The sequence below is a fragment of the Pelmatolapia mariae genome, linkage group LG16_19 (genome assembly GCF_036321145.2).
Source record: "Pelmatolapia mariae isolate MD_Pm_ZW linkage group LG16_19, Pm_UMD_F_2, whole genome shotgun sequence".
Taxonomy (NCBI): domain Eukaryota; kingdom Metazoa; phylum Chordata; class Actinopteri; order Cichliformes; family Cichlidae; genus Pelmatolapia; species Pelmatolapia mariae.
The window spans coordinates 62,578,637-62,866,994 of record NC_086241.1 but is presented as its reverse complement, the minus strand read 5'-3'; the positions used below and the strand labels follow the sequence as shown (position 1 = coordinate 62,866,994).

Genomic DNA, 288,358 nt, shown 5'->3' with positions numbered 1-288,358 from the left:
GATAACCCAACTAAAGGCCTGAACATATGGCAAGAAGAAGGAATATACCATATGGAAAAAGTCTACTAAATGATAACCACTGAGGGAAGCTTCCAAAAACAATATCATCTGAAATGATATCAACAATACCCAGAAATGAAAGATTGTTTTCTAAGAATTTCAAGCATAACTGTCAATCTCTTCCATTTTTCTTTTTCCCCTGCTCAAAGCACTCTTTTCCTGCCATCAAGTCTTTTACCAGAGGAGCTGTGCAGGAGAACAAGGGTAAACAAAAGTAAGCAAAATGGAAACTGCTGTCAGTGATCCAGGAACATAAGGCCGACTTTAAAAACTAGATAAAGCCATTTGTGAGATGACATAACCATGTATAACCAGCTGCTTCTACTGAAACAGCACTGTTAAAGTTAATTCAGGCTGGCGTTGACAATATATGTTTTGAAAAGATAAAAACAAATTTTTGTTTTATTTCATGAAAATCAGAGGTTTCATTTAAAACTCTCTGGCAGTCTGAGCTGCTGAGTGGACCAGCAGTTGGGGCACACAGTTAATGGTAAAGACTGAGAAGAAAGGCACCACCACATGAAGTTAAACTGTGAAAGAAACAAACAAACAAAAAACTGATACCAACATTAAATCACATTATCCAGAGTGCAGGGAACTGTAGAAAATGTGCCTTCCAGCCATATTGTACATTACTTTTACAATACATATTTAATTAGTATCATCTATTGAAAGGTTTTACACATTTAAGCAGGTGCAGAGGATGGTGCCCTACTTTCGCATATTAACCCACGTCCACTGATTTGCATGTGTGAAATGTTAGGACTCTTCATGCGACTACCTTTACAAAATGAACGGGTGGTGGAACCTGCGTGGTGGGGTTGACAAACAGGTTGCCCCAGACAGTCGCACCAAATGCCCTGCAAACATTAATGTGAAACTGAGCATTCCCTCGTCTTCTGCGTGGCTGCTTAACCACAACCCCAACTGTGACCATTTTATCACTGTTAATTATAATTTGAAGGGGCCAAAGAACTGAAGCAAGACAACAGTTGTCGGTTAAGATGAAATATGTAGTTGTAAGATATAGAACTATAGAACTGAGTATAAGCAATGGATTGGACAAAATGCATCTTCTTGCCAGCCTGTGCATTTCAAGTTTTACATTTAATTCTAAACAAGGAAGAAAAAGGGAAACAAAATGTGAAAGCACTAAAGGAAAAATTAGGGTATCAATAATTTTCTGTAAGTCCAAGGCCAGTTAAAACCATCCATCTCACCTTCACCTGCCTCCCTAAGCCTCTGTATAAACCATAGAAAGAAAGGAAATCAAAGTGTAAGCAGCAGCTACTAGCAGCTTGTAATGTTGGGTGTTTTCTGACTTTGTTGTTACTCATTATCTAAGCAAATGTGAATTAGTTAACACACCCTAAATATCAATACACAACTCTGTTCAACCAATTTGTTTTTATTAGCTGCCTTGCATAGGGTATGCTATACTGGTGATTTGATTATACAAAGTGTGGATGTTCCATTTCCTCACTTGGAGGGTAAAAAGGGGGCAGAACTTGATTCTAGTGGGCTCCAACTACTTGATGTTTTTCTTGAGAAATTCTTAGCCCTCTTATAAGTACCACTCACCACTCCTAGCAGTAGCCTACCTTATGAGCATAAATTTTCATATTAGTTCTAACTTTGAGGGAAAATTCTTAGAAAATGTAATTATTATTGAAAAACTGTGAAGATTGTGCAGCAGAAATTGTGAATTTCTAGCAGCAATTCTTAATAATAGGAAACTTTATAAATATATGCCTAGGTCTGTTATTGTGGTCCTTGAACCCTTTCTGAACATTTTTTCAGAGTAGCAAGGAGCATTAACAAATCCTGCTGCCACAGTTGGGTGTGCAACAATATTTAGGTAGCTGATATGTGTCAAATATCAACATAATAAAACAATGACCAGTGTTACTCACTTCACCTGTGAGTGGTTTTGATGCTGGGACTAACGGGTGTACATCAAGTAGCATGAAAGCCATGGCAAATGGATGTCATTCCTAAATCTGCAAACCTTTATGGGCAAAAAACAAAAGTTTTTAGCATTGGAAGAAGAGAAATCATGTAGTGTAGTTGGCTCTTTGTTACTAGTTGAAATGAAATTATGTCTTTTTTTTGGACATGTAAAACAACTCCCACCTCCATTATTAATTTATCTGTTATTTTTTCATTTACTTTAAACCACAATGGATAACTCAGTTATGGCACTTTGCTTGTAATGCTTATAATAAATGCAGGAACAGAACTTGCACTAACCAAGTAACAAACCCACAGCTTGCATGTGTGAAATTTTTCCAAACAATGGAATCCTGTCTTAACTCAGTGATTTATTGATTTGTTTATGTTGCCCACAGAGTTACCAGTTGTGTAAAGAAAGTTTTTACTGTCATAGTCGCAAATTGCACAAGAAAGAGCATGCATCAAGACATGCACAACAAAGCTGCTTTGTAAGGGGTAGAAGGCAAAGCCACAGAGAGATGGAGAATGCAAAAGACATTTTTCATACTGCTCCAGGTTGTTGTACACATACAGCTACCAGCACTGTACTGTGTATGTAAAGGTTGGCATGTCGGAGCAATGGAGAATTCATAGGCACTTATTTTTAAAAGAGATCTTAATCAGCAGTGACTCCCAAAAACAAGAACTTTGGATGCAGTACTCTAAGTGTTACCCACAACATAAGGCCAGCAGACACTGATCTAGCTATGTTGTGGACAGGAATTAGCCTGCTGTGCGCAGCTTGAAATACCAAATGCCACCATACAGTGACTGAGAAGAGAGAAGAAGAGCAGTTTAAGAACAAAAACATTTTTAGTGTGCAGATGGTTTACCTTTGAACTGCCTGTGCGCTGAAGTGCAGCATGAGCTCCTTGAACACTGAGTGAAAGTCTACATTTAAGTATCTATTCTGCTGTTGTCACACCCTGCTGGAGGAGGTATAAAAAACACAGACTTCAAACTTCCAGTTTGATGGTACAGAGAATCCACTCTATAAAATGCTTACACATTGATATAATTCATACAGAGTAAGTAGTACAGAATATATCCAATATCGGCAAACCAGAGTTTGACTAATCAACTACTTGGACACCCCTGTTGATGGAAATGTAGCTGGTCTTGGATGAGTATCTGAGTAACTAGGATGAGATGAAAATGGGGATGAGGGAGGTCCCACTATTAAGAATCGGAAAGGCAGAATGACAGAATGGTACTGACACTGGAGCACAGGTAACTAAGACTGACTGGGTTGGAGAAGGCAGGCAAGAAAACTATTGGACCAGTGTGATGACCACAGAATTGAGTTTGGCAGTGTGAGAAAGCGGAAGTGACAAAAAGAATAGACTAGGAAGAATAGGCAGCCCATATGCCAAGGAATGCAGGGAGGGAAGTGAATACTGGTATTCTTAATGGAAAAGCTTCATTTAAACTTATAGTATTTCCACTTTAGGATAACATAAACTTGAACACAGCACTAACTAAATTAATGCGATGACTTGAAGCTTGAACAATAATTTAAGTGCCTTGAAAAACGATAGGATAACGATTTTTATCTTGTAATTTTGAAAAATTGGTGGTTGCCCAGTGATCACATTGAGGTTTTTATTTTCACAATTGGGGACTGATTGCAAGTAGCTGCAACAACCAGTTGGTCACCCAGAGACTGAGCACGCAACACCATCAACTTCTGGGCGACCACTTTAATTGCAAGGCCACTGCACAGGTTACCTGGTGAGAAGCAACTGTACTGAACTGAACAGTACAGCATGTGAAGCTTGTTTTACAGATGCATTTCTTGAACAGTACAGGAAATTTGCATGCATGTAAAACCACAACAAGATAATAACAATTTAAAAAATCAGTCTGTCAGAATGCATTTATATACACTAGAAGCAAAACAGCTTTTTACAACCTAGCAACCTACAACTTGAAACTTCTAAAGAAAACCCAACTCTGCATAAAAGCGATTTCTTTTTAGAAGTTCCATGTTTCACATGCGTGTTAACAGAAAGGAAGCTAAGACGTCACGGTCTCTAAGGTAAAAACAAGAAACAAAAACACCTAACCACAGATTTACTCAGACACTGGGTACGCAGGAAAAAAGCATTACCCTGGATGAGTTTGGCTTTTATGCAGTTTACTAATGAGGAAGTGACTTCAGTTGTGCAACAGAAGAAAGGAAAAAACTGCCTTGTAGTAAATAGAGCCCCTAGAGGACAAATGGATGTAATACAACTTCACAACGAAAGAAAAAAAAAAAAAAGAAAACCCTTAAAAATAAAAAAGAATAACAACAAAAGCAAATACTTAACAGTTATTAAAAAGAATAAAACCTTTGCAGAAAATTAATAAGCCACATGATTTTTAATGTACACCACTGACTTGGTCTGTTCGATATATGATTCTTTCACAGGTCATCACATATATGAGCAAAGACTACATCTTCAGTATCTTTAGGAGTGGTGGAGAAGGAGCAGCTGGTATTTGAAGACCTCAGGGCTTGTGCAAAAACGTGTGGATATAAAAGTTAAAGCCAAGTTCTGAAAACCAAGAATGGCCTTTAAAATCGATGTTAAATGCTGTGAGGAGCTAATGTAATGAAGCTAGAACAAGGGCAACGTTGTCTCTTCTCAGATTAATGCTTTCTAAGAAGAAGAACTTTCAATGCTTTTCTGCTTTTTAATTTATATGATAGGAAGATGTGCTAATGGGGCACCACAGAGTGTGTCTGACTGTATCATGATAAAATGTAGTTTGGTGATCTTGAGGACAGTTATAATTTCAAATGCAACATTCTGCTGTAAAACCTTGGGTCCTGGCATATCCATCCACCTGAACAGAAGAAGATCCACACCAGTACTCCCTGATGGAATCATCTTCACCCAGTGGAGGTGGAAGTACTCACAAAATTCCACTTGACAAAGTATTCAGGAATGACTTCACACAATAAAGAGCTAAGATTCCAGTTCAATCAAAACTCCAAGGAATGTGTGGGAACAAACTGGAGCAAGATTCTACACCTTAGAAAACAGAAAACTAGAGATCTGCTGCCAACACTTCAATGACAGGCTTGTTGTCCTTTATCACGTATAGGAATGTTTGTTCTCCTGGAATTTTTCCTTGTGGTTTAAGGGAAGGAGCATCCTTCATACCCATATGGAAAAGATATATATAAATCTTATAAAGTTTGTATCTGTCTTGTGTGAAACTTGTATGAAAAGCATACAATAGTGAAAACAGATATAAGATCCCTTGAAAAATTATATAAATGAAACTTGTATGTTTTGGATACTTACTAAAACAATATATGAAAGTAATGAGAAAGTGGCCACTTTCATGAGTAAATCATGTAAGTCTTATATGATTTACTCATGAAAGTGGCCACTTTCATGAGTAAATCATATAAGTTTTTAATATTTCTTTTCCATATGGGTACAGTGTGTATAAGGCAGCACAAATGACGGACACTTGTTCGGAGTGAAAGTATTAGCTGTGCTATTCAGACATTGGATCAACCTGATACCATAGAAACCTTTTGGCGAGGGAAATAGGACATGATTGTCTGACTAATGTCTACATTGAACATTTGCATTCCCACTTGCAGAAAAAAGTTCAGGGCTGAGTGTATATGGTCAAACAGACAACACAAAATGTCTCAGGGGTCCATGAAGGTTACCTACTTGACAAGTTGACAGGTGATTTTAATGATGTTGTTGTTGATTATTGTATTTATCATCAAAGACTCGTAGAACAGATAAATAGATGTGTCTGTCAGAGTGCAACAGTGAGGCTGCTACTTGGGGTTGCCATGTTATCGCTACTTACCGTACTGTAGATACACTTCATTGGGTGTTTAGCTTCACTTGTGACCTTGGCAATTCTGCTCCACTTTTCAGCTGTTAAAAATAACTAAAAAACCCCAAAGGCAGCAGGCTGCACTGGAAATTATGGCTTCTTAAAACTGCCCTTATGAATGGCCATAAACATAACCTCCGTCTGAACAAATAAGCCTTGCTGAGGGCTACAGCAGAGCTGCCATTAAACAGGAGTCCCCTGTAGCTCAGATTAGTTTTTGCGCGGTCAGCCTGCCAAGAATAAAACTCAGTCTATATAGTGAAGGGTTGTAACGACCATGAACCAGATGACTCCCCTCGGTCTTTAACGGCGGCCTCAGTGAATGGAGTATGAATCAGGAGACTAACATGCAAGTCAAGAGGAACGGTGCGGACAGGGATATCACAAGGCCCAGCTCAGACAGCAGCAATAATGCAGCCCTCCAAATCCTATTATCATTGTAATGGAACGGATGGCGTGGGAGGACAGAAGATGGGTGTGTGGGAGGGGGAGAGAGACGAGGTGTAAGGGTGCTCCTTCTCTCCTTCTTTCTTTGTCTCAAGAAAATGTGTGTGCCTGTGCATACACGTAGACAGAGACACACATAGTCTTCTATCTTATTGCCAGTCTAGCGGAAAGCTCCAGGGTGACACCTGCGTGTCAAATAAATTCCTCCCTAAAGAAGAAAAATATCAAGAGATGTGGAGATTTCTGACGTATTTCCGGACTTTAACTGAAAACATCTTATAGGACTCCGGCAGGAACAAGACAGCCAGAAAAACCTGAAAGCAGATGAGGAATGTGTAACATAAAAGAGGCTGTGATATAAGGCAGGATACATACAGGCAAAAATAGACAAATGATAAACAATGCAATGAACCCTTATCACATTTCACTCAATTCATCATAAGAAGACTGCACAGAAAAGGTGTCTAAGCTGATGATTATCTCCAAAAACTTAACAGCCATGTGAAATAATGAATAAGAAAAGCAATGAACCCCCATCTGGATTTAATACTCATTAAGTCTTCAAATAAAAGCACAGCATTTTTCAAAAGTAATTGAGATGGTCCAGAGGGCAATAAATGGCTGTCTGGCACTAGTATATGGATTATGGATACCTTAACGAGACCCATGCCATTTGCAGAGATAAAACCCTGTGACCCATTTGGACAGGTATAAAAACAGCTGAGAGACCGCCAACTCACAGGAGTTCATATAATGATGCATCTTTGTACAGTAGGTATTACTCCATGTGCTAATTACTTGTTATATTTACTATGAAAAACATAGCCCCATAGCTTCCTTTGATCTGTGTATATATATATACAGTATATGTTAAAGCTTTCATGAGAAGTAATTCATGTTATTGTGATGATAAAACCATTATGTGCATAAATAAACCTCCTTTTATTTAGCCTGGAATGGCTGTTTTCTCGCTTGTAGTTTCAGGGTTTATTCTGCATCTTACATTTAATGAAAACCTGGAATTGGGGTCTAAGAATAGAGAATAAGGTCAAAAACACAAATGTAGATGTTTATACTATGTTATTAAGCAACACATCTTCAAACATGGTTGCTTCAAACACACAAACAGGCAGCAAGCTTGAATTGTCTGAAGAGTTAAATTGGAAAATTATTTAATCCTATCAGATATTTATGTGAAATTTTGCCATATCATATGAATCCTTGACGTTTGGTTAAAACCATCCTTGGTGAGGTCCAGCTTGCATATACATCCATCACCTGTTTATTACCTGATTTAAAGAGTGACTAGACCTTCTAATCTACACCAGATCGTTGTTGCCTGTGTGATGTTAAACGGGTTCAATACGTGTGTGCTCTTTGCTCTTATTCCTTCAGTTTATTGACTTTGTACTGTCGTCCCCTCTCCTAATCATTCTTTTAGTTTGATCCCCACCTGGACTCAGAAAGAGCCTGCAAGACCTGAATACTTTGAGGTGTTTTCCTCTGCAAAGGAAAACTCACCTGCTTATTCCAAGATAGTTATCTCTTGTAAAAAGAGAAACCTTTCACCACCAGGGATTATGCATTGTACTCCTTTTATTTCAGCATTATGACAAGTACAGATGGAAAAACTGCTGCTGGTGCATAGGCAAGGTTACCTGGCTCATAAAAAAGAAAAAACCCAAAACGCACTAATCAGGAAAGGCAGTAAAAGAAAAGCATATTGACCCAAGAGGTTTGGTCACTTGAACTATGGATTATATTCCACCAGAAACTCATGTGTCTGTGTCTTGCTGTCTTTTGTTATATGTGCATATGTGATGTCAATGTTAAGTTTAGCAAGCAATGGGCCACCATCAAGTTTTATAAGTAAAGCATTGATCCTGAAGCTACAGTATGTAGCATATGAAGGACAAGGTTTGCAACTAAGAATTAGAATTTCTTCTGAGCCCATCTTCCCTACACAGTATTCAACAAATAACTTTATGGCTTTGGATGATTTATTATTATTATTTATTCAATTTCCTCCTTAATGCACTTAAGATTTCAGTCTATCTTGGGCAATGGGCATGAATAAAGTTTCTGGTGCTACTGCACTGAGGCACTTAAAAAAGTGAATGGGCGCCAGTGCATTTATGAATGCATGGATGGAGCTGGTTGCACCTTATCCAAGATAAGTACTCATGTTAGGACCTTTGGATATAAAAGTATTAGAACTGTATTGGAAGTCAGAGAACAGGACCTGCCATGAACAACCATTGTTCTCTATTTATATTGTCAGCATCTCCAAATACTGGCCTCAGTGCAAACCATTCTACACCAACAGACTTTTTTTTGCTGCTATTCCATTAACCCATACAAATCAGTGCTCATTTCTAAAGCTTCTCGAGACCTCACAATAGACTGGATTGGACTGGAATTTTTCTGACATCTTTTGTGCCAGCATGGATGTAAAATAGGCCTGAAATTGTATTCATAATTGTCATAAAAGTCTTAAATTCAAATTGTTAAAAGTTGAAGCAACTCTAAAATAGCAAATCTTCCAGAGGTAAAATTCGGTTTTCTCTACTGCCAGCAAATATGCCACTAAAGAAAAAATTGTTTCAAGTGCAAGATGTGCTTCCTTCTGCTGCATTTTTTTTCTATAACTGAAAATGACGACGACGCTTTCAACACCTCATTTCCTTGTGATAATGTGGATGCTGACATAGTGTTTACTCTTGAACCAGCAAAATGCTCCTCACACGTTTGTACAATGGAAGAGACTTTCATTATGCAGCCATAGCAGAGCGCATGCAGCATTTCACAGATAAAATACAGAACATACTGTGTCGTGAAAAACAGACCATCAATTTAGCAGTGCAATTTTCAGTGAAAACATGCAATACACACAGATCTGATTGTAATGACAAATAGTGTTGGAAAGGGGTGTGAACAGAGTATAAAGAAGACTCATGGGCTTAATGTAGTGAGTGCATAAATAAAAGACAAGACTGCAAGTGGCAAAGGGTGGATACTGAGACATATTCGTTTTATTTGACAAAGGACACAAGCTGGGCAATGATAGGATTGGAAAGGTTAGAAGACACTGGGTGCAGAAAGTGGAGAAATTTAGATTTGCTACAAGTGGAAACACTAAATTTTGCAGTGACAAGAACCAGCTGCAGTCTGGCCAAGTGACATTTATATTCATGGTTAAGTTAGTGTTGTAAACAACCTATTCCTCCTACATATTCAGTTGCAAAGTTATGAGAAGGAATCTTGTAAGGAGATGGAGAAAACCATGTAAAAGCATCACATAATCTCCCAGAGCAGTTGTCAAAGCTTTAGCTGGGCATCAGAGCATACACTGGATCGCTTCAGTATCTTCTCATCCTGTGCAGAATCAAAAATCCCAGTGAGAATGTAAAGCTGTGTTCTAGCCATTAAATACTGCATGAAAGTGGTGAGTGCAAGTAAAGCAAGTAAGACAGAGATGTACATTGATGATCCCCATAGGATAAACAATGCAAAGACATATTGCAGAGTCTAGATTTCAGCACTGTGATTTCAGGAATTTGTGTTTAGGCACTCCTACACTAATGAATTTAAAAACATGTAACATTTAATATATAATATATGTTAAGCACAGGGCACATGGGCAACTGACTCAACTGGAAGATTACTGAAGAATAATGGATGATCTAAGATGTACTTGGGACCTTGGATTCAGTTATGCCGTCTGAAGCCTTTCAAGCCTCTCAGTGAATGTATTTATGTTGAACTTCTGAGCATTGCTAAAAATATAAGCAAAATTCATGAGATATATCTGAAATCTGTTGGTTTACAGCGTTTTAAAATTTCTCTTTAGTTTTTGAGACATTCGCTCTCTTCTTTTACCAACCATACTGGCTGTTTGTAACAAAATAATGTATGTCAGTATAATAACTGCAAATATGGTCAAGTCGAGAATAAACAGACAGATGTTTTGCAGTGATTTCATGATCAGGCAATGGAAGACACAAATTCAGAACAAGGGGCAAAGTTGAAAATGTCATTATAAAAAAGTTTAGGTTTTGGACAAGTTTGAGATCTTGATCTGGTGAAAAGAGAAGGGAAGTCAGCGAAAGGTACTGAAGTATATGTTGGAAAATGGGCAAGCAGGCTAATGAGATTACTAAATGGCTTGAAGCTGGGAAAGAAAAATAGGAGGCTGGCAGGGAGACAGCTCAGTTAGAATAAGGAAAATCCTAACACAGAAGCAGAAACACAGATTAAGATTAGCTGATTAGTTGATAGAGTCAAGGTGTCTGATAAGGGACCAGCAGAAACCGGTTGATGCATCCAGCATCCTGAGGTCAGTCAAAAACAACAAGCCAGTTCCACATTTGCTCTGCATCCTGACAGAGGTGATCATTACATCCAATACACCCCCAAAAATGTTTAGGTTAAATTCCATTTGGTTACAGAGCACCTTTGATCAGATGTGGTAAGGAGACCTCTGGATAATACTTTGGGTTCCATGTCGGGCTCGTAGCCGGGAACTAGCTTTACTGTCTGGGTCAACTTTGCTAGCGAGAGACAGAAAGAGGCGTTGAAAGGCTGCTTCAGCAGAACTTTATTGTTTCGGAGGAAAACACGAACACGGTGTACAGTCGAGTCTTAATAGCTTACTTACAACTGGGCTCGTCAGGCACTCTTTTTGGCTGCAGTGGTTATTTTTATATTTACATGCTTCCATCTCCCGTCTCTACTCGGTAGCACCTCGTACTTTTTGACTTTCCTTTTTCTCCCTCCCTCACGCTCACACAGCGGGAGGGGCGGTCCCACACGTTCTCCCTGCAGCAAGGACTACACCGCCCATGAGGCTACAGTCTTAAAGGGCCATGCCTGTAACAATCTGCCGTCGTATTAAATCATTTTTCTTATAATAATTTAAAAAAAATATTTCTTCACATCAATATGCGGGCCGCAAGTAGAGGTAACGTGGGCCGCGAGTTTGAGACCCCTGCTTTAGATAGAAGACAAAATGGATAGGTAGGAGATATAAGAAGGCTGGATTGAGAAGAAAGCAGCTGCTGAAAAGTCCTGAAGGCACCATTTACAAAACTGGTTCTCGATGATGACCACTGATACTTAGAAAAGCCTACTGATGTGGACACTGAGCACCAGGATGTGAAAGGTTAGTTTCTACACCCTTATGGTTCAGCGGCAAATGTTCACATGAAGGGATGTCTGTTTCTGTCCACTCTGTTGAGTCTAGCAGGGAGGTTGTCTCCACTCAAATCAAGCTGGAAAAAAGAGAGCTCTGAAGCATGGCCCCCGATGTAATTGACTTCATAGAGAGCACTCACGTCTGCAGCCTGCTTCCCAGTGGTCATACAGGTCAGATGGAAATTAACTGTTAAGAAATTCATCTTAATTCAAACAGGGCTGCAGAACAGACTGAGCAAAACCACAGGCAGAGAAGAGTCAAACAGACTGAAACCAGAGGTGGTAAAAACCAAACCAGACAAACGAGCTGGAAACATGGGCACCAAAACAGACCACAGACACAACAAAACAAAAACCAAGAAATGAAAAAATAGGAAGATCAAGATGCTGGTAAAACCAAGAAGGTTGGGGCCACCTGTGGAAAAAACAGTCAGTACTTGGCTAATTTACTGAGAAATATCTTTAGGTAATTAAAAACCTTACTCTCATGCTGGATTTACCAACATGATATTAGTGTGTTTGATAGAAATGAAACAAAGTGGAACTGATAATTCAATTCAAATAATTCAGTTTTCAAAAAGTGTTATTAAAAATTTAATTTCATAAATGCTATTTTTATGACATCTTTGTCTTCAAATACACTCATGTGTGACTTCACACCCGTTTATCTGCTTGTTAAATATCAGCCAGTCACATAACAGCACCCCAGTGCAGTTAGACATGGTCTAGACGACCTGCTGAAGGTCAAACCGAGCATCAGAAGGGGGACAAAGGTGATTTAAGTGACTGGTTTCATGAATCGCTGACCAATCCACCTCTTTATTATCAGAGTGTATTCATCTCCTCATGGCTGTTTCCAGCAGGATCATGTGTCATGTCACAAAGCTCAAAACATCTCAGTCTGGGTTCTTGAACATGTGAATGAGTTCACACTACTCAAATCACCTCCCAAGTCACCAGATCTCAGTCTTACAGAGCACCTTTGAGATGTGGTGGAATGAGAGATTTGCATCAATGGTGTACAGTTGACAAAAGTGCAGCAACTGCATGATGCTGTGCTGTAAATACAGACCAAAATCTCAGAGGAATGTTTCCAGGATCTTGTTGAATCTATGCCACATAGCATTAATGCAACTCTGGAAAGGGTGTAACCCTGGACTAGCAAGATGTACCTAATAAAGCGACTGAGTGTATTATCTCAAATACAATAAATAAAAAGGTTCATAATTGCATTTGTACAAACACTAATAGAGTTTTTCGGACTAATCTAGTCATTGTTTAGATTAAAACATATGGCGCGATTTATGTAATGCATTTTTAATTCTTAAAAGACACTTAGTACTTTAAATTGGATATTTAAACACACCTTGAAACGACTGCCTTCAAACTGACTCCAAAGTAATTAGAGAATTGGATTTGCAAACTGTTTATTTAATGGTGTGTAATTAGCTGCATACTTTATATAGTTTATATATTACATGTACAAGAAAGTGCTCTGATGAGACTACATTTGCTTCTACATGCCGCCGATTAATGAGGTGAACAGCAAACAGCAGCTCTGCCAATATGTTTCTTGTCATTATGTCATCCAGGCAAAACATTACTCCCATTTGCACAAATATCTTGTCAAAGCAGTTTAGAGGAGATAAAACACTGCAGAAAGTAAATCTGTTGGTTTGGAACAGTGGGGCGAAGGGTCATAACCAAGGGCAAGTCTAGCAGTGCGTGAAATTGCAGCACTGAAAATAAAAATATCTGTTGTGGTAATAACAGGTTTGGAGTAGCTCCAGTATATTTTATTGAACAGTTAATGAATCCCTGCTGTATTAATTTTGACACTTAAGATGGCATGGAATTAAGCCTTTTGTAGCAGGTGTTACATTACTGCTAACACTCTAAAGGGACTTTTACATAAGTAAATGACATATTACACTAAATAACATTAAGCATTTAGTGAAAAGTAAGCAAATATTTTCAGCTGCTGAAACAAGCTTGACATGTCTCAAGCATTTCACCGAGACACACAATTTATATTACAACTAAACCAAGAAACCCATATCTTCGATCGCCACTTACCACCATCCATTAATACCGCTCTCTACATCTATAAATCATAGTCCCAGACTAGCAGGTCCAACTCAAAGCTAATTAAAGGATTTCAGCCTTCTTACTTCCGCCTTGAAATCTACAATCTTAAGCCTGTCCCTTTCGAGAGGTTGTCTATTGATCACTGCTCCCTTTGTCGAGTGTAGAGCTGTACGGCCGATGCAATCAGTTTTGATATAATGGGCCCATGCGTTTAATTGGGCTTGGCCTCGGCATTCTTCTCTATTGATTAAAATCTCCAGACTAAACCCCTAATCAAGCTCCAACATCGGTCAGACAACCGCTTCCTGACAATAACCATGCAAGAGGATTTGTATAAGAATCCTGTCACATTAAGTTGGAGCTCTATAGTATTTAAAGGACACATTATTTCTCGACACAGTGCTAAACTTTGTACAATGACATGTTTGAAACTTAATGCACTGTAGTTTTGTCATAGGATGGGCAAAATGAAATATGCATGATATGAGGGATGGACATTATAATGTGGATAATTTCTGCCAGGAAAGTCTGACAGTACACCAGAAATGATTCAGTAAAGATTTATATATATATATATATATATATATATATATATATAAAGATAGTTACCACAGGAAACTGTATGAAAACCGATCCAGCCAAAACAAGCATAAGAATAAAGACACCAGTGCAGAGTGACAACAAATTGACCTGCTAGTGTCCAGAAACTTGGCATTAGTGACTACTCAGCAGAGTACTGGTGAACTGCTGACTGTGAATAGTTCTCAACATTTACTGAGTGTATAGACACCTAACTGGCTCAGCAATTTCATAGTTGTGTGGAGAAAAACAAAAATCAACAAAAAAAAGTTTGGTATTACTTTTACAAAACTAATTTTTTAATATTACATGACGAGGCTTCACTGGGTAGTAGATGGATCAACTGAATGACCAGATGCATAGATTTTGACTAATAACTCTTTGGGAATCATCTTGGTGGTATGAAAATACTTTTTCATGCTTACCAAACTGTGTTCTCTTTGCCATTTTTGTATTTTAACAAAAGAAATGGGAACAAATTACATGTTTTTGCAATCCATCCAATTCAAAGTTCCAGGGAAGTTGGATACACCCTGGTCACGTCGCCAGCCTGTCGTGGGGCTAACACATAGACATACAGATTCACACCTATGGGAAATTTAGAGTAACCAGTTAACCTAACCCCACTAACTGTGTTTCTTTGGACCGTGAGAGGAAGCTGGAGTGCCCGGAGAGAAACCCATACCATTCATCAGAAAATGTTCAGATGTAAGAAGAAACTCTGGCTCCTTGAAGCAAAACATAAAGACCTGAGGGGTTGCTCCACTTTTGCAGTCAGTTACAGTCCAGTCCATTATCAAATTACATTTAACTGAGAATGGGCATCATGTTCACAACCATAAGCAAAATTCCATGAGTAACATTAATAATGTCTACAAAGTGAGGTGAAGCCTCATTGTGCATCATTGGTTCGTTGATACATTGCATTAAGGTCACCCATGAATCAGAAAACTCCAGGCAGTCAGTTTTGCTGAGTACAGCAATGTCTCCAAAAGTCTCCAACAGATAATAGCAAAAATATATGATTATCGATCCCGTCCACTCCTCTGAGATCCAAGGGGACAGCTGATGAAATCAAAACAAGTTTTATCTTTTTCTATTTCCAAAGTCTTTTTATCTTGATTGTTCAGTTTACTACCACGGGGACACATCATTGTCCAGTGTGAACGTAACTGCCAGCAGTGCACAAGCTAATAATGAAAAAAACACAAGCAAAACACACAACTCACAAAACCTGCTTGTTTATCGAGCATAGAAGGCAATTACCACACCGCTTGCAACTAGGTAGCCATATGCTCGGAGTACGCTTTGTACAGAAAGTGTATCTAGTTTTCATTAAGTACATGCTTTTACTAGTTTATATATTCATTACTCCGTGTAAGCTCTTTTTGCCTGGAGTACCCTAATGGAACATTTTAATGGTCTTAGTAAATCACGATGAAATTCTTGTAAATGTTTGCTTGGTATTGTATTATCAGAGAATACAGAATGAGACTTACCATTGGGAACGTAACAAGTGAAAAACAAACAAGACGTAATATGAAAAAAATATGACAGTCTGCATGATTTAGAGACAGAACAAACAAGCAGTAATATTGTTTTATTCCACTCTGGACACTCACATCAAACACAAGTAGCTGTGTTGCACTTCCACATCAATTATTCATCAGTACATTGGAGTGTATAATCATAAATGGCTTTGCTGAAGAGGAATTCAAAGAATGTAGCATTTGTATGTTTGATGAGCCACCCACTATATATTTATTTTTTAGACCTTGTGACTTGATGTTGGGTATTGCAAAGAATTAAGCATGATAAATAAGCAGCTGATGAAAGGAGTAAATCAAAGTTACTACTACTACTACTATTATTATGTTTGCTTTTATAACATTTATCTTCCATCTCCAGCCCCATATGTCACCAAGACCCATTTTAAAATTGAGTAACAAAATCAATACTTCAATAAATCAAGAGATATGGCTTGGTGCACCTGGTAATTATTTCTTTCATTCAGGTGGACACATCTCAGGTCAGCGTTTTATGAGCTGTCATGGACTTTGAGGGCTTCTAAGAGCAATTTCTTATCATAAGGTTGCATCTCAAAAATACATTAAGGTTGGCATTTTTTCCTCATTAACTATGTTGACACTTTCCATCAGACATCTTTACATAAATCAACTTGGGAAGCTGTCCTAGCCTGTCGAGCTTGTGAAACATTTTGTGTTGTGCAAGACCTTGAAACCTGCATACAGCCAACAAAAATCAGAAGCCCTTTGTACAGCAATGAGAATAATGAGAGTTTAAAAAAATGAATTTCTTGATGAAATAGTGTGGAGCAAAGAAAATGCAACAGAGGCATGTTTTATCAAAGTGTAAGAGACATTACTTTGAAGTCACCCTTGAACTTGAACTAAGGAGTGTACTTCTCAGACAGACCACTTCTGTGATTTTCTCTGGCAAATTCTGCTGTCAGATCAAATACATGAAGGACAAAGAGTGGGGGAAAAAGCTACTGGTCAAGGAGAGGTCTCTGTATTCAGGGATTCAAATTATCTCCTAGAGCTGCTCTCTGACAGCGCTTTGACTGCAGCAGTGAAGTCAGTCTGGACATATTGTCATGATATAGTTTTCTGCTGCCATGCTAGCGAGAAAAGCTTTCTGACTGCAGCCATTATTTCAATTTTTGATTGGTTTACTACAGCTTACACTTTTTGGCTGTGCCGTGCCATTCTATTGCTTTTTTGGGCACCAAATGAAATTGTGAGTAATAGTTTTCTTAGGCCACCATAATTATATATTCAGGAAATTCTACATGTCTGTAGCTGGGAGCAGCACACAAACAGAGATTGCTTCAATATCCAAAAACCTCTTGAAGTTTAATCTTTTTCTTGATTTAAGACTGTTGGTGTATGACGCATAGATTGTTTATATTGTAACAGGAGGGGAGTCATCCACATTATAGCATCGATGAGTATTACTTTGTGACCTCCAGCTCCAGAGCAATATCAAATTAATGTTTTTAACATAAGTGAACAGCTTTCACGAACTTGTATTTTGATATCAGTGAATATACAGTGACTTGCAAAGGTCTTGAGCCATCCCTCATTTCTTTATACATTGCTTCGATGGACAGAGACTTTTTTAAAGTGGTTTTTGAACAGTTATTCTCCAGGCTTTCTGAAAGTCTTCCAAAGTGTTTCTTTGGACACTGGGTGCTTTCTTACCCATTTTAATCCAGTCCTGTACCTGTACCATTGTCAAATAAAAAACAGGTAAGAAACCAGCGTATCAGTCTACACATAACAGACAACGGGCATTAGCTTGTTGCAAAAACACACAAATTTTTCAGATTCATGTAGCTGAATCTATGAAAACTATCAGAGACAACACATAGGTATTAAACAGTCATGTTTGTGCCACCAAGGTGATACCCAAAGGGTTATTAGCTGAAAAACTTGCCAGGATAGCTCAGCATGGTGTGCAGTGTGTTCTTAAAAAAAACTGAGGATACTCAACAGGTGGAGGACAAAAGAAAAGGTAGCAGACATAGAAAGATATCTAAAGCAGTTAAATAGTAATTGAAAATCATGTCCTTAAGAAATAGGCAAAAAAAATCCAGATCTGACAGAGGACCTGAAAGATGCATCTGGTGGCTGGCAAGAAGCCATTCTTTAGAAAGGGAGGAAGGGGGAGAAGGCTGACATTGGCCAAATCGCACTAGAACTGGACTGAAAATCAGGGGCAACACAAATCTTGTGGAGAAATGAATCCAAATTTGAAGTTTTTATTTCAAATTGTTGTCATTTTTTATTGAGGAGGTCAAGAGAGGTACAGCAGTGAGTGTCTACAGCATCTATAAAACATGGTGGAGGCATGATGTTGGAGATCTTGTCCGAAGTGGTGGATCTGCAGAAATACACTATCAGATTTTGTTCCATCATTCAATGCCATCATATTTTATCATGAAATTGATTGCAAACATTGCAAATAAAGTAAAATCAAGAAACCTGGGGAACTATTCTCCTACTGGAGACTGCTTAAAGAAGTTACATGCCAGACAGCAGTGTCATTAGAAATTCTGAGAAAGCTTGCTTTGAAAAATAAAAGTGGTCAAACCAAATATATCTTGTTAGAACTGTGCAAAAACGAATAAATCGCTGCACCTATTTCCCATTTTACGAGAAAAACAAAAGAACTGAAAAGTAGCGGCAGCCTTTTACACATTACTGTACACTACCACCCATTCACCTTACAAATCTAACGCTTGAACTCAAAACACTAAAGCAAAATTTTCTTCTGGTCTAGTGTCTATTCCTCGTGTATCTTCTAATTGGCCTCCCTTAGTACTGTTTTTACCCACCACGAAGGCCTGATTTATGCAGTCTGCCCTGAACAGTTGCTCTTGAGATCTATCGGCTCCTTGAAATCTGGAAAGCATTGATGGAGGTTCTGTGCTGAGGGGCCAGCTCTGAGGTTGGTTTATTTAATGAACTTTTAGAAAACACTTTCCTTTCCTAAGGCATTTTTCCCAGAAAACATGTTTGATGATTTTTTTTCGGCGACACTTAAAGAAAGTTATTGAAATGTTTTTGACTGGCTGACCTTCATGCCTAATGGACTGCTGTTTTTTTGTTACTTAGTTGAGGTGCTCAGATCATTATTTAGATATTTACTAGATTTTAATAGCACAGGTGAATAGATTATCAAGGTAATAATTTCTTTGAACAAGGCTCATCTATGAAAATATCATCAAAAGTGTTCCTGTGGATGAAGCATGAAGCTAAGAAACCAGTGTATATTACTTCCTTCTGTTGCCAAATAATTCCATATTGACCAGTATGTTCTACAATATAGTAGATGGTAAAAAAATAAAGAACAAACCTTGAAAAAATGTCAAATGTTTGACTGGTACTGTGCATGTAATGATCTTGTTCTATACTGACAGTTCCAACCTCCCACATTCACAAGTACATGCCTCAACCATCTCTGCATAATCTGTTGACACAGTGTCTGTAGCTTAACACGGCCTCAGAGATGGAGGTCACAATGAAGGCCGTAGAGTTGTCTCTTTGATGTGTGACAAAAAAACTGATTCTTTATGCTTTTTTATTCAGCTCAATGTGCTTTAAATAGTGCCTTTTCTGTTTGATGACCCATCCTGTGGACTACTAGCAGGAAAAGAAGAGAACCTGCTTGTTGGACAGGTTACAACGGTTATTCAGTGACAACATTAAAAGCAGGAGTACAGATATGCCTTTGATTAAACCATATAACACTTTAAATGATTCATCTCTTTGTTAATAACTTGTACAATGGAAGAAATTAAACATCAATCATGTTTTAAAAATCAAGAGCTAAAATGTAATTTTAACAATAACGCTATGGATTGGCATAAATTACTCAATAGCTCTACCACACAGTATTTCTTTAATGCTCGTTACGCCCCAACCATTTGTGCTCTAATCTGTTCTTCTTCTTGATATCTGTGTCTTTTTCTCATAGCTGCACTTAATCAGAGAAGACAGGTTAATAGTCAGTGGCCTGTAGTAGCTGTAATAGCTTCACATACATGAAGAGCCATTGTAATGACTACATCTTCATGCCTATTAGGTTTAGACATTTTACTAATAACCTTCCACTTTAAGCTTCCTGATTCTTTAAGGTTGATGCTTTAGGGTTGCAGTGGTTCCAGAGTACATAAAGAGTGACAAAGGAAAATGCAAAGAGCATTCATGAGCATCGACTGTAAAATATATATATATATATATATATATAGTTTAAAAATTAAATTAGAAGAGGTCAGGCTTTCGCATATCGGCAGGCACTGAGCTCATCTAGTGTTAATTGGGGTGCTAAAAGGTAGATTTCATATTCTGGCTCAAGAAGACTTTGATTTTCATTATATTGTATTTATTGTGGACTCTCCAGTTTAAAATATCTTTACGTATATTTCCTAAACTGAATGAAAACATATTTCTCAGTGCAGAAACGGCACATGTATTTTTTCTCATTAAGATTAAATTAATAGTATTTGGTTTTGAGTTATACACTGAAGAATGCTCTTTCATGTAGACCATTCAAAATAAAAGGCCTGTTCTGGCCAATTGCTATGAAATTACACCCTTAAATCAGATGTGAACAACAGGACGACCTGAACTTGAAAAATAAATGCTTCCAAAGCATACACTTCTGGAAGGAGGGTGTGACGAATAAGCACAAGTGGAATCTCATTTTTTCTGACTCTGTTATGTCAGAGTGTAGGCACAGCATAGAAATTAGACCTATATAAAGACAAATGACCCGGTGCTTTTAATCTACATTATTACAGCTCAGTCCTAACTATGATAGAGGAGGTTTGGGCAGAGGTGCAGCCAATGTGGTTTACAGTAGCAATTTCTTCTTTAAACGTCCAACTACCGTTTCATGTTATAATTTTGATGCTTTCTGTCAGTAGATGCACATTTGGCACATTTGAGCTAAAAGGAAGGGAGGGTTGGAGGTGAGGTGTTTATGTGTATGTATGTATGTGTGTACCCATATCTATGAAACCGTATTTTGTTCTTTGAGGCCTTTGCTTCAGCACTTTGAAGACTCTGAAACCAATAATGGACACTACATGAAAGTACCTAATGGGTAGGTGTTCTCTTTCTATGAAGGTATTATTTACTTATTTATATATTGTATCCTGAAGAGTATTCAATTCAAACAGTGATTTTTAAACTAATCAGTTAAATAAATCATTTATTGGGAAATACTTTGCAGTTGATGGCTGGCATCTTTGACTGAGCAGCTGATTGAAATAAGAGCTCACTGAGAATACTCCACCTATTCACCATGAAAAGTTTGATTGCTTTCGTTATAGGCTAGCTTTAGTTATTGCATGTACCCAATGGGTCTGAAGCATTAAGCTAATGGCTCCAAAGTAAAAACTCCTTTAAATCTGTATTTAATTAGTGCTGTCAAGGTGTGCCCATTCCAGCAGCAGCCATAGACATTCAAAAGAGAGTAGAGCGATTGTTGTACCTGACAGTGGTGGGTACCTCGGGTCATGAGCTTCTAGGCCATACTCTTCTACACTTCCATACATACTAAACTTTTCATCAGTGCCATTGTGCAGGCTGATTTTATTTGATCAAGTCTATAAAAGTTTTTCCAGAACTTTTGTAAACTGCAGTCTGGCCTCTCAGCTGTTCAGCTGTTCGTAACATGGCTTGGAAATTGTGCTGATTTCTCTGAGCTTCTCTTGAAGGCTTCTCTTTCATATGCAGTCGTGATTTCCCACATCCTTGCATTTCTAAGCAGTTTTTAACTCACCATGCAAATGATTTTCCACTGATCCAAAACACTCTTTAGTCTATCAGCATGTTTTCCCATTTTCTGGTTACTCATACACTTTGCATATATGTTTTCTTACATGTCATAACTTGTTCAAATGACAACATTTTTTGCGGATAACACAAAAACAAAACAAAAAAATAAATGAAAAAATAGAAAGTATCACAAGTAACTAGGGTTATTAAAAGAAAATGCCACGATATGTTGTTAATCAGTGATTTTGACATGCACTTTGTGCATGAGTGCTAGCATGGTGAGTAAGGTACTGTTTAACAGAAAAGCAAAAATAGGTCCCAGCACCATGCAGATTAGGAGGAGAGTTGTAATTTCTAAATTCCTGTGGGAGTGGAGTGTGCTTTTATACTGGGAACTCTAGGCCCAGGTGTTTAAAATCACTGACAACCTGAGCACACTCACAGGGCATCCGCAATACAGATAATTTGTGCTTCCTCATCTACTCTCTTTTCAGTTAATCTTAGTACACCATGTTGAAGGATATCTTAATTCCTGGAAAGCATCTGGGGAACAAAGGAATGAGGTGGCTTACCTAAGGAACTATAATTGGCATGCACATGTATGTTTACTTCAGAAGTGTTTTTATGCTTAACAATAGAAGAAATAAATAAAGGTGTGGCAACAAAACCAAGGCAGGATTAAGTTAGTCTTTTAGTCTTAGGTTGTATCAAGTATTTAAGATGATCAAATTTCTGCTTACATCTGATTAAGTGAGGTATGAGATATTATCACAACTTTTTAAAAGATGCCATTCAAAAGAAAGTGCCATGTTATAAATTTAACACACATCATGAATACTTGTTACATCTGAGAGCACGACGATAAAATAAAGCAGTAGTCGGGCTATAACAAAACAGTTTATGATGCACTTATGCCACAAATCATTTTTGGTTGACACTACTTCAAAATGAGGCTACGAGGCGAAGATATCTCATTTTGTCAAGATGCTTGCTCTCTAGTCTGCTCTCTCTTCCTCGCCTATGAAAGAGGCAATCTTCCTCTCCTCTTTCACTTGCGTCACTGGTTAACAGACTAAGAAGGAAGGTGAATTTGAGAATTAAGATAAGGGGAAAAAAGACAAAAAAGAGGCAGGTTGTCACAGATTTTAGCTTTAATAAAATCTGTGCTGACATATATTTTTGTCTATTGTCTGAGTCTCATTATTACATCCTTCCCTTGCATAGTTCCCCTTTACTCTTCATACTGACAGTCAGCTCAGCCTCAATCTAGAAGGGAATCCTCAGTCAGTTATGTGCTACATAATGGGTTGTTTGGATACTGAATGGAGGTTTTTGCTTGTTTAAGTTGAAGTCGTGTCTTGTTTTTCCAATACTTTGGATCTCCTTCCCATCATTTACTATATTGTCTCCTATATCGATGAAAAGTGAGTATTTTATTAAATATAATTTTTTATAGATTTTTATCAGGATCAAAAGAATAAAGCCGTATCTGCTGCTATCTCATGCACTCTTTCTACATCACATCAGATAGAATATTAGCTTGTTTTCCTGCAGCATGGGGCTGCACTAAAAACCTCACTGGGAATATTCATTAACTCATACAGTGTATAGGGTCAAGGTCATCCTTGGTTTAGCAGTGGGGGAAGAAAAAAAAGGGAAGTGAGATACACTACAAGAGAGCAGTGTCGATTCATCCTCTGCTGCCTCGCTCTTTCTGTTCATATATCTATTCAGCATGGAGGTTTAGTATTTTAAATGTCAGCCTTTACACAGCCAACTACACGTACAGCTAATTTAGAATTAACAGGAGAAAACAGGCACAGGAACTGAGGTAGCATTGAAATGACTGTATAAAATTAGAAACATTGTTCAAAACGACTTCAAATTAAATGTACCTCAATATTGTCGAGCTGTTGACTTGAAGTTGTCTTAGCTACCGAAGGCAAGAAAAAGAAAGAAAAAATAAAAAATTAAATTGTTTAATCATTTTTCCTTGTTTCCTGTTTCGTCAATCTTGGGGAATGACAAACCTGTATAGCAAATGTTGAGCAGGAATCCCACAAAAATTGAATAATCTAAGGGTTCTCTCACTTTCGTAGCAGGTGGTGATGACAAAAAAGAAAAACCTTCATTGCTGCACTGGAAAAATGCATTATGCAAATGTTACCATTTTTACTGCCTAAATGTGTGGCAAAAAATAAGACATAGACAGATCAGGCTATCTGTATCACCTTTGGCTCCTCAGTGAACAATATCCTCGGGTAGAGGAAAACAAATGAGCCCCCATCATAGAGCGTGGCGGTAGGCCTGTAACAGCAGGTGGAGATAAGGAGGATGTTGAGGGTGGATGGCTGAGACGCATTGTCTGAGAAAACAACCAAGTAAACGCTCAATACCCAGAGCCCAGATTCTCAGAGAGTGACTATTAATGAATGTTCTCCTGATAATATTCTGCAGTGGATACACTCATTTTATGAGCGCACAGAGGTTTCACCAAATTACACTGGCCTGTATTATGCATGCAAAGCAACAAAGGCCAGATGACTAAAAATGAACTCTAGTGTGGAGTCTCTCTATCTCTCTAACCTGCAGTGGTTCCCATGTAGAAATAACGTATACAGATATGGACTCCCCATATTTATAGCATCTGTTCCCTCAGCTACACTGTGCCCTCTGTGTATATATGTGTGTTTGTGTGTGTATATATACATATATATATGTATATATATATATATATATATATATTCATATTCACTACGTGTTTCTTCTTCTTTTTTTTTGCTGGTTCATCACAGCCAGGGCAGATATGTTTGTGGTGCTTTACTTGCTTGTGGAGCACAGGTGTTTTTAACTAGGCCACTAACTTAATCAAAGTCAAAGCTTTCTAGGTTGTTTGAGACTAAAAATGATATGTGGTCAACTTTGTCCAACAGTGAGGAATATGGACAGGGTGTCAGTAAAAACCAGAGGAAGCTGGTTCATAGAAGCAGAGGATACTACTCGTTCTCTATTGAATGAATGTAAGAGGGAGTTCTGAATATTTTTTTAATGCTACTGATTGATGTAAAGTATTATTAAAACTCAATTTTAAGTAAATATTGATTAAATGTCTTTAAAGAAATTAATTATATAAATTAAGAACAATATTTCAAGGACTAATCTAACACGTCTGTCACACAGGCTTAGAGACAAGTGGGTGAACCCGGTCAGTGGGGGTTGCTGGCTTTTGCTGGGTGAAACCTGTCACGAATAATAATAACATAAACTTCCTGGTTTTGGTCACACTGTACAGTTTCACTAGTACTTAATAAGTATTTGGTGAGTGTTTGCAGATCGGTTGAGGTCTTCTATGCAAAACATGGGTGATTGCGGCAATTTGCTAGCAACCAAAGCAACTGGAAGCAGGTTTTTGGTGCAGCATCATATCATTCTTTGCTTAGCAACAGCACGAAACACGAAGTAGAACAGCAACCCAATGCTGTTGCATTTACTGTCAGATTTTACAGCAGTGCATTTTCTTACTATGAATTCCCAAATCTTTCAGTGTTGTTCATGAAATGTTACATTTCATTGTAAAGAATCAACAAATGGTATATATTTGCATATCTTCTTTCATCCCACTGTTTTCTGGGGTATCTTTAGATTCTCTGGCAGCCAGAGAACACCTGCCCTAGAGGATGACCTTTTACACCAGTAAAAAACAGAAAATGAAACTTTGTCAAGTAGTAGTCCTGGGAGTGTGACTGAACCAGCCGTCAGTACTCCTCACAGCGTTGACTGAAGGAGTGGAAATCAGAGGAAAAGGAATATGTAGATCAGTGCTGTGAAATCTTGGCTGTATAGCTGTATGCTTTTTAATTTGAAGTAACATTGGCTTGTCTTCTACTTTCTCTTTTTACAGTTAGTTAAAACTGGTGTAGATCACATTGTCCAGGAATCCAACCTGAAAGAAGGTCTGACTAATTTTTCACAGAGAAATTGCTAAGTTTATTAACTTCTTTAATTTCTAATAAGAACTTAATAAACTTAATAAAAAATACGCAAAATACACTGTAAAGGGAGAGCTGACTGTAAACTCTGTGGGTCAGCATTTTGGTGTAAACCTACTAGTATATTCTAATTGCAGCTGGCATCTTCACTGCAAGGAAAACACTGGTGTGCACAAATGGGCTGCTGACCTGTCACACTGACCTGACACATTACTACCACATCCGTGTGGAGAAGATACTAATCCCCTTAAGGTGGGTAACTCTTATCTGCCTACTGGTCACACTAGTAGCTCTTCATTACAGCCACCTGAAGCAAGTAGGTATCTGCTGAGCAGCCTCTAAGTCTTGTTTGGTTGTAAAATATCTAGCAGCTACAGCTATAAGACAAATGTATTTACATAAAAGAAATACAATATCACCCTCTGAAATGTAGCTCTGCTTAGAGAGAAAGATGCATAATATTAAAATAGGCTAGTAAAGTACAAATAGCTCTAACTGTAGGATTGTAAGTACATTTATTTTGTTATTTCACGTGTTACAGATCACTAATTTACTCATTTGCATCACACCGTGAAATAAAAGTCCCGCATGTTAAAGAAGCAGGCTGAGTCTAAAGGCAAAGATAAATTAGTGACGAGTAGCTTCACCCCAAACACCTTGACCTTACCTGTACTCAACATCTATTAGCACAACAGTCTACTCATCTATAGAACTTTGCATTTACACTTAAGCTTACACCTACTTAACAGTCAAACACAAATGGCAGTGAGTCAGAACCTCTCCATAATGATTAAGTGAAAACACTTTTACTCCACAGGAGGACCTTTACATGCAATTGCTACAAATCCAGTCCAGTATTAGAAACTGCAAGTGTACTAATTCACAACAACTTCTCACATCATTGTCCAAACAATGCGTTTTACCTACTCTTCTCACCTGCAAAAGCATAAATATACACAAACGCATCAGTTTGCAATAAAGTGAAATTATCCTTTAACACATTTTATTCTTATTAACAACTAAGATCTTGGTTACCGTTATACCGTTAACTCTTTACATTTCAGCTGCCTCTCCACCCTGTTAAGGCATATTTAGAATGTTACTTCTAGAGTAAAAGCACAGCTGTTCTTAATAGTATTTTAGTCCTTTACACATACAGTATAAATTCATTTTTAAATTCCTTCTCTCCAGTTTGAGTTCATGTCCTTAGACCCCTGGGAGGCAATTAGAAATTGTAAGCCTTTACCTGATTGCTCTTTAATTAGCCCCTCTGAGTGCATTTCCTCGTAAATGAGCCAATAGCAGATAGTCACCACTTGAGCCTTAGGTGGCCACTTTGACTGTGTTCACATGACAATAGTTGCCTGACTCACATACTAGAAATCTGTAACGATTCACTTTTATCACTCTCGTCTTAGTGGTAGATTTTACCCATAACTTACTCCGATGGTGAGCCTCTCTTGAGAATTTTTTGACTGAATTGTTTAGGTCAAAATTATGAATAAGGAAAACAAAAATGCTCTGCTATATTGTTATGACACACATTCTAGATGCTGTTTTACAGAAACAAGCCTTCTGCATAGATCCTTTGAGCAAGGGGTAGAAAGAAACATTGCACAATGCAGGTTAAAACTAACAGTCCAAAAGTGGGTTATTGTGCTTCTCTCCTGTTCCAAATAATAGACAGAGCTTACAGTTCAGAAACTGCAAATGAACAGTCAGAAAGAGTGAGCGCGACATCAATCTGCACTCAACCTCCAACGATTTCACCTTAAACACTGTGATGCCTTCGTCTTGCACCACTCTTCAAACCTGCTTTCTAAAAGTTTGCAAATGTATTTCTACTGTTGAATTCAATAGAGCAATGTGTCTGCTGATTAAGATTGATGTGTTAGAGGTTGAGGGAGAAAACTAATAACCACCTCACCGAGGACACTCAGTGAGAATTATTGATCCTATCATGGATTTTTTTTGCCCCCAAAAGTCACACGCTATAGCTGAGGTGTCACTTCCACATGTCATAAACATTTTCTTTCATTTATTAAACTCCTAAAAATCTACCCGTGATCATCAAAACTACATCTTTGATGGTTTTGTTGTCTTTGACTGAAGACATTGGATGTATCGTTGTACCATTGCCTATGATTTATATGGCACCAATTCACAACAATCAGTCATTACAAGGGATTTTATATTTTTAAATGCGGTAATATGCACAGAGCTGTGAACATGTAGATAAGTGACTGTTGGTTTTGTTAAACAGAGGAGGAAAATCCATTGGAAGAAAAAAGCCTTTAAATGAATTACAACATATTGGGCCAGCATTGGGTCTTTTATTGCCCTTATAGTAACATAACATAATAAGAAAAACATTGTAAAATGCTTTGTCAGAAGACAATATATATGTGAGAATTACTGGATAATTTGCCACTAGTTCATCTCAGCTAAAGTAAGCTGCCTTTCTATTTAGCTGTCTTTAAACTGGTCCAACAAAAACACCTTATGTGGGGGTACAGGTGCAAAGGGCTAAAGCACTTTCTTTAAGGTAACGTCATTTTAAAGGTTTATTATATGTTGCAAATGTCATTCACTGACATTTGAGTCTTTAAATGACTCTTCATCTTCCTTGGCTCCTGCTAAGCATGAACACTTACATGAAGAAAATTTTAGAATCACTACAGTAAAGGGTACTTTCATGAATGTGTGTGGCAATGGGCTTGCCATGTCTGCATTCACTGAAAAAGATGGAAAACCTGTCATCTGACAGAACAGCTGCATTTCTTTTTTTATCACTCCAGCTGTCTAGTATCTTTCAGTGCATCTTACAGCTGTCATGTTAACAAAGTATTGGCCTGTGCGTGCTCCCCAAACTCAGGTGGCCTACTGCTGACCCAAACGTCACCTTTTTAGACACTGATAAGCACCAAGACTGCTGCTCTGGTTCTCGCACTACTGCCTCTGCAGTAAGGAAATACAGCTTAAAAGCCTACAGCTTTGTATTTGGGATATAATTAGTTTTGTTCGTAACCAGAGTATTAAAGGGTGATGATGATAGACTGAGAGATCAGGAAATCCTTGGTGTTATTTTAACATTATGTTGGGAGCATGAATGTTCAAATAACATGACAATTACTGTTGATATATTTCATTCTGAGCTAAAATAACAGCCTGCTGGTTGTGCTGGATGAAAAGCCTGAAGCTAGTTGCACCAGCTGTTTATTAGTTCAAACTATGCTATATGTAACAATAGATGATGTATCACTGCTTCAGTGCAAATCCATTTGGTGCTATTACCTTTGAATAATTTTATACGAAATAAACAGACAAAACATTACCTGGCAAAAAGTTATGTATCTATTTCTATTATGTGATTATTTTTAAGAAAATTGTGAGAAAATTGGACATTTTATGCAATATTTTTTCAAATAACATTAAATTGTAACTAGAAATAAATTGGGAGACATTGTTGACATGTTTTGTTTCCAAGAAAATAATCTAGACTGAATTATCCCCCTGTATATAGGGACTCAAATTATGTTCATGATGACATATGACATATGCAGCCTTTGGCCTCTTGCTAATTATAAAGTTCCAATTTATTGCAAAGACCTCACAATATCAAAAAGCGAAAACCTGCAATTTCCACAGAGTAAGGATTTACAGAGAGTGAGGTGAAAAAAAGCTTTTAATAAGAAAAACCTTCCTGAAAAACAAACAAAGAAAAATAAAATCAATATATGACTTGTTCAAGTTTGTAATAGTGTTACTACATTACTCTCGAACATTGCCTGTGGAACTGACAATACTATATATTTTTTTTATATGTGTAAATAACTTCCTTATATCCTTAAAAGTATCATAAGAGGACATTCAGAAAACCTCTTTTTTAGTAGCATATTTAAGCATTACCACCAAGCTGGCAGTAAAGCCAGTGAGTAACAGCTCATAAGCCAGAAAAAAATATTGTGGTGACAGTGATTCTATTGTAGGAATGAGTAATGAGGAATGAGTACAGCCTGTTCGTCTTTGCTTTTATTACCTGTAGCACATAAAGCTTTGGCTGCGTGGATGTGGCTGGAATGCAGTCTGTTTGAGCATTACTCTGGGTTAGATGGTTTGTCACTGCTAATTTTGTGTTAGCATCATATATTGTACACAAACGAGACCAACATCTTGCTTGTGAAAGTGTTTATAGAGCTTTAATGTCTTGTTTGCAGTGGTGGATTGTTGTTTCTGGACTGAGAACAGTTCACTTTTTTCATTGTTCGCTTCCATTTTGGAGTAAATTGGAAGCAAAAGTCATTACTCAAAACTTATAGATTTGCCCAACAATTTCCGTCCTATCTCCGGCATGAATAGAGGTCAAGCAACTGTTGCTCAAATGTCCATATAAAGAATTTTTTTGCCCCATCTAGCCATCATTCAAAAATCGAAGAACTTATGGAGCACAAATATCGACATTTTTACAAAAATAAATATCTAACTAATATCTAACATAGCACATAGCGCACAAACAGTTCCATTTATCATTGTTTCTGCCAGTTGTATCCCTGATTTATTATTGCAGTTAACTTTTAGTCTACCTGCAAACAACACTGTTACAGATTTTCTAATTTAACATAAATCTAGGTATAATGTTTTGTGTCAAACCCTGCACCATGTCACTAACGCTCTTTAACATCCCTAGCATGGCATGTTATCAGGGCTTCTGGCTAACTAGCATGGGCATGACAGCGGGATCACCATTAGTTCACTATCGCTGGTATTTTTTTTCAAACTCTGTCTCAAAATTTTTTAGCAGTCAAGCCAAAGACTTTACCACAAGTTTTTTGATCACACTGTGTGAAGATAAACAAGAAGAACAAGATTAGGTTACAAATTTTGTAGCAGTCCATTGAACTTTAATTAGTTCTCCATAAGCATCACAGAGACCCCCTGTGAATTACACATTTGTTAATTAAGTTGCTATAATATTTTCTGTAATTTGACTATAATATTTTTTTCTTCTGTAGTTTATAAAAACACCAAAGGTTCTGTTAGGAGATTATATCATTAGTGTAAAATGGCAATGCCCATTTTCAAGATATTTCATCTTCATTTCCACTTTTGATTTTGTTTATCTGTCTCCACGTTGCTCCTAGAGCTCTGCAATTAAGGATAACCACCCTAACCCTAAATTACTTAACATTTATTTATCAACATGATTAATCCTTACCTCTATACTGCAACAATGTCATGTCATTAATGACATAAAATTAAATCCAGTATTAAAAAAATGTTTAGACATCACAAATTTTTTTTTACTAATTATCATAATTTATATGCAGTACAATAACACGTATAACAGCCCTTTATAATCAGACTTTGGTTTAGTTTTAACCAATACCAAATGTTGGTGAAGATGTATTTATCTTATCCAGGTTTACGAATTCTTAAACACATTATATTATGTATGCATTTAAATTCACAAACTTATACATGTCTTTCAATTTAACCAATTTGTTTTGGCCTTAAAATAATATAATTTTTTTTTTATTCTTGATCACAGTGATTTCCTGTTCAAGATTAAAAAGCACTGCTTTGATTGTTGAGATACCTCTCTCTCTCCAGATAGATAGATAGATAGATACAGCTTTTTATATCATACCGTATGACATACTAGTTTCCTATCAAATTTTGAATCAACCTTAAGTGACACCAACCAGACCGGGACATCAATGTCTTCAGGACATATTATTAATTTATCCCAGTCCATAAAGCTAATATATGGTAAAATACCAGATAGTCTAATGATCTAAAGGTGATAGAAAAGTCACATCAGAGTCTGCATGATTTATTCTAGCTGTTGGGATAAATTTAAGACCTGCCGTATGACATGTAGAGTTTGTGTTAAAATCTGCTAATAGGTTTTTAGTTCTGTTTTCGTTGATGGGCCATCTGTACAGGTGATTGAATTAGTTGTCTTCAGTGAAGAGAAAATAAGTACATGACATTTATATTATAGTGACTTTCAAATCATTTTTGTTTGGGTGAAAATGTGGAACTTGGAGCAAAGTAAATATCATAAAAGTATAAATTGTAAAGATGGTCATGAAAAGGATTTGTACTGTCATTTTTTAAAAATAATTACCTGGATGAATATTGTATTAAAGTTTTTATTTTATACATGGGTCTGGGCAGCAGTAAATGACTCTCAGTGATACGATGACCCGCATCATGATTCAGCTGCCACCTTCAATTAGTTCTCATCACTGCACTGGACACCCTGTCTACTTCTTTTTTTTGCCTCATACAATATGGATCCTGTCTTCATGTCAGTTTTTTTTGTTGTTGTTTTATTAGTATGTGGACAGACAGGAACAGCTGTTATTTCATGTGTTTAAAAAAAAGAAAAGTGCGAAATGAGTGGCAGGAATGACGTAGCTGTCCCCCAATTAAATGTCAGCATACCTGCAGTCAATCAATAATTGGGTCCGTATGATTATTATATTAGGACTGACAATTAAATTAGGGAGTTAAGAGAGACGCAGACGTCAGTCAAACCCTTTAAACCTAATTAACTGCTGCCGTCTGAAACTTCCAATCAGTAAAATAATCCACAAGCATTCACTCTATTACGGGCTAGATTAATTGGTTCACTGACGTCCTGAGGCATGAAAGCGCCTGGTGAAATTCACATTCATATATACAGACACAGATTTGCTATTTAAACTTCACTCAAACAGTTCAGGGAAAGAAGAGTTGTTCTTTCCTGTCATATCTAGTTTAGGAAGCATACATTCTTCCCACAGCTCCCAGTGAACATTCACTGTAGCTGCTGAGAGTACACAGTCTCTTTATGCAGAAACTACTTCTTTTGACAGGCAATTGCTCAAAATCAGTCCTGAATGTGAATGTACAGATGAAAGGAGTGGTGTTCTTCATAAACTGCTGAGAAATAATTACTTAATATGTACTACTTAGATTCTTTCCAGGAATGTATTTTTTTTTACCTAAAGGACTGTACCTGCTCCTCTTTGAGACGCCCTGTAATTATACATCTTTTTCACTGTCAGTCATTTTAATCATTTTAATTATGGTTCTGTTTTTAATTTCTAGATGAAAAAAAATATATCTGATTTACCTCCACAAAACCTAATTAAATTATTTATGACTACTACTTTGACTGCATTTTGACGATTAAAGAAGAAACAGAATGGGAACTGTGAAAAGAGGTTTGTTGAGTGGGGGTTACGTGCAAATGGGGATTACAAATATTTGCTGGCTTTTGTATTTACAATTGCTCAGCCACTAAAACACCTGGGTAACAACTCTGACCTACCAGGATATGGACATGGAACTGTGGTAATTGGGGTGTCTGCCACCTTTGGGTGCTGTGTATTTCAAAATGAGACCTCGGGCTTGTTCCAACACATTTTGCTGTTGCTCTGGTATACTGGGATTTTAGGATTTTTCCTGGCTGGGTCAGTGCCTCGGGCACTGATGACTTCCTGAGCAGTTTATGCAGTGAGATGGGGCCCATTGTGCTGCTGGGCTAGGGCATTGCCAGTGGGCTACAAGTTAACCTGCAACAATGTTTAGGTGGCTCATATATTGGAGTAACAACATGAACGCCACAGCATAAATTATCTCAGTCGATCATTGCTTTGCAATGATATGACGAATGCTATTATCTGTCAGTAGTTTTAATGCAATGATATACAAACCAGCAACATTTTAGGACCAGCTTGAGCCTCTACTCTCTGCCAGATCTTTACTGTCTATGTGTTGGTAAACAAGCCTCTGATGGTTACCTGTTGCTCCTACAGCATTTTCCCTTCTACTAGTGAAACATGCTTTCCTTTCGTGAATCCAACTCACCTGCAAATCTCAAGATAATAATCAATAATTAACCTAAACCTACTAACTGTATGTCTTTGGACTGTGGGATTACCCGGAGAGAATCCACGTAAACATGGAGAAAACATGCAAACTCCACACAAAAAGTCCCTGGGCAGATGGTGGAGTCAAACTAACACCTTCTTGCTGTGAGGCAACATTGCTAAGCACCATGTCACCATGCTGTAAATTATATACCAGTAAGAATAATTGTAGATATTAGCTTCAACTGCCATAACATAGTCCTGCTCAACTTTGTTTTCTGAGTCAACATCATGTTTATGTGTGTAAATATGTTTCATATATTTTACCAGCTCATCCACATGTACCGGATGTGTCTGTATTTGTCTGAGAAGCTCTTCTTTGGAAAACTCTGAACACTCATGGGCTAAAGAGCTGACTGAACTGCCATATTGTCTGGGTCCTCGATGATTAGGGTCGTGACTGTTTGTTCACTTTTAGAACGGATGGATTATTGCCTAGCTGAACAACATCTAAAATTCCCTGCCTTTTCACATGTCATAAAGCAATTTTCACTCTCTTCCCAAGGGCATTTCGATTCCTTGTTGAAGAAAATTGTAGGAAGAGAATTTGGTTTTAGTCATTGCTTTTAACCAGCAGCATTTGGGAGCTTGACTACATGCAAAAAATGCATCAGTGGAGAAGTTCTGAGAACACAGCTTTTAGAAACTTTGTCCACAAGCATTATCCAATTTTGTCTTCTCTGTTTATCCACAAGAAAGCTGTGAAAATAATATTGCCTGTGCTGTTTACTTCCAGCTTGAAATCACAACTCAAAGCAGAGCAGTATGTCATATTTCAGACACTGCATACTTGAGGCCATTAGAAAGAGCAGCTTTATAGCCTCCTTAGTCAGTGTTCCTGTTAACAAAAGTTGAAATGCATTTAACTTAATACTAATAAACATGAAGAATTCAAAGGGTTAAACCAGCTGTGCCAAATACTGGTCAAATTTTTAAAATTATTATCATAATTCAAAATACAGTAAACTATGTATACATACCATACATACAGGACATTGCTCTTTGAAATTGTGTTGTAAACTTTAAGTCTGAAGGATGGTGCATAATTCCTATAGCTGGCTATGGGAGGATGCATTACAGGATATATTCCTAAACAAAAAAGAATAAATTAAAAAATATGAACTATGATAAAGGCCTACTGTGGCATGCAATATTATATTCTAGTTGCAGAATTCATTTCAGGTGCCTTTCATTAATGCTTAAATGTTCGGTATTATGAAGAAACCTGAGTGTCATTCCCATCCCGCTATATTAATCCTAAAGCTTATTCAGTACAACAAAGATATTACAAAGGCACAGAGGAAATGTAATTTTAAATGTAAATGTAAAAGACTTTCTATCCTCTTGTGCTGCATTGTTGAATGCGATTTAGGTAAACAACTCGGAACAGGACACAAAGCAGTGAGGGATGAGGTTGGACTGTAAATGACCTGCTGATAACGACTGTTGCTAACAGATGAAAACAAGCTCATTACATTTCCCATGGCAAAGTGTGCTGTGATTAAAAGGATTAAACAATGAATTCAGGGCACCTCAAACACTTAGGCAGAAAATAAATTATGGGAACATATGATGAGGTCTCAGACTGCCTACAGTGGCTTGTCTGTCACATATGAGCAACACCCTCACATGATGGGAATTACCATGCATCTACAAGGGTTTGCCCTGAACAAATTGCATTTTTCCAGTCAAGACCTTTCTCCGTCTTCACTCCCAGTGAGGTCACCAGTTGTTGCATTCAGCCGTTTCCTCTGGAGGACCCACAGTGATCCTATTTCATTCGTTGGATGCCTCGTTATTAATCCAGGAACACAACTAGTTGTATTTTCACCTCTCTGTCCAAGTATTTTCTCTCCTCTGCTGCTGTGCTGAGGTAGTCTTTATCTAATAACTGCTCTACATTCTCATATCTCAGACTGGGATGTACAGTTTCAGAAACAATAACTTGAAGAAATGTTTTAACCCCAACTCAATTCCCCCTCTTTCTTGCTCTGATAATTGTTTCAACCATGGTGGCCCTTCATAGCTTTTATGACATCTCCATGACTTTTTCTCTCTCTGCTGTGCTGTGTTCTCTTCATTTTCAAAGATTCTATTACATGATTTTGGTATGTGCTGGGAGGTCTTGAGTGGTTATCTCCTCTTTTTCGTGCTAAAGTCATGTGATTCTACCCAGTGTAATATGCTCAATTGATATTAAACGCCATCCTCTTTTTTTCCTCTTTTCTTGGGAGTAAATCTACCCAAACCACACAGCTCAGCTAAAGTTCTGTGTGCCACAATGACCCCACAATCTGTGCCACAGCATCCTTCTCTTTCAGTGGGTGCTGAAGCTCTGGCCAAAAACTGAAAGCTGGAAAGCCACTTTGGGCTGCTCCCCTTAAGGCACAATTACAAACGAGAAGAAGAAAAGTAGCTGTGGGTAGAAGGGCCTTGGGTTATGCTCAGCTTGGACCATCTGTTCCCTCTACAGGAGATTCTTGATCTATTATATCAGAGGGGAAAAATAATGGAGCCTGAGGGGGGGTCAGTGGCCCTATCAGAGAGTAGCTCTAATACAATGGGAAGAATGTTTGCGTTACACTGCTGTCTCCTGACTCTGCAGGTTTCAGCTGACCTCTGCGTGACATAGTGTAAGACTGCAGTCTTAAGCAAGAAGCACAAGGTCTTATAAGCCTTCTTGGGAGAATGCCTAGCATTGCTGGTGAGATGAATAATGTGGACAAAATAAAGTCAGCACATTATGTTCTTGTGAGGGCAACATAGTCTTCATCAGACCCAATTTCATCCTAGAAGATGAAAACACAATGAACAGCTTGACCGAGACGAGGCTTTCTCCCAACTCAGCTTTACTCAAACCTAACCAAGTAGATTTGCTGTCTTGAAACCATGAAAACCAATCCAGGCTAAGTGATGAAACAAAACTTCCGCTTCTTAAAGTGTCAGCACAAATATCAAAGAAATTTGATTTAATTCATTTCAATTCAATTTTATTTATACAGCACCAAATCACAACAACAGTTGCCTCAAGGCGCTTTATATTGTAAGGTAGACCCTACAATAATATATAAAGAGAAAAACCCAACAATCATATGACCCCCTATGAGCAAGCACTTTGGTGACAGTGGGAAGGAAAAACTCCCAGGAAGAAACCTCCGGCAGAACCAGGCTGAGGGAGGGGTGGCCATCTGCCACAACCGGTTGGGGAGGGAGAAGGAATAATTAAGAGTTAATTAAGAGAAGAGATGGAAAAATGAAGGTACTCTAATTCAGTAAGAACCAAGGGGTGGAGCCTCTTCTTTCCCACACATTCAATGGTGAATCCCATTTGACTGCTAAGCACATACTCTTAGAACTAGAGTTACATGTATGAACTTAACTACCCCTGTAAAAACTGACATGAAGAAGCTGAAGCCCCCTCATCACCTGGGAAGCCACACAGAAGGCGAAAGAATTAGGTTTTCTGAAGTCCTCTCAAAACATGCGTTAGATTTTTTAATTACAGCAAAGCACAAATCTAAACTAAATATAATTTAAATAAGAACGGAACATATTTTGATGAAAGACTTTCGCAGACAAACCTTGAAATAAAACAAAAAATGTCTCTAATTTTGTATATACAGTTACAGCCATCTTGATTCTCCACCAGACGTGTCTGAACGGAAGGCCACTGAAAACATTGTGGAGCTGCTTGAAAGCTGTGACTTCCTGTTCATTGAGGTGAGTCAGCACTGGTTGCCCAGATTATCCTCCTCCTGTGAAAAACTGGAAACTTTTGGCTTTGGCCAAAGACTCTGAGTCTGAGTCAGTCAGAGATGATTTATTAAAGTATGTTTGATGTGGTTGCTCTAGTCTGACCCAGTTTGTGGCATAAAATGTCAAACACTCACCAAAAGTGATATTGTGTGTAATACTGGTCCAAGCCAATTCGTTTAAAGACACACACACACACACACACACACACACACACACACACACACACACACACACACACACACACACACACTCTTACATATGTAAGTAGTGACTGAAACCCAAATTCTTTCCAGATGGTATTTCACATTATTTGACTACCTATCTCTGCTTTCTTATGGTCAGTGCAAACCTAAGCATTTAAATATGGCTTACAGCAAAAGCAGAGTTGTACTATCTTAAAAATTAATATTTGGTATGGTCATCTTTATTTCTCACCTCAAGTCTGAACTTTCTTAGGCAAGTTTTTGTCCATAGCAGATGACCATCAAAATAAATCTCATGAGCTGATGTCAGCAGTGGCAAATTTGAGTATTTTAAAGGGGTTTAAAATCTGAGCTTTTGGAAAATTAGTAGTATTAGTAGTTACTATTTGAAAATCAACTTTAGATAATCAATTATGGCATTACTTTTCTTGAAGAGTTATTTTATAATGGTTTATAGGACTGTGTTGGAGACTGCTCCCTTATGTGAATGTAAGCTTAATGCTCCCTGGTCGATCCAGTGGGATAGTACGGGACTATTCCCGTTCTCTTGTCCCTTTCATATCTATGTCCCAGGAGACGAATTGATTAACTCCTGATTTGTTCCTGCATGGCCAAGCTGATAATAAAAATAGATCCATTACAGACAGACTGGGGAAAAAAAAGAACAGAGAAAAAAAAAATACACTTGTGATATTGTCTATCTTTCCAATCAGTTAGAGAAGATTTACCATTAATGGAATTCAATCCCGTTATTAATAAAAACATATCACTGTAGGGATTACAGTCCACCTTCACATTTGTGGAATCTATAATCCATATAAGCAATGATTTTCCTGTATATACTACAGTACCACCTTTTTATGTACAGTAGATGTAAAACAGTATGCTGTATATTTTTGGATCTACATTAGCCTATGTCTATAGCAGTCTTTTTCCATTTTCCTCCTGCTTGCCAACAAAGGTAAAACTATCAGGGCTGCAACGGTTTCCAGCAATATGGAATAATGTTTTTTTTCAGGTGCAATAAACAAATTCTCACCAGAGGACAGCAGGCTGAAACAAGGTTGTTCAAAAATGTCCCTGCCACAGCAGGGCGGTCCTGGGATCTGGTAATACTGTATGCCAGACTAAGACAGCATCATGTACTTCTATAATACATCTGGAGTTGTCACAAGAGATGCATTCTGTCTGCGTGAATGTCATGCATGAGCTCTCAGGGTGAAATTAAGAGATAGCAATGCAGGAAAATAATGTCTGATTGATGTTTAATAGATGTAGTCAAACTTGATCTCCTGAGGTGCGGTTCACCATGAAGAGTTCCACCAACTGCTTGACAAACAGCAGGGAGCCTTCGTCAGTGCACTACTTAATACGTCAACACCACCCAGATTCCACTCCTGTCTGCACACTCCCACCCTCTTTGCAAACAAAGCATGTTCTGTAGTCAAGGTGAGTCCTTCAGAGGTGGTATATTTGCATCTGGTGCTACAGCAAATTAACATGATCCTCTCTTATCCTCAGTGCTGTGTCACCTGGTCCATTCCCTGTCATTATGACAGCTATGAGCTGTGGCCTCCTTGTAATGGGATTATCCCACATGTTCACTATAGAAGATGTGTAGGCTGCTTGGAATGTTATCTTCTGTGTACTCTGTGACCGCATCTGTGTGCACCGTCATTGCACAGACCTCCTTTCCAGTGAAAGACGGTCTATGTTCTAGCATAACAGGCTAGTATGACTCGGACATTCTGTGCCTCATGATTCCACCAAGCTAGAAAAGAAGTTTTGTGCATGCACCTGAACAGTGTTGGGTAAGTTACTTTAAATTAGTAACTTAGTTACATTACTAGTTACTTCTCTAAAAAAGTAACTCAGTTACTTCAAGTTACTCGTTACTTTCAAAGTAACTAGTTACTAGGGAAAGTAACTTTGGTTTTACTCAGAATTCTCTTGTTAATGTGTTGCTTCCGTAAATGGATACCCAGCAAGATTGCCAGTCTTCTAGCTTGCTTACTTGCCACAAGTGCACTGTGCCACCTACCAATAGAAAGGAAAAAATAATGTGCACATTTCCACGAGAGAAATCCCACGCCTGGACCGTCGTTGACCGCCGCCATGATTCTAGCCTGCTTTTTACATCCAACACAAAAACTGCAGTCGTGGTGCTTTTGATTGTACTCAGAACTTGGAAATTCTGCCTTCTGAATAGGAAGATGTAGGTAACACCAGACTGCAGATGAGCTGCATACAGAGCTGGACTGGGACAAAAAAATCGTCCCGGGCATTTTGACTAGAGACCGGCTCACCATTATAGGAAAAATCATAAAGCCTTTGAATGAAAATGTACACTGTTCTGATGGTATATATGTATCAATCTATCAATTGTTTTTTGTAAGATTCAGATAATTATTTTTTTTTAAAGCGAGACATTTTAAATGAGAATAATAAAGAAAAGTATTTCCTTGTGCCCCCCTTTCCCTGTTAATGCCCTACCTGGCCCCCTGGCAAAACTTTGCTAGACCCGCCCCTGCACAGTTACCAGCTGTCAGCTACATAGAAAAGGATCCTGGTGTTATTTGTCTCTCAGAAACAGTTCATAACTTCCCTTCAACTCATTCATGTCACCTAAAAGGTAAACCTGTTTCTCCATCACCTGTTCAGCTCTGATGATTCAGTAAGGACATCTCCTGGTTTCATCTCCATGTTTCCCTCTCACCAGATATACAAACTGATATCATGACCAGCAGCTTTACAGCTGTGGCTCCAGCAAACATCAGCTGATACTAGAAATTAATATTAAATAAATTCTAACAACAGCTGATCAAGCTTAAACGTGCTGCTGTTGTTTAACGTGACATCCGCTGGTTTCCTCTTTCTGGCGCAAAGTGGGCGATAAATAAACAAGAGAGAAAAGCCGATCAGCTGATCATTGATCAGTTTCGTGATTGAAGTAGAAACGGGAGAGAATGAGAGAAGAAGAGGCAGCTGTGCAGCTCCAGCTTTGTGTCTTTTTCATTGTAGCTGAAGTCCGGGACAAACTGTGTTCCTTTTCACCTCAGTACGAAACGCGTAATATTTTCTCTGAATACCAGACGATTCTGTTTTTTAAGGGACGGTTGGCAACTCTAATAATTAACCGTATGAACAAAATAAAGTTCAACATCAGTAACATAGCACCCACCCAGCTGTATAGAAACTCTGTCATGCTAGCTAGCACGCAGTACGAAAATGTCAGCATACCGAAAATAAACTGCACCTAAACTTGGTTTATATCTGACTCCGATAGACTGCAGGTCATAACTTCTTACCTGAAGTTCAGTTCACCTGACACTCGGACCGGCGGCCGCTTCGGGTCTCTCCTCTTGCCTCCCTTTTCCTTCATCCACCTGCTGCTTCCACCACTTGCTAATGTTACTGAATCTGTGAAGCTCCGCGATATCCACCACACGAAGTAACGAATAACGAGCCTATCTAAATCCCAGTAACGAGTAACGCGTTCCTGGTTTTGGCATAATAACTAGTTACCGTGCTCGTTACCACAATAATAACGTACCCAGATAGCAAGGAAACATTGAAACAATGTTGAGTCAATATCAGGCGACGTCATTGAAGCAACGTTGAAGTGTGACGTTGACCCAACATCACTCTTGCCCCCATTTTTAACGTTGAAACAACGTCAGGTTTTGATGTTGAATCAATGTTGAAACCTGACATTGATTCGACGTTATATTTTCTAACACTGTTGACATTGAAACAATGTCAGATTCTGATATTGAAACACTGTTGAGATATGGTATTGATTTTCCACCTCTTTCGCACAGTTGCTTTTTATTGAAAAAAAACCAAAAAACCAAAAAAGGTCAATAGACATGTATCATTTGCAAAATACTTTATTAAAAGACAAAGTTTCCTATTTACATTTCTATGTTTCACGTCACTTTTTATTATTTACTCCGGGATGGGGATGGATGATGTGCTTCCTGCGCGCCACCCGTACGATCTGGAGCATATCTGAGCCATTTCTGGACTGCTTGAGAAAAGACCAACTCAGACATAGAGTTCGCCCCTACCTGCTGCGCCAGGCCATCTAGGACAAAAAATAGACACACACACAAAAAAAGGGAATTAGAGCACATGAATAAGCTCTTGTTAATTGTCTTCAGCAGGGAGAAAGTATGTAAACTCCTAGGCTAATAAACATGAAAGTCACCAGGCGGAAATCAGCAAACTGCCGCATTTGATTCCCAAAGAGCTATAAGCTGAAAATGCGATATGTCTTAGCATGGTGTGCCGTGTATCCTTTAAAAAAAAAAAAGAAAACATGGGTCCTCGGGCTGTACAAAGTGTACAACCCGAGGACAAAACAAGCCGAAGACCAAAGACTCCATCTCCAGATTAACCGGACATGAAAGTCTTGTTATTAAGAAAGACAAAGTAATATAGCAAAAAACAGACATAGGAAATGTGAAACGCACCCAGCACATCAATTGATCCCTTTATTGTTCACTTTAGGCTCATAAAACTACAATAAATGTTAAAACTTACCAAATATGCATCTGCACAGCGCTGTCTCTTTAAATGCCCTTTTTTGCTTTGTCTGGTCCTTGTTTTTTTTCCCCTGTCCAGTTGAGTACAGAGGCCAGCTCCTTTGTAATGGCATAAACCATCCAGCAGCACCAATCAACGCAAAGCGTCTCACCTATAGACACATTTTAAGAGATGGAATTAGCGAGTCTCATGTCTTAAATGTGTATGCAAGTGCTTGTGTGTTTACTTCATGTAATTGATGATAGAAACATGTCATTTGGTTTTCCCTAAAGCCTGGTTTTCAAGTCATACAAAGAATAAACCAAAGTATTGGCAGTACAATGTATTTCTATTCCCTTTTGTTGGATATTCATTTGTTAGTTCTTGTAACTGCTAAAAGTGTTTACTAGTTTTTGCCTGTCACATATATTTGTTATACCATGTAAACTGTGAAATTCCAAGATTTTCAAACTTGCCTTGTAATAGTGGCTTCACAGAGTCTCTGGAATCTACAGGAAAAAAAAAATCACAACAAGATGACATTCAGGAGTATAAACTGGTGTTTTGAAGATAAGAGTACAATGACATTGTGATGCAGCTTTAAAGCTTTTTTAAAAGCATACCATCTATAGGGAAGACATCAGACTCTGCATGCTGGCGAGATCGCAAAGCTGTGTCGGTTTGTGCCGGAGTGGCGAAAGGTGCCGGAAGCTGGGTGGGGCATTATGATGGTTGCTATCAGTGGGCTGGGGGGCAGACTGCGGAGTGATGAGGGCTGTTTAGAAAAAGATAATTTTTTAAGTATTTAAGAATACAGACAACTTGTCAAAAAAGTTTCCTCGTGTCAGACACAGATATGTACACAGACACTAGACAGTATTTTATTACCTGGTATTTTCACTCGAGGGGCCTGGGGAAACCGTTTTTTTGTAGGCTGCTCATCCTCTGAGTCCGTATATGTGTACAGGGGATTTGGTCTAAAGAAAAGAAATTAAAAACGGTCTTAAGTAATTGTAAATATGCTTTTGGCATATTGTTTCCTAAAGTTAGTTTGATTTCTAACAACACACACAGGAAACAGAGACGTGCAAGAAGGTACAGTATACAATGAATTTTTGAAGTGCACAAGTGTACACGGCTTTGCATTTTTAAAAAGTTTACAAACTTCCACTTTTTGGACTATATTATGTGGTGATATTGCAGTATGCAAGCACCACAGATATGTATAAAAGACAAGATCATAAATTCTTAACAATCAAAGATATGTTTGTGAATATAAAGGTTTTACTTGTGCTTTCTTTTAAGACTGGTCTGGGTTTCTTCTTCGGACTGAAGGTCAGACGTATCACAGCGTTCACGTGGATATCTCTGAAGACTGCGTTCTGCTTCGTGAAATGTGCCTGGAAATACAAACACAATGTATGGCCAGACATACATTACGTGTGGACAAAAGGTGCAAACGCATAGAAAAATCAGCGGTTTCAAAAATACGCTGGTACGTGTGGACGTAGCCTTATTCATTATTCAAGGCACAAACGGAAAGTCATGTACGCGTGCAACGTAAAGTTAGTTGAGCGTGCAACGTACAGTCACGCATGCTGCGTGAGCATTCAAACTGAGTCTAAAGTTTTCGTGTGCGCATTGAAGCGAGTGCTCTCCAATCATCAAAAGTAACAAAGTCATTGAACACGTTTATACAGTTAACTTTACGTTTATCAATCATATATCACAGATTTAGAATTTTTTGTAGTACTAAGCAACTACAGAGCGAAAGTCTGGGTCAAGCGCCGAGGCGACGGCAAGAACAAAGGAAACCTCGAAGCGTTAAAGCTAGCTTTGTAAGGGAATATAACGAAGAAATTATGAAACAAAAATGTTTTCTTTGTTGATATACTTTGTTCGCAGTGCAATTTATTTGTTGCCGGATTGTAAGAAGTAGACACAATTTAAATAACAGTAAAAAAAAAACTCGTTAATGTACAACATTAACAAGTTTTTTTTTACTGTTATTCAAATGCAAACATGGAAATACCGAGTAGGAAAAAAAATCATTCATTCTTACCTTATACTAATCATGGTGCAGGCCAGTGCAGTGCATGAACTGATGCCTTCTCCGGTCAATTCCGCTGAGAGTAAATTAAATGTCCCGCTCTACTGTAGAAGACAATGAATACCGGGGGAGGGGGGGGGGGGGGGTGTACCAATGTGAGAGGGGTGCTGCGGAATAGTCCAAGTGATCGCTGCTTTAATTTCCCGGTCAACTATACATAAATTGCACGTAGACACGATTTTTTAAAGCTGGTGAACTAGACCAAGTCATTGATAACAAATGAACAATAAATTTACTTTCTCTGGTACTTTATACCCGATCAGTTGCAATGCAATTTAATGCTCAACTACAAATCGATGGTTTTTGATGGTGACCGGAGCCGAATGATCGTCAACTATAAATAGACGTTTTCTTGATGTTGTTGTTGTCACCTGGTCGACTATAAATAGATCAAATATCAATGACAAAAAAACAACGGTGAATCAACATCGTTACAACGTCTCTATAGTAAGACCGTCGGTTTACCACAGTATTTCAACGTTGTTACAACATTGGCATTTCAACCCCGACCATATACGACGGTTCGGATGAAAAATCAACATAGATTCAATGTCGTCTTGCTATCTGGGTAGTTACTGTAACGGTTACTTAATAACGCGTTAGTCCCAACACTGCACCTGAACTACTGTCTAGCTTTGCATGGATGGAGTGGAAGTGAATAAATGATGATGGAGGTATCAAAAGTTTTACTGAACTTTTTATATGAAGAAAAAAATAAATAAAAATAAATGTTAACTGTGTAGTTAATTTAGGTTTTAGCCTTAGTTAGGGGCTGGTTAAAAGTTTTGATAATATAGGCAAAGACTTTGTCCAATATTGCAGTCACCAAATGAATTGACGGAGTAATTTTTTTTTTTTTATTAAGTCAAGTCTGTCATAAAGATAGAAAATATAGAGCTTTACTAACTCTGCCAATGTAAATAGTGGCACAAATTAAATGGAATGCTAGTCCCCATATATTTAATGATCCTACCACAGTTAAGGAGGTCAAAGTGGTGGATATATGTGCAGTTTTTTAGGGTTCCGATTTCAAAGATTTGCATTTAATATTAACTTCTGGACAGCCATTATTACAATTTCTTTGTGATCCTAATTAAAAAAAAACTTTGCTTATTTCATTTATTCCTGCTTCTCATTAATGTGGCTACCATGTGGGATTAGGGTTAGAGTCATGTTAACACTAACTGACTGAGAACCTTCACAGACATGTTAACACTAACTCTATGGGTCATATTAACTTTGCACACTCCACTGTCTTTTTGCAGAGATTCTGGGAATTGATGAGATGCACAAAATGCTGCATAGCTCCTGTTGGGTCTAAACTCAGACCCCGCTGTATCCAGGACTTATTCCCGTGAAAGAAAAACAAGGCAACAGTGTTCGATCATTTACTTGCGCAAGGGAGGCCTTTGGTCAAGAACCAGCTCTTGGAGCTCACGCTCCTAACCTGTCTCCAGCCCAAAGTCCTTCAAAGAGCAGCTTCCCTCGCAGCTATTTATTGACAAACTGTTACAGTTCACACAATAGTTTACAACACGTACCTCCCCTCTTAACCCCCCTTGGTTACAAAGACGAGGCACTGTATGTACATATATGTGTGTGTGTGAGTGAGAGACCTCCTGCTGGGCAGGAAGCTTACATCAAACAGACCTTCCAGATAGGATGTGTCTGTAATCAAACCTACAGCCCCTCACCCAAAAACTCAAGAATCTGGGGAGGGGGACTGTGGAATTGCTTTCATCCCACAGTTAAACAATGTAGAAATGGATGGTAAGCATAAAAATGACAAACATTTAACAATTCACTCTAACAGCTCCTGTTTCATGTAACTCAATGTATACTCAGGTCATTTTAAATAGAAATTGGCAGACACAAATTTATTTTCACAAAGGAAAGAAACCCATCATTAATGATGTGATCACATTTGGAGATTAATATGAAATGGGATTACATAATATAGCTACAGAAACTAGCTAAATTTATATACTTACTTACTTCAGTGTACATGTACACTGTTTTCCCAAGTCATGACCAATAGAATTACAATGGGAAACACAATAGGTTCAAACAGAATATTCTTAAACAGTGCGTTTAGGAAATATTTCAGTTCTGTTTTTACAATGCATCCAGAAAGTATTCACAGCACTTCACTTGTCATGTTGCACTCATGAAAGTGCCCACAAATAAGTGTGCATCATACTCAAAAAGACTTGACTATGTAATTACTGCCAAAGTTGTTCCCATAAACTGCCCAGCAAAGTATGTATATACTTATGTGCGTATTGTATTTCAATTATTTATTTAAAAAAAAAACAACAACTAAGAATTTCAAGCTTTTTTTCCACTTTATGGGGCATTCTGAGTAGAATTCTGTGTGGGTGAAAAATTAATTTAATCACTTTTGGAATAAAGGTGTAATCTGACAAAATAGAAGTCAAGTGCTGTAAGTATGTTCTGGATGCGTTGTAAGTAACAGCTTGCATTTCACTTGTGTTTCACACTTGTTTATCACAAGTGAAATACACATATTTTATGTGTGTATGCATTTCTTAGTAAAATGTGGCAGAAAACTGAAGCTTCTGATCTACTAAACTTAAGTAGAAAGTCTCAGCTCACAGCAGTACTGCATATTTTTGACAGTAGATGGTAAATAGGAATAAATGGAGAGGAATCAGTGATCAGTGGCAGCATCATTTTATCATTTTTCCAAATGTTTGGGACCATTTTCAGCTGTGGGTTTACTCACAATATGTACTGTAGTAAATATTTAGGACAACAGGATGACGAATGTGGTTTGAATGGGACTAAACTACTGTGTGTGTGTGTGTGTGTGTGTGTGTGTGTGTGTGTGTGTGTGTGTGTGTGTGTGTGTGTGTGTGCGCGCGCGCGCTCATTATTATGATGTCTGTGCAACAGTGGGGCTCAGTGATATATTTTAATAGTATTTTATACATCAGTGAAGCTCTATGGGTTATAAAAAATGTATATCAGGAATGGAAACAGATGTTATGACCCTGCGTAAACTTCTGAAACACAATTCTGTTAAACCACAGGTGAGAAATGGAAACCTCTGAACCAGTAACTTGTATTACACTGGTATCAGTCAACAACATAGCAAACCCTTGCAGATAGTTTACAGTCATTTTCTGGAAAACTTGTATTCATAGCCCTCTTTATACACAATTCACCCAGCAGCTTGTCACAGAAAAATAATCTGACAGCCACACAAGTGTTTTCTGAATATTTGAAGGACTTGTTGCTTATATTCTTGTCACACTATGTTGAACTTGGTCTGTCTTGCAGGTGCAAAGTGGCCCTGCTGTCTCACTTCACTTTTATTTAGTATTCCAGCGGTCATGCGGGCAACTTGAGCTCATCTGCAACATTCTTGTCTCTGGCTGCAACAAAGGAGGTTTTAATGTCAGGGGATGGAACAGGCAGTGACAGAATCTCCCCAATGACTCTTTATGGAGTCTTCCTGAAAAACAAAGTCAATAAGACTTGGAACGCCGAGCCACGGGTATTGATTATCTGTCTCTGACTATGAGGCATGAGGGGTGATATAGCGAGGATGAAGGGAAAGGGGAGTGAGAGTAAGGCGCGTTTCAGGGATATGAATAGAGAGTGAGAAATGGAAAAAAATAAGGAAGGGGATGCTTTTGGGATTTGTAGACATCAGTGAGATACAGGGGGAGGCTGGTGTGTTGAATGAAGTATAAATGAGTTATGCTCTTACAAATCAAAGCAAAAGTGCAGAAAGTGCAAAGAAGGTGCAAAGTGCCATTAAAAATAAAAATAATGAGACAGTAATCCACTACACTGCTACATGTTGTGTAGATATCAGAGATGAATATAATAGCTGGGAGATGTGAAAAGTACATTTTGTAATTGAAATTGAAAATTTGAGCTGAAAAATTCTGCTAATTGAATTCATATACATGCTTACATTTATCTGCAAAAACAAAACAAAATAAAAACTTTTTTCTCCTTTTTTTTTTTTTTGCTGAATAAAAATAACTGCACTGTTAGCATAAGTTGTAGTTATCTTGTTACCAAGGCGGTCAAAATGATCCCCTTTGTGGTTCTAATGTTAACTATTAATACGAATAAAGTAAAAACATTAGATTAGATTGTTATCTAATCAGAATAAATGGCTTTAATTTATCTAACGTAATATTCACTAACACATCAGGCACATCATTGTATTTACGGGCTCAAGAGTGGTTCCGAGTATTTAAAAAAAAAAAAAGTTTGTTTGCAGCACTTAAACCACCAACTAGTGTATCTGAACTGCTGCTGAGGGCAGTGTCCAAGAGACCCACACTGTTTGCCTGATAAATCATCTCATGAAGTGCAATAACAAAATATGACAGCTCAGCACAGCAGAGGTCAGCACTAAACAGCACAGCATCATGCCGTTTCTTCCTGAGATCCAACCTTGGAGACAGAAACAGGCTCTGAAGCTCCTCCGTCACATCGGGGTCACCACAGCAGGTAGCTCCACATATTTGATTTTTACATCGGATGCCCTTCCCAGTGCAACCCCCAGTGGATTTATCTCTCCACCCAGACCAGAGACTTCTCACTTGTTTTGAAACCTTACAAGCTTTAAGTTAGCATTTTCCCTAAAATTAGAAGTACATTAATTGGACAATAATGTACAATAAAAAGTTATTATGCCTGTTTCTAGGCACATGTTTTACTTAAATTCCTTAAGTAGCACTAGTAGTTAACAAACAATCAGTCAGTATTGGTACTTATCAGGATTTGTCTTCTACATTTTCTCTTACTGTGCTAGAAGTGTTCATCAGCAGCATCCACCAGGAACAGCTGACAGCATGGGTTTCTCCATAAGGAAGAATAAAATCAGTTTTATCTGTTTAGTAATAACATGCAAAGTTGGTTTTTTTTGTTTCATTCTTATAAAGTTGTTAACATTTTTATATCGCCACTGCTCTGTGTTACTGTAATTCCAGACAGTCAGCTGAAACTGACAGGAACAAATAAGAGTGTAAGAGAGGGGGGGGGACCCCTAGAAAATGTGAGAACAAATAAATAAATGACAAGAAGTCCTCCTACATTCATGTACTGCAGAATGACTGGAAAGAAGCATAAAGGCAGTAGAAAAAAGAAAACAAGCCTGTCATGTGGTTTTTATCTAAACCCTAGATGACCTACTAAACCTATTGTCTCCCCTTTTGACAATATATCACAGTTAAGAGTGGCTGCTTGAGAGGTCAGGCTCCAATAACATAACTCAGAAAATAATAGGTTAGGGTGTGACAAGCAAAAGCTCGACATAACTCCAGTCCACTAGGAGGGTTACAAAGCTCTGATTAAAAAGCAGACTTCCTCTCATCTCTGGAAATGCAGTGCTAAAAAAAAGAAGAAGGAGGTGTGAAATAAGAGTCAGGTGAGATCAAAAAGTGAACCGATGAGGACAGAGTCAATGTAGGAGGAAGAAAAGGGCAGGAGGGTGAGATAGATCCTGCTCACTGACTCCTTGCATTATTAACCTGTAAAGCCCAGATATGATAAATTTACATACTGTAGCATGACTTAGTGGTAGACATCTCACAGTACAAGGTAATAAAAGGTTACTCAAGAACCAACAATGTATTTCATATTTTATGTGATAAGAAAATAGTACTGCAAGCTTATTTAAATAAAAGATATTGAAAAACTTGACCTGGCATTGGAGTGAGAGTCATTTATATTCATTTTCTTTTACAAAACTAGTAAAAAGTTCGGATGTACCTGCTGCTCCAGGGAAATCTTTGTTTCTGATTGGAAGATACTGACATGACTAATACTGTTGTATGAATTAACAAATTGAACTGTGTGTTAAACAAGTGTAAAGAGTGACAAGTAACATAATGGCAATGGGGATCAGGAAAAGAAAAGAAAAAACATATTAGTGGTGAACACCAAGTCTTGCTCTCTATATAGAGGGCGATTTAAAACCTGACACAGGTGTGAAAAAGGTCACAGGTGAGGACAATGAAACACAGGAAAAAACAATAAAGATGTGGCGCAATGGAGGGAAGACAAAGACAAGAAGTAAAAACAAAAACAAAACACATGAGAAACCAATGTAAAACAGGATGTAGAGGACATTTAAAGACAGAAAAATCAAAATGAGCACAGACCACAATGAAAAATACTTTCTTTGTCTACTCCAATCAGAGACGCTATCAGACACTGATGATAATGATGAGAAAATGGTGATTGAAAGTCTCTACAGAACATAATATAACAATAAAAATGCAACACAGCTACAAATGAGACAAATTATTATATCTGCAGAAAGTGGTTAACCATGGGATTTATCACACAGAGAAGCAAAATAAACATTTTAATTTTAATTAATTATATTATTGCTGATCACTCTCAGTCCTGCTGTTTATTTCTAAGTTGTGGCTGCACATTAGAGCTCTGAAACTTTAAAGTGGATCCATTTAGATAATAAATGCTACTGCCCCACAGCCTAACAAAGCATACGTGGAAATCCCTTTAGTTTGTCAGCAGATCAAAGTGAAGCTCTTTATTAATTGAACAGGTATCATTGGGGGTGTTTTCTGCATTCTAGCAGCTACAACTCAAGCTATGTAAAAAAAAAAAGACTTAGCAGCAGATTCAGAATACACTTTATTCAGTTGTTTTAGTAAAGTATAGCTTAACAACGTGCACATATAAAGCATATTCGCCCAAGATAGTCTATGCACTTAAAACATGCTGTAAAGATAAGAATATGCGAAAACAGAACATAAGCTAGTCCCGACCAGGTTTCAGAGGGCGGTAACAGTCATCAAAAGTTCATTTTGATGCACTTAGGCTACACTTAAAGAAACTTCTACAAATCTGCTGGGGGAATGTTAGTTCATTTAAAAATCTATGCAAAGGTTATTTCAGGATTTTATTGTACTATTTTACTAAGTATGCATAGACAATAAAGAGTTATTTTAATGTGAAGAGACATCAGCGAGGAAAGAGGATGCAGAACTTTGGAGGATGGTCACCCCTACTGAAGGACCCAGCGATCATTTGGGATTTTTTTAAGTTAAGTCTGCTATTTTGACAGTATCTCATCCTCCTTCTATCTTGTCTTTACATGCTTTCAGTGAATCATTGCAAGATGGACTGAAGAAGATTATCTTAGTTTGGTTCTTTGGTTTTTTAAGACAGAAAACTGCAGCTGCGTACTGTGGCCTCAGTTTGTTTCTCTGCTGCATTTATACAAATTATCAAAAATATTTCATGGGCTAAATCAAATTTGTAATGAACAAAGTCTCTAACAGATTAAGATTTTTTTCTTCCATCTATCAAGGATATTTCATATTTTTTATTTACAAACATTTCTTTTATTTTTTATGAGATCCAGTTTATGTGAGATATGCAGAAGCCATAATTCTACCTCATTGTCCTTTCCTACCTCTTTGTTTGCAATGGTAAGCATTTCCTTGTTGACATTCAATAAAAACCTTCACTCTGTGCTGTCCTTGCATCTCTGCACCTGTGTGACTTGACCTTTTCTTAACAAGTTAAGTAATACACCTGGGAGATTCGGTATATGGAAAAAGCAATATTTTTTCCCCTACAGAACCATTACTAGGCATAGCTTAGAGAAGGCTTTAGCCTGCAGTTCAATTTATTCTTACTTCATAAAAAGAAGTGGTGGGGGAGCGCGCCTTGGAGGATGAAAAAACACTCAGCGCTGTTTGATCTGGGGGGTTCAGCGCTGCGGGGATCATAAACAGGGATGCTAAGACACTCAGAGGGAAGGTTTTCTTCTCTTTTGTTTGACACCCTGTGTCACCGCTCCTTCAACAGCAAGTAGCTCTGTCGATGGATTTCTGTAAACATTCAACCTCAGTTGCTTAGTGCATTTCATCTTTTCTATATCCCTTAAAACAATAAAATGTTCACTATTCAGCTCAGTAACTGCTGAGAAGCCATGGAGAAATCATTTGAAATAAAACAGCAATATAGTTTATCTGCTGCCATGTAGAACAAAAGTTCAATATATCTTTTTGCAATGTAACAAAAACCCCATTTTGATGCTTAGCTTACATAAATGCACAAGTAACACACACGCTTTTGCTATACTTTCAAAATGTATGTTTTACTTGCAATATTAAAAGAGAGACTTTTATGAGCTCTGCATTTTTACAGTTAATACCCTCTCCCATTAAAAGAGTCAGGCAGATGGTTTGAAATAATGACAAACTAATTTAACATACATACATTAGATTACATCCATCTATAGGTAGGATGATATTGTCCATAAAAAATGTCAGTGCAGTGAAAGTGTTCCAGACACATTTGTTTTGTTTCTTCAGTCTTTAATCCATCTCTTTATGAAAAGGCAACTTAAGCACCACGGTAAAACTGCACCAAGTGTGAGGATAAACTCTGCCTTAAATACTAACTCAGGGAACAAATGTCCCCTGCTTTATATAAGCCCACGCAGCTTCATCACTCACATAGATACAAAAAAATATGAAGTCAACACATTAGTGCACTTTTAAACTTTGTCAACAAGAAAATACTGCCAAGATTACAGATAGTTGTTGCAAGCTAAAGAGAGACAAATCTCCAGAAGGAGACACAGTAATGGACATGACATGCTGGTAAGTGGTGGAGCAATTATTCAGGCTTAGGAAACAGCAACACTGCATCATGATCGTATATATGCTAATATATAAAAAGTCAGCAATTTTCCCTTGTGAGTGCTTTGCTATATGATTGGGTCTTTACTGCTGTTGAATAAAAGTGCAGACAGCATTTTACTGCTGTACTTTATCAAGGGAGATCTAGTTTAAACTCATTTATATGGATTTTGGCAGTGAAATCTGGGTGAGTGCTTATATATTATCAGCTTATATGTGTAAAAGCTTAATTGAAAAAAGGAAATGGCTGAAAAATAAATGCAGTGGACTACGTAGTGCTACATCTCCCTTTGGACTGTTGTAAAGTATAAAGTTGATCAAAAGTGGAAATACTCAATGCATTCCAGTCTGTCTTTAATGACTGATTACCTGCTGACTTTTAAATTTGTTACTTACTTAGACCGCTCAAGCTGCTCTGTTGGAGAATTGGCTGTTTTGTTTAACAAACCCAAAATATATGCTAATTTGACATTGATTGTATTAAGCACGCCTCAGATGAATGTTTCGATTGACCTTTTCATAAATGACTTAGCTCACAGAGGTAAGTGGAATAATTTAGAACTGAGATTTGTCACTTTTTCACAATTTATTTTCCTGTGTCGCTTGTCATATACCAAAATATCACTTTTCTCTCCATTTGTCCTAGTTCTGTCAGAATGTGCTGAACTTTTACTTGAGAGCATAATGCCTGAGCAAAAATTTTAAACTTCAGAATGTGACCTGCTCCTTTTTCGTTTGGAGAAAAGTTGACTCAGTTATTTGAAATAACCTACTATTTTATGCATCACTGAAAACTGGCGGAGGGAAAAATGTTGCTTTTCAGTTGCTTTTCAGTTGCTTTGTAAAACGTAGATACCACAAGTACATTCGCAGAAAAAAAAAGCTATGCACATTAGAGTGCTGTGGGACAAAGCTTCACAATAAAGGCACTCAATATCCCGCAGCCCCCTGTCATTCCAGCCTTTCACAATTTTCCCAGCATGGACCATTAATGCTTAGTCGCCTGGGACTGGTTCCAGAGGAAAAGGGGAATAAAGAGATGATGCGTACATGTGCGTGACACACATTCTAATGCTGCCATTAGTGCTGTCAGTAAGTAATTTAACATCTGAATTTTGGAATGGAAAGCTTGTTAGACATTTTCATCACACTTTGTTTTTCAGCATTCTAGCACTTAGATATTGCGAAACAGAAAACTGGCAACAGCAGCTGACTTATTTGAAATTACTGCCAGCAGGACATCATTTTTGTTTTCTTTTTCTGTGGAGTGGTAGGTCAGCTGATGTTAGCAAGCTTGGTTAACAAGCATTCCTACATACTATGGGTGAATTCCAGAGGCACAGATACGTGCTATGTGTTAACTAACACAGAAATAAACCATTTTACTCACTGCCACTGGGGTACATATTTCTTGGACTGTCTTTTGTTGCAATTAACTACACTTTATCAGAAAATTATAAATTAAAAATGTTCCAAATGTCAACAACACCACAAACATAGTTAGGTGGTCCACAGCTTTATCAAAGAAACTGCTGTACTATATGTGGATAAGCCATATCTGTGCTGTCCAGTTGATTATATAGTTGTGAAAATGTAAGCTATAATTATTGATTCACTTGCTAATTCTAACTCCTCACATTACTCTTAAGATCTTTAGAGCAGTAGTTCTAGTTTAAACACAGCATATTTCGTGTTAATATGTTTGCTTTCAATCAATATATTCTTTCAATCCATCCATCCATCCATCTTCTTCCACTTATCCAGAGTCGGGTAGCAGGGGCAGCAGCCTAAGCAGTGAAGCCAAGATCTCCCAGTAACCTCAGCCAGCCTATCCTAGGGAACATTGGGGCATTCCCAGGCCATCTGAGAGATCTCCAGTGTGTCATGGGTCTGCCCCGGGGCCTCCTCACCTCACCAGGAGGCATCTTTTTTAGATGCCGGAAACCACCTCAGCTGGCTCCTTTTGATGTGGAGCTGTAGGGGCTGAGCCTGTCCGGGATGGCTGAGCTCCTCACCCTATTTCCAAGGGAGCGGCCAGCCACCCTCTGGAGAAAGCTCACTTCCACCGCTTGTATCCTGATCTCATTCTTTTGGTCACTACCCAGAGCTTGCGACCACTGGTGAGGGTAAAGACAAATATCGACTGGTAAATCAAGAGTTTCACTTTTATGCTCAGCTCACTCTTCACCACAACAGACTTGTACAGCGACCACATCACTGAAGCTGTAGCCCTAATCTGTCTGTCGATTCCCCAGTCCCCTCTCCCCTCACTCATGAACTAGACCCAGAGAAACTCCTCTACTTGGGGCAGCACCTCATCCCTCACCCAGAGGGGCACTCCAACCTTTTCCAGCTGAAGACTGTGGCCTCAGACTTGGAGGTCCTGATTATAATTCCCGCTACTTCACACTCAGTTGCGAACCAATCCAATGTGAGCTGGAGGCCAGTACCTACTGGTGCCATCAGAATCACATCATCTGCGAAAAGCAGAGATGAGATTCCAAAACCACCATTTTAATTTTAATTTATTCAGCATGACCAGAGGGTATGCTTTCAGGACATAGCTAGTAGAGCCAGCTTTTCTCAAACCCCTAGTTTGAGAAAATTACATAAATTACTTCATGTTGTTATATTGTATAAAATACTTCACTAAAATATAACACAGACATCTTTTTCACATCAGATTTCTTCCATTCAGGCAGTTACTCGAGTCATTGTTGTTGATTAGCACATCTCAGCTCAAACAAAGGTGAATCATTGTTATTTTGTTCCTGGAGCAGAAAGGATTTTTGTCATTGTCCCTTTTAAAGAGATAAAGATTATACAGAAAACAATTCAAACATGACCTGGATGCACTACTTTAAAAAACTTCCCTTTTTAAATAAACTCCAGTCTTCTCAGGTTCAGTGCTATTTATCACGTATAGAACAACCTGAAAGTACAAATATGCATGTTTGGCATCAGTAATGACAAATTATATGCAAAAAGCTTTCCTCAGAGGGTCTCTGTAGACCTTGTGTACTGTTTCCCTGACTTATGTGTTTGTTAGCAGATTCCTAAGGTAGTCCAGGGGGATTTCAGGCATGACCGGAGGGTATGCTTTCAGGACATAGCTAGTGGAGCCGGCTTTTCTCAAACCCTAGTTGCGCAGATGTCTAGGACACACTGTTCTAAGCCCTGCTACTGTCTCAGGGGAACAGAAAATCTGAGTTGATAAAGGATATACACTGGCCGGTAAGTCTTTGCTCATTCAGTTTTTAAAAATTCAAGCATCCCTATTCCGTTAGATTAATAATTTTTTGCTTCAAACAAATTTGTCCCATTGGTGTTCTGAAGAAATCACCAGCTTTTTCAACCTAAGAAGTTAATGTGCTTAATGCATGCACATAAATATCACAGCGCCAATCACCTATATGTACTGGATAGATGCTTGCTTCAGATAAATGCTAAAGGTTAATGATGTGAAAAACAGCACTAAGCAACAACCAGATGGAGCTGCTGCGTGTGTTAATCTCCTTCTGTCTTTATTTCTTTGCCACACAGAGAACACATTATTGCACCTTGTAAGATTTTTCATGAGCGTTCATGGTGTTGTGTAAGGAAATGGATCATTAGTTATTGTTTGGGTTTATATCATTACCTCTCAGCACTGTTAGCATAAATTATGCATTTTTGGGAAATGCAGATGCAACATATAAACAGTTTATACTTTTTGTCAATATTCATTTATTATGCCTGGTTTGAAAGAGAGAAGCAAGGGTCACTGTGTTCTCTAATGTATTCAGCTCAATGAAAAGAAGTAGTAATTATGTCAAGAGGAAATTAAAAGGGTTTAGATTTTAAAACTTTTACACAGGTACAAGGGTAACCTGACAAAACTTTTTAGTTTCTTCCTTTCAGGAAGAGTTTAGCTTAATTAAAACAGAATAATGGCTTGCAGAGAGTCAACAGAAATAGAGGACAGACAAAATAGTGCAACTACAAAGCAATGCAACGCAACCGATTGATAATTTAACAAACAGAAGAACAAAAAGGTGCAAAGTTACAAACAAGTGTTGTGACAGGCTGGGAAATAGGAAACAGGTGGAGTGGGTGGGTGTGTGAGTCAGGTGACTTCAAACATGAAGAAATATGCAGCTCTGGTGATATGTGATAAAAGGTTTTCTAATATATCACATGAACCACTGAATAAACTTAATTGGCCTATTCTTAAATATCTGTGTAACATATTAAACCATATAATTTTTGAAAAGTTTTAACAATGTAACATGTAACAATTTAAAATTTTAAATCAATATTTTATTCAATATAGAACTGAGAAAGTCTATCAAATGTTAAAACTGTGACAGCAACACATATTATCAAAGTTGGGATCAGGGCAACAAAAAGGCTGCAAAAGTGGAACTGAAGGGAAACAGCTGGAACACTACTTTGCAACTAATTAGGCTAACTGGCAACAGGTCATGATGATGTAAATGGTTTAAACAGAGCATCTTATAGAAGCAGAGTTTCTCAGAAGTAAAGGTGGGCAGAGGTTCACCAACCTTTACATAACTGAGGCTAAAGGTAATGGAGCAATTTCAAAACATGTTTGTCAAAGTAAAATTACGAAGACTTTCAAAAGATTCCGGAATCTTTTGATGATATTGAAGCCTGGTTGAAAAGCCTGAATCTCTGATGGAGTATGGTGTGTATGAGTCTTTATGAAAGTGGCAGCTTTTCCACATGGTAAGACATCATCAGTGCTCTGATGCATATAGGTTTAGTAGCATATGTTCCCATCAAAATGACGTCTTTTCAGGGATGGTCTTGCATATTTACACATGCTAAGCTGTATACAGCATCTCTTATAACAGCATGGCTTTATATTGGAAGAGTCTGGGTGCCAAACATGCCTGACTGCATGTTTGTATTGCTGCCATCAAATTCCAAATGAGCTAATATTTTTTAAGTAATCATACATTTTCTCAGCTTAAACATTTGGTATGCTTTCTGTGTTTTATTGTGAATAAAATATGAGTTTTAGATCTGCAAATGATTATTCTGTTAATCACATTTTACAGTGTCACAACTTTTTTAAAAGCGGGTTTAGATAAAATTGTCATCGATGTAGGACCCAAACGTAGGACTCGTACACAGTATGAAACTTAAAGTCTTCTTGCTGGGAAGACTTCTCCATAAAAGTAAACTTCACAAAAAACAAACCAAAACCTTGAGCATGAAAACCAGAAACTAAAAACACAACCTAGGAAAACAAACCAGGGACTGAGAACTAGAATTCCATTAGGACCACGCAGGGAGAAACACAGCACGGTGAGGGTACGACGCAACAAAGGGCAAAGAGAAACACGTGGCTTAAATGCACAGGCAAGTCAACGAGAGGATGGAGAACAGGTGGGAACACAGATGGGACAAATCGGACTAACGAGATAAAGGAAGCAAAGCAGAATACATTGACAATGATTCAGACTGTCAAAATAAAACAGGAATCATAACACAGAGACACGGACTTGACACAGAGACATAGAAACATGACAGACTCTGAAACAGCGGGAATATGAAGCACAGAGACAAAAGTAAAAAGATGTGGGACACTGGGAAGACATAAAGATGGAAAACTAAGACTAAACATACAACACACGGAGAACAGAATTAGACCTTCACCAGGAACACAGAGGAGGCACAGAAACAGAAACCTTCTAACCAGAAACTATAAATATAAGACAAACAGAAAACCATAATTCAAAGAGTATAGCCTAAACCAAAAACACAAACAATGGGTCACCAGACCCAGTGCCATGACAAAAATATAGGCACATTTATTACAGAAATTCTTAATCACGGAAAAAAAAAAAGAAAAAAAAAAAAAGGTAAATGGCCTGTATTTGTAAAGCGCTTTACTTAGCCCCTATGGACCCCAAAGCGCTTTACACGACATTCAGTCATCCACCCATTTACACACTGGTGATGGCAAGCTACATTGTAGCCACAGCTGCCCTGGGGCGCACAGACAGAGGCGAGGCTGCCGGACACTGGCGCCACCGGGCCCTCTGACCACCACCAGTAGGCAACGGGTGAAGTGTCTTGCCCAAGGACACAGCGACCAAGACTGTCGGAGCCAGGGCTTGAACCGGCAACCTTCCGATTACAAGACGAACTGCCAACTCTTGAGGCATGATCGCCTAATCTTTCATATCCCTGTCCAGATAAAGAACTCAGAAACCTCATTTGAAACAAAGCAAACAGCCTTAAAATCAATGGTAAATTGAGTTTCCTGCTATGGCAGACAAATGAATAGGGACGACTGATGTATTTAAATCTAATCCACTTGGTCCCATAACTCTACACTGTAACAGTACTACATTATTTGGATTATTTTATTTTAGCACATTTATGCAAGTGCCAACCAGAGGTCAGTTTGTCCATGCTGTTTGTGTGCTGGACTGAGAAGGATAATGAGCATGCTCTCTAGGTCACTGTACACCTAACATTTGGATTCTTCATGAAGTGGCATATGTACAACTCGCCAGCTTTCACTGGAAGGAAATCAACTATAGATTTTGGCTTCACTGGACACAAGCCCAACAAATCCTGATAATCTACTGTGAAAACGGCAATGACTCAACAGTGAAACAGTCAACAAGAGTTGAAAATGAACTGTATAGTGTACACAGTCGTAATGTGTTTGAACCGAGCACACATCTAACACGCTGCTTCAAATTAATTCTTCCTGCTCATTTTAAGCTTTAGGAAATATATGAAAACACCAGAATGAAAGTGAAAGTGCCACTGGTGTCCATGTAATCTCCACACTGGTGAAAGCAAACAAAATAGATATAACCAGAAAAGACTTACCTGGCAGATGGGCCTGAGAAAATAGCATTTCAGTTAATATGATTTGTGGATGGAACTTATTTCCGGGACCATTTGCACACTTGAAAGTGTGCCATAAAATATTCATAATGCTTGTAGCAGAGAAAGAAAATCTGTCTCTTCAATTACAGAGGCAATTTTTATGCATGAGATTTGCAAACAAGTTTACCACATATACCTGCTACAGTTGGATACAATGATTTAGTCCCATTCATCATCCCAACCATCTGGATGACATGGGGGTGGAGGACGTAGCACCGGGGACGGGAGCCGCCGAGAGGAAGGGTTTGAGGTTATACACACTTCTATGCTCTATTTACTGAGTGACATTTACACAATGTTTTACAAAAGGGTGAGCTGAGGTGAGCTACTGAGATGCATCATCCTGTGCTTCAGATGTCATACAGAGCTTCGTTATGCGGTGCTCACTGTTTGAGGATCAACTCAAACATGAATCAATATGTAGAATTACCTTTTTCCTTCAAATGAAACTTTGGAAAATTTTTAATGTGCCAACTTATGCTTTTTGGTATATCTCCCAGTGATCAGATGGGTACCAAAATTACCATTATATGAGCATAATCCTGTTATGAGATGTGACACATTTCATATGTCATGCCTTAAGACATGGCATGAGAAAAACAGGCTAAAGACACAGACCTAGAAAGGACCTCCATCCATTATCCATCCAGCTAAGGGATATGGGGCCTATCCTAATGTCACTGGGTAAGAAACACACACTGTATATAGTTTAGTTTGCACATTTCCTCTCCTTTCCTCATCCCTCTCCTCATGTCTTAGTCCATCTACAAAGGAGGAGGAGACAAAAAGGAGAGAGAGGAGTCAAGGCAACTAATATTTCACAAAATGAGACAGCCTTGCTTTGAAACCGAGTTTTAAAGTGGCGTCAAATGAATATGAAGTTTGGCACAGATGCTTCATAAACTGTTTTGTCATAGCCAGAAAATGCTCTGTTTTATAAAACAGAGCATTTTCTGTTTGGTAAAAGTTTTTACCATCCTAACAGTGACACTTTTTGCCCTATATTTAAGGCTGGTTTTATTAAATTCACAGCATTTGCCGTCTGACAGCAAATCTTACAGTTTTGATCATCTTATATAACAGATGTAAGTAATGGATACAAAGTTTAAGGGGATATAAGGCAATATACAAACTCCCATCACAGTTTGTATATTGCTGATGTGTGCTATGACTCTTTTACACAATGAAGGTAAAAAACTTTTCCACAAAGGATAAGTCTGTGAATCCTTGATTATAGCTCCTCTGCCAAGCCTTTTCTCTCTTTTTCTGATGCATTTTAGGAAGTCATACACCTATCAGCAGAGCGTATTGAGACTGATTTCCAGGACATAGACAGGAAGACAGAGAACAGAGGAAAAAAGAAGGCACACATTCAAGAAATTCCTATCGAGACAACCATTCACACTCACATTCACATCTACAGCCGATTTAGAATGAGCAATTAACTGAACAGGCACAGCGTTTGAGGGGAAGCTGGAATACTTGGAGAGAACCCACAGAGTAAAGAACACGCTGCACACAGGAAGCCCCAAAACCAGGACATTCTTGCTGTGAGGCAACAGTGAGCACTGTTATGATGTTAGTACCTTTGTGCATGGTTCATTTTAGTAAACAGAACATATTCATGTTACATTTATTAAGGTTATATCTTATATCTTATATTTGATATAATATAATCACAGGTTATTATACATCTTTTATGTCTTTTAAGCATTTTGACACAACTCCTGCCATCTTTGTGCACAGTTACCATGGTTCCTACTGTTATTTTTATCTTTTGCAAGGTTAGTGGAAAACTGTCTTTTGTCTGCAGTGTTACCACAGACTATCACCAGTAAGAGTCTGTGAAATCCAGTTAAATCATCGGTAAATCCAGGTAAGGCACTTCTAAACTCTGACTAAATTCTGTGGTATTACCTACCCGATCTTACCACTGAATTGCAGTAACTCATTCAGGAGAGGCTTCTATTACTCGTTCGCTGAAGTATCTTCTGTCTGGTTTCAGCTTTAGTAGCGATACTAAATCTTTAGATAACATTAATCAAGTGATGTTTCTTCAGCCAGCAGCTGATGATTTAGACCGCCACCGTTAATGGAGCTTATTTGCTTCTCCTGACAGCAAAACAAAAGCTGTCCATCTGAAAGTCGCATCTGCTTTTGTGTAATTTGTCTCCTTTGTTTCCACCTCATCTCTGGGAAATGTGTAGATAACTCCAATTATTTTATTTTTCTTCCAATAATCTACAATGTCATACATTACTGACAAACATATATTGTTAATTAATGCTGCTGGCACTTCTTGTTATCGCTGATACAACAGCAGTGAAACAAAATATAGGCCTGTTAAGGAAAGGCAGACGAATGTTATTGATGAGGAGTTGCAGTATGTAATTCTACTGACGCTGCGGGTCACTAAATTAGATTTTGCATTATTGCAGTGATAGCTAGAGTCAGCAGTAATCTTAACTTATCTTATATATTGACATTAATTGTCACCTTGAGTTGTTATTTAATTTGGTTGCAATTTATTTTTTTGTTTTGTTTTTTTGGACACGAGCCTACTAAAAAAGGAACCAGTTGGTTAGAAACATTTAGAGTTTGCTCTTGGGCAGATTTGACAAGAAGCCGTAATTGCTATTATGCTATAGAAGACACAACATTAGTTTGAATCACCGGATGATTCTGGGTTCAGTGTGTGCCTCCTAAAACACCTGGGGGAACAACTGTCTGTTATGCTTGCTAGCTCTGCTGTGTTCACAGGCTAGCTGGCACTGCAGTTTGGTGAAGGGCATAGAAATTGTAAGTTGACTGCATCCATAGCATTTTATTGTTTTATCAACCACTCAACTTGATTAACACAAAGTTATATTCACCCCTTCAAACATACATTCACACAAAGCCTGTATTTTGTATGTTTGTACATCACATTTTCTTGTGCCAAGTCTGTGATTCAGTTTCTTGCTTAAACACACTTTGAAATGTGGAGTGGAGGAGCCTGGGAGCGAACCCCTTTCACCTTCCAATTAGTGGACTCCACACTCTACCTCCGGATCTGTCGCCCACGTGGTGTGGGATTTTATTTAATTTAATTTTTTCCCACCAAACAGTTCCATCCAATCCATCAGCCGAGACACGCAAAAACAAAATAGAATTTAAAGTGCACATCAAAATCAGATGACAGTTTCCTATAGGTTCATTATACATACAGTCATTCAATCCTTTATCAATATAAAAAGAGATTAACTGGTGCAGCTAAGACATTTAACACCAAACAGTTGCTTCTTCTGTCATTAGACAAAGTGTATTAAACTTCTGCTCAGATCATCGCAGATTTTTGAATAGTCGTCAAAAGTCAGTCTGCCAACCAACCGATTCGAGCTGTCAAACTGCTGCATCGCTTCTAATAGTCAGTTAGAAACTCCATCATGACAGATTTTACATTTCTGTTCCAGAGCTTTTTTCAGTCTGCAAGGCAGCAATTACATTTTAGGGCTGAAAGTTTTATTCTCCTGGGTACATTCAGTAAACACAACTTTATCTAAGCTTTTCTTTAGTAAGTTTGTGATTAACTGTCAGCTGAATGAAGCATTGCTTAAGCGCTTATAGGTTGAGTTTGCACAGATAAGGTTGAAAAGCCTTCATAGACTTACTTTAATTTATAGAAATGTGTGTCTGTTGATAACACTATTTGACAGGGGAGATTTAGTTAGTTTTTCTTTTTCTTTTTTTAAATTGATGATTGAGGTTTACCCCTTTTTTGCTTGTGACCTTCACGCGTTAGTATTGACATGCTCACTTAACAGAGCTATCGACAGCATACAGGGGTGATTTCAGTGCCAAATCTCTCATCGCATATGACATCATACTCTGAATAGCACAGGAGTCCTTGAGCTGAAAGATGAAAAATCGGAGGTGTTGAAAAAATAATCAATGGAGGTGGAGAGGTGTTGATGCAACGCAGGGGAGCGCAGTGACTGGTTATTTGGAAACTTAGCGCAGCTCCCATGCAGGGAAAGTTTAGGGGAACAGGAGGCCAAGTCAATGAGATAGCTCCGGTTGATTGTGAAAACTCACAAAGGTGGGAGATTACATAATTAAACATGAGCTAAAGGAGAGAACTTAAATGTAAAATAAATAGAAAAAAAACTATTTCAATATGTAAAGGAGTGAAGTTATTCTTTTTATTATTCTCCCATTTGCATAGGTATTTGCCTACACAGAAGAATGCTGAGCCCTTAATACAACACCATACTCTCTACCTACAAGCTGTCTGCTGTGTATAGAGTTATGTGAAGCCTGTATGCCTGCTGTATTGGGAAATGAATGTAAATGACAGGACTGAATCTTTTACATCTTCTTTCAGATGCTTCCTTTGGGGCCACCACAGAGGATTATCTCCCCCATGCCTCTTGTGTCAGACCAGCCCTCTGCATGTTCTCCTTCACTATAGCCATAAAACTTCTCTTTAGTCTTCCTCTTTTTCTCTGCTGCCTCAGAGGTCCAATTGTTCAATTTATTCATTATCCCACCTCAGGTATCTCAGCCTTATTTCTCTAACTTTGTCTCCAAACTGCTCAATCTGAATAAAATATATAGATTAGTGAAGTTTTACTCTACAATTGTTAATGATTTTCTTCAGCCAGTCATTACTACATCTGCTGAAATAACTAGACGTTGGTAAAATTATTCAGTACAAGAAATAAATACTTCATAAAATCATGTTAGGTATGGCAGACATGAAAATATCAAGACTGGAATTAATAGAAATATGAGCCCACCATGAAGAAACTGTAGAAATGATAGTTAATGTAATAATGGGGTGATGTGATTGCATTTTCTATCCATCCAGAGAAGCATTTTATTGCAGTTTGACTATTATTACACTATCATACAGGTTTCACTTAATTGCTTGTTACAGAGAGAGTCAGAGTGACAGCTAATGTGATACTTATTAAGCCTGATAGAAAGCAGACCGACTCGGAGAAGAGACAAAATTGCATCTGGCAGGCACAAATTTTAAACTTTCCCTGCCCAGACAACTTTGTCCCAGGAATAAACAAACCCCACGCTGAGATAGTGTGTCCCTTAGGAGCTATTAATAATAGGGTTATTAATATAGCATTATAGGAATACAGGAACACCATGAATGCAGTGATGAGGGAGATGATAGATAAGGCTTGGTTTCACAAAGCACGTTGGACATGAAAACCTTTATTCATGACCTCCAATAAAATCTGCTTTGACTCTATAAAAAGACAAAACAGACTGCTGCGGGCCGTGCTCAGGCATCCTAGAAGATGGATAGATACACTGTGGGTCTGCTAGCGTGCAAAAGCTGCATTAAAGTAACTGTTAAAAAAAAACAAAAAAAAAAAAACAGACAGCCTAAACGGGGTTACTGCCCTGCAAAATAAAACTTAAGTAGTAGTTTCTGGAGTAAAGCACTGACAGTGAAAGTCAAAGATGAAAGCAGATCAAGATAATTAGGATGAACGCGCCTACCGGGTAGCACAGCCAAAGAAACAATGATAGTCAACAAATCTTGCCTGCTTTTTCTCTATTCATCAAAACTTTGCTGTTAACAAAGTGCTTATTTCATATCCTAGCTGGCACAAAATCAGAACACTTATTCCACTCAAGTGCATATACTGGCACGTTTGTGTGTGTGTGTGTGTGTGTGTGTGTGTGTGTGTGGAGACTCCTGGCATATCATTAGCCTTAGTGCTAATGATATGGAGTTAAACTGAATTATTTATATTTGTGTAGGGAATGGAAGTTTTAAACTTGTGTGGATGCCAATGTCATTTTCAATTCTGCTTATTGGTAGGATTTATTTCGGGTTAGCTTATTTATCCGAGGTAAATTTTTCTGTGTGGAAAAATCAGAAATCTGCTTAACGTTATGCATTACTCGAGGTGGTTGTAGTCTAAGGGCTGTGTTGGGGAGTGGGGAACTACATGTAATTAAACAAATAGAATATGTATATGTAAACCCCAGGTGTAGCTTTTGGGTCTCAATTAACACTTTCCTAAAAACTTAGATGCTTTCTTTATTTTCAGGTTAATTAAAACAAGTTTGTTTTGTAAATTATGGTCTCTGTGATATCATGACTGACACCATCTCACGCTTTACCTTTCCAAACTGTGAAAAGGACATGCATGCAGAAGTTGCAGTAAGTTGCTGTAACAAAAGAGGGAGATGTTTTATTTTAAGCCAACACTCCAATTACCTACTAAGCCAGTATTTAAACAAACATTATTAACACATTTACATGTATACATAGTCACCTAGCATAATCGTCTCTGGCGATGCACTTTATACGTTTTTTTGTTCATTAGTGACTCCTTGGCTTTAAATATATAATCTCCCTCTGCTGGTAATGCAACTTCTGCATGCTTGTCCATTTCATGTTTTGGAGAGGCAAAGCATGAAATGGACACAATGTACCGGCGTGTCTATTGCACGTATTACATGGGACTCTGTGAGAGTCAGAAAGAAAAACTATATTGGGCATGCTCATTGGGTCAGACTGTCATGGTTTGCTGTACTCACCTTTTCCTCCAGGGCGCTGTCTGGGTGTTTGGGCCATCCTGAACTCCACGCTCATGCACTACTCACCTGCTGCTCATCTCTGCTAATTGCTTCAGGCAGTACTTAAGGCCTTGGTAGAGTGTTGGTCCTTGGTGGATCGTTGTACTTACTTCCACCTTCTTGGACCCCCCGTCTGTTTTCCCTGGACCCTACCTGGATGAGCAAGAGTGTGAGTGAGGCACAGCGTGGATTTTGGACTGAGTGTGTTTTGTATCACGGGCTAAGTGAGGAGGAGTGTGAGTGTGTTTCCCCCCCAGCCTTGGACCTTCCCTTGGAATCCCTGGAGCCCACTCCCCACATTTGCTGTATATATGTACATATCTCACCTGCTGCTGTAAATAAACCCTTTTCTGCATGCCACATTTGAATTTTATTATTATTAGTATCCCATTTTGTTTAGTTAACATTTTTGTGCTACTACTTCCCTACTTTAAATCTTCCTTGACAGGCTCTGCCCTTTTTTATCCCATGATTAAGCCCACTGTGATGCATTTGCCTCCAGTTACACCCCCACATACTGTATCTGAGACTTTGCTCAATTCTTTCCAAGAGTGACAACATCATTGTGGATAAACTCTATGACTTTATTAACTATTGCTTTTTATTATTGTTTCTTTAGACCTGTTGCCTGTTCCCCAGTTGTTTGAAGTACATGGACCTGTCCCTCATTGTGAATCTCTTTTGGTTTGAACATGTGTGAGTGGGCAGGCCTTACTTTGTCAGAGGTTTTCCTGCATGCATGTACTCTCAGCAGTTCCTGTTTGATCCGTAACTGGTACCTGCACCAGATCACATGAATATTTAAGAACTGGCTCAGTCATCCAGTCTTTGCCAGATTCTACAGATCAACACTGGTATCAGATTCAGCCTTTTTTTCTTTCCTAGTTTGTGCCTGAGCTTCTCTCCCCGTCTCATATTGTCATGTGTCAGCCAGTCAGACTGAGAATTCACTCTGAAATAAATCTCTCAGGAAAACCTCTGTCTGGGATTCATCCTTCCCCTTGCACACGTCATCCTAATAAATAAACCTTGAATTGAGCTCCCACTGTTTGTGTCTGCAATTTTGACTCTGCTATTTACACTTTATTCATGTTATTTGAGACATTGACTGTTTTACTGAGCAGTCCTGCTGGGTGCACTTTCCTGACCTGGAAAACACTAAAGCTGACCAGCTTGCACGTGATGAATAGTACATTTTTTGTTTGTTTGTTTTGCTGTTCTAGACCCTGTTTTGCGTAACTATTTAAATCCTTTAAATTCTACTAATTCCTTGTAGAACTGCAACCACATAAGCTAGCGCAATAATTCTTTTTGCAAATGAAACCAGAGCAGTTGTACTTACATTTTATGCCATCAGCTTGTCCTGATCAGCTGTTCATAACACTTCCTTCTTGGAATAGCAGTCAGCACGAACTATCGCATGTCCGCCATTACCTGGCCAAAACCGGAAGTGACGTCATTTTCGCGGAAAATGTAGGATTTTTTTTATCTTCAAGGCCTTAAAAGCCTATACTGGTGTTTTTAAAAGTCATGTTTGACTTTATGCTTTTCTGTATAGTTTCTGGGATGCGTAGAACTCAAATTGCACACTGCTGGAAATAGTTTATTTTGATGCACTTTTTTTTTTTTTGCAAATTTGCATTATAATATTTATTTTTGGTTTTCCTGCAGTATATAAAAATTGGTGTATCTCAAAAATAAAACTATGAAGACACTGGGAAACTATTTTATGCAACTTTTTTGTATTTACAGTTTTGAGGGATAAACGTCTTAAATTTCTCTAGCTAGAAATCTATGTAAAAAAGAAACAAAAATGATTTTCAATTTTTTTGTAGTTTATTGCACTTTTTTGCAATTTATGTATTTACTATGGACTTAATGCATACATATTATTAAAATTTGGGATATAACGGTTGTATTGATGTATAGCAATTTGAAATGCTCCCAATAATGGCACTACAGCATGTAAAAATATAAAGATAAGCTCTGGCGGACTTGGCTCTATGGTACGTCTTAAAGGATTAAAGTGATAATTTGTAAAACTATCCCTTTAAATTACTAAGAGGTACCTGCAGTAACTGTCTGCTATTATTTGAAATAGAATAACATTTTACCCTTGTTAATAAATAATCAGTCCTGAAGCAGGGGTGCTTTTGAGGAAGTTTCATAGAAGTTACCTTTCTTTGTGAAGCCACGGATTGGACCATTTAATTTCATCAGAAACCAGTTCTCAACTGGATCTGATTCATGAGTCATATCTCTTCATCTAAAGATGGCGGTGTCAGCCCATGGTGTGCAGATTAAAACATTTATCATCAAGTAGGAAATTCTGGATTTTGACCAATGCCTGCAAAACTCACCTTTATCTTTGGTAAATAGCAAATGATAACATTCTAACATGGACCCCGGTGGGAATAAATAATGCATCGATCAGTTCTGGTATGATATATGTTCAAGCTGACTTCTTAGAAACCAGCCAAAATTAGAGCACTTATTGTACAGACTAATAAGTAACTCGGAGAGCTGCTGCATGTTTTGGATTCTGGAGTGGGCATTCTAAAACTTCTTGTGTACATTTATGTTCTACTGTGGCACTAAGAGCTCACAAAGAAATGAGTAATTATGGACGTGATTGGTATGTTTATCGCTCTGCACCTGCAGATAAGTCACTTAATTCTAACAAACACTTCATGAGAGAACGAAGACGCATCTGTACAAACATTCTGGGATGCTACTCTTTTAAATCAACTTAAACCACAAAGGATGTAAGCAAAACAGAATAGGTCTCTGCCTTAATGTGCTGACCATGGTTATCCAATGATTTACATAAATACATGCTAAACAGAAATATTCCCCGAACAGTTCGCAGACAGCAGATATATTTGTTACTAGTAATTTACTCTAAAATCCCAGAACTGTTTTCACAAAAATCAAATCAAATGTGTTTGGTTATTTTCCTTTGGAAAGAAAACTCACCAGAGTCCACTGACTACACTGGACAGAGGCTCTTCGGGCACATTTGATTTGACTGACACTCTCGCCATTTCAAATTAAATACACTAGAATTTGTTTCAGCTGAATAGATTTGAAGTGAAAATGCTTAAAGACACATGGCCTAAGGATGAACAGTCCTTTTCACGTGCTATACATTAAGGTCTCTGCTTCTGAAATAGAAGAAAAGCAAAGGTGCAAATTGCACAGTTGTTCAGTTTTGTGCATCTTGCAAAGATAATCCTGTATAATATAGAATTGGAGATCAGAAACTCATACAAACATTTATTGAACCTGACTGTTTTCCCCAGTAGACTGGCTGAGCAGCAAAGATCACGTCTGAAAAGTCTAGAGATTACAGATACAGTTACAGCTATCGCGTGCACACAAAGGGACCGAGAGTAAGCCTGATGAGTGAGAGAGACGGAAGCTGATTTTTTTTCATGAGTCATCCAACCATTACACCTCTGGTTAGGAAATCACCAGACTGACTTTTTTTTGTAGCACTCAGTGGTTCAATAAGTAAGCAAGTAAGACAATTCTGCTTTCGTCTGGATTCACTTTAAAAAAAAAAAAAAAAGAATTATTTTTGTTGTGGTATTATTATCTTAAAATATTTTATATTATTTGAAGCACCATGCTTTGCCACTATTTATGCTGTTTCTTTATATCTTCTCAATTGCAAGAATCCATGTTTTCCTGTGTGGCAAATCATACCTGGGCTATATTTAGAAAGGTGGACGTAGAAGCAGGTTGTATTTCCTCATGTAGCTTTCTTCTTGTGGGCTGTACGGTTACTTTGTTTTTTTCATCAACATTCCAACTTCAGCAATAGTGAGGGGAAAAACATTTCTTTGTTTTCCAGATACATCAAAACATCAGGTTTATTTACAAAGGCTTTATGCAAATCAGATGACCTGCAGACTGGGCTCATGTTCAGTTTCAGTGAATAAATGCTAAGTGGCAGCAGACTTTGTAAACACATTGACGCTCTGATTTGTTTTCAATGTAGCTGTCACAAAAAGAAACAACAGTGTAAGAAAAAAACCCCACAAAAGAACTACTGTCAGGTTTGTTAAAGGTGCTTTTTTCTTCAACTTGTTTTACTGAATAGCAACCTGATAGCTCTTACAGATCTCCCACATAAACCTGTGATGTGAGAAAAAATGCAGTGTCCTTAATTTACTTTCTTAAAAAATGCTGCTGTCTATCTGATAACTTTTCAGCTCAGATCCTATAAAAGTGTATATCTGAATATCCTGTGTATCGTGAAAACACAAAGCCCCGTTCGAAACAAACTTCCCGACGTTCAGCACGCAGCGGTCATCTTCCTCTTGAGCCTTCAGGAGGTGCATATCGCTGTCTTATCAAGCAGCGCTTGGCCCTTGTGGAGATTATATTTACTCTGTGCTACCGTAAGCACCTTTCCTGACAGATTATATGAATTAAGGCCTTATTATGGGCTCTGGCCAGGAGCTGCATGTACCGGTGATTTGTAATAAGGGCAGTGCTGAGGTGAGTCAGCAGCAACTGGCCTGATTACAGCAGCTGGACCTCAGGAGGAAAACCCTTGGCTCATCTGCGGTAAACAAACACCGCATGAGGGGAAGAACACTCCATTAGCTTCTTTGTACTTTGTAGGCAGACACGGTTAGACAACACTTTCCATTCATAAGGATCACGTTTGAAAAATGTCATCAATAATGGAATCTGTAAAGTAACCTGATGTCGCAGGAAGAAGAAAGACAGAAGAGCCATTTTGGTTCATAGGAATTAGACAATATTTTATATTCTTTTGTAGCAAAATGTTTTCACACATAAACAGTTTTTTTTCTTGTTTTTGTCCTGGAACCTCAGGTGAGAATCATGACTATGTTGAGTCAAATACACACTTAAATTTATATTCTTAGTTAGCAGAGTGGAGGGGGATGTTATATGATGTCACAAGCAGAGACGGCAGGTTAAAGGGTCACTTCACACATTCACTAAAATACATATTTCAACGTGTACCTCCAGTGTCACAAAAGCAAATGTTTTCTGGTTTTATTTGCTCAAATTCCAAAATAAGCATCCTTGAAATTTCAGATGAAATAAAACAGATGGGAATAGATTTAGGTTTCTTCTGCTTATAGTCACAATGAATTCAATTTCAAAATCTTTAGCAAAACAACTTGTTTTAATCTGTAAGGTAAAATGCTCTCCACTTATAATAATGAGTGAAACTATCAGGATATAATGAGAAATTAATAGAAATGAAACCAAAAGAGGGAGGATGATTTGTTGCATGAAAGTGGACAATACAGATAAAAATTTACCTAACTTGTTTTTTTTGTGACTTTGTTGCATCGTTGTCATTAAAACCTACTGTTAATGGCAAATCAGGCAGACAAGTGTCTGTAAACAAAACACCTGAGATACTAAAGTAAAGTGCTGATGATATTGGGTAATCTGATTTATTCTGTTAAGAATAAATAATAAATGTTATGAATCACACAGTCTGTAGCACTCATTCATTTGTAGCAAAGACAAAAATCTTCAAAAATGTAAGCTAACAATTTAAAAAGTTGTAATGTTTTGGCAAACATTAAATTAAGGGTAAAACGACATTCGTTGAGGACTCAAAATCTCAAAGATACAGATTAAAAACCTTGGACTTTATTATGGGCTCAGTCATTTCGATTTTTTCTGTTCAGCATTGTGTAGGTATTCCTCAGGCTAGCAAATTCCTACGAAAAGTTACATAGTTGGCAGTGATTCAAAGTCTTTCATACAGGTTTTCGTGGAAAACAATATGTTGGGAACAAAAAAAATCAGACAGTGATACAGAAGCATGTCTGTGTAGCTTATTGCTGCACCTGGGCTACAGCTCTGGTACAGAAGAACATTTACACTGATATTGGAGGGTTTTGATGAGAACGGTTTTGCTGCTGCTGCTGAGGAATTAGTTTTTGTTCAATTCATGGATCAGATCATTTTGGAACTGAACAGGAAAATGGGAACGATTGTCAAAACAGTAAAAATGTTATTTATTATAAAACAATACATGTTTCTTAAAGAAGTAAGGACTAATATGGGTACTTTTCTCTCACTTTTATGCAAACAAACAAGATAATTTTGCAAAAAAAAAAAGAAAGAAAGAAAGAAAAAACTATATAGATGCTTTTCCTTATTTCCTTAGTTTTCTTTTCATTGATTTAATATCAATCAAACTTTTGAGTGTAAATCCAAAACTGCTGCTGGTTGTTGAGTTAAGTCTAACGTGGGTGTTAAGGTGAAATATGACAAATCTCTACTGATTAGAGTCACAGCACTCACAGTTGGTAAATAATTGTGTGGTGAAGGCATAGAAAGAGCAGAGAAGGCAGAAAAGTCACTGCACAGGTATGTTTATATCTAGCCTTTGCCACAATAACACAAAGAATGTTTCGTTTTATAAAGTACTGCATGTAGATTGCTTTTGTTCAACAAACTGTGATGTGGAAACTGATTATGAAAATCCATATCTGGCTACAGGCAAAAAAAAATTGAAGTGAAATAATACCAATCGTAGTTTAAACATAACATTATTGCCATTACCAAGATGAATGTTATGTGCAAACACACCTACACATTGATTTTATGTCATCTATGCTCTCACTCTCTTATTTGCAAATTGTGGAAGCTGCCATGCTGACCAACAGAGACTGCCCACGAGAGTGAGCTCAAAAGTAAAACCTTTGGATTTAAAAACAAGGTTGTTTTTTTGTTTTATAATGCAAATGTAATATTTTAAATGACACAAAGGTAACTCCATGCCTCAACTGTCTCAGTCCTAATTGCACATGTGGCTTTCTGGAACAAAGTGCAATCCCTGCAACTGAATAATAAGAATAATAAGAAAAAAGTCTCATTCATCCATTGGAGCAGTGCATGCTTCGTCCCATAACCCTGCTGCAATTATCTTGAACAAATGATTTATGTCATTGGCCACTTTGTAGGCATTAATCTGAATTTATCATTTATTTTAGACACATTATTGGAAAATGTTTGTGCTTTTTAAATTACTGAGTTTATAAGCTCATGATTTTAAAGCTCATTTGGATATACTGTATGTCATATACAGTTAAACACACTGAATGTCAGTGCAGCAGTGTGGCTCACTGGCTAGAATGGATATACTGTATGGCATGGATACAATGCAACTCAGTATTGCGGCAAAACATGTAATATACACTCTGGTCCACCGCGTCCATTTCACGCTTTGCCTCTCCAAAACATGAGATGGACACACATACAGACGTTACATTACTGCATTACCAGCAGGGGGAGATAATATATTTAAAGCCAAGAAGTCAGTAGTGACCAAAAAAACGTATGCAGGACATTCCAAGGTCCTTAATCGCCACAAATGATTAAGCTAGGGGGCTAATATGTATTTACATGTAAATGTGTTAATAATATCTATTTAAACGCTTTACTGTGATTATTTTCAAGTTGGCTTGAAATAAAATATCTCCCTCTTCTTTTACTGCAGCTTACTGGAACTTCGACATGCGTGTCCTTTTCATGCTTCGGAGAGGCAAAGAGTGAAACGGACACGGTGGACTGGCGTGTCTATTGCACGTTTTGTGGTGATATCGGGTTAAACAATGATTAAAGCTTTAGGTAAACAGGGAGTTATTGATCATTTTTGTAATAGATGTAACAGATCAATAGAAGGGATTGTACCAGAGATACATTGTTAAACTATATATATATTGGTCTGCATTTTCCAACACCGTTGTATTGCACTAGAGGCAGAAATTTTGCAGAAAGCTCTTTGAAACCATGAGCAAATAAAACCAAGATTGTCTACAGTGTACATGCAGGAATACCACTTGAGATAAGTTGGAAAATAAGTATTTTAGTCATTTGAGTGGCTTTGACCCTTTAACAAAAGCCAGTCCTCCACTTCCCCCTTGCAGTATCACATAAAATCCCATTTCAGTAAGCCAACTAACAAAGATCAAGTTGGTACGTCACAGTAAAGCACCTTCTCACTGTTTGCTTCACATAAAAATAAAAGTACTACTGCACGATTGCCCCCTTCCCCCATCCCCATTTACATTCTCACCCAGTTATTGTACAAAAAGAATGCCAATATACAGAACGGTACACCTACTGTAGGGAAGAAACGGAAACCGATGACCATCCCACATGTTAAAATGCAGCAGAGATCCACAGAATATCGAGAAAGGCATTAAAATGTAGAGATGTTGCAGTTTTGATCAGCAGTAATCTGAGTAGAGTCTAATTCAAAGTATTTTACTGCAATGTACAGCCCTGTATGAAAGAGAATGAAAGATAAATGGGCTCTCTGATGGATCAATTGAAATAATACATAAACCAACAAAGGTTCTGTATCATGTAATTTGGTGAAATGTTTGGCCCTTAATGAGATATCGTTCCCCTTTTTTCCTTTCTTCTAAGCAGCACGATGACCTTTATCAAATGACAAATTCCTCCATTTAACCTGGCTAAATGAGTAATTGCCATACTCTCTTGTTTGTGTTACCTCATGAGAATAACAGCCTGACGATAGATCCTGCTTTTGGCAGCTTTGGGCAAATGATTAAGTGGGCTTGATGGATTTCAAACACCATCCACGTCCAGTGACTATAATATATCTTGATAACATCTGAAACCGTACCCTGAGGCGAACACTCTGTTTACATCAATGGGCCTTTTGCCTACAGGGACCATTGTCACCAGGGCTAACCTATGGGGAGAGTATCAAAGCACTCAAACTGACATTTTGTTAGAGCAGGATTTAACCTGAGCTGGAAACACACTGGATTTTGACTGGATGGCAACAAATAGTTTTTTGACAGCTTTACAATCAAGCAAAGAACTTTGTGTGTGGAGCTGTTTGTGTTCCATCTTAGCTGTAGTCCTACTTGCTTTAAAATAACATCATACGATACATAACCTGAGGTACAAATACAAGACTGGCTTGCTGTGGTTCATTGTTATGGTATCTAGAACATAGGACCATATTGTTACTGAAAATTAATCATGTTATCAATTTGAAAGTGTTTGTAATGGCTGTATGAGAGATGGTAGCCTCTACATATGTGTATGTGTGAGAGGGTCTATTTGTTTGTGACCAACAGCTACAACCTCAGTACCGAGATGTGCTTCTGCTGATGAATTGCCTCAAATAATAAATAGTAAAAATGATAGAAAAAATGACTGAAAATAAAAATGACTTTGTTTTAATTTTCTACTAGCTCCTCTGGTCTTTCTACTGTTGCAGTAGTCCCATTTCATGCTGAGGGGTCCATGACATTGTGATCCACTTCACCACAATCGAGGCAAATCCTCTTGGTTTTCAGTTGTTTTAATAAAGACATAGTAAATCCACTTAGAATTTCTTGTCTTTCTTTCCCTTTTCTCCCCTCAGGGATAATCTCATGTACCCTGTGGTTTGGGAAATATTCCTTGTGGGCCATTTCTGCAGTTGTTTTAAAATGGGGACATTTTTCAAATACAGTTTGACACTGTCAGAGATGAGATCATGACCAGGAATCTATTGATTTGAGTGTCTTATATTATCACTTGGGTTAGCTTCATGCAGAAGATAGTTTCCCTTTGGGATATCCTTCACTTTTCACTCATGTTTCTTTTATTCTCATATAGATTTATTGTTTGGTCATGAATCTCACATGTGGTCTCTATGGTCTTCAAACCGTGCTCTCCATTACCCACTCGGAGCTCTCAAAAGTGGGCTTCTCATCCTCACTGTCATCATACTGCAGCAGCATGCCATTAACAGACAGACTGCGTTTAGTCCAGATATTACTGATCCTGCGTGGGTAGCTGCTGCGACTCTGTGTGGCCCCTACATGACCCATGTCAAACGAATGGCTCCTCTTTGGCTTACCCTCCTGGGGGAGCCCAAGGATGCGTCCCAGCATGGTTGTGGACTCTGCCCTTCCAAGCAATGGTTCTTTATCAGACGGTGGTGCCACAGCCACTGCCATAGCATTGGAACTGGTGGAGGGTCCAGAAGTCCCTGCGCTGTCTCTCCCTGCCCCTCGCAGCTCCAGTGAGGTGAAGGCCCCTAAAAGGTGGTCCAAGTTTGGGCGTGCTTTGGGGCCGTGCCTCCTGAACTTGTTGCTGGGCAGGGTGGTGCACTCACTGCTTTGCATGCTGTAGCGGTCACCAGCCCCTCTTGCTGTTTGGCTGTCTAATGAGTTAGAGGAGGAAGAGGATGAAGAGAGACTGCTCTGGAGCGATCCACACTTGAACTCTACCATTTCCTCACGCATGACCACCACTGTAGATTTGACCTGTGGTGGGGCACCGTTGAACCTGTTCATTCCTCCGTTCGTCTGTGAGTATGTGTTACTCACAGTGGGCAGTTTATTAGTCTGGATCCCACTCGTCACCTTATAGCGAACCATGAGGATAATGATGAAAACCAGCAGTGTGGCCACGATGATGCCACCGATGACCAGGATCATAGTGCCACCCATGAAGCCACTGTGAATAGACTGACACTGTGGGTAATCCTCAGTAGTGACAAATTGGACACAGCCTACAATATTGGTGGCAGTGAGAGTCGTAGCAGTATCATCCCAAATGGCCAAGACACACAGGTCATACTGCATCCCTGGGACCAGATTAGTGAGTACAAAGGCCCTGTTAGTCATGGGAATCATTCTGAAAACAGAAACAGAGAGACAGCATTAGAAATACAGACTTCTTGCCATAGGGATTCCAAATATGGCCATAGTACCAAAATGTTAAAAGTAGTTCAAATTAATATCTTGTGCTTTGACATATCAAGGAAATAGTACACAATTAACCATGCTAAGTAGTTATTTATATGCACAAAGTAATTCGAAAAGATGACTTCATTGCTCCTGGTATATACCATTTGATATCCATGCAAGCAAATAGTAATGAGATAAATAGTGAATGGCCAATTTTTAAATATTGTTTTGGCTAAATGTAATATCTTGTACAATCCATTAAACACGCATTAAGTTGTTTCAAGTCAATTTGTTATTATTTCTGATGTTTTAATATGACTGGTTAATTAAGCTTCAGTTCTTTTTGAGTTAAACTGAAACTCAAATCTGCAGTAAGTTAATTGCCCAAGAGCTTTGCCAATGAAAAGGGTGTTTTCAAAACCTGTATTTTGTTGCACAGACAGCAACTGCTTTTATCCACTCATTCATCTGGATATTTCATCTCAGAGACATTTAATTAGTAAATCCTCTTTCTCCACGTGTCAAAACATGTAATTTAAAACCGTGTGCATGACTTTCCAACTGAATGCAGTAAAGTTTTTTAAGTGTTACGCTACAAAGAAGCAAGTCAATTGTAATTTGCTGTGCTTGACAGGTCGCACATGCTGCTATCGAATCCAAAACTTCAAAGTAGTTGGATTTAAAATGCTGTTTTGATGCTAAATTAATAAATCTTTGGTAATGCCAATATAACATTAGTGGACATGCACAGTTTAGAAAACACTATTTCTGTGTTTAGGGTACTTTACGTATAATTTCACGACCACTTCCAGCTACCGTGCCCTAGACCATTAGATTTTTAAAAATCTAACACAGGAGCAGTACCATAAGGAACAGGTTGCACCTTGAAGTGAAACTGAACTGAATTAAACAGAATTGAATAGAATGGAAGTTGGCCATTGATCTTCTGCCAAAAAAGACAATAGATGAATATAACTGGTCTTCAATCTTGCTTTAACATCATGGTTAGAGAAGCCTCAACAAACTTTCGAATCCAAGCCATTTTTGAGGGGTGTATAAAACATAATGTATTTCAACTTTTGATTTGAAAATGTATCATATGCCAACAAAATTCTGTAATTACATGTACAATGCAACAAATAATTAATTGATGTGAAACTGGAAAACACTGGGGTAAAAAAGGTTGAGACTCCAACATACCCATAAGGGCATGTATAAATAGATTCCTCAGTCATTCATCCATTGTTGCTTGCTGTTTTCCTATAGCATATGTGTTGAAAGCTTTGATCCCTCTGAAGTGCCTCCACCAAAGAGCCCAGACACCAGCGGGGCTACAGTTCATTATTCATCCTTAATTGCCTCTTTCTCCCATAACCAGGAAGAAGCTGTGCTTCCTCACATGTTCCAGTGGACTCATGCAATCCCTCCTCTGCTCCACATGGCTGTGATTGATTTTTAATCATGCCATTGTTTCAGTGCAGGCAGTGGGAAACTACATCAGCCAGCTAGTGGTGCACATGTGCATGCTATGAAAGGATATCAGTATTAATTCAGAAACAGTAGTTGTCCTGTCTTTTCACATTATCTTTTCCTTCCAGTTTATAATGTGTATTCTGGTGTGCAGATAAATGAATTGCTTTAGGCCATTTTTTCTTCTGTATATAAACTACATACTGAAGATTACATTAAAAAATAAAGCATCAAATCACATGGTAAGCAAAGTTAGCGCTCAACACTTAAATTAATGGCTACCAACTGTGCACTAAAGTGAAGTTAAACTAAGAAATGCATCCTTAAATCTGCATTTAAGAACTTTCATGGTTTTAATATCTCAAACTAGCATTCAAACAAATAAATGTACATGTTTTGTTATATGGGGCGAGTCTTGACTGACAACATCAAGAATGCAATTTAAATAATCTCTTTTCAGGGAAACAATTTTGCTGCTGCGAATCACTGAATGAAAAAGGAAAATACATTTTACAAAGCTTACATTAGCTTTACAGTTGCAGTTTTGTACAAATTAGAGAAAATTCATAAGGCCGTTTCCTAGAACACGGATGAGTCATCCACTGTTTCTGTCACTGGGATGAAAAAAAAATATCTCAAAATTCATGTTGTTCCCTTTTTCTGGCATGAAAAGCTGGCACTAAGTATGAAAGCAAGGATATCAGATAAACAGCTTATTATTGAATTCACAGTGATGGCAAGTTGCATTAAAAGCATTTGGGCAGAGTGATATCTTTCACATTTGCTGTGCACAGTTCTATTCTTAGAATCCTAGCTAATACCCAGCCGTTTGGATTTTCTTATTATTTCATTAGATCAGGTATTGGTGATCAGATATGGTGTTTGATAGAGCCTCAGTTATCAGTATTAGTAAGCATGAAATGAAAATGCTCAATTTCCTGCCTAAAACAGACCATAATGTGGCAATGCCATATAAACTTCAGCATACTAGTCATTCAAGGATCCTTCAGCGAGTTTCTTTAGATAAGTTAACATTAGTTTGAGGAAACAAAACACATTATGTGGCAAAAAAAAAGTTGTAGGGGGTCGGGTTAGATCAGTGAGTGAGCAGAAAACCATATGCCGTATGGCCGGAGAGCACTAGGCCCAGGTTAGAGTCTGACCTGCGGCCCTTTGCTGCATGTCTTCCCCTCTCTTCAAAAAAGGCCAGGTTGTCCTATAAATTGGGACTCATACTGTATGAATAAATCTGATTGTTGTTACTCATCCTTTAACCTCCTAGGACCTGGCGTCCACATATGTGGACATCATATATTGGGTTGTCTAGAGTCTAGACCACAATACGAAATTTTGCTCTACGAGGGCCTGATATCCTCTTCTCCGAAACTACATCAGGAAAAAAGATAATTCTTTGTTTTTACATTCATCAGGTCCCAATCAGCCCAAATAGCAAAGAGAAATTAAAAATGCATGCCATGAAAGAGTTGGGGTCTTAGGAGGTTAATGTACCTAAATGCATCAATTTAATATTAAACAGCATGGCTGTATTTTTGTATTTCCAAACAGTTATCTTTGCTGAATGTTGCCGCTTTCACTGTCTCATTTGACATAGGAAATTGATTTCACAGAGCCCAAAGATCTTCAGTAACAGTCTCCAAGCTCACACTTTATGGACTTGAGCAGCTTAAGAAGGATACATTGAAATGAGGGTCTATAATCCTTTTTCTTCTTGGATTTCTAATTAATGGTTCAGGGCAAGGATTTCACTTTGCATTGCACTTTTTACTTAAAATTGTGAACGCAGCATCCCGTCAATTCTCAATTTAAAGAAAAAAATCTCAAGAAGGATTAAGAAAAATGAATGTTGATCTTCAAGTAACACTTCAAAGGAACTGACTGTCTCAAGTACTCACCCACCAAACAATTAACAGCTGAGAGAAGAAACCCAACTGTATGTATTCTAAAGCTAAAGATTACACTCAAGACTCAGTGTGCCACTTTGAAGAGAGAGTTATTAGCCCATACTTAGATGTAATCAAGTTTCAGTAATCACTCTTACCTGTAAATGAGGACTTCATCTTCAGAACAATTGTACTGAAGCTGATACATTTTGACCTTTGGAGTTGCTTTGCTAACACTCCACTTGACCAGAGCAGAAACAGCGGTCACTTCTGATACAGACACCACCTTCTCTGGAAGAGTTTTAGGCTCCCCTTTACTGATCTTAGTAGAGCTTGTTATGTCTGACAGGCCTGACTTGTTCTGCGTGGTACGGTTTGTACCATTACTCAGATGGGGGAGTTGAATGATTGATAGTTCAATGGACGCTGTAGATTCTCCTGCAGCATTAGCAGCAATGCAGGTGAATGTACCGTAGTCCTTAGATGTGGTGACTGTTATATCCAGAGTCCCATTTTCATATACAGTTGCTCTGGAGGAGTTGCTAATCAAACGGTCATCAGGAGCAACCCAATGCACAGTTGGCATTGGATCTCCAACAGCTTTGCAGCGCAAGCTAGCTGTCTGTCCCTCGAGCACGAGCAATTTGTGTGTATGTTGTGTGATCAGAGGGGGCTCACACACAAATTCCTCCTCACGAACAGACCAAAAGTAGCGTCCCTTTAGACTGGCAGGAGAAGCACAGGTTTCCATATCATCCTCCCGTTCCAGTCTCCGAAGCCAAAGCACTTCACAATTGCAGTGCAAAGGGTTTCCACCAAAGCTTAGTGAGAGCAGAGGTGCATATGGTGTGCTCATCACCACATTGCTCTGGGAGCGTGCAAAGATAGGGTCTGGAGGGAGCTTCTGAAGACGATTAGAGGTGAGGTCCAAGCGTGCCAGTTTGTCGAGATCTGTAAAGGTCCCCTCAGCAATGAAGGAGATGAGGTTATGGTCCAGACTCATTTGATGGAGGTTGACCATCTTTCGGATGGCCTCCCAAGGCACAGTGCGCAAGTTGTTATATGACAGATCAAGATCCTCCAGTGTCAGTAACAAGTCATCAAAGGCTACTTTAGAGATACGGCTCAGCTGATTGTTGTTGAGGATCAGGTGTTGTAGGTTAACCAGTCCTCGGAGGTCATCTGGTCCCAGTTCAGTCAACCGGTTACTGTCCAGGTGTAGCGATCTTAATGTCTCCAGGTCAATAAATGAGAAAGGCTGGATGTCGCTGATGGTGTTCCGGGACAAAGTGAGATCCACCAGACCTGTCATATTGGCAAAGTCCAGGGTGGAGATCTTTAGGATGAAGTTGCCACCCAGCCGGAGCTCCACAGTTCGCCGGTCAATGTCTGGTGGAACAAAGAGCAGACCTTTGGAGGGGCATAAAGTCCCCAAGGACTCTGACAAGTTCTGGCAGACACAGTATTTGGGACATGCATGGACCATCGTAACTGCGGTTCCCAGGAACAGGAGACTGATGACCACTTTGTCCATGTTAGCTTATGCAACGAGGACCTGAAAAAAAGAAAAGCAAAACAAAAGATAAGATAAGCTTTATGATCAAAACTAACGTTATACATTTTCAGTTGCATGTAACTTAATGAGCCTGTGTGATCATGGATTGTGTACAGGGTTGTATTCATAAAGGGAGCCATAAATCCAGTTCTGACAGAATGCCAGTATAGTCTTTGGACCATATGGTCCAAAAGTGCTTGTTTAATGAGGTCTGATATTTATGCTTGAGACTGTTTTACATTAATATTCTCTATTATAACCTTCATATGCATGTACTTTGCAATGCAAAGAAGGTGTGAGAAATCACACGAGGATTGTCTGAATGAAGCTCAGGATTAAACTGTGCTAAGAAGCTATTTTTAATGACGCACATGCTTATAAGCTGTCATTACAGATACCGACATACATGCAGTGGAAACTAGTTCAAGTGTAGGGTAGCTGAACTAGTTTCTACAACAAATAATGCATGTTGTGTTCTTTCTTGGCATGTTACACAATTTTGTTAAGACAAAATGCAAAAGTTACACGAACTACTCCTCATTTACTACAATTTTTTTTAATGCTGTGCACTATATATGATTTTACACAGTTTTTCTCATTTGTTTCCTTTTTTCATTGTGTCTGCACCATTGTAGTCAGAAATTTGGAAAGAATATTACACAAACCACATGTGTTAGACATGGAGAAAGTCAGCCTGCCTCTGTACGTTAACAGTCCTCACACCTGGCTGACTCCTCCAAATGGATGGCCACACTTGACTTCATACAGCGAGCTTTTAATTCCCCCAGATATTTGTATCATTAATTCCTAATACACTCAAAACCTAAAAATCAATTTCAATCATCTTTCTTTTTTACATGAGCAATTTTTATTAATGGGAAACTCTGCCTTGTAGTCTGCATGGTTCTCTCTAGAACCATGGAAGCATGGTTGTAATTTGTTTTACATTAACTATGTCAATTCAGATATTCATTATTATGCATGTGTGAGGTGCTAGTTGCAGCATTGCGACTTATGTTTGACTACCTTGCAACATCTCTTCATGTGTAGGCTGTGCTTTTCAATAACTTAGAAGAAAAAATATATGACTATTTTTTCTAATTTACAAAATCAATCTGTAATCATATCACAAATGCTTCCTCATTTGGGTTGTGTGTCACAGTGAAATGCTTAGAAAGCTCATGCAGAGTGGGTTTTTTTTTTTTTTTTGCAATAATCACTATCACCAAAGAAGTTGATTAAAAAAACAAAGCAAAAAAACAGTGGAACTACCAAAATTATGATCCACAGTTTTGATGAGGCCAAATGGTACTATAAACCTTTTAATACCAAGAAGAAATACAACACAAAATTCTTAAAACCAACATGTTATAGATATATGAGAAAGAGAGAGAGAGAAAGAGAGATTTCTCATTTTTCAGTTCACACAGCTAAAGTCCTTTTCTTAATTTTTAGTGTTGTAGAAAAATGCTTCAATGTGGTGCTAATATTTATGCTACAGACTTTTCTGAGGTTTCACTGTTTGAATCCTAATGTAACAATTTTAAATCAGCACTCTTTAAAACTGCGAAACTCTGTGCAAAAGGTTTTTCTTTTAGCCAAGTACTTGCAGGCTGGATGCCTACTGTTCTGATCCTCTCAGCGCTCTGAAGCTGATCCCCAAAAGGCCTCATGGTGAGAGCTGTCAGTGATGACAGACAGGTTCTCTCATGGACTCATTTTAATGGACACCATCTAGAAACAGCAGCTGAAAAGTCCTATAAACTCAAAGAATCTGCCTTTATATTTTATGTATAGTTTTTCATGGGCAGTTTTTCACTTGAAGGGTACAATTTTGGTGGGTAAATATTATCAAAAAAATATAGAAATTCTGCAGAAATTCATATGTATTAGATATAATCTCAGAAAGATTCCTAGTATTATCCACGTATATTCAACGTGTATTATGGTTACTGGGCAGAGAAATACAGGCAGAAGAGATTCAGAGGTTACCTTTCAGAAAGAGAAGAGGTTCACTCACAAAGGCGTACAGTATAAACCATGGACCATATTTGAGGCCCATAACTATTTACTCATGGCCTTTACCAAGCCTGCAACACCATCTAAAATTTACAGTAAGGGACAAAATTACGGAAATACCAACAAGGATATGTTCTATACAGTTCCACAGTACATTAATGACGCTGACATATAGTTCAATAAGAAGAGATCATTAGAAGGAATTGAGCATGATTTATTTATGTACAGAATTCAATTTGAGGTATTTGGCGGTTAGACCTCGATGGCCCAGCACAGCAGAACAGAATCCCAGCTATGATAGGGATTAGGGCAGGACCCCATGGAGTCTCGACACTGGTGGTGGAGATGAAGATGGAGTCTTGAATAGAGCCTGAGTTATTCAAGGTGGTGATTGGGGAGAGGGTTGGTTGGAGGAAGGGAACTGCAAGACAGACGCACAGTGAGATTTAAAGTACGCGGAGTGAAGGCTGATTGGCCGGCAGAAAGCCGATTGGACTAGACCAGTGATGTCACAATCAGCTTGACAGTGTGGGAAAGTAGAAGTTATGTAAAACTTAGATTAGGCGCCAACACCTGAGAAGCAGACAGATGAGTGACTACAGATCTTCCTTATTGATCTTACAGATAAGCTTGTGTGAAATTAATTCAACTTACGACACAACAATAGAAGTCGAACAATAGAGACAAAGTGTTCATCTACTTTGTTAGATATTTTATAGACATATATTTCATTGTAGTATTTTTGTAATATACTATATGTCTATGTTTGCATCAAAAGTTCAGAGATCTTTTGGCTCTGGGAAATATTCACCTTTTCAAATCTTTTGTTTTGGTTGCTGTCTTTGTATGAGACTCTTTAATAGCACTTTATCCACTTTATGTAAAAATGCCACCCATATGTTACATTTAAACAGAATTCATAAGCAATAAAAGCGATTATTTTCTCCTGAGGCACGTAATATGGAATATTATTGCACCATTAGGAGCTTCTGCTCGAGCTCCTTGAATTTAGTTTCATAAATGAATTTATAAATCTATGAACAAATGCAGTTTGTAAACTTCTTCTTCTTGTATTTTATTGGTAAATGTTCCACACAGTAATGTGGAGAAATGCCAGATTACAGTAATTAATGTTTTTTTTTTCTTGTTTTGTCCATTTGCTGAAAGAGAACATGTATTATTGGAAATGATTTTCTGTCAGAAACAAACCAGAAAGAAATCTTATTGACTGCTGATAGGCATTGATTGGACAGCTGTGCTGATGGCTTTCAGTCAGTTTGAACTAGATTGAAGATAAAGTATTATTCAGGTGACCCCAAGCTTTTTATACATTATAAACTGAGTAAGACATGCAGCTGAAAGCAAGGTATATACTTAGTTGTATGGAGACTAGTTTAACTACAATGTGCCAACTATTAGCATCGGTTAGCTTAACATAAAGCCAAAGAACAAACTGTCCAAAGGAAACACAACTGGGCTGATTAATACATTTTACCTCTTTCTAAAGGCTATGTCATGTTTTAGAAAAAGATTGTGACTTGGGTTGAAATACAGCCATTCACAACAAGTTGATGTGATGCCTTACTTCAACGGTTTTAAAGACGCAAACAGAAGACACTTGAATCAGAAGACTAAATCCAAACACCATACCTTTAATCCAACAAGCTAAATATCATTAACAGGTGACTGAAAATGAAAATGTAAGGTCTAAAAAACAGGCAAAAAAAACCAATAAGATGCACAAAAGAAGAAAAATACACAACAAAAAACTAGAAACTGGGAAAACACAAAGAATACTAGTTTGAAAGGAGAAAATGACATAATGGTGGAAACCCTTAACTGCTTAGTACAAAGCACAAAGATGATCAAGCAAGTTGATGGTAAAAGATTGTGAAGATAAGACATGGGGAACAATAATTGTATAATAACACCGTAAGTAACTGAATTAAAACCCCATAACTATGACAATGACCAAGCATCTTATTGTGACCCACTGTGAACGAGGCCATTCTAACCATTGGTGTAAGGAGTGCATCAGCCCAACAATGCAAAGAAGAAATTGTGCCTCTCTCTCAGATGCCAGTGGCTTTGATATAAAGACACCCTAGTAATGAGGACACGCTTGAATTCGGGGAACACAAACACACAAGGACAAAAAGTTTGTCAAAAACAAGGTGTATTTTGTAAGTGGAAATTTGTTGTACAAGGGTAACCATCACATGAACATGCTTACACAGCTGTGTTGCCATCTGTTAGACAAAAATCCGACTGTACTATATAGGTTGAGTTAGCCCTGAGGGAGATGACGGTCACTCTGATGGTTTTGTCTTCCCTTGGCACCAACAAAGTACGCATCAGTTTAACTCCTAATGCAGGTAAGCCAGGCTGTAAACGCCAGGACAGTCTATGTTATACAAATTTTCATTCTTTCTTCGACCCATTTGTCGTGTTAAAAGAAAAAACAATAAAACTTCTAGCTGAGTCCTTTCACTGAGATTTGTCCTTTTTTGCCTCAGTTGTCAGCTTTGTTCAGAAATCTTCCAATACATTGCTGTCTCCTTAACAACGGGAAGAGAGCGCAGTGCAGACGGAGCTGGACTCTCCAGCATTACATCTTTCTCTTTCTTCTGGTATGCTTTGATAAAACATGTCACAGGCTGACAGCTCAGTAAGCCTGACTGTGCTACATACAATCCACTGATGTCATGTTGCATCATTTGTGGGTGCTGACGCTCAAAGTTGTGACAACAGCTTTCTCTCACTACCGTACAGAGCCGTCAGCACATATAAAGGTGCCTTACGCAGGTGTAAAATGACAGGCTAAGCAGTTTTCTTCCTTTCACGTAATATAAATCTTTTGATTCGATTATTAGAATATATATATGTGAGAGTACGTACAAGCATAAGAGGACAACTGCTCACAGGATTTAGAAAGTGAATTTTGCAATCCTGGAATAATCTCGACAAAAGATGGAAATTATCAGAGTGAAAAATGGAGGGAGGATACAATGGCTGAAACCTTCTCTGGATGTTAACCAAAGTAATCTGTGTGCTCAGTCAAACATACCCACACACGTGTTGCACAGAATTGCCAGTGACTGGTAGCAAAGAAAAGATTAACTGAATAGCTCCACCTTTCCAGAACACGAAAGCCAGCTACTGAGGATTACATCAACCAGCTGTGAGCTCGTCTTTTCAGCTACCTGTCCTGACAAGCCTCTCAGACATGGCTCTATGAATTACATGCAGTCCTTTATCAGACTTGAACCTCCTGGATAGCTGCAAAAGCAGACTGAGGCAAAGCTTGGAGGGAGTCTTGGTACAACAAAGTTCTGTTGTACCAAGAGTTTTTTTTTCTTTTTCAGAAGGGTGCTCTGATGTTAAATTGAAAATTTCACCACTGCCAGCTGATTTTTGGATTCTAGAGACAGTTTTTAAGCCTGGGCAAGCTTTACTCTTGAGGGTGACAAGTGTCTAAATCCTGTCCAGACTTTCCTTCAGCAGATTCACACACACAGCCTTTTGTCTATAGAGATAATAGAAAATACTTTACTGTAGGATACTATAGGAAGAAATGGGATCCAGCTATTAAAATGTTCTAAGGTCCTTTCTGTTCCCCATCTAAATCTGCGCACTGTGTGTTATATACTGAATACAAAAATACAAAACCAATGATGAACTGAGTGTCGGTAGAGTCAGTAGAGAAATGACAGATACAGATAATATCCTAAACTTAATGATATTTGTTGTAAACCATAAAACACTAATAAAGTGATGAAAGGACTGTAAATTTAATTAGCTCTTCTATGCGCTGTGGTTAAGCTCCATGCTTGGCACCTTTCTTTTTAATGAGGACAGAGTAACAAAGTGAGAGCAGTTATTTCTGGTGTCCAGGAAATGCCAGTGCAGCATTAAGCAGTCTGGCTGGTTAATGGTGGGCATTGGGGCACTTTCTCACTTTTCAATTATCCAGAAAAAAAAAACGAAAAACAAACTCTACTTATTCAAGTTAAACATAAATTATTGATCCATCTTCTTCCACTAATCCAATTCAGTGTCACGGGGCAAGGAGTGCTGGAGGCTATCCCAGCACAAGAGGCAGGGTATACCCTAGACAGGTCGCCAGTCCATCACAGGGTCAAAAGAGAGAGAGAGATTATTCACAAAGATTACGCAAAGACATCTGCCAATTTTCCCAGAACTGGACTTCCCAGCAAATTCGCCACATGGTCAGACTGCAAAGTAACCCAAGAGCGACATCTCAGATACTCCAGACCTGAGTTAACATGTTAAACATTAAAGGTAATATTAGAACACTTAGGAAAAACACTAAAAGACTCTTCTCTTTAAAAAGATACATAAAAGCTTAGATTTGAGAGAGGGTGTACTTTCTTTTCATCATGGCTATATTTCTATAGTAGTAGCCAGGTAAGTACTTTAATCTTTGCAAGCAGGTGACCAATTAAATCTAATCTAACAAGCTGTATATATTTTATAGATATACAAGCATTTCCCAGCCAGCATTTTTTTTGTATTATTCTGGTGTTTATTGTGTGTTTCACTGCTCCTAATGATGGTTTGAAAAAAAAAAGGAAATTCATATTTGCTGAGAAGGAAACTGACAAAGTTAACAAAGCTACAGAAACCCCCCCCCCCCCCCCAAAAAAAAAAAAAACAAAAACAAAACCAACTTGTCATATGTTCATAAATCTGTTATGGAAGAAAAAATATTACCAGTTGTATAGTTATGTTTCAATCTTACAAAAACTACTCATCTCTTCTTGGTTTCTATCAGTCTCCTTTCCTCTCATTACAGACAGAATTTATTCAAATATATCTAAAGTCTGAGATGAAATCTAACTGAAAGACATAAAACTTCCAGGATGTTTAACTATAAAATGAAAATAAAAAATCCACACTTTGTCTTCAGCCTCACACAGCTTATGAAGTCATTACACAATTAGACGGGGCTATGTAAGACACAACTAAAACTGTTCCCACACCTTTAAACAAGGGACACCAAGGAAACAGATCTATTCTTTGTGGGTGGGTAAAGAAGCAAACTTTGATACGGCAGATTTAACTTTTGTTGAAAACGAGACGTTCTCGAAAGCTGTGTTCACTTCAATTCTTAGTCAGTGAGTGTGTTAGCTGTGGGCTATAACTTCAGCCCTGTGTTTGCTACATTTTGGCTTTTAAAAGTAAATTGAATTAGTTGTTAACAGCTCCTTTAATGTACAAAAAAGAAAAAGATCACTATCAAGAGTACCAAGAGGGATTTGTTTTCCCCTACGCTTTCTCTGTCTTAGATTTAAGGATATGTATTTCCAATGAACATGTAATATTGACATCCTCGCAAAGTTTAATTCACACTGAATCTCTGAAAATATCAGTTACTGATCATGTTGAACTTATTTCCTGTTGTTGCTGTTATTGCTTTACATTTCGCCCATATGTAGCAGTTTTGCGTCGGGTTTCTCAAATAAGTTGTCTAATAAACAAACCAATAGTTTAGGAAAAGAAAGCCTAATTGCATTTGAGCAAAAACAAATCTCCCTAAGCTTTCATTTCAGTACTGTTTGCAGCATGCACTTGCTGATACATCAACATCTTTGACATCATTAACATTTGCAGGGTGTGTGTGTAAGTTCTCTGTGAGCATATGAGTAACCCTTTGTTTTACTGTTTCTTCCCTACATTTTCATTCGTCACACATGACAGCCACGTCCTAAACAAGCCGAAGTAGCAAAAGGCAGACATGTTAAAGCTGTGTACCTTCTTCATTCCTCTAGTTTACCTTTGTCATGTGCTCAGTGCAGGCTAATCGCTGACATCCAAAGGCAAACACATGTTGTCACGCACGTGATAATTAATCAAAGAATATTCACAAACCCTGAAAGCCTCAATAAAGATTTCCTGCCCTTGCACAGAAATGAGTGCTAACAACAGGAGGTGGGGTGCGGTGAAGATGGCGGGTACTGTAGGTGAGGAAGGGGGTGGGGGGTTGAACACCCTCAAACAGCAACAAATTAATTGATGCCTACTTGAGGCCAGCAGTTAAAAATGTGACTGTTCATTATTTTAAAGCTATTTTCTGACCCAATTAACCTTTATCAAATTAGACAGTGTCCATCTATCGCGGTTGTTTTGTCTGGCATAATAATATCTCACATGCTAAAATTCCATAATGTTTTCAAGTCTAAAAAAAGGCAGAGAAGCAATTTGGACAATGCTAGTGGTCTTTAGATAAAAAAAAAGAATTAATAAAAATGTTAATAAGTTTTAAGATAAATTAAGATGTGTGAGCTGCCAAAGTCTTAAGCCAAGTAAGAAGCTTGATCGTGATGGCTATACAGTGTGCACAGGCAGTCTGGAATGTCTGATATGAGCTTAATTCATATTCAGCAGCTAATGTGCCAGTGGAGGTGAAGCTGAATCATCTGAACAGAACAGGTTGCACTGAATTGTCAGGGATATTCTGCAACAAAAATGTGCCAGAAGCATGATTAAGACGCGGATCCTGCAGATGGAGAGTCAGGCTTTGACAGGGTTTTATTTTCTTTTCAACCACCATAATGATGTAGGCTGCTTAAACCATCTGGAGGTTGTCGCACAGTGACACACACTTGACGCCGCTCCTCCTAGGTAAAGAAATTAGCTGGTGAAATCGTTGTTGGTCACTGGCATTTCAATCCCATCACGTGACAGTTGTAATTACTCAGATTCTTTCACTGAATGCTTCAGTTTGAATTTTAGCTGGCTGAGGCAGTTTCCCCATTGATATCATTTTTCAGCATGTGTTGAAAGCTCGCTGTGGGCAGCTCGTCCAAACAAACTACCGTGAAAATGCTGTTCATTGAAAAGCTGTCACACAATTATTTTATGCAAAACAGTGTAGCAAAGGCTCAACTATACCTGTATGTGTGACTTAATCTGTCAGGTCTGTTGTTAGCCATAAAGTTAAGACTGCAGCAAAGCAATTAGTTTAAGAGGAGAGAGCTACAGCAAACCAAAAAGAGTCTGTAATCATGACTGCACCACAGTAATATTACAGTCCTTTCATTCATTACTTTTTTTATTTTCATGTTTAACCATGTTTAGTTTATATAAAAGGCCCTGAATAAAAAGTCTAAAAAAAGCAATGAATGGAGAGAAGAATCACAATAAACTAGCGTTTTAGAATATGGTAATGACAAAATTACTAAAGAATTACCCAATTCTGTAGCTGCTAATAGAAAGGGTTTAGTAGTATACCACGGTATATTGTAAAACAAGAGAACCTTGATGAGTCAGTATTCTGTGCACTTTCAGAAAACTCCCACTCAAATTCGACTTTAAAGCTATATATATAGTTCCAGTGGTGGATACGCTCTTGTATTCATCACATAACATCCCTCACACCACCTGAGGCAAGTCATAGGTTCTGCTCTGTATCAGACTTAAATGGGTAATTGACAAGTCATTGCCTACGCCTCATGCTCTTGCTCCCTTTATCCAGCTAAAACATCTTACTTGTGTGTCTTATTCATTCAATATTTAGTTGGCCTCTTGCACAATACTGCTGAAATTTCAGATCAGACCCTCTGAACCGCTCAAGTGTAAGATGGAGCAAAGTGTAACATATTCAGGGTCATGACAGTGTACATGTGTATCTCTGCATTATCACTTTTTTCTGTACGTATTCCTGCGCTTGACAGCATGCCTAACATGAGAATCAAGATCCTGAAACACACTAGGCCTGAGATAAGAAATGAATAAAGATGCAAGTTGTGAAGTCATATTTTATTTATAGTGATTTGCCTCAAGCTTGAATTATACTTTCTGCACCCACGACTCCGCTAGGGTCCACTCAGCACCGCTTGACCCGAGTGAAAATCTCCATCAGATGGTGAATAAGAGGGTCCGTGTGGATGCCAGTGTTTGCCTGAAATTTGTAACCTTGCAGACTAGACCATGGGGAATTTAAATTATGCCATTACAATGGACAAACTACACATTCACCCCAGGCGGTAGACTTCAAGCGGACATCAAAGAAGTATAAAAGGAATGACTGCTCATCTGTTGGGTCTCGAGCTGACTGTGTCTGTGTCTGCAACACAATATAATCTAGGCATCAGTGTAAAAAAGCCAAAATACAAAATACTTCATTCTTTCTTAATTACAAATCTTAAAAGATATAAAAATGTGATCCAACATAAAAACAGAGTTTTGAATATTTTACATGAAAGATTTTCATTACTTTTTACCGTTGTTTTCTCACTGTAGCTAATGTCATATAGAAATGCTCTTTAACTTTTATTATGATAAAGATCCCTCTGCTTCCTCCCACTAGCTGCAACACTTAGTTGCAGCGATGCTAATAAGCCCATTTTATCATAAAAAATATCTTATATGCTAAACTCAGTGATCCAAATAAATTAGTGTCTGTTGTTTGTTTTGAAGCAAAATACAAGTAAACTCCTTGTGCAGAGGATATCTAATACCACTGCTAGCAAAGCTACAATCAATCTGTGGCTAATGATGCCCCACATTCTCTCACAGGGCCTAACATGGAGATGATTATAGCAGTTAGGTATGTCTGGCTCTTTCCCCAGAGGAACATTTTGAATTAATTGCAGACTGACAAATAGTGAAAGTCCCTATGCCCACCCTTCTACCCCTAGGTCAAGCACAAAATGAAACAAATGGAAAAAGTGAAACAGGGGAGATGTTTCTATTAGGAAGGGACACTATTCAACAAAGTAGGTCTGGGAGTCGAATTAATACACACAAACTGCAGTATTTGTCCTATGAGGTAAGCATAGCTTCTAGAATTTTTTTTTTTTTTACTGTGATAAACTACAGCTCATCGCTCAAATTTTCTATTCAAAATCACTATGTGAAGGAATATTTAGACTTTCAAAGGTCAACTTTTAAAGAGTGCCTCTTTGCAACTTTAAACACGCGTTTCCTCACCTTTGCGCCAGTATTTGATGAACAGGGCACCCATAAAGCTTTCATATTAGCAGTGGATGAAACTACAGTGTGTAATGGTCATTTTTTAGTGATAAAACATCTTCTGAGTGCACTCTGAGCACAGTGGACCCCATCATTTGTAAATGGGAGATGTTTGGAACCACCAGGATTTTTCCTAGAGCTGGACAATCAGCTTTAGTCAGGGAGGTAACCAAGAACCCAATGGCCACTCTGACAGAGCTCCAGTGTTGCTCTCTGAAGAGCAACACTGGAGGTTGTCCTTTTGTGTTTTTTTTCAGAAGGACAACCATTTCTGCAGCACTTCACGAATCAGGCCTTGTAGAGTGACAGCTTGACTAAAGTTTACCAAAGGCACTTGAAGGGCCCTCAGACCTTGAAAAACAAAATTCTCTGGGCAGATAAAACAAAGACTGAACTCTTTGGGCTGAATGCCAAGCATCATGTTTAGAGGAAACTAGGCACCACTTATCACCTGACCAATACCTTCTCTATACTGAAGTATGGTGGCGGCAGCATCATGCTGTGGGGATTTTTTTGGCAGCAGGAACTGGGAGACTAGTGACGGAAAGGTGAATGTAGCCATGTATAGAGACATCCCTGATGATAACCTGCTCCTGTGTTTTCTGGACCTCAGACTGGAGAAAAGGTTCATCTTCCAATAGGACAACGACCCTTGAGTGGCCCAGCCAGAGACCAGGTTTTGTTTGTTTAGGTTTTGTGTGTGTGTGTGTGTGTGTGTGTGTGTGTGTGTGTGTGTGTGTGTGTGTGTGTGTTTCTGTGTGTGTGTGTGTGTGTTCCTACTGTACCCAGTCCAGATGTTGGGGCCTAAATTAAAGTAGCTGCTTGGATTTAGGAAAAGACTGGGATTGCAGTTGACACTTTCCGAAAACTGGTGATGATGACACCACATTACACTGACAATTAAAACAATGTGTAAAGGCTTGTTGTTTGCTATGGGAAAGCATATAATTCCACATAACATGGCTCAGCCATGGAATAGGGTCATGATCATTTCATGTTTTTCTGTGAGACTAGGGTGTTCCACTTCTATTGTATAGTATATTCTTGGCACTGTCCTTCAGACACTATGAAAAAAAATCTTGGCCAGTGGTCTCCCTGGACAGTCCATCAACCTCCCCCCAAAAAAGAAAAACAATTCAAAAGAATCTCAGAAGGAATAGAACCAGCTCACTCGCTCTCTTATCAGAGGCTGCCAGATGCCAGCCCACAACACCATCCCACACACAGCCTGAAGGTGCACCACAACATGGAGCCATTGCAGTGGGGAGTGAGAATGAGGGGGAGAGTGAGATACAGTAGAGAGGAGGGTGGAAAAGGAAGAAAGAGATGTATAGCCTAGGAACATTCAGAAGGAAAAGTGGATCACGGTGCGGAGGAGGGTCGACTGGAGCAGAGGGAGTCCGGGCAAAAGAACTTATAGAGACTGATCGCCTTTTTCCCCTGCTGTGCCCGATAGGCTAAAGACCAAAGAAAGGAGAGAAACAACTGTAGATATGCTCTGTTACCATGAAAAAGAGAGAAAAAATGTATTTTATGATGGTTCCCACGTAAGCTTTGTGGCAATGGTAAAGATGATGCAAATCACTTGTGAGTAACAGCCTCCATCCATCACCCTTGTTACAGCTCCAATGTATAGCACAACCCCAGCGGCAAAGCCACTCAAACTCACATTGTATGCAAAAGCCTACAGGCTGTCTTTTACTGTGGGTGGAAGATTTTCTTAATTTTACATGTGGAAGGCAGAAAACCTTTTACCAGAGTGAGACACACTGTTTGATCAAGCCATCTGTGATTAGATTTTGACAGGCTGCTCAAAGTGTGCTGGTTGACAGCCTCAAAATTCAATTTTATTTCACTTTCTCATGTGCTCTGCTTAAAGACTACCATCTATGGTGACATTCAGATGCACACACAAACAGACACGCTGATGCACACACTCATGCACACGATGGCTGGCAGCTGTTCAGTGCCTTAACTTCTTTTTCAAGCCACCAGAAAAAGCTGATTACTGGCACCAGTCGTCCCCCAACCAAACAGCAGAGAGCTAGCAGAGTATGAGAGCAGAACATTTAAGTTTAAGAGGAAGACAGAGAAAGACAGGAACATACAAGAAGCTGTCATGGAAAGCATTGAGCCTTGTATAAATACATAATTCGAGCATGCCAGGTGAAAGAGAGAGCGAGGCAGCTTAATGCGGATGTTTTAAAGGGTTAAAGCAACACTGTCAAATGTCAAAGAATAGAACTGGTTGAACCTGATTAATGATGAATAGCTTATATAACAGAAAAAGTGAAATTGTCCATGACAAGCTAAGGTGCTACTTAGCAAAGTATAAAGTACTTAAAGGCATCGTAAGAGTGGCAATCATATGGCTATTTAGGATAATACATGATATACATAGTTTAGAAAATGCTTCAAGTCTCAGTTCCCTATATTCATTGGTTTGGGTGTGTGAATCTGGACTGTAGATTGTAGATTGCAACCGACATAGTTTTTGTAGTGGTAGCTTATCTGCTACCTTGGTTGTAATGACTGTTTTGATTCTATTAGATTGAAGCAGTCTGGTCAATGTTCTCTAACCTCTTGCATAAAAAAGGTACTGAATATTTTCTCATTTCCACGGAACTTTCTTTAAACCTTACAGACGGCTGTGCAGGAACCAACCCTTCTGGAACCAACAACCATGCCACATTCAAAGTCACTCATTAGATAACATGTTTTCTCCATTCTGATGTTCAGTTTGAACTTTAGCAGGTGCACTTGACCTACATGCTTAAATACACTTAGTTGGTGCCATATGATTGGCTGGTGAAACAGATAAGTGGCAAGTCAGTATGTATTTGTTCATTCTTTAACAATGTACTCTGGCCATAAACAACTTTGTTTTCCATTTTCTAGTTCTGTACAGTGAGCTTTGGAATGGGAAGGGGGGTGGGGGGGTGGGTTGGATATAGCGGTGAGTCTCAGTACTTTAGCTTCCTCTCAAAGACATAAGTGTGGTTCGGTTAGCTGGTAGCCACAGACGTGAAGGTGAGCATGTATGAATGAGAATGAATTAATCTCGAGGACCATTTGGATTTGTATTTAACAAAATCATGTAGACTGATAAGATAATTCATTTTTAAAACAAGTCTGAAACATGACAAAAATAAAAAAAATGTAACGACCTGAAAACTTTGCAAATCCACTACAGAGTGATCTCCTTTTAAATCAGTGTATTAAGATTACCATGCCACAACTCTTAAAGTATTTTTTTTTTCTAATAAGATGAAATATTGTGTGCGTCAGTCTGGGGACCCAGCTTTTGAAAGTAGAAGGAAGAGCATAACATAGAGAGGGTAATCTTTTGCTGCAAAAGCAAAACTGAACAGGTGATGCTTTGCTATGTCTGAGTTTTGGGATTTAGACTGTGTTGCCCACAAAGTCAAATGTGATTTTTCCTTTTTTTATCACACAAAATCTTCCAGCAGCTGTAAAGTCTGAAATGATCAGAAATTAACTCAGATATTCCAGTCATACACTGATATGAACAAGTATATTGACCTTATTAACTACTATTGGCCAACTGACAAAAAATGTAGCACTTGCCAGTCTCAGTGGCCCATGTATTTGTTATTCAACATCAGTTGCAAGTTTTTATTTTCCATTGTTCGATCTCTGAAGTCCGAGTTATCGTCAATGCTGCCTCCATCCCTAGTCCTTACCCTAAGGATTGAGTGCAGGGTTCAAATTGGGGTCATCACTGACATTGGCTTAGATCTCATAGGGTTACCTTATCTGACCTAGTGACCTCACAGTAAGGGAAGTGGAAGCTTTACTTATTTTGGCTGACCTGCTCAAACAATGCAAGCACATGAAATGTCTAGACAGTCAGAGGGAAAGTGTTTGCAAGAGGAATTAATGCTGCCATCTGTAATCCAAACTTTACCCAACATGGAAAACTCTAAAGTGCTAAACTCCACCCATCTGCCACTGCAAGAAGGATAAAACAAATACCAAGAACTGTAAGCAAATATAAATTTAACCCAAGCCTATCCTCAGACTGAGAGAAAGCTAATCAGTCTGTTGACAGATATGATACGAGGTGATTAGTCTCCATTTGTGGCTTGCAAACACTCATGCCAGCAAAATATGTGGCTATTCAGAAGACTGTCCATATGGGGAATTGTTATATAATTCATACTGCATGTGTTAAAGAGCTTAAGCTTGCTGAATGAGAGACAAGAGGCTTGAAATAGGGTCCCTCATATACAATGAGTCTACATGTTTGCAAAATGGCTGACAGGTAGAACTCATTGAAGAGAAATATGCCTGGGACAGAGGTACACAACAGGGGGAGAATATGAAGGGCACAAAAGTAATCAGCCAGCTGTCAGCCTGCTTTTTGTCAAACAGGAACATGTCTGATGTGAATCTTCCATTGTAGGGAGAATGAAGGATGTTTCAAATGTGTTTGAAGATGAGCTGCTAGAATAGATTCCCATCAAATCAAAATAATCTGCATGAAATTCAAAAAGCCAATATTCCTGCTACAATAAAAGGATTAACTTTTGTTTCTTGTTTCTTATTCAATATGTGATTTCCTTTCAAAGTCTGATAAGAGTCCATTTTAATTAGTATCAGCAATAATAAAAGATAATAAAAGAAATCAAAGTGACGTATGATTAAAGCAGGCAGCAATTTGGAGAATCGTCCCTTTGATGTGAGATGCACTTTGCTGCATATTCTGTATAGTGATAGAGTGAACGTCCCTGTCACAGATGCTGATGCCTCTTTTTGTCATCTTCCATCAGTGAAGGCTTGCGCGCATATATATCCAAATAAATAAATAAACGGTAGCAGGAAAATTATAGTAGGCTTGAAGATAAATACTTTTCAGAGTCTTCCCACCTCTGAACTCTGTGGGCTTTGTGGTGTCACCAGTATATAATCCACTTGTGATACTGGAGGCAGCAAAGGCAGAGGCACAACTCTGCTATTTTTTTTTAAATTTATTTTGTTTTGTTCTGTTGGCGTCATCTGTTAGAGTTAAATTTCTAATTCAGCTCTCCCCACACTACATTCTCTTCTTCCTGTGCTGCATCACAGTTCAGAAAACAGATGTCTAAAAATAACCATTTCAAAATAAAGTCTGGCCTATGTTCTACTAATTTATCTTAACAACAAACAGGCTCATGAACTTTTTTTTACGATTGCATTACCATCATAGTTCAAATGGTATAATCCTTTAAGGTCTGACTAATGATAATTCACATGTAGCATTAGTATCAGTATGAAAATTGTGTTTTAGGACTACAGCCGCAGAGCACATAATGCACACTGTGGCTTGATAAGCTCGTGGGGATGATTGTGCTGACCATAGACGCCCATTCAGTAAAGTATATTGATTGAAATACAACATTCAAAGCAAGTGTCAGAAAGAGCAGTGTGTGTACTGTCAAACTCAGTCTGGAGGCCTCCTGAAATCCATTTATTGATCCTTGCTGGATGCTCACTGCTTCCTTTGACAAGGTACCCTCAGAAGGATGTCACTGATGCACAGTACTTCAAAAATCCTATACTCCTGCATCACGTAAAGCAGTTTGATTCTAAACTCTAGCTCTTTTGTATCTTATTGTTCTCTTTTTAAAGGAGTCCTTTAAATGTTTTAACAATATTAATGATCCGGAACAATTCTTTCTTCACTTTAAAGAGAAAAAATCTTACTAACTTTTAAAATCTTTGCTTAGGACATGTCACCTGTGAATTATGTTTGTAGTTAAGTGTTCGTGGTGTTTCTTCTCTTCATCTTTTCAGATTTAAATTAGATTCGATTTTCTGTGTTGGTTTATTTCTTGTCCTCACTGCATTTGAATCTTATAGACTCTGATAACTGTACAATATATTTTCCAGCATAAGAGACATCTGGCCTCATATACTAAAGAGGATTTGTCACCAGTTAGTTCTTTTTATTCTGTCTGTCATTTCAATCAGACACTTTTTGAAAAAGTGCTCAATTTTTCCCACGCACTTGTGAAAACGTGTTCAGGGGGATAAAAGAAGACCTTGGACTCATGCTTTCCTCTCAAAACATTTCCAAAGCATAAAAATAATGCAGAAGCCATGATGCAATGAGAAGCAATGAAACATGTTGGACTACCATATTTCTGTCTACATACTTGTCCACAAAAGCCCTACACTTGATGTTGTACTGAAATTGAAAGCTAATCACAGAGGGGAGACAGGTGAGGGACAGCACCAGGAAAAAGAAGAAAGTTGAAACTGCAAATGATTTATAGAGGAAAAAAAATGATACGGTATCACAAAAAAGATGCTCTTTCTTATCAGGATTGAGCTCTTCTGCCTTTTGACTCTGTGTTAAACAGCAAAACAACTTTTCTTCCTCTCCAAAGTGAGAAAAACACATCTGACAAAAGCACATGCCCGCTTGTGCAAATTTTAACAGCATTAGCTGAGCTCCGGGGGGTTTGTCATACTGAATAGGGAGTGGGATCAAAAACTTAGCGCTGATTAATTCTCTTCTTTTTCAGAAACTCTTCAATGTGTGCAACAGGTTCGAGCAACAGAGATGGCCTAGTTTCATTCAAATTTCTTTAGCTGATGGGTGCTGCTGCGGAGGGTTTCATTTGTGGACTGAATCTCATTAATTATCACACGAAATCACATCAATAAAACACAAAGTAATCCCGTGGTAATAAGCAATTACATCAAGCGATAAAGAAATATTCTTGTTGTTGTTCCAGTTGAATGCTGCAATAATAATATTCATCTGCTTTGATCAAGTAAGAAGACCTGCTGTATTAAACTAAAAATGGGTTTGTAACTTCACCTTGACTGAGCTTCGTGACCCCTGCTGCGACTAAAGGAAATGTTTGGAGATTTTGAATTTTTAACTACATAAATAATAAGTTTAGATCAACTTCCAGCTTGAAATAGTCATAATATACAGAAACTTGGTTCTAAAATATTTACAAAATACCTGCCTTTATCATGAAAAACTGCTGCAAACTCCAATTTAGAGGCATGAGGCAATAATTGTGTTTAAGGGTCATTTCAAATGCATTGATGGGTTTTCCAGGATTAAACTGAAGAACAGGTCAGTCTGCATTACATTTTTCTGGTTTTAATGACTTCCTTTCAGTGATGATAATTACATCCGTCGTTAAACACAAGAACGCGTTTTGTGCTCTGGATTTTCAAAGGCGTCACTTGAAGCTGCACTTGCCGATGTCTTCATAACGACAATAACAACTACACCAGTCACACACAATGTGGATGAAATTTCATAAAAATTCAACTTGGAAACTTTATTTTCCATCAACTTTTTTCTGCTTCTGAATTTTAAGAAGCGAAAACCAAAACACTTTAAAAGAAAACACAATTTCTCTTTAATGAGACTGTGTTAAACTCCAAGAACACTGGGACTTACATTTCCCATGATACAACTCCGTGGTGTATTTCTTGTAAACACTTGTCTTAAAAAGTCATTGGTTCTGGTTTGTTACGCATGCTTTCAATTAAAATGTGATATCTCCAAGACAGCACTGATGCCGCTTAATTATTTATCCAAATTTCACAAAGATCCTCGAGCCTAAACATTGAACTGACTTGTGAAAAACGAAAAATTTGAGGGTGACAAATGAGATCTGTGCCTGTAGTCTGATCTCACACTTCTTTTTTAATTACCGAAGGTGAAATACCAAAACAGTCATCAGTAATCTTACTAAAGTTACTTTGCATGATACACAAATAGTTTTTATTTGTTTTATATTTGGCCTTGGTGAAGCCCGTTAGCTCATCCACTGCCTAAAACAAACTTTTTTTAAGCTCCCCTCTAATTTCACTTTACTTTAAAGCCAGTTTTCACCTGGTTGCATGCCACAAAATAGAAGATTTGAACACCAGGTGGATGTAGTTTCTGCGCTCAAATCGCCACATTAGGGATATTCCCTCTGACAACATCAAACAGATTCAAGGAGGGAAAAAACATCAAGCATTTAAAACAGTCTGAAGCCTGACATTTTCCCCTATAATGGCATACATTGATGTCAATATTTGGATAAAGTCTTTCCATGTTTAATAGGAGCAGCAACCATTGTGAGAGGATATACTGTATTTTGCAGAAAATATGTAAAAGCTTATTAGGTCCACTTTAAAGCAAAACCCCATCAGTAACGCAAACCTTTGAGCTCATTAAATTCATGTTGCTCTGACACAGACTCAAAGACTTCTATTTTGTTGCACCAGACATGGGCAATGTCGAAGGCGACAGAATGTAGTAATGAAAAGAATGAATAGGGATAAAACAAGTGTTACACCCACCCACAGTCCTCACTAATTTAGTTTCTATTCATCTTCATAAGGCAAAAGACAAGAGCTGTGTGGGTTTGCTGAGTGTTGTTCCTTGATAATTAGATCTGCAATAGTGTTGTGTTGGGCAAAAAAAAAAAAAGCATCACAGTCAATCAATTAATCTAGTACTATTGAAAACTAGACTGATGTACCGTATCTGGCAGTGGGGTAATATTACGCTTGTTCAAAATGCATATCAGCTGTTCGTTTGAAGATAATAACACACCCACTAGCAAATTACATCAGAGGGGGGGAAGAAAAAAAACTAAGCATGAGAGAACAAATGGCCTGCTAAAAGGACATTTCTTGCAGTGAAGATGCTGTATGCTCTATACTCTATATGTATCTTGATATCTCCTTTGGAAATCATAACGTGGAACATGGGGCAGATCAGAACATTTTCCATGGCGCCAGTGAAGTAGAAAGAGCTTCTAAGCCTGATATAGATACTGTAATTGGTTGATCTCTGGAGTGTAGTAAGGCGGAGAAAATTCTCAAAGCAGAAAAAAAAGGAAAAGGTTAGAAAGAGGAATGCTGCAGCCAATCAATAAGGAGCTGCAAGTAGAAATAAACCAAAGTAATTGAAAAGGAGTGGCATGGGTGGTTGTATTGTGTTTTTTTTACTATGTTAATATCGATGATGGGTCATTCAACTTCATAAAGAGTGGTCAGTATCGCATTTGAGCTACTATTGTGGTCTCCTGGAAGTTGGGGGAAAATAGGGTTAGATCTGTATAGAAAATGATTATTTTGCAGAATGGTTTTATAGCAGAACAAACTGGCAAAAAAACAACAACAAAAAAAACCCCCAGGCCAACAACAACGACAACAAAAAAAGCACATAAAGGATACACAGTAAAGGAGCCATAAAAGCCATATAAGGCAACATTCACAGCCAATTCCTTGATATGTTTGGAGATTTGAAAGCTCTCAGAAGCATCAATGGTTTAATAATTAATCTAAAAACCGCAGCAGCTTTGCAGAATAATCGAAAGTGGTTTGTGATAGAAACAATGTGTGTGGCTGAAACGAGGAAAAGGTTTTTCCTTGTCCATTTTAATCACTTACTGCCATTACATTTTCTCAGTTTATGGGAAAGGGTTTAATTTGGTTTGTTTTAAACTCACTCACTCCATGTCTTAGCCTTAAAATCAAGTAACCTTCATACATAAAGAAGAGTCTGTATCTAAACCACAGAATAAAGATGCACCACTGTAATGTCACCATATGGTTAGTGAAATTTCACCTGATAGCTTTGAGCTGAATGTTTTGGCTATCATCACCTGGGTATTTTGAAATCAGACATGATGTGGGAACCCAAGGGACTTTCAAATGGTGAATTTTATCTTTTTTTTTTTCAGTGGGGTCTATTACTTACAAAACTGAACGTGTGAAATAGACTGTCACCTCATAAGGAAAGTATTTACTTAGGATCAAACAAGGAGAAGACCAGATTTGCCATAAATTTTATCCACACTCACTTTCCACTTCATTGGGTACACTTGTTACTGTTACTGTTCAGCTGCTTGTTAACATAAATATTTAATTAGGCAATCTTATGGAAGCAACTCAGTGCATTTAGTTATGTAGACATGGTCAAGATGACCTGCTGAAGTTCAAACTGAGCAGAATCAGAATGGGAAAGAAAGGTGATCTGAGTGACTTTGAGCATGCCATGGTTGTTACTGCCAGACAAGCTGGTCTAAGCAACTCAGAAAGTGCTGATCTACAATCTACTTTCCCACAGAACCATCTCTAGGGTTTACAGAGAATTGGCTGTAATAGTGAAAATATCCAGTGAGAAGCAGTTCTCTGGAAATAAAATGCCTTGTTGATCCCAGAGGTCAGAGGTGAATGGTCAGACTCTTTCAAGCTGATGGGAAAGCAACAGAGACTCAGATATACTTATTACTACCAGGGTATGCAGATGAGCATCTTTAACCTCACAGCATATAAAACCCTGAAGCAGATGGGCTCCACCAGTGGAAGGCCACTCTTTCTTATATCTGGACACTCTTGTCAGTTATAAGAAACGCAGGCTACAAGTTACTCAGGCTCAACAAAATTGGACAACAGAAGATTGGAAACATTGCCTAGTCTGTTGAGTCTTGATTTTTGCAACAAAATTCAAACTGGTACGGTCAAAATTGGACATAACGAACATGGATCAGTCCTGTCTTGTCTCAAAGGCTGCTGGTGGTGGTGTAATGGTGTGGGAATATTTTCTTGACATGTGGCGAAGCTCAAAGCTCAGATCATTTCAAATTAGTTTGTTGAGAAAGACCATGAGTTGACTTTACTCAAATGCACTCCACAGTCTTCAGATTTCAATACAATAGAAGTGGCCAGCAAGTGTATATTCAGGCTGTGTTTGCAATGCAAACCTGATGACCATTAAACATGGGCTTATTTATATGCAGTCTGTGGTCTAAATAAAACCCTTTATACAGTGGGTCAAGCTATTCTTTTTTTCTTTTTTTTAAGCTTCGGTCAAAAGGCAGTGCAGATGTTTCTTTAACACCTCTAGTTCATTCTGTCTGTAGATTAGTCCAATTTTCATTCAATCTTTTTATCTCTGATTATGCAATAAAATGTAAAAGCATTGCTTGGGGTGTAAGAAATCCACTATCTAAGAAAATGTGTATGCTTCACCCGAAGGATGTTAGATTGTTGAAGTTTCTAACATTGATGTTTGAAGTGAGTTGTGCCACACTAAAAACCAATAGCGACAGTATACTGGATGAGTAATTCAACACAGTTTATATTGTTCTCACTGGAAGTGGATCCCATAGCAACTCCAGCAGCTGACTTCTCCCTCGGTATCTTTGATCACTTTTCTTTCATCTTTTGTGAGCCTGGGACGGGCACAAAATTGCTGCATAGCATGATATATGACATTCCATCTCAGCAGCGTATGAAAAATAAATTAGATTTCCCTACACCATTTCCTGATCACCCCAACCCCCCTCTACCACCAGCCCTCCCTCCTGTCATCACACCTGCCTCTTTCTTCCTGCCGATGCATGTGGCCGCTCAGCTGCAAGACACAAACACTCAGAGTGTGTTCACACCAAGTATGTGTGAGGATGTTTTTTTTCAAGCTAGAAGCCTTGATTTGTACTTTGAATGGTAGTAGAAAGAGCCAAACATGGACAATTTCCAAGACCTGTAAAATAGGTGTACTGCTATGGCACTTAGTAGATAGAGTGCATTATTTTACAAGATCAAATTGATTTTAATTTTACACACTGATGATGATGAGCACCTGTTTTCATCCATTCAGTACTTCTGTGTAACATCTGTGACTGTAGCAGCAGATGACATTGTATCAGACATGTTTTGAATTTTAGTCTGTGAACAGATTCAATCCTGACAACCTAACTGTGACAAAATCTACTCTGTCATGGCATATCATATTTTCAGGCAGAAATAATAAGTGGTTGGGTTTTCCTAGGGAGCCATGGGAAGAAACAGAGGCCTCTTTCTCTAATTTTCAAGAGGATTCACCAAATCAAAGCTCCTTTGATAGGTTGTTTTCCAAACATATTTGCATTTCTTGTAACAAACCACTTAAAATTGTCATTCACAATAGAAAACAGAGGTTGTTTAAATCAGCTTAGCTAACTTACATTATAAGAGCATGCCAGTCTTAACATGTTAGAGAATAGCAAATACATTTGACAGATTTTTCTTTTTGTGTAATTTTTGTGTTTCAGCAGGCTGTTTTTCTGTTTTAGTGAGCATTAGATTGTTGACAAACCCAGGTTAACCACATTTCCTTATGCCTCTTGTATGCTAAGCTAGCAACAAAGAACATGGAAAACATCTATCATTTTAGATGCTACATTTGCTGCTCGTCACTGTTGTGAGTTATCCAAAACGTTAAACTTGCAAAGCAAAGATTCCTATAAAAAGATAGGAGATACACTCTTAGAGTGCTAAGAAGTGCTGTACAGGGTTAGGGTTAGGGTTAGGGTAGACATGTGGATTTGGGTGATGACTGCTTTCTTTCACAATGCACACAATGCACACGTTCACTGGGCTTAAAGTTTATATAGAATATTCATTATAAATTACAGCTTTGAGGTTGTGATACTTATTGTACATTTGTTCATCTTACTTAGTTATCAGATAATTAATTTTCAGCACATTGCAATTAAGTACAAGAGAAAATGTAGATGTTATCTGCAAGGCTCCAGTAATTTGAAAGTTAACATCTGTAGCATGTGTGCCAACAGTTTCCATTAACATTTCAGTGTTCTTGGAATCCTGGGATGAAGAGGGGAACTAACAGAAACAATGCATGATGGATTTCCAGAGACATTCCAAAGAGGAATGCAATTACTGAGTCAGAGCTTGTCGGCTCCCCTTACTGTTGGTCAAAAATGATTTAGCAAGCTTTCACTCAGTGAGGTCTAAAAATATGTCTTCATCTATCTGTGTTTTATCTTCTCAGCCTCAGGAGTTTCCTTTTCACCAAAAAAAGATATTAATGAAAATATGTGACGCACCATCTTCCACGTCACAAAAGACACCTATGAATCATCTTGTACTACTGCACTTTACTTTATATTATGGGCATTAATATAATCACATTACACTATATTAAATTCATCCAATCCGAACCTGTGTTAGATGTATAAAAAAGGTATGTCAGAGCCAAAGTACCAGCTTCAAATGATTTGTAACAGTTTGATTCTTTCAGTGCCAACAAAAACCAGACACAAACCCATTCTCTTCAAGTACTGTATGCTCTAAGCTGGACGTACTTTGGATGAAAACAAATCCCCCGCAGCCCTGAGTGTAAGCATTGCTTTGTTTCATTGCAGGGCTTACTAAGACTGAGGCCAAATGGTGAAAGTAATGATCTAAAAATAGAAAAAGTGAAAATAAGTCTGCATGTCTTCTAATATCTCTATTTTTTTCATGAGCTTCATTTCCTTCTGAGTGAACCAGAATAAAGCGTCAAAAGCATAAGAGCATCGCATTGAATCTCCTGCATATCATGATGGATTTAAAGTGTGCATCAAGAAAGTAGGACAGCTTTCACAGAGGCTCCAGACTGATGCTCAGTGACATCACTTTCACAGCAGAAGCCTCATTTTGAAGCATTTATAATCATAGAATCGCACCCATAATCATCATCACACTCTGCTGCACCTGCAACCTCTTCATACTTTTAATGTTATATTCAGATGTATAGGTGGAATAAATGGGTGTCTGCATTTAACGACTCATCAGACAGCTACAAATGGTTCATAGTATGCACGCTGTCAGTTTTTTCAGTACATTTATAGCCATCAGAATCCCATTGTGCAAGATATTTGCACTTTCACCTTGTTAAAGTGCTGCATGACTGTAATTAAAAAAAGAAAAAAAAAGCTCTGTGAGTAAGTAAAAGAGCGGACAAATATGTCCTAAACTGAGAAATAATTTGAGTTGTCAAATATACAAATACAAACTAAAATGCTATATTAAGAGTATTTAGTCAGTGTATCACTAAACTGGCTAAATGCACTAATTTTCAGTTACATCCCTGTTCCAAGTCCTTCTAAGTAATCCTTCTCAGTCAGTTGTATGACTCTTTGGGTTGGTCAGGAATTTAACCTTTAAAGGAATTTAACATTTGGAGAACATTCGTGTGTGATTTTTGAGTAGACTGATACCTACCTAGGCAATAAAAAGCAACCTGGAACACTAACTTTAGCATATATACAAGAAATAAGGCAAAAATAACCGCAATGAAGACTAAAGAAATTATAGAAACCACTGATATCATAGTCCATGAAAGATAAAGTACTATTACTATAGATTTAAACAGTTACTTAGTAGTCTATCATAGGTAACACTTTGCTCACAAGCTATGTTGATTCTTCTCTGAACAATGATAAAAAAAATCTACCCAATGCTCAAAGCTAACTGCTGACCCCTGACCCAGGAAAACTTTGCATAGTTCCCTTAAGAATTTATTTGTAAAATCAGCATTTTTATTTGATTGTGTTTCAGACTGAACAGCTACTAAATATTGACACCAAAAAAATCCTTCACACCAAATGAACTCCATTCAGCATAATCACGGCTAGTCACCCATTTTTTCAACAAGTCATTACCATCTTGATTGGCTAATTTTAGCATCTCCCTGTTTGCTGGTGGAGGTCATTTTGAATATTGTTGTACTATTACTGGGAAGTTAAGGCTTTGACGCTTGGTATGTGGTGATTGATTGACAGCTGTGATTGACACTTGCTATCCCTCCGGTTCTCCTTGTAGCTTAATCATCTAACATTTGCTCACGTGTGAATTCATCTTTGTTTGCATTACTGTAAGTTATTTTTACTTTAGTCTCGCTGCTTCCAATTTGGGACCTTAGCTGGAAAAGTTAAAGTTGGTGCAGTCTAAAAACTGCAAATCAGTGTAATCAATTGGTGGGACATGAATACATGAACCTATATAGAGAGTCTGTGGAGGAAACAGCAAGTGGTGTTTATTTTTTCCTATACTAACTGTATAGGCATGATATTGGCATCCTTAACATTGGCTTTCTTAACGTTTGTTTCTATGATAATTCCAAGTCTGTCAATCCAAAAATCACTCCAGATAACTCTTTGAGTGATTTGTGCATCACCCTGTAACTCGAATATAAATTTGAACAAGTGGGCACCTCCATCTGCTGATCAAGATTATGTGATAACGCTGAAAGCCCCCAAATAGCTATTGTGTCAACATTGTTCTGTCAGGAGCGGGACTGTCGTAGTTTCACTGGAAACAGACAGTTATTGCCCATTTTTGTATTCATATTTCACAGGGACTTCAGACAAGAAAATCAAGATGAATAGGTAGGTGTGTGACAAAAATGTAACACAGGCAACCTTGAGACTGATTTGGAGCAAAGCTGAATGGTTTCTCCTTTGCTATTGTGAATGTTTCTGTAAAACACTTTAATGAACACACAGCCAATAGGATTGTTTATCTATTGAGTAATTTTGTCAAAGTTCTGCAGGGTCTCAGAAGATATTCAATTGTTTTCAAATGCAGGCTAATAATTTCCTCAGTAGATGTACTCTGACATGCAAAATTGGTTGAATATTTCCCACAGTGCATCCAAATAATATCATTTCACTGCTTATGTATTTACCCACCTTGCATTTACTTTGTAGGCATTTGTCTCTGAATTCAGAAATCATCAGGGTTTTCTCTTTCAAACTTTGAAAAGCTCCCTGCTGAGTCACTGAAGATATTATGCAACTATTTTCACAAAGTGAGCAGCAGTAATATTACAAGCAATGACCCGTGTGTGTGTAAAATTGGTGGTGCGTCACTTTAGATCATCAATATGATGTTAATGTAGTTATTAAACCTTTTCACCGACAGACCATACTAAAAATTACTCTGTAAAAACAGAAATATAGCACACACATTTTGGTAGGTGGTTAATTGTGCAAGAACGCAACACTTTTAAGTCCATTTAATTCACCTTTTTGGCAGCTAAGACAGGCTATGTACATGACAGGTGAAAACTAGAATACTTTGTGCTTGCAATGACTAAATAATATGCAAGGCCTAATATGCGGAGGGCAGTGTTATTAGACTGTTTGACTTGTTTATGTTCTCCACATCTGTTATGGAAATTTTTAGGATATATTTTGACAGTTTCACTTCACTTCAAGACTTTGAAGAAAAGAAATGCTCACTAATGGCTGTAAGAGTCTGGTAGGAGTCAAATTGGGATTTCCTACTCAGGGCATTTAGGTATGGGGTAACAGCTGTATGTGGGAATGAATTTAATGCAAATGAGAGAAAAGAGGTTTCACTTGATGACAGTGAGCTATACACTTAATGAGACAGTCGAATATGTTGACATAGCTGCTAATTCACTGAAAGAAACTACAGGGTTTAATCTTTTTTAGGCATTATTCCTAGAGAGAAAGGTTACACTATAAAAAGAAACACTATGCACTATCATGTCTTTCTTACATTTCCATTATATTTATTAGATTAAATATCTTTTGAATAGTGGATATCCTGCCAAGCCCTCATTTTGTATGTGTGCTGGAAAAAGAAAGGTCAAGGACTAAAACTATTTCTGTCTCCGACACAAAATTTGACAAAACGAGATCAAATCTTACCTATATTGTGCGGTATTGTGCCATATGGTCCCTTGGAAATATCTCAAGGCCACACATTCACACTCAAAGTGCAAGGTGAAGAATTAGCCTGGACAAAATAAAAGAGAAGTATGTAAGAAGCCAAAAATGAAAAGGTCACAAAAGTTCAATTGCAATATACTTCTGCTAAGGACTATTTTAATTAGGAAGAACACATGCGGTGATGAATCACACTTCATATCGTACATGTCAGATATATGTCTGTGCGAAAATAACTTTGTGTTGTGTGGTCTGAAATAAGGCCATCTGAAGTCCATCGCAAACAATACAGGTGTTATCATGCATACTTGCTGTGAACCAATCATGCCACTAAGCTGAGAAACCTTTTACAATTCAGGGAGCGCTATTATGATTTATAAGGAATTATCTGCTTCTCAAACAAAAGCCTATAAAATCTTCTTAAAGCACAGTGTAGGAGGGAGGGAGATTAGATTGGTTTATGGAAAATTATTGAAATAGAGCACAGCAGGGTGTTTGTGCAGGGCTGCAGCTCCCGAGTGACATTATAATCTCTGCAATGACTTAATGCACATTATTTGTCTCTTTTCTTTCATTTTTTGCTACCAGTTGTCCCTACAAGCTGTTTGCCTTTCTAAACACACAGTCTGGAAGCTGTGCTATGTCTTTGCCGTCTGTGGGAGTAAGAGTGTGGGTGTGTTTGAATGCGTGTCTATGAATCTGTTTGGGCACAGATTCATATATGTGCTGCATTACAGACTTAATGCAGAATATCATGCATGACCAATTTTTTGTTCTTACATGCATTATATGCCCTCTACAGTGAACAATAAAGTCTCTAAGAGTGTGCTTTGAAAACATGGTCTTGACTCTTTCTTTTCTACATTGATAACAAACATATTGGTTTTCCACTTATGCTTTAGGGAGTATCACTTCTCTCTTACTTTTTAAGAAGTAAGTCAAATCAGTCAATTGAAGTCCAGAGGCAGGAGAATCCCCACAGTCCTTAGGGCATCAGCACCCCGTTCAAAGTTCATTGTCGTACAGACTCCCCCATAGTCTCCAGATCGGAACTCAGTCAAATCCAGCCAATAGCAGTTCCCAGTCTAGAGCTTAGCCAGCCACACCCAATATTAGATTCTAGCTCAGGGCACACAACGATGCGTGCTGCTGACAAAGTTTCTGGGCTGCCTTTCCTCATAACAGCCATCCCTCAAGAGTCTCTCCATCTAAAGCAATGCATTATCAGGGACTGTAACATCTAGTCCTTCTTACTGAATCAGAACTCTGGAGTGATCCAGTGACCGCTGCAAAAGGGCAGCTGACAATCAGGGAAAGACCAGATGACAGCCTGGAAAGACTGCTGACAGGAGGGAATAGACGCTAACGGGGCTGGTGTGGGTTAGCGCCTCATACCAGCAGGACCCAGCACTTTTTAGCGTACCTGGGTACACCCATTATTGCTACAAAATTTTTAAAGGAGAAGATACCCCTAGGGTCTGCGAGAGCAGGGGCGGAAGAAGACCCTTTCTCGACGGATTTAATGGTAACGAACCACGGAACGGTACCAACGATCAATAGATCAACCAGCATTGCTAATAATGATACATCAATGATGGTAGGAAAGAAGCTGCAGAACTGCATTTGTGGCTGGTCAAAACTAACAACTGACATGGGCCTTAGAATCCACCAAGGCAGGAAGAAGTGCCTCAGCGAGCTGAGAAAGGGGCCTCGCATTGACACATACTTTTTAAGAAGTAAGTCAAATCAGTCGATTGAAGTCCAGAGGCAGGAAAATCCCCACAGCCCTCAGGGCATCAGCACCCCGTTCGAAGTTCATTGTCGTACAGACTCCCCCATAGTCTCCAGATCGGAACTCAGTCAAATCCAGCCAGTAGCAGTTCCCAGTCTAGAGCTTAGCCAGCCACACCCAATATTAGATTCTAGCTCAGGGCACACAACGATGCGTGGGCTGCCTTTCCTCATCATCCCTCAAGAGTCTCTCCATCTAAAGCAATGCATTATCAGGGACTGTAACATCTAGTCCTTCTTACTGAATCTTGCCTACCTACACAAAAGCCAAACGATCCAAATTCTCTAGTTACAATTTTGTATTTTTCTGGGACCGAATCACGGGAACAATCACCTCAAGGTTCTTTATATTGTAAGGTAAAGACTATACAATAATACAGAGAAAACCCAGACAATCACATGACCAAGCACATGAGCGAGCACTTGGAGACAGTGAGAAAGAAAAATCCCCTTTTAACAGGAACAAACCTCTGGCAGAACCAGGGTCAGGGACGGGTAGCCATCTTTTCATAGCTAGTCAATGCTCCCTTTCACTGAAACCCCTTTTTATCTACTGTTCTCTTCTTGCCTGTCTTCAATGTCTCAAAACACACCATGTTTCATTCAGGTTCATTTTTCTCCTGCCTCCCCTTTCCTCGTCATCTCACAATGACAGGCTGGTGAATTGAAGGTCTCCAAGAGCACTACTAGCCGTGTTTTCAATCTGGGCTAGTTTTTGCTCATCAACAGTTTTCACAAGACCAAGGAATCCTACAAAAAGAACAACCTAAGCCTCAGCTTTTAGCTGGTCCCCAGTTGGACTTTACCTGTCAGTCTCAGTGTTACCAAACACAGCATGCACCGCATACTTACCTAAGAGAATTTATCTGACTTCCTGGAATATTTAAGGTGAAATGATCTGAGAAGGTGTGTGGTGGGTTGATGCTGATCATTTGAGATTTCCCCGGTCATAATGTCATTATTAGCTTTTAAGACACAGCAGCCAGGGAATGCAAATAACACATTATTGACCTGCTGTCATTAACTGTCTGCATTTAAAGACACTGCTTAGAGCAAATAACCTGCTGTGATGCCCATTCAGGCTTGGAAAATGACTGAGGGAATTGAGACTTTCAAAGATGCCAGGAGAGCAGAGTTTCATTATAACAACACAACAAGCCTATTAATAAAATGTATAATGCATTTGAAATCTGTTTGCTCCTGTTTCCGTGTTTCAGTCACCATCAAATTGATCTTTAACTAGTTCATTTACAAATATGAACCTAATATGAATGTAAAATCAGCAGCTTAATGAAGTGGTAGTGAGGGGACATTCTGTTTTAGCAGCTGAAATCAAATCTAGTGAACCAGCAGGCAATGAAGAAAACAGCTTGATGTCATAGGTGCTCAGAGAAACCATTGCACTGCTATTTGAATAATCTTCAGGCATTGTGGACATAATATGTAGTGATATTATTATGGGACTGTGCAATGGGAAAAGTTTAATTAGGTTTTGGCACAAGAACAAAACAATCCTGACCAACAGGTGTATCATCATCAGGGCAAATGCACCTTGACCTACAGTCTAGACTTTGTAGTTTCTATAAAACCAGCTTGTTCTTAGTCCCAGGACTATATCATATTTTCTAAGCTGCTGCCATGTCACAGATATGTGCAGGATGTTCTCACACTCTATGCAATTTGGCATGTGATATATGTAGCTTATAGCAACATTAGGGGCATATTTTAGTAAAAGATCCTTATTTGGACTAAACCCAACTGAGATTTTCGTGACTAAACCTCACCAGCAAATAAAAATGAAATGAATGAATCGAAGTGGAAAAAAGTGCAAAACATGAAGGTCCAAACAGGAAATAAACTGTGATCTTGAGAAGATATGACTTTTCACCATCACCTCTCGAACCTGAAAATACAGACTGAGGAGGAAGGCTGTGATCTAGACAATCACCAATGCTGAAGCTGGTTAGAAAATGTTACTAAAAATATCACTCCGCTTCCTCCTTTATCCCTGTCATAATTGGAACACCCACTAGAGACCAATGTCTTCTGAAGACAAATGTGTTATCGTGTAAAGTTTTTCACTGGTTTTTTGTTTGAATTTTATGGATCGGATTTTGCTATGAAGCATTATTTCCTGTTTAATAGTTGGTAATAAGAAAAAGGGATCACAAGTCTTTAATGAAAATACCTGGATATTGTGGATATTATAGCAAAACTCTGCTCACTGAAAAAACGAATTGTCAGTAATATAATGCATTTTCAAGTTCCTAGCAAAGATAACTAGTTATAAAAAAAGAAAGAAGGTCAATCTTGGAATCCATATATTCAATTAAATAGGGCTGTTGATTTTTGTAGCATTATTTGAAAGACAAACTATTGAATCTGTGTGCTTAATCTCAGTATGGCATCAAGTAAAATGAATAAATTCCATTTCATTTGCCTTCTTTGAAATTTCACTTTGAGGAGTTGAGGTCTGGCAGAACAGATTGCCGTCTGGAAGAAAATAACACGAGAACAAAACAGAGACTGATGAAGATTTTAATGAAATGTTCTGTTCGCTTCAAACTCCAGACGTGGCTCACTGATTGGCATTCATGCTTGAAACCTGGAAACACACGGTGTCCCAAACCAGTGCCTGACAAAAATGACAGAATGTACAGTGGAAAGTTTTACCAAGTATATCCAAATTAGGATGTTTTATGATTCATTTGAAGGGTTTATTCATGTTATTATCAAGGCCAGTGGCTAAGAAATATATTATTCAAAATGGGGACTGAGAAACATACTTTTAGACTTACTGTAACTCCAGATTTATCTGCTGTATCTCTTACCTGTTACCTCCTACAATTACTCTATCATTTTAGTATTAGAGCAACCAAGTACATATTAAGAAATAAGACAAAAATGAAATAGTACTACAAGACTACAAGTAAAAGGGACAAAGTTTACTTGTTTGCTTGTTTATTCCCTTGTGAAATGTATGTTACCTATAAGCCAAAAGACCTTGAGAGAGTCCACACAGGCACATGTAGAACATGCAAACTCTACAGAGAAAGGCCTGACCCAGCCAACAAGTCAAACTAGAAGCGCTTTTGCTGTGAGACAACAGGAGTGAAAACTGCACCACTCTTCCACCCTCCCCCAAATATTATTTATATTAAAAAGCATTATGAAAACAAGATTTCAGCTCACAACATCATCACCTTGGGGACACGACCAAAATACTTGCAAGTAGCTTGCAGTTTTATTCCTCTAGCAGGCATTGGTTAGCTCTGGATTTATTTTTACTGTTCAGATTCTCACTGGGGTTCTTTCCAAGTAATTGCAATGGCAGTTAAATGGATATTCTTACATTCCCACCCCATTTTTTCAGTATGTGCTTCAAGCTAAGATTTCCACTTATTTTAATTGCAGAACAGTGTCTTGTGCCGTGTACTTGACCATTTCACATGAGGAAACTGTATATTTGTGGTTCATTTTGAAAGATATGTTTTTCAGTAGAAACTAAAAGCCACTGGTAAAATATCGAGAGAGGAACTAATGCATTATTGGTCTTTTCATAACATTCGTTGACAAGAGAAACACCAGCATTATCCCTAAACATCAAAGTCAAAGCTACGGGCTTTCAGATGTTGGGCTTGCTAAAAGGATATCTTCAACCATTAATGTAAAGCATTAAAAAAAAAGAAAAAAAAGAAAGACTTTAAATATCAGCTATCATACGCCTACTATGTCTACTCTGGCACACTGTAAGTGAGTTATTCATTTTCTCTTTTTCAGGAAAGTGTGTTTCAGTCATGAGAGCTGTTGGCAGCTGGCAGGCTTTTACCATTCTGGCTCAAACTAAAAACCCACTTTGTGACCACACCATGTTGGTTTTTTTATTCACTCATATTTCAGTTCACTTTAACTTAATAGTCAGTTTACACCAGTGAGGCTACAACACATGCTGTCATCCACATTACGCATCATTCAGTCATTATCAACTGGCTCACGTTCAGCTTAAAAAAAAGAAAAAACAACAGAGGAAAAAAAAAAACCTCACACATAAATTCTTCCTCCGCAATCTGCCTCGGACTTACACGCGTCACAAAGTTGTTAGTGGGTTTGAGGTAAGAAACAAACATGGGTCTCAACGACAAGCCAGGTAACCCCCCGCAACAACATGCTACACTGCACCTCCCGCTGAGAAGTGTAATCACATTTTCTGCCAGGGTGGTTCTAGTGCCCGTGAGAAAAGGGTTTATCGAAACACACACACACTGTCATTATGCAGTCCGTGTGGTTTCCCCTCCATATCTGTGACCACTCAACCAGCCAGTGCAGTTTAAAGAGCTTCAAAGCTTCAGAACACACACACTCGTCATTACACTGAGAGCACTGGAGATAACAGACAGAAGAAAATTGCAAGGCAGGTGAGGGATGTGTACTGAGTGGTATTTGTCTGCTTTTGAGCACACATACAAGGATCTTGTGTTGAATCCTTCAAGCAAGATCTTGAAATGTGTATACCTACACAATAGCAGCAGCCATGACCTAAGTAATTATGTTTTCAGATTGCCCGACAGTCTCATATTCATAAAAATAAATACACTGCAAAAAATATTTTAAATTATTTACAATTTGGCCTCCGTAATTCACTTAAGAGTTGGAAGGTCAAAGGTCACCGGCATCTCAAAAAATAAATTTTGGTCATAACTCATACACCAGTTCTAACAAACTTCCATACAAATTCCAAATACTATGAAATGATGATGTGATCATTTCTTGGGTGCCTGCCTATTGAGTTCATTCAATTTCACTTTACTGCATTCTGTATATGATACGAATGCAGACAGAACAAAACCACAAGGGAGTAATTTTTGTTCCACTGTCATTAATTGATCATAATGGTGACTTAATCTATTCCACTGCAATCTTAAAGCCTCTCATTGATTTAACTTGTCATAGAGCTGACAATTTTTCTGTAATCGGTTATTTTTAGGGCCTTTCTATCCAAGCACGACTGCAAAATCTACAGTGAAGTGATTTCCAAATGGCATCCATACATAAACTGGTGCATCATTAGGTGAATAAAGTGTGTCTTATGATTTTGTGTCAACCCTATATTATTATTATCATGATTACTATTATTATTATAACATACAATTGTCTATAAAGCAACAAATACGTACTGGAGTTTACTCTATTGGCACTTTGTGGGTGATAGGTGTGTATGTTTCCATACCCCACTTCATAAATTGAGAACAGTTTGTACCTTGGCCCTGGCCTTCAGAGTCACCACATTTCAACCAACTCATCACAAGGAAACAGCAGCACTAAATCCTTTAAAAAATGAAAGAAGTATTACACTTCTTTAAAACTCTACTCCATCCATTATAGTTATATATTTATTTAATTTCTTTTACTTTTTGTCAGGGACTTTCTCAGTAACATCATTTAGGTTGATAAAGCCATGGTTGGTTGGGTATAAACATGTATTTAACCCATAATGTGAGCTTATTATTTAAATGTTTCTTCTGCAATTTTCATTATTTTACTGTAATAACTCTAAAAGTGGGCTAAGAAGTTCTTTGGCCTGCTTAGAACTTCAAACTATGTCATCCCTGACGTCTAGGCATGGAGAAGTACGAGCATGTTTACTCCAGTTTGGATGACACAGTCAGATTGGCCATCTGGAGTTTTTTTTTTTTTTTTTCCTTGGAGGTTGGTGGATGTGTTGTCCAGCAGCGAGCCAGGTTAAGTTTAAAATGCATCCCTCTGTGATATTGGCTGGTGGCTGTCATGAGTATAGTGCATCTTTCTACCCCCAGGTAATGTTACTTTGGTGCCATTCAGACACTGAGCAGACAGTAATATCTAATGTCTAATGTAAAAATGAAATGAAGTGTAAAATTGAAAAAAAAAAGGAAAAAAGAAACATCCCTGGGGCAAAAGTGGCCTTATGCCACAAATTGATTCAGTCATTTTGGCATGACAACAACTACTGTCAGGACAACAGTGCTCCCAAAAACATTCTCAATTCGGCTAAGTACTTTGTTCTTTTGCCTATAATGGCTCACAGGATTTATTCCCTCCTGAAAGGTATCTCAATACAGATCCACAGCTTCAAAATGTGAAAAGCAGTCCTAATTTATATTGGCAGGTGCCAGGATCATTAACCAAAAGAGCTTGAAAAGAAGATGAAAAGAGCCAGCAAAGCAACTTAAACAGGCTAACACAATCTTCCCTTTTCAATATGTATTGATACAGTTTATTTAAATGGAGTGAAGGTGACTCAGATCATTAGGTAACGCTTCAAGGTTTCAACTTTAAACTGGCCAAGTTTCCTCTGCACACCCATCTTGAATAAAAATGAGGACCACCGCCTCCACCCTTTGTCTCCCTGACACTAAGAATATTTATTAATTTAAAACATTTGTCTTTTTGACCTTCATTCTTTTCCTGTGTATGGGCAAGATACACATATCTACTGTAGATACATATACTCGTGACATTGTAAACAACTTTAATGAGCATAGACAGTTTAATCACACTTTTTGCTAATAAACTCTTGACTGAAAAAATGCTTGGAGAGGACACATGAAGCACATTCTTTTTAAAATGCTGACCATCAAACAGCAAGTCTAACATCGACGTGCACTGTGGATTCTTTGTGGAATCTAAAATATGAAGATTTTGGTTGATTTAGGACTGTTTTGTTTTACTTTATGAATCCACTTCTGTTGTCTCACAGTTCTGATGTGTGGAGTTTGCATGTTCTTCCCACGTTTGCTTGGGTTCTTTCCAGGTACTCCAACTTCCTCCCACAGTCTAAACAACAGGATAGTTTCCAGAAACCCCACCCCACCCCACACCCCCTATCCCCATCATGGATGGATGAATGGATTTGCCAGTGAGTTAATAAGGCCATGATTGCTATATTATTTTCACTAAGCAACATAAACATTCCTTCTTGATTATTCATTAAAGAGAGAAATCAGCTATTTGATTGTATTTTTGATTGTAATCTTTTCCTAGTATGTTTCTAATTAATCTACCCAGCCCAGATTTGCATGCATATTTGCTCCATTACATTAGTTGTAAAGATGCTGATTTATTTTAAGCAACTTTCAGTGTTTTTATTTTATAGCTTTCAATGAAGCACTGGGGAGGGAAAAAACATTTTGAGAGCCTTCCTGCTGCTAAATTGGCAAATTGAAACGTCTATAATTGCCACTCTGAGCATGTGGTCAATTTAGGAGTCTGTTTGGCTCCTGATAGCCTGACTTCTAGTGTCAAAGACTTTAGATGTGCATGTTTGAAGAGTACAACCCTTTGTATATTTTACAAAAATGGAAAGAAAATTTTTAGATCTGTTGCTTGTCTATAACTGCTTCCGATGGTTGTTTTGTGATAATGTGGACCAGAGTAGAGCAATAAAAAATTCAGAATCTATGAGTTTGGACAACTTTGGACAGATTTCTTGACAATCACAGGAGCTTCACTTGAAACAACTAAAAATCAGTGTGTAGGCTTGTGCAGATGCTCCACTTACAGTATGTCCTTTCTTTTAATAACGACCTGGTTTTTGTGCATAACCAAACCTGCCAGGATTCAAATCAGTTCTGTGAAATCAGTTTTACTCCAATAACAACAGATGGGAATTTAAAATTATGTGACTGTTTGTTGTGAACATGCATTCCCTACTGTGGTAGATGGGCCAGGTTTTGAAAGCTATTTTAATGAATAAATACCTCACTTTGCAGTTGATGCAGTCTAGGTTGAGGTTTTAGGTTGAGCACTCTTGCTTTGGTAGTTTTAATTTTTTAATGGGGCAGTAACGGTGCATATTTACTTGTATTTCAAAAGCTGTCTAAAATATAATTGTGCCGAAAAACAAAATCAGACTGGGATAAAATAACTATAGAGAGATACTTGTTCATGACACATGAAACGCACCTGGGTGGTCTGGATCTACTATTTATCCACAATTTTTTAATGGTCTCTTGAATCAGCAGAAATCAGTTTTTGGAAGCTGACTAATCAGAACAGAATGGGCTCATTGGGGCCTTGAAGAGATAGGAGCCAAAACTGCATTAAACAGAGCTCAACTGAACTGTTGCAAACAGGCCACAAAACATAAAGAAAGAGTGAAAAAATATATTGCGTACATTGAGTGATGACATATAAATTAGACAAAGAATGAAAATTAAGGTTTCTTTAAAGATACTTCCTTATGAGAGTATGAAAAACAATTAAGTTATTCTCCACAACCCATGTAACAGCTGGTTTCACTACAATTCTGTAAATGATCCCTTTCACTCTTGCTGGTACCCATATGTTGGGAATCATTCGTGACTTTTATGTTGTTTTTCCTGCCATATGTCACATGCAACAATGAGTTGCAGCAGTGAAACACACTGGAAACCATTTTCACTCACTTATTGCTATTAAATATTATGTTGACTTTACATTTTTTTAACCAGATCAAAAAATGTCCCATGTAGACTCCATCCATCTATCCGCTTATCCTTATTAGGGTCACATGGGTGCTGGAGCCCACCCATCTATACACATAATATTTAAATAAAAGAGTAAATTGTGTTACAAAAAAGTCCCATGTAACAAAAATTTACTGGAGTTACACAGTTTTAAACGACAACTTGTGCTCCATTCTGTGGAGGATATAAAGAAAACTGCTGAGTCATAATTAGCTGTTATCACCTAGACAACCCCTGGTTTTTCATCGTAATACCTTGTCATACACTTAACTCCTCTGGTACAGTATTTCACATCTATTCTCTTCCCCCTCTGGGATTAGAAAAAATCCTTACTACCAGTCATTTATAAATAGAACACCTCATCAGCCTGTGCATATTTTTTGACAGAAAGCCAAAGCTTCTCAACTTTGTGATTCAGTCTGAGAGCGGATGATTTTCATTCTTCAAGCCCATCTCCTGCTGCCTGTCACTGGCATTTTAGCACCGTTTGTCAAAGGGCTTTATGCGATTGGATGGGCATGATGCATCACCAGGATTTTCAGATGCAGGTTGGCCTCTGACGACGGTGCTCCCGATTGGTCTCAGTTGTTTCCGAGATGAATCAGAAAGGCTTTTAATAAGGAAATCCAAAGAGCTCACGGGCTGTACGGGTAACTTCAAAGGGAGGTTAATATAGATCCCTCGAGCACTTGCCACTCTGCCACAACCTTTACACAAGCTGAAGAGCAGACAGAATTGCATTAAGTGAAGGAAACTCAATTTTTCAGCCTATGAAAAGTATATTTGTTTTTGTCCTCTCAGAACTTCAGGGTGAATTTGGTATAGTGCAATAAGATAAAACACAAAGAATAACAGCAATAAATGCAAGATGGATGCTGCCCAGAGGCTTAATGTGCAGTATCAAACAGCAAATACACTCATAACATTATAACTATCCCTGCAACTCAAAGAGGAATATCAGAGTCCAAAAGAAAACACTTTAGCTCCAACGTAGGTGAATACAGTATGTGCTAAAGGCCAGCTTTATAGTATAAAAAGTAACATTGATAGAAGCTCACAGAGAGTCTGTAACAAGCAGCATGAGTGCAATCCAAGCAATTTTCCCTTCACCACCAAAATGAAGTGAGAGTAGCTGCCTTTTCCCATGTTATCTGGTCCTGCAGCTGACAGAGACATCAAAATCCTGACACACATACTATATTGCACATGGCAAATTCATGTCATCTGCACATGCTGCCAAAGATGAAAGCTAGAAGTCTGGTACAAGGCATGTGGGAATAGATGTACAGTAATGAGAGCCCAGGGGCCTGACTTAATGAGCAGGATTAGTGAATCGTGATAGCGCTCTTGTGTGCAGCTTTAAGAGGGGCGATGAGTCAGGTAGTGGTGAGAACTGGACAGCTGAAGGAGTAGCAGTTTGTCAGGTAGAGGACGGGCACACCTCAGCTACCAGGAAACTCTGAGACCAACAGAATAGGCCAGATTGTAAAAGCTGACAAGTGCAATCAATAGATTGCAAGTTGATATTAACTTGCTATCATCTTTTTGATTTCCTGCTGGGATGGGACAGGATAGGAAGGCCATTCCCAGGTTCAGCAAATTTGCCATTTCTTCTCCTGGCTGCAAATTTTCAAGGTTGATTCTACATAGACATTGTGACCTTAGAGCACTTTAAAGTAATTTCAAGTTAAATTCAAATGAAAAGAGGCACTTTGATACTTCACTGTTACCTGCTACAGCACACAGGTACGAATGACTGCCATTTATCAACAAAAATGTCGCAAAAAAAAGGTTTTTCCTGAGAAAGGATTTATGACTTATTTTTTATCATGTTTTATAAAAGGTCTACATTAGCCACATTAGAAACAAGATGTACATTAATAAAAAAAATAATTTTGTTTAGGTTATAGTTCCTGTAATTTGAGGTGTCTTTTGGGTAAAGATACTGCTCTTACATGTTGAATATCTGCTTAATAATTGACCATCAGATTAGAAAATGTCACAATGAAGGTCATGTAAGCTTACATGGGATACAGGTGGTGCTAGAAGCTTTGTGAGGTAGGCATAACCTACAGGGTTACTTGATGAACTATAGTAGGGTCATATGGCTCTGTTCCCATACTTAATGCAGGATTTCTGAGAAGATTTAGTCGTTCAAAGTATTCAAAGTGTCGTAAGCAGATATTATAGCCTGAGCCAACCTGAATGACCTACTAAAAGAAAACATATAGCATGGATTTTAGGACATATAGAAAGAAATATTTTACCCTTCATTTTGGTTTAATAACTTTCGTAGCTTTAGGGGGGAAAGGTACATTTTATCTTAAAACAGCAGGCTTGCATTTTATCAGATGTTTACTGTTTTAAAGCAAAGTGTTGTGATATTATTCAATGATCGTGGTCAATGTTGGATCAAAGTGGGAAACAATCTGCAACAAACCTATATAGTATTTGTGGCTCTTGAGCTACTTCTCATTTCATCATATTTTACTTCCAAGGAGACTTTCTTTTAATTTTTTAACAGTTAGTTTTGAGCAACAGTTCTCCAGGCTTTCTGAAGGTTTTTCAAAGATTTCTTTGGACAATGGCTGCTTTCTCACTCATTTTCAATACCTGACCATTTTCATTTTTTGCTTGTTCATTTATTTTGTTAAGCCACTCACCAGTGTGTCCTGTGAACCATTCAAGCATAATACACAAAGGAGAAATTCAAAGGATCAAACAGTCAATGTATATTTGCACATATTCAAACAAATCTCTGCTCCTATTACCCATTTTCCTGGTAAAATATGAAGAAATGAGTGGTGACTCTGGATTTTTGCACAGTACCGTATAACAACATGCCTGCAGCTTTCCCTTTGTTCCTGTCGACATCTCTAGAGTCAATAGGGGGGCTGACACAATGAACCGAATATATGGGTCATAATATGCTCATTGTACAAGCACCTTGCACAGGTGCTGTACCAAAAATTGAAGTAAAGCCAAAGGTCAGACAAAAGGTTCACACAAACTTCACAAGTAGCTCCTTAAAATGTGAACTTAACAAAAATCATTGTCAGGAATTTTCAAATAAAATTTCAAAGGAGAGCACAAGCAACAAACAGAAACAGAACATCCATCACTCAGGTGGTGGTGATTTGTTTGATTGAGAGCCAGTGTATTCTCAGGCTGGGCCAAACAGACCATAGCTGTCTAATACTGCTGTGTAGAGGATTGAACAGGCCTCTGTGGAAATGTCAAAAGATGAAAAACACATAAAATATCAGACAAATATATATCTTTCCAAAAGAATATTTGAATGCTGGACCAAATAAAGAAAATAAAGAGCAGGATGCATCAAGACAAACTCCTGGGATAGACAACAAAATTCATTTTCAAAGTGAAGCTGACAAGATGACAATGCCTGACAGATATCTGTTAGATTGAAACATTGCTCTGTTAAATTAAATTTGCTGGCATCTATGAGTGCATTGTGTGTCAAACACTATATTTAACACATAAATGCATCCACCGTCTACTGTACAACACTCGGTTGTCTGCCTAAGCTCATGTTATGATTAAAGATAATGGACTGGGGATGGTGGGGGTGGAGAGGTGTTAGCTCCCATCTGATAACACATTTGCAGACCAGCACTCAGTCTTTGTGAATCACTATTCGAGGTAACATTCTTAATAGCAATGTTGCAAACTATATTTCTCAGAGGAATTCAAACTATTGGCTATTAGATTTGCCAGCTTGAAATTAATTTCGCAGTACGCCTGTAATATTCTACGACAGCAATGTTTTTACTGTAAAAATTACAAAGCAGCATGATCTATAGTGAAACATTTCAAAAACTGAAGTGTAATGGTATGTTATAGAAGTATAATTATGTTATAAAATTATTTTTAACAGGTTCAATCTGCATGTCCTCATCTACGTACCAAAGATTTAGTTCCTTTGCTTTGTTTTTTAGTTTTCTAGAATAACACAGTTCAGCTATCCTTTGCACCGGACAGTTACCAAAATGCTTAACTATTTAACATTTTAACAACTACCCCGAGAATGACCACTAGCTTGACCTAACCAGTTGCTAACATTGCCCTCAGCCACATAAACACCAGAAACCACACCACACAACATATAACTATTAAACCACGTCTAAATTAATCATTTGAAGTTACTAGTCTCTGTGCTTCTCCAGAGTCTCCAATCTCGTGGATTTTCCGCAATATCACTCTACAGTTTAAATCCTTTACATTGAATTTATGATAAATAGCAGGATGTGATGCTTGTCTTGATTTTGCTCAGATGAAGTATGGGGTAGTCTCAAGCAAGAGATTGTGATTTGAGACTAATGTACCTCAGGACAATGCTGTATTATACTATAAGAGTGTATAGAAACTTCCTGGTAATATTGATTTTCCTCAAAGGTATTAACAATATTCAGCTGGAGTTACAATAAACGGTACATTAATCAAAATTCTGTTTTTTTCAGGAACATATTATAGTACAGTTTAATACTCTAAGGGTGCTAAAAATAACTTATTTTGAAAATTAAAACAAAGCACCCTTATAAACAGTTATTCTTCATAATTCTAATTTTTAGTCATAATACATGATAAAGTCTTAAAATGATGGCTTTCTTTTTGGTTTAAATTTGCCTTTTATATTTTGATATAGGATAGATATATAAATATAGGGAAGGGTATTTTTAGGTTTTTAAACAAGGCTAGCTTACTAGACTTGGTTTGTCAGGGACATGCTCTAAAAACTCTGGAAATTGCATTTCCCATTTCTCTGAAGAAATTACAGAAGGTATGTCACTGGAGGATAATATGCTGTCTTAAGTGAATGAATATTTCTCCATGTATCTCCATATGGCTAGCTCCAGAACAAGTATCTCAAATAAACAGCTCTTCTTTTCTCTCTTTCCTGTTCCTTCACTCTGGCCAACTGCAGCAGATAGTTGCCTCCTTGAGTCTAGCTATGGGGGAGATTTCATTCCACTAAAAGGGAGTTTTTCATCCCCACTGTTGCCGAATGCTTGTTCATAGAGGATTGCTGGACTTCAATATGCAACACTATAAAACGCACCTTACTGATCTGAGCTATATTAACTGAGCTGAACTGAAAAGAAGCCCAGTCAGCAACCATAGACTTTCCAAAAGCTAAACCTAAAAATAAAACAACACACGCCACATTTTGGAATGAGAAGAGAAATATAGGTCTGCCAAGTAAAGCCATTTACTTGGCAGACCTATTTGGATCAACTTTCTGACTCTCTCAACACTAATTCTGGTCTCTTAGGTAAATACTGTGGATATAATTAGGTAAGCTTTGTCTAGGTTCACAATTCAGCTTATTGGACTTGCTATAATTAGACTCCTGGAAAGAGCTTTATCTAAGACAGTGAGCTTTACCTATGGTGGTTTACATTTCAGTGGAAGAGCAGAACAGTATAAATAGGACTGCCAGTTTTTCCTAAAGCTTCTGCCCAACTTCAGTAGCACCGTTTTGTGCTTCACCTTTTGTGGTGAGGCCAACTGATGCGCCACACCACCTCTTTTCCTTTTATTGTCTAAAAAAATAGTTTTAGTTGATCTGTCTTGTTACTCTATACTGTACAGTGAGTGTGAAACTTCTGGAAACAATTTGGAGGCAAACAAACAAACAAACAAACAAACAAACAAACAAACAAACAAACAAAACTTACAGAAACACCAAACATGTCCATGACGGTCTTATAGAAATCAGCTCAGTTCTTCTGTTATGCCTTGGGTATGGCGCCTCCTTACCTGAACTCTTTATCTGTTTTCTCCCCCCGAAAGCTAAATTGAAACAAGCACGGATTAACTCAATGTCATGGTAGCTTTGTCCCTGGGATAATGGGGGACAATGAGCTCTGCAGTGACAGCAGTAAATGATGCCAATTTTCTCCCAGAAAGAGAAAATGATAGAACAAGAATGGAGGGGAAGAGTTTGGGGAGATAGCTTAACACTCTAATCCAACGTTGTAAATCAGAATGCTTGCGGGCTTTGCTGAGTGTTTTTCCTGTAGAAGTGATTCATATCATCAAATCATTGCAATGTAAGCAGTACAAATGCTGGCTGAGGGTTTGTGACAGGATGGTTTTTAGAAGACTGGGTAAATGTCACATTTTGGAGAAAAGAAAATTTGACATTTTTCTTAAGGGAATGAAAAGGTTCAGTTTTCTCCTACTGGTAGCAGTGAACACTATGCATTATAATTCTCTATACTGTGAACTTCTGTTCCAAAGCTGTTCATATGTTTGGCTACCTTTGGCCTTTGTTACTCACTGACAGAAGACCCTTATCTGTAGCTAGCGCATCAAGGCTTCACTTGACTAGATAAAGGAATCCTTTGGACTTATTTGTGCAAAGCAAGCAGTATTTGATAGAATGTCAGGATTTGAAGCCTTGGTATGGAAACGCTTTAATGTATGACAGCTAATCTTTTTAGGCTAGTTCATTTAAATAGTGTATTTATGCTTGCTTTACTTTTATTACATTTCACAGAAAACCGAGTCAGCTGTATGTTTGTTCATTTTTCATTCTATAAAATGGAGGATAGTTCTTATCTATTATACAGTGATTTTTTTTCATTTTCATTTCTGGCTGCCCAGTACAACCTTTTAACATCTGAAGATATTACATTTTTTTAATACTGAAGTTACATTAAAGCTGTGTTTATTTCTGTTATTACTGCCAGTTACATTTCTGACTCGTGAAGCTCCTGTATAGTCTCATACCTTTTGACATATTGCTCAGCCTATTCAACATCATAGGAAATAATCTCTAAAAAAGATATTGGGAGACTTACTTATCGGGAAAATAGAGCTGCACACATATGCTCTGTGTTTTTTTTAAGTTAGCAACCACAATCTGCACACGGTCAATCCCTGACAGATGCCTGATAGCAGTTCAACATCCACACAAGGCTGACCGGGGAAGAGCTCCGCATGGACTCAGCAGGGGGATTTATATGATTTCTATCTCTGAGGTCTAAAAAGACATGATAACCTATTGATCTTAAACATCATGAGAAATGAAAAGAAGATTAACTGAAATGCTATGGATTATAAAAAAAAAACCCTCACAAAATATACACTGAGCACCAGAGAGAGAGAATTATACCTAGATTCAACAATCACTTCATTATAAGCAGTCATCCCATACTAGGTCAGGCCTGCCTTTGCTCTGAAAATAGCTTTCATTCCTTGGAGTCGTGGAGTCTGATGTTTTGGAAACCTCGCTTTAAGATTATGTGATGCTAACTATTCATGCTTATTTAAAAAGGGAGAGTGCTTCACATTCATGCTGCCAAGCTACCATTTTACCACATTCAAATTCAGACCTGCCAACTGGTGAGGTCCCTGACATCCACTGAACTGAAACCTGTCTAAAATTACTTTTGATTTATGATATGTTTTATTATCATGGTGGATGTTGTGAATGAAAGAAGGGTCTGGCAAAGGCTAAGGTGTGTTGTGCTTTCTGTGCACTCGTCACAATTGTGGTTATTTGGGTCATGGTATCCTTTCTACCCCACTTAATCTGGCCACTCTCCTCTGAACTTATTCATCAACAAGGAGCTGCAATCTGCAAACCAGCTGTTTGCTATGGGATCCCCACCATTCTGATAAAACTGAAAAAGCCCCCCAAAACCATTTCTCACACACACACACAACATTCCCCCTCCATCACATCATATACCATACATGATTCTGATCTGTATGCATAAAATTTCAGGCATTGCATTCTTGCCACAAGATTGGTGATTGGATTAATACCTGAATATTCAGGCAAAAAGGTATTACTTTTTAAAGTGTTCAGTAAGCACACTTTAGCTGCATTAAACAAAACAGCAACAAAAGCATATCCCCATCCATTAGTCTATTTCTTGTCTTTCTTTTTGTCTCAGTATAAATCTTTTTTCACCATCATAACCTTGCTAATGGTTCTGCCTTTAAGAGTTGGCAAATTCTTCCCGCAAAACTGAATGGGGCAGCAGATTAAATATCTAACCTGTGTCCTCCTGTCATTTTCAGTAATGAGAAGCGAAATGGAACCCGGGACCTCGTTCATCTATCTGAAAAATACATCACACACATTTGAGACACAATGTGTTACAGCTACACCAGAAACAAAAGCACAAAAGCCACCTAGCAAATCTACCCTTTACATATGCACAAGTAACCAGGTTACTCTGACAAATCAGGAGAAATTGAACAAACACTATATATTTCTGCAGTAGGTTAGTGTTTGGTGCCTCTCCCTCATCAAGCTTGTTTTGAAACTGTGGCTTTCTTACTTTAAGCAGGATATGTGCTGCTTCCTGATTCATTGAGCATGTGGTGGAGTGCCCTGTACTGCGAATACACTGTTTTTCTTTACAAATGTCTAAATATTGGAGTAAGAGATTTAGTACTACATGACCCCTGCACCCTAGCAGTGCAGCGTGGGGAAGCAAGTCACCTGATAATTTGTTTTGTGAGCTCCAGCTACTACAATATTCACTGCTCTTTGTGGATTTAGCCAACTGAGATCAACAAGATATAAGCAGATGGTACGTGAGCTATATGGCTGATTTCCAACCTGTAGCCACTAAAGCTAGTATAAAGGTACAAATTCAGTCAGTAAATCTAATCAACACCACAAACCTTAAAAATAAATCAATGCAACCAGTCCAAGACCTACTATGGATGTGGATGTGAATTGGTCAACACTTACTGCCCTGAAAACCAAGCACCCCAGCACCAAAGGTTTCTTGTCACCTACAGTACAGTGTAAAGGTCTAGCAAACAGAATGCTTTTATAGTGAAAAAAGGGGTGAATACCTTATTTGGAAAATTTGTTTGTGCTGCCATGGTGGAAATACATCCATCCATAATGAGTGAGAAAAAATTCAAAGAGTCTCCAGACATGCTTGGCAATGAAAAAAAGAAACTAGGAGACATCATGTCAAACAGCCAAGAATTACAGCTGTCATTGATGAGCTAGCTGATGAGCTACAAAAAACAGTGAATGTTTACTGTCAAAGAAAATTATTCAGATTGCTTCAACAGCCAGACAGAAGAATGTGTGAATCTGTGATTGACAGAAAAGATAAAACAGATATGGATTTCAGCAGATATGGTTTTACTTCTATGAGTTCAGTTAAATTAAATTTAATGATATAGGTCAAATTAACAACAACAATTCCCTCAAGGCACTTTATATTGTAAGCTAAAGACCTTACAATACTAGAAAGAAACCCAGACAATCACGCAATTCCCTTTTAACAGGAAGAAAACCATCGGTAAAAGCAGGGAAAGAGAGGGGCAGCAAGCTGCCTCAATTGGTTGACTGAGGGAAAAGAGAAGAGAACAGAGAGACGGGGCAAAATACAGACCGTGGCATAGAGAGGCAGAGTTTAATAATTACTAATGATTAAATACAGTAGTGCATAAACACACGAGGACTGAAATTGGGAGCTAGTTCCATAGTAGAGGGGCTCTATCTCCCATTCTATGTTTAGATACCTTAGCAACCATAAGTAAGACTGCAGTCTAAGGGCAAAGTGGTCTGTTAAGATACTGTGAGGATAAGATGTTTTAAGATAAGATGTGGGGGATGATTCTTAAGGACCTTGTATGTGAGGAAAGATTTAAATTGGAATCTCAATTAAACATGGAGACAATGAAGTGAAGCTAATATGGGAGAAATATACTTGCTATTTCTAGTCCCTGTCAGTACTCTCACTGCAGCATTCGGGATCAACTGAAGGCTTTTCGAGGAGCTTATAGCACAGCTTAATAATAATGAATTACAATAGTCCAACCTAAAATTAATAAATAGATGAACTAGTTTGCAATGGAAGCTTTGCATGTAATCATTAGCTAATATTCATGTCTGGCTCTCTTCCACAGTATGCCTTTTGTCCTGGGATCGTGTGATTGTTGGCATTTTCTCTGTATTATTCTAGGGTCTTTACCTTACAATATAAAGTAGCTTGAGGTGGTTGTGATTATGATTTGGTGCGATATAAATACAATTGAATTGACAGGAGGTCATCATGTGGTATTTAGTGCCAATTTAGCCTCTACATAAACTCCATCCTTATAGAACCACAAGCAAGTTTGGTGTTTTAAGCCTGCATTTGTGCATGGACACATACACAGTGCAACTGTGAAACTGTTGCTCACATGGTCATTTCTATAACATGAGCTAAAGGGGTCTTGATATTATTATTGCTTTGGCACATTGGAGTGTCATGTCAAAGTGTTTAACATGGCAAAATGATGCACAAAATGAAAGGTTTTTTTTTTGTTTGTTTCTTTTCCAGTTGAACTTTTACAAGTCTATTTTTTGTTGAAATTAAAACATTGAAGCACCCCAGAAACTCTATCATCAATTTGCACCTCCTGGGAAAATCAAAGCTCAGTTAACATTCTGTTTTTAAGTATTTTCAAAGTGGCTGAAATGGTGGAAAATATGAATACCTGAAGAAATACTGCCTATACAAAAAAATAAAAAAATAAAAATGTTGGAAGAGGCTACGAGGGAGATTAATAGAAACTGAATGCAAAGCAAAAGTGAACCTCAAAGAAGGATTAATTTGATGCAGAGCTCTGAGAGTTGGCAGGGTTCAAAAGTAAGTTTTTGTTGGTAACGTGTGGTTGTGGTGGGGAAATATTCTCTTCCTACTTTAAGTACAGAACTTAAGTAAACTAACAAGTTAGACTCTACCACTATAGCTTGAATGACTATACTTTCTTGTGCATTATATTTGTACTCACAGTAAAAGCATCTGTTGTGTGGTCAGGTCAGGTATCCAAACTCATATTGATTCATCTTTATTCATACAACCACTCTTCTATGTGGTTCTCAATCACATCTGCTGAGTCTGTTAGGTGACCTAAAACAGAAGGTGCATAACAAAAACCCCCACTGTTAGAAAAAGGCAGTTATGTTCATCTGGTCATACTAAAAGCAACAACAATAAAATAATAAAAATGCTGAATTAAGCAACAGTTTTTGTATCTGGCTCCAAAAGCACACGGTTATATTCAAAGTGCACTTTAGAGTGTAGGAGGGGCAGAAAAAAAGAAAAAAAAAAACCTTTTGCTTTCCGATTTGATGATTACATCACTCAAAGTGGGGTTTTTTTCAGTCTTTACAGTTAAGGGGAAATATATAAAGATGTATCTAAAAAGGTCAAACAGAGGCTGATTCAGGTCCAAGATGTTTTCAGATAAGGTTTCAGATGAGTCCTCCCTGACCAAATCTCTTAGCTTCATAAAGGGAGGAAATGTGAATGGTGGAATAATACAGCTCTTAATAATCTCCTCATTAAAATTCTGTGACCATGTCATAGCACATGTCCTCCCAGAGCCCACTGTAGCTTCTCATCCTAATGAGAGCAGATAAAAGCACAGAAAGTGAGGGAGAGAAAGGTAGACACAAGCCGGTTTCAGAGTGTTTATTTTGGCAAAAACTGTGTGTTCTGGCTTCAGGCTGCGTCAGGTGAGGTGAACGAAGCCCATTACAATTTCTACTGTTCTTGTAGAATAATTTGTCTCTGCAAAAACAAGGCTCCTCTAAAGATCTGCATCTGTCAAGCGCCCGTCTTTGCCAAATCAGACGGTTGGGGTAGAACAGTAAATGACACAAAATCTCACTGGATGAACCAGAAGGAGCTGCAGTCTTATGGCAGCGGACAAGACACACCAAATTAAATAGTGTCACTTCGATACTGGATAATAAGCACTGTGTCACAGTAGTCTAGCATAACAAAAAAGCAGATGGCTTGATCTCTGAAAATAGCCATTCTTTGCAGTATCTCCATTAAAAGCTGCCAGTAGCTCCAAAGCTTCTTTAAATGGTTTGCTCACATAAAATTATGGAAAAACAAATATATTCTCAATTCAGTGTAGCCATGTTGATACTTATGTTTTAGTCTGTTCACATTTTTTTATGTTTCTCCAAATGAACATAAAAATTTTTATTAGAAACCAGAAATGGATACCCTAGACAATCTGCAGAGTACACAGTCTGCAGTTTTCTGATCATTCTTAGCAGGAGAAAGTACTTCTAATGAGTTTGTCAGTGTCACTCAAGCTAATGGCTCATTGTGCTGCAATGTAAAACTATTACACATGTACCAATAGTAAATTAATTGTTTTGGCTTAATTCAAATGAACAAAGATACTTTAATATATCTACAAACACTGTCAATATGGGAAAAGATGAAATAAAGTTGGATTTAAACATCTAAGATGTCACCCGGTGCTCAGAATGGGGACACTGAAGTGGGGTCCTTATCCTTAGCACAGATAAACAGAGCGCAACTGATTAAATTTCTTCACCTCTATGTCATGGTCCATCTAGACTGTGGACACTGTTTCTGACACATTTTGCATCAAGTTTTTCAAATGATCGCTTTTTCAGTGCTGTAGGGATGATACATGTCCCCACTCACTCTAACGGTGAGGCAATTTCTGCCTCCATCCCAAATAATCTGGGACTCCATGATCAGAATTTTACCAATAATTCAGATCATCTGTGTTCCATTCAATCATAAACTATGATCTATTTAATGATAACTCATTTTAAGCCAATATGCTTTTTAAGAAAACTCAATGATAGGCATTGCAATTTTGGAATCTTTCTCCATGCACAGTGTCTGAATGTTGACTTAAGAATACTGAAACTCTTTCAGAAAATGTTGGGGTTTCTTTCCAGATTGTAGACACAGACTGAGAGTAATCAGGTGAGATTTGTATTTCCAAACATCACCAAACCTGTACACAAACCCATCAATATGTTCTCCATAATCTTTGGTGCATAGCTGCATGGATTTTCTCAGCACATCTTTCATTGTAGATTTGACACCACTGTTATGAGTGAATGGTGCAAAAGCTCATTTTAAATGCGATTTGTGCATCTCAAGTGTCCACAGTGAGACACATCTGAACAAATCCAATTGTAATCACATTTCAAACCACCTAACCACCAAACGTGGTTTGGGTCAAATGTGCAAAATGTGATTTCAAGTTGCTTTTTAGTGTATAGGCCTTTCTAAAATCAATCTGGATACGATCTTGATTTGTCCAAAGTAAGAAAGGCCTAAGTAATCATTTCCACCTTTATGCAATCATTGTTTATTCCAGTGACTGGAATCTGCCACACAGTGGAAATGTTGGCTGAATTCAGTACAAATAAGAACACAAGAACACACACAACAATAATTTTTGTAACGTGTATCTTGTAGCAATTAAGAAGTTTATACACTAAAGCACAGGTAAACGTCAATTTCTCACTTTTTTCCTACTAGCTGGAAATTAATGTTTGAGACAATATTTGCCATGCAAAATATAAAATTAACCTTTCAAGCTAACTCATCAACGACCACAACAGCATTGTTTATTATGAAACAACAAATTCATGGGAATGTTAAGCTGCAATTCCTAATAAAAACTACAATCAGTGAAAAAAAGAGAAAATAAACTTTTCCTTTAGAGGCAAAGTGTTATGTTGTTGTGTCAAGTGAGTTCTGCCTCTGTCACGGTGACAAGCAGCAGCATATCCTCCCAAAATCCCATTGACAAGCTCTTTCTGCAATGAGAGATGTTACTAAGCCACAGAGATTTCCCGACTCCCTTGGTTGAAGCGGTTAGGTGTTGCCAAGTACACCTCTGCTTTCATTCTGGCAAAACAATATACTTAATGAGATTCCAGAGCCTGCAAGCAGTGTTCTCCGTCTCTGCGTAAACCCACCTACGGCAGCCCAAGTGCCCATACTGGCTCGTGGTGGGCTTAACATTGTTCAAGTGCAAACAGGCATGGAGTTGTAAAAGTTCAACTGGAATTCAGACAGTTATGATTTCATGCTGTATAATTGAGGTGCTGCTGTTGGCATACATGTGGCGTAGGTCATCAACAGCTGTCACTCTGGATTATGGTTGATGTAAGAGAGTGAAACATGGCACACTGAAAAAAATATTATTCTTTTCCTTAATTTTTCTTTTTATTTCTCAGCACTTAAAAATTGCTAGAGTGGTACAATACCTCTGCTGTGGTGGTCACGTCCTTCATATAAAACAAGCTGCATTCAAGCAAATAAATATCAGATGCATTAGGAAAGGCAAGAGCTCATCCTGAGAACATCTGATTCAAAATAACTTTCATCATTCATTATGCATGGTCATTTATGCCAAATGATCAAAATGGATGGATAATACTATAATAAGAAATAAGAAATACTAAATAATATTCAAGAAATTGCTTGAAAAAAGAGTGTTCACTGTCAACCACAGATGTGTATCCACATCACAAATCTGCTTGTACAAGCCAACATTTGAGGAGAGAGGAAGTCCTGGAAGTTTCTATTGACCTTGTTTTGTCTTTTACAAAACAAGGTCAACCATATGCACATCTACATGCATTCTCCTTATTCCTGATGTATTGTCCTTTCAAATCACACCCAATCTCTTTCTGCAAAGAGGCTTGTCATCAAAGCGTTGCAGATAAGCTGAGTATTCCATGACTTTACCTCTCTGAAAGAATTTGCACATGACACCTGAGCTGCAAATGAGGTCTCTCATAGATGTGAAGTCAAAAAGAATGCCACACACGTCCCTCTGCCCTGCTGTTGGCATCGTTTTGATCCAAGCGCTGGGAGAAGGGCAGGGGTGGATGGTGGGGTTGTACCTATGAATGCTAATAAATTGTGTCTTCAAAGACGTAACACTCCTCTAAAGTCACCTTAAACTCTTATACGAACAATATGTGTAGACTCAAAAGTAGGCCTGAAGATTATTTTCCATAACGGAAAGTCATTTTTACTTTACGGCACACAGTCTTGAAAAAACAACAACAAACAAATCCTTCCATTCAACTAAATCATGAAAACATGACATGAGAGATGTATGGTAGAGTTGAGAATGAGTGAACCTTTAGAAAAAGTTACCAAACAAACATTTTGCAATGCTTTGCTTCCTCTCAACTTCATACACTCATATCCCAGCACGCAAGCTAGCACATTGTCTCACCCATTTAAATAGCTATTTTGTCATTGCCAGCACCCCAACTGTGCCATACATTATTAATAATATGCATCACTTGTCTCACTTCTTTCATACTGTATGGGCATGCGTTCAGTCTTACATTACATTAAATAAGCTCTCTGAACCTCCTCTTCATTGAACCTACTGTGGTTTTACAACACTGTAGGCTCAGTGCAGGGGAGGTTAGCTTGACCTGCTGTTGGTTCTATCTTTAGCTTCGCAGCACACAGCTTGCGGATTGCCACAGAGGGCCTTTTGGTTCATAATTCATGTATTTGAGCAAAATCAGCTTGAAAGGAATTAATGCTACCTTGGCTCCAACCAGCAACCATTTAATCATTATATACATGCTTAACTGTTGAAACCAGTCTTGCTGCTTGACCTCTCGGGAGAATACCAAGTGAGGATATGTGGAGAGTTGTGTTGTGAAGCAGCTTGGGTGGGGGATGGAGAGTGGTCACAACAAATTAGTGAAGAAAACGTATAAAATTAACTAGAAGCCTAGGCCAATAGCCTATTTTGGAATTTTTGAAGACAGTGATCCAAAGCTGCACCCGATTTTATAGAGGCTCATTTTTGCCCATAACCCACCACGCTAGCAGATCTCAGGGACTGCAGCTTTGTAGTTTTTTTTTTTTGCACAATTCCTTCCCCTTGGCAGAGGAATAATCAAACATGGATTTTCAAATAACAGCAGGATGGAGTAGCTTTAATGTAAAGTATGCCTGTCTGCTCTGATCTCATAATACCAATATTTTTACCCAAGCTTTACAAATGTAACTACTATATCCTATCCATATATGTTTATTATATGTTAATACCATATACTGCACATAATATGTGCAGCAAATACATTAAGCCTGTTGAACAGAACTCTATGACAGTGATGTTGATCTTGCAGCTCACTTGGTTTGTTGCATAGTAATCATATTCCTCATTTATGGTCTCAGTTGCAAGCTTAATGCTGAATGCAACATTAAAAAAATATGGTTCAATTAGAATCAAACACATGAAAGCTAATTCAGAGCATTGGGTGGATTCAGTATTTAACTTGTGATATCTTGTTTTGTTTTTTTAAGAAAGACTCAAACACAAAAGGCTTTAAACTGATATTAACTAAACTAATAACGACTTCAGGCTAAGTATGTCCATTTCTTTTATACAGTCTGTGTACATGGTGTGAAGGAAAGTGTAATACAGTGCATTGCACACTGTTTAACATCCCAACAGGCTGATGCAGAAATGAGATTGTGGTCTCATTTGCATGCGAGAGCTATGATGAAGCTGCATATAGTAATCGCCTGTGTAAACTAGCCCTCCAGTGCTGTACACAAGATGTATGCAAACAGCAATGACATGTTTTAAAATCCAAAATTCTTTCTTGCTGTAAAATGTGTTTAGGAAGAGTATTGAGAGGAGGCTTTTATAAAGACGCTGCACCTCCAGCTCCTGTTTTCATTTTTGGTGTCAGGTTAAAATGCACTTGCGTCTATTACACTCGATGTACTGTAAATGTTAAAATGTATTAGACCCAAAATGAACTCCCAACACAAGCTCATTTTATCTCCTGTCCTGTGCATTATCTACCCTGTTTACACTAGCTGGTATTAATTTGCATACAAAAACACCAACTGACTCATTCATTTTAAACAGCTTCTTCACACCAAGTTCTCGGTAAAAGAACGCTGGTCCGAGCTGATGGACACATTATGCATGTAGGCGCTGCAGCAGTGAAAGTGCTCTCCTTTGCCAGAGGGTCATTCCTGGAGGACAAAGGCTGGCATTTTCAAAGGTCAGCCCATACAGTATGAATACATGGGATCTCTCTTTCTAACCTCTGCTCGTGGCATGCAGTCTCTTTTGTTTCTTTTTCTTTTTGGCAAACAACCAATCGGTGAAAACGGCACTATTGTGTTGTTTTGACTCTTGCATTTTACGGTTTACAGAACATCCCTGAGGTATTGAAATGTACTCAGTGAATTATATGTCTGATAGCTTGTACCCTAAAAGCATCACTTGACAACCGCTTTTAAAACAGAGCTTGTTTAAAATAAACTAGGCTGTTTGAATGCCTTTCACACAGATGACGAATGCATACATTTGTCATCGAGACAGATTTTTAATTAACGTCAAGGCATTTTTATTAACAGCAAAAGCTTATTAACTGAAAGGCCATTTGTTGTCCATTAATAAAAACAGGGAATAATTAAGGTTAAGTCCTGTCAAATTTATGGATTAAATTTGAGTTGAGTAATGGGTTAGTTAAGTGTAAGTAGTTTTGTAGTCACGGCACTAACTTGTAGTTTCCAAAGCCCCAGGGTACTTTCAGTGCGACGGCCATACACTACATTTATCTTCTTGTCAGGGTTAATCACAGACAGTCAAGTGAAAAAAACAAAAATGTCTCATTTAACACTTCATCGGCAGAAAACATTTTCCCTATTCTCATATCTTTTGCATTTGAGTGCCATTTCTGTTTTTGTGCTTGTGAGTGTGTGTGTTTGTTAATCATGACTGAAAATATAGTAAGCATAATTTAAATCTTACTTTTGATTACCTCCAAGGCATAAGGTTTAATGCTTTAAAGTAGAGGTATGACAGTCGCTTCACAACTACAAGGTTTGGAGGTGTGAATGTTATAGAACGTTATGCCCTCTGACCTGGGTGGGTTTTCTCTGGGAGCTCTAATTTCCTCCCATATTAGGTTAAATGTTGGCTAGGAGAGTGAGGTGGTGAGCCATGGAAAGCATCAGACATGCAAACACATGCAAGTCAGTACTTATAACTTTTCTAACATGTTTTTTTTTTTTAACAAAAACAGCTTAGGTAAGTAAGATGCTTGTCTCCCCATTAATTTTTTTTTCAGTAATGTGTTCGGGACCATTCTCTAAAGAACCCAGCAAAAACCATATTTGAACTGTATAAGCTTGTTTGTTTTGCTTACACTGTACAGGATGATGTGCATTAAAGAAAAGTTTCTTCATATGAATCAAGTGAAAGTAACTGAAACGAAGATTTGGAAGCTCTGCCTCCTCTCTAGGATTCCTTTTACAAGTGTGATTTAGACACAAACAGTTAAAAAATTGATGTATGAAATATCTTTAAGTAAGTTTTTAAAAGGAAAATCATCCATTCATTATGCATAATTTCAGCGAGGATGAATGCTTTTACAAAAAAATAAATCCATTACCTGATTAGAAATACTTCACACGTATCAAATACAAATTAATATTCAAAGCAGAATATTTTTTAAGCATTTGCAAATATGCTTGGTTGAGGATCTTTAAGTACAATAATTCTGAAACTGCTTTATAATTTCAAACGCATTTGAAATGCTGTGTGTAAAGTCAAATTTTCCAGTGCTATTAATTCTGATAGTTATATTATGATTAAATTTAATAAATGGTTGCTTGGATCGAATCATCAAGTCATTAGGCCATTTCTTTGCTTTCATAATTCCCTCAGCTGTTGTAGCTTCACCTACATTTGTATCATAAAGGTTTGTAGCCACACTGGAGCTGGTCAATGTGCCTGCATTATGCTAATAAGCAACCTCTGTATGTCACATTCTTGCACTATTGTAGGCGTTAAATGTGTGTCAAACACTCAAGCGCTAAATCCTTTATGACTTATAAATGTCTAACAGCTATATACACATACATAGGTGTAGGTGTGCGTGTGTGTGCGTGTGTGTTAAAATAGATAATGGAGACAAGACTGATGGATCATGTGTCTTTGCTGCTCTGTCACTGAAACACACTCAGAGACTTTTGATTTGAGCAGACTGTGCTACTATGGCTGCACCTTTGATTGCTGTATCTAGTAATTAGCCTACCAGCATCGGGGTGGATGATGCCATCATCTACCTCCTGCACTGAGCTCTGACTCACCTGAAGAAGTCTGGAAGCACTGTGAAAATCATATTCTCTGATTTCTCCAGCGCTTATAACAGCATCCAAACTGGACTTCTGAGGGACAGAGCTGGAGCTGTCAGGAGTGGACTACCACCTGTCCCAGTGGATACTGGACTACCTCATTGGCCACCCACAGTATGTGAGGACACAGGGCTACGTCTCTGACAGGCTGGTCTGCAGTACCAGGGCCCCGCAGGGAACTGTGCTGGCACCATTCCTGTTCATCCATGTACACTGCAGACTTTTCTATCAACTCCCCAGGGTGCCATCTACAAAAGTTCTCTGATGACTCTGCCATAGTTGGCCTCATTACAGGTGAGAATGACTCAGAGTACACACAAGTGGATTCGGGACTTTGTGGACTGGTGTCAGTGGAACCATCTCCTGATCAACGCAGAGAAAAACCAAGGAGCCGGTGATGGATTTCCGGAGGCGCAGATCTACCACACCGACACCAGTGGAAATCCAGAGAACTGGCATTGAGATAGTGGACTCTTGTAAGTACCTGGGTGTTCACCTGAACAAAAAACTGGACTGGAGTCACAACACTGATGCTCTTTACAGGAAGGGTCAAAGCAGACTCTACCTGCTGAGGAAACTGAGATCTTTTTTGACTCTGTGGCGGTGTCAGCCATCTTCTATAGTGTTGTCTATTTGAACAGCAGCTTATCTAAAGCTAAGAGGAAGCAGTTGGATAAGCTCATCAGGAAGGCCAGCTCTGTCCTAGGATGGCCCCCCTGTCCTAGGATCCCTGCTGTTATTGACACGGTTTTTTCATTTTCTGTAAAAAGCCTGTTGTTTTGTTTAAGCACAAATATACAGCACATTGTGTACATTTGAAAAATATTATCCAACTGAGTTGCACATTTCTTTGAATCTGAGTATGCTATTTTTAATAACTGTACAGTATTTTTTTCTTATGTTGAAAATTGCCCTCACTTACTGTACAGTCACTATTTTATTTTTCTGTTCTTTACTTTTGTGTGAATCTGCACATCTACCTTTGACTTTGCTACTGGAACACTTGAATTTCCCCGATAAGGGACAATAAAGGATATTTCTATAAATAATATTTGTGCAACACAAACATTTTTATTTTTTTCTCCTCATTTTTGTGTTTTCAAGTTGTCTTATCAACATTTTTCATTGCATCCTTACAGGCTCAGGAGACTAAAGTGCTCATAAATGACAAATCTGTTTTATCGGTCAAGGTTTCTGGGGTATACAGCAGTGAAAGGTGTACTAAACTCAGGAACTGACATTGTTGATGTTGATATCAACATTACTTAACGATGTCACTTTTTCCAATAATTACAATTTTTTTAAGCATTTCCGCAGTCTAGAGAAAATACGGAGGCCAAACTTTTCTGTTTGCTTGTTTATATTATGTGACAGTAAATTGTTTTTGTCACCAAAGCCATTAGACTAGAGTATTATGAGTTTTTCAATTCCCAATACAATTTCATAAGACCACATATAGGACCGGGAATGTAACTGAGCACATTTACTCGGGAACTCAGATATAATGTACTTGTACTTTAGGTGTTTCCATGTTACACCACTTTCTGCTATAACTTTCAAATATTTTGAATTCAGTTATTGTACTTTGTCCTACATGTTATTTCTGTTAAAGTCTCAGTTATTTATTTTGCAGATTACTTGCAATATTATAGATAATACTAATGAACAATGTATACATAGTTAAAATCATTATCATCTACAACATTAAAGAGATATCTACAACCAAAAATTTATAATTATGATCCAGTAATGCCACGTATATAATTCTGAAAATTCCACATAGTAAGTAAATTAAATGTAAGTACCACGAATATATTTTTTCAATTTGCAACGGAAGAGAGATTCTTAAAGTTCCTTTGCCTGTGAAAGCAACTCACTCCCAAACAAACCATTTTTAAATAAGAAATGGAGAAATAGACTTCTGTACTAGAGTTACCCAATTTTTAAGTTTTAACTAATTAATTAATTAATTTGGGGGTGGGGGTGGGGGGGTGATGATCCCCTTATTTCTTTGCAATGTCTCTTGGTGACATTTCATTAATGGAAGTTTCGAGCAGTTTAATCAAGGAGTCACTTCTTTAATACCTTCTTAAGCCCCATTTGGACAGGATTCGCAATGCAGCAAGCGATGGGGAAGAACATACTCTGCTCTTCTTTTATATATTGCTTTGTCCTAGATGGAATCTTGCAGGAATCAAGGTCAGATGCTTCTATAAATTTACTTGATGAAATCGAGTAAAAAATAGATAAATAAATACTTCCTAGGGTCTTAGAATACTCAAGTCTAAACCTGAAATGCATATTAAAATGCTGTGTGATTGATACAGTATTCTAGTTTATTTTAAATAAATCTTAGAAGAAAGCTGCTGGAGAATCATCCTATTATCCTAGTGCTATCTGTATATAAAAAAAAATTACATCACAAAGAGAAACTCTACATCGTCTACTTTGCTGTTTGTTACAACGTAAATAGTATGGTCAAAGAAATTACCAGTACCAATGTGTAGAAACCTCATTTGATGAGCTTCTGCAGAGTTTTCCCATCTCCTGATGGCTTTCTATTTTTTTTCCAATAGTAAAATTATATAAGCTCTTTATGCTGGTGTTGCCAAGCTTCAGGAATTTTTTTAAGTTTAGCAAAATCATTCCACCTTATTCAGAAAAGTTACACTTCACACAGAGAAAAAAGAGGAGAAAGAATATGACTACTAAATGAGATCTAAATTAGTCTAGCAACTTGGGAATATTAAAATAATCCACCCTCTGCTAGAGAGATAAATCCACTCTGACTAAGCATTTGACATACAGTATTTAAACTCCTAATGATTAAATCAATCACAAAAAGGTGGACATGGAGCCCTATAAATAAACATATCTTTCTGTACCATAAAATCCTTTTAATACTCGTGGATTTACCCAGTGACCCCATGGAAAGCAGTCTTCTATACGTTGTTTAATCCTATTTATATTATAAAACTGCTAATGTAATAATAAATAATTGAGATCGCTGATAGGCTCAATATAAGCAGATAAAAAAAACATGAATTACATATGGGTTGGTTCCAAACTGTCCACCCCTTTTGTGATTGGTCAAGCCTTCAGTGAGCTCATTTACAGACCGAACTGAAAATTTCATTACATTAAACAAAGTTCACTGACATAAGAAGAGATGTTAATAGTAAAATAGCCTGTAAATGACTGTACATACAAAGGTTGGGCTGTGTCGCATGTGATTAACTTATTGAAAACACCCATAAAGTATTCCATTAAAAATTCAGAATGCTGTCAGTCAGTGAAATATGACTGCATTGCCTTCCCTCCCTTTGATCAAACAGTGATGTTTGTTGATAACAAGCTGCCTTCTGTTTGCCGAGCGCTGTAAATCCAGCTGCTGATGGCAAAAAACAAGATGCTGAAGCACAAAAATACCAGAAAACACCCCAGAGAGACATGAATGAATAAATAGGGCTGGCTCTATATTTAGCTTCAGCATCAGCATGGAGTCAGCTCTTCTGATGAGGCAAATGAAAAGTTGCTCCACATTTGCATGAAGTGGGGCTTTTGTTGTCTGGCAGTACAATATATGTGTCACCAGCTAATTAGATGGAGAAAAACACATCCCTCTATCAATAGTTCCTTTGATCAGGAAAACATTAGAGGTTTTGTCAGTAGTCAGTCACACTAAAATAAAAAGTTGTCTTTCCCCCCTTTTCTCTATTAACTGAAACTAGAAATAAAATAGATTTGCACAGTTTTATGTGCAGATCTGTTCTGATTCTGTAAGTTTTAATAGACTTTAAAGAAGAAATGTCTTGCTTGGCATTAATTGGAAGCATTCATTGGATATCTTAATGACCCAGTGGCCCCTGAATGATGGTTTCACCTATGGTTGTTCCCTTTGTTCACTTCAAATGATACAATATGACAAGTTTGCCAGTATTACACCCACACTTGCCTTATACATGCTGAAGCTTCATGAAAACTCAGTCATGTAGCACAAAAAGATCTAGTTGATATAAATAGAACACGTGTTTTGGGTACTAAAAATGATTCCCTTCCCTACAGACTCATGCACCTGCTCTGAACTATTCACATGTCATTGCTGTGAAGGCTTGGATTAAATATTTTGCTAAAAGGTGAATAACCCCTCTTGTCAGATATTCCCCATCATATTTCCAGCAGGGATAGACCTAATAACGTGATGATCAGTATGTGTAATGTTTGCCTGTTACCCTTGTAGCTTTAGCCTAAAGAGTTCATCTTCCTCCTCAGCCCATATAATGTTTTTCTTTGTACCCTTAAAAGCTCTTTAAATGCCACTCATCAAACTCCAGGCAGGCTGTCATATGCCCTGCTCTAGTGCTATCTTTAAAGCCACTCCACTAAAGGCCCGATTAATAGAACACTGATGACAAGGCCATGCTTCAAGGAGGTTCTCTTATTTCTGCAATTGAGTTCTGAGGTTTTTTTTAAGAGTCTTCAGGCTTCTTAGTCAGTTTGCTCACCTTCTTATTTAGCCTTCAAACTGGAATTATTAAGGTTTCTGTCTTCACACAATGATGAAAACTTTAAAATGTTTTATTCTCTTGCTCTAATACTGGAACAGTTACAACTTCATCATGACTTGGACATAATGTGGGTCTTTATATTTATATTTATATTAATAGGAAATACCGGTGTAAATGAAATGTACAATAAAGTATGCAATAAGTAAGTCTGTTTTCTGAGTTTTGTTTGAATCCTTGCATCACATAGTGACTCAAATTTCACTAACTCAAATCTCCAGCAGTGATACCACTTTCAGTGTAATTAAGATTGTGTAATCTAAATGGTCACCTGTTGTGTAAAACAATGTTTAGGAAACAGTGTTTTGCTGTTGACAATCATTGTCATCATTAAACCCTGGCAGCGATTTGAGGATATATTATTCTCATTAGAGTAGTTAGTCATTTTGCTGAAAAATGTCCCCTTACAGCAATATTATTACTTTGTTCAGTGCGCTGCTACTTTCTACATACCATTTAATCCAATTTAACTCGATTTAGATTTAGACGTATGAGGAATCAACTTGCAAATGCTATGTATGCAATCATATAGACATTGCAGTTTTTACAATGTGGAGATTGCACAACAATGGAGACTTTTGTAAAGCTCAAGAAACAGCTGTTTGTGTACCGATGGATTGATCTCTTCGGGGCACAATTGTGTTCTGTACATTGCAGGGAAATCCTCCTGTCAGATTTGGTCAGTTTTAAAGTTTTAAAAGGTTTTTGTATTTATGAATCCTCTCAAGACCATGAATTTGCACAGCTTGCCATGAACCAGCTCATTCTTTTGAGGACTGATGTTCAAACTGGATCAATACAAATCACAATTTATGTCTACTGCTAGTATACACTAATGAGCCAAAACATTATGACAGTTTTTATCTACTATTTTGGTTCCAACAATGACATAGATACATTTAATGTACAAGCATAGAGCCTGTGTGAGTCTGACTTGCCACATAACCTATCACCAAATAATGTTTTGTCCCGCTTCAGATCTTCAGTCTGATTGACAGTGTCCCACAAGTCAAGAAGTTGTGATGTTGCTACCCACTTATCTGATATTTTGGTCTTCATTAAAGCTGCTCATTTCTTAGTCTCTCTGTAATAAATTACTGTCTATTATAAATGAAACCCAGGCATACACCATGTTATAATTTTATCACTTTACTTAAAAGTGGTTAGAATACTGATTTTTTTTTATATGTGGTTAGGTGTAAGGATATGATGTGGATATAGGAAAGTAGTATATCTAACTATCTTGCCTAAAACCAGTGTTTCCCAAACCCTAACAATTGAACCCTGCTTTTGTTTCCTTATCCCCATCACACCACACTTTTAACCAGTACCACTAGTACTAGTACTAGTACCACTTGGAGGTTTGCATGGTTGGATGGTTTCTACAGTCTTTTCTGGACCCTAAACATATGTAATACTTAAAGGCACAAGTCTGAGTACTTAGTCTTGCACAAGATCCAGGTCTTGAGAGTGTAGTGCACAGGGACAGCAGTTTGGCATGTACTGTCAAGAGCAGAAAATCAGGTCAAGTATGGGAGTTTCTAATACTGAATATTCTCAGCAGTGAGCGGATAGCATAAGCCCTAAGGGGGGAAACCTGTATCAGGCTACCCACCCTCCAAAATTGCTTATTTGATGGAAGCACTACAAATGTGTATAGCCTCTACTGAACTCATAAAAGTACTGACACAAATATATAATATGCAGAATCTATACAACGAACACATTTCTGGGTTTTGCTCTATTCTTCAACATCAATTTTTAGGTGATAATCAATCTTAAGCTGGTGATCCAACCTTATGTTTAGGTGATATCTTTATTTATTAGACTGGCCAATGCATTTCAGATTGACTTTTATAGGAAAGTTAACAGGAAGCCTTCTAAATGCATTACACAATGGCATGGTATTCATGTAAACTGCCGAGAAGTCAATAAGCAATAAAGACAGTTGGGCCAGTTGGAGTTGAGGGACGATAGCAGATATAAGTTCCAGCATATGAGAAGTGTTTCACATATTAGATAGACGTGAAACTCTGAGTCATACCAGCTCTGAGAGAACAAACAGCTGTGGTTCTAATCATCACTGTCAACAGCACATCCAGGAACTGTTACTCAAAACTGAAGAGGCTGTGTAGGCTGCAGAATGTACTGTCTGTCTGTTTCTGTTTCTATTGTCGGCACAAATGTATATTATAATGATAACTCATTTCATTTTGTTTTTCTTGTGCCAAAGATGAAAAAAACAGAAGAAAGGAATAAAAGACATTACCAATGCTGTTACACGAGAGCGTATTCAAATGCAACTACTGTCAAACAAAGTCCCATTGTATATGTTTGACGGTGACAATCACAGAAGGCTCTATTTAAAATCAAGTCTGTATCTAAGAAGCCCTTGAGCTTTCAATGGGCTAAACGGCAGGTTAGGCAGACAGTGCACGTCATAACACCATAGAAAGCTGAGAGTTTGGTTGTTTTTTTCACTTCTGGCTGACAGAAAATAGCCCAGTTCCTCTTCCATTCTCAATCAATACTTTTTAATCAAGGCAGACACTTTTTGAGGTCACTGACAAGTTTTTGATGAAGAGACGTGTCTTTCGCAGGTTTTATCAGGGCCAAGGCTGAGATTTTTTTTAACATCTAATTTCACATTCTGTTCAAGTCTTTAATAAGGCTTTATGATGGCTCAGAAGTGATCATCACTGTCTCATAAAATGCCCAAATACTTTTATGAGACAGTGATATCCATCTGTCTTTGTCAGAGATACTGCTACCTTATCTGCACTTCCATTTAAATAGCAACTAATAACTTAATAACTGGTTTTATTGCTTTCATATTAATATGCATGTATCTATGATGGTTGCAGGTTATTTACAATTCAGTACCTGTGAAATCATTCGGTTCTTCTTAAACGTTTGCTAGGGAATGATGCAGGCTGCCAAAATCTTTAATGCTGATGTCTTTCAAAGGGTGTCAGAAGACAAAATCTGATGAGAGTTGTTGCTCCTAAGTTTCGATTTGTCTTGCCCATTGTCCATAATCACCTTTCTCCCCATCTGGATGTGTGGAAATTATGATAAATATCCTGTGGTGGTGTGGTGATATTAACAACTGAAATTATAAATGCTTAAAATAATTTTTAAAAAGGAACTTTTTTAAGTCACTTTTAATCATGCTTTTGTTTTGTTTGTTTTTTCTAGAAAACAGCAACAACCTGGCACTGAATAAAGTGAAGGAAGGGAGCATATCTATACACTAAGGACTAACTAGCTTATTGAAACCATGATAATAATCGCCATCAGGCTGGTAATCACAAAAGACCTAAAATAAATAATGAAAGCAGAATCAATGCTGACAGATGTAAAATGAGAATCAAGGCAGAGTCCCAAAACAGCAATAATAGGTGTGGTACTGTCATTATCCAAAAACTGGGAACGGATGACTACTGAGTCACAAGTGCAGTCACGACAAAATAAAATCTTACATTAAAGCAGGTGCAATTGATTCAGCTAATTAAAAGGGGCAACTCTTTGTGACTGTTTTCTCTTGTTAACAAAGACAAATATGTAACACACAGAAGTAGCTAATTTAGTCTAAACTTTTATTTCCCATGTGCCTATAATAAGGCTAATCAATTAGGAATAATGTGAATGCTCAGGAGCCAGGGTGGCAAGAGATTTCACTGTTCCTCCCACTCTCCCAGCAGGGTGTGAATGCAACTCTTTAGAATTAGCATGCATAATGGCAAAATCTTTTAATTTCATTGGAGATTACTGCCATCAGTCGAATAATTGGCTCCGATGCACTAGTCACTTTTATTTAACTCACTTTAACTAAACTACAAACTGATGAACTAAAGAGACACGGCTTGGTGAGTCAGTGGTAAATAAGTTCCAGACTAAAATACTTCGCTTAAGAGATTTTCTTTTTTTTCATTTTTTTTAAGGAAAAGATAATGATGACATCCTGACCATCTTTCTCTGTCTGGAAAAGCATGTTGAGTTATTTATTTTGACACTTTACATGGGCATAAGCTACACAACTGAAACAACACTACAGTATGTCAAACCCATAAGCAGCAGAAAGAGAGACACACTGGTTCTTTCCTACACAACCACCCAACTAGATTTTCACGTTTCCAAAATTAACCTAGACTTTGACAATCATCTATGGAACAAAAAAAAAAAAAAACATCATAAAAAATTTTTAATAATGTGCAATAGGTAGTAAAATGTTCGTCATTTTTGATTTGCAAAGGCTAAAAGAAACACGTGCTTTACTAACTTCACTTTCTAGATACATCAAGCAGACAATAAGAAACAATAGGTCCTGCATGATTGTGATTATGCAACACTGGCTGCATGATTACTGGAAACCTCCCCACTGGATGTAGCTCTTTGTGCTTAGTGTAAGTAGGCCAAGGATTTATATGAAAAAGTATATATTTTTGTCCTTACTCTATAAAAGTACAACCCAAATGGCATAACAAAATCCTTAGCCAGTGAACAACTGAAGATACTTTATCACTGTCTTACTCTGTTTTCCCCCAGAACTCAGTCAGCATGAGGCCAGTGTATCTGTATCTATAAAGGAAGTCTTATTTAGCACAAAACACTGCCTACTATAGCACAAATGAAAGAATGGCTGGGTAGAAATATATGTTTGGACCTCAGGAAACTTCTAACCATATGTCACTGTTTTGACTACAATTACACACATGAGAAACAAAACCTTAGCTGACTTACACGTTTCTCCTAACATGTGTGGCAAGTACATGCCTTCAAACACACCCACTCGTCATTTTGATTAATTAGCTAATGCTTTACTGTTCACCAACCAGGGTGGAAGTTTTGGGACAAGTTCATAAACACTTGCTGTAGGATGAAAAAACTATTCAGAGATCTCACCATCCAGACATTTTCTGATCAAAGCTCAGTCAAAGTAGGCAAAACACATTTTGCTGCACAGAAAAATCTGTTACAGTTTCATCAGCCAGTTTTTATATAATCTTCATGACTGTGGGATGTAGCAGATTTTGTTTGAATGTCAAGTTTGGTTTAGTTCTTTGAACTCAATTTGCTTGGGCAACATTTTAAGCATATCACATATTTCCCCATATTCCTTTCACAGATCTCTTAGGAGAGGCTTCCAAACACACCCACTCTCTAAAGATATCTGCAGTGGAAACAATACATCTCAGCCTTATTTAAAAAAGAAAAAAAAAGATCTGAGCACATCACTTCCAATGCATTACAACATGTGCCTAGCAGTATTTTCTTCCCGTCAGAGAAACCAGCTATTTCACCAACTGACAGTAATAGTTATGCTGTATTCAATGGTGCATCTAAGCAGTACAAACAGTACATGCAATGCGTATTGATGTGATGCAGTAGTAACATAGTAGTGACCTGTAATTCGTAGGCCATTCACATTGTAACCTGAAAGTAGTGTACCATATGCTGGATGCAGAACATAGACTGTATATAAATGGACATAGCCACCTAGACATCATGGAGTGTTTTCTTAAGCCAAAAGCTATCATATTTGAATTAGGGCTGGAGCACAAGCTCAAATAGCAAACTGTGTGCATGCAACACAACAACATTAAAACATTTTAAAAATAAATTTAGCTAAATAGAAATTTAAAACTGCAATCAAACCTTAAATTGAAAGAACAGCTTATTATCTGCTAGACAGTGTTGCCTGTATCTGTCCTTGTAGTGGAATTGAAAAGCTCTATTATAGAAGGTGCCCTGCTGTCTGTCCAGTAAGTGAGGGGGGGTCAAGGATTATCCAAAAGTGTATTGAAATGTGTCTTATTTGCAGCCAGTCACAGAGCCAGCCTTCTTAATCAGTTTAGTTAGTTTGACTGTATCACCAGAGCTGATGGTGCTCCCCTCTGCTCCCCCAGCCAACCACATAAAAGTATACTCAAAGCTCAGCACAACTGACTTATTAGTTTTGTTTTGTTTTTTTAGAAAATCTTCAGCAAATTGTTGCACACATTAGGCTATTTCAGCTTTCTTTGGAAATAGAGACTCCTATTTTTACAGATGCGTTCTTGTTTTTCCAGATCATCAAGTTCAGATGGAGACCCCATTATAGACACAGGTTGTGGAGTTGTCCTCTTCCATCTGAGGTTAATCACAATTTTTCTGCTCTTATTCATATTCAGAAGCATGGGATTCCTCCCAGACCTCTCCATAATATCATCCATTACTTCTCTATAATATTCATTCTTCCCTTCATTTATACTTCCAACCATTGCAGAACTGTGCTACTGTATTTCTGTAGGTGGCGAGGTATAATGAAAGTCTGAGGTGTCCAAGGTGTACTCACCAAAATTGAGGCACCATCTTCAACCATCTGTAGCATACAGCAAGCCACATTATTTGTTATATAATTCCATAAAAATGCTCTCAAAGGCACCAAACGCACAAATATAATCAAAAGCCCCAGCTCACTGACTCCGATTAGTGGCAGTCAGGCTTAGCAGACGGTTATCAGCTACAGCAGCCTGCTGGTGCACCCGTCACTCAAAATGGCTAGGTTTCATTTTTCAGCCCCAGAAGCTGCCACTTGATTTGGCCAAGATACACTTTTTTCTTCTTTTTTTGGTGACAGGGTTATTAATACACAAAATTATACAATATTGTCTGCAAGGCTATTTCAAAAGGGAAACTCATCATGCAATAAAAAGAGAAATACTCTAAGCTACAAAACAAACAGGTTTTTCCATTTAACCTTCAGTAAACAGAGTCACCATCTATGTCCTTGAAGTCATCCAAAAACTCACTAAGTCCTTGTTTCAATACTTTTAATCACTCGATAGACATGAAAACATGTTGATACTTCCTGAAAACACTTGGCATGTTAATTGATTATTAGTAAAAGACTCTAAACAACCTTCAAATCAATTAGCTCTAACTACAACCAGTCCACAAAGAGCTACATTTCTCTTAATCTATATAATTTATAAATATCAAATCAATATTCCCTTAGCTATTATCAAAATTCAGATTATGGAGTAGGAAGTGTGTGGAGGTTGAGTGGTAGGTGCACTATGGGAAGAGCTGATTGACTTTTGACATATCAATTAGACTGGAATAAATGTGATAGAATGACTATCACCCAATGAGTTCCAGAACACCGATTGGCTAACATTATTAATATTCTGTCTTATTTACCATTGCTGCTCTGAAGTTTTTGTATAGATTTCTAATTCGTGTAGTGATTAACACCTATTACATCTCGTCACATGCTGCAAGAAGGGCAGGATGAAGAGTCTCCTAATTTAATTGTTTAACACAGTGATTTTTATAATATTAGCTGCTGTTGAGGAACTGCTGGAGTTAAGTGGTGAGGGGCATTTAACGATCACACTACACACTATGCTCAGGTCCAACTGAGTCACAATTGGCCCACCTCTTTGAATGCCATGCTTAATCATGCCTGAGCATGGAAAAGAGCAACACTCTTCAAACAAATTGGACATTGGGGTTCAAATGTGCTTGGGGACAATCATCTTTCTGCCCACTTTCTTAAAGCCAATCAGCCTCCACTCTAGGTTCTTTAAATTGCACTGTTCATATTTCATTTTTCCTTGTAGACTCATCCATGCGACCCACCTTGTCTCCATCCCCAACTAATGCAAGTCACTCATCCGGCCCTAATTCCTGTCACTGCTATGATGTGCCATTGAAATCTAATCGCCAAATAGCATAATTGAATTCAGTATATCAATAAATCATGTTAAATTCCCTCTAATGATCTCTTCTTATTGAAATACAGTAGGAGGTTAATGAGTTTAAGTTAATGAGCTATGGTTGCTGGTTAAAATGTTTCATGTTTTACAGTGACTGTAGCTCAACACCGATTCAAATCAGTGAAGAATATACAGCAGTTTGCATGCTGCACAACACACAACCCTACTTTATTTGTCCATTAGTGTAGGTTGTGGAATACTTCTCTGTGTAAACAACTCTGTAAACTTCCTATAAGGTCTAACACTAGTGTTGTCAAACCATAGGCTCACCATAGTGTTCCCTGGTAGCGAAACACAATTTACAGTCTCCCTTTGTTTCCGGCTGACCCTGCTTGTCCTTCACAGTGCCCTGAGATTCTAAACCTATAAAACAGGTATTATTTTCCTCAGTTAGTGACGTAATTTGTTGGAATATTTTACACAGATTCTGTGGCAGGTATCGGTCAGAAGGAGTTTGTTAGTGTATGTCCCTAACCTCATCTAAAGGTATCATTGAATTCATCACAGCTGTCTACAGTTACCAAGAAGTAAGGTAGAAACTGAGAAAATTATGGGGAGAACAAAAATATGAAACCAAGCAGAAAGGAACTGACAAAAGATCGAATGACAGACTTATGAGTAAGGAAGAAAATTAAAAAAAGGCAGAAGGGAAAAGCTTTGAACCCTTAAAAGTCACAAAGGAAAGGCTCGACTTTACACGAAAAATAAACAATATCAAAGTAGTTTTCACTCTTGATCATTCAAATGTTTGTAGTCTAATTGGAGATGTAGAGTATATCAGATGTAGCAATTTACACACATTTTTTCCACATCATTTTCTTTTGTAATGTCAATAAAAAACATGTGGCAGACGCAGACCTTCTTTTGTTAGTCAGACTGGGCAGATGGCGTGAATAGATGAATGAATGACACAGTGTTCAAAAACTGACTCACTTCAGTTATTTTATTTTTTTAAAAGCAAACTGTTCTGATATCCTCCATGTTTAATACTACATCCTACAGACTGGTTAAAATGAAAGACTTAACCTATTTGATAAAACAGACAACTGCATAGTTAGTAATTTCCTGATTTAAATCTGCCTCTTTTTTTAGTTGTACCATACCATTTCTGTATTAGGTACTAATATAGGAGAGTGCATTTATAGAAGACTCATTTAATGAAATCAATCTGTTGTTTTGCCCAGTGCCACATGCAGAGCTGACTGCGTTCAGCGTATATTTGACCCTGTTATAATTTGTATACATACAGTACATGATATTTATTCCAAGCCTCTACTGCTTAGCATCTAGAAGTAGTTTCGATTCAAATTTAGGCCTTTTGAATATAGGAAGTAAAATAAAATAAGGAAGAAATGACAGGAGGGAGGCTGGGAGCATAAAAAGTCAGGGGGTGAGGAAGGGAACAATAAAACCAATCAGGGAATCAAGGAATAAGAGAACTAAAGGAAGTAGAGCCGGATAAAACAGAATCAAGCAGAGAAGGCTGAAAGAAGCAAGAACAAGGTAGGGGAGGGAAATTCAAGGAAAAGAAAGAAGGAGGGAAAAAGAAGGCTAGATATAGACTGAGGAGCTGAGGAGGGATGATCAGGTATTGTGAAATCCTTTGTCTGTTCTTACTAATGACTGGCTAAAATCCCAAAATATAATTGGGAATAAAATGGGAATAAAAACGTTTGACTTCCACACATTGAGTGCATTAGTTTATCATCCTGACATTTAACAGTTTCTTGGTTAATAATGCAGCTGTGAGATCAGCCTGAGGACTATCAGTTAACTAATAAGTGCACAACTAATGCCACTGTGTGGTCGACATGAAACCTTAGTGCTTGCTTGTTTTCAGCACTTTTGGGGCATGATTATAACAAATAGATGAGCATGATGAACTAATCTTATTTCACTTCATTCCACCCTTAAGACCTTGGCAAAAACACCATGTTAACTTGAAATGGATAGATTCATATATTGCTGCTTAGGGATATCAAATCCCTTCCCCCATGGGAATCGGTTAGAGGAAGCAATGTTAGATTGAGATGAAGTGAAGGCTTGAAAACTTAGTAGTAAGTAAAGTTTTTGTACTATATTTAACCTTAAAGCAACCTTTGTAGGTGTAGTTCACTTACAACATTGAACTGCTAAATAGACACAATAAACATGATCCTGACAGGATGTCTTTGCAGGAATGACACTTTAAAAGCTTTTTGAAACTGGTGTCGTCATTCCCAGAAAACAGCTGGATATCATCTTTATTTCCATAGCTGTAGCTAAATAACCTGCAACACGGCTTTGCTGGAGTTACTGTGGCTGGCAGCATTCAATTAAAATACCTCTGTCTTCTTATGCAATTAACCCAGTTCCTTGGTGAGGCAGGGATCTATGGGGAAGCAATTAAAATCCAAATTCTTCCCAGTATGTGGACTTCACAGGGAAAAAAATCCTTGGACAGCCTAATGTTTGTTTGGTGTGTTGACTAGTGGTTTTCTTTAGATATAAGAAATGTTAAGGGGGGGATAAAGGACAGAAGGAAGGACAGCAGAAGCAAAATGAAAAAGAAAGCGGGGATTAAAATAAATGAGAGAGGAAGGAGGGGATAAAATTCAGAGCCAGGCAGAGATGAGTAAGGAAGTAAGAAATGAAGAGAGAAAAAAGAAAGAGGGAAGTAAGACTTGCAAGATCAAGAAAAGGAAGGAAGGAAGAGTGTGTGTGTGTGTCGGGGGGAGGGGTTAAAAAGGGGCAACCAAAGATGGAAGCTTACTTGAAAAGGATAAAAAAACAAAAAACTGGTGAAAGAATGCAAGGATGAAAGGAACTGTCAATAAATACCTATATAAAACTCTATTATTTATCTATTAAGCTTATGATTATAGTCAAGCAGCAACAGAGAGGAAGACTGTCCTTCTGTTTATTTGTTCTCAAGTCAGACTCTGTGAGTTCGTGTGTGAACGCACTATGCACTGACCTTGAATTCCTCCTGCGGGCAACAAACAATCCAAAGTTGTTCTCTTCCTCCCACGGATGAATGTTGCAAGGTGACGTCTGTGTGTGTGCTTGTCTGTATGTGTGTGTGTGTGTGCGTGTGTGTCCTCCACCTCATCCGTTCACTTTTTCACCTGCAGGAAAACAATGCGGAGAGACAGGGAGCAGGATGGGATGAGAAATGGCACTGATCTTGGACATTTGTGTGGCTTCTAATCCTGTTTATTTAGAAGAAGAGAGATGAGTGGGTCTGCCCCAAAAACCTATAGCTGAGGTCTGGAGTTTAATCTGTTGTTTTGGGGGCCAGCATAATTTTGAAACCTGCCTCTATATTTGCTGCTTGTTTCTGGATTTATTATATCTGGTAAGATACATGACAAGATTTTTTTATGACTGGTGTTTTGTTCTTAGACAATTTATTTGTTACATTTTAGGGGGGAAATGCATAAAATAAGCATAGTGTCATCACAATTTTAAAAATCAATGTTCCCAACACAACTGCTGTGATCATGAGGCTCACCTTTCTAATCTTTAAAGAGTGGATCTAATAGTGATCAGATCAAAATCAGGATCTAAGCACACACAGTCTATCAAAATTCATAACAAAATCAGATACCTGTAAAATGGACAGGTGTGAACTGTGTTTAAACTACCTCTTTAAGTTTTATTAAGACATTGACCTAAGACTGGACCTCTCTACCATCTTTGCGTAGTGGCTGCCTTTTGGAGTGTTTTTACTTGAGCTGTCAAATAAAAACAGTTCAACTGGTCTAATAATAAGGTTTGTTGTGGATTACTCAAAAAGTAATGCATTCCACATTATCCATTCCTTTTTTTTAACATTTATGGGTCATGTTGCTTATTTAGTCTTTGAAGTAATAATACTTGCGTTACTCCACAACACATCCTGAGATGTTACATAATTACCAGTTAAATTTAGACTACTGCTCCAAACACTGGCACAGATCTCTATCCTAATGAGGAAACAAGGTCTTTCTATTAGTGTTTGAGCGCTTTAACACACTGACAGCAAAGTTGGTGAAATCCAGGTCAAGGAACACTTCACAGAAAAGTCTTGCCAGCTGTAGCAACCTTTGACTGCTTGGCTGGGTTCGGTATATACTTATGTTTTTTACTATTTTATGCTGGTATTTTGTCGTTGCAGAAACAGAGGGAGATCTGATTTTATGTACGTAGAAGTAGATTGTTTTTGTAGTTTGGGTTCAGATTGCATTTTACCTTCTTATGCTTTGTAAGCTTGTACATTGCTTTACCATTTTCCCCTTCCTTCACACAAACTTTCCATCTGCAAAGACTGCATATAATTAAAGAACGCGTGTTTTGAAATGCTTTGTTATGCACTGCATTGTTTCTTTGCTGAAAAATGTAAAGTTGTTTTGGTATAGTTTAGATCTTTCTAATGAAGATGGTGTTTACTGATAGCTTATCATTGACTGGAAATCAGTGTGGTTTATTATTTAAAACACACACACACGCACTTGTACAGTTTAGCTTATCACTTTTCTCATTTTACCTGACTACGTCATGCCTGAACTTAGAGTTGCACTGCTGGGTAGTAAGATGTGTGGGTATAGTTTCAATTCCAGGTTCACACCATAGGCACAGTTTTCTTCTAACCTTGAACCTACTGTTGTTCCCTACTGTGTGGCCCCATCATACAGCCTTGGGTCAACATGGTAATAAAGGACGCTTCTTTGTGTCACGCTGACTTTGCAAATCACTTCAACATGTTTTCCAGGCAGGTGCCCGCGGCGTACATCACTCAGCCACCAGCCAGCTTCTCTTGGAGCTAAGTGCTGTGCCAATTATTGCATGACACCACCATCCATATCTGTTCTCATGGAAATTCATAATTTATGACACATCCTCATTTCTGCCTCCAGGGACCTGAATGCTATTATCCTGCCAAAGTGAGATCTGATTGGGCAGCTGCTATCTCAGTTGCTTCTTTGAAGTCTCATTTCTTCAAGTGCCCTTCTAAAGTCACTATAATGTATCATTGTCCAGCAGATATCCAGCGAGCCACAGAAACACCACCTATCCTACTCTGAGTGGAAACTGTAAATCTTTGGCTGAAACCTTTAGAGTTGTCGGGTTAATGCTCTAATATTTAAATCCATATCTATCTGAACACAAAAAATCATCCCAGTTGTCAGAAGACACTCCCAAACAGATTGAATAACTACTTCAGTGCATTAATTTTAACATAAACACTCTGCCTGTAGTTAGATATAAAGTTCACAAACATCTAAATGATGAATGCAGTAGATAAATGACTAACACTCAAAACAAAAACACAGCCTGTTAGCTTTAAATCATAGTAGGTTTGTTCTGTTTGCCATTTGGTTCATCTTTCTAACATTTCTGTACTGTTAGCTTAACTTTTCCACCTTTAACCTTAGCTTGACTGTTTTAAACCTTAAAACTAACTTTAGCCTAATGGTTTCAACCTAAAAATAATAATAATATTTATTTAGTTTTTTTAAAAAGAAAGAAAAAAACCCACCACGAGTTGAAATTTAAACCTCGGTCCATTTTTATGACATTGACTATGGAGGCTGGTGCTGTAGAATATTAGTAACATTTTATGAACTTTTTGTGTGCTACATAAGTTTGCAATGATTTACTCCTTTAATAATATTTGGGGGGTCATTTCAAATATTTTATAGAATGGATTTATTGTAAAGTATTCTTCCACTAAATGTGTTGATGTTGAATGATTTATGATTATTTTTAACTTATGGGATGTAGCTTGGCTATTCTTTTATTCTAGTATTATTTGCCAAGATTTTATATAAAATAATGTACCATTAGCCCAACTTTTACACATATTACCCAGTAATGACTTATGTTTTCAGCCCTAAATTTTCAATCATTACCACATTAATCCTCAGACATATCAACCTAAAACTCTACTTACATTCCTGAGTTATAAATATGTTATTAAAATCTATCATACAGCGATCATTATGCCTCCTGGCTGACTACAGTTTTGTCAGCCGGCACAAAATGAAAGGTTAACAAGGGATGTTACATATTTCAATACATCCCTGATTAACATGAGTCAGCATTTACTTCTACTAATGAATCATTCCTGCAAACTTTGTAGATTGAATAGTTTTTGAATGTGCTTTACATTTGCTGCCTTGTAGAATACCAGTTTGAGTGATATTACCAGAGAATGTCATTAAGAGCTCTTTGTTCTTTGGAAAAAGGCAGTGAAAAGATAATAACATTGCAATTTGGTATGAATTGTCCTTGTGTAATTGTTTCCCTCATGAAAAAAAGACTTCATTGTTGTATGATTCATATAACACCAGTCACATCAAGCTGTCACCGAGGCTGCACAGTCCACCTTTACTCAAGTTTGAAAAAGACAGGCAATTTGAATTTAGTTTGTGCTACCTGAGAATCTAACTGACAGTCTTAATCTTGTGCGTTGACACTTATTTAAGAACTTAACTTTTGCTTTTTTCTTGTCTGCCCTTGTTGTTGCTCTATTCAGCTGCACACAATAACACCACAATCATCACACCTGTCAAACCCAATACTTCACAATAAGTCTCCAATTGTAAATGAAATTTGTCTATTTTCCAGATGGTTGATGAAAAATCATCTGAACTATAAAATGATGGATTTTAACTTATGCACACAGCTCAGAAAGTGTCAAACAAAAATCCACACAAACAAAAAAAAAAAAAAAATCCACCGAATTGAAGGATAAAGACCGCCTCTCACAGCGAGAGGAGAATTTTTATATATTATATAATAATATATATTATATATAATAATAATATATTTTATATATTATTTTTATATATTATAATATATTAAAAATTTTCCTCTCGCAGTGAGAGGCGGTCTTTATCCTTCAATTCGGGTCGTCTACCAGAGCTTGAAGGTCATACACTGTATCTTTGCTTTTCCTACGACTGCTTTCTACTGGACAGAGATCTTTTTTTTTGTCCGCTTTGTCGTCTTCCTCCCTCCCTCCACTATTGCCTTCACCCACACCCACATTTTCTTGAGTTCTTCTCTCAGCCCTTTGTATTTCTTAAGCTTCTCATGTTCCTTCTTCCTGATGTCGCTATCAGTCGGTATAGCTACATCTATCACTACAGCCGTCTTCCTCTGCTTGTCCACCACTACTATGTCCGGTTTGTTGGCCATCACCAGTTTATCTGTCTGTATCTGGAAGTTCCACAGGATCTTAGCTTGGTCATTCTCAACTACCCTAGACATCTCCCATTTTGATGTGCCTGTACACTATGTCAGCCACTTGGTTATGGCGTTCCATGTATGCCTTGCCTGCTATCATCTTGCACCCTGCTGTTATGTGCTGGATTGTCTCAGGGGCATCTTTACACAGCCTGCACCCGGGGTCTTGCCTGGTGTGATAGACCCCAGCCTCTATGAATCTTGTGCTGAGAGCTTGTTCCTGTGCTGCCATGATTAGTGCCTCTGCGTTGTCTTTCAGTCCACCTTTGTCCAGCCACTGGTAGGATTTTTGGATGCCAGCCACTTCCTCTGCAACGGGGACAGGGCCTTTCCTTGGTAGATCCCGCACTTGATGGTAAATTGTGCAATTAGCTTGAAGTTGGCATCTAGTATTGTTTGCCACATCTCATTGAGTTCCTGATGAAAGCTTTTAGGGTCCTGTGATCTTGTATACACTGAATAGAAGTGGACTACTGGAACAAGAAGGCATAAATGAGGAAGAGTTGAGAACAGGGCGCTATTGGAATGCTGCTACGCAAATAACCCCAGTAGTTCGCCCTATCCGGTCGTTAAGTGATGACGTGACGAATCCTACTTCCGGGCCTAAAGTAGTCTGCGTTTAATATGGCTTTTGTGTTGTTAACATGTTTAATGTTCTGTATTTTCTTCTATTTAATCTCAAAAAGCTCCTAAAACAGTCAGTGATCACTATTGACCTCCCTCGGCTTTTATTACCACTAATCATTTATTTAAGCTCAGTTTTTAAAACCTTAGGATGTAACTACAGCCCAGCCCATGCAGCAGTATATGAATGACTAACCTCGCATTGTGGATGGTTTATCTCAGTTGTTCTCCTGGCTGAAGTTTGGTCCTTTTACAGCATCCTGCCATGCGATTACATTTGTTCCTGACCACCGAGAACACTCACGTTAACTTCTATCGAGTGGAAAAAAAGTTAACTTGTTTATATTGTGCTAACATAGCTGTGTCACTAGCGGTCACGTAGCACATCATTATATACCAGCTAGCCAGACTTCAGTAACCCTACAAACGCTGCTGTTTAGTTTTCTGTCTTCATTTATGTTGGAAGTGATAACAGAGCTGTACGTTTTAATTTGTTTCCAAAACCCCGCAGTCAGGACATGCTATATTGTATTTAGATAGAAGCTAGCGAGCTAACTTCCTGCTAACTTCTAAATGTCATAAATTCTGTTTTCATGGATGCCTGGATGTTAAACTCAATTGTTACACCTGGTAGAGCAGAACGCTGATCATTTTATCAAAGATGAAAAACTTTAGACAGTTTTTCAACTCTCAGTAATGCCATAGTGATCGTTTGATATATGGACCTACAGCAGAGTTTAGGCCCAGACACGGCTAGTGACGTCAGACTTAACCACCGAAAAAAAAAAAAAAAAAAAAAAAAGACTTAACGACCGGATGGAATCTTCAGCACCCAACATCCAGACTGACAACTAGTAGCTCAGTGTTCCAACATTCAGGAGAACACACACACACAATCACAATTGTTTTCATATCTTAGTGAGGACATCTAATTGAAATAAAGCCTTCCCTAGCTTCTTACCCTAACTCTAACCATCAAAAATGAATACCTAATCCTAACCCTTAGGCCTAAATGAACAACCCCACAATAAACCACCAAGATTTCTGGTGGGTACCCAAAGTGACAAATAAACATATCAGCATGAGTCCAACCCCCTCTATCATTCTCATATTTTCCAGTCTATTGCTCTGTCATTGAACTACCTTTTTGGAGCCACCTCTTTGCACTTCTTATCAGGAGATAGTTCTTCAACTTCATTAGGAAAAAAGTTGGCTAAGAATGCCACAAAGCAATGCCACAATTCTTTTCTCCTCACACATTTAGGTTATTAATAAACTTTTAAGTTTCACTTTATAAACTTTGGTTATTTTGCCTCAGAGCATATCTCCTAAATGGAGTTTGCCTCTTTGATATTTAACCCTATTCTTTTATTTAGAATTATTAACCATACAGCTTATAGACCTTATAGACCAGTTGTGATGTAATGCTTAATACACTTCAAACACATCTCTGCATTTCTGAGCCAAATATCTTTTATATCACTCCACTTGAAGAACTTGATAAAATAAATTGTACAAATGAGGACGGAGGTTTAAAGATAAAGATCTTGGTCACACTAATGTAGTGCTCTCCTGCTTTTTGGGTAAATGAGGAGACATACAAGAAAAAAATGAATGTTAATATTTCATATGGAAAGCTAATTACTTGTTACATCCTGCAGCGGGTGGAGGTGTTCTTAAGGCACTGTTGGATGGATCTCATTAGCACTTTAAAGCCTACTAAGGCTTCCACAGTCAATTTGCTAAATGCTAGCAAGTTATAGTCTTAATAAACCAGCATGCACTGGGTCCAGCTCAATGCTCGAGAACACAGCAGTCATTTTTACAGTTTATATTTTCTCGTTCTGCTCACTGTGACGTTAGAATCTAACACAATCTAACAGACCACACTGTGGCTGCGACATTCTGCCCCCATGTGTAAAGAAACTAATCCCAGCCTCTGACGTCGAAATATATCTGTGAATGCGCTGAAACAAAGCTGCTACAATGGGCAACCTTCCAAGACTGTGACTGGACATGGTGAAACATCTGTGAAAGGTTTAATCCCTCAAAAATGAAAAGAAAAAAGAAAAAAAATCTAAAGCAATGATTTAAAATGAAATAGAAACAGACCACTGCCCCTTTTGATTATTAAGCATGAATCCTACTTATGTACTGCCTTTCTGGATATTTCCTGATCAAAGGTAAATTTCCCAAACTCCTGCCATAGAGAGATCCTAATACTTGTCTACAGAGCCAGCAATGGATATTTTAATGACGCATGCAGAGTTTAATGTGATTGTTCTGCTTGTCAGCATTACCTGAGAAAAAGCCTGTGGACTCATTTAGATCCTGCATACCACAGATCTGTGCAAAGTGCTTGTGAGTGTACAGGGATGCAAGCTTTTCCTAATGCCTTTACTGAGATTTTTTTCTTATTATAAGTCTAAGCTGAGAGATTTTGGCAGGTCGTGTCATAAGCTTAAGGCAGAAAAGAACTTGATTTGCAATTCTTGATTTGGACCAATAGCCAAGTCTTTCCTTTATGCTAGTGGTGGTGTCCTTATGGGTCAGAGTCTATTACAAACGAGAACCTTTCCTCACCCAGCTCTCCCTCTTTCACTGAAGAGGAAATACAAATGTCTTGTGTTGGGTAAACAAAAATCAACCCAGTTGTTTCCTTCTCTTCTGTGATCTATTGCTGCCATGAAATGACACAGAATAAGGAGTCACAGGAAACTCCAGTCACAATGCACAGTGGAAAAAAACAATGCAAAATAAAGAGCGTGAAAAGGAAAGAAACAGATTTTTTCAGGATGACTGTGAGCTGAGGTCAAAGAACCCATTTAAATGGCTTCACTGCACAGAAAAACACTCATACCTCACAGTTTTCTTTGCAACCTAGAATGACAGCTATGTCATCCACAGCAGCGATTAGATTCAGTTAGCATTTCTGATATCACACAATAAGGGACCACTCAGCATAAATATGTAAATATTTAAATAAATGTGCATGACAGCAGAGCTCTGTAGTGAAATATATGCTGTAAATTTTATCATATGTGACAGCTTATATCAGCATGATGTGGTTTCCCATAATACTGCTGAGATTAAGTGATACAGTGCCATCAGTTTATTTCATTGGCAACTTCTGACTATCAATTGTGCTGTGGCAAAAATGCAGCAGTTATCCTTCTTTGCCCAATCCAGTTACAGCACACTGACATAAGAGAAACAACTAGAAACATACTAGAGATACGACAGTAATGAGAGACAAGGAAAAAGTGACGCCTTACATGATGAATGCACTCTTTTTACTTCTTTCACAAGCTTTTATGATTGAAGCTATAGATGTGCCTATAGCTCACAGCATCAGCTGATTATATGATACTATGGATACAGCAGCTTGCTGCTCTTTTTCCTGTGCTTTTATTTTTGGCTTAGTTTCACAGAAATATAAAATTTCCCTTTAAAGTAAAAATTTAAATTAATTTCATAATTAACGAAATTTCAGAAAATAGAAATAAATATGAAGACCAGTTGACTAAATGCTGAAAACTGTAGTAGCTGCCAGCTGAATACTAACAGTATAAAATTTGACAATATTAATTTCATTGTTTTTAGTTTTTCCTCTTCTTCTTCTTCTTGTTATTATTATACTGCTATCACTTTCTATTTAAAAAAAATAAAGAATTTAATCTGGAGAACATACCATGTAAAAAACTTCAGCATTAACTTCCTAGACAATACACAGCAGCACAGCATTAATCTAATACTCAACAATGTCAGTTCGCTGCACACGCACAAACCCTGCATTAGCTGGTGTTACATCCAGTGTAAGCTGATGTGTCAAAGTACGTCTCAATGAGCTTTGGCAGAAACAGCATCTGCTGCATATTTCTAATTCGGCTTTCTATGGATTAGAGGACTACACTGTATTGCATGGTAACACAAAATACTTTGAATTAATGCAAAGTATTAAGAAAATATCTTGAGTGATCTGATTATAGTTCTTCGCACTTTTTACTGCATTTCATTTCAAATGAATGAGCTCTACTATGATAAATGGCTGGTTAAAAAGGGATCATATCACCCAGATTACAAACCTGTTAATGTAGCTGTATTACTTATTATGTCATTTAAAGGAAAAAAAGGTGTGCACACTACTAATAAACCTTTAAATTACAGGAAACCTTGAACCAAACAATACTGTCCAATGAATCTGTACTAGGGTTTCATTTGTTCTTTCAATGAAACTGTCTTTCTCGTTGTTGTTTTCTGCAATCTTTTGTTTAACCCGTAGTTATGTTTAAAGCAAAGTAACCTCTAGCAGCTCTGTGCATAAATGAAAGTCTTTCAAACTTTCAAACAGGTTCAATGAAAAAAGCATGATCTTCGATCTTGATGCCAACAATTATTATACAATGTAAAGTTTTACTGATGGCTACCAGAAAAACTTGGTAATAAATGGTTTAATAGCATTTTCTTGATTTTTGTTATTAAGCATGCATCTTTTAAAAACCCTGAAAAAATGTAGTCAGGCTATACCAAAACATTTCCAGATACATATTTGCTTAAGCATAAGCAAAACAGCAACCGTTTTAAACTTCACTCTTTGCTTATGTTAGCTTGATGAATACAATGCTGTGAAGCGAAACCCAACCAATAAAAAAGTGTTTCTTCATTTCCCTTTGACAGTCTTGGGTTTGTGTGTCTTTACATAAATGTATGTGGGAGAGTCTAACAATGTGATGAACAATGTTACATCTTAAAGCATATGCACCCACAAGAAAAGAGTACAGCCAAAAACCATTTTATGTCTGTGAGCCTTTCTCTGCCCTCATTATTGAGACATCAGGGATCCATATGCCTCGCACACACTTCCAAATCCACCAGAAATACAGAGACACATGCATGGGCATAATTCATTCTCCCAGCAAAACAAAATCAATCATCATATTGGTTTCAGACGGCTGTTTGTGACTATCTCTGCACGTGAGGTTTGAGTCATGTGCCTGATCCTTCCCATTAAGCTAATTCAAGGCTTTACTCAGGGGCTACCTTTAAATCCTAAGCTTAAGAATAATATGTAGCGCAAAGAAGCCATGGACGGTGAATCCACTTTGTGACACCACAAAAAATGCTTTCCTGGACTGTGCCAGCATCTTAACAAGGCCACTGTTTACTCGCCTACCCTGGAAATAAGCGTTGCCAGTACCCCGGCAGCCACCTGTTTACGCCCATAGGTGGCTGTGGATCGGGGAAAGTGCTGCCTTCTGCTCTTCCTGGTCAGAAGTCAACAGCCTGCCATCACACTTAATCCGTCCTGCAGAAAATTCTGAAATCCACTAGTAGTCTTTCTAAGGGCTGCATGACAGCACAGCTTCATCTCCAGTATTTCAATTGTTTTGAGGAACCATCATATCTGAAGCCCCCCCCCCCCCCCAAATGCTGCAGGTGAATAACTGCTCATTCTTCTCTTTTCTTTGCTCCTCTTTTAACTCGGCTCTTCCTTCAGGCAACCCAAATTGAGCCAAGCTTGGCAGTCAGAGAAGCAATTTGTTAAAGGACTGTAGAGTGCACTTGTCTAATGTTTCATTAAATTATCCCTATTCACCCGCCTCTAGCCTGTAGTAAAGCCTCTTATGGCGGCATTGGGATTTCGAGCAGCAGGACTGAGGTCAGCTGCAATCTGATATTTCTTTCCGTGGATGGAGAATGTTACGGAGTAACTCCAGCTGGGGTTGCAAGGGTCAGTGCTTTGTTTTTGCCATCATATGTGACACTGTGTCTCTCCAGCTGCTCAACAGAGGTTAACACAGACAATTAGGGAGCCGATAGCTACATGAGCTACACCATGTGCTTGTCTGTTGTTTCACACATTAGTGTTTTGCTGCACATAATTATGTCATGGTTGTTATTAGGTTCCTTGTGCTAAGTAGCTCATTAGTTTAGGTCCATATACACAGCTACTCTTAGAGACAATCAGATTCAAACTGAATTGTTTTGTTTCCCTAGACCAGAAATACAAGGTAGCCCTATTAAAGAAGCTAATGCAAACCACTGCCCCGCACTTCATGCATATCATGTCATGCAGCGTATTATTTCCTGTCCTCAGTTGTGTACAGTTGTCAGCTTCTTGGCTTGTTCCCTTGAGGCAGAGCACTAGCATCTGTAAAGGTTGGAAATCTGCTATGGCTAATGTAGCTACAGTGTCCCAAGGCAGCTGTTAGTTTTTGCTATGGTTTGCTTATCAGCAACAGAAACATGCTTTGATAAAGCCTGAAGCAAAATAGCACCTGAGAGAGAAAAAGCACAAAGGCTCCTTTACTGTGCACCTACCGCATGTTTAATCTATAGCAGAACTGTACTGCTAACCAGGGCTGATGTGGGACATTTTTTTGGAGAACAATCTCCAACTTTTATAGCTGAATAAAAGACTAAGTGTGTGCATAATTCTAGCTTTAATGCCAGCATGCAGCACTATGCCCTAATTCAGTGCATTAGGAATAATACAGTACAATGCGGTTATAATAGGTTCTCTCATTTGAAACTAGCTTGCAATGGAATGTAATTCATCCCATACATGATTCTGCTTGTGGTGTGTTTTCTCTGTTACTGTATTTCAAATTCGTAACCCCTGCGTGTTAAATCTAGGTTAAGTCCCATGCTCTCTGACACTCTTTCTATGTGTACAATACATGTTAGCCTATCTCAGTAGTGCTTAGCTAATCAGTTAATTTACTTCCACACTAAGAAGCTCAGGTACATTTCACTACCATCCTAAACTGTTCATAACCAGGAGTGCAGTACAGCAGCAGGCACTTAACACACCCACACCACAATCGCTTCATCCTTTACTAAGCACAACCACATAATGCTTCTTAAATATCCACATTTTCAAGGAAGCACAAAGACAGAGAATCCCGTACACCAGAAACTGAAATGAACACACTGCAGTAAGAACATATTGGCTCTGCAACCTTGGATCTCAGCTGGCATGACCTGAATAACAATCTGCCATGAGCAGGAAACCCTGCTGATCTATTCCATATGTTGAGAAGGTAACAATATTATATCACTGACACTAAATGCACAATAAATTTTAGTTGTACCATGTAGCTTTGCACCTTAGGAGACGAGCAAGAAACTGGCACTGAGTAAGTGAACATGGTCTGCTCATATTTAAGAATCATATAAGTAGTTAGTTGTATTCTTTAGTGGCTCTGTAGTCTAGTCATTTACACATTATATTAACAAGCAAAAACCCCTGGTTTGAGATTAAGAAAAGACACATCACTTTGGGGTTATGTCATGAACAGCATCTGGTGTAAAAATCTGCCAAGTCAAACATTTAGAGCTACCTGCTTTGTTGATCCAGTGGAATAAGGGAGTAGCTGAAATTATTTTATATAGGTATATACTTCATTTTCATATCTGGCTTTGGCTGTATCGATAAGTCTGGTGTGTAGAAGACTTTTCCAGCAAAATGTATTAGTTGACATGGTATGAAATTTTGTATCCCAGAGGATGGAGACTTAATTATGATCCACTGACATTTCTCGTCCACCAACTTTTCAAAAGCTAGAAAATTCTGTGTTTGGGCATAACATTTGGTAACATTTAAAATAATTTAACAATTTAACAATGACTTAAAAGTATCTTAAATCTAGACGTGTGTAATTTGCACACATATTAATGGGTTTTAGTTGACATTTGTAGATTTACTGTTGAATGCATTGTTGGAAAATCTATGGAGAATTCCTATTCCTATACATAGAATCACTGGCGATTCCAAATTAGACATAGATGTGAGCATGAATGGCTCTGTGTCTCCATTCTACCCCCATGATGACTGACGACCCTGCCTCGTTTCCTATGACATCTGGGCTAGAATGAGAGGTTGAGAAAATGGCTAGATGGTTGGATTCCAATTACATTAGTGATCACATGTGCATCACCTACAAATGAGTAACAACTATTTAAACAACTATTGAGAGGAATTTAATTAAAAGAGTTTATGAAAGAATATGTGTTCTTTGATATGGTAGATAAGGTCAAGGCAGAAACAATGAAACGTGTCCTTTTACCTTCTGGCAAACTGTGAGCATAGTAATAATAAGATTAAATTGCATTGTCTGCCAGAAAAAAAATATTGCGAGATTAACTTGAACCAATAATGAAAAGAAAGCCTAGCAACATAAATCAATCATGAGCATGTAATGACATTATACTTTGGGCCCGGTTGCTTTTCGCCTTTAGCTGTATTGTCTGTTTTCTCCCTTGACAGCTTTCTTTGAAAAGCAGCTAAAACCAACTAAGCCAAGATGTGATTGCCCTTAACATGAGACTCCTTCTGGATACTCCTTCCCTGTATCTTTTGACCTTTTTTTCTCAGTGCAAATTCCAGTGTTTATATGCCTGGCTGGCTGGAAACCTAAAGTTATTGCACCAAGGGAAATGAGGAATGGTGGAGCCTTTAGTCATAGAACTGGTGCAAATTTGTCTTGTAGGCTTGTGTCTGTTTCTCAGAAAAAAAAAAACTGCATCATCATTTCTCAAGTAGAGAATGCAAATAGTGCTGCATCAAAGCAAAAATCTCTAAACAAATTTTGAGCTGTGTAGTCAAAATTCATCAGCACTGAACAATTCCTAAAGCTACAAACATATTCTAAAATACACACAAGCGCCACTTTATTGAATTATACACTAGATTATTTAAACACAGGTTCTCGGCTTGCAGTTGGTTTAAAAACCCACTCAACATGATGCTTCTCACTTCTCACTCACTGAAGTGTAAGATTATTGGGCAAACCATAAGTACACCACCCACATGAGCAGCATCTGTTGCTACATTTCCCACAGCCACACTGTTTAGTCTCACTAGACAACCTGGGTGCAGGGAAATTTAATTTAATCCATACCGTTCTAAGATTCACTTAAAGTAATTGGTTGATCAATGATTGACTTTTCCCTGAAAAGGTCTATTTATCCATTTGAAGTGTGAAAAAACAAGTCCATCGGGACAGAGCTAAAGTCTGGATTTAAATAACTGTTTGATACCTTTTAGTAGCTTTACAGTTTGTTGACCTGATATTTATTTTTCTATAAAGGACCAATTAGACAATCTTTACTTTTTTCTGATAATGTTCTGTGTTATCAGTGATCTGCAATTTTTAAGACTTAAAGCTGCACTAAAATTTTTTTTTCCAATAACAGATCAAATGACTGTAAGAAATGCAATACAAAGAAGGTTGCTTGTCATAAACATAACAGTTCCCTTGCAGCATCTTTCAGCTCATGGTTCATGTTTTACACCCTGCAGCTTTAACATTTTAGTTCACTGTGACAGTGAAACAACCCTAATCCTAGCCAGAAGCCATTTTTAAGATAAAAACTGTAACGCCGGCAACTCTGAACTGCTTAGCATCTAAACATAGGCAGGCAAATAGCAATGAGAACACTTTATTCAAAATATGAGTGTTATTAGTGTGAATGCTTGTAAAAGCATTCACAGTATTGTTCTTCTAATCTTTATTATTATTATTTCATATTCCGTACGTTTTTTGGCATCTAACTCCTTCAAAACCGTTCAACTTAGAAAAACCATTCAAACACCGTTAGATTCCTCTTCTTTTGGACATGACTGCTTCTACTTTTCTCATTTTTAACATTTATATTTTTAATTTTATTCAACTTTTTCCAACAAAAATTTCCCATGTATTTCAATGGGGAGACCCTTCAAATTCGCCTTCAAATCACTCCTCTTTTAACTCTAACTACTTCCACATACATTGACGTAGAGCCACCATTCAAACTTTAAAACGAAGCCAAGACATTCAACTATTCAACTTGTATTTATCTTTTCAATATCTATTATACTTTTTCTTCAGTTCCAGTTTAAGTTTCATGATGTTTTTTCACCCATTTCAGAGTTTATAATGGGTGTGTATGGGACGGAATGTTGCCGCTAGAGTGAGACAGCTCAACTGGTAGAGTGAGAGCAGGGGGGGAATTAATCTTAAAATATTTTATTAAAACTGCTGCTGTGTCCGCAGCGTTTGGTCTACAGGTATGATTTTACCCTCAAAACGTAGCCATTGTTGTCCTCTTTCACCCAATGTGTTTATTATTGTACTAGGTGTTATGGTTCTTTCATAAATGTCACCAATGCGCAGCCTCCTCCCTCCAACTCCTCCATAGACTCCAATGTTAAAGTGGCTCAGAAAGTTTGTTTGAAAATCAGAAGTGCAGGCTGTCTTTACACTGTCACCACATCCATATAATAAGCTCCACAGGCATGAAAACCGAGAATTCGGTAGACTAGACATTGCTGCCGCTCACGGTGAAAGAAATTTGTCAATAGGACTTGTACTTTTCATTTGGGAGCGATTTGTTTCGGCCAGACTTTTCTGTTCATTTTAAGCAGCAAAAGTGAGGTGCATGTCTGTGTGCGTGTGTACTGAGCCATTGGGTGCAGTCACTATAGCAACCAGGCTCACACCTGCCTGCTTAATGAGCTCTGTCTCTCACTGTGCCAAGATTCATCTTAAACACTTCTCTTTCAACTGCTGCTGTGTCCACAGTGTTTGCTCTACAGCCATCATTTTACCCTCAAAACGAAGACATCCATGTTCTCTTTCCAACACCGTGTCTTTCAAAGGTCAGAGTTTTAAACCTTTAAAACTGTGTGGATCCAAGTGGAGGGATCACATTTTAGTCATTCAGTGATTCAAAGAATATGAACTTTTATTATTCATTCAGATGTTTTCCGATTCTAAATTTTCTTTTCTCATTACTTAGGTTTTTCTAATTTACATTTTAAACATTTTCAGCTCTTTTCCAACTTCTTCTGTGTGGATTTCAGCTTTTAGCAGTTCAGCACTTTTGTTTTCAGGTTAAAATTTCTGTATTTTTCATCTCATTCAACATTTTTAACTTAAAATTCAGCAATTAATTTATTCCAGTGCATTTATTTAGATTCAAGCATTCACACTGCAGTTTCTTCAGAAAATGCACTTTCTAGTTTCTAATAGTTCTAATTTGTATTTGGTAGTCTGTTTCAGTTCTGAGATGTTCATGCCCTTCCAGTCACATTAATGGAAAGCCTAGGTCGGTGACAGCAGAATATCAGCGTCAACCAAAACAAAACTGTGAGAAATACTATGCAGCCCACTGGTCAATGCTTCCTTTTAAAGTATTGTGTAGCAACAAGGGCAATTGTTGGCTTAAAATGTACAGAAGGGCATCAGCTGATGTTGGCTGGCACTGAGGTCAGCTGATATACTGGGAATGCTGGCTGAGCGCTATGCACAATTGAGCAACTTGTAGCATTGGTTTAAAAAAAACTGGAGCAGTTAGCTGTGTTTTATATTCTTAGATTACAGTACTGTGCAAAAATATTGACCCACCCCATATTTAATATATATGGCAGGAGAACACGTAATACACAGTATCTCTAAAACTATCCATCATTCATGCAAATCATTGAATTCACACGTTCCAATGATTTCCATGGGCACAGATATATAAAATCAAGCACCCAGGCACCTTGACTACTTCAACAAACATTTACAACTCAGCCACAATGTGGAAGGTCATTTAAAATTGCTGGGTTCTATAGTCAATCGCTACAGTCCTCCAAACTTCATGAGGCCTTCAGATTAGCTCAAGCACAGTGTGTTTCCATAACCCAGCAGCTACATCTAAGCCAAAAATATTTCCATAAACACACTCCCAAACCTTGTGGACTGCCTTCCCAGAAGATTTGGAGCCGTTATAGCTGTGAAGGATGGGCTGACATCATATTAAACTCTATGGATTAAGTATGAGATGTCTTTCAAGTTCATGTGTGTGAAGAAGCACGAATAAGTTTAGCAATGGTGTAACAATTTATTGAAAAATGTGCAAACATGCATGGATGAAGAATATTTGAGTTAAAGACCGAATTTGTATAACTTTAATGAACCTAAGCATTAATATTTGGTATGACCACCTTTATTCTTCAGCACAGCCTAAACTAGTTACAGTAGGTCAGGCAAGCTGTCTTTGAATTCCATTAAGTAGTCGTCAGGAATGGTTTCCCAAGCTTTTTCAGAAAACATTCAGAGCTCTTGTTTGGATGTTGGCTGCCTTTCCTTGTGTTTTCTGTTAAGATGATCCCACCCTGCCTCAATAATGTTGAGGTCCAGGCTCTAGTGAGGACAATCTATGACCAATAATGTTCCATTGTGTGTTTTTTCTATCCAGATATGCTTTTCTTGCATTAACAGTATATTTGTAATTATTGTCAGGTTGACAAATGAATCAAATGGTTTTCATATAAATATTCATAATTACTGTTGACAGTCATCTGTAGACACTGTTATACCTTTTTTCTGACCTTCTCTGTACATGTTTTTTGATGATTTGACCCCAAAATTTCAAATTTGGATAAATCACTCTATAAAACCTGTTCTACCACTGATTTTTAGTCCAGTTCTTAGATACCTCAATCTTTTCCTCATTGGGTATGACTTCTTGACAGTCAGCAAACAGCCTTTGCAGGATTTTTCCCTTTAAGATACAATTTAAAATTGTTTCTGAGCTAAGCTGTCTGTTATTTGTAGACAAAAACTGGTTCATCCCTTCAGTTTAGTGGCTTGTTTTATGCTTGAATGATTCATAGTCAGTGTTAAGTGGCTTAACAACCAAAAACAAAAAAGGTCAGGTACGAGTACTGAACAAAGACTCAAGACTTTTGCACAGCACTGTAAGTTTGTGTTTAAAGAAGGGTTACATTCACCATGTGGAACAAACCATACCTCTATTATTTAATTTGTTAGCTCTTAAGTATCCAAAAATGCACTAAGACATAAAATACCCAAACCTATGAATCTATAAATGCTTGACCCTTCTGAATTACATGGAAGTAGCATAATTAAGTATACATGATAAAACACAACTGATAAGAAACAAAAGACAACCAAATTTATTATCTGCCTCAACTTATTTTACCATTCAAACTGTGATAATGCAAGTGTATAATGCAAGCAGCTCAGGCTTTGCCCTGTGGCCACATCCAGAGCTTCTACCTGTAATATGCAGGACTGAAATAAACATCATGTGTTGAATGTCCCCTAACTCAAAGTGTTGTGTTTGATTGTTTAAATTTCATTGTGCACATTTTTAGAATTTATTTAACTAGTAAACTAAAGGTTGGAGCTGGACTACAAGAAAGTCATGGCTCTGACTTCTGCATCCTCTGCAAGCCAAATAACAGACTGAGCATGCTCAGACAGGCTTACATTTATAAATTCAACCTGACAGTGATAACTGCTCTTGGTTTAATGTATCCTGAGGAGTTCTAGCTTTATTTTACACTTGCTTCTTTTAATCACTCCTGAAGAAAAAAAAACAGAAGATCCATCTATTATCTAAACCAGTTTGTCCTGTGCAGGGACAAGGAGGCTGTGGCTCACAGCGAGCCAGTGATTTGGTGCACAATGGACAGGATGCAATGCTGTCAGAGAGCTAACACATTTGGGCAGAAAACCATTCACACTAACCTTTCCAATTAACCTGAGCTTGGACTGGACAATGTCAGGAAGATGTTTCACATTTTTTCCTAGTTGAAGTCAAGACAAGTCTTTATGACATCACAATGGCTTTCTCAGACTTGGCTATTCAAACTGAGCAGGATGACACTTTAAATCCACAACCAAAGACTTTGGGTTTCTTTCCTCATTCTTCCTTACACTCTTACATCCTTACACTCTAGTGAGCAACCCATTCTGTTCTATTTTTCTTTTCTTAATCCATCCATTACAAAATGTCAAATTTTATCTCGCTGAGTCTCTACAACACACAGCAGCTCTGTGGTCATTGTCACAGAGGCCATGAGGAAGTGTTATTGCTGGATAAAGACCAGACGGCTTACTGTCACAATGTGGCTAGTAAAACATCAGAAACTCTGCTTCTATTTTAGGTTGCCTGTAGTATCAGACTATTTAGCCTTGTCCTTTAAAATGGCATTTAAATACCAACCATTTTGGAAGAATTCTTGATATTTCTTTTGACTTATGAGTTGTAATTTCTCAGAATGATTAACCAGTATTAATGCTTTCCTTTCATTTTTATATGCATTTCTGGAGTTAAGGAGTACAAATTCAGTTCACAACTGTTAAACTTTGTTACCAGTTCTTTTCTTCTGGTTACTCAAAATTTTGCAGTGAAAAAGAAAATGATTTGCTGCTCTGAATGAACTAGTTTCTGAGGCACCTTAAGCATGATAAATTCCCTTAACTATATAAATCATTAAATTGATTGTAGACTATAATAAACAGCCCTGATATTCTAAAGGGACTTTATATTACCCTCACTGTAAAAACCACAATTAAAAATATTACATAATGTTATTTTTGTTGTAGTTGATATGCAGACTTTATGGGCATCTACATTACACCTACAGGAGCTTTTATGAAATCCCCATTTGATATGTAGACAGATAGATAGTAGGTAGATAGCTTAGCAAGAGTAAGGACATTGCCAGGGTAATTTCAAGTGACCACTAGAGGAACTGGAGTTATTGGAAAGGAAAGGAAAATATTTAGATGCTAAAAATCCAAAAATGGTTTTATTCAGCATCAAATTCAAATTTAAATCCAGCTGTCCAACTTTTGACAACTTGTGATGTTAAGGGTCTACCACTGGTAGTCTGTTATTTTTATCTTGTGTTCCACCAAAAAGAGCCCACAGGTGTAAAAGGGTAGTTATGCAAGTCATTGGCATGGTGATAAAGTACTTCAAAAGGTAAGACTTACATCAACTCATCCTACACAAACCTAAAGATTTGTAGTCATATCCAACAAGCTCTAGATTTTTTTTAAACTACATGAAGAAATGTCAGAAACAATGAAAGAAAAAAAAATGTTGCTGAGAAACAGTTATTGTAAACAATGAGCACTCAGAGTGCATTCTAGCTAGACTGACTCACATGTTACATAGCACTTAGTGGCACTGTAAGCTTACAAGCTACTTTGATACAAAAGCAAACACGTCTAATTGTGCACGCCCTACAGTGGGACTTTGAGTCCTTGATTTGACCTCCACAGTGGAATAACTGGCAGCTGAAAGCAAAAAGCTTTTATTTCACTTCTTGAATTAAACATACACCAGTGAACTCTCACAGAGATCCAACAAGCTACATAGCAGACAAATCCCAGACCAGAGATGTGTGTTTTCCCTCAAGGCTTAGTTTATTCATCCATAATTCCTTTAACCTCAATTAGACATCTGCCGACTAGAATAGAGCACATAAACGACTCTAAACGAGCCAGATTGTCTGCAATAGTTGAATAAAATGCACAGTGTCTGCCCTTGAGGTCCTCTGTTCACTCTGGAGCACTAAAAAATGAAAAGCTGTATGGTGTCAATGCTCTTAAGTGCACATGTGGCTACAGTACATGAAGCATTTTCAAGAATGGTCTAGAGACTATTTTTATTCTCCATGACCAGTGCATGCTGAAGCCCTTCTATCATATTGCCTGCCTGCAGGCAAGCAATAAGAAAACCAAACTTTGTTTCAAAATTGCAAGCACCTCTAAATGTAAAGTTTCGCAGCAGTGAAAACTGACTCAGTTTGAATTCCTAACGCCATCCAAAATGCTCACAGCACCTCTGACAGATTTGCACTCGGTTTCTTTCAAGTCATTATCTGTGAATGTCAAACTGTTGAACTGAAAAAGAAAATGACCAAAAATGAAGCAAGAATTACTCCACTGAGCAAGAACTGAGGGTCTAACTGAGCAGATTTCCAGAGCTAGTTGCTTCACTGTTATGACAGCATTTACTGGATACTTTATTGTCACTGCTGAATAAAAAGAAACTCCTGTTAAAAAACACTCATCGTAAGAAGTACAATTCAGTAATTGGGGCAAGTTTGTTTCTTATTGTTAATTTTGATTTCCTAAAATTTGATTATAAAATTGGTGAACAAGCTTAAAAAACTGTCTTGAATACCAAAAGACAGTTTTATTATGTTATGTCTCACAATAGCACACAACGAGAAGGCATTCTGATGTTAATATATCACTTCAGTTTTACTGGGACTAAGTAAATTAAGGATAGCATTAGTACGGGCAGGCCACAAACTCAAGCTTAGATGCAATCCTTTTAAATCAACTAATCTCAAAGTCAGGCCACAGCAGCTGATGGATCATCTTCTAACCTTCTACACATCCAAATCTCTATAGATCTACAGGGCGTACTTTTCAAGTTACTTTATCCTCCCTACAGGTGCAGTATACCTTCAGGCTCCTTTTCACTGTAACTCCGCCCTTAAAGCTGTATGACTGAATCACTAACCTGTCATTACTGATATCTGTAAAGATCTCTAGTTTTGGTTTCTCCAGCCTTATGCTTTCCACATATGCAAATGAGAAGGGGAGCAACCAACATCAATATAAATGGTTGCTTATGAAAATATTTTTATTCATAAATTTATGCCACTTAGATCTGAAACAATTAATTAATGAATCACCTATTATAAAATTATGATGTGCTTTTTCAAATTTTTTGTTTGCTTTCTTCCAGGCAGAAAAGCTTGAAAATAGCTCTTAATTGTGAAATATCAACGTGCGACTGCAAATGAAAAACAAAAATATCATTGTTCACTGTATATACAATTAAGGAATGATGTTTTACTCCTATAGTAATATAGAGACAGGTGAGAGCTAATCTTACTAATACTGTACACCTAAGCATTTTTCATTCTATGCTCCATATATGCTTCAGGCATGTATGGCACATATCAGAATGCTGAAAACGGGAAGTTAGAAGTTATGACTGTGCCCCAAAGGTCTCACAATATCACACTAAGGAAAACATACTAAGTCCTTGTGCTGTTGTGGACTTTTCCACAGTGACCTTCCTGCAATATTGAAATATTTTTAAAAGTCAATTTAAAAAGGAACCGTTCAGACTTTTCAGTAGAGCACAAATGAATACAGCGTTGAGAGAGGAATGAAACATCTATAAAAATGAAATGGAATAAATTGATTTGTTTATGTCCAGATGAGCACAGAGTGAACACCTGGGGCCCGTGTCTGGTGGAAGGCTAACACATGGTACCATTCTCTTTGCAGATGCTAATATCTGAGCTCTATTGTTGAAAAAAAGAAAAACAAAAAGACTGAGACCCAGGTCAAGGCTTCATTTAGCAATAAGGGCCATATGAGGATTGTGTTCTTGGGAAAACTTAGCACAGGGAAGTATGCTCACTGGATTCCAAACTGTGAATGATGTAAGCTATATTTTGTTGATTTATACCATTGATTGTCCATAAATTAGGAGGGAAATTTGACAAAGCTTCCTTTTGTGTTCCCAGCCATAAAACAAAATGTTCACCACTGCCCATTTATTATTGAAAGAAACAAATAATCAAGTACCAATTACAGAGTAAGTCAACAACAGGGAAAACATACTAATTTAATCCACTGCATGACCAAGGCATCTTGATAAGATTCAGTACAGGGATAAAACCACAAAACCAATAACATAATCTTTTTCATTATGTTGATCTTCAATATTGTAAATGGATGGGAAGTGTTGCTCTGGGCGACTCATTCACAGCAAAGTAGAAGAATGAAGCGGATGTCTTTGCTACTCCAGAAATAATACAATAACAATTTCATCAGCAAAAGCTGACCATAAATGTGTTGACATCTTTTTAAGCACGATTTTTAAAAGGTTATACTTAAGGTTTGCACAGTTTCTGATCCCTTGGAATGTAACATTTACAGCATTAGCCGCACAATGTAGGGACGCTGTTTTCTGATTGGTACGGGGATATACTGAATGCTTTTCTTGTGTTACTGACCACTCAAACACTTTTTGCACTGTAAGCTGCATTTACACACTGCATTAGTAACAAAGTCTTTTATATTGCACTTCTGCACTTTTCAAGAACAACAGTTACAAAATGCTTCACAACATAAACATTTTTGAAGATATCACAAGTGTGCACAGATCCCCCCCCCTTTTTTTTTTTTTTTTTTTTTTTTTTTATTTAACCAGAGGCTAACTCTACAAGAGCTCTTTAAATTATTGAACTTTAGAGACAAACTTCAAACAGTTTCTGAAAGAAGTCAAAACATAGTTTTAGTTCTGAAAGAAGCAATGAAAAGCACATACAGAAAAATCAGCCCCGCCCAGATTATTCCATGTGCGTTTCAAATCAAATCAAGTGGTTTCTGAAAGATGAGATATTTTGTAATTTTAAAGACAAAATTAAAGAATAAATCCAGCTGGTAGTATGATATACTTGGGAAATAAACGGTTCATTTCAATGGAAGTGAGTTCCACAACACTGGAGCCACAATTTCAAAAGCACAGTCTCCTTTTGTCTCTAATCTGGACCTAGGTACAGCCAACAAAGACTGATCAGCTGACCTCAGATCATCATTATGTACTTTACAATTACACTGATAAATGTATTGTGAGCAGTTTGGGATGCGAAACTGGAGGAGTCAAGGATGCACTCCTCTACTTTTTTAATTCCCACGCGACTTGTTCTAGTTCCTGAAAGATACCAACCCTAAAATAAATGCTATCTACTGGGTCTTCAGGTCCTCACATGCAGTGAATGAAAAAGATTTGGATATTCCATCCTGCAGCAAGCAACAGAGCACTGGGTGTGCTTTGCCTAAAATTTAGTTAGCAGAGGTGGCTGTAGATAGGAGATAACAATGGCAGACAGCTCCTCGGGTTACAGGCAGTCTCTCCATAGCAACCATATGTAATTATAATCGCACTGAGCGACTGATACTTTCAAAGTATTTATGCAGGACCTATTGTTTGATTAAAAAAAATAATAAGAAAAAAATAGAAGGAAACGTTTAGATTTTAAATTAGTAACATGGCAAACCAGAAGAGGATTGCTTATAATGTGACTTTATTCCATTCTTTTTTTTTAACATATTCTTCTTATAAAAATAGGTAGAAGGTAATATGCTAAAAAGAGTACAAACAATTTAAAAGCATGCCAAACTATACAGGACACTCCTTCACAAGTCTACAATTACTGATATCTTCACTTTTTACAGTAGTACAAAAGTGCAGTAACCTTGACAGAATTACTTAAACGCTTAACCATGTAGATTAGACTTTATTTTATAATACTTTAATGATAATCATAGCAGGATTAAATCAAAAGCTTACCATCTGGATCTGAACTTCATGCACATTCTAAACTGTGTAATTTCTATTCTGAGCAAGGTTCAGTCATAAAAGTTGCATGCTTGTAAGCTGAGCCTTTCATTGGGATATCAAGCACTTTCTCACGAAGGCTTTCAGTCACTTTGCAATTTCAGAAATATGTCCTCACAGACAACTCATGTCAAAAACTCTGACCAGTACTCATGAAAAAATAAAACAACTTTCAAAGAATAAAAGCAGGTTATGAGCTGTGATCCTCGTTAAAGTATAATGACATGATGTTAACTCGGCTCAGCCCAAACAGCATGACTTCTGCATTGTTTTTGGTGCATGTATTCCCAATCCACAGGGCTTTCTATTATTTATGACAGCCTACATCTAGGCTGCAGAAACTGGCAGTGGATTTGAGTGCTGGGCATGCTGGGAAACTGACAGATGACACCACTCTGCTGGTTGACACGCTTGGTCTCTCTGCTGGGGGAGGAGTGCTGAGCGAGAGTCGGCAGTCTGGTTCGTAGACTATCTTTAGGTATAATGCAACCGTGTGTGTTAAGCCTCTGCTTGACTATTAGTTTGAGCTTTCTTCCTCATGATAACACATACCAGCATGTGCTTAAAGTTGCTTTCATGGTCTCTGTGCAAATTCTACTTTATACAGAAAATAAAGAACAAAAACAAAAGTAACGAAGCATCCCTAAATAGTTTCAGTGTAATACATAACAGTGATAAAGGTTAATGAGTAGCAAAACTGTACAATGGAAATAGACACTGAGCAATGAGTAGATGTCCCTGAAATTAAGACGCATTGCCAACCCTTGCTTTCTCTAAGAATGTCCCATAAAACGCTATGCTTTTGTCACTGATTTTATTTATATCAACGGCTTTAATCACAACTAAATTATGCTATTTGCTATTTTGTGTTGTGGAAACTTATTCACTAATGTACCATTTCGCACTGTGTTGTTAACTGTTAAGTTGTTAAGTGATATATCTAAAGTTGGTTCCAAAATTAGGCTTTTATTCTACAAATAAAGTAGTACAAATTGAGGATAAAAAACAAGCAAAAAAAATGTCAAAGGTAAGCCTCAATAATACTCTTACCTAGGTTAGAGCTGAAAAAACACCCTTACTTTATGCAACTTAAGATACACAGAATATTTAAAAATTAATTATTTAAAAAAAAAATGTCTTCGTGTGTGGTGGATTTAAAGCTCTGCTAATAGATCTAAATGGATCATACCAATTTGTTTGTCTGTTATCTCAAACATTTTTATTACCTCAACCCCCTGATGCAATATCTTCTTTCACTTAAATGTTTGTCTGAACTTCTAAATTTAACTCGTGAATTTTAGCATGCAATATAATATTTCACTCCTCTTTTCAATATAGTTTTCATTTATTTCTGACTGTTGCTTTTCTAATTTAATTACCCCATTCAATTCAGGTGTATAGGCAATAGTCATCTTAAAGTGCTTTATATTGCAAGATGAAGACCATAGAGAGGTAACCACAACCATCAGACAGTTTATTATGATCAAGGATTTGGTGACAGTGGGGAGAAAGAACTCATTTTTAACAGGAAAAGACCCATGGCTCTTTTAAATTAGGTTAATGGCTAACTGAAGAGTTAAGTTAACTTGAGACTGAAGTTCAGTAAAATGTTGCACTAAACTTTGCAAGATCATTCCTTGCAAGCCATGTGGAAATAAATTCTGTATACTCACCTGCCAATGTTATCAGGTTTAACCAGCATTTGCCTTCAGAACTACCTTAATTCTTTGTGGCACATATTCAACAAGGTACTTGAAACATTTCTTATTGATTATATGTCCATATTGACATGATAGCATCATGGATTTGCTGCAGACTTATTCGCCGCACATCCATGACTGAATCTCCCATTCCCCCACATTCCAAATGTGCTCTATTGGATTGGGATCTGGTGACTCTGAAGACTATTTGAACTCATGTAGTGTTCAAGAAATCAGTTTGAGATTATTTTTTGTCATTGTGTGCTATCATGCTTGAAGTAGTCTCAGATGCTTGAAACAAAAAAGGCAACTGAATTTCTTTTTGTTTGTGAAGACATTTGTCCTCTCATTGAAGAGGCCTCTTCAGTACTAAAACAATTGACAGAGTCATGGGTACTATTATTGAACAGAAGTCGTGTTGTTATAGAACTGAAGAAGGCTGTAGCATTTAAATGATGCTCAGTTGGTACTAAGGGGCCCAAAAGTGTTCCCAGAAAATATCACACACCATTACACCACAAGCAGCCTCTCCCTCTGACTCAAGACAGCATGGATCCATTCTGACTCTTCTATCTCAGTGTTGCAGCAAAAATCTAGACTCATCAGACCAGGGAACATTTTTCCAATCTTGCATTGTCCAATTTTCGTGCACCTTTGCAAATTGCAGTATCAGTTTCCTATCCTTAGCTATCAGGAGTGTCAATAATGTGGTCTTCTGTTGCTGTAGCCCATGACCATCGTGGTTGAACATGTTGTGTATTTATCACAGATGCTCTTCTGAATAACTCTGCATTATTTAGGTGTAATTTGACTCACTGTCGCCTTCCTATTAGCTCGAAGAAGTCTGGTCACTATCCTCTGATCCCCAACTTCAACAAGGATAATTTCATATGTCAGTTGTTAATGGCCCATCAGTATGTGGGAGCCATGCTGAAAATCCATGCAGGCAGGGGTGGGACTTTTTGATGAGCACACCATGTGCCCAATCACAAGCAAAGACAGACTGGGCTCATACCATTATGTGAAAGAAGGAAGGGTGGAGAGATGTTCCAAGACAGCAAGTGTAGTGGTACAGATGGGAGCCCTATGTAAATGCAAGCCTGTTGGGGAAAACTGAAGAAATGAGTGAAAACATAAAATAAGCAGCATCTGGCTACATTGCAATAATACTGGAGACTGCAACACTGAGTGAAGAATTTATAAAATTAGGAGTTGGATAAAGTGATAAATGTTTTAATTTTCAGCAATGTTGTATTGCGGAGGACAAAAGGTTTCAAAACTGTGCAGCCCTTAAACCTCATGTGTGTTCTCCCTAGTGGTAGCAAATCCATAAAAATAAGGCTTTTATGAAAACACTGAATAAAAAAAAAAATGCTCCCTGAAAAAGACTAAAGTTACTTTTCAGTATTGGGGATATCACAAAAAATAAACTATGTACAAAGTGTCTTTGAATGGCACAGATGCAGAAATGTCTGCATGTAGCACAGAGCCTCAGGTTCAGTGTCTGAGTGTTTAAACGAGTCTCAAAGGCCTAAATGTGCACTTGAAGCCATTTATATTCTTGATTGGTTGATCGGCTGCTCACCACAAACAAGCATAAATCTTAGACTTTTAACTGTATTTTTATAAGTTTTACAGTTTGTCCTAATGATAAAAAATCTCCCTTATGGCCATTCATATGACACAAAGTAATTAAGCAATAACTAATTAACCTGTTGAACCCCAATGCCCCCTGTACCGGGGTCAACAGGGAGAACATCTGGTTTAACGGTATGTACCACCAGATCTGTTATATAAATACAGACATGTGTGGTATCCACAGAAATGTCAAAATCTCAACTAAAAGCCAATGAAACCATTTCAGCAACTACCAAACAGCTAAAATGAAGCAAATGATTAAAGAGCAGGTAAACAGATTGTGCAAAAAGTTGTAAATACAAAGTACGTATCCCTCTGTTCACCTGGCGGCACATACACTGACATTCTGCTAAATTATGCCAAATTACAAAACGCTTAGCTATGTCCCTGTCATGAGATTTTGCAGTGAAGTATTCCCAGCTGGCACTGCCACTATTGTTCTAACCGTGCAACTATCAAAACCTTGCAAAACTCAGTTTGCTAGTAAAAGACCTTAATCAAAGCTCACACTGATTGCAGCTGAAATTTGTCTCCTAGTTTTTGGAGGTTTTTTTTCCCCTCTCATCCTTGATTGAGATTGGATGCACTTTGTCATTGGACACTTTGCAGTTAATCAGCCTGCACTGAGCTGCACTGGTCAAAAGGATCTTGGGTCTTCTCTTTTTACAGACATCCACGGTTGCGTGAAGACATTCTGAATTTTGATGTGTGCGTCTGAGATTTGTACAGACAACCATAGAGAGAGGAAGCAATCGAACTCAGGCAAGCACCCAAGTCAGTCAAGTCTTGTTATCCATGGGAAAAAATCAATGTTTTCCCTTCTTAGTGGGCTTGCTGCTCTGCACAGCTTTCACACACAAACAGCAGAGTCTGAAGACGTGGGGCCATGCTGACTGACATTTAAGGAGTCAGCTTAGCAAAGCTGTGTTTAAGTATTAATTAGAAGGGATGCCGTTTACGTTGAATGGAAACAATTAGCTGTTTTTGAGCACAGAATGAGTTGGGTCATAATTTCATGGCATTATATAAAACACTCTTACCTGATTATATTGGAGCTACTCACTTGGGTTTTTGGTGTGCGGTAGTTTCCAATCTACAATTAAATTAAGACGTTAATGATATCACCATGTAACCATATGCAGCTATCAGCTTGATTGTTTTCTGCACTGAGGCAGATCAGGTACACCTGTGTTTCTCAATCTGTTTGATCATCAGAATCAATATTAAGTTGTTCTCTGTCTTTACCACTTAGCATCAATTTGAATAAACTGACACCGAGTATAAATTGGAGTTTTTGGACAGTCTTACGATTGTTTTTAAAACTTTGAACAAATCATTTTATTACTGTCCCTATAGCAGCACTCGTCTTAATAGGAGGGCCCATTTTGTTGTTTTAAGTGTAAATGTCATACTGATTTTATTCTTATGCCATGTACAAAACATTATACCACATATACCAAACACCATGCAACAAAGACAACTAGATAAGAACATACAATTCCAATGGGTTGATTAGTTTTCTGAGATAAAGCTTCCAGAAGAAAAAACAGCAATAGCAAAGCTGAGGTGTTTCCAGTAAACATAGATTTTTCTCTGCTCAGAAGTGGAGCTGGAGGGAAGAAGAAGGATTGATTTTCTGCTTTTTGTGTCTTTAGTCTCTTTTAGCAGTGCTTTTTATGCAGAGGTGAGCTCGAGAAATATACAGATCGTGTATGATGTTAAAACTACTTAAAAGTAAGGTGAAATACATTTTGCAACATGTCGTTTAAAGACATCAGGTCAAGACAAGCATAACTTACACAATATCAATATTTATTATGTTATGTTTATATCACGGTAATTTTATATCCTTATATGTAGAAATATATGTAGAAAGGTTTCTATTCTCTGCCATTAAATAAACAACTGCATACAATGACATGTTTGGTTTTCATGTAAGATGGGTTAGATAAATAAGCTTCATCTCCATATAGAAAACAATCTGCCACTGAATGATCTCAAGAAACATCCATCCATCCATCCAACATCCATCCATTCGCTTCCGCTTATCCTTTTCAGGGTTGCGGGGGGTGCTGGAGCCTATCCCAGCTGTCATAGGGCGAGAGGCGGAGTACACCCTGGTCAGGTCGCCAGTCTGTCGCAGGGCTAACACATAGAGACAGACAACCATTCACGCTCACATTCACTCACGCATTCACACCTATGGGCAATTTTGGATTAATCAGTATCTCAAGAAACACTTCAGAGTAGAATAAAATCCATGGGTGTGACAATATAGGACTATACAATCCTTTTTAGCTTTTGAATAAAGCTTTTACTGTTCTTTCTTTACTAATCTTCCTTTTATCTTTCTGTATTCCCACACACTGCATCCAACCAGTAAGATATACTTTTAGCCCACAGACTATAGGTATACAATTCTTACTCAAATCCCATGCATACCACATTTAAGCTTTTATGTAAGGTACAACGTGACCTTTAACATTGTCCCCGATTACTTAAACTGACAAGGCTTCACCCTGAAAAATATATATTCTTAGATCCCCTTATGTTTCATACCGTATCTGTGGTTTACATTGTATCACTCTATATGAGAGTTTGATAAACTATGAATGCAAAAGGAAAGTCATGTTATTTAACATTATTTACAACCATGTATATCAAAGACTTTTTTGTACACCTAAACATAAGAAACAACAGTGGAAACAAAATTAATGATGTTCTGTTTTGCTGCTCGAGTTTCAAAGTCCTGCACAAACATGCATAAAATGAACAAGAACACTAAGAAATGCCTGGAAAGCTTGACTGGTGATGATAGGAAAACCTCCAAACATGGAGTGCTAAGTAGGATGTAGGCTACTGTATGTCAGGGATGGGCAACTCCAGGCCTCGAGGGCCAGTGTCCTGCAGGTTTTAGATATTACCCTGCATCAACACACCTGAATCAAATGATTAGTTCGTTACCAGGCCTCTGGAGAACTTCAGGACATGTTGAGGAGGTCATTTAGCCATTTAAATCAGCTGTGCAGGACACTGACCCTCGAGGCCTGGAGTTGCCCACCCCTGCCTGTATGTTGAGGTAGGTGTTTACCTGATGAGACACAGGTGGGGCACAAAAGGGCAGGGAACCAAGGCAGGAAGTAGGACTAACACAAGGGTAAACAGGAAATGAAAACCAAATCATGTGTACTCTTCAAGTGCAGTTTTTTTTAACATAAAAAAAAACTGAAGTAAGATAAGATAAGATAAGATGACCTTTATTAGTCCCACACGTGGGAAATTTGTTTTGTCACAGCAGGAAGTGGACAGTGCAAAAGTTATGAAGGACAATTAGAATAAAATAAAATAAGAATAAATACAGTACACAACTGTACAGAATAGAATAAAAATAGAATACTATATACAGTAGAATAAAATAGAATAAAATATACAATAGGATAAAAATAGAATACAAATGCTATATACAACAGAGTGAAAAATACAACGGTGCCAGAAAGATTATTGCACATTTGTGGATGTGTGTGTATGATCAGTTAAAGTCTTTGTTGTGGAGTCTGACAGCAGTGGGGAGGAAAGACCTGCGAAATCTCTCCGTCCCACACCGTGGGTGCCGCAGTCTCCCACTGAAGGAGCTGCTCAGTGCTGTCACAGTCTCATGCATGGGGTGGGAGATGTTGTCCAGCAGGGATGACAGCTTAGCCACCATTCTCCTGTCACTCACAACCTCCACTGGGTCCAGAGGGCATCCTAGAACAGAGCTGGCCCTTCGGATCAGCCTGTTCAGTCTCTTCCTGTCCCCAGCAGAGATGCTGCCACCCCAGCAGACCACACCATAAAAGATGGCTGAGGCCACCACAGAGTCATAGAAGGTCTTCAGGAGTGGGCCCTCCACTCCAAACGACCTGAGTCTCCGCAGCAGGTACAGCCTGCTCTGCCCTTTCCTGTAGAGGGCGTCTGAGTTATGAGTCCAGTCCAGTTTGTTGTTCAGATGAACACCAAGGTACCTGTAGCTGTCCACAGTCTCAATGTCCATACCTTGGATGTTCAGTGGTTGCAGTGGAGGATGTTTGTGCCTGCGGAAGTCTACCACCAGCTCCTTGGTTTTACTGGCATTGATCTGGAGGTAGTTCAGCTGGCACCAGTCCACAAAGTCCTGAGTCAGTCCTCTGTACTCCTTGTCGTCCCCATCAGTGATGAGGCCGACTATAGCAGAGTCATCAGAGAACTTCTGCAGGAAGCACTGGGTGGAGTTGTGGGAGAAGTCTGCAGTGTAGATGGTGAAGAGGAACGGAGCCAGAACCGTTCCCTGTGGGGCCCCCCGTACTGCAGACGACCCTGTCCGACACACAGCCCTGAGTCCTCACATACTGTGGTCGGTCGGTGAGGTAGTCCAAAATCCAGGTAGTGAGGTGATGGTCCACTCCAGAGTTCTCCAGCTTGTCCTTCAGAACCGAGGGAAGAATAGTGTTGAAGGCACTGGAGAAATCAAAGAACATGATTCTCACAGTGCTCCCAGCGGTCTCCAGGTGAGCGAGGGAGCGATGTAGGAGGTGAATGACGGCATCATCCGCTCCAATGCCAGGCTGGTAGGCAAACTGAAGTGGGTCCAGTGATGAGCTCACAAGGCGCCGAAGCTGAGCCAGGACCAGCCGCTCCAGGGTCTTCATCAGGTGGGATGTCAGAGCCACCGGCCTGTAGCTGTTGAGGTCCTTGGGGCGTGAAGTCTTTGGCACTGGTACAACACAGGAGGTTTTCCAGAGCTGTGGGACTCTTCCCAGCCTCAGGCTCAGGTTGAAGAGGTGCTCCATCACACCACACAGTTGGTCCGCGCAGGACCTGACGACCCTCGAGCTGATGCCATCTGGACCCGCTGCCTTCTTGCCATTAATCCTCCTCAGTTCCCTCCTAACCTGGGTGGTTGAGAGAGACAGTCTGGAGCCTTGTGTTGATTGTGTATTGGATGCTGTTGTTGGGGGTGGGGAGGAGTGAGCAGGGTGAATAGAGGAGGTGTGAAGTGTCTGAGGTGTCAGAGGTGGAACAGCAGCAGTGGGGGTGGTTGAGTCTGCAGCCGATGTTGGAGACTGCCTCATGGCTGAATCAAATCTGTTGAAGAAATGATTCAGTTCATTTGCCCACCTCACATCCCTCCCAGGCAGAGAGTTCTGATGTTTGTGGCCCGAGATGGTTCTGAGGCCTCTCCAGACTTCACCAACGTTATTTTGCTGAAGCTGGTTCTCCATCTTCTGCCTGTAGCTATCCTTCCCATTCCTTATCAGTCCCCTCAACTCTCTCTGCACCCTTTTCAACTCCTTTTTGTCTTTGGATTTGAAGGCCCTCCTCTTCTGCTTGAGGACAGCTTTAATTTTCCGGGGTAATCCAAGGTTTGTTGTTGGAGAAACACCGTACAGTCCTGGTAGGTATGGTGTTATCCACACAGAAATTAATATAGTCCGTAATGCATGTAGTAAGGCTGTCGATGTCCTCTCCGTGGTCGTCACAGATCACCTCCCACACAGTCGACTCAAAACAGTCCTTAAGAGCCTCCTCGCTCTCCTCCGACCATCTCTGCACTGTGCGGGTGGCTGGTGGCTCCCTGCGCACTAAGGGCTCATACACAGGGACAAGGTGCACCAGGTTGTGATCAGATCTGCCCAGGGGAGGGAGAGGTGATGAACTGTATGCCTCTTCAGCATTGGCATACAGTAAGTCCAGTGTTTTATTGTCTCTGGTTGGGCAGGTCACATACTGGGTGAAGGTGGGCAGTGTGGAGTCCAGTGAGGCATGATTAAAGTCCCCTGATATTATGAGGAGGGCTCTCGGAGATTGTGTTTGCAGTCTGCTGACCACTGAGTGGAGAGTGTCACAGGCTGCATCCGCGTTGGCCGAGGGGGGGGGACATACGCTGTTATCGCGATAACATGCGAGAATTCCCGGGGCAGGTAGTACGGACGCATGCTAACGGCTAACAGCTCAATGTCTCTGCTGCAGAGTTGTTCTTTTACAGTGATGTGCCCAGGGTTACACCATCTGTCATTCACAAACACTGCCAGTCCCCCTCCTTTCCTCTTACCGCTGTCTCTTGTCCTGTCCGCTCGAAGCAGCTGGAATCCCGGTAGTGTCACGCTCGTGTCCGGAGTTAGCGGTGTTAGCCACGACTCCGTTAGCATCATGATGCTACATTGCCGGTACTCCCTCTGTGACCAGGTTAGCGACGTGAGCTCATCCAATTTATTGTGCAAAGAACGTACATTTCCAATAATTACAGAAGGAAGAGATGGTCGATAATGTCTCCTTCTCGGGCGACGGCGCTCCTTCCCAGCACGACACCCCCGTCTTTTCCTCCTCAGCTCGCTGGGAATGTCGGGTCTGTCCGCCGGCAGTACTGCTGTGGGACGCAGCGCTAACAGCTGATCCTTACTGTAAACAAAGGATCCCTGCTCTGGGTCCCCACACACGGGTGAAAAAAGTAGAAAAAAACTAAGAAAAACGACCAGAACTAGCACAAAACGGTAGAACATGGTTGCAGAGTCTAATTACTAATACGTTAGTTATAGAAAAATTACGAGAAGAAAAGATAAGAAAGAAAGAAACTCGGAATGAGCAGAGCTGCTGTAACAGGCTGCCGCACACGGGGGGCGCCGGTAAATAACATTGTGTGGGATATCAAATAACTGACTCTGTTTTCTCAACTTTAGCAGCGCAAGGTAATGTTAGCGTCACCAGCTAAGTCAACAGAGTGGTGCTATGAGACAGTTGCAGTACTTAAGATAGCATTTCTAACAGTATAATTCAATTCTTTTCAATTTTATGTATATGCTGCCAAATCACAATAGCTGCCTCCAGGGGTTTTATACTGTAAGGTAAAGACCCCACAATAATAATCAGTATAATGAGGGGATTACTTGTGAAAAAAACAAAAACAAGCAGGTGTGGTTGGGGATGGAACCAGAGTGATCCTATATACTCGTAATCCTGTAACAGTATTTATTAGTGCTGTTAATGTAATGTTTAGCTTAAACATATAACACTAGCATTAAGAATACTGTATTATACTTTTGATGAAATTAGCATGTCCAATATTCTTTCTCCTGTTTCCCTTTACAGACACTTGCTTCTTTTAAACACATCTTGAAATCTCCAGACAGCGAAGGAAGTGACCCTTTTCATTTACTTAGAATAACAGCAGACTTTCACAGTTTGGTTAACACGTTTGCCTAATAGACACAAGATCCCTAGTTCAAGATCAGGAGGAGTCACCCTGGGAAGGGTTTGTCAGGAAGGGCATGGGGTGTAAAAAACCCTTCTGTGTCAAAAGTGTATGCCAGCCACACTGCAAGCTATTGCTAGCTACACAGTATAATTTTGAAAAACAATGTTTGATTAAGCACTACCTTCAAGTAAGCCAGAATATTTCTACACACAAAATATAACAACTCTTTATGTATTCATAGAGTGGAGTGATTGATTTAAGTTGGCATTTTATGTCTGAATAATAGGAATGCCTTTTTGTGATTTTATGCATACTGATTCACTGAGTTTTATGACCTTGGTTTGTACCTACTAATATAAGCTGTGCCAAGAGAATCTGCCTCATGCAAACATCACAAGATTCACACAAGCTACACATGAAAATGTGTAGCTTATATTTTTTTGTGCTTTTATTCATATATACAAGAACAAGTGGTTCAAGCTTTGACTAGTATCCTTGAAAAAGATTATTCGCTAGGCACCTGACAAATGCTAGTCTTAAAGCATCTCCTTTCCATTTCTGCTGTCACCAGTTAAATTCCATTAACATAAGTAATTGAGCTCATTTTTCCCCTGTGAAAACCCATTTGACTTCTAATCATAATCTGATTCCTCATTTTAGGCAGTAGGAGATTAGTGTCTTCTCTTTGTTTCACTAGCACTGCTGGACTTGTTCACCTGAGTGTATGAACATCTTCTTTCTGCATACGGCCATTATCAGAGCTATAACAAAAGAACATGACAGGCCTGTTTCTTCTATCTTTAAATCATCACCAATATATTATGTTTACACAACCACTTCAGACTAATATACTTGGTGAAGTCTTCTGATGGTGTACCGTGCTCCAAGTTATGTAAAGCATTAAGACTGAAATGATAATGCAATTTCAAAAGCAGTGGGGTTGTATTTCTTCATTTAAGGTATAATGTGTTTCTTGGTCCTTCAAGAAATAAATATTGCCTCAATACAGCTCATATAGCAGATTTTCCCCAACAAACACTTTCTGCTAGTGAATAAACATAATGAAACAGTTGCAGCCCAATCTAAAAGGTCATTCTAACCATTCATAAATGCCAACGGCATTAAGCACGTTAAAGGGTATCAGAGCAGCCGCTGGGGGAGAGTGAGCGAAAGAAGGGGAGCTTTGACATAGCTGAACATCAGCCTTGTCTGAAGCCAAACTACCACAGTTATCAATTCAGGCCTGGGTACAAAGATGCAGTGTGTTTCTGTGACCATGTCTGGGCAGAGCTGGCCCTCTGTAGTGTTTATTAGTCAGTAACGGCTCTCTTTGCAATCTTGTCAGAGCCCAGAGGCAGGATGAAGCAGCAGAGGCCAGCTAAGGCTGTCAGTGCCACCGAAATCAAAGTACCTCCACAGTTTTACCACAGCACAATCTCCTGCCATGACACTGTCACCAATGTTGCTGTCTGAGTTTGCACGCCAATCTGAGCAAGATCTGGTCTTTTAGTTGGAAAACACGAGGAAACATTTCTCTACTACTGGAAATATGATTCAGGTACTACTGGACAGTAAGCACTTTTTTTTTTAGTAAACCTACCTCTATCATCAAATCCATAAGTATTTAGATGGTAACAGAGTTTTTGTGTTACCGTTAATCTAATTAAAGGAGTCCATCATTATAGACCTTGAAAACCACTGAAGACAGTCAAGAAAAGCAAGGTCAGAGTAGAATTTTTGAAAAAAACAACGTCTTAAAGAGCCTGTACAGTTCTCGAAAACAAAATGGATGGACGAAACCAAGATGAATGATTAGAAAAGTTTGGAGAAGGGAAGGGGAAACATATGCCATAACGTTTCAATCATGGTGGAGGCAGTTTTGTGGCATGGGCACATTTGACTGCTAGTCAAACTGGGTCACTAGTGTTTATTGATGATGTGAATTAGAAGAATTATGAATTGTACAGGGCTTTAGTATATGCTCAGACTCTGTCACGGCTGCAAAGCCGATGTGTTTATGATGCGGACATGGAAGAAACGAAGCTGAACTTTAACAAAAGGCAAGCCATTTATTTGGCCGAAAAAACATGAATACAAAATAAGGCAAAAGCAAACAGGGGCGAAAACTAAACTAAAACCTAAAGTGGCAAAACTAGAATGTGATAACTATGACTAAAGGACATGAACATGATTCTGGGCAGGAGCATGTGAGAAACTATGAGAAAAACATGAGCATGACCTGAACAGAATCATGAAGTATCTGAAACTAAACATAACATGGAGGGAGGAAAACAGACACACCAACACTGAACAGAAGAAGACCGAGGACTTACATACACAGATGGGTAATGAGGGAAGTACAAACACCTGGGGAAACACAGCTGACACAAATGAACAAGACGCCACACGGGAAGCAAAACTAAACACACCAAACATGGAAATACAAGACTTTCAAAATAAAACAGGAAGCAAGAAGAGACATAGACATAACAACACAAGCTTGACACAAGAGACAGAGAGAGGGAGTGAGAAAGGGAGAGGAACACAGAGGAGCGAGAGACACAAGGGGAACCTACATAGACAAGGAGGCATAGAAGAAACATAAACCAGACTAAAAATTCAACCAAGACAAAATAATAATAATAATAATAATAATAATAATAATAATAATAATAGAACTTAACATTGTCTCATAAGTAATTCTAAATACAAAACTCCTCAACTACCCCCTTAACTTAAGAATAACACATGAATTTTACATTATATTAACATAAGAAATCAACAGTACAAAATAACTCAAAATGCTGGGTCACCGATCCAGCCTGTGACAGATTCAGCCAAATTCTGCAAAACTTATTGGATGATGATTCACAGTACAAATAAATAATGCTTTAAAGCAAAACACAGCATACTCTTCAGTTGGTAAAAAAAAAAAAAACAGAAGACAGAGAGACCCACAAACAAGAAACAGAAAAGGACCAACAGAGCATCTCAAGGGAGCAATTGCAGCAATTGGTGATGTTTGTGGGTTCTAGTTTCAAGTAATCACTACAATGTTTCTATTTATTTTATTTCTGTATATTTCTTATTTTCCTATAAAAAAGTTTAATTTTTTAAACCTTTCAGGACTGTGTGAGTGCAGTTTCATCAAAATCAAATGATGAATGTGCCGTTTCCAAAACGACACATTCATCACAATGTTTTTGGAATATTTAAACAATGTATTTTTGTTTGTTTGTAGTTTTTTTTTATCTGTTAATTGTCCCCCACCCCCACCAAATAAAAGATTAGGGAAAATAAGGTTTCAATAATTTTGAGGTCCAAATCAAAGCACCAGAAGATTCGATAACTTTTATGTTTAATACAAAAGATACAACAGATCCCATAATCTATAATCGCAGATCAATCTTTAGGCCGAGTATAGTGAATATGGTGAATAGGGCAGAGAATACAGATTTTTCCTTCATGACCAGTGGTTGCCAGATGGTCTCTAAACCTATGTGGCTGAGACCTTAGGTGTACATGTGCACCTCTTCAGCCAAAGACAAATAACCCCAAATAACAATGACATCTTGGCCAGTTCTACCTCCACATAGCAAAAATGTATTATTGGGACAATATACCAAATGTTTATTTTGTTCTCTAGATACCGTAAGAAAACACGACAACACTGATTTGATAAGTGAAACTTTTTTAAATCCAAAATTCTTCCCACCAAGGGGATAACAAGCTCTATTTTTCCTTATTTTTGACAAAAAACAGCTATTGAAAATAACTGCAGTCCTACAATACTTTTTCTATGTGATTTCACATGTAAGAAAAAGAATCAATCAATAAATGTAATATATACACACACACACACACACACACACACACACGCGCACACACACACATATATATATATATATATATATATATATATATATATATATATATAAAACATCTATAAACTAGTCAGAAAAAGACTGAAAGGATTAGAGCAACATTGACCTGATAATGGTGACATGGAGATATTTTTAAATTATCTAGAGAAATTGAAAAAGATCCACTGGGGTGTTTGTTCATAATACATAAATATCAAAATTCACATTTTTAATAAAGAAGGAATGGGAAACTAGAGTTTTTGCTCACTTGCTCGCTGGCATTTCTCACACTTCACAAAGCTATTCCAGAAATGTCACAAAACAGATTTTATGAGTAAAGTCATTGTACAGCTGTGTCTTCTTCACGTGTTCTTTAGTTTCTTCTTTCTAAAGAAAACCTACATTTTAATGTCACATGTATTTGAAAATCTAAAAAAAAAAAAAAAGCTGCTGATTTGACTGGAGAGGAACCTTCAGTGATGAAGCATGAGGCTTCTTCATCCTCAATAGTGGATGAAAAACCGACAAGACAGACTGGGATTGGTGCTTGCCTAAGATCAGCGGGTGCCTTGTTTCTAAGAAGCAGTCGACACCACAGGACTGCCCCACATGCAGCGCAGTGCAGAAAAGAGCATGCAGGCGAAAAATTGTTCCTCCAAAATGAGCTGCATGATGGATGGATTAAGTGACACTTTTTTTGTTTTGCCAGTATGGAAAATCTCAGTTTGTGAGCTATTGTTGCAGAGGACTAGCAATTTACTCAAGCAGAAGAATGAAGCAGCAGTTTTGGGGATAATTTGTCTTTTAGTGAAACTGAATCACGCGAACAAAGTCAGGGTCAGCAGGACATTGTTCACTGATTATCTCTTGGTATGTTCATCAAGTTATTTCAGAGAGAACACTGTACAGTGCTTAAGGCTATTTTTTTTTAAAAAAGAATCTCGGCAAAAGGATCATGTTGAGTGTGGAGAGCTGTATAATGGACGCCTCTACCTATAAAATCCTCATATTAAGAAAAAATGTAAAAAGAAAGTCTTTCACAGAAGTCAGAGAGAAAATGAGCATTTTCTTGCTCGCTTCTCATATTTCCTCCATTAAGTCTCAGGTGTGTGTAACCACTGAATCATTGCACCCTCTGTTCAGACGGTCTAACAGAATGACCAGTCTGTGCTTTCGTATGAGTCAGAAGAATCTCATGCCTTCCTGTTGTTTCAGTACAGCTTTTAACACCCTCAGGCTCAGCAAGGAATACAAGCGGTCCATCATTTCAACCCAACATATTTTCCCAAATGATGGTTTCTCAGTGTGTTGGCTCAAAACTAAAGGTTAAAAAATGAAAACAAATCTAGAAGAATGAGGGTAAACAGAATTGAGCTTAACAGACTTTTATGGCCCGCTCTACATGTTTTTTTGCTTGAGGCCAGCAGCTCAAAGCTATATTAACCACTACTTCCAATGCATTGAGAAACCTGTTGTCAGATACTATACAACTAAAACTCTTTGACGTCCTACTTCAGAAAACAGCAAATAGGTTCGGTTAAAGTTGGAGCTAAAACTGGGAAAGTCTGACCCATTTCACACAGTCTCAGGTCCAGTCAGTGTGTAAATGAATATGTTTTAAGATAACATTTTCCTTCCTCTCCTTGTGAATAAAACAAGGTATAAAACTTTAATGTAGAGATGTAACCTTTTTTCAAAAAGGTCAGCACTTGCATTGGGATAATAAAAAGAAAATCTAACACGCTATAGTAGAGATTAATGAATGAACTCATTGGACCACTTTTTGCCATATCCATACTAAAGTGATATAACTAATATGTATGAAAGACTTTTGTATCTATGTTGATGTATCCATTAAGTGTTGCCTTCAATCGACTGTGTTGGACCATTATAACACTCATGACACTCATTGGGTGTCATGAGTGTTATAATGGTTTGAGCACAAAATTTAGAACATTCAAATGATTAATTTTGGACTTCTCAGACAAATCAAACACTTAATTTAATGGAACTGCCAGCTATGTAGGTAATGTTGGAATAATATGACCAGGGGTAAGTGCATGCACAGCATAGTTTTGAAGGGTAAGTGCATCTTTAAGATAGCATGTCAGTCTATCCATTCAAGATAAGGCTGACACAACTGTCTACACCAGAGAGACTAAAACACATTAAAAGACTAATGTAGGAATCTATTAGGTCAATTGGACTTTTGGGCAGAAAAGACTCCTTTGTAATTTTTAAACTGTCCATTATGAGTCTTACACTTCTACAAATACTGTTATAACCAGTTTCCTCCTAGTATGAAGTACACAATCTAAAGGAAAAGCTGATGCGTTACCAGTTGTTCATCTAGCAGCCATAAACATAACTGTTACAAGGTAGGTTTAATCCAATTTTTTAGTGTTATTCATCATTTATTGTTTTAATGAATGTGTCGTCAGTGCAGGATTAAAATGAAATTCCATGGTCACTTGTCATTCTACTCTACCTGAGCAGTGACCTTTAGGAAGAGCTATAAAACACTCTGCAAGAGAGACTGACGTGAACATTACACCCAGGAGTTCAGTCAGCATATACGGACTTCTTGTGGCCACAACATGTCAGTAGATTAAATACCAGTAAGACCTCAAGGCCACTCTTAAACTACTGCATTAAAACAGACTAATCACTGTTAAATAGTCATTGGGTAACTATTTGTTTAAATAATTATTTTACCTTCTCCATCAGTTCGTCTGTGTGTGTGAGACTAAGGGGTTCTTCCTGTCTTTTTGTATATCTATTCAGCACCCACTTCATACCAGGAACAAATTGAGGCTTTGCTGAGCCTGTTGACATCTAAAGGATAGCCTGCTGTGGGATTATACAGGCTCATCGCCTGAGGCTGTGTGGCTTTCCTCTGTGTTTGCTTCACCGGTAAAAGGTAGAGACATAATTCTAAGATATTGTTTGTTTCTTTTTTTCTTTTTATGGCACTGATCTTCTTTTGGTAGCAAAAACTTCAACGTCTCAATTACAATTCACAGCCACTACTTTAAACTGTGTATCCTGACTGATATGGCCCACAACCACAAGTTTATCAGGCTGGGACACAGTTGGCATTCACTATCACACATTCAGCTCCAGCAGTGAATTATGTTTTTGCTCTGATTTTATTTTTTACACTGTCAGTGAAACATGCTGTTTGTGTTGAAATTTGCAGAAGCACAAAATGATCACCCGAGGCCCAAGGCACTACATTCTTTAGCACTCACCTAATTTTCCTATTTTTGGCGGTTTCCTCTTCATCCCAGGATATGCTTGCCAGCGGCTTATTATAACTAATTACGGCACAATTACACCACTTCATGTAATCATGTGGAACACAAGCCATGCAGCGCAACACATCTTAGTTACAGTTAAAGGGAAGAATGCAAGCTAAATGACTCCATTCATTTTATAGAAACAATATCAGCTTAGACTTGGATAAACCAATGTTTGTTAGCACATCTATATATTATCATTGCTTAGAAACAGGACTAAATAAGAAAATAAGGGGCCATATAAGGGACTTTGTTGTAACACCCACTGCCTTGTCTCAACATGTCCTTAGGCAGCAGGACACTGGGTTATGGCAATATTGGGATGGGCTGTCTCCTAAGTTATCATTTATCTCACCCCAAAATTATCCTTTTCCTAACCCAGTCACTGAAAATGAAAGTAGAAAGCAGGAAAACCTAAAAGATTTAGTGAAAGAGAGAAAAGAAAGCATAAACAAGTGCAGGGCACAAAGGTCCAAAATGGGAAACAAACCAGGATCTGGTGGCTGATAAATCTGCAGATTTAGCAGGTCTGTGAAACAGACCTGCTACTTCTTGGTGGTTAAATGTTTCAGCCCCAAAAGATACCTTGTTTGTAACGCTGACACAAAGGGGGCATTTAATGAAATTGTATTATGTGAGGCAAGGTGGACATGAAAACTCAGAAGCTAGATAGCTAACAAATGTCTGTAAAATAAAAGAATAAAAATGTAGTAATGGCAAAGTAAAAATCTTACCCTAAACCTAATTCAGATGCTGCGGTGAGACCTTAACAGTGAGATGCATATAAGAAAAAAAAAAAAGAAAAGAAAAAAACAATGAATGGAAGCAGAGTTAAATAGAACAGCTGTGTGAACATTACATCTGAGAGCATGGGGCATGTAACATAGCCCCTTTATCTCAGAGGCTAATCTTCTGCATAGTAGCCTGCTTTTAGAACTGCGTTTAGAATGCATTATTTTTCACGTCAGTAAACACACTGAGTTTGAGGACTTTGAAGAACAGATTACATAATGGTTGACTGCTGGGGTGACTGAAAAAGACAACTCTGTACTAAGCACAAATGTAACCAGCCTGAAATAATTTTACTAAATGATTTGAATATGGATAATTTATTTGCAACCTCATCTATATTACACTCTATCAAGATAAGTCCTATCAAAGAAAATGGGGGGAAGTGTGTGTCAAACTCAATTTCCAGTGACAATCAATAAAATCAAACCACTGAGAAGTGTGCTGTTGTAACACAGAGAGATTTATAAGGTGAAAAATATTTTACTGTCTGAAGCTTCACAATTCCTCTCAACTGAATGCCTAATAAACAAGCAAAGGAAAGGTTGGTGTTCAAAAGCAGCGCAGAGGGAACACTGTGTGCATACTGTAGGCTCATGCTGACTATGAGATGTAAACTCACTGCTGTGAGACAAGGACGGTGCTTTGCAAAGAACCCATCAACAGAGCAATCATCGGGGAGGACCCGAAAGGAGCACGGCGAGATTAAAAGACCTGCTATCAATTTATCAAAGACGCCGCTGAGAGGGAACTTCAACTTTAAGGCAGAATTGGGACATTTTCCACCTAATGACTGCAATTTATAACAGAGCATGGACAACTCTGAAACTAAAATCTTGAGAGCCAATTATAATAAGCACTTAAAGTTGCATCCTTGTGAAGCTTACTTGTTGATGGCGTTACCGACTGCACAAAATATGCTAATAACTCCTGAGAATTCCACTCAAACGAACACAAATGTATACCGCAGAGCTCAAGAATATGGTGTGGCACATGTCAAATGGGATTTAAGGTGCAGTAGGAAAGGAATGAAAAGATATCAAGAAAACATGAAAAGAATAATGCTCCTTGTGTAACTTGGCTAACAACTTTGTTATAGAAAAACAAGCGGAGCAACAAATTTCTTGTCTTCTTCTTTCATTTACCACCTTGACAAACTCTGCAGCTGAGTAAAGATAGTTGCCTATGTGCAGTAGCATCTGACCTTTTTGGAGTCAGTCTGGGCGACTCTGGCTGTCTTACTGTGAATAATAAGTGGGCCTGCTCTCTCTTTGACCACAGACCTTCATCCAGACAGTGATTTTACACGTTTGCCAATGCCAATGACTCACTACTTCTGTCTTTTGTGTGTGTGAGTGTGTGTGTGTTTTTCACACTCACTATTTCTTTATTTTGCTCAGGGGCTTAGGAAGATAAGCTGTTCCAGCCCCTCTCTAAATTACAGCTCCTTCACTGTAGCGACATCCCCAGCAGAGCCTGAATGTTATCACTCCACAGCGGCACGAGGAGCTCTCCATTTTAGATCTCTGGAGCTAAACAGTTTTTGTTGCTAACCTTGGGGCCCACTGCACATGAGCAAGTAAGAGGAGCAATCCTGATGGAGCTGCTGTCATGCTCTTGGTGATAACTTCAGCAGTGTCTGTGTTTTCTTGCAGTGCAGCAGGAAAAAAGTCAATGAATTTGTAGGTGTAAATTTAACGAGCAGCATTCAAATAACACAAACACGGTTTTGTAAGCCTGTTTATACATTAATGATATATTAGTGAGTTCGCTAAATAATGTATTACTCACTCACAGGCTATGCTAACATTAATATTTACCGATAGACGGAGCAGCTGAGCCAACAGCTCATGTGAGGTGGCACTAAGATCAGCTTTTATCTTGACCTTGTTCATCTAAACTACAGCTATGCTAAATTAAGTTGACCCTGGTGTAGGGGTATTTTTTTTATAGAAAACAAGTTGGGAAAAGGAGGGACATTTGTGACAATGCCACCAGCACAACCACAACTCTTACCATCAAGAAGCGAAATGTGTCTTGTATCAGGGATAATCACTTCTAATCGCCATGTTGGCAGACATGTTTACCACCTTTCCCCTCTGAGGCTGTGATCCACAGAGTCTGTGAGCTGTAATTTACTGTAACAGGCAAGGGTACATTACACTTCGAGTGTTGTTGATAGAAATCCATCTTACAGTCAGCTCTAGAGTGTGACTTGAAGGCACAGAGAGTAACAATATAAAGTCTTTAGAGCAACACTCGGCTTTCTTTTCCATTTTCCTTTCAGTTTTACGAACATCAAATATTCAGACATACTGTATTTGTAAAGAAAACAAAATAGCACATATCCCATAAAGCATATTTTTATCCTGTATGAGACACTGGAACCCACATGACTGCCTTTTACTTTCAGTCTATCAGCTCTACTGAACGCTGTGTGAGCAGCAAAAGGCTTAACTCAGAGGCTTTTAAAATGTAAAAGTTAGTTGAAATCCTGTAGCTTGAGTGGGCTGGAACTGCTGACTGTGATGAATGAACCCACCATTAAATGATGGGCGCCACTGTATTCAAAAGTGCAGCAGCAACAACAACAGGGAATTCGTGTGGGAGGGGAGAAAAGGGTCACAGTGAAACTAAAATGCCAACTCTCAGTGTTTACAGTCCTACTGGGTCTGGAATCGAAACAAAGAGAAGAATGGGAAACATAAACGAGCAGGGAGGGAGTGGGGTTATAAGATGAATTTACCTTTTGTAATCTGATGCAGTGTAATTTTTCCTAATGTATTTAAAGTGCTTAGTCGTGATAGCAAGAGTTTTAGTCATATCCCAGACGCGCTGTCATCCATAACAGTTCTATAATCATGTCACCAGAAAATACCCCACTTCCCACTGAATTGCTCTCGAGTTTCGCATCCGCAGTCTCTGCTATCTGTGTCCCTACGATCATATTGGTTAGTCAGCAGTGACATCTTAATGTTCCGTCTTGTGTTTCACAAAGGAAGGGAGCCGTCGCCTGCGCAAGCTCCCTGAGGTTCTCTAAAAGCTCCACAATGGCTCTACCTTCCACAATATGTAGCTCACTTTGATATACTCTAGAGTCAAGAGCTTCCAGCTGTGACCAGCAAGAAGAAACCACATCAGAGTGGTGTTGTGGCCAACCCCCAATCCAGCGCAGTAAGGTGAACTAGCAGATGCATTAGAATGGCTCTTTGTGAAAAGTTAAGCTGCTACCTAAAGGTGATGAAAGGTGTATGGCAGCCATTTCATCTTCAGACAGCTCATATGTAGTCAGTCGCTGTTCTCCTGCTAATATCCACTAAAAACTTGTGCTAAAAATACTTCTCTCAATGGGAAATTAGCACTATGTAGATGTTTTACAGAATACTTTTTGGAAAGAGCTCTGTCATTGAAATAATGCATTAACGATCTGTCAGACAGTTCACAATGAAAAACCATGCCCACACTGCTTTATTTCATTTTTAGGATTTAACTTGCTTTTCCATATATTAAAAAAACCCTGAAACATTTCCCTAAAATTCAGTCACTAATCATTCCACCAATCTCAGGTCTTAATGTCCGACCCTATGCTCTAAGGATAAGAGACACTTGGAGACTTATCGTATTTTAAAATTCCTTTGGCACCACCACTCTACATGAGTGAGATTTAAAAAAAAAAAAAAAAAAACTCAACAAAAATGAAGCACGACAAATGCTTCTACCACGAGGAGGCCTTTTTACTGAATGTTAGTAACTCGGTAACCTCCATCCTTCTTCATTAAGTGGCTTTACATGTATATATGAGAACATACCAGATTCTAAGACCTCCAAAATTTCTGTGCTTTTACCCCCATAAAAACAAACAAAAAAACTGCGGCTTATTCACCAGCAGTATTTTTTCTATTGCTGCTTTTTTTTAAAGGTCACATTTGAAAATACCAGCATTTAGCATTAAGGTCGAGGAAAGATTGTGGCCTGGCAAGTAATATATGTTTAATTTATTAAATGTTGAGGTACTGTGATGGCTGCATGTACACCCACACAGTAATAATATCCACCATGTTTGTGCAGAGACTTATACATTGCATTCACATTTGTCTTTAAATATAAGAATTAATTTACAGGACAATAAATACCTGGTTTTGGCTTAGAATTAATTCACATACCCACATAACACTGCATTCTAAAATAAGTACGCACATTTTAGTTTACACTGTTATGTATGATTTAATCTTTGTTTTCTGAGTTACCTTAGTTGCAGCTGCTCCAGTCCCTCGATTGAGGACCCAAGAGGTGGAAAAGGGGCGGAGCGAGCCTTGATGGAAAGCTGCAAATTGGCTCATTCCATAACTAGGGACCATGGGGGGGAATTGGAGTTCATTATGTTAGATTTAGTTAGGTTTTGTGTGTTTTACCCTTTTTTGTGGGCTGATCAGCCACTATTTAAGTTTCCCCTTTATCTCGTTAAGTTAGGTCAGTTTGTTTGAGTTTGTTAACTTTGAGTAGAGGGCTGCTATTTTGACCTCTTTTATGGGCCCAAGATTTTGATTCTTTTTGCATGATTTAACCAATTATGTTTTTGGGGTAAATAAAAAAATCCTTTTTTTGGACTTTAACCTGTGCCTAAGTTTCCTTCGCTGCTCAGTCCATCACAGGTACTAAATCACTTGAGGAATAAAGTCACAGTGATTGCCTCAGTACATGAAGGACATAGTACATCCTGTTTTAGTACTTAAGCAGGAAGTAATGGTTTTGCTTTACAGAGAGTTTTCTTCTAGGCATTCAGGCCAGTTTAGATATAATGTAATGGTTTCAGAGAGAAGGACCCAAACACTGGACATTACAAGCAAGTAAATCCAAAATCATCCAGGAAAACAAGGAAACAGCACTAGGAAGTGAGCCGTAAAGCTTGATTCCTGCAATTTATAAGACAATCTGGTAGGTGGAAAGTGGAAACAGGGGAGTGTGTATACTGTTGTGATTGGCTGACTAAAGACAAGTGGAAAAGCAAAAAAAAAGGGAGAAGGATGGATGCACCATGGATAACAAAATAAAACAGTGATCAGACAGTATTGATAGGAATCCAAAAACACGACATAAAAAGCTTAATTGTCACAAGTGGAACGTTTTTTAGATATTCTTCTTATAATTAGCAAATCGAGGATAATCTGTAAATTAAAGAAGGCAAAGTGTGGTTAACAGGTTACTCAAGATAATTGAAACATCACATCTGAGTGACCATAAGTCATATTCATAACTACTGTACTGTATATTGCTGTCAACATTAAGGTGTCTGTTGGGTTTATCTAGGCACAAACCCCGCTGGAACAAAAGCCCAAACTGCACGACAAAACAAGACAAGACAGAGCTCTTTGTTTTTGTGGCTCACGAGGGAAGTCAGCCCAGGCCTTCACCTGTCCTTAGCCAACTTCAACTGATTCCTTCGCTAAAGCCCTTTTTATTGTCAGCAAGCAATCATTCATTAATATGCAATTACAAATACACGTGACAGTCTTAAGCAGGCATATCTGAGCAACATCAGTGTCTGTATTCTGTGGGTGCATGTATGTGTGTGTGTGTGTGTTTTCAGCCATTCCATACATAGACATACAACCTTTCAATGAACTTAAACTGTGTGTATGAGGTATGCAGAAAAGCAGAAGTAAGCGTCTTGCTAAACTATAAAAACAGGAACTTGCAATAGGTCATATCTCAAATGAACATTTAAAGGTGTGAAGTCTTGCACTTTAAAAGAAACAGAACATGGTGCTTTCCGAATGTATAACATAGCTCATCTCTGGACTAAGCTGCAATAAAGAAAGCACATTTTGTCAGCACAGACACAAATAAAGGAAATGTTAGAAGGTTGAAAATAAATCCTCTGACTGTCTAGCCTTTTCTTCATAATGATAGCCATATTAGGACACACAAAGGCAATGATTATATATCTATATATTTTAGCACAAATGACAATATAAAAAATATCAATTCCAACAGTGTCTTTACTTGGTCTTTTATTTAAATTGTGTGGTTCTGAAGGTGTGATGTAATGGACATAAAAGCAAAACTATATTCTACTGAGTTGGAAAAGGCCTCTGGGTTACTTTATTCAAGTTCTGCCGGTGGGAAGCTCCAGATGCCACACCTGAGACTTTGGAGGCAGTTGGTAAAACAACAGCAGACTTTTTTTTAATGTTGAGAGCTACCAATTTCAAATTGTTCTTCTCAAAACACTGATGTGTCATGTGTACCAAACTGAATTTAATAGTAGTTCGATAAAGGAAGCGATGGAAATAATGGTTGCAAGCAAAAGTGGGAAAGAAATCTGTTGGATTTTTTCTTATTAATGGGTGGATATTTGTAGTTTGTGTCAAAAAAATGAAAAGAATCAGTGATGAAGGCATAGGACTCTACAGATGAAAACCAGAATAACTTTTGCATATAACAATGGGCGTAATTTGTGGTGCCCATTATACAAAAACAAGAAATCACAGCTGAACAAGTGTAAAGAAACCTTAAAACCTTCAATGGATATCAGTTCTTCACACATATTCCATCTAATCTAGAGAAGTTAGATAACATTTAAAGACCATTGTGTTCTGAGGTGAGCAAGCAAGAAGACAAACATGCAAAGCCAGGAAAAAAATAAAGAAAGGAATTGCTGGAGCTATGTCTAGGGGCTCCACCCCAACAGCTGATGTCTCCAAACACTACATCAAGTGTCACCTTCACTCTGCACATATGCCACACTCCAGCAGCTGGGCTGTAGTCAACATGAATGCAAACAAAAGACCAACACAGTGACAACAGTAGTGATGATTAAATTCATTAGGGAAATGTCTCCCTGTAATGCATGGCAATTTGAGGTGAAGAAAGCACATGAAAATGCCCTGCAGCTGCACTCTCTTCCTGAGTGCTACTTTTCTGTATATTCATTATTTTAGCAGAGATCAAACGTATCTGACTGCCTTTACACTCCTCCCAGCTTCAAGCTTAGATTCTTTTCTTTATTTCCTCAGCATTCTGTGCATCCATACATCTTTCTGCTGGTGAAGGTGAGCGAAGAAGCCATGAGGGAGAGTTTTCTTCACATAGCAGACGAGATGCCACAGAGGGTTTAAGGCTAAATCCCAAGTTATTTTCCACTTAATTTTTGAACTGCTATTGCCCTCCATAAAAGCTATTCCACAGACCCTAACAGGAATTGATCCCCTCTCTATTATTTCCCTGTGCCTTGCTTAATAAATAGTTGTCATTCCTCCTACATCTCTCTCATAATTTCCTTCACAAAACAACAACTTTCTAACGTTCTCTGTGAGCCTTCTGTGCACGTTGAGCTTCTCCCCAAGGTAAAGCTGCCCTACTTCTGAGTGCGTCCTAAGCATCCATCTGCCATACTCGTAAATTGTGTTTCCCTGCGATTGCAGGTTATCTCATCTGTCAAAGCAGGCCTATCAATTTCACCAAGCAGTCTCTACAGAAGGCATTAGCCCTCCAGCGTCATTCTGGCATCAAGCATTGACAGACAATAAATGCTAGTGATATCAACATATCAGATGAGCACTGCTGACAGTTCTGTTGGGACTGTTAGCAATGAGCAGCTAAAGACATAAAAGCAATTCATGCTTTTGTTGTTTTCTGGCTACAAAGGCATGTATATCAGTTAAAGGAAGGTAAAAAAGCTTCAAATTGCTAAAATTAAAGCAATAATTGAATGCAAACAGCTATGCGCCTTGTGCTGCATGTTAGCTGATAGCCAAGCGTTAACAACACTGAAGGAATAATTTGAATTAAAGTTTTAAGATTAATGCCTTAAAAATCCTGGATCCTACAGTTTCCAAAAAGGAATTCTAACACCTTTAGCAGAAACATTCCCATGTGTTTCAAACGCCGGGCCCTCTTCTGTAACACAGTTGCTCAACACTACACACTCAGCACACCCAGTCTAAACCAAACAAAGAACTAGTGACATCACAATTCCTGTAATGACATCATTCTTCATGAGCCACATGAGAAAGTGTGTAACTGCTGAGGCTGAGTAGAGCCATTCACACACAGATGCATTCAGGGTTAGAGCATCATATGAGTGTTTTCTCTTCCTTAAAGTGGGCGGGGCTTGGTTTGCAGTAGATAATTTATTCCTGAATTAGAATCTACCAGTGTTTAAATCAGAATCTATTCCTCTTTGTTTATTGTTACTGTCAGTGCAAACTGATTTAACCATGATTCATCCACACACACAAAGAATGTGAATTTCTGTTTTGAGTGTCATTGTACAGTAACTTTGACAAGGCATAGAGAAGTTTGTTTATTTGTTGTTGTTTTGTTTTTTCATTGTCATTTAGTATAAAGTACCAAATGACAATGAAAACACTATGACAACATAAATGAGGGCACTTGTTCAATGACCTCAATAGAGAATAGCAAACATAGCATTGAGACAGACATTTCTCTTGAGAGCCAGTGAATGATGGTGAGCAAGTCCAGGGGTATATCAGCCAAACAGACTCAGACTTCAAGTGAATAATATGCACCTCCATAGGTTTTTGGTTTTTAAAGAGTTATGACTAAGATATCAAATGAAATAATAGCTTCTGCCTATTATTTAGGATTTATTTCAAGTATGCACAGGGATTGCTTTTGATTTTCTTTAAGAAAGGCTCTCTCTTCACCAGAGCAATCTTGATTTTTTTATTTATTTATTTTTTAAATTAAGCCAATGATTACATTGTGAGATAGTGATTTTCATAACCATCCATTTTCAGAATAATTTGATATCCAAACATCTAAGGCCTATGCCACCACCAATACTAATTAAACAATCATAATAGATAGCTTTTCCAAATACTATTATCTTTATCTAAACACAAGCACCTGGACAGTGCAATGACTGAAAAATAGTCATATTAGTCCTAGATAAGCTATTCCTGCTCCATTCAGATACATTGCACATTTGGACAATGAGATGGACTTTAATAAATTAGGCCTACGTGGCTCTGGGAATAAACAGGGTGTGGCGCACCTGTCAATGAGTCATTTTGCATCAGAATATTGGTTGTTTTTGTTGTTGTTTTCTGAGTAAAGGCTGTTGGGTCTCTACAGCAGATGATTTTATTTTGTTTTATTTTATTATTATTATTTTCTTTTTACAAAAACTTCCTCACTCTGTGTGATGGAAAAAAATTCTCCATGGTGGGGACAGTCTGGGTTGGGGCGCAGCCATCGATGTCGATAAAATATCAGTACAAATCCCTCTGTTGAAAGGAAACGCTCCCTCCGGGCGCAGTTTGACTGCGCTGTCCGTGGTGCTGAAAAGACTTCAGCGGCCGTGGAACAGGTTCCACCTCCGGACACGGAGTTCGTACTCCGTTCCCGCAACTGCCAAGTAATCCACAAGAGGGTGGTGATTACAGTGGGTGGTGGCGTTGGAGCCTCATGGCGGCCATCCCTTAACCACACACACACACTCCCGCATTTGCGCACCTGCCAAACTAATATTTTCATTGGCGATAACCAGCACATATCGGACATGCGATTAAAACCTTCTTTTATTCTCTCTCTCTTTCTAGCTCTCTCTCACCGTCTCTCTTTCACACACACACACACACACACACACACACACACACACACACACACACACACACACACACACACACACACACACACAGCAGCAGCAGCAGCAGCACCAGTCCATCCGTGCAACTTAAAGGGAGTTTAATAAACGTCTCAGCCTACTGTAATCACAGGGGGACGTTTTGGAAAGAGTAGGCTAATCTCTTCCTTCCCTCAATCCCCCCCCCCCCCCTCTCTCTCTCACACTCACTCTCTCTCTCACACACACACACACACACACACACACACACACATTTTCAGACCAGCAAAAGGGGCACGTTTATGCACACCAAGAATTAGCATGCATCGGATACAACTCCCCATCCTCTCAGCCTTATGTCCAAGCGCAGTGTTATTTTTCTACATAGGTATAATAAAGAAACGTAAAAATACATTAAAACACAGCATCCGTCGGCGTAAAGCTCCGACGTTTCTCCGCCGATCAAGTTACTTTCTGAGAATACCTGTAATTGCCCAGAAGTGTGAGCCGCTCTTCACTGAATTAACACAACGCCTGCCTTCATTCCGCAAATACAATCGAATGACGTATCACTTGGGTTTAAATCCATCATCGGTGTATTAGAATTACACTAAAATATGATCTGTAACCAATAGATGCAGCACATATACATAAAAGACAATGCAATAAAACTGTTAAGTGCATCTTCAATCCCCGTGTAGTGTAAGACAGGCAGAACTCTTGCACGAATCGGACATTTAAGGTTTCGACTTACCTTTAAGGGCAGGAAAGTATCCATTATGTGCCGCCGCGAGCTTTAAACAGTACACTCTTTTTTTCCTGCTTCGAGTCTAAAGCCGCTCCCTTCCCATTCATGCACTAATTCCAGAAGAGGAACTGCAAAAGCAACTGCCCGACCAGCCGCATATCGCTTCTTCTCTCGCTCCTGACAATTTTTTCCCCCCACCAGCAGATGCTCTGGAAAAACCTGCGCTTTTGCCGGGAGCCAAGCTGCGACACAGAGCTTCACAGCATTTTTTGTAGTTTTCCCCTTTAAGTAAAAATAACTAGCTCGCTGCTGTGTGGGCTCGTCTGCATATTTCCATGTGAGAGTGCAGCTACATGGCACAGGCGTTTGTCTATTTTTCCCCCGCGGTGCAGTAATTACTAGTGTCCACGTCCTTGGAATCGGTTGCTTCTCTTTTGCTCCTAAACACTTATCCAAGCAGAAAGAATGTCCCCTTTTAAAACGAAGTAAAGGCCGTAGGTCCAGAAGAAAACTTTCTTGATTGTTTTCAGTGATTCGGAAGTTATTAGTTAGTCCAAGAGTGAGCAGATGGCGAGACGCGAAATCTGCGCCAGAAAGACTGCAATGGAGCGGCGGATAACCCTAGATGGCACAAACACCATGAAGTATCACGGAGCCCAATGGACAGGCGGTGGGTGGGGGGGAGGGGGGCAGAGACAGGCAGGTCACCCAGACGTGCAGTGCATGTATGCAAACACCCACTGTAGCGAGTTTGTAGCGATAATTGCGCGTAAATAGCCACTTTGGCACGGTCCACAGCGAGCACCGTTCTGTCTGCAGAGGATTAACGATCACGGATTAGCGTGTGCTTAGGGCTCACTGCAACAAAGTAGCCTATCAGGGCTGTGGGCGAGCCTGGTTCTGTAGCATGTTGCAATCTGTATGAGTATGTGGGCATTTTTCCTGTGCATTACCCTACCTGCAGAAGCTCTTAAATGCTTGCAGGTTGCGTTCTCTTTTTGACCTTCAAAGACCAGCAGAACTCTTCAAACAATTAATAGATATTACACAAAAATTGAAGAAGGGAATGAACTGGTAGATTTACTGTGGTCACAGAAAATACATGAATTAATATTTAGAATAATCAGTGTTTCCCCATTAACTGAACTGTGGAACTGTTCTCTCAGCCCTTTTTATTCTTAAGTTTCTCGTGTTGCTTTTTCCTGATGTCCTTTTTGGTATGGCTTCATCTATCACTATGGCCATCTTCCTCTGCTTGTCTACCAATAGCATCTCTGGTTAGTTAACTCAGGCCAGAAAACATCATAGCAATCTTCTATTGTCCAATTTTTGTGAGACTGCATACATTTTAGCCTTGTGTCCCTGTTCTTATGTGACAGTAGTGGCACCAATTGTGGTCTTCTACTGCTGCAGCCCATCTGTTTCAAGGTTCTATGTGTTCTGTGTTCAGGAAAGTTCTTCTGCTTTTTTAGCAGTAAGTGCTTGTTTGAGTTACTGTTGCAGTCTTAGTCACCTAAAACACCTTTCTTCCTTATTCTGATGCTCCGTTTGAACTAATTCTATGTGTGCAGATCCACCAAGTTGCTCCCACGTAATTGGCTAATATGATATTTGTGTTAATGAACAGTTGAGTAAAGATCAAAACAATAAGCTCATTAGCTTTTAGGACTGTAAGGTGCGTAAGGTGTGCCTTCCCCGGGTGGTTCCTCTGGTTACAAAAGACTTAGATAAGAGACAGTCAGATTAATACGTGTGTCAGAATATTTTAGTTTGGAATAATCTATTTTCCTTTTATTGTGAAAATACTGAAATGAAATAGAGCAGTGAAGAGGTGACATATTATTCATCATACTTCTGTTTTTTTCTCAATCTATTCATAGATAAAGAAATGCTCAGTATTTAATTCTACATGCATCTGACTCTGAAAACATCTGACCTGTTAGAACTCACATCAATTAACTATTTGGATTTAAAAAGGGTTATTTTTCATAATATCCATAAAAGTAATTAAGTATGAGAGTGATTAAACAACATAAAATATGTTTTGAGCTGTTAAAGAGCCGCAGGACTCCAATCACAACGTTAGGATTAAAGGGATTTATTATTTCAGCACCTAAACTATATTCTGATGCTTAATGTGGAAAATGCTTTTGGTCCAGCACATGGGGAAAATTGCTGCATTGGAGCTTAGTGACATGAGCATTCTTTTTTTATTCCAGGTGTAGTATTGCACACTTTATAAATCAGTTGTTCTTCATAAGCCTCAAAATAGCTCACAGCCAAATCCCAAATAATGAAAAGTGAAAGTGTGCAAGTGCATATTTCTTTGCATATATTCACTACATCAATAGGACATTTTTTCACGTTAACTCAGTTCAATTCAATTCAGTGTTATTTATATAGTTCCAAATCACAAAAGCATTCACTTCAAGGTGCTTTATATTCTAAGGTAAAGACTCTACAATAATACAGAGAAACCTCAACAATCAAACCCCTATGAGCAAGCACTTTGGTGACAGTGGGAAGTAAAAGCTCCCAGCTCCTAAGTCTATTGCAACATAACTAAGGGTGGACTCAGGGTCACCTGATCTAACCGTAACTATAAGCTTTGTCAAAAAGGAAAGTCTTAAGTCTAAGCTTAAAAGTAGAGAGAATTTCTGTCTCCCAAATCCAAGCTGGGAGATGGTTGCACAGAAGAAGGGCATGAAAGCTGAACATGCTGCCTCCCATAGTACTTTTAAATATCTTAGGAATCACAAGTATGCCGACAGTCTGAGAGCAAAGTGCTCTATTGAGATGATATGGTACTATGAGGTCTTTAAGATAAGATGAGGCCTGATTATTCAGGACCTTCCATGTGAGGAAAAGGATTTTAAATTAAATTCTGCATTTAACTTGCGCCCAGTGAAAAGAAACCAATGTAGGTTTTTATGACAATTTGATAATAACTTAAGACATTTGGATCTTTTACTTCATTGTAAGCGTGTAAAACATATAACTCACATGCCAGACAGTCAAAGTTAGTCCAAAAGTGAGCTTATGCTATTCTAACTAAAATTTAATAAATAATCCCAAATGAATTATCTCTTTATTTTGATAACAATAACAGTAATGCTTTTTTTAACAGTGAGCAACAAAATATGCAAAACCTGAAAAAATCTTGCTGAAATTACTTTTATTTTTTCTCAGGGATGTTTCCCACTTTTAGACTAGTTATACTTCTTTACAGTTAAAGAATTAGGATAAAAAAAATAATTAAATTATTATTGTTGTGCAGTACACTGGTCCGGCTAACCTGAGATCCAGTTGGGCTGTATGTAACCCATAATCTAAAAATTGTTACACCACTGATTCTGTTCATTGTACAAAGACTTCTATAGCTGGCAGTGACAGTTGTTTTTTATATTAATCACCAACACAAATTCTGCATTAATTACTTATATAGTGAATCAAAGTCTTTTACAAAATAGTGTTCAAATGAAAATATTATGACAAGACTTGCAGCATTATGTTGAACACAAACATATTTATCTGTCTTGACATGAAATTGATGTTTTTTTTACCAAACTATTTTCTAGTATAAACATTTGATATACACTCATGAGTGCTAACACAAGCATTCAGTTGAAGAGATGATGGTCATGTGACAGTTAATTTGTGTTAGGTGCAAAGCTTTCATGTTACTGCATAGCACTAAAGTTTTGTGTAAAAGACTTTTCCTTTTTTGCGAGTGTAATGCTTACTTACATTAGGTTAATTACTATTTTTGTATCCACTGAATTGTTTTTGTATCCACCTAGGGAATGTCTGGAGGAGGCACACAAATATGTTCACTAATCCATTAAATCCACAAAAGATCAATAGTTCAAGCTCTTTCAGAGTAAAACAAACATTATATTATTACCTATTACATCCGGACTACATTTTAAAAACATGAAAGTAAATCCTGTTTTTCATAACCAGGTATTTGCTGCCGGGCTAGCAAACTGAAGCGAAACCATATTCAGTCAGACACACTTAAAGTTAATGAAACAATATCCTTTGGTATTCAGCAGTTTGAAATAGTGCTTTCAAGGCTTTTGATGAGTTTATTTTCAGACTGTGTAATTAAGCTCGATCTTTTAGTACCATTGATTTATTTCTTGATGCTTAAAGGAGGTCAGAAAAACAAGCGGTGCCATGAATGGAGGGTTGTCAAACATGGTAAGGCAGTTTGTTTGCTAAATAATTCATGGTCAAGGTGCCAAAGTTTTGCAATATGAGCATCATGCAATACAATTCTTAACTTTTCTATCTTAACATAATCATCAAAACAAAATGATTGCATATAAACACCATTTCCTGGACTGAATATGGTCTTTTTCTACACAAATCAGATTTGTTCTGATCTTCAGAACCAGCAACTTTTTCATGTGTTGTTAACTCCAGCTAGAGTTTATCTACAAGTTAGCAGGATTTTTTTCTCCTCCAGTGTTCCTGAGCAGAAAAGATTCTCTGGCAGCTGTCTCGTAGCTGCTAGTCTCTGTAGGTGGAAGTCTCCTCCTCCCCCCTCTCATCCTTTTCTTTTGCCTTCTCTCTGTTTTTTATCGATGCAGACGGTGGGGGACATAACTGCTGTGCCTCTCTTACCCACTGTGCTATTGATCTGTGTTTATATCCCTCTTTTGAGATCCACTTAAAGCAACATTCTGATGGCAAAAATATCCAATTATACGAATTAATTAAAATACTCATAAAATGATTATTTTTAAAAGACAGAGATGTGACTGTATGTCATCTGGAACTGTGTAGATATAATTTAAACAGTGACTTCTTCACTTATTGTAATTTGCTATTGCAGGAACACAGTGTACAAATAATTTAAGTCAATAGAACACACGCAGTATTTCAAACCATGGTTCTCATTTCATGATATTTTATGGCACCAGTGAAAAGGCTAATAAACTACACTGTCTCTTATTTCATCCTGACACATATTTGTAGCAGTACTTGTTGTGACTCTTGTGTGTAGACTCTGAGCCACACAGAAGTCATTATAATGATTCCAAACAAGGCTTTTAGCTGCAGTTAAATTACAGTAAAGGAGCTGTAGGTGTCCCTGTGTAAATGGAACTGGAGACAAAGGGTGCCTCATTTAGTTAATGCACATTTCATGACCGAACTGTCAAAATATAATTTGCACAGACAGATAGTTGATGGAAATAAACAGAAACGTGTTGTGGAGAAAAATGTTAAAGGACACAAAGACGAGATATAACAAAACCAGACACGATCGCTTGTTTCGCATGTGCTCAACAGCAAACATGTCAAATCCATGGCAACAAAGGCAAGAAAATAAAAAGAACAGGTAATGAGTTAGACAAATTCAGCCAAGACAGTGTGATTATGGTTTTCAGGAGGATGATAGAAAACAGAGGCAGGACTGAGAGGTCCGGCAGCACTGATGGAAGTAGTTCAGACAGACTGACGCACTTTGATATACTCTTTAAAGCACTGATTCACCTCAAGGTTTGGCCTTGCTGCAGTTAGCCTCCATTGCCACTTTAAAGATTTGAAGTTAAGGTTTATATTTTTTACTTTTAATTCCATTATTGCTTTTTGAGATTTTTTACAGGAAAACTACTTGTCTGTCCATCCAACCATTTTTTAAACTGTTTATCCAGTTCAGGGTCACCGGAGTCTGGAAACTACCCCATGTGTAGGTTTACAGAGACAGGTTTCACGCCCAGGGGGTCTGGTGCTCCCTGTACATGACAGGATATGCAAACCATCACAGGGATAGCACAGAGAAAGAAAGAGACAGCCAAATACACTCTCACATTCACACCATTTGCCAGTTTAGAATCAGCAATTACAATGACATGCATGTCTTTGGACTGTGGTAGGAGGTTAAAATACCCACACATCTCCACACAGAGAAACCCAAGCTGAAACTCTGAAACTCTTACAGCTCTGAAGTTTCCTATTAAACATGGCCAAAGTTTTAAATAATGAGGTCAGCATGTGCACAGCTAGTCCTTAGGAGGCCAAAGCTCAGCCTACAGACTGTGGTTTTGTCTTGTTTTTATTTGTGGCTCTGAATGTCATCACTGAAATGGGATATCCATCTATCATCATCTTAGGGATACAACCTGTCCTGTTATCACAGCAGCCCCACTATCCACTGTTCATTTTGTTTGTTTGCAAAGGGCAGTCAATCAGCTGTTAATGCTGGATGAGAAGTCTCCACCTGTATTTACTCTAGAAGACGCTATAACACTGAAAGGAGTCCAATACAGGTGAGTGAGTCAGAGAAGCTCACTTCTGCTTGATTCCAGGCATCTGGGTGAGCTGTGGAGGATTTGCTGAACTTGACGGTAGCTGTATTTTACTGGCTGCTAGCTATTTTTAGCCTCTATTAGTTGCTGTTCGCAGGCGTTAGTGAAACTTTTCTTTGAAGCTGATGTAACTTTTTGGGGGGATTCTGATGCTTTTTGAATAAACTCTCATATAATGTGAGAATGCAATCAAACAGTTTATCAGAGGGAAAATTTATGAGTACAGTATCCATTTTCTCTAACAAAAATCAGAGCTCACCAAACAATTAAAACACAATAAAACGTTTTTTAAATGATCAAAAATTGATTTAAAAAATGTAAACAAATATATACAGCCTAATGAAAAAATCCCCAGTATCAACTATATTTCCTTCTGCTAGACAAACATTTGTTTATTCATTTAAATTCAATTGCATTTATATTGTGCCAAGTCATAACAACTGGAAGTTAGAAATAAAAACAAGGGCCTACAATGGCAGCAGAATCTCAGTTACAAATATGTAAGTTTTACATAATCTTCAAATTCCCCATTTGAAACAGACATGATTTGAACTTGTGATTTACAGTCTCATTTCCAGGGCTCCAAATTACTATTTTGTCAAAGCTGCTGCCAAGGTACAAGGTGTCCTTTGGCATCAGCTGCAGTAATATTGGATGCCAAGAGCAAACACTGGTAACCATGTTTTACAAAGAAAGGTTCTCCTGTTTACAACAAACTTCTTTGTCAGTTTCCTGGTTACCATTTTGTGCCCTGCAACAGTGAAGATATTAGCAAGATGGAAACTCTGGAACATATGTCTATGTTCTCAAAGCATCTATTTCAGATGGTATGGAACCTAAAAGTCTGAAGTCTTTCTGATTAGATATCCAGCTTTTCTGAACCACAACTACTTGTACCAGGAGGCAGTGTAAAAAAAAAATCTCTTTTTAAAATATTCATATTATTTTCATGTTGCTTTTAGTTCCATACATTGTTGTGTCTATCCTTTATGTCAATAGCACTTTCCCATGTTTTCAATCTAAATACTGACTCCATTACTCTAGTCCAATCATCTTCTTTCCCACCTCCTTTGACCCAATCAGCCATCGCTTTGCATGGTTTAAATCTGTGCTCTCCGTCATTCTCCATTTCCAACTCCCATTCGTGCAGTCCACCTCCTCCCCATCTCCATCTGACAGACACCTCAGTCAGAGCTCCATCCAAGCCTCAGTCTTCATTTTCACCACCACATCATCTAGACTCCAGGGTGGTCCTGTCCTAAATCCTACCACTGCTGGGATTCCATTCTGCAATGATGGGTCATCAGAGTCCAATCACCACATATATTAATTTCTCAATCTCAGTAAATCCTGTTCAGTTCTTTAAAGTGATCTCTCCTTATTGAAATAGCATAATTACCATTGAACTATGCACTTTGTCAAGTATATTGCCATAGCTTCTGTTTAGGTTCACTTCCCACTTCACTTGCTCTCTGGATAGTCACATCCCACATTAAAATGTGAAGCCTAGAGCTTCTTATAAATGCATAAATTTTTTTAAGCTGTAAAACACTGGTTATCGATTTCATTTTGAGTTTTACTGTATCATAAATTGCACACTGTCAAAATGCTGTAGTTAAACTTAAAGGAATACAACAAGCTTCAACAAGAAAGTAAGATTCAAGTTTCTCCCTTATTATTCCTGATAGTTGCCTTATGTCTTCTTGCCTGCATCCACTTTTGTGTTTTAAAGTTTGATTTATAAATACTTTCTTTATTCTGTAGTCTTTGGTAGTTCATCCTGTCTCACAGAACCTTTCAATAGATGGCAGAAATCAACAGAAGGCTCTTTGATGCAATAGAAAGTTAGTGGAAAGTCACCCTCAGATGTGGATGCACTCAGTCTGTATGATTTGCACATTCATTATTTTTTTACATTAAAATGTCACCTTCAAAAATGTTCTAGCACAGCCAGTTTTATGTACAGGAAAATAATCATAATAATCAAAAATCAACCAGTAAAAAATGTCTGAGTTTGTTCCCTGAATGATATAAAAAAACACCTTTATTGGAAGCTAAGATTCAATCACTGAACACTTACATTTGCAGTAATTGCAGGACTTGTGACAGTTCTTAACAGTAATATATATAAGAAAAAATTCCTGGCTTCCTTCTTGTTTTGTTACTTGCCATGGTAAAATGCCACACAGCATCTCAATTCCCACAACTTGTCAGTATGAAACGGGGAAGGATTTTGCTGTTTCACCACTTGACAGTTTTTCTCCTGCATGCTTTTATGCCAGGCTGACAGCATTGTTGCGAAGATGCATGGCCCTGATCCTATGTTGCTGTGTTGCAATCCATCAGAGGTGCAGAGGATAGAGTTCAGTTTGTCTCTATGTTTCTACTGATCTCTCATCTTCTGCACAGAGTCGACTGGAGTATCGGTGCCTGTGGCCTGCTGACACACTGACCTCTGTGCAGTAGAAAAGTTAACCACATAGCAACAGGGTCATCAGATAGAATAAAAAAATCTCAATGAACTGAATTAAAGGCATGACAAATTTTATGGTCACGGCAGTTAATCTTGTTCATCACAATCAACCCGATGACCTTTTATGAAGCCTCATGGAATTAGCTGCAAGTGATTGATGCTCACTGCAGCCATATCGTGTTCATAAGGCCATGAATGATGACAGGATTAGGTAATTGTTATCTACTTGTAATGATGTGGGATCACATTTTTCAATGACTGTAGCTTCTAATTAATGTGTTTATAAGCTTGTACTTTGATTTCAAATCCTGACCTTCATACTGTAGATGTCTCATTATGCACAGAACAAAGAAGTTTAATGATTTCATGTTAAACTGGCATCAGATAACTTAAATATAGAATGTAAAAATGTATAATAATAGCAGCTTTATAAGTTTGGACATGCTTCCTCTTCTTTATATTCATTTTTACATTATAGAACAATAGTAACTAGTTCATTTATGAAATAATGCATAATAAATAACTCATAATTTGTAGTAAGAAAATATTCCTATAAGTTCTTTAAAGTTGCCAGCAGCTGCTGTGTCCTTATCATTGTCTGGAACCAGCGACATCACCTGGAGTCCTGCAAAAGGTCTTGAATGATTTCGAACTCATGCACCTCCATCTCAAACATCTCAGTTTTTTTTATTCTTACCTGATCATTGTGAAGGTCAACTCACTGAATAGGCCTTTTGTAAAACAAAGCTGCCTTGCTTGTCTTTCTCAGTATAAAAAGGTCTACAAGATGCACCCTAGGTGTGAATGAGTTTGTATGCTAATTGGAATGTCAAGCTACCCAGCTGTGATTGGCTTCTGGCTCATGACAGTTTGTTATATAAGCAGCCAACATGGCTATTGCCTTGGGTAGAAGATTCATTAATTTTCTTCCAGTTCCATCCAGCCAGTCCTGGTTCTTCCTAGAGCTCTTGCTAGGTGTTTTGCTTGTTAGTCTTAAGGAGTTTGTAGGCGTGTATTGCCATTTCTTTTGACCTGGATTTCTCTGTCAGTAAGTTATGAAGTAAGTGGTTATATTTTGATTTGTTGCTTTTAGTTATGTCATCTTGGTTACAACACCCCAAAGTGATTTTAAATGCCCAAAACCTTGTGAAAATATTATCAGTTAAACACACAATATATATTTGTTTTACGAAGTTCTTATTGTGGCTTCTCGAGACATGAAAGTTTGGTTTTTCTTGTTCTGTAGGGATGCTGAAACACAGGATGAGACAGTAGCTTGTCATTTAATTTTTATATTTTATATTTTTTTTATATTTTGATCTCATAACATATGTATGCACATAAATATAAAACACGCCATTTGTCGCAATATAGCAAACAGACTTGTTTTCTAGACATCTGGCATTAAACAAAAAGCCAGTTGCAGCTGCATTTGCTAGATCTCAGTATAGAAACAATCATGTTAGGGTGAACAGATTTAATACCTACTCTTCTGGACGTGCTCCTCTAGGAAAATATCCATGTTCTTCTCTCTCTGAAAGAATAATCTCATCTGTTTTATTATGTAGCGCAAATGATAAATCTCTCGCACATGCACTTTCATCCACATGAACAATTACTGAAGCAATGTAGTCAGTGCCATTGACACAAAATGATGAATAAACCAACCAGATGACAGTCAGTACCTAAATCAGTCAATCAGTCAAGATGCCACCCCAGGGAGACTGAGAGACATCCATCTTCTCATGACAGCCGATTTATTTACTGACCACTTGATCCAGTGGGAAAATGTGTTCATTTGCTTTGGAGCAAGAGACAAGAGCCCCACTATGGAATGCTAATGAGACGCTGAAGAAAAAATAAAAGGTGCATACGATACTTCTGGAGATTTACTGTTTCAGTTTTGTTATTCTGAAACCTTGAGAGAGGTGCATGCTTTGATACTGTTTTGGTCTCTCCCTCTTTTATTACTAAATTTCCTCCATTGTGGTTGTTATAGATTTAATAAGAGAAATCATTATAGGATAGGAGCTTTTACCTAAACTCACTTTTGAAATACATTCAGAACAAGGTTAGAAGTACCTCGCTCCCCCCCCCCCCCCCCCCCCCCCCCAAAAAAAAAAAATAAATAAATAAATAAGTCAGTATTTTTTTTATATGTTTTTACTGCAGAAATAGAGAATGATGAAATGAGAAGACCCATGGTCATCATTACCACTCAGCTATTACTACACATATCACTATGTGATGCAGTAGCAGTCTATATTTCTTGGTGAGAATGTATTGAATATTGAATATCAGCAATAAAACTTCACAAATGCGAGTAGAGATGTAGCTAGAGTGCACCTGTTGGTTAAAAAAAGTCTGTCCCAGCTGATGATGACTACCTCAGAATCTACATTTCACTCTTTCCTTTACATTCCTCCCTTGGCAGAAGGCCACAAGAGCAAAAGATGAGAGAGAATTTTGTTTTGTTTTGTTCTTTTGTGATGGAAAAAATTACATACAGCAGGATACATTAAAACCAAACAAACAAACAAAGAAAAAAAAAAACCTTCCCACTAGCCATCATTGCATAGCATTGCAGAGAATGGCTATTTATCACCCAGTAAATATTATTTAAAGTAATACTAATTTTAAGCTTTTCATGCAGGGCTAACAGGCAGGAAATGATGCTGCATTTTACTTTTACACTACAACTTTTAGAAAGGGTAAACTATAACTGCCAGAGGACTGAATCAGATTGTATCCACAAGGGTCAGACTACTGTGGTTCTCTCAGGTCAACAGTGGTGTGTATCTAACATTAGTAAAACCACAAACTAGCAACAGTATAGAACAAGAGTCTGATTCATGGTAGCTTGAACTCACAAACAACAAAGCACAAGAGATCTGCTGCTACAATCTGTTTTTGGTACTAGGTAAGTAAAGATTTGTGCAGTTTTATAGTACTTTTTTACATTAAAGTTTGAATTTGATGCCAAGACCTAAAACTGTATTACATATTCCGTCATTACGGTTTCTTTATCAATATTTCATCATTATATCTCTATGTGGATCAGTGAATACAACAATGCTGAGACAGAGCAACAAAGTTAACAACAACTGTCAGACATAGCTTGGAGAAATTATGTAAAACACAAGTTTTATAATGATCTTCTTTTTATGCTTTCTCTATAAAATCTTCTTTTCAAGCTGCTGTCAGATTCTCACCTATGCATTTGTCAGCATAAGCAGATTTTCAGCAGCACTCCTGATTTGCTTGCAAGTACAATCAAATGTTTTCAGCATCTTTCCAGGCAAATTTCAATTTGCCTCTTGCAGTTGGCAATTACCTCCTCACGTCTAAATGCTGACGGAGCACTGTGCAGTAGCTGTACTGTAAGTTAGAAATACTGTACTTGGCTATATAATATAAAAATGATAGGTTGGTGGAAAGGAAATAAAAGAGTTGATGAACAGCTGTGGTGCATGGACAATAAACCCCATTATTCAAAAGTGGATGTACTGTGAAAAACTGGCACACTATTTTATTAGCCCATATGCACTCATTAGATAAGGAAATTTGTGGGCCTGTCTTTTAACTCACACTCAATCAGACTCCTGTTGTTGTGCCGCAGGAGTTGTTGTAGCTTATCCTTATTAAATCACTTTTTATTTTTCATATAATTGCATTATAAATATCTCATTTGTTACAAACATTGAAGAGGTATAGGTCAGTGACATGCATTAGCAAAGGTGACTAACTGAACTTTAAGAGTTAACCAAGTGAGTTATAAAACAGTTATTTTTGTTGCTAATAAATTATACAATTTTGACTCGTTTGATCTCTAAGTGACATGCACAATGAAGAGCACACTGTGTGTATACTGTATATCTGTCTGGGCTTAAACTGTTACTGCTTTGAAATCAAGTCCTTGAGACATCTCTGACACCTCTTGCAAAAGAAACTTTCTGAAAAAAACAACTTTGATTATCCAGCTCAAATGAGGAGACTAAAGATAATGTTCATCAGTAACAGCTAATATGTGTGTTAAAAGCTCAAGGTGTCCTTTATTTGTTATATTTGTCATGTTTTTGAAATGTACACCTGGGAGGCAGACTGGATAAACAAAACATGAGTCATTTATTGAAGATGATATAACGTCCAAAATACAGGAATCGACAAGGAAAAAAAAACCTGAATTCAAAAACCTAGCAAGGAAAAACACAGGGATTTTAATAGACACTCAGACTGAGGGGAGGGGCTGGACTAGTTATACGCTTAAGATAAACATGAAATTGGAAACAGGGTTGAAACCAAATCAGAAAAAAGAGAAAGTAACACTAATCACAAGAAAAAGGAGACAAAGATATACCAAAATCAAACCAGAAACAATTAACGACCATACGTGAAACACGGAAATAAAAAAAGTGAAAATGGAAGCCACGTTGAGCATCTTCATGTGCGTGCTTTATGAAAACACCACCACCTGTAACCAGAAATGGACCTTGGAAGAGAGAAGGGTTAATAAATGTTAAAACTATAAAAATGCTTCCACAAATAAATAACTTTAAATGTTATGTTAGATTGGGTATATTTGCAATAATCATTCACTGAAATATCATTTAACAAAGTCTTCATAAAATAACATGAACAAAATAACACCTTATAAGACTCACCTATATAAGAATCCTCGAGCTACTTCACAGCACATGAATTGAAACTCCAGCAAACAAACTCTGGGCACAGGGATCATGAATTTATTAGCTAATCCCCAAAGCAAGAAAAGAAAGCTATAGATGCAGTGTAAATAATAAAAGCCACTGTAAACAAAATAACTGAGTGTGTTTTGGATTTATAAATATAACACAATTTGAAACTAAAATGTAATAAAAAAAATGACTACATTATACCTTTGTGGATGACAGTATTTGAAACCAAATAACCAATCTGAGATGCCGCATGAGTCTCTTTTCAATCCAGTCCAATTTCTCTACCTGCCTGTTTTTTTCAGGGTCACCAAAAGGTCTGGAGTATCTCCCAGTGTGCACTTGTATAGGAATTTCTTTTACTTATGTATTAATCACATTATTTTATTGTATAATGCCTTGGTGCCACTGGATTTTAACATGTCTCACACCAATACTGTAAGACAAATGGTGGGGGTCTATTTAGGAAGTTGGGGGAAGCAGACAACTCCACAGGAAGGAATCTTTTGTCTCTTCAAGGACTCTGGGAGGTAGCAAGGGAGTGTGAACCTTAAGGTGTGAAACAGCTGTGTACTGCGTTTTGTTCCTGGAGAAGGTATTTAACTGAGAGCCATGCTAGGCTCAGTGAGACTCTGCTGACCTGCCCCGCGGTCATGTAGGCTCTCCATCAAGCTTGGTTGTCTGTTCTTTGTGTGTTTGGATTAAAGAATGTTAGCTACCGCTCACCGCTCATCTGCAGGCTTTATTTAAATGGAAAAACTTCCACAACACACTGAAAAAAAGGCAGGAAACTGCAGCTGAATTTACAGTTATGTTTTCATTTTGACATACTGTATTAACACAATTGATCTAAAATCAGACAAAAAACCATAAAATCCGAGTAGAAAGTTTTTTTTATTTTTTACTGTAACAACCACAAACATGTTTAATGAATCATATTTCATAACTTTAAATGCAAATATAAATTGTCAATTTTAAAATCCTATGCACAAGTTTTGCAAACAACAAAGTTATTTGCAGCCATTTACCTTTTACCCCTTTTTTAATAACCACTTCAAACTATTTACATAACAATCAGCTGTTCTTCAATAAGATGCCACACAAGTTATTTGTGCCACTCCAAAAAAATAATTTCTGTCCACTATAAAGGAGAACATCACAGCCTGATACCTGCAGGTCTGACAGCAGCAGGTGTATCACTCCTGTTTCTACCTGGAGACAGCAGTCGCCTCATTGTTCTGACACACAACACAAAACTATCCACAACACTACACACTAACTACACAAGACAACACATTAACTACACACTCCAAACACGCTAAACGTCACAAATCTCTCACATCTCAAATCTCGCTCTCTCTCTCTTTTTCTGCTCTCTCTCTCTCTCTCTCTCGCTGTCACTCCTAAAACTTCCCTCTCTCCCTAAACAACCAAACAACCATGTTGCCATATCATTTTTTGATTGGTCGACATGGTGCATTTTTTCACCAACAGGAACGGGCTGTTTTTTGGTTCGTTTGTTTTTTTATTTTTTGCTCATAAGCAGAGAGTGCTTGCTAGCGCTGTCCTTAGACAGTAAACGTGATGAAACTATTGAGGAAAAAACGCCGCGTATATATTCTTTATCATGACTCTGGTTTTACGTGGCCTATCAACACAATTTAAAAACTGGTATATATCACCTTGTTGTTTTGTCATCTTAAAGTGGTCATTCCCATCACTGGAAATAATCACAGCCGATGGTATCTTAATAAGGTTAATTTGTTTCCCAAAATGGAACAAATGATCAGTGGACAGTGTCTGAAAAATACAAATAGTTAAATAACTGCCATCTTGCATCTCTCTTTATCTCTTTTTCCCCAACTCTCACCACCTTTTTGTTACCTTCATTTCTACCTTTTCATTCTCCTCTGTGTCACTTTTTTCCCATCCATAAACACTGCAAATGACTGACAATTCTGCCGATTAAAAACACCACCTTTGACAACATTAAAGCTCCAGATCGATACATAATTAACAGCAATTTAATTACCCATTCACACTGTGGGTAAACTGCTTCTTCTATGAAAGAAAAAAAACAACAACTAAACATGCTTTGTGTGTATTGCTTAGAAAAGAACACTAAAAGCCAATTATGATTACATTAGTCTAGTCATGCAGACAGGACATGATGATGGCTCAGCAGGCTATGCTTGAAGCCTATTATTTACCTGGGTTGGGCTTTTATTTACTGCACGCATTTATTTCTCTTCATACAAGCGCATTTGCGAACCTTACCTAAATCCAACAAAATGCACGTTTCAGAATATGGCAGTTCTTTGAAAACAAGATTAGAGAGAATTTGTCTGACAAGATGCAGACTGATGGTTAAATCCCAAACAGCCGTATGCATGCAATGCTCCATTCGTTTTACTGGGATTTTACTCCTTAAATTGAAATACTAACACAGCGAACATTAGTAATCCTGTTGGTTCAAAGAGAAGGGTCAAATTCTGAATAAAAAGATTGTTTTTTTTCTGCAATGGTGTCAGCTTCTTTCCTTGTAAAAACAGATTTTTTTTTCTTCTCGCATGTGTGTGTGTGTGTGTTTATATATTTTTTTTAAAGCAAGAGGCTAATCAATCTTTATCTACACGTAACAGCTAATGAAAAAGATAGCAAAAGCTCTGTGCAAAAACTATGATCCAAGTTCAACCTGAAAGCCTCTTTGAACCTTAGTTCCTCATGGAGACCAGTGGCTTGAAGTCACTTTTATAACTACTCAAAAAGACAAGTTTCACTGCTTAAAAAATAATAAATCTCTTAATAATCCTTCTTTGTACTTGTACCTAGAAATGTTTTTTCAAATACATGAAAGAGAACTTCATTAATTTCATACTGCACTTTCATACTGACTTTTGAGATAATCTCTTCAAAGAAAAAAAAAGATAAGGATGAGGTTGAGACATCTTAACTTTTAGTATCTAATGGTAGATCTAGATTCTCCTGCTGTACTCATAATCTGTGTAGCCCACTTTAAGATAAATATTGCTGTATATATACACACATTGGTGTAGCTCTGCAGTTTTCCATCTGACAAAGTCAATTTAAGCTCTTCTTTAAGGATACACTCACTTTTAGGTAGGAGTTGTGTGCCCCAGATGACCATATTGGCAAAATCTCCCCTATATTACATCGGAAAGCAGAAAGAGGCACTTCTAAAGTCACTCAGTAAAAACTCCGAATTCACTAATAAACAATAACTATAGTCCCCATCGCCAGGCCAGAATCAGATGTGGAAAACTGTGATTTTTATTTTTTTATAATGATTCAATGCCGATGATGTTATAGAACTCAGCTATAACTAGACCTACTATTAGTGGCAACAGGTTTCATTTTAATAGCAGTTTGGTAGCATGGCTCCTCCAAGGGGGAAAGGGTCATAAATGTGTTGAGAAATGTGAGAGAGCCATTATCTACCCGGATCACGTCATGTCCACACTGAAACAATTAACCAGAAAGCCAATTTAACTGAGCACAAATCTCTCTGTGAAAGGTTTGTGTTTTACTGCTAAAGGTGAAATGCGGACATCGTGGCACCTTGCTTCTTATATCTCTTTTTTTGTGGACAACTTTGTCAGGCTTGTGAGCAAGTGTGCACATTTTTATTTATCTTCAAGAACTAGCTGCTGCCCTGCCTCCTGCCCTTCAGAACTGCTTTGAAAGACCTCAAGCATAAAAAGATACTGTCCACCAGACAAACATCAAACAGATGACTGAGGAATGTGGCTTACATGCATACAGTGTGCAAAGGCTGTCATGTAGGAATTGTAGAGAGAATGAAACTGGATGAGAGATCACATGTGCTGTGTTACTAACAAGTTCAAACTTTATTACTCAGAGCATTAGCTCCTATTAGCTGCAACAAAAAGAACACCCAAAGTTCCGAGTTAATTACTCTGAATGTATTATTTAAACAAGCCTCAATTATGATTGCAATCATTTTGGCTTTCACAGCAAAACTTTTTTTTCTAATCACACTTGTATGATAATTGGAAAACATGAAGCAAATTTCTTTCTGTGTAAATAATGGGAAAAGTACAAGTTAGCTGTGTACATTACCTTTTCATTAAGTGTGCAGATCCTGCACAATCACAGGGGAGTTTACAGTTCACCAGATGGACTGATTGCATAATGCAGCTTTTTTCTTTATTTTATAACTATTACAATACAGTAATTATGTCAGTCATTCCTGGAATCAATTTCTTACAGGCTTTGAGTTCTGTATCCTGTCAAACCATTCCCTATACAAAAGAATGAATGAAGGAATGAATTGAATTAATGAGGAATTGAATACGATGGTTAAACAGCTGAATCTTATAATGACTAGAACATAGAGAATAAGCGATCAATAGCAAGGCAACAAGGCCACTGTGTGGTTCTCACACACACACACACACAGTTTGCTTTGTTCTTATTCACAGGTTTCGGTTCTGTCTGCAGAAAAAGTATGTACACTGTATAATATCAGAGGAATGTTTGAATAAACCAGATTCTACAAGTCAGAAATAATCTTTTAAATGTCAGTGCTGGGTAAATTCTTTCAGATTTTAATACGCTAATTGTTTAAAAACCTACCATTTAAAAAATCTTTTGCTGTTTTGTTGTGTGCAGAAAGTCACAGTGTACCATGTTTTTACTGATCATCAATATTCAAAATAATATTTTATACATTCTATTGAAAATTCTACAGGAAATGGCAAGAAACACTGTTACTTCCCAAAAACATACCACAGGTAGTGTTTGTGCATTGGGCTGATAATTTCTTACAAGTATACAGTATTTTCTCTACTCCATTACTAAGTATGTATAAGTGGACTATCAAATTGCAATATGAGGCCAAACTGGACTCTGTGAATTCAGTTATTGCACAGTGGGAATTCATGGAGCTGGACATAGAGCTATTGCACACAACTATTATTAAGAAATCCAATCCTGAAGTTTTTGGGCTGCTATTTTTTAGATTCCTGCCCTGGAAGACCACTTTTATTATTACCACATCTGCGCTGGGTGCTGGATCAAGCGTGTGTGTTGAAGCAGCGACCATTCAACTTCAGTTTCTTTTTGGGAAAAAAACAGAGTGACAAGGAACTAAATCCAAAGAGTACTGGTAATGTTGATGTGGCAAAATATAAAAAATAAAAATAAAATGAAATAATAATTTTAATTTAGAAAGTCAATTTAACACTTAAGCTCATGTGTCCTCTATGTACCAATTGAAAGTCAGTAGTGAAAACAAAGATACACACATGTAAGTGGTCAAAATCTTGTGATTTATAAATAATGGCTAATTTAATTTAAAAAAAAATGTTTTTACTCGTGTGGGCTGATGTTAACTTTAACAAAATGGCATAGGTAGAGTAATGCCAATGAGTAATATAGATGTATCTACATTTCTACATCAAAATGTTTGGAATAAACCCTGAAAAAAAAAATGAAATGCAGAAAGTAGTGAGAGTCAAACCTTCTGATTCTTCTGCCTTCACATTCCTGCTAGTTTCACCAAAATGTGTGATGCTTTTTCCCTCCTGTGTTAAAAAAAATGCTATTATTGATATATTTGTAGTCGGACTGTTACATTACCGATCTGAATGAATCTCATGTCGCCATGATCTGTGACCGACTCTGACACAGCCCAACAATCCTTCAGTACCATTTGGTCAAACAATCTGTGACCCCCTCCCCCAAATCCTTTTTTGACAAGTTCAGCTTTGACATGATGTTTTTGCTGTGCTCAATGCTGCAAGACTGAGTACTGACTTTGAGCTCCCATTTGCTTCTGTTACACTGCATTTAGATGTTTTTTATTCAAAATTCTAGATGTATTTCCTATCCTGTATTTTCTTAAACAATTTTTTCCAGTTTCAAAATGTTATTGCCAATTTTTCTGTGATACTTTTAGGAAGTGCCATTGTTATGTAATTAGTGTCAAATAAGACAACCACTTTGGTACAAACTGAAGCATCCTAATGACTAATGAATGTCAACTAGTGATGTTTTGTAGAGACATTCCTGGAGGATGAATCTTGGTGATTTAGGTGATTTTCTGGCTTTTATTTTCTTTTTTCTTTTCTTTTTTTTTTTTCTTTTTTTTGCAATATTCGCTTCACCATGACAACTAAGATCAAAAATATGTGGGCCTTCATATGTACTTTGGTGTTCATGATTGTGTCAGCATAACTCTTCTGGCAAGATATTTTGTTCTATACCATGTTCTCAAAAATTATTTTGCTTTTTAACAGGTAAATGGTAGGTGGATTGGTTCTTATATAGCGCTTTTTGACTCTGAGCACTCAAAGATTCCAGTTCAACCTGACCTTTCCCCCTTCCCTCTACTGACACCACCAAATCAAAATCAAACAAACTTTCTTCATAAACAGGTTACATGCCTCCTGTCCACAGTCATGAACTTGAAAGTATCCTAGACCAGGATAAAGGTTCTATGTTGCTATATGCATTGGCACCTACTCCAAAAAGCCAATTCAAAAAACTCTGAGTCTAACCATAAACTGAGATGATTAATTCTCAATGGGCAACTCTGTGTTTTCTGTTCCAGAGAAGCTGTTGGGTCAATCCACTGTGACTATGTTCACCTTGATTTAAGTGTGTTCATGAGTTATTAAATCTAGCCATCATCTCCTATACAATGACTGATCATGAAAACAGGAAAATAAAGAGGAGAGCCTCCATTGTAATCAAGTTATCAAAGGAAAGGAGTGCAACATGATGTTAAAAACAGGAGGACATTCATTTTATTCACCGTCATCCATATTCAGATAAAGCTGGAATTGTAACAAAATTAAACATTTTATTTTTAAATGTAACTATTCAGGTGTAAACTGACAGAGATGAAATGCAGATGAAAGCGATTGCAGAAAAGACAGTTTAATTATGATCTTTTTGATATTTGTCAGTCAAAAGATGTCAAGGTTCAACTTAAAACTTTTAGACACCTATTTAAAATGTTGCTTGACAGCATTTAATGATTGCATTTCAAATTATCAACGTATTCCAACATGAAATGCAATCAGAACACATTCAGAGTGTCTGCATTTAGAAATACTTAATTTAGTCTAAATGTAGAAACTGAAAGTCATTTAAGACTCATCTTCCCTTCACATTATTGCTAAGATGGTGCCAATGGGGTGAGACATTAAAACATAACAAGTGGTGTTCTGCTGTGTTATATGTGTCTAAAGCTTCATATTTTTATTTACACTGACTACTACAGTAATGTAATGCTAAATCTGAAACAATCTGATACCTACCCTACTGCCCATAACTTCAGATAGTTAACAACACATATAGATTTTATAAAGAGATAAGAATGAAACCCTGTTGCACTGATGACCAATTGATTGAAAATAAAGATACAGCAAGCTTATGTATAAATTCAATTATATTTGTAAAGACATAAACTTCTGACTTCTGTTGACCTCTGCTTTGTGCTTTGATATTGACTGCAGGTTTGAAAAAAGTTCATTCAAATGCAGCAAGAGTGGAGGAGTCAGAGAGAAACTCAAAGTTTGCTGAAGAAAACCTTGAGTAGGCAATCTAGTCTCACTGTAGTTTGTGAAATTGTCACAACCTTTAATCTATTGATTCCTGTTGCAGGACACAAATTTTACTTTCTTTCAATTTTCTGTGGTTATGAACACAAATTTCCTAACATTATTTTGTGTCCCTGAATATGACTTTCATCAGTCCGCGCTCATTATCCTCTTTTAAAAAACAAAAAAATTGTGGTTTGAGGGAGAGTAGAGGAGAAAGTAGTGCTGACCTTCAGGTTTAGGCCTTGTAAAAGACTGATTAAGCGTGCATTGTAAAAACTGCTTAGTTTTAGAAATATATCTTGGTTTGGGGTACAAAGACTGCCTTTTAAAACTTTCTGGTTACCATGGTGATAGTGAAAATCTGTGCTTCTGATACAAAATATACTATGTCCTGTTGCCAATACGTAAAAACATCAATTATCAATTTGTTTTTTGATGAAAATGAAAATACAGTTTGGATTTTCATAACTATTTCACAAACTGCTTCACTGGGCTCGAGCAGGTTGGTTTCACAGAGTTTGTGACGACCTTAACTGACTCAGAGTTTAAGGTAGGTCTCTTTGCTGAACAGAACACCCAGTTTTTCCTCATCTTAGGGATAAAAATCAGAGTTTTCATTAAACCCAGTTTCTGGAACAGGACCCAGATTTGATTTTTAAACAAATATGTAAGTAATTCTTCTTTTTATGTTTTACTGTCCAGTTTCTGGGTATCAGCCTAATATTGTCTAGACTGTATCACTGTCACCAGTGAGGTGATTTAAAATTGCTACCTGTTGACCAAAAAGATCTATGTAAAATGTTTGTCCAAAAGAAAAATATACAGCTACACTGGCACACTTTAGGCACTTTCCCCACCGAGCTTTATATTTGTTTTGTATAACACCTTGCACAGGTTTTCATATGACAAATACCATCTCTACAGTGAGGAACAGTGGTGGTAGCACACACCATGCTGTGGGTGTGTTTCTCAGTGGCAGGACACTCAGTGCAGTTCAAGCTGAGTGAAGGATGAAAGAAGCCAAATGCAAAGTGTGACAGGCTTGAACGTGGAGTTGACACAAATTTAGGTTTATACATTCATGCAGACCACAAAGTCAAAATTTCTGCATTTATTGTTCAAAGGAAACATACACAGAAAGGTGAAAGGCACCAAATGAAATGCATGAGGCTGACTCAGAGGATGCTGGGTAATTGAGAACAACTTAAAAAAAATGCTAAGGAAAAATAACATAAAGAAAAGATGAAAGAGAAACAGGACTTACAAAATAAAACAGGAAATGATTGTTCCTAATCACTGGATCGTAATTTCTTTCATTGCATACAGAGATACGAACGAAGAGCTATTCCAGAGTGCAGAGACCTGAGCCTGGATGCTAGTCCAACGCTAAGGCAACAAACACTTAAGTGGCCTCATGCTAAGACTCTTTCCTTGAGTGACCCAGCCAAAGCTTTGACTTAAACCCTAAATGTGGAGTGACCTGAAGATTGTAGTTCATGAATACTTCCCATCTACTGTGGATGTGTGTCAAGCTGTGGCTTCACGGGACTTCCCAAGCAGGGATAAACTGCGTAAGATGTGTTCAGAGGAAAAAAAAACAACAAAGCTGGACTCTCTAAATGCACCCAACAGCACTTCTAACAAGTATTCAATTAAGTACCTTTACCTTTGGTAAAGTAAAAAACAAACAAACAAACAAACAAACAAAAATAGCACTGAGCAGGATTTTTTTTTTTTTTTTGGAGTCTGTGTCCTGCACAGGAGATTTATTTCAAAGGCTTTATTTTACATTCTTTACATGCTTCACTTACAGTTCATTTTTGCTTATTGGTTAGGTTAAAAAAGTAATTCTAAGATGGAATGCAGAGGTACACAGGCGTGTAGGGAGGACAAGTCAAGGTGTGCCTTGATAGTTCTTGACAACTATATTAATACTGCCATATACAACTACACAAACTGTATGAAATGATACTGATTTTTTATAGTATCAGTCCTTTATAGTCTTTCTATCCCTATAAAAATACTAAGAAATCCTAAGAAATTGAAAGGAAAATCCAATTCTTTCACACAATCTCCAGATGACAGAAATTATAATTAGTATGATATATCAAAGGTTCTGACTGACCTTACTAGGGGAAAGACTAAGACCAAGTACCTACCATCTGAAGAAAAAAGCCAAACAAAAACAGTAGATTGTGTCTTAAAATCACATCATTTATTGGGCGAGATGTTGACTAACGCTACCAGTTTCTAAGTGAGATGACGCATTTGCTAGAAACATAGCCTTCTTCAAAACATTGCTGATGTGAATATGAACAGACAGAAAGTGTCTGACAAAGTGACAGCGAGGAATGCTAGTCAAGGAATGAAAAAATTTGAAGGTGTCATGTTAGGACAAAATGAGGACTTGTGTTGTTTGTGTGTGTCAGTGAAGTTTCCATTTTATTAGTTATTTTTATGATACATTTTGAGAGTTTTAGACTTGTACATTAAGTATCTATATCATAACTAAATCTTTAACAAATATTAAGTTATTGTACACTTTTTGTATGCACAAGACAAACATAAGTACAAGATTACTGCACAGACAAAAAATAATTCTACATGTTATTATTTTTGTAAGATGATGGTTGAAATGACCAACCGTCAGTTCCTGGAGAAATCCTTTGTGATGAAATTGTATCCACTCACAGGGCTTTATTTCTCACAGAGCTAAGGCAAAAGCAGGAATGCAGTATTTTCTTATGAAAGAAACTTAACAAGGCCATCCAGTTGTTTAACTGAACCTTCAGAGCAACGTTTTGTTTGCCTCCACAAAGTTTAAAGCACTTCCAAAATCCCCTCAGAGTTAAATTAAAGCCAATCTTCCTGCTTTGTACTGTGGGTATTGTTCAGTATCTCACTTTGATTAGTGTTTTACCCCACCAGTTCTTTCATGCTTTGAAAATGCGCTTCTTCTTGAGGATAATTATCACTGGAACAGCATCAAGTCTTAAACATAATACTTGCACAACAAAACCACAGTCAAATTGTTTAATGGTACCACATTTTTAGTTAAACAAAGTGAGAAGAAGCATAAAAGGCACATACTGAGGCCAGATGCATTAAAACACGATGTTTCAGAAGGTTTTGCATGCATGCGTATATTTCCACTTCAACATTGATTCAGTAATTCCAAGTTATCCTCTTTTAAAAAGGAAAAACATTCTACACATCCTGTAGAATGTGTTAATCTAAAATCTTTATACTCTCTATGTCAAAACCAAAAGAGGTTGTTTATTTATCAGTCAGGGTTCAGTCAAATAGGAATTTATTATAAAAATAAATAAACAAATAAAGCCGAGTTCTCCTGGCTGGTGTGTAAAAATGTCTTAACTGTATAATTTCTGACTCTGAATTTTTTTTCAGCAAATTAAAACATAAAAACCTTTTTACTATTTGGTACAGACACACAAAAGCCTATCCACATGACATGTCGACTCCCACACTTGCTAAGGATGGCTGAAGAAATGCCTGTAATCACTTGTGTACAAATAAATATTTTTTTCTCTCCCTGTTAATATTATTTGCAGTATAATTTTCTGGTGCCCTGTGAAGCATTTAAATTAATTATGTCCCAAAGAAACTTCAAAAAGTTACTTGGTGAATTTAATTAATTTAATTAATTCAAGATTAAGAGTCTTTCAGCAGTGCAACTGTCTGGGTCACTTTCTACTTGCCATTCAAAGCTGCCACACCACTCATAAAGATTGATCTTAAGTTTGCGATTGAACTGCAAGACGGCATATTAAAAATTAGATTTTCCGTTTGTTTGTTTTTAACCCCAGGAGTTGCCAATTGCATATAATTAAGTGAATGATAATTTATAATTATATTTTCTATAATTTTAAAGTCCATCTCCACCTTATTAAAGACTTGTAAGTGTAGAAAATCATGAACCAGTCATCTAAAGGGAGAGCATCTTTTAACATTTCTTGTGTAGAGCAAACAACCAACCACCAGTGAAACCAAACAACATGCTAAGAAAGAAAAAAAAATGACTAAAGCCACCTGACTTATAACCTAAAGTAGATTGGGGATGTTAACACTCCTGAGCCAGCATTCCTTACAGTGATGCCAGACATACTAAAGAGGTTTTGGAAAATAACCATTCCCTCTGGGAGAGATTTGGCCTACTTCCAACGATTGCTGGATCTGAATCAGAGGTACTCCTTACAGATGTCATGCTAGATTTAGATTCTAATGGGCTGTCAACTACAATCAAAAGAAGAACTGGCGACATGTAAAATGACATATTGCACAGATATAAATATATTGCCTTGAACACATAAAGTTCAAAAACCACTAAAGAGCCAGAGAATTTATATTCTAACACGCGATGATCTGCGCTTCAAATTAGCAACAACATCCAGATCTTCTTTTGTGTTCGACCAGCAGGCTGCTTGGAATCCTTTGTGCTCTTATGATTAATGGTAACAGCATGAATGAATACAGTGTAATTAGAGTTTATCACAGATGAGCTGTTACTTTTCACTTTTGAGTTTTGAGGAAGGCTGTAACAACAAGCTAAAAATAAAAAATTGACAACTACTTCTAATGCACCAGACCAGTTTTCTTTTCCTTTTCTGTGTCAGGGGCCTTCACTTTCATTCAAGGATATGAGTGTTTATACTGAGAATTATGGATTGCTCATTATACAAACATTGTATGCTGTATACTTGCTTCCAAGAGCAGAAAAACTCATTCAGTTACACCTCTATTCTTACTGTGACCATAGAAAACAAGGAGATATGCCATGCATCCACAAACATTTGGATGTATTTTTACAGTATTATGTGGTAAAATAAGGTCAGTATGCTCAGTGATGAATGTGTCATGTCAGTGCAAGAATGCACAGTTTGATTTGTCTTTTTGATTGTAGGTTTTGCAGACAGCGATTAAAAGTTTTGAAGAGCACAAACACATGCCCAGTGTCTCTGTTTTACAGTCTGTACATCTCCTACTTCAGTATTTTATTCCTAAAAGTATTCATTTCTCTCCCCCTCTATTCTAGATCATCTAAAAATAACACATAAAATCACATAACACTCGCCACATAGTATTAGGATATTTACCAGCTTTTTGCTGTTTTTCTTCTTTACTATATATAAGAAATTGACGTAGTAAGAGTTGCTTTGCATTTTTATCATATTGTTTGCTAATGTAAGTTTTGTGTTTCAGACTTGAAATAAGTCTGCCTAGAAAGCACTGGTGGTCAACTTCTGTTGTTTTAATGTGTTATTTTGATAAAAGTAGCTTACGTTGACAGGATTTCACTAGTAAGCATTAATTGCAAGATCATCACAAACTGATCAACAACTATAAATTTATTGAAACCATCCTGAAAGGTCTGACATGCAATAAACACACCAACATATGGACTAAACTGAGAGGTACCTTGTTTTCCCAGTCACAGCAATATTGGATGCCTAGTGATAATATTATGTTGTGCTTTTGGCAGCTTGAAGATCATGGTTTCTCTCCCCTTTGTATCTTCAAGTGTTGCATTCCTTCCATCCATCCATCTATCCCTTCATCCATCCCTCACCCCACCTCTCTCAGTTCATCCAGGAGTACATCAAGATTTTCTCAAACCAGCCGAGAGATATAGTCTCTCGAGCAAGTCTTGGGTCTTCCCCGGGGCCTCTTAGTGGAAAAACCAGCCTGGAATACCTCACCTGTCCAGGAGGCATCCTAGTCAGACACCCAAACTACCCCAACAGCAGTGGCTCTACTCTGAGTCCCTCTTGAACGACTGAATGAATTCCTTACCTTATCTCTCAGGGAGAGCGGATCCACTCTTCAAAGGAAACTAATTTCTGCCGCTTGTATCTGAAAACTCATTCTTTTGGTCACTAGAGCTCTTGACCACAAGTGAGGGTAGGATAGTAGATTGACCAGTAAATTGACATCTCTTCACACAACAGATCGGTACAGACTAATACATCTGTCGCCTCATTTGTGAACAAAACCCTGACTTCTTTTAACTGATTTTTTTCATTTTTCCTCTTCACACTCTTTACTTTAGCTTTTACTGGCTCAGGCATTCAAATCCCCCTTCACAATTTTAACCCTGAACATCTAAAAATTATCCTTACCCACTGTGTTTAAATAAGACAAGTTGGATGTCAGAGATCCATTACATTAATGGTGACTTTAAAGTCAGAACCTGTCTATAGGTGGAGGTCATACATCGCTCTCTCTCAGTTGCATTGCACTTATTGCTGACTGGACCCTAATTGGTCATTCTTGCAATCCATCTTATTATCTTATCCTGACTTAAAAATGTAGATTATGCAAAGATAATAGACTATACAAATAGAGGTTATAGGGTGGTTATAGGTCATAGAGTTAATCAGTATCATTGCACAAAACTGATATCTGTTTTAATTATGTAGTGAGTTAGAAAAATCAGTTTTGCCACAATTTTTGCATTCTGCACACAAAACCCACTACAAAGTACACAACCAATTGTCTGTAGTAATTTTTATCTACCTCCAATCTCTCCATACAACAAAGCAGATAACAGAGAACCTAAAGGTTTTACAAAAATTGGGACAGAGTAGCCTTATCAAGAACTGAGGCCACTGCCTAAATGGATAATATGTATTCAAATATACTGTATAAGTAGCCCCACATTGTGCCATACCAGCAGAACTCATTAACATGACCGCAAATTAAATAAAGGCTGCAAGTGCTGCAGTGGGAGAAATAAAATGGTCAATTTATATGCAAATCGCAACCTTTTACAGACAAGAGCCAAAAATAAAACTCCTTTCCTCACAAATATTTTCTGCATTACATGTAATGATGTACACAGCATAATTTGCTTGACTGTTGGTAGAGTTTTTGTGTGTAATCATTAGGCCTTCCTAAAAATGTCAGCCATTCCAACTTTCAACCCATGCTAATGTGAAAGTCACTAAATAACCTTTCAAAATGATTTAATGATATTTATGAGCTAGCTCAAAAATGTAAAGGGGATCTCTCTCTGTGTTTTTGGAGAGCAACACATTAGAAGTGCACTGTAGCAATGCCCAAGCTTAGGGCAGAAAAGTGGCATACAGTAAAGTCTCCTCTCGGTCAAATTTACAAAATACGGTGCAAATGAACAAGCAAAAAAAGGTTCTCATGTGTAAATTATATGGATTAATAATAATTTGCTTACTGTGAATTTATTTTTGTAACCAGTATGTGTCTGCTCATGTGCTTGCCGTTATCGGTATTATTCATACTGAAAAGTGTGAATGATAAAATATTTTTTATCATTCACTTTTTTTTGTCCTAACAGGTGCCCTCAAAGCAGCCAAGATGATCTATAAAAGCACACAAAATACAACCTGTGATCATTAAAGTAGTGTAGTAGAACTTTGGTTGTGGTTCATCCTTATACTTTAAAATGCATTACCCCAGTCAGCTCAAACCCCAGTCCTGCTCAGGGGCTAGCAGCAACATGAATGTAAAATGCAAGAAGAAGAAGAAGAAGAAAACCACTTTCTACTAAAATACAACAAATTCAAATTTTATGTCAATGCCTGAGAGTTGCTGAAAGTTTTCTATACTGCCAACAAATCCCCATGAAGACATGTTAACCTGCACAGTGTACACAGTAGCTTACAGGGCATGCATTCTGACGAAAATCACACTTGCCCTGATGTATAGAGTGAAAACAGTGCCAGATATTTTTATATGTACTTCATAAGCCTTATATATAATTATACGATTTATTGTGATGCAATAGTTCCAAAAATCACACTCAGACCTGTGGATACAAACACAAATCAACATGCAAATCATCTTCACATTGCTTTCCTGTGGGTAGAAACAAAAAAATGTGCCCACAGTTGAATGGCAGGAGGTAGTATTTTGTACAGATGGACCCAAACAATGCTAGAGGGTTTCTGGTGAACATCATGACTTACCTCAGAGGAGATCACTTACTAATTTAATTGCTTTATGGCCTCTCAGATGAGGTTTTATGTGGATTTTTTTCTTTAGTCAGTGTATTTTCCTTTCGCCTCAGTTGAAATATCAATAGCTAGAAACCTAAATTAGCTTGCTATTGTGTGTATTTTATATTTTTTTACTGTTGGTCTATAACCCAGCTCAAAGCTTTCTAATTTGTAGACTATGTCTGTTTGAATTCAATTTAAATCCAAATAAAGATTTCTGTGTGCAGTGAAGTTATATTAGAAAGCTCGGGTAATTTGAACAAGAGAAAACATAAAATTGACCTGAAATTGTATCGTAAATATTACAGATTTAAGCCATGTAGTCTATATTACAGAATCATTCTCAAAACATCAAATACAAAACCTTCAGAAGTTTATAATTAGTAAATTAGAGACAATTAGAAACACAATTAGAAACAAAAAAAAAGAGAAACGAATGATTTATTCATTTGATTTTTGTTTAAGTATACAAATTTCTCAAAAACAAGAAAATAATTGTATACCTATTATTAGAACAAAGTCAGTTCATTAGACATACAAATGTAGCCAAGATTTTAAGATGGCGAGCCAACTCACTTCTGCACAGTACCCCTAGAGAAGGAAACCACATCTTAAAAGGTACTGATCCACCAAGTGTTGCCATGGCTTTTTGAGCAGCTAGCTCATTATGTTTGAACAACAGCAGTGGACAATCCTCCATGCTAATCACATGCTTTGCTTGGTAGAACTCCACCCATTCCTCAATACCGTCCCTAATCTTCATCAAATTCAGAATCTGAAGAAACTAACAGGAGAGAGGTTCAGCTGTTTGCTGGCTACTGTGAAAGCATCTCTCCCTTAAGAGATACTAGTGATCAATGCCCACACCTCAGCTCTCTTTGCTCTGTGCAGGCACTTGAGGTCCTTAAACCCAGGGTCAAGTGCTGTGGAAATCTTTATATTCTGCTTGTTTTGTTCTCCTCTCTTCCTATGTCAGTGCTGAAGCTCTGCTTGAACTTGAGTATGTAGGCGGGTCATTCTCTGAAGTTTTCTTCACCTGAGACGATAGTCCACTTTACCCCCTCATGATACAGACTTCTCTCCTCCATGGAGTTCAATAAAGTATCTGCTATTCAAAAGCAATTAAACTGCAAGAAAACTATTCACATTTACATTAAGTACTTTGCTATGGCTGGTCTTTTTTTTTTTTTTTCATTAGTACAGTTGCAGGTTATACTTGTTTTTTTATCCTACTTGACCTGTCTGCATGATTTGACAAAGCTGATCATACAATTTTCTACCTCTCCAAGAAATAGAAAAGGTAGTTGGCCCAGGTGGAACGGAATTCATATGGATCTCATTCTGCTTATTAAACAGAGTTGCTTTTGACATTTTTACTTCATTAACTCACATGTGGAGCAACACACAGTTCTGTCCTTGGACATATTTTGTTTAGTAGATATCTATTGCCACTTGCCCCATGTGACCTGCATTTTTAAGAAAGTACCCTAACATTGCTATCCTGCCAGCTGCCAGCTGCATGTCTCATTTACTCTGTGAATTTCTCCATCACTGCCATCAAGGACTAGATGACTTCCAATTTCTTGCAAATTAACTAAATACAACTAAAGTACTTTTTACTAATCATGATTATGTTTCTAACACTCTCACTCCCCATTTTGGCTAATTTAGGCAATTTGCTAGAAACCTGGGCATTATTTTTGATCAAACTCAGTGTAAACAAGCATGTCAGGAGTCTTGCTATACTGATATTGGAAATATCAGTTTTATCCCAAACAAGTGCAAACCTAATCCATATCTATATATAAGATTATTGCAAATCACTGTATACATGCTTAAATGATGCAGCAGTTTGTTGTCACTGTACAGTATGAAACCCATAAGCAAAGATTTGATGCAGGGAACACATTATTCCAGCTTCTTATTCACTCCAGAATCCAGTTCAATAATTTAATTGCTCCATTTCACATCTTAAACCCATGAGCAGCCTATTCCACACTCATGTCCTTCAGATTGTGGTGTTACAGGTTCTTTTATAGGCTTTTACCATTTTAGCCCAACATTGTGAAAGAAACCTGCTCTCACTATTACACAGTGAAACAACAGTTATGTCCATGTGTATGACTGCATAATGAATCCTGCTACTTTGTTACTTCAAGTATATTTTGATGTTAAAGCGTTTGTAATGTTATTTACCTTTTAAGGCCTTTTACCCGTGGGTCATACTTTTTTAGCAGTATCACAAAACATTTATTCAATGTAAAACAATTAGCAGGATTTTGTGAAGCACCACTTTTCTTGTAATATTGTTGTATGAGGGCAAAGAGCTGCACTACAATTTATGGACTCCAAGACCTTAAAGTTCCTCCCCTGAGAAATAGAAAATGTTACTCTACAGCTTTTCTCCTTTAGTATTCATGGATATATGATTTTGCAAATTATTACCAGCTTCTATAATCACCTCACTGATGCTCACCTACACTAAGGTACCCCCGCTGACATTTAAATCTGCTTTGCCTCCTAATCAGTCAGAATGGTCATGTATTTTATGCATTGCTCTTAGAAACAAAACACTAATCAATATGATCAGTTTTCCGTTATAGGATATATGTTACAAATTGGGGAAAAGGTTCAGTAGTAGGACATTAACTACTACTTCCACTGTCAAAGATGACACACGAAGCATTTTGAATTTGCAACGGGAGTGATGGTGTAAAAATGTGTTTGTCCATTGCAGTCTTCAGCCTACGTCAGAGCACAACAGTACCCTGGGGCATGACCTCAAAGTCGAAGCAGGGGACGTCACACACCATTTGTTCTGAAGCAGATATATTTTCACTTGCACAGAAATTGAGTTTGGATCCAAAGCTTCTCTATAGGGCTGCACAACCTAATGGATGTCCCACAGTTTTTAACAAGCACAGAAATAAGCATGAGGGGAGGAGCAGAGAAGCACATTCCTCCTTGAATAACCCTTAGAAGTAAAATCATAGAAATGTATTCAGATACACTGTGTGGTAGCTCTTTGTATTTGAGCCCACTGTTCTTGGCATTTTCACAGACCACTTCGTGCAATTGAAAAAGTACATGGAATACAATACTCCGAGAAGATGTAAGATATATTCCAATTCTAAGAATTATTAACTGGTTTCAAACTTTTCTACATTCTACAGACTGACTCACACTAAACTTTTATGCTGCTATTACTTCATGACCTATCCAGTTTTTATTCTCCAGCTTTATAATTCAACATACATATCTGAGATTTGATTAAATGTGGCAAATACATAGAAGGTCAGTTAAATTAAGAAAAATCCCAAATCGGGTATACTAAATACATTTATTCTGCCAGAGGCCAGGGGCTGGTGCGTTCTAAAAAATGTGACACAGAGTTTACATTTTTTGCAAAGAATATTCAGAAAGACAAAGTATAAGGATGTTGTTTTTTTGAAAAAGAGAGCTGATTTACCTCCTTTACAAAAAAATAGTAGGGATCATCTGCCTCACTGTAAACACTTTAAACACGGACTTTGTTTTTACTAACCCTTTAGTATGAAATATGAATGAAGACTCACTCTTAACAAGATCGTGCCAAATAAGACTTTTTTTTCTGTTTTTCATTTCCTCACTTGAAGGTAAAAAGTCTTGAAGCATGTGTGACCACTACAGTACAACAGGTGCATGCTCTGGGATTTGCTTTCAGCAAAGTGAGTTTTGCAGGATCAGGAAGTCTCCCATTGAGTGACTTCTGAATACTTCCCTGTTCAAAATGTTTTCCAACTATAAATCTCTGCTGAACTATTAAATTTAGTGTCCAGTGTCAGCAAAGGGAGGGTTCAGCCTTTAGAAATCAAAGAAAGAAAAAGAAATATTTCCCTTGCAACAACATATTTCATAATTTATTTGATTATAATCAAGCAAGCAAGCACCCAACTATTTACCCCACATTTGTCTATCTGCATACAATGACTGTTTCCACTGCTTCATCTGTTGCAGAACAAAATCACTGATACGTTTCCTGTGTTGATGTAAGCAGCGCATATCAGCATTTCTGTTGATCTTTTCTCTGCAAGCTCTGTGAGTTCCTTTTGAAATAATAACATTATTAAATATGACTCATTGTTTTGGAATTGGCGGTCAACTAGTACGTCTAACTCAACCTCATCCTAATATAAATTATTAATATAAATGATGTTTATCATCATCATATCAATCCTGTGACGACACATGGTGGTGGCACTATAATGCCATTTTAATGTTCAACTTTAACAGTTCACACAAAGCAAACAAATAAACAATGATGAATTTTTGGACAAATCAAGAGTTTCATTGACTCGTCAAGCAAAAATCCCAGAAACCTTCACATAACTCTAGATCACCTGCAGGAAGAATGGGATAAACTCTCCTAATTCATGTGTCCAAAGACTGCTGAGACTACTGAGAGACTAAAAATAACATTTTACAGTGAAATAATGCACTTAAAAGAAGTACACTGGCATAACTCAGCTCTGGTTTGTAACTGTAAGTGGCCAACTAAACAATCCAGCTTGGCCAAGTGAATTTCTTTGCAGTGTGAAAACTCCTGAGGAGCCAGGATATGCAATATTAACTTATCACTTTTTGGGCAAGGAAGCATGGTGTTGTGAGGCTGTAAGAATTGCTCAGATCATGAGAGTGAGTATACAGATTTTTCTGTACCTGCAGACTGAATCATCATCAGTTTTAAAGCATTTTTAGTGATGAAGATATGATCCAAGGCCTTGCAAAAAAGACTGGTTTAGGTGATAAAGCTAAGGAGAGATGTAAACACATTTCTCTGAGTTGAAGCAGTAATGACAGGAGACTGACTGTCGAAAAAGTGAGATATATTGAAATTGAACATATTTTTCTTAAGACACCTCAAGCTGTTCCCCATCTGTTTTCTGAATGGATGGTTCATTAAATTTGAGCATTTCCAGAATGTACGTGTACTTTACACTAAAAGCAAAGGAAACAAATTTTGGTTGTATTTTTATAGGCTGATGATTTTACTGCTTCAGCTCCTCTGAGATCTAACTGGGTTCTACAGACAAATGAAATAAACACCAGGCCATAGTCATGATTGGAGTTTTATACCTCCTAGAATATAATATGTCAAAGAAGAAATATTATTAATGCCGTACAGTCCGGGAAGAACATACATTCTATCTATTAGAAGGAAATGAAGCACTGGTCCAGACTCTGTATGTAGGCCACCCTGCATACTTATTTTAATTCCACGCTAATGCCGTATTGTCACATTGTGTCATTCTAAAGGAATGAAAAGGCTCTGTGTCTGACATTAATACTGAATTTCTGACAGCTGCTTCTAAAGCAGTTAAGCCAAACTGATGCCTTTAATGTCCCTTTTATAATAAAAAGGAAAAGCTTTGAATTTATTTAAGCAGCACTGCATTCAATACCGTATTATTGTCTGGGAAGAAAAAGTGCCATGTCATGTGTTCACTGATAAATTTTGGCTATAATTGATTATGATTACAGTTACATGATAATAATTAATATAATTATCAAAAGTTAATTTCACGAGTATTTCAACAATGGCAAATTTTGCCATTCTGCCTCTGTACACCACCACAGTGTTTAAACAAGTCAATCAAGATTTGATTGAAATGTAGATTTTCAGCTTTAAAGTCACAGTAAGTATGTGCTCATAAATATACACTGATTAGTGTGTAACTATTGTCTTCAAACAAATTGATTAATTTGCATGACCTTAGAGAAATACACAATACCCAGTTTATTAAAGCTGACACATTGCAACACCATCTTGAATACAGTGGGTATTCTGACTAATCTTGTTTTACATATGTGGCTAGAGACCAGTAGCATATGTAGTACACCTTATAAGTTACTTTTAATTCAATTCAATCCCAAATATTTTTTTTAAAATATATATGACCATTTAATGTTTGTGTGGGTATATTTTTATAATGTCTTTCTCATATTGTCTTTCTTCTACTCCACCACTGCTGCATCACATTCTCTTCCTCCTCACGTCAAGCTTCATCTAACACACAAAAACCTGCTTAAACAGGATATTTATTCCCAATAAAGTCGCATTTACTTATGTCAGCAGATTACATTAGGATTAGTTTTAATACTTGAATGCAGTCAATGACTGCCTAACATCTATGACCCATACACATGGACTCATAAGCCCATGAACCTTCGACGTGCTCTGCTAGACCATTACTGCAGCTGCTTATAGCTGCTGCTAGTTTGTGGGTCTATCTATCTTCATTTTGTCTTCAGTAACTAAAAAAGATGCACATTTGGATTACAGGGTAATTAAAAGGCCCATTGAAGAATATACTATTTTGGGTACCAGTATATTGACTGTTGATTGTGTATTTTTCAATTCAATTCAATTCAATTTTATTTATATAGCGCCAAATCACAACAACAGTCGCCTCAAGGCACTTTATATTGTAAGGTAGACCTTACAATAATACATACAGAGAAAAACCCAACAGTCATATGACACCCTATGAGCAAGCACTTTGGCAACAGTGGGAAGGAAAAACTCCCTTTTAACTGGAAGAAACCTTCAGCAGAACCAGGCTCAGGGAGGGGCGGGGCCATCTGCTGCAACCGGTTGGGGTGAGAGAAGGAAGACAGGATAAAACCATACTTCAACAATGATATGCCTACCTCATTAAAAATGTTCTTGTCTTGGCTAGATGTTATTTTCCTAAAAGTATTCAAGGCCTTTTGTTGTTGCTGAGCTAGATGTTTTTTTAAGAAAGCTGAACGTCTGCATTGATTTCAAACCCACTGTTGTGATGTACAGTGTCAAAATTAAAAATGACATTGGCCAAATATGTATGTACCTAACTGTAAAAGCATTACAAACTATTAATATGGTCAGAATGGTAAAATAAGAGGTTGAAAACACACAATTTCTCTACACTTTGTTACTATATGACATATATGACTATATGACAAGTTACTTTATGACATTTTTGAGTTTCATAATACAAATTAATAATCAAGCTACAATCAAGCTATATAGTTTAGCTAGGAATACATCCTCTTAAAACACTAACTAATGTACAAGAGGAGCGAAATTAGAAACTGAAAGTAACCACAAAACATGATAAAATAAATTAACAGTGAATATCATAGACTCGGATAAAGCAAGTGTTACTTATTGAGTGAATAATTTAAAATGCATACATGACAATAAAATGTACAGTATTGGAAGCAATCAGCCACAAGCTTTGAAAATAATAATACAGCTGCAAAATATTTTATTGAAAGGATGCAAAAGGGGCACAAAACACAGTCAGAGGTGAGCCCTGGCCATTTATTCCAGCATTTATTTTCTTTCTTCATAACCACCTTTATTTATTTTACTGGCATGTTTAAATTTCAATAAAACATTTCATAGAGATAAAATGTGGGAAAATCCAATAGCACGAACACAAAGGCATCTTTACGAATATAAGCAGTGTTTATAGAGTGTTTCTCGCACTGCATGTGTGTTTATCAGTGTTTACCACAGCTACACACTCTATTTGTATTACCTGCTGCTGCCAAAAGATTCAGTAATAGATGTCTCTCTCATCTCAAGAGCACCTTTGTTGTACTCCTCAGACCACATTTATAGTGCTATAATTTGCATACATCACTAAGACAGATGAGAGAATAAGAAGTTCCTTACAGCTGGGTATTATTTCGGCTAAATCAGGGTGTTAGCGGTTTGGTCTTTTACTTTATACGGTGTCTCCTGCTGATAATAAAATACACAGTTAGGCCAAATTGCTGAGTTTAGCTATTTATTTTTTAATATAAGAATCCATCTATTCCAGTATTGATCGTAATTTTAGTGTTTTCACACTAGTGTTTTCTGATTTTTTTACTTCAGTGTGACTCTGAAAACAAAATATGGCACAAAATATTACACATAATCCTCTAATTTAATAAATTCACCATTCCATGTTTACATTAACATAAATATACACATTCTCTGTATTTATGAGTTCTTGTAATGTCACAACATGCATTAAGTTGCCATAAAACATATCTTTTCCTGCCTGCCTCCTTTTATATGCTTTCCATGACGTGGTGTGATAACCTCGGTCAAGACACCTGACAGAAACATAGTCCAGACAACAACAGTAACTGTGGGGGCTTCATTAGTGTGCATCCGGTGGCATTTGGTAGGCTCAGAGCTGAGCCTAGGATGACCCATATTCCTGCCCCCTTATCTCTGATTGCTGCACTGTGGCAGGGGCTTGATTAAGTGTTTTCAGCCACTGTGCTGCTGCTCTTGAAGTGTGGTGGGAAAAGTGAAGGCAAGCATTTGACTTTCAAATGAGCCTGGCGGAGCTAAACTTGGAAGCCACATATAGGGGGACTATTCTTGAGCACTGGAGACAAAAAAAGAGAAAAGAAAAATGATGGGGAAGTTTAAAGGAGCGACACAAACAAAGGATAAAGGTGTAAGACAAGACAACAACCACGAGTGAGAGCCACGTTACTGTGTCGAGAAACTTTTGTGTTGTGAATGAACGCATGCAAGTGGAAGCCTCGCTTTGTAAAGTGAAGGTATTGCAGCAGAAAGGATGGGGGGGCACTGAATCCATTTCAATCTAATATGTGTCATTCAGCCTTCTGCCAAGGCACTGTGCTATTTGTGGCCAAAGTGGAGGGGGAAAGTTAATGATTGCTCATAATGATTGTCAAGGCCAGAACAGCAGTTAAGGTGTTTTAAGTGACAGTGGTGATAATATGAGAATTCACACACTAACAGATTTCAGAACTTGCACAGATATTGTTAAGAGTTCTGTCACAGATTAATTTAAAGAAGGTGCAAATTGCCTCCAGTGTTGATACAAACCTAGAACTTAAAAGAGTGAGAGGCAAACATTAGATCCCAGTTTAGAACATGCTGGGGATATTAATATTCATGAATAGTACCATTTTAAAAGTCTCTCACTGTTAAGAGTTATTTTGACTGTGTTAAGTGTTAATTGCTTCATACATGGTGTAATCACACTACTAAGAGCAGGGTAATAGTGGTGGTGAGGTCACAGAGGAAGTCACACTTAGATTGTATTCTCTAACTGCTCCCTTATTTACCTGGGACTGCCACAGCAGATAGACATATTAAATATGGTTTTTATACTGGATGCCCTTCGTGATCAACCATCCCAGGGATTTGTGTCTCCCCCTTGTCCTGTTTTTTGTGTATGATGCTGATGTGTTAACCACCTCCCTATGAAAGAAAATATACAGTAAATGTATGCTAGAATCCCTGGGTTTAGGACCCAGTATCTTGATTTTTGTTCATGTAACTCAATAGTACTTACACCAAAGCTTCAGTTTTTGTAAGTCAGGGCTGCTGACCTTGGACACTTCTCTAATTATTTGTATTCTCAAGTTCACTACAATAAAATGTCCCAAAATTGTAATTTATTACAAAGAATTTATTCATTACAGAGATTACAAAGAATTCCAAATTTCTCTATCTAATCACAAATTAGTTTCTAATTTCTGGAGAGAGATTGGCAGTAGCTGCTCCAGGATACAGGCACTAGACCTAGGTGAGCTTAGCCACTAACCTGCTTGCACTCAAGTAATCAGCCTGCAAACAATCTCACTCCTAAACATGCATGCACATTTAGTTTCCTTCCTTGACAATAAAATCACAGCATTTACACTAAAACTTCATTAAGGTTTAAAAAGGACATATAGCATTAAAAAGATACCAAGGTTTCCAGCCTATGGAGGACCCAAGAAGGAAAAGGAGCACTGTGGCATGTTCAATGACCATCAAACAGTTGTAAATTTCATGCACCAGCGAAAAACCTGGGTTACGTTTACTTTCAGCATTTCCAAGTTTCTCTGTGTGTTGATATTCTAAGGTTTTATTTCTCATCTAGTTCTGTTCTTGGTTTCAGTTTAGATCGTATTTCTTGAGCCCCTCATGTCTGGTCTAGTTCTGTCTCTGTGTTTTGCTTTCCATCCTTCTGTGTCAAGTTAGTAGTAATTCCTCAGTGTTTAGTTCTTTGTTCTGGTTCTCCTTGATTTTCTCTCTGTGTTCATGGTTTCTTCTTTAAGCCTTCTTTGTTTTACTTTCTGGATTCTGTTCTCAGAAAAGATTGTTTGTATTCCATCCCTCGTTTTGGTTATCATGCTTCTCTGTTCTCATGGCTGGTCTAGTTTTCATTTGCCTGTGATTTTGTTTTAACTAACTTACAGTTTTATTGTGCTAGTCCTCATCCTGTGTTTAGTTTTGCTTCTTTTGTATTGTCTCCCTTGGTTGTTGTCATCTGCACTCCTACCTGTTTCCCATTCTCTCATGAGTATTTATTGTCTGCGTCACCCTCTGTTTATTGTCATGTCTTGGAGTCATAGCTGTGTGCGCCATGTTCTGTGTTTCCTCGTTCCCTAGAAGTGTATTTTCCCTAGTAGCATTTTTACAGTGGTTTGTTTTTGAATTTGTTGAACAGTCAGCAATAAAGGCTTTTTTCCATTTCACTTCCAAGTCCTGAGCTCTGTATTTTGAGCACACTCTGCCCCTTACACACTGAATAATAATTTATTTAAATAACTAGGAGAATAGTGGTGGCACTAAATGTGTTATTTTAAGCTTTCTATCATTTTTTAAAAATATTTAGTGTAGTATTGCTGTGAGCAACATAAATCTCACATGATGAGCTATTGCTACATGTTCCAAACAAGGTAGGCAAATATGCCCCACACTGATGTTATTATCATACCCTACATGTATACTATACTAATACTATTTATTTCTACTACTACTTTCAGGCAATTGGTTGCATATTGGATGATAAAGAATCTAATAAAGCTTCAGTTTCAAACAGCTGAAGCTTCAGCTTCAAACATGTGGTTAACATGGGCCTTATTTTCAGCCCAAACCTCTTTTCTTAAAGCTCACCATACAGAGAGTGAAAATTAAAAGTCTAAAAACCTCTTGAACGCCACTCTTTTGGGTTGGTCTTCAGCAACAATCCTTACACTGAAAATAGATTTCTTTATTTCTTTCTTTACTTTACTCATCTCATACCACCATCTCTCTGGGAGAATTTTTTTTCAGTTGCATTGGGTTCATTTTTATAAAATGAGTTTAAAAAAAGACTGGCAGTAGAAAATGAACTTGCAAGTAAAAGAAACAGGACATTTTTTTTTTCAGTCAAACCCAATAATGCAAAGTGACAAGCGCACAAAGCAGTAACACTGAGAGCCACCACCTGGTTGGCTCTCATACATTTGCATATCACCCAAATGTCGCATCCACTTCAAATTTGTCACTCTGAGTGATGGAGTGTTGTGTACTATTGAAATGTATAGTTACAGCTGTACAACAAACCAGTTGCAAAAGCAGTGGTGGGTACAACCTAAACCTAAACTGAAATTACATTAGCTCTCTAATGTTGTTGTTTCAGTGGCTGCATATTTAGGTAAATCTTGTGCTTTAAATAGGGGGTTGACTTTTTAAAACTGCTAATAATAAATGCTATTGAAGGAGTGTTCATTTTACACTTAAGATGTAACAGCTGTCATAATTACAAGTGAAAAATCACAGTTGTAACTGAATCCTGATCATGGATCTCAACAGATCTGCTCCGAGTCACAGAAGTTAGTGTGTGGAACACCTGTACAGATGAAATGAAGAAAAGTACATCAATACCAAAATTCACACGATTGTTTAAAAACAATAAATTGCATGAATATAGGAAATCTTCCTCTAAGTGACTCAGAGTTGTCTCATCGTGCTCTATTGAAGCCTTGTCCTAATTTTTATAGATCAAGGCAAGAGTACCCTAAGCTTAAAGTGTTCATTAAGGTGTTTGTCACATAGGTATAAAAAAGCTCACAGATTAAGCAGGTGTTAACCACAGGGTTTTTCATTTATGTAAAAATGTAGTTTGTTGTTGTTTACGTGCAAAAAATTGTTTTATTTGTGTATGTTCATGAGTTGTATATGAGTGTAGACTTGTGTATAGTTAAACATATAATGTCGAATTCTGAATATGGATTTTTAAGTAATGAAATTTGAAATAAGGGAGTAGGAACAGGAAAAGTGTAAACTTCATCCTACTCTTTTTCGAGCACACATATTCTGTAGACATAGATATATACATGAAAACTTGATGTTCTTTTAAGTTTTGTTTTTCTTTTTTCTCTTGTTATTTCAGTTATATTTGCATGTTCGAAATAAAATTCTACCCATCCATCTAACCATCTACCCATCTATCTATCCAAAGTTTTCACTTCACTTTGTGAACTTTCTTCACTGTGTTCTTCTAAACTACATTATGAATAAATTTTCCAAAATGTATGAAAGCAAAAAAAGGGGGAAAAGTGGAAAAATGGTTCCAGAGAGAATACTGCTAAAGGATAAACTTTTTTTTATTCTTGTAGCTCTCAAACAGAAATAATTCCTTTAGGTAAGGTAGGATTTACAGTCAAATGTTCTGAGCTTCCAAATCAGATGGTTTAAATTTAAAAATGACACAAAAAATAATTTTGGCAGATCAAGAGTTTATTCTAAAGTTCCTCTTTGTTTTTCAGCATCAAAGACATCATAAAGGTAAAGGACTAGGAAATGGGTAGCATGGAAGCAAACCTTAACTCCTTCAGACAATGGAAAACTGGGAAAGAGAAAATATTCCAACACAATGTCCAAACAAACTTTAAGCAAAACCAAACTAACAAACAAAAAGCCTTGCAAACATACTTTTAAACAGTCATTAGAAAATACGATGGATGCCACTTTGGTTTTCTTGGTTGACACAGTCCCGATTTATCTGGACAAAATTTTATCTGCAGATACAAAATGTACTGCCAGTTAAAATACATTAATTACAAAGGCATGCCACTTGTCACAAACAATTTGACATTGCATGTCCATGTACACAAACACATGGTCACGCAATGTCATTTTGTATTTAAGCGTTCTGAATAATAACAGGAAAGAAAAAAATCATGAATTTCAAAAGTGCAGCTTAGCAAACTTGGAAAGGTCCATTAGCACTGTTTACCAAGCTGAGATGCAACCTTCATATCTATAACCATGACTTATGCTGACCTAAAAAACTGTTCTGTGACACTAGCAATTAAAAAAAAGAAAACAGCCCTTCAAGTAAAAAGGTCCAGTAAATCAGACGTCCAGCTAAACTTGATCCCCAAAGCTCAGAGCTAAACTCCAGAGAGATAACCAGCTGAGCTATCTAGCAGCTTTGATGATACTGTGAAATTTCTCTCCAGAGAAGACTTACTGAAGCGTCACTTGGATTTAAACCCTGAACTTCTCAGTTAAAATTCTGTTTTAACAGTTAGACTGTATCTTTAGAGGAAAATACACCCCAAGCTAAGATCCCAAACTAACGTTTTACACAACCTACATCACTGTGATAGTTACAAGGAACATCTTACATCATTCGAGCATCACCAGGGAGCTCCAATGCCATTTCATTGATAAGTTATGACTGTTAAAATATTTATTCAAGAAAAAGGTTCAGAATTACAACTGGACTTGAACCTCAATCTTCAAGTTAAACACCATAAAGCATAACTTTAGTTAGGCAAACTATCCATCAGCTTTGATGAAGCTGTGAATTTCCTGCAGATCGGCCATTAAATATGAAGTTTGCAGTTGGTGAAGTTCCTTCGCTTTGCTCCTTTAACCAAAAAAAAAAACTAGGGGAAAAAATCCTCTAAGATGCATAAAAAAATAAACCTGTAAAAAGTATAATAAAATACAGAGAGAATATTTTTATTTCTGAAAGTTCTCACACAGAAATAATTCTCTCAGCACAAATTGTATCAAAAAGCATATATATTTTTTTCAATTTTCCAAATCAGACTGAGCCTCGATAGCTCTCACATTTGTATGAAATGTGAGCACTGATTCTGAAATTTCTATTTCTATTAGTGCTGAAAATGTTACTGACTATGCAAGATGAGATAAAGCACTGTAGAGCCCTGCTGTTTAGAAACATTCATGGTAGAGTTTGTACAACATGTAGAAACACAATAATTCACCATGAAAAAAAATGAAGAAACTATTTTCTCTCTTTTTTTCATTTTTAATCTTGTGTTTTGCACATCATGGAAGTAACAATGTTCATTTACCACATGTTAATTTAAAAAAGAAAAAAGAAAGACCAGTTTCAAGATAGCATGTTGTTTGAAGATTGCATCTAATGAAGTATTGTCACAATGTGTTATTTATAGTTCAGCTAAAATTAAAGCTCTGAATACTTTCCTCTCCTATTTTGTACTTGTTCTTTATGGTGCTTTCATGTATATGTTGTCATAACACAGTTTGATTTTATGGCAGAAATAAGCATGTTAAAGCCTGGTGTAAAGTAACTTTACTGAACTCGACCTTTGGATCCAAATAGAGTATTTTTATTAGAATTATCTGAAAAATAAGACATCTTATTCTACAGTCAAAAACATCTGTGTTCCAGTTGTATGTCTTAACACAGAGTAAATGGCCTGTATTTGTATAGCGCTTTACTTAGTCCCTATGGACCCCAAAGCACTTTACACTACATTCAGTCATCCACCCATTCACACACATATTCACACACTGGTTATGGCAAGCTACATTGTAGCCACAGCTGCACCTGTATAATGCTAACACTGAAGCTTCAAAATGCACTAATACAGATGGTTACATCACTGTGACTAAGTACATATTTCATGCATAGTTTGAAAGAAAGACTGATGTGCTTTCCCGAGGCTCTGAGAGATTCTGCATACAATAAAACCATCAATTTCCCAGTGTGAATGTTTTTCATTAACTTCAAGGAAATCTTAGATTCTCTTCACTGTACTGTTCCTTCCCATGTGCTTATTTTTCTCTCATTTAGCATTATGATTTGACCTGATAACTGCAAAAGTACTTTTCCAAGATTAAAATTCCAATAAAGCTTACTGTAGCAGTTGTGAAAGAAAACTTGTGAAAGAATATTAGTACATATGTGGCATCATTGTATACAGTATTTATTACAGTAACATTTCGCCCTATTGGACAGTTTGAGGGCTTACAGATATGTATTCCCCCTTTTTGAATTATACCTGAAATATGAAGCACACTTCAGTGTAAATACCTTCCCCCTTATTCATCACAGAAAAAAAATAAAATAAAATGATGTTTTCTAGATCTGGTGGTGAAAATGAGCCCTTAAACCTGATATCTGAAGCTTTGACACTCATCGCTGCACCTGGCAGGCGAGCTCTTAACCTTGAGTCATTACACTCGTTCACCGTGTCAGATGAGCTCCAGCTAACAGTCCAGGGAGGTGATTTGGTGCATGCATACAGGCCACAGAGCGAAATGACTGAGGCACTAGAGATGAAGTGCATGCTCAAATCTCCAGCCAGTATCCCAGTAAGAAACAGGGCCAATTTCCTCCAAGAGCGCTTGTCTCCTCCGCCAAGTGTCATGTGTAAGGATGAGACATCTCCAGGACTGCCCGAGATGTCTGATGAGCCAGGATGTGAGAATGAGGAAACTAGTAAACATTACTAGGGCAGAAATGCGCGATGCTCTCAAAACAGCACCAAAAATAACCCCGCACATGCAACTCACAATTCCAAAGGAGTCACCTCCATCCATCCGAGGCAAACAGTGTTTGTGTTCATGTGAGTTTTTGACAGACTTCAAAGAGTCATTCAGATCTATTAGCAATAAATAAGACATGTCGATTATATTTAGTCATAGCACGAGGAAGAAAATGTGTTATACCCACAGTAGAGTAAGAGGATCAAGAAAGAGTCATCACAGCAATCACTAATAGCTGTATGCTCAAGGTTAAGGGACACTTTGAATTGATGGATAAGGTATCTCCATCATTTTTCTGTGAGGTTTACGCTAAAGTGGATCTGATTCTTGTCAGAATGAAGACATAACCTAGTGAATTATAATACTGATTCATCTTTTTTCCTTTTTTTTACAGGCTGTGACCAAAGCTGAAAAATGCTGGTTTTCTAGAATGGTGCTTCTGTGAACTCACTTGGTGGATGTTTTACAAAAGGGATTTGTGAGCAATATGTTAGTATAGATTATTATAATTATGCCAACACTCTACGTTTATGCATGGGTAACAATTGTGAGTTAAAAGGGTCAAAATTACAAGAAACAAGCTTGTTTGTTAGATTTCTCATGAAACTGAATACTGCAAATATTTGCAGCTACATCATTTTACTATCCCTTTATGGCAAAAACAGACAGCTGTGTAGCAGTGAGTCTGAAATAAGGCACTGTGATGGTGACTCCCTGAAGTGCAGCTGAAAATAAAATCAGCGGGAATTGAAACAGTAGCTCAGAGTATTTATTATTATTATTTTTTTTATTTATTTTTTTTTATAATTCCGGGCCTAAACAATTGAGAATAAGCAATTATGGATAAAAGTCCCTCTGATCTCATAATTCAGAAACACTAGCACAAACTTAACTCTATACAAAGTAGTTCAATATTTAATTAACTTTATCCATTTATACAGTTTCAGTGATTATTTTGCATAGACAGCGCCTTTGTTTCTGAACATAAAAAATCACTTACTTAGTTAATAGCTCTGCTATAAGCTGGTGGGTGAGTAAAATCACAACATGGAGCAGGTGATGCAGTGCTTATGGAAGCTGTAAAACACAGAGAGGACTACAATTATCACCTTCTTTTTTCAAGTGTGCAGTTGGAGTCCACTGATAGAAGATGATTAAACCAGGGTTATTTACTATCACAACAAATATATAATGTTATTTATGATTTGTTAAGTCAGTGGTCTCACCCCTACCGCCACTAAACACGTATACAGGTATGCATATAGCTGCTGTTATTCAAGAGCCAACATGAATTGATTCGGTTTCTGTGAGTCCAGCTACTCCTGTGCCAAATCTATTTTTAATTTTTAAAATTGTAAACTAAACATTGTGTGGATGTAGTTAGGAAAATAAAAACTCATGAAAGTTATCATAATGGAATTTGTGAAACACATGGGTAATTTGTGAAATTTAAAAACCTTTTAAAAAGACTAAAAAATTAACTGAGAAAAGTATTTGCACAATAACCAATGATGCTAACAGTTAGTTGTAGCCCTATTAACTAACTAAATAATAATAATCATAAAATTAATTATTATTATTATTGACAAGCATTAGTAAATAAGTTTAAAAATGACTTATAATGAAAAGTTGTACAATAACAGTATCTATGTATACAGATATATACAAACAAACAGACAATAATGCTATTCCTGCTCTGTGTTAAGTCTTTTTTTATATCATCAGGACTCCTGTTATCACAGTGGATTAAGTCCTTACAGCAGTGCTTCTTAGCACTGTGAAGTTAATTGCTTTGACCTGGCCTCCCAGGTGCAAATCACTCCACGATTAGAAGGTGTCAGTGATCCCCTACCTCTGCCTGCCACACAAACACACACTGCACTTGTAGACCAACTCACACACCATTACAGTTCTTCTACACTCCACCTTTATTCTGTGTGAGATTCAATTAAAAGTAAAACACACCAGTCGCTGAAGGTAAGCTAGAGTATCACATGCAACCACTGCAAGGCACACTTCATTCTCTGCTGACAAGCAACATCATCCAGCAATAAAATTAAATGGACACCAATAAACAGTTTATTCAATCATCCATTTTTTAAAATATTTTAGCATATTTATTTCACACTTTTGTAATTTTGCGTAAAAAATGAAATTAAAAATTAGATCACCTAGTTGAGAACATGCACCATGTATTAAGCATGAGTCCTATGGTGCATGTCAGCTAAACAGTTTCATGTGATTTCAGGACTTTGATGACTTTCCCAATACTGCGTGCGGTGACACAAATCATTGTTTCGCTATCATACTTTGCTTGTATACATATATAAGATCATTCGTTTATATGGTTTTTTTTTTCTATGGTTTTATCATTATTCCTTTGGGATATGATGCAGCAATGCTCGACAGACATCCCTTTGAAAGATCTGTCTGGACACTTTATATAAGGGGTCTCAGCAATTAGAGCAGAATATTTTATTCCAATAATCCCAAGATCCTTTGATCCGCAGTGCAGATCAGTGGCATGGATGAAAGATGGACTAAGCAGTGTCAAATTCTTCAAAGAGCAGCTTGTTTCTAATAGAAGCCTCAACATGTCCGTCTGTGACATGGACACGTAATAAGAGGACGAAACGCCACAGAAGAGAAGGCAACATGACTGACTGAGCCCGAATGAGCAGGCAAGGTCCTGATAAATGTTCCATTAAGTTTCTGACACCTACAAGAAAACAGAGACATTGAGATCCGCTTCTCCTGAACACTGTGGAAGCCCTTCATGCCACTTAAATCACAAGGGTTTCTCAGTATTAGGGACATAACAAATTCTTTATCATCTTTTCAAAAGAGCTGAGAATGTTGAAAAGAAAAGTATTTTGAGTAAAAAATCTGCCATCCTCTTATCACAGAGTATTTTAAGATGTATTTTAATGTATTCAAGTCATATTTTCAAGGCCGTATGTGGTACATGCTATTACATGCTACCAACTAAATTTTTATGGAAACACTTCAATAGTATGATACAGTTGTGCAGTCCTGGATGTTTTATCACAGATCGGTCTGTCAGTACAGAAAAATGCTGTATTCTTCTGGCATTCCTGGCATTTTTTCTGGAATGATAGGAGCTGAAAAATGCATGACCCTCACTGATAATTATTTCCAATTACAAAAAGAAAAAAAAAAAGGCAGGTAGAATTTTAGCGAGGTCAGCATGATAGCATCAGGAAACTATTGTTTTTTTCCTCATAAATCTAATTTATTCAGCTTGGTTTAGCTTCATATTTTTCTCTAGTAATTTGTGCATAGATCTATTGCCCAGCAGGGGGTCCACCCCAGAGTTTGAGCAACATTGCGTTAGCAAAACAGCAGTAAGCATCATAGCTGCTGTTTTTAAAGACATCTCTTCTTCACACAACACTCCTCTTGTTTTAAACCCCTTCAATGTTCCGATCATTGATGATCATCAAACCAACTTTTTTTTGATCGTCTTCTCCTTGCAAACAATAGGTTTGATCAGAAGGTGAACTGGCCTTACAGCCAGAGCTGTGTGCCATAGATAATATTTCTCTTTGCTAAAACATATTGTTGGACCAGGTGACTGAATCCTCCCTGTAATAGGTCTAGGTTGCTGGGGGCTTCCCAAGATACACTGAGTGTTCTTCACTCACCTTTTTCACTCATTTAATCATTAGTTATTGTTAATCTCTGGCTCTTTTCCAACTTGTATCTTTATCCTGTCTCCCTCCCCTCACCCTAACCTGCTACAACAGAGGTTTCTTCTTGTAAACCGGAGTTTTTCCTTCCCACTGTCGCTAAAGTGCTTGCTTATAGGGGGTCATGTGATTGTTGGGGTTTCTCTGTTTTCTCTGTATTATTGTAGGGCTTTTAGCTTACAACATATACCCACACTCTATTACATTATTCAGGAGTAGATCTATTCTACCAGGAGTAGAATAGTTGATCTACTTTAGTAAAGCAAATGTATAATTAAATCAGATTATCTGGATAGAAATTTCATGTTGTGATTCTTGTGCACTGGATTTTTATTCAGTGACAGCAGCTTAAATATAAGTACCCCAAAGAGATACAGTGCAACATAAAACTGCTGCTAAATACTATCGTAAAATCTTACAGCTCCCACTTAAAAATAATTGGCTGTTCCAAAGACTAAAGGTCTTGTAAATGGAGGAATTTATGAATAAACAGCACAATACAGAAGATTTCTCAATTAAAACTGTGCTTTTAGTTGCTGTAATTTGAATTAAAAAGAGGAACCAAGTCAAAAGATCGGAGGAGGCCGAGGTCAACTTCTGTTTAACTTCTTCACCATGCTGATTTTACTACATGGCTAAAGACCCCTGCACTGTTGCAAGCGTCTTTACCCCTTCATGCATGGAGGAGAAAATTATATTCATCTGAAAGTTGCACAGTATTTAAATATTGTGGGAATAAAGCAATGCGTGGCCTTTTTCTTGCTATGAAAATATTTGAAGTGTGAATAATTCTACACTGCCAGAAGCATTTTTAGTGAATTCATACGGTATACAAACTACTAAAAATTAACATCTGTGGCTACAATTCTTAAAGTATGTATATTTATTTTAATTAAAGCTGTATTTGCTTCACCAATAGCTCAAAAGATACCTGAAATTATCTGCAGATAAACTGATTTCAGTGATCTCCTTTGTCAAAGACTAAATGACTGAGATTACCACGATACGGATATTTTGCTGGAGCAGCCCTGTTTGTTTACCGTCAGATAAGATCACATTTTATTAGAAGCTATGGCATGAAGTGCAGAGCAAAATCAAATTATTTTCAACAATGTGCTACAGAGATAAATATCCTGCATCCAGCAGCTCTTTGCATGACATTAATTCTTTGGCAAAGATTAGCATTGTGTGTACAGGAAAGTAAAGTCGAGTCGTTTGTCTTCGGCTCGGTCCCTTCACTTGGAATTAATTGTTCTCCATATGTGGAAGAAAGAGAAAGGATCTTACTCTATCCAGACTTCATTTGTTATAATTACTGTGTCTACAAAAAACAAAAGAACATATTCTGATGTGTGGGATAATTTGACCCATTCATCAGCTCCTGTTGTAATCAAACTGCTTGCCAGTTCTTCTAACAGCAGTGGGACCAGAGCCATAGACAGTGATACTGAGGCACCTTTGTCGCTTTCATCAACATTTTTGGATGTAGTTTGCTACCAGTAATTATTGTCTAAAAGCACCATTTCAAGAAAAGTCACAATGAGACTCCAGGAGTGAAGTAATGAGTACTGACACGAACGTTCCTGGTTTCCCATTTCATCTTTTTAGTATAATTATATATAATTTGTATGTTCCAATAAAATATTTCTTTTAAATGCAGAGAAATTCATATTCACACAGGATTAATTAGAAACATTTAATCTAACCACTTAAAGGAATTCCAGGTAATTTCAAGATGCTATTATTGTGCTATGTTCCACCATGGTCCTGGTCTTTAGGCCAAGGCTTCTGAGGTGCTGGACATTCAATTATTAATTATTAATACATATTTTCTGTTTGGTTTATTGTTTACATTTTGATCTTCTCTAGTTCTGAGTTTCAGCTTTGATTTTTTTTAACTGTGTGTTTTTATTTGCTTTCTCACTATTCCCTGTTTTCATCCTCCTGGGTCTGAATTTCCCTATTATTGTTTCTACTTCCTGTTTTACTTTGGTAATTATTTGGTAATCACTTGAAACCTTCGTTTTTCTCTCGCTTCCATCTCTTTGCTTATCTTCACCTGTACCTTATTCTCCTGTGCTCAATTCCCTGATTACCCAAAAATGGCTCTCCTTTTCTTCACACAGTCTGCTTCTGTGTGTTTTTGTTTGTGTCCACTTCTTCTACACTCTAGTTTCTTGATAGATCAGCACATATACTTTAGAAACTAGACATACCCCATTCCCCCCCCCCAAATAGTCAAAAAACAGATGATGTGGGTGTGATCTTTAAACCTACATTATTTTCAATGACCAGCAGGGGGTTTCGTCACTCTGGTTGGAAATCTTTGGGGAAAAAAGGTTCTTGTCTCACTTACTTTGTAACCTCCATTAACAGCTTCCCGTGGAGCTTATGGTCTCAGTCACTAGATGAAGGGTTACTGACTACAACATGATGTTCACTTTAAATATTAAGGTCCACATACAAGCCAAAATGGATTATATACAGAATATACTTTATCATGTAATTGACAAGTCACTGACATATGATGTTGCAGTATCCTTTGTTCCTCTCACCTGGTTTCAAAAACATAAAAATGTCCATTTTTATATAATCACATGAGAATATTCAAAATTGGACAAAAGCATAAAACAACATTTCCCAAAATACCATGCCTCTACTTTAAATGTTAAAGACAAGAAAAGCACATTTACACAAGGAACAAAAGGAATAGCTGGAACTCAACTCTGAATCATAGAGAGAAAATCTGGCAAGAGAAAACTGTTAGAAAAGATGTATATACACTGGGCTGAGGAACTAGCTGAACAAGGGCAATGTATAAAATTGACGGGGAAAACAAATGGACAGAAGTAGTTCCATGAAAACCACAGACTAGATAAATAAAACTAATCAAACTAGTTTACTAAATAAAACTTTTTTTTTTTTTTCGGAATTCAAACAGGGATGTAATGCAAGTGCGAGTCTTATATTATAAAGTTCATTTTGATTTGAATGTTAAAATTATGCCCCAAAAAGATTAGTAAATACAGTAACATGTCTGACTTTGTGCTATTATAGTTTCATGGGTTGTAATTCTATTCAAGTGCTGAGTCATATTCCTTTGTGCTGTCACTAGGCTGAATGAAAGCTTTGTCCAAGCAAGAGATCAAAGGCTTTTACCTTCCTGAGCCATTTCCTGCTTCTGCAGTTAATCTCTTCAGTGAGAGGAAGATGGAATATTATCCAAAGCAGCAGTATAAGAACATGAGAACAAGGTAGGAACACTTTAATAGGCATTGCTACTGAATTTGTACTATAATCATCAACTCAGGGTTACAATTTTATGTCAGTTATTATTTGTCTAATACTGTAATGTTATTAGTGTACCTGAAAACTCCACATGACCCACTTCACCACCGTTTATTTGGAACGAATCTGTCATAATAAATCCACCCCCTAAAGCTGGTGGAGTCCATTTATTCCATTCTCTCTGTATGATCAGACATTTTCTTGGGTGAGAGACTTGGAGAGAAGCCAGCATATCTATCCCACTCTAATCCACTGATGGGCTGAGAAGCTAGTGACCCATCACATGCTGCACATCATTCACTGCTGACTGCAGGGTGCTCATGTTTAAGTTATGAACAACAGCAGACTGGGAATCTTAATTCTTAAACTGTAACTCTAGTGGGATTAAACTGACAAGACTATTGCAGAGATTCCTAAAAACAGAACAGTTTGAAATAACATAAGAAACATCTTTCCCTTCCTGCTGATGAACCTCAGGCAAATTCAGTAGAGTTAAAGATACAGCCTGTGGGTGTGTACATGATTTCATATTAATAAACCGGTTACAGTATATGTTTTGGTTGTCCATTTCTTTCTTCTTTTCTAGCTACATTCATGAGAAGTCACACAAGGGGAAGAATTAGGATGTGATAGCGACACATCTGGGCCTAACATGGGCTACTTTGGACACTAACAACAGCATAGTTATGGCACTTTGATTGCTGGAACTGGTGAGCTTACATGGGTCATGGAAGGTGAAGAGTGGGCCAGATGTAGCTCAGAAGTTATAAGCAAGACTTGATACACATCACGAGTGATTTCTGGGCTACATTTGGTAAACCTGGCATCAGTCACTCTTTGTAAGTCAGTGCCTTCAGTTAGGAAAACAACAGAATACTTCAAAGACAATTAATGAACACAAAAAAGATTATCTCTGGATGTGAATCAGTTTCACTTCCTGCTAATTTGCATCCTATAGCATGGTTAGTAAACCTACCGTGCTCTTAATAGAAGTCATTGTACATTTAATCAAAAAGAGGTTGTTAAAACCTTTTGTAATGACTTCAATATTAAACAGAGCTAGTTGAGTACCACCTCGTTTAAACTTAACTGCACATATGATTCTTACCATCATTGTCCATTATGGAATCCTTGGATTGTAAATGCATAGAGGGCACAGTATAATGGATTATGGCAATTGTTTCTTTGTTTTTTGTTTTTTTCTCAGCTATGCGCAGAAGAGACCTACACTATTAATTATCTGGAGATTACAATATAATAATAAAGTAAAAAGCTGGCTTTTATCTAACTAAATTAATTAAAGTAGTTAGAAGCACATTGTACACATATAATAAAGCTTTCTTACGATCCTCTTTGTCCTGATGGTAATGCTAACAGGATCATTCTTCTTGTTGATACCACACAGTAAGTATAATTGCTGTACTCTGTCAGTTTTAATAGGTTCCTTGCACTTAACAGTTAGTGATAGCATCCAAAGATGCTAAATCAGCAAGCAGCTCTCGTATGTCCATTGGTAATTATTTCTATCAGCCCTGAAGCGCAGCTGGTGTGAGTTTGCTATTTAAGCACTCCAAAAGGTATTGGTGTACAGAACCTTTCTCATTTGCCATACTAGCCCTGGGCTTCCCTTCAAACTTGCCTATAGAAAGCCTTTAGGGCACCTTTCCTGCGCTGGTTGCAATTATTAAGTGCAGGGTTCACATTTTCATATTACTAAACAGCACTTATCTTGTTATAATTTCATTCAAAGGTGCTAGCATGTATTAGGAGACAACATGCAAATGTTTTATGCAGGTTCCAAAAGTTTCCTCATAAAGTAATAAACACAGATTTAAAAAAATAGTGTGCAAAACAACACAACATTGGCTTTTGTGTGCATTTATGTGTATAAAATATATACATGAACACATCGATCCATTATCTTCCACTTTTCTGGGGACGGGTTCCATGGGCAGTAGCCTAATCTGGAGCTCTGATCTCCCTCTCCCCCGCCACCTTCTTCACCTTATCCCAGGAAACAGAGGCATTCCCAGGCCAGATGGGAGATACTATCTCTTCAGCATGTCCTGGGATCTACCCTGGGACCTACTCCCCATAGGATATACCCAGAACACCCAGGAGGCACCCAGAAAGAATCCTTATCAAATGCATAAACCACATCAACTGGCTTCTTTCAATGTGGAGGAGTAGCGGCTTTAGTCTGAACCTCTCTTGAACAACTGAATTTCTCAGTCTCTCTCTACGGGAGAGGCCAGCCAACTTGCAGAGAACGCTCATTTCTGTTGCTTGTATCTGCCATCTCGTTCTTTTGTTCAATACCCAAAGTTTGTGATGTCAGCTTCACTTTTATGCTGAACTATCTCTTCATCAGGAATAAACCAGTCCATTGTCCATATCTCTGTGGATGTGGCCTAATAAATAAAAACATTTAAATTTGAAACAATTTTTAAGAAAATTAAAAAATATATATTTTTTAAGTGTCTACTTATCAATCTAGCAAGGATATGACAAGCAAGCTGTATAAATACTCCAGGGTAACTGCTGAAGTAGAAAGAGGTAAGCTGATAGGGGAAACACAGAACAGATGAGCTGGGACTGGGAGACAGGAGCCTAAATATGAAAAGAAACACTGAAGACCTTTTCAAGGGTGAAGAGGTAATACACAGAAAAACAAACATGGCTCTGAGTAGAAGCCTGGCAGATCTGGATTGTGGATTGGGAACCTCTAGACTGATATCTCACTTTCCATGTTGTAAGTGAAGTGAAAGAAAATTGTTAGCCTGGGGCTAAGGGAACTCTAAGAGTGTGGCTAGAATTACTGTGGTGAGCTAAGCAGAGATAGTGCCCCTCATTCATTTTCTATGAGTAGTGATAAAACCCCCATGAGGTGCACAGAATGAGTACAAGCCTACAGCTAAAATAAATCTGTTAGCCCCCAGTCAATGGAGCTCTTCAGTCACTCAGAATTTGGCAAACTAAACACACATGCTGAGACCATTATGTTGAAACCATACTGAAGCGTAATGGGATCAAATAAGGTTCTTAGCTGATGACCCGCAGGGTGTTAGATGGTGTTTAAACAAATGCTAAACAAGCACATTTTCAGGAACCAGTTAAGTCCATAAGTATTCGGACAATGACTGAAATTTTGTGATTTTGTGTAATATATGTGTAAATATAAATATAAAACATGTGTAAATCCAACAATAAAGATGTGATTACCTTTCTGCTTTAATCCAAGAAGTCTATGCAAAAGTAAGAGGTTATTAACTGTAATTCCTAAACAGCTACTGCAATACTTTTTGTCAAACCCTTGAAGTGAAGCTGAAAGTATGTATTTCAATCACACAGACATCGTGTTGGAGTACAGAGACAAACAGATACAATTTTTTCATATTAAGTTTATCACGGTATGTCTGAGAATGTCTGCAGAAGTATACATAATCTAATAACTGTGTGTAAAAAATCCACAATTTACAAAACTAAAGGCTGAATGTTTTGAATGTATATGAAAAATGGACATAGCTACCATAGCATTACACACTGGTGAAGGTCTAAACTGAACATTTTTTCTGTCATTACGACCGTAGACGGCATCTAACCTATAAATCTGTCAGTCCAGCCTAAGCCCACCCTAAAGCATAACCTACTTTACTGTCGTTTTTTTTTTTTACTCTAATTGGGATCCTAACTTAATGTAGCCCTCTAATGCACAGTGCTGCCCTCAGGCAATGGAAAGATTTCTTGAGCTCCACGCAGTAGCGGTTTTAGATACGGGCGACACGGGCGGTTGCCCAGGGCGGCATCGTGGTGGGGGGCGGCATCACGGGCATCGGTAAAAAAAAAATGCTCGTACTCATGCTGCCCCGACATCATGCCAGCGCATATTGGGAATGGCATAGGCACCGATCGGTTTTCTATCGCCAATTTGCTGGGAGTAAGGGCGCCCTCCGTTTGTGAGGTGTGCCTGCTGCTTGCGGCACAGGGAGGAGAGGGCGGGGCGGCGGGGGATTCTCTGGCTGGCTGGAGCAGCATCTAATAACCAACTCGCAAAATAAAATAAAATAAAAACATACAACAAACACGAAAACACCAGACATAATGATACAGACTTATAATTTGCACCGATGTTTTTTCGAAATTCTATACGCGAAAAGTGAGCGCGAGAGCCCTCGGTGCGCCTGCTCGCTGCTGAAGTCAAAGTAAACTTTATTGTCATCTCCGCTACATACAGTCCAGTATATAGAGAGATGAGATGACGAGGCTCTAGTTACAGCAGTGCAAGTAAACAAACAATAAATATAAGAAGAGTAAGAAAATAAATATACACTTTAGGACCAGGGGTAAAGGAATCAATAACAATTTAAAATGTATATTTTATATTTTGTTGATTTAAAGTCTCACACACAACCCGTTTTTAAAGTTTTAAAAGAAGAGAAAAGAAGAGGAGGAGTGTAGCGACTTCCACAGTCGCTAGAGGCCGGGGATGGAGTCTGCCTATTTGCCTGACGCGCTGTCAACTTCACGCAATAATGCGAGAGGTGGAATTGCTTGCTTGTTTATTAAAGTGCTTGAAAAGTTTAGAGAGCAATGTGATCGGCTCGCGATTCAAACTCTTAAAACATCACAGCTCTAATGCAACAAGGGGAAACTCGTTGTGCTGCGGTCAACAAAAACTACGGCTACCCAGCCCTCCTCTCTGTCAAAACCAAACCAGTGAAAGACAGACTGACAACGCCCTCTTAATGTCACCGCTAGCACCCACGTGACTCCCGTTACACATCACCATAGCAACCAAACAAATGAAAACCCAGTGATCATTAAAATTCAATACATTTAATTATGGCTCCTACAAGGAGAAACGAGCAAAAGATACAGGTAAGCAGATGTGTCATTGGATAATGGCAGGTCATGTATCCTAAAACATTAAGAATCAGAATACTTTCTTAATCCCTAAGGAAATTATGTGGGTTACAGTTCCTCCAAGAAGAAATGGTAAAAATAGTAACAGTAACAGACTAAACTCCAAACAATATATACAATAATATAATATTAATTAGTCAGTGTCAATTGTTGAATTGTCCTGTCCTCATTGTATGACGAATTATGATGTCTGTTTGGTAGCCGTTTGCATACTATGCATACTCTCTCTCTCTTCATATATAGGGTCATATATGTGTGTATGTGTGTGTGTGTGTGTGTGTGTGGGGGGGGGGGGGGGGGTGGGGGGGGGCAGAGGGCGTGTTCGCCCGGGGCGCCAAACAGGCTAGGACCGCCACTGGCTCCACGTCCAGTTCCTTAAATGATTGCAAGCGAACAAAATGCTCAAAGTATCAAAGAAGAGTCCAAGGAGTTGTTATCAACAATCTTTGAAAGTGGAGGCTGCTTTTCTTTTCAGTGGAGCACCTAATCCTTTTTTGTGACAATTTTAAGCAAGTTACTGACAGCAACCAATCACCAACCAGTTGGGGAATAAATATTTTTTTCTTCCTGACTGGTGGTTTCTAGATGGTCACCTGTGTGACTGGGGCCTTACATTTAGTCTGTTAGCACATAGCTTTATTGGGCTGTCAAATTAAGAGATGGCAACTCTGTTGGCTTTTATTTTTCCAATTACAAAGATTTTACTATATTACCACATTACAATGATAAAAAAATAAACAAATAAACAAAGAATAAATCAAAATAATAAGTACAATTAAATGATAAGTCTGTACATTTGGAAGACTCGAACAAAGGAGGTGACAAAGAGACATTTGTATTCAACAGTCGTTTCAGGAGGAACACAAACAATTTAAGGCTGGCAAACAATGTCTAATGCAGGATGCAGCAGATCCATTATTGTTATTTTATGGAGTTCACCAACAAGTGCATTTGTTCAAATTAATTTTGAATTGGCAATGAAGCCATGATTGTTACCTGCGTGTTTTACTGTTATAGCTGAGGCTTTGGGGCACAGTTTAACATAAAGCAACTTGGTGGCAACATTAAGTTAACACGTCGCTTTCTGACTTTGCTTAGACACACAGAGGGCAAAACACAGACCTTACTTTGGCATTCATGAGGCTGCTGCTTTGAATGATTGATACACCAGAAATATAAACGCATCTTCCTCAGGTGTATTAGTACTCCATCAGAACAAACAAGCTTCAACTTGTTTATATACCGGCATGGTTCAGATTCGTGTTTGGCTATCCATGACTCATGACAATAAGGAGACGAAGTTTAAATCTTTCTTGCTAGTCAAAGAATGCTGTCACATTAATGCAACTCATTATATCTCTAAAAAAAAAAAAACAGCTAACCATTTATAAATTCTGAAGTTACTACATTTAAAACTATAGTCTAAATTAATTTAATCTTAGTTTTATCTACGGTTATGTATTTATTTATTGTCCTTAATTTTTATTGTTAAAAAAAAAGTTTATGATTCTATTTTAACCAAAATCACATATTAAAACTAGAATTTGACATTTGCAGAAAAGTATGCTAGAATAATGGCTTTCGGTGTTCAGAGTGACTCACACTGTTGTAAAGACTTTCAGGCCCCCAAAGGTATAGCAAGTGAATGCCAAAGTAATTGCAGATCTAAGCTTTCCATGCATTTAAATTCTCTATTTCCAGAAAAGGACAAGGACACTAAGCTGCAAAACCGAAACCTTGAAGATGAATAACAGCCTTGCTGTTTTTTTCCACCTCATTTCCATTACAAAGCTCAAGTCACTTTGTTATCACAGTTGAAAAATTGCACGACTTTTAGCAAACAAGTAGGAGTCTATTTTTCTTGTGTTAACAAATGTCCAGAGTTTGAGCAGAAAAGGCCAAACAGAATGACGCGAACATCTGAGCTGCTTATAACAAGACTGACTGTGTGTTGGCCTGATTTAATACTTAACAAGGTGACATAAATATAGGAAAACAAAGTTCCTTAACCTTGACAAATATTGTCTTAACTCCTTCAAAGATAACTTTATGTGCAGCTGCAACCAAAAAGGAAATGCCACTTTTGACTTTTCTGGGTACTCACTTTGATCTCTTGTACAAAACCCCCCAAAAATAAAAAACACTGAATGAGATTTCCAGCCACTGAGAGACACTGTAAAGTTTTAGAATGCTGCATGCTTTTATTACTGAGCATAAACCCCCAATATGCCCTGTGGGAAATGCACAGAGGTGTTAGACAGGAAGGAACATGTTGATCTTGAGAAATATGAAGACACTGTGAACATCTTTATAAAAAAAATCTACTGCAACACTTGGAACATGTTCTGTCCCCGGTGCTACTAAAATTGAAAGTATCTAGAGACTGTTCAGAGTTCAAGAGTAAGACAGTGCATGAATAATTCTTATGAAAAAAAAAAAGCTTGGAGCTAATATCGACACTCCTAAATGAGCAGTGAATCAGTACCCAGTTATTTATCTTGCCAAAGGTCAAATGACTCTGTGTGAAGGTCACACCATGACAGTTTCAAAGTTTCAAAAGAAAAAAAAAGTTTCCTTATTTTTAGTCTCTTTGCTTATGTCACGGTTCGGCTGTGTGGCGGGCAGGAGGTTGGACTCACAGGAAGTAGGACTCATAGGTTAACTGAAAACTGCAGCTCTATTGCTGGGAAACCCACCATAACATAAGCTCACAAAAAACAAACAAAAATCCTGAACATACGAACTAAGGACTGAAACACTGGAAAACTAAGCGGGACCACAAGAAAATAAACCTGGAGCTGAGAAGCTAGGAATCTAAACAGAAGCACAAGAGGGAACACACAGCAGTGAGGGCGTACAACACAACAAAGGGCAAATGAAAACACAGGGCTTAAATACACGAGGCAGTAACAAGGGAATGGAAAACAGGAGGGAAATACAGCTGGGCCTAATCAGACTTAATGAGACAAGGGGAAGCAAAACTAGATACACTGCGCACAGGACAAGGACTATCAAAATAAAACAGGAAACAAGAGACATTCACAAAGACGCAGACTTGACACAGCTAGAGACACGACTGACTGGGGAGACAGGGGGAACATGGAGACAAGATGAGAAACATGGAATAAGGGGAAGTCAAAGAAACGGGAACCTAAAGCCTAAGAACAAAGAATATAACATAAATATAATAATGAGAATCAAAACCATGAATAACAGTAATGAAAGAAGATAAATTAATCCACAACAACAAAACAGTTTAGCAAAGAAACATCGTTGTTTCACATGTGCTGACATTCATCAGTTTGTCTATGTGGCCAAATTTATTAAAGTTATTTAATATTTCTCACTAAATAAAACATTTTAATAGCTGGAAAGGTTTGGAGAAGTGAATTAGTAATAATTATGTGTAATAAGAACCATCACTCATGGTATTAAAAGGTAATATGAACAGTTTTACTAGCTATATCACAGAATATATCTAATTTTGTGAAAGGTGGATACAGTACTAGTGAATGATTTTGTGGAGTGGTCTGTTAAAAATATCTTTTGAATGTGGTCTCTGAATGAGATCAGAGAGGTGATCAACTTCAGTACATGAAGTGTCTACCCTCAGCCAGGATGTTGATGGAGGGGTACAAATACCTGGTCGTCCACATCAACAATAGACTGAACTGGAAGGCCAACACGGGCTTTACATAAGGGGTGGATGAACAGGCTTTATTTCTTGAGGATGTTGAGATCCTTCAGCTTGTGCAGCAAAATGTTGGAGATTTTCTCTGTCTGTTGTAACGGGGGTAGTTTGAAGTGTGCTGGATGAGCAGCATCAGAACTGGTGACACCTAAAGATGGAATAAACTGATTAGAAATGCTGGCTCTGTGTTTGCACTTTGGGTGCAAACTGGACACATTTGAAGCGGTTGTGGAGAAAAGATTACCAAAGAGACTGTTATCCGACATGGATAATCCTGACCACCCTCCTTACTGGACAAGCAGTAGAGCTCCTTCGCTAACAGACTGATTCAGCTCAACTGCCACAAGGACAGAAGAAATCTTTTGTACCTCATGTAGTATTGCTCTATAATACAACACATTGTATATTAGGGTATTTAGCATAGTGAAAAGCAGAATGGGAGCCAGAGCATTGAACTTTCAGGCCCTTTCAGCCCCTTGGATGCAGGAGATAAGATAAGCCTTGAAACTTTTCTTTTCGATAAACCATATAGTAAGGGCTGGATCAGGTGACTCTGAATCATTCTTTTGTTATGCTGCAATAGGCCTAGGCTGCTGGGAGCTTGCTATGATGCACTGACTTCTTCACATACTGTTTTTCACCCTGTGTATGTATTATTTATCTCTGGCTCTTCTCTTCCACATTGTGTCTTTTGTCCTGTCTCTTTATCCTCATCCCCAACTGGTCACGGCAGTTTCTTCCTGTTGAAAGGGAGTTTTTGCTTCCCACTGTTGCAAAGTGCTTGCTCATAGGGGGTCATCTGAATCTTATGGTTTTCCTTTACCCTACAATATAAAGTGCCTTGAAGTTGTGTTATGATTTGGGTAACATATAAATAAAATTGATTTGAACTGTCTCACAGAGAATCATCTGTTTTCTCATTTTAACAGTTTTTGTTTCAATGTAGTTTTTTACTTTACATATATCATCTGACATCTTACATGTAAAACTTTGAATTTATTTTTTATTAAATTCACTGTTGTAACCAGAGTCTCCCAAATCTGTGTTTAACAAAGTGGAGACTCTGATTGCTTATCTTATCCTGGGAGCTGTTTTCTTAGACATGTATGCCACATCCTTTTCACCCATGGTTGCAGTGCTATATTAATGGGAAGGAGGATTTGTATGTAGGAAATGAAATACTGTGGAACCATGTGTGAAACAAATAAATAAACGAAATGACTGTTCTTACTTTGTGAAAGTTGAAACACTTGTGAAAGTTGAAATTCAAGGAGAAATTGAATTTCTAGGAAGAACGAGAAATAACTACATGATTAAAGTGTTTTTTTGGCTGTGTTAGCAGCCTGGATCAAGGCTCTGGCACCTTACTGCACAGGATTATCTGTGCTTGAGCCTTTCACCAACCAGGGGCCTCATAAGATGTGAGCGTCTATTTTGTTTTGTTTGTATGAATCATGAGGCCCCTGCTAGGAAAGAGGACTGACCGCAACAGGCATATATAATGATTTGTTGCACCTTTGCTGGAGAGATGAAATAACTATGCAACTAACGTTACAGCATTTCATATACCTTCATTTATATGTGGCTTTGCCTGCCACAAATTGATTTTCTATTTTTGGAGCTGCACATCCCCCCCTCACTCTCTCTGATATACTCTCAGACAGATGCCGACACACCTGCAACACGACTTTTTTTCCCCCAGTGCACACTAAGCTCCTTTTCTGAGATCTCTCTGAGCTTTTAACCTGCAGTCACGTCACAGTGCCTATACTTAAACACTTAGAAATCAATTGCGTGTCTACATAAACTGGAGCCTACAGCATTGTTGAGGCAACCCTTGCTTGCGGACATGGACTCTCCAACCATTTTTGGCCACAGCACCTCTTCATAGATCATTTTAAAAATGCCGCTTGGGCTCATTCTCGGTCACATGCATCTCACTTAATTAAATATTCAGGCTTATGTTCAAAATACAAAGAAAAAAAATTCATCCATCCTTTTTCTTCCACTTATTTTGAGAAATAGAAGGAAATGGATGGAAAATGGCCTGGAACCTATCCCAGCTATCATAAGGGGAGAGCAGGGCATACCCTGGACAGGTCTCTAGTTTGTAACAGGGCTAACATAGAGACACAGACAGTCATTCACATTTACATCTATAGTCATTTTAAAATCTCCAGTTAAACTAAGCCCACTAACAGCATGTCTTTGAACTGTGCGAAGCTGGAGTACACGGGGAGAGCATTCAAATTCTTAACAGAAAGGTGCCGGCCAGATGGTGGATTCAAACCCAGGTTTCTTTTTGCTTGGTGTGCTGACAGGTGTTTTTTGTTTTCAAAATGATACACATCTGCATTACACAACGGACAAAGTATCTTCATTATGTTGTTTCAGCTCATTAAGAGATTTATCTGATATATTTTTTTGTGTTTAGCTGCTGCGATGCTGGAAAACTTCAGAGCCATATAAGAGGATGTTAGAGTAACACAAGTCAGTCACTTTTCTCTTATAAAATTGTTGATAAGAGAAACCTCCTTGTCCTGAATTGAATGTCACTTTATCTTCTGTTGTATGTGGACAAATATGAGGGGTATGTAGGTATTAACTCTGACACATCGTTAAGTATTAAGGTGAATTCTATTTTATTTATATAGAGCCAGTTTAAAAGAACAGCCATCTTAAGAAACTTTGTATTCTAAGGTAAAAAAAAAAAAAAAATCAACAATCAGACAATTCCGTCAGAATGAGGAGTTGGCAAACAGGAAGAGGAAGACAGCTCCAACAGAATTAGGCTGAGGGAGGGGCAGCCATCTGCTGGGACTAGTTGGGACAGTGAGTTGAAAGAGAAGAAAAAAGAGAGCGCACAAGATGAAGAGCAGAAAATAAGCTTAATGACATGCAATAGTGGCCAGTAAGTGCAACAGCATTGAAAAGACAAAGGGAGTGGCAGAAGAATGCTCAGCACATCATAAGACTAAGCAACATAACTAAGGTGGCTTTGGGTCACCTGATCAACTGTAAACTATAAACTTTACCAAAATTGACATTTTTAAGACCGATGTGTTCCCAACTGTGAGCTGGCTTCACAGGAGAGGTGCAGCGTGAGAGCAAACTACTCCTCTGGGATTATATGATACTGTGAGGTCCTTATCTTTTTACAGGATTTGATCATTCAGGACTCAGAAGGATGTTGAAATTATTTCTAGATTTAACAAGTAGCCCATTAAAAGAAGCTAATATAAAATATGATCTGAGCAGCATTTTGGATCAGGTTTCAGAACAACCTGATAACAAAAAGTTAACATCGTACAGTCTACAAGTAACAAATATGTGAACTAGTTTTTTCAGCATGCAGTATACTGTAATGTGATTAACTAATCAAAATATCATACTCTCAGTTCAGTTCACCACCATGCTGTGATGGTGCTAAAATCCTAATCTGTATTTCTACGTTGACACTGATGAGCTTAAACAATGAGATTATTGTCATGAACCGTGTGTCTCTGTGCTAATTCATTTATTTATTGTTACTATAAATATTCCATATGTGTGTGTAAGTTTTCCAACCTACTCTGGTGTTTCTCCTGGTGTAAAGAAAGAAAATGACAGTTAAAAGAAGTCACATAAAAGTGATTTTTGTTTAAAGTTAGTGATTCTCTGAGTCTTATCTCCTCAGGCAGAGCTGAGGGGTCCTTATGGCATAAAGCACGATCACCTTCAGATTTAAGCCTTGACTTTGGAACAGCCAGAAGGGCCTCACCTGTGGATCTTAAGTTGCAAGCTGCCTCATCTGGGGTGAATAATTCTGATCTGTAGCTTGCCATCAGACCCAGACATGCTTTAAAAGTGCTCAGTTAATTCTTAAAAAGCTATTAAGGTTTAACTGATCCAAACTGAGCCACAAACTACTAAATTCTTAACCACCTGGAAATGCAAGAGCGGTCGAGCCTGTAGAAAGTTAATGCATGAATGATTTATTTCACAATATGATAGCGCTGGTTTAATTCGAGAGATGGTTTTCAGTGTTCATAACCCAGTTATAACTCAAAGCCAAAACTACTTAGCAGTTTAATTGTCATGCTAACACACTGAAGCCTGGAAACAGCAAAGAATTAATTTAAGTAAGAGCCATAAAATTATAGTCTATATACTCTTTTCTATAGCATATATTACTATTAACAGTGAACAAGCTGTTGGTGGTATATGAAAGCTGAGATTAATCATCTTATGTAATTTTATATTCACTGCGGGTGGACATGGTTAATTACTTTCTGTGTAGTATTTAATTTGTGTTTCAGTTAGAGCTGTTGTTGACAGGTGATGTAAAAAGCAAAAGATAGATCTGATAGTTCGGACAGCTAATGATTATAATGATGTGCATGACTCCCTGCTGTTCATGGGCTTCAAATAAATGCACCTGACAGGAAGGTGGAAAGACAATTTCTCACACCAAAAGAAACTGTATTTCTCTTTTGGCAAGTTTTACCAGCAATTTATAAGGTAACCAATACACCAGACCTTGTTTCATCTGATGTGAGCATAGAAGAGAATTCATGTTAACATAATTTACATCCAAAACCAACACAAGATATTAATCCCCAATATACTGCTTAGAAAAATGAATCAAAGAAATTACTTGTGGTTGTGGTTACTAAAAACCTTCATTAATGACCTCTAAAGGGAGTTGAAAAATAGTTTTGTGTAGCTGCTATTTCTGGTCCTTTAAGTGGGACCACAGGTGCTTTTCAACTGAATATTCAAAGAATGTTAATTTCCTGAGAACTAATGACCAAGAACTTTCCCAAGGCCCAAAGTGATTTGCATTTACAGAGCATGGGACTGACCCAATGAGTATACTAAATGATCAGAAATACAGTGTGTTCCCATTTTCTTTGAATTTTGTCCCCTGCAAAAATGGACAACAAAGACTGAACTCGTCATTCTGAGGCTCAAAGTAAAAATATCTTTGTAGATCAGCAGCATTTTGTGGCATTTAGCACCCAGGAGCCACTTTTAAGGGGTCTGGGATGTACCTGCCAGAAGAGTTTCAGGCTTTGATATTTAAAGTTCAGTATCGGGCCTTTGGGTATCTGAAAGGCCACTTAACAAATATAAGCGCAATGTTCATTTTCCTTTAACTTTTTTTTCGGACAACTGTTGTAGTGAGGTGTTAACAATATATGAATAACTATATAACAACCCACTACTGGCGATTTGCATTCCACAATAAAAAAGTCATTCTTGCTTCGGCAGCGGTCCCCAACCTTTTTTGCGCCACCGACCAGTTTATGTCCGACAATATTTTCACAGACCGGTCTTTAAGGTGTCGCAGATAAATACAACAAAATAAAACCAGTACTAGTTCCAAAAAAAGAAGATTTATTTATAACACACTGGAAAAGACCCAGGGAAACCAAGTTAACAATAAAAACGACAAAAAGTAACGATAAAAAATGATAAAAACCCTGAAATCCATAAATTTCACACCCGAGCCTCAACTCTCGCGGCTCGGTATCAAATGACTCATGGACCGGTACCGGTCCTTGGCCACGGGGGTTGGGAACTGCTGCAGTAAAGTACAGCCTTCAACTTATAGCTTTATGTCTGTACCAGCAGATAACACAACCCAGGGATGTGTCGTGCACCTCAGGTGAAGCTGACAAGCTGCTGAAGTACCTTTGTATCTCAAAGTCTGTATCTTTAGTCCACTAAATAGCAAGGAAACAAAAAAAACAAAAAACAGTTCTCCTTGCCCAAAAAACAAGCAAACCAAAAAGCACTTCAGAGATGACATCCAATCAAAAAATAAAACCTTGAAGGTGATTAATACTTTTTACCTCCTTTTTTATAATAAATCAAAACACACCTGTGATCTTCCTTTAGTCGTCACTGAGTCTTAGCCTCCTCCTTTCCCACAGGAAAGCTCTGTCATGGTGAGAGTGCCAGAGACGGGTGTCAAGACCTTTGATGTTTCTGAAGTTGACAGGTGAGTCCCAGGGCATTGTCACTTCTCTCACACTGTTATCTCTGTGCAGATAACAGCAGGATCTGTTAGCAGGTGCCATTCCAAGGTGTGTGGGAAGAACCTGAACTGGGTTGGCAAACTGCAGATGACACTTGAGCTAAAAGGTGATGACTGACAGGAGACAGATGGGTGCTACAGTCTGTCACAGTTTCAATCGGCAAGGAATTTTTAGGGAAACGTTACAGGTATTCATGTGCATGTGGCATAAATCTTTAATGTGTGCAGCAAAGCTCTAAGCAGAAACATATGTTTGAATTTATACAAAATCTGACATCAGTCTCCAGTTAGATAACCCAGTGATAACACCTATATAACAATATGTTAGCCTGATTAAAAAAATAAAAAACTAAAAATCCAACTTCTCTACCAGCTCAGCCCAAAACCCATTTGACTCAAATGAAAATGTTAATAGTTAAAGCCTCTTCTAAATTTTACGAATTATATTCCCTTTTCACTTTGAGAAATGTGAATAATGTATCTTAGAATCACAATGTTAGCCCCAGGGGTGATTAAAGCAAAATTATTTGAGTTTTAACCACTTGGGGGCAGCAAATATCTCAATTATATCCACAGAATCTGTGTTTGTGCGTGAATTCTTACAACACAATCAGCAGTTTAGCAAGCATGTTAGGCCATTGAACGTTTTTCTCTGTGTCAAATACACTAGTGTGAGGTCATCATGTTGTGTAGAAATCAACTACCAATAAGCTCAAATGAATCGTTTGTAGTATTTATATGTAGTAGTTATACTGTCCACTGCTGGGTGGACTGGAAATTACAAACTTAAATAGGAACCAAAATAATAAGTTGAAAAATAGTAAAACACTTTAGAGAGCTAATACGTAATCTGTTCAGTGACGTGAATAGTCTTACAGCTATTTGTTCTGCGGCTGAAAGAACAGTGGAACAGGGCTACTAGAGGTTTAAAATAAAATTATAATAGCAATTTACGAAGTCAGAGAAGGTTACAATAATACAAGAAGAAAATAATATTAAATCAAGAAAAAAAATCCCAAATTTCTCACAGTTTAAGTTCTCATTTTTTTAAGTTCAATAATAAGGAATAGTCTAAAATTATAAGGTTTTATAAGGTAAGTGTTCTTATTTACTGACAACGTAAAAAGCATAATATTGTTATCCATGCTACCCAGGGCCATAAAAGGCTCATTAAGTTCCAAAAACATCAGGCCATTTATAATTTTTACTAAACATTTCCAAATGGAAATAAATTATTTCTTGGAGATTATTTTCCATGGGGGATTCAGTGTTATTCACTTCATAAGAGCTACTTCAAAGTTAATTTCACACAGAAATGGTTGACATTGTTTGTTCACATGCTACAGTACTGGGTTTGCCTGGGAGTTGTTATGTATTTACAAGTGGAAGCACAGAAGCAATTAAAGTAAACAGTTGAAACCTAAGTCCCATAAGTCCCAGTGTTGTCCCATGTGCATGGTTATGTACATCAGTGTGCTCAATACTCACAAATTTAAATATTCATAAAGGTCCAAAAATAGGTGATATTCCTATTTTTGGACCTTTACTCTGTCTCTTAGACATCAATGTTCATGTTAGCTACAGACAATGAAGATAAACACTTTTGATGACCAAGTCAGAAGTTTAGTCACTGACTATTTTGACTTTATTCATTTGAATATATATTAGAAATGCAACACAAAAATTTAGCATCCAGTGAGGAAACAAATGTGTCAGATTAATTGGCAATATTAAGTGTAAACTGCAGATTTTTTCATCTTTTTTGGATTGTGCTCAACTCATGACTAATATAAATGATGCTTCACAGTATTTATTTGTTGTGCTGTCTTAACATTATTGATCATAGCAGCAAAGACTTGACAGTTGGCCAATATGAGAACACCATACTTATTCATATAGCAAATGTTTTCAGTTAAGTGTGATTTTCATCATAATCATGAAAAAGTACACATATTCTAATGCAGCTGGATGATGGCATATCACACAGGACTGGTGTGAATTACCTTAGAGTTTCTGGCAGCTGCACTATATAAGATGTCGTCATATAAAAATCCTTTCTGACAAGTGTGTGGAAACCTGCAGCAATTTGAGCTTTAAGACTTGACAGTATAGCATCAGCTCTGACACCTGTCCAATCACAGGCACTATGGAGAAAGTCCTCTGTATAGCCTTAATTTGACAAAGTGAAAAATAACACTGCATGTGCCTGCTGTGTAAAAAATATATTTTAAAAAAGCACTCACATTACGATAAATTCTAAATATTTTCAGGTACTCCGTTTGGAAGGGGTTAAAAAAAAAGTAGATGCTTGAAAAAAATAATGGCTCATGATCATCACAGTATGACACAGTCAGTTAAACTGCAGGCCTCGGATATGCCTCCCCAGACCATCACTGACCCACTGCCAAACCAGTCATGCTGGATGATGTTGCAAGCAGCATAACATTCGCCACAGTGTCTCCACACTCTTTCACATCTGCCACATATGCTCAGTGTTAACCTGCTCTCATGTGTGAAGAAAATAGTGTGCTAATGGCAGACCTGCCAGTTCTGGTGTTCTCGGGCAAATGCCAGTCGAGTTGCACGGTCCTGCGCACAGGTCCCACTAAAGTATGTCGGGAGCTTACTCCATGCTCACGAGTCTTTTTCTAACAATTTGATCACAAACATTCACAAGAGTACAATGCTGGAGGTCATCTTGTAAGTCTCTTGCAGTGCAGTTTTCTTTCTTCCGCAAAGCAGCAGATACCAATCCTGCTGCTGGGTTGATTCCTATCTATGACCCTTTCTAGCTTGCATCATGTAACAGCCAGTCTCCTAGTGTCTCCTCTACACTCTTGAGGCCTTGCTGGGAGACACAGCAAACCTAAAGAAAAATATATGTTCTCACTAAGTTTGCTATTGACATAAATCCACCCTTACAGTATATGTTGTCACTTTGTCAGCATGTATGGCAGTTCCATCCTGGTAGAGCTAGATTATCTGTACAACCTAAAGGGGGTGAGTTACCATCTCATGCTACCAGTAGTTATAAAGATACAAAAAGCAAAACTAGAGGGAAAAAAAACACAATCCGAAGTAATAAGAAAAGAGAGAACAATGGTCTATGGGCACCACCTGCTCAATGTGGGGTTTTTTTCTTGGTTTTAACTCAAATGAAAAGTCTATGTCGAGGCATTCTTAATTTCATTTATCACCAGAATAAAAGGCACTGATTATTAAAACAGTGTCGTAAAAATCGAGCACAGAATTTACATTTCCGCTGCAGTCACATAATTTTAGCCAGATAATTTCAAAATGTATATTTCCAGTTGTCTGCTTTACACTCCTCTGCAGCTGCTGTCTCATCTACATGTGTAAACACTAAGTACATGATGTACCTGTAGCGATGCACAAAATCAGATCTAGTGTGTGAGAATGTTAGTGTGAGAAACTATAATTAAACAGAGGAACATGACAGGTGACGTCAAGTTTGAAGGCATGCATTTAACTGCAAACCAGGTAATGACAAAGAAGGTGATACAGATTACATTTTGTAGTAAAAATTAACAAAATAATAAAAAAAAAACATCAGGACAATGAACAGGAATGTAAGTTGATAGCCTAAGGCATTTTGGTATCTGTTTCATCACAACAAAAACCATCAACAACAACATTATTTATCCCATGGTATTTGTATGACTTTGCATAATAAAGGGTTGATTTTAGATTTTAAGGGAAGAATAATCAGAGTTGCTGGTAGAAGTGGAAAAATCCAGAGTTGTTTGATTAAAACATACTAATTTAAGTATCAGAGAAACTGAAGATCAGTCAACAAAAACATCAGGATCATAGAATTATGTTCTGCAACGAATACTACCAGATAAAAACACTAACTAGCCGGGAATGCTAGATTAAATAAATATGTTTTCAATAGTAGTTTAAAAGATTGAATAGATTCAAATGTACAAATGTCAGCTGGAAGATTGTTCCAGAAATTGGGTGCAGCAGTAGCAACAGCACGGTCACCTCTGGTCTTCAGCCGCGACCTAGGTTGCACCAAGAGCAGTTGGCCCGATGATCTTAGGGTTCTTCTAGGGTTATTAAGGGCTGAGGAGTTCAGTTAAGTAGCTAGGTGCAATATTGTTTACGATTTTAAAAGTAAGCAATTGTCAGCAATTAAGCAATTAAGCAGTTGTCAAATTCTTTAGAATTTGGGCTAATATGTGATGGTATGTGTGATATCTGCAGCAGAACCATCACATATTCTGCCTTAGAGGACCGTTAATTCCATTCATATTATCACAGTTGTCCTTTTCCTAGGAAAACTAACTTCTGACAACTGCGAGCAAATGCCCAGTTACACTGTTGAGGATATTCACAACTAGCATTACATGGGGCATGTGTTGTAGTTTCCAAAGGTTTAGGTGAACCCAGCAAGCATTTGTAGGTATTCTGTTCAGGTACTAATGTTACATTGTTGACCACCAGCAACTAACACAGATATACATCTGTGTGAAATGCATGTGTTGCAAAGGGTTTCTATCCTGAGGGATACATAATCCAGCATTAGGTTTGTCAGGTGTCCTCTGGGATTCCTCTTTTAAACTTTTTAGATTGTTCTCCAAAGGCTATGTAATCTTTTCTGGCCTTCAAAAGGGACTCCAAACCTTAATATCCAACTAAAGAAAGAAGCTTTGTCATAACTCATGAGACTCATTGCTGTTGTTCTATCTCTACTGGGCTTCACATGCTCATTATTTCAGTCACACTCGTGTTTTTACATGCTTGAGAAGCACCATTTTTAAAGCCTTTTTCACGCCTGTGTGGTTTGTCTTGAGGTCATCAACAGTCAGGTAATATTACCTCAGTTTAGAAGAACAACATAATCATATATGGATAAAGATATAATTCCATTCTGACTTTTGTTCATTTCAAAGATCTTCCTGGGCTAATTCCCACACAGGGAGCTTCTTATCTTCAATCAGCAGCAGTGGCACCATTAGTAACTGTCAGACTAATGGCTTAAACCAAAATGTGTTGTACAGGTATAGCAGAAAATAAAAGCCATGTGACCACTGACATTTAACTGCTGCTCCTGTGTATGTGCATGTACATGTGTGTGTGCATGCGTGTCTGTCTGCGTGTGGGGGGTGGAGGGACTGAAAGCATTCCAGACAAAAGGAAGGTTCAATACGCTTGACAAGGGTCTCTCAAATTTTTAAAAGCTCCGTTCTTGAGGTCGATTGGGGTCCTCAAAGCTCCTCTGATTCTCTGCGTGAGTTGAAAATAACAAGCTTTATCTTTCTCACAGGCTCTTTTTCTGTTTTATGAGGTCTATAGGGGACTAATCACATGGAAACATTTGAAACAAGGTAATCTCAGGGTCAGGCTGCCTTAGGTCACTGTCTCACAGGGGTGCGAGAAAATAAAGTACTCACAACTTACTGTGAATTCAGTTTTACACCAAGAGGTAAAATTCATTTTTATAAAGCTGGAATTTGCTCACAAATGCATTTTCATAGTCTAATTCATTTAATCTCTAGACTACATAAATATCTGTAGCACAACTGGATAATTATACATTTCAAATACAACGCAGGTAGCTATCTAATCAGGGAATCAACTCACAGTCTAAATCAATTAATATAAAATATGTGACTGATAAATGTTTGCCTTTTAAATTGCGGGACAAAATGTTGTATTATCCAGCTCTTGCAATTAATGCTCACTTGGGAGATAATGAGTGGTTATGCAATACACAGCAAATCTAAAATTAACAATTTAAATAACATTTGAAGAGTAGACACTGATGTTGATATGTCTGTCACAGGCCCACAGTTTATACTGATGGTCTTTTCCAGTCTATGGAACATGCATTTTATTTCATTAAGGCCTGATGGAAGTTTGCTCAGTTTTCCAGACTTCATTAAATCTCGCCTTCAGAAGTTTATAAATGGGCGAATTAAAAGTCATGGCAACATGCTGAACCTGAACCTCCCATTTGCTGTGGAAAATGTACAGACTGTATATAAAAGATGGACATTTCACTGCGATGTCACATAATTAAGTGAAATTCTAATGTGAGAAAGTGGAGCTGAGGGTTTTTGCTGTAACCAGCTCGCAGTTTAGATGATGGATGGGAGCCCAGCCAGAAACTAAGGGCTATCACATGAGGCAAGGGAGAGTTTCAGAAACGTACTCCCTGTTTTACTGTCGTTTTTGATTCTAACATCATGTTGTACTCACCCAGGCTTAAAAGTAGAGAGAAACCCAGAAGTAAAGAGTTCACTGAATCATACATAGAGCAAGACAGTAATTTTGTAGACGTCTTTGCATTCAAACAAAAGGAGCTGCCCTGACCTGGCAGAACACAGCTAATTCTGCATTAGCTACATCCATGTTTTATAATACTCCCTCTGGGAAAACTCAAAAAAACGAAGGCTATAATGTCTAAAGATACAGGAGGTAAATACATTCCAAATAAAACAAGGAAATAACTACAATGAAGGGCACAGAAGGACACTGTGACAAACACAGACCCAGATGAGGTGACACAGGATACATGGACAACATGCAAATACAGGGTGGGCCGTTTATATGGATACACCGTAATAAAATGGGAATGGTTGGTGATATTAAAGTCCTGTTTGTGGCACATTAGTATATGTGAGGGGCAGTGATGGGAATAACGGCGTTACAAGTAACGGCGTTACTAACGGCGTTACTTTTTTCAGTAACGAGTAATCTAACTAATTACTATTCCTATCGTTACAACGCCGTTACAGTTACTAACAAGAAAATGCGGTCCGTTACTATTTTTCAACAGCTTACCGCATCTTATATCAGTAGCACGGAAGTAGCTGACTACGTAAGTAATCTGGACGCTACAGCTTTAAGCAGCTGCGCGCTCCCGCGGACGGCAATCACGATCACTGTCTAGCACAACACCTGGAGCTAAGGGGGCAAAACAATCGCATGAGTGCTGCTGTTTGACTGAGGAAGAATAAAGTAGTGGTGGTAAGCCAATCACATGACCACTTAAAGACAAAGCAACAAGGTGATATATACCAGTTTTAAATTGTGTTGATAGGCCACGTAAAACCAGAGTCATGATAAACAATATATACGCGGCGTTTTTTCCTCAATAGTTTCGTCACGTTAGCGCTAGCAAGCACTCTCTGCTTATGAGCAAAAAAAAAAAAACAGGGGAAGTTTTAGGAGTGACGGCGAGAGAGAAAGACAGCAGAAAAAGAGAGAGAGCGAGTTTTGAGATGTGAGAGATTTGTGACGTTTAGCGTGTTTGGAGTGTGTAGTTAATGTGTTGTCTTGTGTAGTTAGTGTGTAGTGTTGTGGATAGTTTTGTGTTGTGTGTCAGAACAATGAGGCGACTGCTGTCTCCAGGTAAAAAACAGGAGTGATACACCTGCTGCTGTCAGACCTGCAGGTATCAGGCTGTGATGTTCTCCTTTGTAGTGGACAGAAATTATTTTTTTGGAGTGGCACAAATAATTTGTGTGGCATCTTATTGAATGCAGAACAGCTGATTGTTCTGTAAATAGTTTGAAATGGTTATGGTTATTTTAAAAAAGGGTAAAAGGTAAATGGATGCAAATAACTTTGTTGTTTGCAAAACTTGTGCATAGGATTTTAAAATTGACAATTAATATTTGCATTATGAATGTTACAGTAAAAAAATATATCTTTTTCTACTCTGATTTTATGTTTTTTGTCTGATTTTAGATCAATTGTGTTAATACAGTATGTCAAAATGAAAACATAACTGTAAATTCAGACACGTGAGGTTGTGCTGAAAAGGATGATACCAAACAAGGCAAAGGAAATAGTTTTGAAAGGTAAAATGTGGAGGGAAAATCAAAAGTAGTTAAAAATGGCCAATTATAACCTGGACCCCAGAGGGTTAAACGTTTTTTTTAAAGTAACGCAATAGTTACTTTTCAAGTAATTAATTACTTTTAGAATATTGTAACTCAGTTACTAACTCAGTTACTTTTTTGAAGAAGTAACTAGTAACTATAATTGAATTACTTTTTCAAAGTAACTTGCCCAACACTGGTGAGGGGGCAAACTCCTCAAGATGGGTGGTGACCATGGTGGCCATTTAGAAGTCGGCCATCTTGGATACAACTTTTGTTTTTCCAATAGGAAGAGGGCGATGTGACACATCAAACTTATTGGTAATGTCACAAGAAAAAACAATGGTGTGCTTCGTTTCAACGTAACTTTATTCTTTCATGAGTTATTTACAAGTTTCTCTTTGTTCACAGCCATTGACATGTCGAAGAGTTTAACACGTGAGGATCGAAATTGTGTTGATATCTGGTGAACGGAGTAACCGGGTCATTGCAGCAGATTTCAATGCAAGACACCCTACGAGACCACCCATCTCCCATGCTACAGTTAGCAAACTGCTTAAGTTTCGTGAAACTGGTTCAGTGTTGGATTTGCCAAAATGTGGACGCAAGAAAACTGTCACTAATGAAGAAACATCAATGGCTGTCCTAGCTTCATTCAGCAAGAGCCCACAGCGTAGCACTCGCCGCATGTCACTGGAGAGTGGCATTAGTCGAACATCCCTTCGGCGGGTATTAGCTACTCACAAATGGCACCCTTACAAACTCCAGCTACTGCAGCATCTCAATGAGGATGACCCAGATCGGCGCACAGAATTTGCAGAATGGGCAAAACAAAAATTGGAACAGGACCCTCAGTTCACGCAGAAGATTTTATTCAGTGATGAGGCAAACTTTTATGTGAATGGTGAAGTTAACAAACAAAACCACCGCTAATGGTCTGACACTAACCCACATTGGATGGATCCCTCCAAGACTGTTGGAACAACAAAAGTGATGGTTTGGTGTGGTATATGGGGTACAACGATAGTGGGTCCATTCTTCATCAATGGAAACCTCAAGGCCACTGGATATTTGAAATTGCTACATGATGATGTGTTTCCCTCTTTATGCACTGAAGCTGGCACGTTCCCTGAGTTTTTCCAGCAAGATGGTGCACCACCACATTATGGGTGCCAGGTCCGAGCATTCCTAGATGAACAGTTTCCTGGAAAGTGGATTGGTCATCGTGGGCCAGTTGAATGGCCCCCAAGGTCTTCCGATCTGACCCCCTTAGACTTTTATCTTTGGGGTCATCTGAAGGCAATTGTGTATTGTGTGAAGATACGAGATGTGCAGCACCTGAAACTACGGATACTGGATGCCTGTGCTGGCATTTCTCCTGCGGTGTTGCTATCAGTGTGTGAAGAGTGGGAGAAGAGGGTTGCATTGACAATCCAACACAATGGGCAGCATATTGAACACATTTTATAAGTGGTCAGAAACTTGTAAATAACTCATGAAAGAATAAAGTTACGTTGAAACCAAGCACACCATTGTTTTTCTTGTGACATTAACAATAAGTTTGATGTGTCACATGGCCCTCTTCCTATTGAAAAACAAAAGTTGCATCCAAGATGGCCGACTTCTAAATGGCCACCATGGTCACCACCCATCTGGAGGAGTTTGCCCCCTCACATATACTAATGTGCCACAAACAGGACTTTAATATCACCAACCATTCCCATTTTATTACAGTGTGTATCCATATAAATGGCCCACCCTGTACAAAAGAAGAAAGAAAAGAGCAAAGAACAGAGGAAAACCAAAGGACACAGAAGAGACAATGACACATCGAATAAGATTATAACAAACCACCCACTATTACTGAGACTGTAGAACTTTCAGGAAGTAATTTTTTACTAATAAAAAAATATAAAAATAAAAAATAAATAAAAATAAAAAAATAAATATAATTCAGTGTACAAATGACAGAAAATAGTACTGACAAGCTGCACATTGTCAGGAAGTAGAAACAGAACAATAGTGCAGACGTTTCATTGAGTGTCATCAGAGCTCCAGTCAGTCATAGCAGGTGGGGGCGGGGGTATGGGATTGGTGGTTGTAGGGGCTGCAAATCAAATACCGTTGAATGGTGCATTAGAGCAAGAAAAACCTACACTGGGTTCGTTTGAAGAAGTCTGGAAAAGGTTTCGCAGACATTGCATCACCGCTTCTGTCTGTCTGTCTGCGTCTGTGTGAGTGTGCATACCTGTGTTTGTGTGTGTGTGTGTGTGTGTGTGTGTGTGTGTGCGCGCTCACTCACACACTGAGCCGTACTGTATGTGCACAGTTCACATCACAAATGCACAAATGCAAATCCTCTCTCTGACTAACTCATGCTCACTCCCTCTCTGATCAGAGTTCAAACAGCAGTTTGCTGGGTTTTTTCCTCAATGCACTTCATTGACAAGTTGACAAGTTTTAGATCCATGTAATCCAGAACATTATTTCAAATAGGAATAATAAATATCTAAAACCAAACTAATGTAGAACTGAAATCATGGCTATGTTTAGACCCGGCATGATTTGAAGTACCTGGCATGATTTATGTACATGTACAACTATAACACATAATTACTTTAAGCCTGACTCAGACTAAAACATTTAGCCTTCTAAGGGCCCTGCACACCCACACTGTGGTGCCTCCACTTACCATCTTATTAACCCTCTCCTCAGGTTCAGGTTGAAGTTGTGTGGAGCTGTAGTGAGAATTACATGAGGTCAACACAGTTCATATAAAGATGATAAGGGTGTAAGTTGTCAAGCCCTGCAGGTGTTACAAAACTAACATCACAGTGATAGAAATGTCAGTCAAACACAGCCAGTACACCCACACAAATCCTGAAGAAGCTAATTTAGTGAAAAGTGTAAAAACAAACAAAAAAATTAACATGCGTGAGAAATAGATGTGTGATGAGCATTTATTACATTTGTGAAAATCAATTCCTTTGCATTAAATATTTGTCCTGGTTGCAATGTCACTCCTAAACAGAAACAGATGACTCCAGCTGGATAAATATTTTAGGAAACTATTGATTTTGGATTTGTCTGAGGTGCAACTTAACTTGCATTACATACATACAGTATATCATTGCTGTGGTGCCTTTTCTCAGATTTGTTTTAATTGTAAACCAGTCAGGGAAATATCTGCTTCTTTATCTCTGTTGTCTAGTCACAGATTTTTAGTTTAAGTTCACACTTTGAAAATAAATAGATCCACACATGACTCCACTTACAATTATCAACTGAGTCAGGACTCCTGTGCTTTCATGTAAAAGGTCCCATTGTCTTGTCATTCCTCATTTGTTCCTTTGTGTCCCAGTCTTGTCTGTTTTTGTCCTTTTGTCTTCCTACATTCTCCTGCCTAGTCATCGCTTGTTTACTTCTACGGTATGTTTTGTTACTCTTGTTTCCTGTTTAGGTGTCTGTCTGGTCTCTCTCTGTGCCAATTAGTCATGTCTCCACATTTGTTTACCTTTTTGTCTTTGTCAAGCCTGTGCATCTCAGTCCTGGTCTTTGTATTAGTTATGTTTCCTGTTTTATTGTGATAATCATTTGCCTAGTGTGCATTATGTTGAGTTTTATTTCCCTCCTCTCATTATCAGTGATTTGCTCCTGATGTGTTCCTGTTTGTCTCCTCTTCCTCTAACCACCCTCCTGTATATATATTGTGTCAGTCTCACCTTGTCTTGTGTTAGAGTGTACTGTTCAGTTCCCTGATGGTAGTCTTGTTCCTACTCTTTCTAAGTGAGTTTAGTTTGCATTTATTTTTTGGTTTAGTTTTGTGTTGTGTTGTCATGCTGTTGACATATCAGTTCAATAAAGGGCTTGCATTTAGTTAAACCTCCTTCGGCCTCTGCATCTGCAATCTTGGGTCCTCACTCCTCATACCTTTTTGCACCATTTGCATGGTAAAAACTTACTTTGATGCTAAAAAAAAGTTAACTAGATAATATGAATAATATAATTACATCTTAACTAGTTTAAACGTAACTAATTTTAAATTGTACAAGTACACAGCTGCTTTTCTTGGCAACCTTCAAATAGCAGTGTTGGTTTTTGAAATAGGAATGACTTGTTCCCATACTTCCCGAGTTCCTTGGTGCTCTTCAAACTGTGATTCAGTTTGCATTAACTTAACAAACTACTGTGCGCAACTTGTATTGATTTTAGTGTTCAAAATGGAAAACTTCACCTCCATATATGACCCCAGCTTCTAATCCTTATATAAACATTTGTAAGCCTGAGGCTTTGTGTCCAGGTGACAGATTGCACTGCTTTCACTGACAAAGCTTCCAATTATGCTCAGAATTACTTTATTCATCTTGAAGATAAAATAAATTATGTGTCGGCCCTGTTAAGGACCTTGCAAGATCAGATTACAGAGACGTCACTGAAGCACATTTCACCTGTGCACATCTAAGATAGAGCCTCAATGTGACTCATTTGTATGTAAATACAGTGCTCTCCTCCTCTCCCTTTTTTGTCAGGACGATTAATTCAATTTGGTGAATAACAACATAAATTGAGATAATGCATGCTCTCATTACATCAGCTGAACTTATTTGATAGCTGTAATAACTTTATTTCATTACATGCCCAAATAGATATGTGAATTAAATATGGGAGGGATTCAAGGGTGGAGAGGAAAACCTATAGAGATAATTTCCTTAAGTCAAGTGAAGCAGATTTGACGGCTCATCATCTCACAGCTCTACAAAAGAAACTTTGTTCCTCAAAGAGATGCACAGTTATATAATCTCACTTTTATCACTTGGGCAAAACTGGCTGCATGTATATATATATTTTTTTTCTTAAACCTTAATATGCTTCATAAAATTGTTTAACTGTGTCACAGCGGGAGGCTCTTTAGCCTGCATTAGTATTGTCACTTCGTAACAAAACAGTTGACTTTGGAGTTGACAGGGATTCCTGTTGCGACACCCCTGTAGTGTTTTCACAGCTGAAAGATTAAAAATAGTCTAGCCTTGATTTGGTTCCATTATTAAACATATCACATTTCTGCAGTGCATTGTCTGTTGCCAGGCTTGGCAATGTGTTTCATACACAGTAGAAAGTCATCTCTCCCATGAGTGCCGTGCACTGAAAATCACAGCATAACTAAACAGACTGGTCTTCTCAGTTATTTTGGCTCTACTATAACCTTCATGATTTGTCCCAGCAATTCACTCAGCACACAGCCACCCTGGTTTTTCTATGCGAGGTGTAATCGGACATTAATATGACAGCATGTATTAATCACACAGACTCCCATGCCTCATATGTGTTACAAATCGAACAGGGAAGTGATTTGAAACATCCTGAGATCCATTTGAAACCATTTCTTCTGCAAAGTATCACCTTCCCAATTAAAATAATGGTTAAAGAGAGAATTATGCAACAGCTGATAACCCTCACACTTATCCACTAAATAGCTAGGTGACTGTCAAACACAAAGACTGGTAAGTGATGACGAAGCAGCCTGGTTATTTCCTAATGACATAAGGTTCTATAACTTACTAATGAACCTGCAATAACATTAAATTTAAAAAAAAAAAAAACCCTAAAAATAAATGGCAACACAACTTCCACGTCTTGTATTTCCTGAAATTTGTAAGTCCGATTGAACACAGAAAAAATTCAAAGTCCTAGCATAAGTCTGAAAAACATGTCAATTCTGTTGTCACCTTTATATAGAGCCACCTTGATGATGTTTTGTGTAACACTGTAAAAAAGTATTTTAAACCTAACCATGACTTAAACAGCAAGAGAGATGGAAGGAAATGGAGTGTAGGTGCAAATGACTGTTAGGATTGTTTAGCTGGAAGACTTACTGGTTTTGCTAACTCACAAAAAAGAAAGTTATTGGCTGAATATGGTTAGCATGTTAATGCTTAGTTTGCTAGCTGTGGCATGTGAACTAAGAGTCAATCAAAAAGTCCCAACTGCAATTCTACAAGAGTGAACTCGCTGCATACATAAAAAATAAAAACAATGATTATACACTACAAAATTTCATTGTTAATTTTTGCAACTGAATAAAATTGAGAACATTTTAATAGCAAGTTTAACAACTACTAGTGGTGTGTGGGAAGGGTGCTCTGGGATTGTCCGGTATTGGACACTTTGTTACAGGCTTTTTGGTCCTTGTACAACTAGTCAGGCTTGTTTCCAGTGATTGTTGGACTCTGCCGTGGCTGCCCTTTGTACCTAATTCTGTTCACAATTTCTATGCATAGAATTTGGTACAGCCAAGGGAGAGAGTCAGACTCTGGTCTTGTCTCTGCTTTTTGTGGATGATCTGGGACAGTGAGCTACGCAACAGAGTGTGAGGGACCTGGGAAGAGAATAAGCTCTTCCAAATCAGAGGCCATGGTTGTTACCTGAAAAGGCTGGAATGCCCACTCTGGTTGTGAATGAGTCACTGCCCCAAATGGAAAAGTTGTGGAAAGAGGGAGATTGAAGGAAGAATTGGTGTAGCATTTCTAGTATTGTGGATTCTGTACCAGGCTAAAGAGAGCTGACCCAGAAAGAAATGTAGATATTGACCAAAAGAATAAGACTGAAAATAGAAGTGGCAAAAAGGGGATTTCTCCAAATGATGACCAAGCTCTCCTTTAGGGATCGGATAAGGAGCTTATGAATGTGGGAGGAGCTCAAAGTACAGCTGTTCCTCCTTCGCAGATAGGTGCCAAATTAGGATGCTTCACCAGTTGAGGCAACCTGGATCTGGATAAGCAGAAGATGAATGTACAAAATGTTTTTTGGTTTGGTTTTTTTTGCTTTTTGAGGCATGGATGCTGAATTTGATTAACATGTTTTCAAACGGTTGACAGACAGTTCACCAGGTACAGAAGGCTACGAACTACCTCTGGCACTAAAAAACGATAACACAGTGAAAGTGCTAAAACTTTAGTAGCAAAGTTGTACTTGCGTTTGTATTAGAGATGGCACGATACCACTTTTTTATGTCCGATACCGATATCATAAATTTGGATATCTGCCGATACCAATATGAAACCGATAGTGTGTTTTTTAATCAATAAAACTGTTTTTTTAATATCTTGCTGCATTTTGTATAATTTCATACTCAAGTTTAAATAAACAACAACACTAAAGCTATTCTGTTATACCTGTATGTAAAAAATACACTGCGCCCAAAATATTTCATAGTTCAGCAACACTGATCAATCTAATAAACTTAAACCTACTCCATCCTTCCTATTCTGGTATTTTAAAGAGTACTTAGCAGAAATATTAAGCAACCTAACTAATAGGGTTGCAAACTCCCAGCAAAAAAAAAAAAGGGAACCACCCCCCACCC

General features: G+C 37.9%; 1 protein-coding gene and 1 long non-coding RNA gene across 5 annotated transcripts; both read right to left on the bottom strand.

The window, feature by feature from the left end:
• Positions 1–41,268: 41,268 nt before the first annotated feature.
• On the bottom strand, positions 41,269–44,217 carry LOC134645549 (uncharacterized). Its single transcript, XR_010096568.2, has 7 exons — positions 43,984–44,217; positions 43,210–43,321; positions 42,810–42,898; positions 42,545–42,696; positions 42,398–42,430; positions 41,940–42,093; positions 41,269–41,481 (listed from the first exon to the last, which is right to left on the bottom strand). It is a non-coding gene; the product is annotated as an uncharacterized LOC134645549 (long non-coding RNA).
• A 26,947-nt stretch (positions 44,218–71,164) lies between these two features.
• LOC134644456 (leucine-rich repeat and fibronectin type-III domain-containing protein 2) lies at positions 71,165–207,647 on the bottom strand. 4 transcript variants are annotated; one of them, XM_063497523.1, is made up of 6 exons: positions 206,862–207,647; positions 153,916–154,066; positions 130,428–130,546; positions 109,354–109,441; positions 80,463–81,859; positions 71,165–76,880 (listed from the first exon to the last, which is right to left on the bottom strand). In XM_063497523.1, the coding sequence occupies exons 5-6, from the start codon at positions 81,836–81,838 to the stop codon at positions 75,899–75,901; spliced, it is 2,358 nt and encodes a 785-aa protein (XP_063353593.1). In that variant the 5' UTR covers positions 81,839–81,859; positions 109,354–109,441; positions 130,428–130,546; positions 153,916–154,066; positions 206,862–207,647; the 3' UTR covers positions 71,165–75,898. The 4 variants fall into 4 exon arrangements, with proteins under 4 accessions (XP_063353593.1, XP_063353596.1, XP_063353594.1 ...); XM_063497526.1 differs by lacking the exon at positions 130,428–130,546; XM_063497524.1 differs by lacking the exon at positions 153,916–154,066.
• Between the last annotated feature and the right edge of the window lie 80,711 nt (positions 207,648–288,358).

Excerpts from the sequence above, each read along its gene's own strand:
- LOC134644456 (XM_063497523.1), bottom strand. The coding sequence starts at position 81,838 with ATGGACAAAGTGGTCATCAGTCTCCTGTTCCTGGGAACCGCAGTTACG. Across the intron at positions 76,881-80,462 it reads GATGAAGTCCTCATTTACAG|AATGATTCCCATGACTAACA; the intron begins GTAAGAGTGATT and ends TTCTGTTTTCAG.